The sequence below is a fragment of the Choloepus didactylus genome, chromosome 8 (genome assembly GCF_015220235.1).
Source record: "Choloepus didactylus isolate mChoDid1 chromosome 8, mChoDid1.pri, whole genome shotgun sequence".
Lineage (NCBI taxonomy): Eukaryota > Metazoa > Chordata > Mammalia > Pilosa > Megalonychidae > Choloepus > Choloepus didactylus.
Genome location: NC_051314.1, coordinates 101,923,738 through 102,212,095, shown reverse-complemented (window position 1 = coordinate 102,212,095; position 288,358 = coordinate 101,923,738). Strand labels below are relative to the sequence as shown.

General features: G+C 37.4%; 2 protein-coding genes, 1 long non-coding RNA gene and 5 pseudogenes across 16 annotated transcripts; 3 read left to right on the top strand and 5 right to left on the bottom strand.

Moving 5' to 3' along the window:
* The first annotated feature begins 4,947 nt into the window (after window positions 1–4,947).
* On the top strand, window positions 4,948–5,816 carry LOC119541443 (annotated as a pseudogene).
* Window positions 5,817–44,184: 38,368 nt separating this feature from the next.
* On the bottom strand, window positions 44,185–45,523 carry LOC119541444 (annotated as a pseudogene).
* A 23,768-nt stretch (window positions 45,524–69,291) lies between these two features.
* On the bottom strand, window positions 69,292–74,347 carry LOC119541446. Of its 2 annotated transcripts, none has more exons than XR_005218271.1 (3): window positions 74,089–74,347; window positions 70,089–70,279; window positions 69,292–69,414 (listed from the first exon to the last, which is right to left on the bottom strand). It is a non-coding gene; the product is annotated as an uncharacterized LOC119541446 (long non-coding RNA). The 2 variants fall into 2 exon arrangements; XR_005218272.1 differs by having other exon boundaries at window positions 69,294–69,414; window positions 70,081–70,279.
* LOC119541442 lies at window positions 71,105–73,686 on the top strand (annotated as a pseudogene).
* A 6,546-nt stretch (window positions 74,348–80,893) lies between the features above and the next one.
* IPO8 (importin 8) lies at window positions 80,894–224,205 on the bottom strand. 2 transcript variants are annotated; one of them, XM_037846193.1, is made up of 25 exons: window positions 224,018–224,205; window positions 198,251–198,332; window positions 192,845–193,001; window positions 185,289–185,447; window positions 184,085–184,241; window positions 181,321–181,410; window positions 177,827–177,921; window positions 177,119–177,203; window positions 174,669–174,803; window positions 158,713–158,812; window positions 155,670–155,746; window positions 155,222–155,338; window positions 154,693–154,782; window positions 153,212–153,377; window positions 151,992–152,152; window positions 149,601–149,726; window positions 146,172–146,238; window positions 142,856–142,981; window positions 141,960–142,057; window positions 138,865–138,960; window positions 118,364–118,584; window positions 94,959–95,164; window positions 92,845–93,048; window positions 83,816–83,932; window positions 80,894–82,896 (listed from the first exon to the last, which is right to left on the bottom strand). In XM_037846193.1, exons 1-25 carry the CDS (start codon window positions 224,099–224,101, stop codon window positions 82,799–82,801), a joined length of 3,114 nt encoding a protein of 1,037 aa, XP_037702121.1. In that variant the 5' UTR covers window positions 224,102–224,205; the 3' UTR covers window positions 80,894–82,798. The 2 variants fall into 2 exon arrangements, with proteins under 2 accessions (XP_037702121.1, XP_037702122.1); XM_037846194.1 differs by lacking the exons at window positions 80,894–82,896; window positions 83,816–83,932; window positions 92,845–93,048; window positions 94,959–95,164 and adding an exon at window positions 106,858–108,198.
* On the bottom strand, window positions 119,604–120,730 carry LOC119541868 (annotated as a pseudogene).
* Window positions 224,206–228,920: 4,715 nt separating the features above from the next.
* Window positions 228,921–229,800, top strand: LOC119543457 (annotated as a pseudogene).
* A 12,512-nt stretch (window positions 229,801–242,312) lies between these two features.
* Window positions 242,313–287,972, bottom strand: CAPRIN2 (caprin family member 2). 12 transcript variants are annotated; one of them, XM_037847004.1, is made up of 19 exons: window positions 287,821–287,972; window positions 286,360–286,625; window positions 284,351–284,413; window positions 275,020–275,106; window positions 268,664–268,902; window positions 267,353–267,435; window positions 265,210–265,374; window positions 263,600–263,643; window positions 260,064–260,738; window positions 257,762–257,884; window positions 256,474–256,555; window positions 255,371–255,435; window positions 251,738–251,842; window positions 250,307–250,453; window positions 248,561–248,729; window positions 247,462–247,647; window positions 246,639–246,739; window positions 244,383–244,446; window positions 242,313–243,230 (listed from the first exon to the last, which is right to left on the bottom strand). In XM_037847004.1, the coding sequence occupies exons 2-19, from the start codon at window positions 286,609–286,611 to the stop codon at window positions 242,662–242,664; spliced, it is 3,219 nt and encodes a 1,072-aa protein (XP_037702932.1). In that variant the 5' UTR covers window positions 286,612–286,625; window positions 287,821–287,972; the 3' UTR covers window positions 242,313–242,661. The 12 variants fall into 12 exon arrangements, with proteins under 12 accessions (XP_037702932.1, XP_037702924.1, XP_037702926.1 ...); XM_037846996.1 differs by having other exon boundaries at window positions 247,462–247,644; window positions 287,821–287,947; XM_037846998.1 differs by having other exon boundaries at window positions 247,462–247,584; window positions 287,821–287,947.
* Window positions 287,973–288,358: the final 386 nt, after the last annotated feature.

Below are 288,358 nucleotides of genomic sequence, written 5' to 3'. Positions count from 1 at the left end.
CACCCTGTGATGGGAAGCAGAGATACAAGCCAAAGAACCCCAAGGATTGTGGACAGATAGCACCAGAACACTACAGGCTTTGGGGAGAAAGCATGGCCTTGCTGAGATATTGATTTTGGATTTGTAACCTCTTTAAAGTCCTTTAAAGCAAGTACATTAAAATAAACATGTAGCTTTGATACAAAATGTTCAAGCTGATACATCTTCTTATTTAAAGCAACATCTTCAAATGTTATGTTCTAGTGTGGTAATTAAGAAAGCCCTTAGAAAGTGCTACAGGATAAGTCTCTGTGCAACACTCAATCCTATTTCTCTTATCAGGCTACAGAGATATTTGAATAAATAAGAGTCATTGATCATCTCATAGCCCACAAAAATCTGTATTAGAACACCTCAAAAAGCAAATGTTCGGTTTTAATTTTTATTACTAAGTATTATTATGTATGTAATTTTATTAAACATGGAAAATATTGTCAATATATAATTGTTACATATTTATTTTCTTTGATTATAGGAGTGAACAGTAAAATGATCCAATGTTAGGCAGTTCCAAGAAGAAAAACTGAAAAGCAAGCTAATTTACAAACTCAATAATTGTTGGTTATGACTCTGTAATAATAAAGAATGACATGTCAGACAAGAGATTGAAGAGCTCAAGCATTTTATAATTAAGGCATGTTCTGCTCTTACCAACCCTTTACTGTTATAGGCTCTCCAGGAAGGCAGTGGCCCATTACCAGCAGGCCATGGAACTCAGGCCAAGTCATCATGTGGCCATGGTGAACCTGGGGAGACTCTACAGGTCACTGGGAGAGAACAGTGTGGCTGAAGAATGGTACAAATAGTAAAGTTCCTTTTCTTCTTTTGCAAGTTGCTCAGAGTTCCTCAGCATTGCCCATCAAATTTTAATTGGAACAGACATGCTGCTGGTCCATCAGTTGATTGGTTCTGATTTTTCACAAAAAGAATAATACAACTTCATGAAGGCTATTCTAATTAATGACTGCTTAGAACAGAGTTAATGGAGCCAAAGTTGGAATTAATTCCCATATGGGAACTAGCAACTTTAACAGTGGGAGTAGATGAAAGGTTGCAGGCTGCAAAGAAGGCAGAACAAGTCTCTCCCCATGGATGGGAATGACCCTTGGGCTCTGGTCCTGTATTGGTGGCTCAGTTGACGAAGGCCTATAGATACAGACAGAGGCATCATAATCTTTTTTTTAAAAACCTTTTTCTTGATACAATGTCAAAGATCATGTTGATGCAGAGAATCAACCCCTGAACAGTCCTCCCTAAATCTAAGTTTAGATCGTTAGGAAATGTACCCTTGAAAAACCAAGTGTGATGCTTTGTTCTTAAAACAGCTCACTGCAGGTGGCACAAAAGGGCCAATATTATCACCCTTGGGAGCACTGTTTACAACACTAGCAGCATGAAGAGGCTTTGCAGAATTACCAGGAAGCTGCAGTTCCTCAGCCTTCTCACAGGGAACTATGCTGGCACTGGAAAGTAGAAACCTATAAAAAATGATGATAATAATAAAACGGAACTGGAAAAAATAAGTATGACATGTAACATACGGAGGCTCTTGATAACCCTCCAAATGGACTCAGGCTATCTGTGATACGTCCATTTTATAAATATTAATGTGGTATCAGATCTATTTTCCAGGACAGGCATAAATTTTTTTTTTTTAATCTCACAAAAAAGGCTCTTAAAATAAGTTCTTCCTTCTCCTTAGAAATGCAATCAATGAAATTTTTCTTATGAGTGCACTGTTGCGTTAAAAACAAATTATTCAGCACTGTGGCTCTGGCTCATGACTTGACATATTTAACCAACTTTTTACTAAAAGCACAAATCATTTCTTTGGGTAAAAAAAAAAAAACCAAAAGGCGGCCATCCTTGCTACACACACACACGCACAATTGTAAACTGTGGTACAGGCAGCCCTCTGTGAGTCGCTAAATGTATTCTGAATGTTTCTGTCAGGAGAGTTTTCCCATTGCCTCTATTTAGAGATGTCTTATTTGATAAGGTACTAAAGTATCTCCTGAGCAAAGCTTCATGTGGTTTATGGATTAATCTTAATACTCCCTCAATCTTTAAGTATATACAAGAAAATCTAAGACCAGTTACATGTTTGTCTAATGAATCTTTGATTTACTGACATTGTTTTGACTTCATCTTTTTTACAGGCAAGTCTTAAGTTTTTGATCATTGAGGCTTCTACAATATCTCATGATTATCATTTTTAGCTTTTCTTTTTCTGTTTGTCTATAAAACCCTCTATTCCAGCTTGACTGGTGCTTGAGAACACTCTGGGCATTTCTCCCTGTGTGGCAGCACATGTCCTTGGACTTGCTGACCTCGCCCTAACCTGATCACCACTCATCAGTAGGACACATCTCGTGTCCTCCTCTCCTCAGCAGCCTTCCCTGACTACCACGAGAAATACTCTGATCTTGCTTTTTCCAAACTCCAAGACATTTACTGCATTTACATGTAGTATTGTTAGGTTACTCTAAACGTATGTTAATCCTTCCTACTGGATTGGAAGTTCTTTGATGTTGACAACACTGTGTCTTGTATTCAGCAGGTATCAAATGTCTACAGCATTTAAATCACATGTAGAGGCTTCTGGAAGATGGATTAGGAGAGACAGAGAAAAACTCTCCTCCATGAAAAAAATAAAGGATAGAAAGTGCTCCAAAACAGCAGTTCCAGGGTTTCAGTGGCTGGGCAGCAGCTCCTGCAACCATAGTAAGTGTGTGCCTGGAGAAAACAAGAGACTGCATTTGAGACCGGTGAGTACTCAGGCTGGAACACTGACAGGCAGCAGGTGGTTGGAGCTGGCAGACGAGCATGGAAGGGAGCAGCCTTCCATGCCCCAGCCAGCTGCCTCAGCATTTGGCTCATGTGATAACCCTTCGGGGACCCACAGCCAAGATCCCCTGTGCTGGGGCCTGGAGGTTGGAGCAGGCAGAAGAGTGTGGAAGCGGGCAGCTTTCCACGTCCCGTGCAGCCATCTTTGCAGTTGGCTGGGGAGAAGTCCCTTCACAGCCCCACGACTGAGAACTTCCTTGGGGGAATTTGGGATTTGGTGGGCTTGTGACAACCTCCATTCTTCCTCCACAGAATCCATGGTGTGCACGGCCTAGAGGCAAGGATTCTGCACTGAAGTGCCAGGAGCCCTCCCCCAATCCCAGGGACTCGAAGGCACCTGGCAGAGAGGGACTGTGGGGCATCTGAGCTGCAAGGTAAGAAATGCAGCTCTGTAGCCCCAGGAGTGCTGGGACTACTGTGTCCTGGAGTGGACTCCTTGCCAAACTGCACAGGTATAACCCCACCCACAGGACTGGCAGTCCCCAGCGCACATGGAAATTGTGCACTGATGGGGCTTCCACAGGGTTTGGACCCCCCTCAGTACACAAAGTTGGGGGAGAACTGGCATGAAGGGAAGAGGGGGCTCAAGAGCGCCATCTACTGGTAGTTCAGGGAAAGTACATTCCACCAAGCTGTAATGCTGTCAAATGTTCAAATAGTCCTGCATATCCTAAAAGAAACCTATCAACATAAGCAAATGCCAAGAGGCCAAAAACAACAGAAAATTATAAAGCATATGAAGAAAGCAGAAGATATGGATAGCCCAAATGTCCAAATAAAAAAGCCAGAGGAGACACAGAATTTGGAGCAATTAATCAAAGAGTTACACAAAAACATCAAAATCATGGCTCAGGATATAAAGTGCATGAAGAAGACCCTAGAAGAGCATAAAGAAGAATTTGCAAGAATAAATTTAAAACATTCTTCAGATACATAACTGCAGATTTGAAGAGGTAGAGGAACAAATTAGCAACCTTGAGGACAGGACAACAGAATGCAAAAGCACAAAAGAACTAACAGTGAAAAACTTGAAATGGGTCTCAGGTAAATGAAGGACAACATGAAGCACACAAATATAAGAATCATTGGTGTTCCAGAAGGTGAAGAGAAGAGTAAAGGTCTAAGAAGAGTATTCAAAGACATTGTTGGGAAAAACTTCCCAACCCTTCTAAATGACAAATGCAAAACAAAGATGCCCAATGGACTCCAAATACAATACATCCAAATAAACCCACTCTGAGACATTCTGATCAGATTATCAAATGTTAAAGAGACGGAGAAAGTTCTGGAAGCAGCAAGAAAGAAGCAATTCATCCCATACAAGGGAAACAACATAAGACAAAGCAGTGACTATTCAGCGGGCACCACGGAGGCAAGAAGGCAGTGGTCTGACATATTTAAAATTCTGAAAGAGAAAACTTGCCAGCCAAGAATTCTTTATCCAGCAAAGCTCTCCTTCAAAATTGAAGGACAGCTTAAAAATTTGTTAACAGGAGACCTGCCCTACAAGAAAATCTGAAGGAAGCTCTACCAGCTGAGGAAAAAAAGACAGGAGAGAGAGGCCTGGAGAACGGCACAGAACTGAAGGGTATTAGTAAGGGTAACTTGAAATAGAGAAAAGGAAAAAATGGATCTGACAAGTAAAAACCAATGGATAAGATGGCTGATTCAAGAACAACCTTCACAGTAATAATATTCAATGTGAATGGGTTAAACTCCCCAATTAAAAGACAGAGTGACAGAATGGATTAAAAAATACGAACCATCAATATGCTATTTACAAGAGACTCATCTTAGGGCTCCTGAGCTGAGGAAGAGGAGGTGCGCGGTCAACCGCAATGTTACAGGTTAATGGCTCTGTGGGTGAGGAAGAGAAGTAAGCAGAGGAGGATTGTCCTGAGTTGGTCCCCATTGAAACGAAGCATAACAAAGAGGAAGAAAAGTCTAGCTCTGGTGCCAAGATCCTGGTTACAATTATCACCAGGTATTTTAGGTGCTGGGAAGACAACACTTTGTAATTACATTATAACAGAGCAACATAATAAAAGAGTAGCCATTATTTTGAATGAATTTGGGGAAGGGACAGTGGTCTTAGAGCTAATGAGAATTTGATGCAAAAGAAAGGGAAATGTGATTAAATACTGTTAGAAACCACTAGATTACCAGATCTTGAGGCTGTGGCTTCTATGTTTTGGGCTGATGCTGAATTAGGGAGGGATGTTTATCTTGATGGAATCATATACTGTTGTGGACTCAAAATATGGATTGAAACATTTTTCAGAAGAAAAAGCTGATGGCATTATCAATGAAGCTACTAGACAGGTTGATTTGGCAGATATCATCATCAATAAAACAGATTTGGTTTCAGAAGAGGATTTACACAAATTAAAAACAACTGTTAGATCAATAAACGGATTAGGAAAAGTTTCAGAAACACAAAGATCAAATCTCTCCGGACCAAGTTTGCAGAAAAAACTTCAGCATGTGTCTGCAAAAGAACATCATCTTCATCAAACTATTGTTGCAATCACATTCAAAGTACCAGGAAATGCAAAGGAAGAAAGTTTAAATGTACTTATTCAGAATCTCCTGTGGGAAAAGAATGTGGGAAACAAGGACGATCACTGCATGGAGGTCATAAGACTAAAGGGGTTTGTGTCAATCAAAGACAAACCATAAAAAGTATTGTCCAAGGTGTCCATGAGCTTTATGATCTGGATGAGACTCCAGTGAGCTGAAAAGATAATAATGAGAGGACAAATAGGTTAGTCATTATTGGTAGGAAATTACATACAGATATCCTTACACAAGTATTTATTGCTACTGTGGCAGAAACAGAAAAGCAGTGGACAGCACATTTCAGAGAAGATCAAGTTTGTCCACAGCAGTAGAAGCATTTCTTATCAAAAGGACTGAATGATTAAAAAACAAAACAACAACAAAAAACAACAGGGATAAGTTTCCTACTGGGTGTAGTTCAAGCATCTACTCTTTTGTATTCCTTGTGTCATGAATACCAATGACTTATTTTAGGTATTTAGTTTTATACAATAGACCAGTACTGTAAAACGGTTGACATTCATACAGTGAAATATAACATCCTCTGAATATATTTCTTTTTGGAGACAGGTGTTTCACAGAAATTATTTTCCAGAATTGGCTTTGGAGTACATATGCTATATTTCTTACCTATGAAAGCTACTTATAATATGATAAAACTTATTTCAACATTGTCCTTTTTCTTTAGAACTTCAGCTGACTGCAAAAATATAATGGTTACATTGTTAATAAAAAATTCTTTAAAAAGAGAGAGAGAGAGACGCATCTTAGACTGAAAGAATGGAAAAAAAATTGCACAAAAGCTAGAGCCAAAAGAAAACAGGGGTGGTAATAGTAATCTCAGATAAAATAGACTTTAAATGTACTGATGTCATAATTTCCATCAGTATTGAGATGGAAATTTATAGTTCTAAATGCATACATACATACACTATATACTAATAAAAGGGACAATTCACCAGGAAGAATTAAAATCATAAATGTCTGTACACCCAACCAAGGTGCTCCAAATTACATGAGACAAACATTGGCAAAACTGAAGAAGGAATAGATGTTTCCACAATAATTGTGGGAGAATTTGAATACAGCACTGTCGCCTATAGATAGATCAACCAGACAGAGGACCAATAAGGAAACTGAGAACCTCAACAATGTGATGAATGAATTAGACTTAACAGACATACATAGAGCATTACAACCCAAATTACCAGGATATACATTCTTCTCTAGTGCTCATGAAATTTTCTCCAGAATAGGTCATATGCTGAGGCATAAAACAAACTTCAATAAATTTGAAGATTGAAATTATTCAAAGCACATTCTCTGACCACAATGGAGTGCAACCAGAAGTCAATAACCATCAAAAATTTAGAACATTCACAAATACCTGGAGGTTAAACAACACATTCCTAAACAATCAGTGGGTTCAAGAAGAAACAGCAAGAGAAATTATTAAATATATAGAAATGAATGAAAATAAGAACACAATATATCAAAACTTATGGGGTGTACCAAAGGCAGTACTGAGATGGAAATGTATAGTTCTAAATGCATATATTGAAAGGAACAAAGAGCTAAAGTCAAAGAACTAATGGAACAACTGAAGAAGCTAGAAAATGAACAGCAAACTAATCCTAAAGCACATAGAAGAAAAGAAATAACAAGAATTAAAGCAGAAATAAAATATGGAGAATAAAAAGAAAAAATAAAACCAAAAGTTGGTTCTTTAAGAAGATCAAGAACACTGACAAACCCTTAGAAAGACTGAAAAAGTAAAAAGAGAGAAGACCCAGATGAACAAAATAATATGAGAATGTGTATTAATGCGAATCCCAAGAAATTAAAAAAAAATCATAAGAGGATACTGCGAACAACTGTATGCCAACAAACACAAAAACAACCTAGGCTGACCAGAGAAGAAACAGAAGACCTCAACCAACCAATCACAGGTAAAGAGATACAATTAGTCATCAAAAAGCTTCGTACAAATAAAAGCCCAGGGCTAAATGGCTTCAAAGGGGCATTTTACCAAATTTTCCAAAAAGAACTGTCACCATTCCTATTCAAACTCAAAAAATTGCATAAAATGGAACACTACCTAATTCATTTTATGAAGTCAAATCACTCTAATACCAAAACCAGATAAAAATGCTACAAGAAAAGAAAACTACAGGCCAATCTCCCTCATGAATATAGATGCAAAAAAATTCTCAACAAAATACTTGCAAATTGAATCCAAAAACATGTTAAAAATCATACACCATGAGCAAGTGGGGTTCATTCCAGGCATGCAAGAGTGGTTCAACATGAGAAAATCAATGAATGTAATACAACACATTAACAAATTAAAAGGGAAAAATCAAGATCCTCTCAATATTTGCTGAAAAAGCATTAAACAAAATTCAGCATCCTTTTTTTTTGATAAAAACACTTCAAAAGGTAGGAATTGAAGGAAACTTCCTCAATATGATAAAGAACATATATGAAAAACCCACAGCCAGCATAGTACTCAATGGTGAGAGACTGAAAGCCTTCCCTCTAAGATCAGGAATGAGACAAGGATGCCCACTGTCACCACTATTATTCAACATTGTCCTAGAAGTGCTAGCCAGAGCAATCTGGCAAGACAAAGAAATAAAAGGCATCCAAATTGGAAAGGAAGAAGTAAAACTGTCATTATTTGCAGAAGATATGATCTTGTATCTGAAAACCCCTGAGAAATCGACAACACAGATACTTAAGCTAATAAACAAATTCAGCAAAGTGGTGGCATACAAGATTAATGCACATAAGTCAGTAATGTTCCTATACCCTAGAAATGACCTAACTGAAGAGACACTCAAGAAAAAGATTCCATTCTCAATAGCAACTAAAAAAAGCCAAGTACCTAGGAATAAACTTAACCAAAGATGAAAAGACCTCTACCCAGGAAATTACATAACCTTACTAAAAGAAATAAAAGGGGATCTAAAGGGATGGAAATATTCTGTGTTCATGGATAGGAAGGCTAAACATCACTGAGATGTCCGTCCAACCAAACTGACCTACAGATTCAATGCAATACCAATCAAACTTGCAACAACCTACTTTGCAGACTTGGAAAGGCTAGTTATCAAATTTATTTGGTAGGGAAAGGGGCCTTGAATTGTTAAAACATTCTAAAAAAGAAAAATGAAGTGGGATTTTGAAGCCTACTATAAAGCCACATAGTCAAAACAGCATGGTCTTGGCACAAGTAAAGACATATTGATCAATGGAATTGAGTGGAGAATTTGGAAATAGACCCCCATATATCTATGGTCAACTGATTTTTGATAAGGCCCCCAAATCCACAGAACTGAGACAGAACAGTGTCTTCAACAAATGGGGCTGGGAGAACTGGATATCCATATCCAAAACAATGAAAAAGGACCTCTACCTCATACCTTACACAAAAATTAACTCAAAGTGGATCAAAGACCTCAATATAAGAGACAGTACCATAAAACTCCTAGAAGATAATGTAGGGAAACATCTTCAAGACCTGGTGTTAGGAGATTGCTTCTTAGACCTTATAACCAAAGCACAAGCAATGAAAGAAAAAATACAGGGGAACTCCTCAAAATCAAAAGCTTCTGTACCTCAAAGGAATTTGTCAAAAAGGTGAAGAGGCAGCCAACGCAATGGGAAAAAATATTTGCAAACCATGTATCTGACTTAAAGAAATCCTACAACTCATATTTCCAAAGAGGAAATACAAATGGCTAAAAACACACATGAAAAAATGCTCATCTTCACTAGCTTTTAGGGAAATGCAAATCAAGACCACAATGAGATATCATCTCACACCAGTAAGAATGGCTGCCATTAAATAAACAGGAAACTACAAATGCTGGAGAGGATGTAGAGAATTGGAAATCTTATTCATTGCTTGTGGGACTGTATAATGGTACAGCCACTCTGGAAGACAGTTTGGCGGTTCCTCAGAAGAGCAGATATTGAGTTACCCTGTAATCCAGCAATTTCACTTCTTCTGAAACAGGTGACATGAACAGATTATTTGCATGCCAATGTTCATAGTGACATTATTCACAATTGCCAAGAGAGAAACAATTCAAATGTCCTTCAACAGATGAGTGGATAAACGAAATGTGGTGTATATTTATATATATATGATGGGATACTACGCAGGAGTAAGAAGGAACAAGGTCGTGAAACATATGACATCATGGATGAACCTTGAAGACATAATGCTGAGGAAATAAGCCAGACACAAAAGGAGTGATATTGTACGTTACCACAAATGTGAAACCCATGGAAAATGTAAAGTAAGTGTCATATAATGTAGAATATAGGGGACTCAGGGATAGACAGAAGCTAGTGAAGGGGGAATGATAATCTAATATGTACAGATATGACAATGAGGTGAACTTAATGGTATGGGAATGGTTAGGTGTGACTATGGTTCATTAATGGGATTACAAGCATCAGTGATGCATTGAAGGTAAACGTTCATAAATGGCTGTTTAAATGCATGTAACCCACAGAGTAGCACCACAAACCTAAATAACTGTTGGCATGATATACTTACAAGGTATGACACTGATGCAGAGGAGTAATATATGGAGAAACTACCCATTACATATTACAGACTATATTTAATAGGAATATCTTACCAACACTACACTAATACTACGGATGAGTAATCAGCAACTGATTAGAGCTCTGTGCTGTTTCATATTATGATAATTGTTTAAAGTTGAAAGTGATAATTGTACAACAAAGTAAAGATAATGTAAGAAACTGACCATTTATCTTGAGACAGAATATATTTTAAGTGAAATTAGGAACCCACTACTTAATAAATCAAGCCCTTGACTTGAGGCTTGCTCTTGTGAACCTTAGGGTTGTAAATGGGAGACTGAGCCCTCCTGTAATTATGCCTATGAGGCACCTCCAGGCAACCTCTGTCACTGCTCAGATATGGCCTTTCTCTCTCTAAACCCAACTCTGAAAATAAATTCTTTAACCAACCCCTATGAGGGACCTGACCCCCCAGGGGAATGAATCTCCCTGGCAACATAGGACATGACTCCCAGGAATGACCCTGGCCCTGCCAGCAAGGGACTGAAAATCCCTACTTGACTAAAAGAGGGAAAAAAGAAAGGTAACAAAGTCACAGTGGCTGAGAGATACCAAATAGAGTCAAGAGGCTATCCTGGAGGTTTCTCTTATGCAGGCTCCAGCTAGACATCCCAAATGGCTACACTAAGCCATGCTTTTACCAAAAGTAGTCCCCAAACACCTAAGTCCCTACCTGAAATTCTATAAAAGATTCACTAAGTTTTATCTCTTAGAAACTTAAATACACCAGAGTGTTCCTATGCCAGAAAAGCCCTAAATTCCAGAGGCGACTGCCTTTTAAGGACAAAAATCAGATGCAGCTCCCTTCCCCATACTGTCAGTATTCCCTTTGAACAAGTTAGGGTGCTCACTGCCTACACATCCCTGAAGATAAAGAGATTAAGCGAGAGGAGGGGGTGGTAACAAACAAGGTAAGATTTAACAAACGTCTATGAATAGTGAAACTATATATATATATATATATATATATATATATATAAAATATGGATGCTGGGGTGTTGGAATAGCGGGAAGGAGGTAGATGCATGGTATTTACCCTGTAACATCCTTTGAAATTTGCTCTATGAAGCTACTTGTTGACTTGTGCTTTGAAAGTCTTCATCTTTCTGTAGATACCCTATACTGGATAAGAAGGAAAAGAACTGAAACTGTGAAACTGTATTCCAGAACAATTTTTGAAATTACCTACATAACTTCTTATTGACTTGTACATTGAAAGTTAACACCTTTCTGTATGTATGTTATATTTTATAATTATAGAAATAACTGAAGTTGTGGAACTGTGTGTGACCCATGACATTCTTTGAAATTTGTTCTCTAACCACTTGTTGAATCATACTTTAAAATTATCACTATTATGTTAATATTTTAAAGTTCACAATTAAAAAATGCATTTAAAAAAATCAAATGTAGGGTATAGATCCAAGATGACTGAGAGAGGCTGGGCTCATTATTCTCCCAGAGAATATCCAGGAAAGTGCAAGACAAAGAGATGGAGAAACTGTGGTAAGAGATTGTAAGTAATCCCCCTCAGCCCTGGCTCCTGGTGCCCACACCCCCATCCCCCACTCTTGGGGCAGAGAGTATCTGGTTCTCCAGTCTCTTGAGGGCAAACAGCTCTGGACTGAAAGAGCAGTGGAGGTCCACTCTCCCAAGAACAGGGCAGGGCATGGTCTAGCACTGTGCCAGTTTGGGCAGGCAAATTTTGACTGCTGGGATCACCTGTGGTTTCAACCCACCCCACCCAGCTATGCCATTGTCTGGAGGTGGCAGGGAGGTTAAGAAGAGCCTGCTTTCTGAGGGATAAGGGAAATAGGTTGCTGAAAAGTACCATCTGCTGACAGGCAAGGAAAGTGCACCTCAGGGAAGACATCTAAAAAGCTTTTGGGCAAATAGGGCCATATGCTGGGCAGGCCAGGGAAGTGCTCACTTGGGGAGCAGAATTAAAGTCTTTTAGGCATCTTTACCTGACATGCCCTGTGATGGTTGGGTTCATGTGTCAACTTGGCTAGGTGGCCTAGCTGTCTGGTCAAGCGGGCACTGGCCTGACGATTGCTGTGAGGCTATTTGAGGCTGATTGGTTTGTCGGATCATCAGTCAATTGACTGCAGCTGACTGATGACTCATCAAGGGGCGTGCTTCCACAGTGAGAGAATGCAATTGGCTGGATTTGGTCCGGGTGATCAGTTGGAGGCTTATAAGCCGGACAGTTAGAGAACCTTCACTTCTTCTTCAGCTGCTCAGTGAAGCTTTTCCTGGGGAGCTCGTCGAAGTTGCCAGTTCGTTTCCTGAGGAGTTCATCAAAGTTGTCGGTTCGTTTCCTGAGGAGTTCTTCAAAGTTGCCGGTTCATTTCCTGAGGAGTTCGTCAAAGTTGTCGGTTCGTTTCCTGAGGAGTTCTTCAAAGTTGCCGGTTCATTTCCTGAGGAGTTCGTCAAAGTTGTCGGTTCGTTTCCCGAGGAGTTCGTCGGACATCTTCCTTGGAGTTGACAGCTTGTTGACGGCTCTGCAGAATTTGGACTCGTGCGCTCCCGCAGTTGCGTGAGTCACTTTTACAATTTGATAATAAGAGACATCTCTCATTGATTCTGTTTCCAAGGAGAACCCTAACTAATACATGCCCCCTGGGGCCCTATGGAGCTGGTGCGTGCCCCCGCTTGGGTAATACTGATGAACTAAGTGTCAATAAAGAGCATTAACACAAATCCAATCAACAACAAAAGCTTTGACAAGAGACAGAACATGACCTTCAGAGTAAATACACCAAGATAAGCTGATGCCCAGATATCAGCAAAAAACAGTAAGTCATATTAAGAAACAGGAAGATATGGTCTAGTCAAAATAAAAAATTAGAGGAGATACAGAATCTGGAACAACTAATCAATCAAATCTCCTAAACAAATTTAATGAGATGGCTAAGGAAATAAAAGACATTAAGAAGAGCACTCAAAGAAAAATAACATCTTGTAGGAATGAATGGCACAATAGATGAAATGAAAAATAGACTAGAAACACACAACAGCAGATGTGAACAGGGAGAAGAAAGAAGACAGAGCATCTGAATTTGAACAGACAAAAGAATGGGAAAAATTGAGCAGGGCCCCTGGGAACTGATTGAAAACATGAAACACATGAACATTAGCATCATAGGTGTCCCAGAAGGAGAAGACAACAGAAAAAGAGTAGAAAGGATATTTGAGGAAATAATGGCCAAGAACTTCCCAACTCTTATGAAAAGCACTGATATCCAGGTTAAAGAAGGGCAAAGTACCCCAAATCATATAAATCTGAATAGACCTATTCCAAGATACATACTAATCAGAAAGTCAAATGCCAAAGAAAAAGAATTCAGAAATCAAGGGAGAAGTGATTCATTACATACAAGCGTTGTCCAAAAAGATTAAGCACCAATTTCTCATCAGAAACCATGGAGGGGAGAAGGCAGTGGTATGATATATTTAAGGTACTGAAAGAGAAAAATTTCCAGCCAAGAACTCTCTATCCACAAAACTGTCCTTCAAAAATGAGGGGGAGTTTAAGATATTCACAGATAAGCAGAAGCTGAGAGAGTTCATTAACAAGAGAACTGTCCTACAAGAAATACTAAAGGGAATCTGACAGGCTGAATGGACAGGACAGGAGAGACAGGCTTGGAGGAGCATATAGAAATGAAGAGGATCAGTAAAGTAACTAAAAGGGTAAAAAGAGAGGAAAGAAACATTATAAACCAAAGAATAAAATGGTTGAAGTAAATACTGCCTTTACAGTAAAAACATTGACTGTTAATGGATTAAACGCCCCTAAACAAAAGACAGTCTGGGAGAATGGATAAAAAATGAACCATCTATATGCTGTCTACAAGAGACTCTCACCTCAGACCTGAGGATACAAATAGGTTGAAAGTGAAAAACTGGAAAAAGATATTCCACACAAACAGAATCGGGGGGGGGGGGGGATTATACTGATATTGGACAAAATATATTTTAAATTCAAAGCTGTTAAAAGACAATAAAAGGGGCAATCCACCAAGAAAAAATAAAAATCACAAATACATATACATGTAACCAGGGCATCCCAAAATACATGAGGCAAACACTGGCAAAACTGAAGGGAAAAATAGATGTTTCTACAATAAATGTTGGAGATGTCAGTACGCCACTCACATTAATAGATAGAACACCTTCACAGGGGATCAATAAGGAAATAGAGAACTTTAATAATTAGATAAATTAACTAGACCTAATAGACATATATAGGACACTGCACCCCAAGATGGTAGGATATACATTTTTCTCAAGAGCCCATGGATTATTATCCAGGATATACAACATATTGGGTCACAAAACAGGTCTCAATAAATTTAAAAAGATTGGAATTATACAAAGCACTTTCTCCGGTTATAATGGAATGAAGTTGGAAGTCAACAACAGGTGAATTACTGGAAAGTGCACAAACACAACATATCAAAACATGGGATGCAGTGAAGGCAATGCTGAGAGGGAAATTTATAGCCTTAAATGCCTATATTAAAAAGGAAGAAAGAGCTAAAATCAAAGGCCTTAACACACATGGAGGAGGCAGAAAAAGAACAGCAAACTAATCGAAAGCTAGCAGAAAGAAAGAAAGAACAAAGATGAGAGCAGAAATCAATAAAATTGAGAATAAAAAAAAATTGGAGGGAAAAAAGACCAAAAGTTGGTTCTTTAAGAAGATCAACAAAATTGACAAGCCCTTAGCTAGAATTACAAAGAAAAACAATAGAGCAGCTGCCAATTAATAAAATCAGAAATGAGAGGAGGGGATGTTACTAATGACTCCACTGAAATAAAAAAGATCATAAGACAGGATATACTATGAACAACTGTACACAAAGAAACTAGACAACTTAGATGAAATGGGGAATTTTCTAGAAATATATGAACAACCCACCCTGACTCCAGAAGAAATAGAGGACCTCAACAAACCAATCACAAGTAAAGAGATAAACAGTTATCAAATACCTCTCAAAAAGAAAAGCCCAGGATCAAATGGATTCACAGATGAATTCTATCAATCATTTCAAAAAGAATTAATACCAGTCCTGCTCGAATTCTTCCAGAAAATTGAAGAGGAGGGAACATCACCTAAATCATTCTTTGGGGCCAGCATCGCCCTAATACCAAAACCAGATAAAGATACTACAAGAAAGGAAAATTACAGACCAATTTCCTCTAATGAATATAGATGCAAAAATCCTCAACAAAAAGCTTGCAAATAGAATCCAATTGCACATTAAAAGAATTATAAACCATGATCAAGAGGGCTTAACCTAGGTATGCAAGAGTGGTTTAACGCAAGAAAATCAATTAATGTAAAACACGACGCTAATAAATCGAAGAAGAACCACACGATCATCTCTATTAACACAGAAAAGGCATTTGACAAAATCCAACACCCTTTCTTATAAAAACACTTTGAAAGATAGGAATAGAAGGAAACGTTCTCAGCCTGATAAAGGTCATGTATGAAAAACCCACAGCTAATATTGTACTCAACAGTGAGAGACTGAAAGCTTTCCCTCTAATATCAGGAACAAGACAATTATGTCCACAGCCACCACTATTTCTCAACATGGTGCTAGAAGTTCTAGCTAGAGCAATTAGGCGAGAAAAGAAAATAAAAAGCATCCAAATTGGAAAGGAAGAAGGAAGGAAGAAATAAAAGTATTTGCAATGTTAATGATAAATCTGAAAAATGTACAACAAAGCTATTAGACCTAATAAATGAGTTCAGCAAAGTGGCAGGATACAAGATTAACATGCAAAAATCAGTAGTGTTTCTATACACTAGTAATGAGCAATCTTTTAATCAAAAACGATTGAAGATACAAATCCTTAGTATCTTCAACAAATGGTGCTGGAAGAACTGGATATTCATATCCAAAAGAATGAAAGAGGATCCCTATCTTAATTTTACACCTTATACAAAAATTTTCTCAAAATGAATCAAAGACCTAAATATAAAAGCCAAAACCAAAAAATTCCTAGAAGGAAATGTAGGGAAGCATCTTCAAGATCTAGTGATAGATGGTAGCTTCCTAGACCTTACATCCAAAGCCCAAGAAATGAAAGAAAAAATATGTAAATGGGACCTCCTCAAAATTGAATATTTCAGTGCTTCAAAGGACTTTGTCAAGAGGTTGAAAAGGCAACTGAATCAATGGGAGAAACTATTTGGAAACCACATGTGCAATAAGAGTTCAACATCCAGGATATATAAAGATATCCTACAACTCAGTGATTAAAAAAAAAATCCAATTGAAAAATGGGTCAAAGACATGAATAGGCATTTGTCCAAAGAGGATATACAAAGGCCAAAAGGCACATGAAAATATTTTCAACATCACTAGCTATTAGGGCAATGCAAATTAAAATTACAATGAGATATTTCACACTTACTAGAATGGCCACTATTTAAAGCAGAAAACTTCAAGTGTTGGAGAGGATGTGGAGAAATAGGAACACTTATTCACTGTTGGTGGGAACATAGAATGGTACAGCTGCTGTAAAGACAATTTGGCGATTCCTCAGGAAGCTAAGTATAAAATTGCCATATGATCCAGCAATCCCACTGCTAGGTATATACTTAGAAGAACTGCAAGCAGGGATGTGAACAGACATTTGCACACCAATGTTTACAGCAGCATTATTTACATTTGCCAAAAGATGAAAACAACCCAGATGTCCAACATTCAATGAATAGATAAACAAAATGTGGTATATACATACAGTGGATTATTATGCAGCTCTAAGAAGAAATGAAGTCATGACACCTGTGGCTACATGAATGAACCTTGAGAATATTATGTTAAGTGAAATAAGTCAGACACAGAAAGACAAATATTGCATGACCTCACTAATATGAACTATATAATCATGGGATTAATATCTAGAAGATAGAATAAAGCAGAGGATGGGGAGCTGATACTTAGTTTGTGCAGAATATGTAATAAGATAGACCGGAAATGGATGGAGGGGATGGGAGCACATTATAGTGAGTATAACTAAGTGATAATTTGTGGGTGTGATTGTGGTTGAAAGGGAAAGTTTAGGGTCATGTTTGTCAATAGAAAGAAAATCAGAGGATGAAACGTGGGACTGTATAACATAGTGACCCCTCTTCAGGGTGAGAATGTTCTAGAATCGATTGTGGTGCTGAATGCACAACTCTGTGAATATACTAGAAGACACTGTACACTTTAGATAGATTGTATGGTATGTGAATTATCTCAATAAAACTGTAAAAATCAAATGTATACAGTTTTCTTATTAATAAAACATGTACAAATAGAAATGTTACAGAAATACCATGTTTTCCTTTTATCTGGCAAAACCAGTGATTTGAATCTATGATATTTAAGATCATGCCAATTATATTTTAGACCAAGTAAAATTCCAAGAGATAAAATTTGCCGGAAAATGAATGAGCAGCTTTTAAAATATTATTGGAAAGCAAGTGCAAAGGCATTTGGAGACGTGAATTTGAACTTGAACTGCTGTAGTCTGGGAGCTCCAAGACCACCCTCAGGATTAATGGTTTGCTAGAAGGACTCACAGAATTCAGAAAAGCTGTTATACTCATAGTTACAGTTTATTACAGTGACAGGATGCAGATTAAAATCAGGAAAGGCAAAACGTGCATAGGGCAATGTCCAGGAAAGACCAGACACAAGCTCTCACTTGTTCTCTCCCAGTAGAGAAATGTGGACAGAGTTGAATTCTCCCAGCAACTATGTGCAACAACAGACATGAAGTATTGCCAACACGGGAAGATCACCCAGTCCTTGGCGTCCAAGGTTTTTACAGGGGTCCATCATAGACATGGAACACACACATAGCTGACCTTAGTTACTCAGTCTCCAGCCATTCCAGGGGTCAGAGTGATACCATGTGGCCCAAGGCCCTCACCATAGACTATCTGGTGTGACACAAAGCCCCAGGTAAGCAAAGACACTCTTATTAAACAGGATATTCCAAGGGCTTATAGGTAATCTCCCACAAGCCCATCAAGGGCCAGACTTTTCTTTGCAATGTGCAGGATTTAGAAAATGCTGACCTGCTGAGTTAATCCTTCAAGGCATATCCACCCCCTGGCTCTGGGCCTGGGCTGTCTTGCAGCAAGAGAATCATATTTGTCTCAGCATCTACATTTAGTATAGCATTCTTATAATTAATACAGCAACAGTTTCAGCATGAAAATGCCTGCCGTTTGGAGAAGCAGCATGAGGTAGGGATAGATTTAAAGAAACAACTAATCCATCCCATAAAGCCATTACATGCATTTTTTTAATGTTTTACTAACGTTTCTTGTTTCCCTCATTGACCTACCACTATTTTTCCTATGGTAAACTTGTGCTGACAACCAGCATAAGAAACTAGTGGATGCTTAGCTAAATCCAGTTCTTCCTCATAACAGTCATTTACCATCAATCTAATATCCTGAGTAGGCTTTAACCCAATCTCCAAATACATTTGATCATAACTAGCAATATTATCACATGACTTATTTATATCTGAACCTTACCAACAATGCCAGTATTACACCACATCGCAGTATGGTAACAGATGTAACCTGAAAAGTAAGTCAAAAGGTTTTGGCATAATACTAGATTCCCACTCAATCATTAACAAATGGTCTAATTAATCATCTTATCCTATGAACAGAATGTCTCCCAGAGTGATGCCACTCATATTTGTAGGTTTCCATTTGACCATGTCAGATTCCAAAACCAAACATATGGCTGCACACTTTTGGCCATCTGGTATAACTAAGCCGAGAGACAGTATCATCACTTGCTCTGAGCCTCTTTCAAAGAATCTATGTAATATTGGATTTCCCTAATTGCATAGCCCATTTATTCATTTATAACTTTTTTTTAATCACCATCTTATCACCCTGATATTGTGGCCACACTAATTTAAAAAAAACAAATCTGGATGACGTCATCAAGATGGCAGCATAAAATATCCCTGGTAACACTTCCCCTTAGAGACAGCTAAATTAAAGGGCAGATTCCGCTCACTCAGAACTCTGGAGGATGATAGACTGGAGAAGGGTTCCACAAACACTGAATTGAGGAAGAAAAAAAACCCAAAAAGAAAAAACGGTAGGAGTGGTACAGACTTGCCAGTCCAAACACCAACCCCACACTTGGTCCCGTGTGGTTTAGGAGATACACAGTGGCAGTGTCCTGGCTTGAGCACCTTCTACCAAGGTCACTGACACAAAGCCACCCATGACAGCAACTTAAGAGTCCCACACACATTCAGGCACAGGAACCCAGTGCCACACAGACCCAAGGCCAGGTCCTGGTGGTTGGCAAGCATGCACATACAGAGTGGACCTTCAGAAACAAGAGCTATCCACCACAGAACTGTTGGCAACCTGCATACAGTCCCAGCCAGTCCTGATTGGATTTAAATCTGGGTGGTGGTGGTTTTTTTTTTTTTCACATTGTCCCCCATCTGGCTCTGTGGGTCAAGAGCCCCTAAAATGAAAGCTATTCAGAGGCAGAAAAGCTACAGGAAAGAAGAAATTGAACCAGAGTAAGGGAGGGTGGAACCAGGGCTGGAAGCTGGAGTGCAAAAGCAGCCCAGAACAAATAATTGAGGGCTGACAGGAGCTACGAGATGTTTTGGTCATGACAATTGTTTAAAATGGAGGGTGATAAGGATTGTAGCTAAGTGACGATGTGAGATAGGGATGGGTTATCATGGACATAACATATGCTATATGAACTTAGGAACTCCCTGCTTTATAAGTCGAGCCCTTGATCTTGAGGCTTGCTCAGGTGAAGCTTTTGGTTGTAAGGGGAGGCCAAGCCCACCTATAATTATGCCTAGGAGTCACCTCCATAGAACCTCTTTTGTCGTATGTGGACTTTCTCTCTGTAGGCCTACTCGGCAAATAAATTCATCACCCTTCCCTCAACGTGGGACAGGACCTCCAAGAGGAATGAGTCTTCCTGGCGATGTGGGACATGGATTCCGGGAATGAGCCTGACCCTGACATCAAGGAATTGAGAATGCCTTTTTGACTAAAAGGGGGAAAAGAAAGGCAACAAAATAAGGTTTTAGTTTCTAAGAGAGTTCAGCTAGAGTCAAGAGGCTGTCCTGGAGGTTACTCCTATGCAAGCTTCACCTAGATACGCCAAATGACCACAATATGATTCGCCCAAGTCAACAGTAGTCCTGAAAACCTTAAAGAAGACCTGGATCCGTATCTGGGACTCTGTAAGTTTCATTCACTAAGTTTATTCTTCAGAAATTTAAATCCTTTAGAGTGCTCCTATGCCAGCTAAGTCCCAAAACCCAGAGACGATAACCTCTTCAAAAAGATCAACTAGATGTGTTCCCTTCACTCATAAAGTTGACACCCCTTTTCAACATGAACTAGTTAAGGTGGTCACTGCCTAGACATCCCCGAAGATCAGGAAAGTGATTAGAACAAAGGAAGGGGTAGCAACAGACAAGATGGAATTTAACGAAGAACTATGAATACTGAATCTTTATATAATTTTCTTTTTCTTAGTGGCTAGGGTACTAGAATAGCTAGAAGGAAAGAACTGAAATGGTGGAACTGTAACACATAGCATCCTTTCAAATTTGTTCTACAGCTACTTGTTAAATTGTAATGTGAAAGCACCTTTTTGTATATATGCTATATTTCACAATAAGGAAATAACTGATACTATGGTACTATAACTCAGAACAACTTTGGAAATTTCCTATTTATCTACTTGTAAAATCATACTTTGAAAGATATTACCTTTTTGTATATAGGTTATATTTCATAATAAGGAAATAACAAACTGTGGAACTATAACCTATAATATTTTTTGAAATTTGCTAACTACCTGCTAAATTGCACTTGGAAAGTTAATCACTTCTATGTATACATTATATTCCACAACAAAAAAATATGATTAAAAAAAAAGCGTCCCAGAGCAAGGAAGAGGAGTTGAGCAAATCATATCCACTGGGGAGAGAAATTTGCTTAAAAAGAAAGAGAACAACCCAGGGCTTCCAAGGAGGAACAGAGGGAAAAAAATCCTCTCCTGGAGGAGAAACAGTTTCACATCACAGAGTAATCTTTAAAGTTACTACGTATGCCCAACACAAGTGACAGATGCAGAAAGACCTAAGAAAATCCAAACTGTTAAGCACAAACTGCTCAAAGGTTCAGTATAAACTGGACCAAGTGTTGAAGAAGAGCCTTAATGCATAGTTAATCTACACTAGGCAAAAACCCTCGCAATAGAGAGAAACTGACTTTGAAAGTTAGAACATCAAAATAATCAAATGCCCAGACATCAGTAAAAGATCACAGCCATATCAAGAAACAGGAAGAGACAGTTCAATCAAGGGAACAAATTAAACTTCAGAGGAAACACAAACATTGGAAAAACTAATCAAAGACATTCAGTCAAATCTCCTAAAATTTTTTCAAGGAGGTAAAGGAAAATATGGATAGAAACAAACTAAGTATAAGTATAAATACTTAAAAAGAATTAGATTTAACAAAGAACATAGAATGTATAGGGATGAAGCACCCAATAATGGAGATGAGGTGTTCAACAGCACATCTGAACAGGCAGAAAAAAGAATCAGTGAACTAGAAGACAGGAAATTGAAATCAGGCAGTAGGAAGAATAAACAGAGAAAAGAATGAAAAAAAGTGAAGCGGAGCCTAAGAGACCTGTGCAACAATTTGAACAATTTGAAGTGTACCAACATGTGCATCATGGGAGTTCCAGAATGAGAAGAGAAGAAAAAGGTAGCAGAAAGAATATTTCAGGAAATAAGGGTCAAAAATTTCCCAAATCTTATAAAAGACATAATTATACGTGTCCAAGAAGTGCAATAAACTCCAAAAAAGATCAACCCTAATAGACCTACACTAAGATACATATGAATCTAAAGGTTGAATGCCAAATATAAAGAGAGAATTCTGAAAGCAGCAAGAGAAAAGTGATTCATCACATACAAGTGATCCTCAGTAGTATTAAGTGCCAATTTCTCATCAGAAACCATGGAGGTAGGAAGGCAGTGGTATGACATATTTAAGGAACTGAAAGAGAAAAACTGCCAGCCAAAAATTCTTTATCTGGTAAAAACTCTACGTCAAAAATGAGGGAGAGTTTAAGGCATACACAAATACTGAGAGAGTCCATCACCAAGAGACATTCCCTACAACAAATGTTAAAGAGTGTTCTTTAGGTTGAAAGGAAAGGACAGGACGGAAGTAGTAGCTTGGAACAGTATGAAGTGAATATCTCCGGTAAAAGTAATTACATGGGTAAATGCCAAACCTAGTAGTATGGTATGCTTATTATCTAACTCCCCTCTTTATTTCTCATAAGATTTCACATACAATTGAATAGGAAATAATTGTATTTCCATGCTAAGGACATGCAAAATATGAGGAGGTAATATGTGACAAAAACAACTTAAAGAGGAGAAACAGGGATATAGGATCAGAAACCATGTATGCTATTGAAGTTAAGTTGGTACTTTTTCAGATTACTAGGTGTATTAGTTAGGGTTCTCCTTGGAAACAGAATCAATGAGAGATGTCTCTTATTATCAAATTGTAAAAGTGACTCACGCAACTGCGGGAGTGCACGAGTCCAAATTCTGCAGAGCCGTCAACAAGCTGTCAACTCCAAGGAAGACGTCCGACGAACTCCTCCGGAAACGAACCGACAACTTTGACGAACTCCTCAGGAAACGAACCGACAACTTTGACAAACTCCTCAGGAAACGAACTGGTAACTTCGACGAGCTCCCCAGGAAAAGCTTCACTGAGCAGCTGAAGAAGAAGTGAAGGTTTCTCTAACCGTCCGGCTTATAAGCCTCCAACTGATCACCCGGACCAAATCCAGCCAATTGCATTCTCTCACTGTGGAAGCACGCCCCTTGATGAGTCATCAGTCAGCTGCAGTCAATTGACTGATGATCCGACAAACCAGCCCGTTGGTTTATTAACCAGCCTCAAATAGCCTCACAGCAATCGTCAGGCCAGTGCCCGCTTGACCAGACAGCTAGGCCACCTAGCCAAGTTGACACATGAACCCAACCATCACAGTCCACCCCCTGTCAACTTGGCAGTTGTACACATCACCTGAAACCATATCTTCAAAATGAATGTTACAGCTTATGCCATATGATAAGGGGATAAGACAGAGAAGAAAGCAAAAATATTTTCTTCACAGACAAATACAAACATAATCATAACAAAACAAGGAGGAAATATTCATATCATCATAGTCCTCGTTTCTGTAACTGGTCACGTGGCCGTAGTTCATATTTATCACGACCTTCTTCCACTACCCATTCCATGTTCCCTTTACCCTCAGCAAGCACTTCAGCTGGCCGTGGTTCTTTGCCTGGTGGGGTGACCCAAACCTTCATTCCTGAAGTTTCTTGGCCATTGGTAGTCCTGCCTGGATTGGGTTGTTGCAGTTTTCCATTATGGTAGCCCTGTCCACCTTGTCTGTGGCGATTAACTGCAGCCACTTGGCTTCTGCTGACTCGGGACCCGATTATCCCCATTGTGTTTAAGGATTCCAGTTCAGTGACAGCAGTTCCTACAGTAATATCTGACCTACAGAGAAGGGCGACTACAGAGCTCTTCAGGGATGATGGAGCTAGTTTCACAAATTTATTCCTTACAGTCCTGGTAAAAGGTGTGTCCTCTGGACATTCCAGGGCTGTGTGAGCAGGTTTTCCATGATAAATCCACTCTAACATTCCAATCTCTCTAAGCCTTTGAATCCCCTCCTCCACATTATACCAGGGCAATTCTGGCATTTCAACTTCTGGTAATGCTGGCCACCTTTTGATCCATGTTTCAGCCAGCCACCCAAACAAACTGTTAACACCCTTTCTAACCCCTCGAGCTACAACACTGAATGCAGAATCTCTGCTTAGTGGGCCCATATCAGTAAATTCAGCCTGATTCAACCTTATATTCCTTCCACCATTATCCCACACTCTCAATATCCATTCCCACACATATTCCCCTGGTTTCTGTCTGTATAAGTTGGAAAACTCATACAGTTCTTTTGGAGTATAGCGTACTTCCTCATGGGTCACACTTTGTACTTCACCCTTTGGGGCTTGTTGGGACTTGAGCCTAGTTATAGGTCTTGAAGCAAAAACTGGTGGTGGGGGTGGGTCATGAAAAGAGTTAGAATTATCTTTCAAGCCATTCACCTCAGGACACTCTGTTGCATTTTCATCTCTTAAAACAGGATTAATCTCTCCAGACAGAGGAGTGAGGGCTGCTTCCTCAGGGGAGGTGATTACAAGATTAGCAGGCATTGAAGGGTTAATCTCCTTAGGTGGGAGTTGCGTGGCAGGCTCCTTAGGGCAGACTGGAGGCAGAGAAGCTGTTTCCCCAGGACAGCCCTCTACAGGTAAATCTAACAATGACCCAGCAGAATCCAGGGTTCCAGTGTCCTCACTGTCATTATTATCAATCCGTATGTCCCCATCCCAAGTTTCCGGGTCCCATTCTTTTCCAATCAATGCCTTTACTTTAACAGCAGACACCCTGAAAGGTTGAGATTTTAGTTTACGCTGTAAATGTGCTACTCACACAATAAGAGACTGCGTCTGATTTTCAGAAACCTCCAGTCTGCGGGCACAGGAAATAAGATTTTCTTTCAGGGCACAGATGGAACCCTTTACATCTGTCGTAAGGCATTCAAGTTTTGAATTTGAAGCCTTTAGCTCATCCCTTTCTCTTACAACTGTATCCAAAGTATCTAAGAGCAGCCAGCCAACATCATTATACCTCTTAATACTGCAAAACTCCGTGAAAGTGTCGAAAACGCTGTCACCCAGAGCCTTGCTTCGTACTAGAGCGCAATTAGGAGAATCAAATGGTGCTATTTTGCGTATTTCCTTTGCCAACTCCTGCCATGGACTCTTAGTACCCTCTTGATTATTGGAAATAGAGTCATTAGTGCCTCTGAATCTAATCAGAGTAGAAAACAAATTGTAAAAGCCCATTTTAAGATTCCGTTTCTCAAGAACCACTCTCGGTACCAAATTGTATTAGTTAGGGTTCTCCTTGGAAACAGAATCAATGAGAGATGTCTCTTATTATCAAATTGTAAAAGTGACTCACGCAACTGCGGGAGTGCACGAGTCCAAATTCTGCAGAGCCGTCAACAAGCTGTCAACTCCAAGGAAGACGTCTGACGAACTCCTCCGGAAACGAACCGACAACTTTGACAAACTCCTCAGGAAACGAACCGGCAACTTTGACGAACTCCTTAGGAAACGAACCAACAACTTTGACAAACTCCTCAGGAAATGAACTGGCAACTTCGACAAGCTCCCCAGGAAAAGCTTCACTGAGCAGCTGAAGAAGAAGTGAAGGTTTCTCTAACCGTCCGGCTTATAAGCCTCCAACTGATCACCCGGACCAAATCCAGCCAATTGCATTCTCTCACTGTGGAAGCACGCCCCTTGATGAGTCATCAGTCAGCTGCAGTCAATTGACTGATGATCCGACAAACCAGCCTCAAATAGCCTCACAGCAATCATCAGGCCAGTACCCGCTTGACCAGACAGCTAGGCCACCTAGCCAAGTTGACACATGAACCCAACCATCACACTAGGTTATAGACTTAGGTAGTTTAATACAAACCCTAGGGTTACCACAAACAAAGTATTTAAAATACATATACAGAAATGGAAAAGAGAAAGGGATTAGTCAGTTACATCACAAAATATCAACTATACACAAAAAGAAGTCTGCAATAAAGGAAAAGAAGGTCAAAAAAGATATGACATATAAGAAACAAAGGACAAAAGGCTGAAGTCCTGCCTTCTCAGTAACTATACTGAATATAAATGGATTAAACTCCCCAATCAAAAGACATAGCCTGGCAGAATGGATTAAAAAGCACAAAACTGTTGAGTGAAGTACGCCAGAAACCAAGGCAAACACTATAATGACTCTCCAATACAGACTAACCACAATGTGTAAATTCAGAATTAAATCTTAGAGCACAGCCTAACAGGGAAATGATTATTGTAATGGTCCCTAGATGATAAGCTCTTACAGCAGTCAAATCTATTCCTGAATTGTAATGGCTGTCTCCAAACTCTGAGATGTTGATCCCTTAATGTATAATCTGATTGGTCTCTAGAACACTGGGTATCTGTGTTACACCTGAAACCCAGAGCTAGAGCTCGGCAGATATGAATATCAGTATTTACGCATACAGCAACTGTTTAAAAAAAAAAAAAAAGCTGAAACAGAGCCTGGACTTTAATTAGAGATATGAATAAACCAGATCTGGTTAAGACTAGAGCAAATCAGGCCAAAGGGTAAAGGTTGAAACTGGCCGTGTTCAAACTTCAACTTCCATGTGAGACCAAGGGAGGAGATGTTTATTTGGTGTAGGATCTATATTTTCTAAACAATATAACTTCTACAGTCAGTTTGTTCAAACACCACAATTACATGGAACTTTGAATAGGAGGTGAGCTACGGTAGGTCTGTATAGATTAGAATGAAATAGCAACACATCCTGAAGTAATTTGGGAGGAGAATAAAAATATATACTTGGGGCCCCCATGAAGAGCTGGGGGAGAATGCAGAAGTGTTGGACTTCTCACCTGGATTGTTGCTGATGTTCTCATAAACATTGGGGACCGATGGCTTGATGTGCTGAGCCCTCTGTCTTGGGACTTGCCCCTCTGAAGCTTGTTGCTCCAAGGAGAGGCTAACCCTGCTTATAATTGTGCCTAAGAGTCTCCCCCTGAGTGTCTCTTTGTTGCTCAGATGTGGCCCTCTCTCTCTCTAACTAAGCCACCTTGGCGGGTGACCTCGCTGCCCTCCCTTCTATATGGGACCTGCCTCCCAGAGGCGTACATCTCCCTGGCAACGCAGGATATGACTCCCGGGGATGAATCTGGACCCGGCATCGTGGGAATGAGAACATCTTCTTGACCAAAAGGGGGAAGCAAAATGAAACGAAATAAAGCTTCAGTGGCTGAGAGATTTCAAACGGAGTCGAGAGGTCACTCTGGTGGACATTCTTATGCACTATATAGATAACACATTTTAGGTTTTAATGTATTGGAATAGCTAGAAGTAAATACCTGAAACTACCAAACTCCAACCCAGTGGCCTTGACTCTTAAAGATGATTGTATAACAATGTAGCTTACAATGGGTGACAGTGTGATTGTGAAAACCCTGTGGATTGCACTCCCTTTATCCAGTGTATGGATGGATGAATAGAAAAATGAGGACAAAACCTAAATGACCTGGGTGTTGTTTTTTTTTTTTTCTCCTTCTGATTCTGATTCTTTCTGGTGTAAGGAAAATGTTCAAAAATAGATTGGGGTGATGAATGCACAACTATAAGATGGTACTGTGAACAGTTGATTGTATACTATGGATGACTGTATGGTATGTGAATATTTCTCAATAAAACTGAATTAAAAAAAAAAAAACACAAACCAACTATATGTTGTTTACAAGGGACTCACCTTACTCACCTTAGACCCAAAGGCAAATAGGTTGTAAATGAAAGGATAGAAAAAGTATTCTATGCAAATAGTAACCAAAAGAGAGCTGGAGTAGCTATATTAATATCAGACAAAATAAACTCTAAGTCAGAAACTGTTACAAGAGACAAAGGACACTGTATATTAATAAAAGTGTCAGTCCACCAAGAAGAAATAAAACTCATGAACACTTACCCACCTAACCACAGTGCCCCAAAATTCATGAGACAAACATTAAGAAAACTGAAAGGAGAAACAGACACCTCTAAAGTAATAGTTGGGGGCTTCAACACACCACTAGATAAACTAGACCTAACAAACATATACAGAACACTGCACCCAAAAAGCGGCAGTATAGATTCTTCTCAAGTGCACATGGATCATTCTTAGGATAGACCACAAACTAGGTTACAAAGAGTCTCAATAAATTTAAAAACATTGAAATTATACAGAGCATCTTCTCTGACCACAATGGAATGAAGATAGATATCAATATCAGAGGTAGAACTGGGAAACCAGTTAAATAACACTTTCTTAGACAACCAATGGATTAAAGAAGAAATCACAGGGGAAACCAGGAAATATTTTGAAATGAATGAAAATGAAAACACAACAAATCAAAATTTATGGGACATGGCAAAGGCGGTGCTCAGAAGGAAATTTGTAGCTCTAAATGTTTACATGAAAAAAGAAGAAAGTTCAGATCAGAGACCTGTTCTCACACCTGGGGGAACTAGAAGAAGAAGAACAAATTAAACCCACAACAAGCAGAAGAAAGGAATAACAAAGAACAGAGCAGAGATAAATGAAATAGAGAAAAGAAACACAGTATAGAAAATGAGTGAAACAAAAAGTTGGTTCTTTGAAAAAATCAATAAAATTGACAAACTTTTAGCTAGACCAACAAAAAAAAAAAGGATACAAACATGAAATTCCAGAATATCTAAATAACTCCTTGAATAAATAAAGAATTCCCATAAAGCAACAACAAAAAGACAATTTTAAAATGGGAAAAAAACTTGAACAGATTTTCTCCAAAGAAAATATATAAATGGTCAATAAATATATAAAAAGATGCTCAATGTTCTTACTTATTATAGAAATACAAAATAAAACCACAATGCAATACCATTTCATACCCACTAGGATGGCTACTGTCAAAAAAGTGGAAAAGAAGTGTTGGAGAGGATGCAGAGAAATAGGAAACCTCATATATTGTTGGTGGAAATGTAAAATAGTGCAGTTGCTATAGAAAACATTTTTGCAGTTCCTCAGAAAGCTAACTATAGAATTACCACATGATCCAGCAATCCCACTGCAGGTTATATACCAAAAAAAAATTGAAAGCAGGGACTCAAAGAAATATTTGCACACTGACACCAAAAGGTAGAAGCAACCCAAATGTCCATTAACAGATAAATGGATAAATAAAATGTATATCCATACAATGGAATATTATTCAGCTCTTAAAAGATAGGAAATTCTAATGCATGCTGCAACATGGATAAACCTTGGAGAAATTATGTTGAGTGAAATAAGCCAGACATAAAAGGACAAATACTGTTTGATCCCACATATAAAATAAGCAGAATATACATATTCATCAAGTCAGAAACCAGAAGACAGGTTACCAGGAACTGGATGGGGGAGGAGAATGGACAGCTAACGTTTTATTGGTATCTGTTTCTGGTGGTAGAAAAGTTTTGGCAACGATGACGGTAATGGGGGGGGGGGACAACTTTGCATATGTAATTAACACCACTAAATTGTGTATTTGAAAAGAGGAAGCATTAGATTGTATCTAAGTTACAAATGCAAATACACCTGCATAAAACCCAGAGAGTCAGTCCTAATGTAAACAGTGGGCTAAAGTTAATGGCATACTTACAATAATAGTGTTATCAATTGTAACAAAACTACCACACTTATTTTAAAAAGTGTTAATAATAGGGAAAACTGGGGGGGAATATATATGGGAACTCTGTATTTTCAGCATGATCTTTTTGTAAACCTACACTGTTCTATTAAAAATAAGTAAATAAATAAAAACTGCTCTTGACCAAAGGCACCATCTACAGGCCACCATTGAGAGGCATCCTTGGGTGTTCTACCCAACAGAAACACTCTACTAGATGGCAACTCATTAAACCAGTTGGATCTTCTCCTGTGGTGCTTAAAGGCAGACAGAGAGGATGGCCTGAGAGTAACGTAAAGAAAATCAAGAAATGCACAAAGTAAAGACTGTAAATAGAAACCATGACTTTGAAGGAAGAATAGACAGCCAGGTTTTAGCCACCCAGAAGAAAGGAAAAGCTGAGTAAAGAGAATCAGAGCTCAAAGTATTGAGTCCAAGCAAAGGGACTTCTAGCTCAGGGGTTGGGTCCTGGGAGAGGCTGCTGCCCTATTTGATCTGCCACTACATTGTGAATGGTAGTAAATGGTGTTCTTATTTTCTCTTTGTGCAGCAGGTCGGATTATTTTCCTTGATTTTCTCTATCTATTCTTACAATAAAACTCCACTGACTGAAGTAACCATGTCTGCTTTCTATAATCTGGAAGAACTCGATACAAGGATGAGGTGTGAATTCTTCCAGGTTTAGGTACTAAATGATCATCCAGCAAACAATGCCCTAAAAGCTTTCCTAATTAACTCCCCCTCTGGGATGACCTAACCTAGGGGTCAGCAAACATTTTTTTGTAAAGGGCCGAAGAATAAAAACATTAGACTTTGCAAGCAATACTGTCTCTATTGTAACTAATCAACTCTGACATTACAGCAAGAAAACAGCCATACATAATGCACAAATGAATGAGAATGGCTGTATTCAAATAAAGCTTTATTTATGGATATTGAAATTTGAATTTCATGTAATTTTCACATGTCCCAAAATATTCATTTGTTTTCCTACCATTTAAAAATGTAAAAATGATTCTTAGCTTGCAAAAACAGGCACTGGGCTGAATTTGACCCCCAGGTCCTAGTTTATTACCCCTGGCCTAATCCTCTGACCTAAAAGAGAATTTTTTAATGACTGACAGCAGCACCAAGGCTAATGCTTATTAGAGTTGGTTTATTAGGGTGAAAACTGCTTCTTCATAAATAGGTAAGAATTGAGGGGAAGCCAATGAAATAAAAGTAGGTGTAAGTTTTTGTATAAAAAGAAAAACTGAAAGAAGCATTTAAGACCACGGTAACTTAGATGTTATCTCTGTGTGCTTATATGTTGTTGTAGATTCTAAAGCCTGTTGTCATCAATAGAGGCTGTGGAAGCAAGATTTTGGGTCTGGAATGGAGCCAGAAAAATTTCCAACCCACTCTCATAAAGCAAAGCAATACCGACAGATATGGAACTATTTATGAATTTACAAGCCCTAAAAGTATGTATTGTTTATACAAAGAAAGAATGCCACCACTAAGCTAATTCTTTTCCATGTATAATTTTAGGCCAGGAGGGTTTGAGAAAAGAAAGTGAACCTTTGGATTCTTGAGTCACATTTAACATTTAGTTGGAGTTCTTTTTTATACTATGGCTCTCAATATTTTACGACTTGTGGATATCTTTGAATATTTTATGAAAACTATGGAACTCACCCCTACAAAATACACAGAGACAATATTTTGCATGCAATTTTGGGGGCTTCATAGACTCTCCAAACTACCATGAACCCACATTGGAAAAAGTGGCTGGAAAGTGTGAGGTGCTTGTGCTTGTCTCGGTGTTAAGTCAATCAGCCACCTGATTCCCAGATACCACTTTCTCTGACCCTTTTATTTTTAAATGTAATCTTTGCCTATGTCAAATAATTGTTACATAAAAAGTGCTAAGGTGTGCAATCTTTCTTCTTCAGCAACAATGTGAAAAAAATCACTTTCAGTTTGGGAAGTTTCTGCGGGGATTTCAGAGGTGGGCTTAGCCTCCAGCTTCACACTGGAAAATTGTTGTGGCTGCAAGTGACTTAAAGAATGGCTCTTTAGAAGAGGCACAGATGCTGGGTGGGGATTAAAACTGCTGTGCTTTCCATATTTCCTCTTCATCATCCCGATGTGGAGGCAGCCTCAATCCATTTCTTCTTGTTTGCTGATGTTTTCATAGATATACTGAACGTTAGAGCTGAAGTCACGTTTCAAACCATCTAATCCGGTGCTTCTCAAACTTTAGCATGCACAAGAGTTGCCAAGAGAGCTTGTTAGAACAGATTCTTGCCCACAACTGCCAGATTCTGATTGAGTAGGTCTGGGGTGGTTCCAGATGATTCCAACAAGCTCCCAGGTGATTCTTTGTCTGCCCTTCCTGAGACCACACTTGAAAAGCACTGATCTCATCTTCTTTTATAAATGATGTCTAGATCTCTCCCATTTTTTGGGCTGGCTTTCTGTGTTTGTATCCTGAAGATGGGTGCCTAGCTGACAAAACTCTTGTGTGCATCAACTGAGATCATGTTGGGCTACACATCAAGCCCATTTCTCCTCAGGATCTTTGCACCTGATGTTCCTGCTATATAAAACAATGTTCTGGTGATTATTTTTGCTCAAATTTTTGACATGATTCGCCCCCTCATTTCACTCGGATCTGTGCTCCTCAGACTTTCCTGGCCACTCCATGTAAAATTGGCCCCCACCCTGCCCTCGTTGTCTCTATCCTTTTATCCCATTTTCTTCTTCACTGCATTTACCTCTACCTGAATTATGTATTTCTTTACAGCATCATTGTCTATGACTCTCACTCCATAAAGATTTCTCCAAGTACCAATCCTGGGCTCTTGGTGAATAGTTGAAAGAATGAAATAATGAAAATGCTTTTATTTGCCTTTATGCACTTATGTGCTTCCTTGAATTTATAACTCTTTTTGTTTGTTGTTGTACTGCTCTCCTATTTCAATAGCCATTATTTTCACTACAGGCATGGAAAGAGAGGAAATATTCTTTTTAACCCACCGTAAACAAAAGTCAATGTGATTGGGACAGTACAGAAGCCAAAATGGCCATAAGTGAAACAAGCATCCCTTTAGAGAATTAAAGGATCACTTTCATTCATTCAGTCAGTCTGTAAATATTTTTTAAGGGCATACTATTGGCCAGACTGGGTAAAAAACAGAGATCAGAACAAAAACCTCATGGAACTCACATTCCTGGGAAAGGAGGGTGCAAGACAAAAATACACAATATAAAATTATAGAGCAAATTGTAGTGTAATTGGTGCTTTAGAGAAAAAGAATGTAAGGGGGATACAGAGTGGTGGGAAGGTGGTACAATTTTAAATAGAATAGTCAAGGAAGGCTTCAATGAGAAAGTAACATTTGAGCAAAGACTTGAAGGTAGCAAGGAAGAAAGCCATGCAGGCTTCTGGAGGAAAAACATTCCAGACAGAAGAAATAACAAATGCAAAGGCCCTGAGCCTGGACATGTCCTGAGTGGCTAGAGCAGAGTGAGTATAACGGAAGAGAGGAGGCGGGGAGGTCAGAGCGGTAAGGAGTGTGAATCATGCAGGATCCCATAAGCCACTGCAAGAGTGCTGCCTCTTTCTCTGAGTGAGCTGGGCCATGGGAGGGATTTGAGCAGGGAATGACCTGATCTGACTTACACTTTAACAGGAGCACACCAGCTGCTGTGTTGAAAAAAGTGCTTGCTTCAGATCCAGGCTCTACTTTCCCTGATTAGGAAATCAGACTCCAGAAAGGATTTAAGAATAAAACCAGTTGTTCCAAGTTTTCCTCTAATAATTTCTGCCTCAATATAGTGTTTCACTTAACAACTGTTTATTTAAGCATCTGCTATGAACCAGGCAATGTGTTCTTTTTGTTTCTGTTTTTGATTTCACATAAAAGTCGAAAGAGATGTAACCACCATTTGCTGGACAGGGTACTGGACAAAGTAGCTTTTTTATTTTCAGAATCTTCACCTTCTTTGGGATTTCGAGATAGAGTCAAACAATGTGCACCAATAGCAGCAAAGACTCCATGAAAAGGACTCCCAGGGGTACAGAACAGATCACTTCAGACTAGAGACTCAGCCACGTCTTCTTGGAAACGCCAGCCCATGAGCAGAGGTGCTGGCAAATGAGTCCCAGGCAGCAGCAGGAAGTACACGGTGGTTAGGGACAGAGCAGAGGCAAATGTGGAGAGCGCACGGGTTTGCAAATAGTCTGGGGGAGTTGGCTGGATCCAGATCCTAAAGGTCTACAGCATTAGCGGTGGACACGAGGAAGCACCGAAGATGTCCAAGAAGGGGAAGCCATGGCAAAGCCACAGATTCCTGCAGCAGGGAGGAGTAAGGTGCTTCTGGTTGGGGGCAAAGCAGAAGGAGAAGGAAGGATAAGAGGCTGTCTATAGGGAACCCTAGTCTGAAACGACTTTGTGTTTCTTGCTAACTTCTAAGCATATGGAAAGTTTCATCTGTAGACAACAACTTCTGCCTGGGGAGGAATTTTTACATTAAAGCTGTGATCAGGGGAAAATTCCTCAGGGCAGACAACTATGTCAACATATTTTTCTAATTTATATTATCAATTGTACAGTGTTCCCAGAGGACTGATGACAGACACAACTTCTATAAATATAAGAAAGTCAAACAATCTGTAAATAAATGCCAGCCTGCTGAATTCTCCCACCCTCTTCCAGATTCAATTAATCTGATTTTTAAAGACAATTGTGTTCTGAAATTTTAAACATGCAGCTAATCAGTCTAAGGATAAACAGTTTAATCAGATCATGTTGCAAAAGGGTACTTCTCCCAACATGTGTTTCTGTAGCATTAGATTCTTTCTTATTAAAATCAAAGTGAGGAGAGCTGTTTACATTACTGAGTGTTTAGAGGAAAACACAAGCATGGGTAAGGTGTGTGCGAAGATATAGTGGCATACAGTAATGGAGAGAGCATGTGGGCTGCAGTGTTTTAGGGTTCTCTAGAGAAACAGAAGTGTCAGGAGATATATATCCCTGAGACACAGACAGTGAGGTGCGGGGGTGGCGGGAGGAATTATAGGAGTTGGCTCACATGACCATGGGTATAGGGAAGCTGAATTCCGTAGAGCAGGCTACATGTTGGAAACTCTGACAGAAAAGTTGAATTCCCCAAAGGAAGCAAGCTAGCTGAAGAAGAGGCAGAAATTATTTTTCCGGCTTCTGAAATCCTCAGTTCTGGCTTTAAGACCTCTGATAGCCGGAAAATATGCTTACTCTAGCTAAGCTTAGCAGTCTTCTCCTTGTACTTAGTTCCCAGAAGGACATTAACCAGACCTTCTTAGTTCTGCTTACAGGAATAAGATAACAGAACAGCATCAAGAACACCCTGTGGCCCAGTGAATAGTGTCTTTGTTCTCAAAAAACAAAAGTTTGACAGTCCTGAGCAGTCACTTCAGAAAAATATCATGAAGACTCTGCACGTGGAAGTTTGCACATCAATATCAAAATCTAATCACAGAAGCTAGAACAATAAGATGTGCTTGAAATTAAGAAAATTGCCTGTGCCCTCCTCACAAAGATCCAGCATCATTGCTGACTTGACAAGAATGCATCATGCAGCCATTACTTAGTTTTTGACCCCTACCCCCTTTCCTTTACCTATAAAAACCCTAATTCACATTCTCATTTCAAGCTGGTTTTGAGAAGATTCCTCCAGCTCATTGCCAGTGCTCTCGCAATAAATCACCTTCACACTGAGAGACATGTTTCTCCTTTGTAGCACCAGATCAGGTGGGCCCTTCTATTGGAAAGAGCTATACTTGAAGTATCACTTCCTACTCTTTGGATGAAGGGACTATTTTCGTTGCTGAAGGGAATCTCCTTTATTGACGGTAGATGCAGTTGAGCTGTAGATGCAATTGACTGGCTACAGATACAAATCAGTCTAAGCAATACCCTCACAATAATAATCAGGCCAGTACATGCTTGACCAAACAACTGGACATTATAACCTACACAAGTCAACACATGAATTAACCACCACATGCTGCCAGAGAAGCCTAGATATAACATCTAGTCCTTTATCTCACAAGCAATATGACTTTGAGCACGTTATTTACCCTCTGTCCCAGGAGGCAGCTTACTGTAGTGGCTGAGGGCCTGGAGTCTGCAGCCAGACTACCTGGACTCAAATCTTCCTCTGCCACTTCCATGCTGGGTGAAACCAGTAGATAGGAGACGCTGAAGGACTGTGAGGACAGGTTCCTGACTATTATGGAAGCATGGGAGGCAAAATCTGGTGGTAGGACTGGAGATAAAGGCATGAAAATGGCGATATGCTGGTTTGGATGTATTATGTCCCCCAAAATGCCATCTTTGATGCAGTCTTGTGTGGGCAGGAAACATACTGGTGTTGATTGGGTTGGAGACTTTTGATTGGATGTTTCCGTGGAGATGTGATCACTCAGCTGTGGGTGAGATCTTTCATTGGATAATTTCCATGGAGGTATGGCCCCGCCCATTAGGCTTGGGCCTTGATTAGTTTACTGGAGCACTATATAAGCTCAGACAGAAGGAGCAAGCTTGCTAAAGCCAGGAGGGACACTTTGAAGAACACACAAGAGCTGAGAGAGGAACTGCAATTTACAGAGACATTTTGGAGACAGCCTGTGAAAGTAGACTTTTGCTCCAGAGAAGCTAAGAGAGGACAAACACCCCAAGAGCAACTGAGAGTGACATTCTAGAGAGAAGCTGCAGCCTAGAAAGGAACGTCCTGGGAGAAAGCCATTTTGAAACCAGAACTCTGGAGCAGACACTAGCCATGTGCCTTCCCAGCTAACAGAGGTTTTTCTGGACACCACTGGCCATCCTCCAGGAAGGTACCTGATTGTTGATGCATTACCTTGGACACTTTATGGCCTTAAGACTGTAACTATGTAACCAACTAAACCCCCCTTTTATAACAGCCAATCCATTTTTGGTGTTTTGCATTCTGGAAGCATTAGCAAACTAGAACAGGTGATAAGGTCTTGATGACTGGGAGGGATTCACTTAGAGCTTATGGATAGGGACAAGAAATCAAAGGACCGATTCGAGGCCAGGTATAGGCTTAGTATTTTACATTCAATATGACTTTTAATCTTCTCAGAGAAGTAAATATTATTGTCCCTACTCAAGTGGATATCCAGTTATTCTAATACCATTTGTTGAAGAAACTATTCTTTCCCCACTGCATGTGCTTAGCACCTTTGTCCAAAATCAACTGGCCATATACTCATGTTGCCAATGTTTCCACACAGAAAAACTGCAATGAGTGACTCAACACCACGGCCCCTGGCACACATCCCCCAACCTCAAGGCCAACAGCTTCTAATCAGCCTGGTTTTGGCCCAGCTGGTGGTTGTGGACTGGGAGAATCATGGAAGCACTTCCCCCAATACCAGGGGGGATACAGCACAGTTCCAGTCCAACTCTTGGTCAGCAAAATTGGACCGTGGGGTCCCACCACCTTGGTCCATTTCCAGACAGGCAACCACAGCACTGCAGTTCCACTGTCTCCACCCACCTCAGAAGCAGAGGAGACAGATGGCTTAAAAAAAAACTTTCCTTTGTAGGGCTGTGGGGAATAGGTTGCCAAAGTATGCCATATGCTAGGCTGGCAAAGTACAGTCATAGGAAGCTGCCTTCCTAATCCTTTCCCCAGGGACCTTTGGAACTGATCTGCACTCCCTACATGGGACCCTGGCTCTGTTTTGGCTGCGAAATATGAACCAAGTGCCAAAGAAAACATGTAAAACAAACCCAATCAACAACAATCTCTTAGACAAGAGAGGGAAACCAACTCTTGAAATAATTTTATGAAGATAACAGATGCCCAGATATCAGCCAAAAATTACAAGATGTACTAAGAAACAAGAAGATATGGAAAAGCCAAACAATCAAATTAATAAGTTGGAGAAGATATATAATTTGGAACAACTAATCAAAAATGTTCAAATAAATCGCCTAAACAAATTCAATGAAACGACTAAAGAGAGAAAGGAAATTAAGAAGACACTAGGAGAGCAATAAGAAGAAATTGAAAGAATACATATAAAAACAACAGCTCTTATGGGAGTGAAAGGCAAAACAGATGAAATAAAAAATATACTAAAGACACAACAGCAGATTTGAAGAGGCAGAAGAAAGGATCAGCAAGCCAGAAGACAAAGCAACTAAATTTGAACAGACAAAAGAATAAATGGAGAAAAAATTGGAAAAATTTGAGCAGGGTCTCAGGGAAATGAGTGAAAACACAAAGCACAAACCTGCACATCATAAGTGTCCCAGAAGGAGAAGATAAGGGTCAGGAAGAATATTTGAGGAAATAATGGCTGAAGATTTCCCAACCCTTATAAAAGACATAAAAATAAAATCCAAGAAGCTCAACATACTCCAAACAGAATGAATCAGAAAAGACCCACTCCAAGACACATAGTAATCAGAGTGTGAAATGCTAAGAGGAGAGAATTCTGAGAGCAGTAAGAGAAAAGTGATTCACCACATACAAGGGAAGCCAAATAATACTAACTGCTGATTTCTCATCAGACACCATGGAGGTTAGAAGGCAGTGGTACAATATATTTAAGATACTGAAAAACTGTCAGCTGTACTGGTTTGGATGTATTATGTCCCACATAATGCCATGTTCTTTAATGTAATCTTGTGGGGGCAGACGTTTTAGTATTGATTAGGCTGGAATCTTTGGATTAGGTTGTTTCCATGGAAATGTGACCCCAACTGTGGGTAATACCTTTGAATAGTATTTCCATGGAGGTGGGGCCCCACCCATTCAGCATGGGTCTTGATTTAATCACTGGAGTCCTATATAAGAGCTCAGACAGAAGGAGCTCACTGCTGCAGCTTAGAGAGACATTTTGGAAATGGTCACTGAAAGCACACTTTTGCTGAAACTTTGGAGATGCTAGCCCAGAGTTTCCTCCAGAGAAGCTAAGAGAGGAAAGACACCCCAAGAGCAACATTTTGAAGAATGCCCAGGAGTGGAGAGAGGAGCTAGAACACAACCTGGGATCAGCAGCCATGTGCCTTCGCAGCTAACAGGTTTTCCGGATGCCATTGGCCTTTCTTGTCCAATGAAGGTATACTTTTATTGATACCTTAATTTGGACATTTTCATAGCCTTCAGACTGTAAATCTGTAACCAAATAAACCCCCTTTATAAAAGCCAATTGATTTCTTATATTTTGCATAATGGCAGCATTAGCAAACTGGAACACCAGCCAAAAATTCTCTATCCAGCAAAGCTGTCCTTCAAAAATGATGTGGGGGAGAAGGGGCATTCACAGGTAAATAGAATCTGAGAGATTTTGTTAACAAGAAACCTGCCCCACAAGAAATACTAAAGGGAGTTTTGATGGTTGAAAGAAAAAGACAGGCAAGAGAGGCTTCAAAGAGAGTATAGATGATGATTATCAGTAAGGATAACTAAAAAGGTAAAAAGAGGCAAAAATAAGATATAGCATATGAAAACCAAAAGATAAAATGGTTGAAGTAAACACTGCTATTACAGTCATAAAAATGAATGTTAATGGATTAAACTCCCCAGTCAAAAGGCACGGATTGGCAGAATGGATTTTAAAAAAAAAATATGATCCATCTTTATACTTTTTACAAGAGATGTATTTTAGACCCAAAGATATAAATAGGTTGAAAGCGAAAAAGTGGAAAAAGATATTCCATGCAAGCACTAACAAAAAAAGAAAAGGGAAAAAAAGAAATTAAAAAAAAAGCTGGGGGGGTAGCTCTACTAATAAGACAAAAACTTTAAATGCAAAAATATTATAAGGCACAACAAAAGACACTATATATTAAAAGGGGTGTTTCAGTTTGCTAATGTTGCTGTTAAGCAAAATACCAGAAATGGATTGGCTTTTACAAAACAGGTCTTAATCAATGTTAAAAGATTGAAATTATACAAAGCACTTTCTCTAATCATACTGGAATGAAACTGGAAATCAGAAACAGCCAGAGAACTGAAAAATTCACAAATATATAAAGGTTAAATAACACGTTCTTAAATGATCAGTGGGTCAAAGAAGAGATTGCAAGAGAAATCAGTAAATATCTTGAGAAAAATAAAAACAAGAACACAACATATCAAACTTAGTGGATGCAGCAAAGGCAGTGCTAAGTGGGAAACTTATAGCCTTAAAATGCCTACATTTAAAAAGAAGAAACACCTAAAACGAAAGCACTATTTGAACACCTGGAAAAACTACAGAAAGAATGGCAAAGTAACCCAAAGCAAGCAGAAGGAAAGAAATTAAAAGATTACAGTAAAAATAAATGAAATGGAGAACAAAAAACAATAGACAATTAATAAAACCAAAAACTGGCTCTCTGAGAGGATCAATAAAATTGACAAATGCTTAGCTAGACTGATAAAGACAAAAAGAGAGATGTAAATTATCAAAATCAGAAATGAGAAGGGGGTCATTACCATGGGCCCAAAGACTTAAAAAAGGTCATAAGAGGATACTGTGAACAACTAAACATCAAGAAACTAGACAACTTAGATGAAATAGAAAACTTACTAGAAGCACACAACCTACAGTGCCTACAGAAGAAATAGAAGACCTCAACAGATCAATCTTAGATGAAATAGACAACTTACTAGAAACACACAACCTACACTACCTATAGAAGAAATAGAAGACCTCAACAAACCAATCCTAAGAGATTAAATCATCATCAAAAACCTACCTACAAAGAAAAGCTTAGGACCAGTTGACTTCACAGGCTAATTTTGCCAGGCAGTCCAAGAAGAGTTAATACCAATCCTGCTCAAATGCTGTCAAAAAAAATTGAAGAAGAGGGAACACTATCTAACTCATTCTATGATGCTAACGTCACCCTAATACCAAAGCCTGATAAAGATACTGCAAGAAAAGAAAACTACAGACCAATCCCTCTAATCTATATAGACACAAAAATCTTTAACAAAATACTGCCAAATCAAATCCAACAGCACAGTAAAAGACTTACACACCATGACCAAGTGGGTTTTATTCCAGGCACGCAAGGGTGATTCAACATAAGAAAATCAGTTAATGTAAAGCACCACATTAAGAAATCGAAAGGGAAAACAACATGATCATTTCAGTTGACACCGAAAAGGCATTCGACAAAATCCAGTGTCCATTCTTGATAAAAACACTTCAAAAGACAGGAATCAAAGGAAACTTCCTCAACATGATAAAGCACATGGGTTAGGTTGTTTCCATGGAAATGTGACCCCAACTGTGGGTAATACCTTTAATAGATTATTTTCATGGAGGTGTTTTAACAGTGTCACCACTGTTATTCAACATAGTGCTAGAAGTTTTGCCAAAGCAATTAGACAAGAAAAAGAAATAAAAGGCATCAAAGTCAGAAAGGAAGAAGTAAAACCTTCACTATTTGCAGATAACATAATCCTTTATTTAGAGAGCCCCAAAGAAACTACAACAAAGCTACTAGAGGTAATAAATGAGTTATGAGTTCAGCAGAGTGAGTGTGTACAAGATCAACATGCAAAAATGAGCTAAGGTGGTAATAAAAAAAATTACATTTACTATGGCAACTAAAAAATCAAATATCTAGGAATAAACTTAATCAAGGACATAAAGTACCTGTACATGGAAAACTACAAAACAATGCTAAAAGAAATCAGAGAAGGCCTAAATAAATGGAAAGACATTCCATGTTCATGGATTGGAAGGCTAAATGCCCAGACTGATCTACAGATTCAATATAATTCCAATCAAAATTCCAAGAGCCTACTTTGCTAAAATGGAAAAGCTAATTATCAAATTTATTTGGAACGGAAAGCAACTTTGACTAACAAAAAAAATCTGGAAAAAGAAGAATGAATAGGGAGGACTCATGTCTCCTGAGTATAAAGCATAAAGCCACAGTGGTCACACGGCCTGGCATAAAGATAGACATACTGATCAATGACATCGAATCAAGAGTTCAGAAATAGACCCTCAGATCTATTGTCTATTGATTTTTGACAAGACTCCCAAGCCTACTCAACTGGGAAAGAACAGTCTCTTCAATAAAAAGTGCTGGGAGAACTGGATATCCATATCCAAAAGAAAGCAGACCCCATCTCTCTCCCTATTAACAAAAATTAACTCAAAATGGATTAAAGGCCTAAATTTAAGAGACAGTATCATAAAACTCCTAGAAGAAAATACAGGGAAATACCTTCAGGATCTAGTGATAGGCAGTAGTTTCCTAGACCTTAAACCCAAAGCACAAGATGGAAACAACCCAAGTGCCCATCAATGAATGAATGGATAAACAAAATGTGGTATATATATGATGGAATATTATTCAGCAGTAAGAAGGAATGAAGTCCTGAAGCATGTGACAAGATGGATGAACCTTGAGGACTTTATGTTGAGTGAAATAAGTCAGACATAAAAAGACAAATATTGTATGGTCTCACTAATATGAACTAATTATAATATGTAAACCCACAGACATAAAATCTAGAATATAGGTTACCAGGAAATAGAATGAGGCTAGGGAATGGGGAGCAGCTGCTTAAGATGTACAGAACTTTTAACTAGGTTGACTCTAAATGTGTGGAAATGAATAGAGGTGATGGTAGCATATTATTGTGAGTATAATTAACAGTACTGAATGGTGTGTGAATGTGGTTGATAGGGGAAGTTTAGAGTCATTTATGTTACCAGAAGGAAAGCTAGAGGTTAAAGCATGGGACTGTAAAACACAGTAAATCCTGTGGTGGATGATGACTGTGATTAACAATACAAGTATAAAAAATTTCTTCAAAGAACCAGAACAAATGTATGAAACTATTACAAGGAGTTAGTGGTATACAGGAGAAAACACACCTATTGCAAACTATGGACTACAGTTAACTGTAATATCTTAATAGTCTTTCATCAACATTAACAAATATACCACACCAATGCTATGGGTCAGTGATGGGGGGGATAAGTGGTATAGGATGTTTTGGAGGTTTTTTGGGGGGAGTAATGAAAGTGTCCTAAAATTGATTGTGATGATGAATGAACAATTATACGATGATACTATGAGCTGCTGGTTGCATACTTTAGATGGACTGTATGGTGTATGAATATATCGCCATAAAAATTGCATTAAAAATCAATTGACCTTATATGTGTCAGTCTATTTCTGTATTTTCAATTCTTTCCACTAATCTATTTGACTGTCTTTGTGCCAGTACTATACTTTTGTTGTTGTTGTTTTCATTGTTACTGTTGCTTTGTAATACAATTTGAAAGCAGGAATGTGAGTGCTCTGACTCTCTTCTTCCTTTTCAAGATTGTTTTGGCTATTCAGGGACCCTTGTAGTTCCATATAAATTTAAGGACTGGTTTTACTATTTCTGCAAAAAAAAAAAGGCTGCTGAAATTTTGATAGGGATTGCATTGAATTTATATATTGCTTTTGTTAATGCTGACAATATTAATAATGTTAACTCTTCCAATCCATGAACATGGGATGTCTTGCCATGTATTTAGGTCTTACTTAATTTCCTTCAGTAGTATAGTTTTCAGTATACAAGTCTTTTTTATCCCTAGTTAATTTTTTTTAAAAGACTCCAACAAAGTTTATAGTACCTACAACAGAATTTACAGATCCCTATAACAGTGTGTAAATTGGCTTAGTTTACAGTGACATATATTGCTTTAAGAAATACCATTAATACAAATGCATGATTTACAACATCCCCATAATAGAAAGAAAACAAGATTTCTAAAATAAAATCTTTCAGGCATTTATTATGCCAAGTATTTAAATTATTATTCCCACTACAACATAAGAATAATCCTCTTTTAATGGTAAAAGATAGAGCTCATTAGGCCAAGGTCCACTGAAGAGCACCCAAGGGGTTCCAAAGTACAATCTGGCTATCCTTTCCCTAAAATAAATAGAAAAGCAGCAATCTCTAGGTATCCCTTAAGCATAAACTATGAAAATTCTGCTTATATTAACTGGAACTTAAGTACATGACCTTTTGTAAATAAAAATAAACAAAATTTTAGAAAGTAATTAACACCACTGGCCCAAATTGGGTTTTTACTTTCTTGTGTACATCTAGGATAAGATGTTTTGCCATGAAGTACATAGCCAGTTGTAAAAATAACAATTATTTCAAAGTTAAACATAAACCAAAGAGCATACTCTTACCGTAGGAAGAAAACTTTCTTCTGAAAATAATCTACAGAAATAATACGTAAACTCATAGCTCTGAGGTAGACTAAGAACATCTTCTACAAATAACCAGAGATCAAAATGCAGAAGTCTCCATTACCCATGTGAACACATACAAATGCTTTCATTAATTTGTGACACAGAGATTACAAGACTATGTGCCTATTTAAATACATCATGAAATAAATTGTGACAATGTTTCTAGTGTTACCATACCTTCAAGCTAGAAAAGAGAAAACAAACAATATGAAAACTATTTTTTCCTTTTTTTTTTTTTAAATAAATGTTTTAAATGGAGAAACAACCCCAACCCTCCTCTTTGCAACATGTGCTAAGCTCTAAACAGTTCAGAGTCAAGAATCTCTTCAGTTGTTCCCAAATGTAATAGAACACATAAGCTTTGTCTCTTTTCAGGAAGTCTGATCATTTTCCAAGTTTTGTCTTAAAAACTGCTTTCCAAGGTAAGAGATAGCCATGCTAGTTAAGTTCTTTGTGCTGCGCTCTTTACACCTGATGTAGTCATACAGGTTGGCAACTTGGTGCACCATGCCCATGATAACCACCACCAACCATTTCACTCTGAAGGAGAAGAGAGCACGGAAGGCAAAGATCACCCACAGCACTGGACAGGTAATCAGTCCTAACCAAAAGATTTTTGATTCAGCCTCCAAAAGTTTTGTTCTCTTGAGGGGATGCCTTCCTGAACTCAAACACCCAATGGCTCTTCCCATCTTCATCAATATGATGCCACCAATGTAGGCCAACTATTAGTCTACCTGTGATGTTCTTCACTGCCCAAAAGTCACATGACAACAAGATAATTGTCACCATACAGGCAATAAAGCTGCTGCTGAACAATTTAGAGAAGACAGACTACAATTGCACTGACTTGAAAGAAGAAATGGAAAAATGATGCCCCTGGGTGTCTGATTTTACATTTTTTTGGCCTATTGGTGGGCTCCTCTTCAGCATCAAACAGCAAAACATCTTCAGTGTCATCACTGCTATCCTGCGGCAACATGGCAGCCCCATCCCTAGTTAAATTTATTCCTAGATATTTTTCTTCTTTTAGATGATATTGTAAATGGAATTTTATTAATTTTCTCTTCAGATTGTTCATTGCTAGTGTACAGGAAGACAGTTTTTTGTGTGTGTGAGTTGACCTTGTACCCTGCCAGTTGGTTACTTTCTTAATCTCTCTGTGCCTCAGTTTTACCATCTCTAAATGAGAATAATAATAGTCTTACCCTATAGAGTTTTTGTGAGGATTGAATGAGTTAATGAAACTGAACTATTAGAAAAATGTCTGGCACAGAATGAGCACTTAACATGGATAAATTCTTATCACTAAAGGTTGAAAAACCACTACAACCCAGGTCTTCTGATTTCTAGTCCTGTGTTATTTCTTCAAACTATTCAAACTCCTCCATTCTTATTCTGTTTTCAGTCTATGTAGTATGCTACACTGTGCTTCCCATAACTATTTTGCTCCTTTGCAAAAGTACATATTGATTTTCTATTACCAAAATAAGGCTACTTAACAAAAAACCTAGTCTTTTTGGTGGCTTATAGCAATGTGCATTGTTTCTCACTCACGTATCTGTGCACTGACTAGGATAAGACCTGAAGCATGTGACAAGATGGTTGAATCTTGAGGACACTGTGTTGAGTGAAATAAGTCAGACACAGCTGATATGGACTGGGGTAAGGTAGGCCTGACTTTTAGCTGCAGGCTGGATACAGGCTTGTTCCACATGTCTCTCATCTTTCTTAGATTAGCACTACCCAAGGCATATTCTTCTCATGGTGAACAGCTGCAGCTTGAGAGAGCAAAGCCCAGCTGCGCAAACACATTTCAAGCTTCTGCTCACATGTGTTAACATCTCAGGGACCAGAGCAATCCATGTGGCTAAGCCCAAATTCAAGCACAGCAGGGTGAGGAGGGTATATATCATACCTAGGGATGTTAGGGGAAGGGAAGGGTTGGGTATTTGCTGAGCCATAATCTTCTGCAGATCATAATAAACAAAGATTCTGTAGTAAAAAAAGAAACACTCATGACCAGCATAATACAAATAACAGCAACAACAAAAACTGCATTTGAAAGCCTTGGCTGAATACCACTGCCATATCTAGGCAGGTCCTTCTAGCCTCTCTCTGACTCAGTTTCCTCAGTTGTAAAAAATAATTATATATTCACAATGTTGTGCTTCCATCACCATCATCCATTACCAAAACTTTTCCATCACCCCAAATAAAAACTCTGTACAAGTTTGTTTTGGTAACAGATAGTGCTGATGGTAGCACAACATTGTGAACATAATTAACAACACTAAATCATATATTTGAATATGGTTAAAAGGGGAAATTTTAAGTTGTATACATGTTGCTAGAATTTTTTTAAAAAGCACCACAGGACTATACAACACAGTGAACCCTAATGTAAACTATGGACTTTAGTTAATTGCAAAATTAAAACAATATTCTTTCATCAATTGTAACAAATGTACCACACCAATACAAGGTGATAATAATAGGGTGGTATATGGTATTTTCTGCATGGTTTTTCTGTAAACATACAACTCCTCTAATTAAAAAAAAAACCATGACTACATTACCCTTTCCTATATAATTCACAGAAATGAGATATTATAGTTCTCCCTACATGTATCTTGCTTTTATGAGACATACAGCACTTTCTTAATCACAAACTGGCATTTTTCTCTTATCTAGCATGCTTATAATCCTCTATTGAGTGTTCCAACATGGGCACTGATCCCCCAAGGCTGCCATCAAAAGAGAAGAGAATTGCAGGATTGATGTCTTTAAGTAGACAAGAGTGAGTGGCTGGAATCTAATGTATTATAGATTTCTTAAGTACTGGATCTTCATTTTCTGGATTTCTGTCTACTTCAACAGTGCTGAATATATAGTGTTCCCTTCATAATTTCTAGTTGAATTTCCTGAATTCCTTATGTTTTCAAAAGGACTGTTTGTATACAGGATGCTACCCAGCATCCTCTACTGAGATGTAAGACACAATTCAGCCAGGAGCCTCTGCTAAAACTTGGATGGAAACCTCATGCCTAACTTAGCTTCTACATACCCAACTCAGCACTTCCCTCATTTCCAAACTCTTCTATTTGGGCTCCACTTATAAAGAAGCAGTGAATTTCCTCAAAAATATTAGAAAGGAATGATGATTCAGCAAGCCTCTGCTTCTGACCCCAAAATTATATTTCTAATCCATTAAATTATAGTGAGACAGATGCCAAACTTTCATAGCTTCTTAGTGCAATCAAATTTGTTTACAAAAGAACAAAATTCTCCTCCCTCTACTTGCCAGACACAAAGCAGAATTTTTTTCCAATAAAAATTTTATTGCTATGAGCATCATCCATTTCCTTAAAAGCACTCTAAAATCATTTTCATCTCAGAAACGTTTTTTGAGAGCTCTGCCAGATTGATCCTACAAAAGTGCTACATGAAAATCTTGGGGATATTGGGTTCGATTTTTCACAAACTATATAAAGCACAAACTATAAAAGAAGAAAATTGATATACTGGACATCATCAAAATTAAACACTTCTGCTCTTCAAAAAACTCTATTAAGAAAATGAAAAGACAAGCCAGCCTGAGTGAAAATATTTTCAAAACACATTTCTGATAAAGCACTTCTGTCAAAACTATATAAAGAAATCTCAGTCAATAGTAACAAGACTCAACAGGAAAAACACAACTCATAATGGCAAGACAACCCGATAAAAAATGGGCAAAATATTTGAACAGACGCGTCCCCAAAGAAGATATACAAATGGCCAATAATTATGTGAAAAGGTGCTCAACATCATTACTGATCAGGGAAACACAAAGTAAAACCACAGATAGCACTGTATGTACAACAGAATGACTAAAGGCAAAACGACTAACAACACTAAGTATGGACAAGGATGTGAAGCAACTGGAACTTTCCCCTGGTTGCTTTGGAAAATAATGTTGCAGTTTCTTGTAAAAGTAATCATATACCTACCATACAGCACAGCAATCCCAAACCTAGGTATTTATGCAAGAGAAACAAAAACCTATGTTCACACAGAGACCTCTACATGAATGTGCACAGAAACTTTATTCATTACAGCCCAAAACTGGAAACAACCCAAATGCCCATCACCTGAAGAACAGATAAACAAACTGTGACATAGCCATACAATGGAATACTACTCAGCAATAAAAAGAATGAACTACCAATACCTGCATGACATGGATGAATCCCAAAAGCATTTTGCTAAGATAAAGAATCCAAACACAAAAGACTACATTTTCTGTATTTCCATTTACATAGCATTCTAGAAAAGGCAATACTATATGGGCAGAAAAATAGACCACTGGTTGAAAGAGAATGAGTATAGTGGAAGCAAACTGACTAGAAAAGAACACAGTGGAACTTTTTGGGGTGATGGACATATTCTGTACCTTGATTGTGGTAATGGTTAGATGACTATACATTTGCCCAAACTCATCACACTAAGCATTTAAAAAGGTGAACTTATTTTATATAAATTATACCTCAATATTATTTAAGTGCTATAGTATCTTCCACTCCCTTGAGCATCTACAAAGATTCTGAAGTAATCTTCTACCCCACAGTATGTGCAAGGCACAGTACAAATAAAAAGTCAAGGATGGGGTGATGTAGCTTACTTCTTTCATGTCATCCCTAGAGCCAGCTTCCCAGGAGGAACGTAATACACATTTTCTGACTTGACTCTTCTCCAACCAGTTATTCCATGTTACAGGATAAAAATGACAAAAATATGGGTGAGTGTTCCCAGCTCTTCTCCTTGCCAAATAAATTAGGTTCCGGTTCAGCCCTCTGCTTATTTTCTTCTCCTCTTCTCCCTCTGAGCAGAATTAAGCAAGAATCAGGTTCTTGGGAGGCAGCATCAGAAGAAGATGCTGAGGGATGAAAGGCCTTATCCTCACAAAAATAGCAGTGAGAGTCAAGAGAAGCTTCACTTCCCAGGGGACACTGAGTAAAGGGGGATCTCATACCTGGAGAGTGTGGGGAACATGGTGGTGGTGTAGGGCCCAGAGGTAGGTTGAGTGGGTTAGAGAGAGAATCAGGGTAAGCCAGGGAAGGTGAGGGAAAGGGTCTTTCTGTGGGAGGAGAGTGAAAAGTCCAGGGAGTTGTGGAGTGTTCAAGAACATGAAGGGAAGAGGATTTTAGTAAGAAGTGCTTGGAGTTTTGCATTTGATTTGTGTGTGATTTGAATTCCTGTTTGGACTGTTCTGTGAACATGGCCAGAATCCCAAATGAATCACTAGGTTCATGATTTCAAGATGAGCATACAAACAGGCATTTATTAAATACCTTCTGTGGATCCCATGCTTTACCATGCAACACAGTGCAAGTAAAATATATATAAGGCAATATTAGAGACACGTGGTTAGTTAAGAGGTTAAACAGAATAAATAACATCTGTACAGCAGTTTACAGCTTTTAGCCACAGTATATTTGTTAGGTTAAGATTTTATGGAATGCTCATAAGAACTGTGTGGGATAGATTGGACAGGCCATATTCTTATCTCTACTTTAGACATGAGGAAATTGAGGCACAGACAAACTAGTGATCTAACAATGGCTGATGCTCAGCTCAGTGACAACAATTAGAACCCAGGTCTCACATACTCCAAAGCTTGTCTTGTTTGTGCTTTCTGCAACCACTTGCTCTTTCTGGTCTGGGAGGGAATATGGAACACAAGACAGAGATACTGAAAAGCAGACGCCAAGTTTCTTGTGTAGAGGGAGGCTTTTCAGGATTCCAAGAGGTATGCCCAGTTACCTTCAATGAAAAGGGTCCCTCACAAGGACTCGGGAGCATGGCAGACCTCCCTCTTGGCTGCATAACCACTCTTGGTCTCAATGACTTGACTATACTGCAGGCCCTCATGGAGTACCAGCTCATATCTCAGCAGACATTGGGCTATAACCTTCATTTCTACTTATCTACTGGAATCTATACCTTATTATAAAGGCGGATCAAATTCATCTGTTTGTCACAATCCTAATGGAGTTCCTCTGTGGGGCATGGTTTTGCCCAAATTCCCACAAAGGTTTTTGGCCTCCCTCATATTCTTCAGAAGAGGGCTGTGAGTATCATAAACAGTGATCAGTGGGACCTCGGACGCTTGTGACACAAGTAACTGTTCCATTGTGCTGTACAAAATACTAAATATTCAGCCTCATTATTTTCCTTGGCACAGTATAAACTTACTATCTTAGATACCCCTTCATGTTGGGTTAAATCCTTTCACACAGCATGGGATCTCTGAGCACTTATTTTTACTAGTCCCCACCCCCATTCTTCCAATTCATTTTCTCAGCTTAGCCACTCAGTGTGTTTGAATTCAGATCCTAACCAGTAAGGGAAGAGAAACATCCACGCCATTATCTTTCAAATGACTCTAGGCCCAATTCAAAAGCAACGCTCATAAATTTTAGGTTATCACTTATCATTAAGGATTATAAAGATCCCTGAAAGAAATATTTTTAGAAACTATCAGTGTGTTATAGTATTTACTGTATTTTAAAGTTTCATGAAAAGTCACGAAACAATCTGGTTTGTAACTCAAGGTTTGACTGTTTCCAAAACGAAAATACATACCTTTTAAATTAATATAGGGCAGTCAAATGAAGAATCATACCTATTATATCAGACTAATTTAACATAATTCACTTCCCTAACACTGTCACAAAGAAGGATTGACATCTCAACAGCTGCACTCTAAATATAGGAATTCAGGGATTTACAAACTACGCCACCACATTTAACTAAATCCATAGAGAGCAGCTGTTGAATCAATGTTGGATTAAGTTCCGGCCGAGAGCGCAGGGAACAGCGGGGCGTGGCGAGCAGCGGGGCGTGGCCTGCGTTCTCGGCGCCCCCTGTCCCGGGCCAGCTGGTGAGCTGGCGGCCCGGGGACGGCCTCGGTCCCTGCCCTGCGGAGACTCGGCGTCCTCGCCGCGACCGGGCACTGGCCGGCTCCAGGCCCTGAGGCAGCGGCGGAAGCCTGCCGGCTCCCCTCCCCCCAGGATGTCCTGATGGCGGTGGCGGCCGCGCGGCTTCCCTGCCCAAACCTGCCGGTGGCTGGCGTGGCAGGGAGAGAAGAATGGCGGCTTCCGGAACGCCGGGAGGGCGTAAGGGGACCGGAGGGCCCAGAAGGCGGGACTGCGAGGACTCGAGCTCGGCCCTCTCTCCAGGCCCCGGAGTGACCGCTCGGTCCCGATAGGACGAGATGCCACCTCATCCCAACGACGACGGACAAAGGTCTCCATGGGCCTGGGAGGTGAGCGGAGCCCGGGATGACCACGGGTGGAACGGTTAGCAGGCCTCTGACGGTTAGTCTTCAATCTGCCAGACCTTTTTTAGTATCGGAAGAGAAACAGAATAACCTGCCATGTTTGTACAATAAACGCCCACCACCTTTTGGGAAGATTTGCAGGCCGTTTACAGAAGGCCTGTGTATATAACATGAAAACGCTGCTCTCATCTTTCCCCCCAACCATCTAAAAGAAAACTTTTGCCACATCTGGATTTTCTAGATGTAAAGAGGATGCCGACATATTATAAAGTATAACTAGAAAATCACATCTTGTAATGTCCATTTCTTAGGGAAAAAAAAATTATAGAAATGTCTTCTTGAAATGACTGAAATGGAACTTAGACTGCCTCTGGAAGCAACACACTAGGAGCAAGCCACACACATCCTTGCTTGTTCTTTGGTAGAGGACATGGAGCAGAAGGCTATGTACAGGAAGAAAAAGTTCTATGCCAGACTGGTCATATTTAGAAGATATTTTAATATTATAACTATTAATCTGCGTGTGCATTTTATTTCTCACTCCTCTATATATAGTTGACAATGCTAAGTACTTTTTGAAATATCTCCTCTTCCTAGATGGTCTGAAGTGCCTGACATATGTTAAAAGTAGAGGTAGTAAAAGAACATATTTTGTAATTATCTTTTTGTTAAAATTAATATGAAATATTTTGTGGGGTTTTTTGGAATGGCCAAACCATCTCTCTGAGTAGTACACATTTGTGCACTGGTTTGGCAGGAGGAGGGAGAAGGAAGTGCAAAGGGTTGTAGGCCACTGTGTTTATGAGACAAGGTTAACCACTCTCCCTATGTTTGCATGTTTGGTTTTACTTTGCTGTGTATATAATGGACAAATACATCCAAATTTACATCTAGTCTTCTAGATGTTTAAACAGATTGCCGGTGTATGACAAAAATAGTAAACTAATACATCTTGTACATATTGTGTTTAAATTCCTAGGAAAGACTGTCTTCTGAAATTTTGAACATTTATAGCTCCCAGGGTTGGTGATGGAAGGATAAAAGGGAAGGGTTCTAGACCAGAATGTTCATATTTAGAAGACACTTTCAGATTAACTATTACATGTGTGCAGTTTGTTCAAGACTGCTCTGTATATAATGGACAAACTAAGTCCTTATTTGAAACATCTAGTCTGTCTAGATGTTTAGAAGTGCCCAATGTATGTTAAAAGTAGCAGTAATAAAATATTACTTTGCATATATCATTTTGCTCAAATTCATAGGAAATAGTATCTTTTGGAAATGGGCTTGTTAAACCATCTCTCTGAGCAGCATACTTGTTCAGTGGTTTGGAGGAGGTGGGAGGGAAGCAGTTGCAAAAAGTAGTATGTTAATGTAGCTTACAAGGGATGATAGTGTGATTGTGAAAACCTTGTGGATCGCACTCTATCCAGTGTATGGATGGATGAGTAGAAAAATGGGGACAAAAACTGAATTGAAAATTAGGGTGGGATGGAAGGAATGATTTGGGTGTTCTTTTTTACTTTATTTCTTATTCTGATTCTTTATGGTGTAAGGAAAATGTTCAAAAAGATTGGAGTGATGAATGCATAATTATATGACGGTACTGTGAACAGTTGATTGTTCACCATGGATGATTGTATGGTATGTGAATATATCTCAATAAAACTGAATTAAGGAAAAAAAAACAGAGGAAAACAACAAAAAAGTAATATGTTAGTGTGTTCAGACAGAACTTTTTCTGTATGGTCTGTGCATTTTGTTGGCTGTATATATAGTGTATACAGTGGACAAATGAGTCCTAATTTTGCAACATCTAGTCTTTAGCTGTTGAAGAGGTTACCAGTGTATGACAAAGCAGAATTGGTAAAATCATCATGTTTTGTATACTTTTGTGTTGAAATTCATTGGAAATCCTGTCTTCTGTAAATGCCTTTTGGGTATGAATTTGTTCAGCCACCTCTAAGCATTACACTTGCCTGTATTTGTCCCCTAAACTGGCGGTGGAGAAAAGGAAGTAAGGAGAGAATGGTTCCAGGCAAAGATGGTCATGTTTAGGAGATACCTCGGGTTATAACCATTGTTATGTGTGTGCAGTTTTATTTAACGATACTATGTCTGCAGTGGATGAGTAAGTTCTTATTTGAAATATCTCCTCTTTCTAAATATTTAGAAGCTTGATGTGTTTAAAAATAGTAGTAGGATAACACTATACTTTAAATAGCTTTTAAAAGTTGATGGGAAATATTGTCTTTGGGAATGGAATTGTTAAATCACCTAACATTGTACTTGTTCACTGGTTTGAGGGAGGTGGGAGGGAAGAAATTGCAAAAGGTGTTTTGCTAGTGTGTACCAGAAAATTTATGATCATCCATTGCCCAGTATGTTTATGCATTCATTTAACTTTGCTGTACTGTATATTATTGTGTATATACTGGACAAATGGGTCCTAATTTTATTATAACTAGTCTCTAGATATTAAAAAGGTTGTCAATGTATGGCAAAAGTAGAGTTAGTAAGCAAACACATTTTGTACACTTTGTGTTAAAATTCATAGAAAGACTGTCTTCTGAAAATGACTTTTGGAAATGAAATTGTAAAACCACATCTAAGTGACAATATGTCTATAAACCATCCAGTGGGTTTGTGATAGAGAGAAGGAATTGGAAGAAATGAAGGACTAGACCAGAATGCTTCTATTTAGAAGACACTTTCAGATATAACCATTGTTACATATGTATAGTTTATTCAACACTACTGTGTATATAGTAGACAAAGTTAAGTCCTTATTTGAAACATCTAGTCTTTCTAGATGTTGAGAAGTGCACAACGTATGTTAAAAGTAGAGGTAGTAAATAACAAATTTTGTAGACATCTTTTTTTTAAATCCATATGAAATATCTTTTGGAAATGGAATGGTCAAACCACCTTCAGAGCAGTACACATTCTGTTTGTGCTGTTTCAGGGAGGAGGGAGAAAGAAGTACCAGGGGCTCTATGCCAGTAAGTCGATAAATGTGCAAGATAAACCATCATCCTGTATGTTCTGTGCATTTTGTTTCACTTTACTGTATATATATACAGTGGATAAACAAGTCCTATTTTTTTTTTATCATCTAACTTTCTAGATGTTAAAGAAGTTGCCAGTGTATGACAGAAGTAGAGTTAGTAAGCTAATACATTTTGTTCATTTCATGTTAATCTTTATAGGGAAGACTTTGCTCTGAAAACAGAATTTTACTTGTGGAAGCAAAATTGTTAAGATACCCTCTAAGCATTGTAGATGCATTCACTGGGTTGATGTAGGTGAGAAGGGGAAGGGTTCTTTACTGGAAAGTTCCTATTTAGCAGACACTTACAAATTATATCCTTTGTTATATGTGTGTGGTTTATAAAATGCTATTGTCTGTATTGTGGACAAATTTAAATCCTTACGTGAAACATCTAGTTTTTCTAGATTGTTAAAAGTAGGGAGTGAAAATAACACTTTAAATATTTTTTCAGTTAATACAGAGGAATGACTGTTTTGGGGGAATGGCACTGTCAAACTAGATGTCTTGGAGCAGTATGCTGAGGGGGTGGGGGTAGGGGGGGCAGGGAAGGAAGTACAGAGGCAAGTACTCTTTGACTGTGAGTTGTTAGACAAGTTCCAACTGTCTGACCATTGTTCTATAAAGGCCTTAGTTATTGCTGTATGTTAAAGGACAAGTACTAATGTCAAAAGTATATTAAAAATAGAGGTAGAAAGACAATCCCTGTAGAAATGTCCTTGTCTTACTTCATAGGAAGGACTGTCTTCTGGGAGTGACTTTTGCTAATCCACCTCTTGGAGCTAGACATATTTCTGTACTTAGTCACTGAAATTGTGGAAGGGCAAAGGGAAGGGCCTTTCCTTGTATCTCTATATCTAGAAGACAGTTTTAGATTGTAACTATAGTTCTATGTGCTTTTTTTTGTAAAATCCCTGTGTTTATTATGAATAAGATTCACTATTTCACATCTAAGCTTTTTAGATATCTTCAGGTAACAATGTATGATAAAAAGTAGAGCTAGTGAGTTAACAAATTTATAAATATCATTTTGCTAACTGAAAAGAAGCACCTTTGACATCGAATTGTTAAACCAGCTCTGAGCAGTATACATTAGGACTGGTTGGCTACAGAGGGGCAAAAGAAAGTGCAGGGGGAGGGTGTATGCAGATGTGTTCATATTGCCATTTTGATGTGACCACTGTATGTGTACATCTCTTGGCTGTACCGTAGGAAAATGTTGTTAAATAGTTCAATGGAAACATACCTTGCTATAATTTCAGTATAGATCTGACAATGAATTCTCTTAGTTACATTATACGTACTGGATTCTTGCTTTTGTCTCATTTTAAATTGAGCATTAAAAGAATGCACTATTTGTAACGCTGCCAATATGTATATAGGCCTTTTGCATTTTTGTCTTCTATGAAATTTCTGTCCCCAATAAAGGCAGGAATACATTTTTTCCCCTCATTGAGTTGGTGTCATGTAATTATTGGTTATCCCAATACTCATGGCTTTGGGACTTTGAATTAGTAAATATTAATGAAAAAGCATGATACATTCTATGTGATCTCAACCACATAAAAATGTATGCTCAGTTGTTGTACATACATAGGACCTAGAAGGATATGTCATACTGTAAACAGCTTGTGATTTTGGATGACTTTGTGTTCTGTGCTTCTTGTACTTTTCAGTTTTCTACATTGCACAATTAACTTACAAATTTGAAAAAAAAAAAAGTTGTTTATTTAAAAACATCATTTAAAATGTTATTTTATAAAAATAATAAAATATGTAAATATAGTGATTTAAGAAAAAATGTTTACATCACTTAAATCATAGATTTTAATCTCTACAATAATATCAACTATTGCAGTGTTTACACAAGAAGAATGAGATCATAGGGCTGAGCTTTTTATTTAAGATGAAAGAACCCATCTGGAGAGATCATATTAGAGCAGTAAGCCCTTGCTATCATGCTTTTGTCCCATCTGAGCGTTTCATGTTAGGTGTTCCCATCTCATCTGTGTGAGGTTATCAGGGTTATCAGAACTGGACTTGGGGGCAGAGGATTAGTAGGCAACCATCTACACTGTGATTTGGAAGATTCTGGAAAGCATCTCCTTCCCCAAATATATCTCCACCAAATTCTCTCAGGATATCTGAAATCCAGGTCTTGAATGTGTTCCATGTTTTCTGACATATCTGTTGCTGAAGAATCTAGTTAGTTTTTTCTCCAAAGCACACTATTTGCAAAGTTGGTCCCTGTCATCTGGTAGATGATGGTGCACAAAGGCTAGTAATGCAGTGAGTTCAGAATGGAAAACTGACGTGATAAAATTCATAACCCAGGAATTTATGCCTTTTCTAGTAAAATACTGTTTTATTCTAAGTAAATACTAGCTAAAGACAAAATGTAACACATCTAACAAGATTTAAAAGAATTAGATGATACTCTGTTAACAAAGTTTACCAACAAAAACTTGATTTGCTCTTGGCTCCCAAACTTAAAATGAAAATTTTCTCAGGATATTTCAAGGCTCTGAAACTATATCTTAACATCATAAAACTATCTGTCCACTATTAGGTGAATGCTTGTCTAATCAGAAAAAGAAATTATTTTTTTTTCTGGTTTTACTCATTAACCCAAAACATATTCTCTGCTTGAATCTTCTATTTGCTTTACAAAGATTACTGCCTTCTCTCTTTTTATCTTTCTTCATGATTAACTGAAGAATAGCACCAAAAAGTTATGAAACTGTTGTACCTGATGTTGCCTCTGTTAAGGAGTTTTACCAATTCTGCTCAAAATTCAACTCAGACATGCCACCAACCTCCTGTGACATCAACCTGCTCATTAAACACCTTAAAAATTGTACACTGAAATGAACAAAACAGTAATCACAACAGCTGATGCAAACCTTTAGCCAACTTTTTTTTTCTATTATTTTTCTTCTGGACATGAAATATATTTTTAAAAAAATAGCTAGCACTTTGTAACAGAGTTGCTGGATATCTGTTATAAACATGGAGGTAGCTTAATTTCCAATCTTCCCACAACCCCTTTTGAAAACCACAGAGAGCAACCCAGAGAATTTTTTAAAGACAAACTCAATTTTTCATGACACCAGGAGACAGAGAAAACCCACTAACACCAAACTAAATGGAAGTGTTTTCAAAATCAGCTGAGATTAGCAGAGCTCTTTGGGAGGCTGGGCAAGAATGAGCAATAGGAATATTAGGAGGAAAAGGAGAGTATGGATGAGGCCTAGCAGCAACAGTTCTCATAAATCACCAGCAAAATTACTCTCCGAGAAGGGGAGAACCTCACCCTGATAGAGCTGCTGGTCAGGGCTGAGTTTGAATAGGTTTCAAGTGCTGGGGAAGACAAAGAGAAAAAGATGGGAGGTGCCCAGGGGTATCCAGAGGTGGTAAATCTCAGAAAACAGTAGCCTAAACACATGCTCTAAAAATGAAGAATTCACTTTCTCAGGCAGGTAAAGCATTGATAAAGGAATCAGGGGAATGCAGGACTGGATGTAGACACCATCCTGAACCAGGTGAAGTTCAGAGAGGAACAGGAAGTATGGCTACACAAAGGTGAAATATTTAAAGAAAAAAGATAAGGGGACAGAAAAAATATCTGAAGAAATAATGACTGAAAATTTACTAAATTTGATGAGAAACATTAATCTACATATCCCAGAAGCTCAACATCAAGTAGGCTAAACTTGAGATCTACACCTAGACATTCATCAAACTGCTGAAAGACGAAGAGAAAATTTGGAAAGCAGCCAGAGAAAAATAACTCATCACATTAAAGGATCCTCAATAAAATTAAAAGCTGACTCATAATCAGAAACAACAGAGGTCAGATGGCTGCAGGATTACATATTCAAAGTGTTGAAAGAAAAAAAAATCCACCAAGAATTCTATATCTAGCATCACTATCTTTCAAAAGTGAAAACAAAGTAAAGACATTCCCAGATAAACAAAGACTGAGAGAATTCACTGCTGGCAGACCTGACCCTACAATAAATTCTAAAGGAAGTCCTTCAGGATGAAAAGAAATGACACTAGTTAGTAACTTGAATTCACATGAAGAAATAAAGAGTACAGGTAAAAGTAATTACTAGTTTTCTATAGATGCTGTAGCAAATTATCAAAACAACCCAAATGTATTATTTCACAGCTCTGGAGACAGAAGTCCAACCCAGGTCTCTCTGGGCTAAAGTCAAGGTGTTAGCAGGGGTACATTCCCTTCTGGAGACTCTAGATGAAAATCCACTTAATTCCCCTTCCAGTTCTTAGAGGCTACCTGTATTCATTGATTCATGTCCTCCTTCCAACTGCAAAACTCACAGTGGCATACTGAGCCCTTTTCACATTTCATCAATCTGACCTTCTCTTCTGCCTCCCACTTCCACTTGTAAGGATGCTTACGATTACAATGGGCCCACACAGATAATCCAGGCTAATCTCCCTATCACCGGTCAGATGATTGACCACTTTAATTCCTTCTGTAACCTTAATTGTCCTTTGCCACATAACCTAACATAATCAGTTTCCAAGGATCAGGACAGGAACATACTTGGGGAGCCATTATTCTATCACACATACGTAAATATAAAAGACAGCATAAATATATTTTTTACTTATTTATCCTCTTAATTTAAAATAAAACTGCATAAAACAATTTTACAACTGTACTGATGTGCTTATAACATATAAAGATGTAATTTATATGACAATAATGGTACAAGTCAGGAGGGAACGAAGGGAATTATTGAAACAAAATGTATACATACTATTGGAATTAAGTATTATTCCAAACTGTATTGTTTTAAGATGCATTTTGTAATCCCCACAGCAATCACTAAGAAAATAACTCGAGTACAGTAAAAAGAACCAACGAAGTAATTAAAATGGTACACTAGAGTATATCTATTTAAGACAAAAGAAGGTAATAAAAGAGGAACAAAAAAGACATGCAACAGAAAACAATCCATCATTATAACAACAGAGACAGTAGCCATACCCCTACCTACTTACACATCCTTAAGCACCTGTCAGTAACTGGTTCAGGAAAGTATAATGCATTCAGATATAAACTACAAAAAGAAATTCTATAGTATCTACAAAAATATTCTATACCGTGAGAAAAATGTGGGAAAGCAGAGAAAAACTTCCCTAGAGGAAAAAGAAGAGCCACCAGAGAACAGACAAGAATTTTACTCAGTCAAAATCACAATTATGAAGGAAAACTGCTGGGCAGAAATAAAAGAACTGAGGGAAGAAAGGAATAGACAACAGATAGTGATGGTAGAATAGCTAGCAGAAAAAAGAAAAAGAGGACCTGCATGGGATCAGGAAATAAAGCAGAAAAAAAAATAAGAATAAGTGATTTAAAAGTACAAGGGAAATAAATAGACAGTTTGGAAAGCACAGCAACGGTTAGAGAAGAAAGAAATGAGAAAAGCAAACAAAATGAAACCAAAATAGACAAAGAGATAAAAGGGATGAGAGACAAACCCGCAGATTTAGAAGACGGGCAAAGGATATCACACATTTGCATGGAGTTCAAAAGAGGAACGCTAGAACAATGGAATAGAAAACATACCTGAAAATATAATATAGAAAATACTCCCAAAACATAAAATTCAAATCTACCTATTTAACAGGCACACTGTATCAGGGAAAGTTCGCAACACATCAACAATACTGAGACATATCTTAGTAAAGTCATCTTTAAAGATGAAGAAAATCTTTTGGACAGCCAAGCAAAAGGAGCACATTGCTTATTTAAAAAGTAAAGATAGAGGAGGCGGGGCAAGATGGCAGACTGGTGAGCTGTAAGTTTTAGCTACTCCTCCAGGAAAGTAGGTAAAAAACCAGAAACTGCGTGGACTGGACACCACAGAGCAATCTGACTTTGGGCATACTTCATACAACACTCATGAAAACGTGGAACTGCTGAGATCAGCGAAATCTGTAAGTTTTTGCGGCCAGGGGACCCGCGCCCCTCCCTGCCAGGCTCAGTCCCGGGACAGGAGGGGCTGTCAGCTCCGGGAAGGAGAAGGGAGAATTGCAGTGGCTGCTCTTATCGGAAACTCATTCTACTGATTCAAACTCCAACCATAGATAGACTGAGACCAGACACCAGAGACTCTGAGAGCAGCCAGCCCAGCAGAGAGGAGACAGGCATAGAAAAAAAACAACACGAAAAACTCCAAAATAAAAGCGGAGGATTTTTGGAGTTCTGGTGAACGCAGAGGGGGGAAGGGCGGAGCTCAGGCCTTGAGGCGCATATGCAAATCCCGAAGCAAAGCTGATCTCTCTGCCCTGTGCACCTTTCCTTAATGGCCCTGGTTGCTTTGTCTATTAGCATTTCAATAACCCATTAGATCTCTGAGGAGGGCCGTTTTTTTTTTTGTTTTTTTTTTTTTTAAATCCTTTTTGCTTTTTCTAAAACAATTACTCTAAGAAGCTCAATACAGAAAGCTTCAACGAATTGCAATTTGGGCACGGCAAGTCAAGAGCAGAACTAAGAGAGCTCTGAGACAAAAGGCAATAATCCAGTGGCTGAGAAAATTCACTAAACAACACAACTTCCCAAGAAAAGGGGGGTGTCCGCTCACAGCCACCATCCTGGTGGACAGGAAACACTCCTACCCATCGCCAGCCCCATAGCCCAGAGCTGCCCCAGACAACCCAGTGTGACGGAAGTGCTTCAAATAACAGGCACACACCACAAAACTGGGCGTGGACATTAGCCTTACCTGCAACCTCAGCTGAATGTCCCAGACCTGGGAAGGTGGAGCAGTGTGAATTAACAAAGCCCCATTCAGCCATCATTTGAGCAGACTGGGAGCCTCCCTACACAGCCCAGCAGCCCAGAACTGCCCTGGGGGGACGGCACTCACCTGTGACATAGCACAGTCATCCCTCAACAGAGGACCCGGGGTGCACGGCCTGGAAGAGGGGCCCACTTGCAAGTCTCAGGAGCCATACGCCAATACCAAAGACTTGTGGGTCAGTGGCAGAGACAAACTGTGGCAGGACTGAACTGAAGGATTAGACTATTGCAGCAGCTTTAAAACTCTAGGATCATCAGGGAGATTTGATTGTTAGGGCCACCCCCCCTCCCCTACTGCCCAGAAACACGCCCCACATACAGGGCAGGCAACACCAACTACACACGCAAGCTTGGTACACCAATTGGGCCCCACAAGACTCACTCCCCCACTCACCAAAAAGGCTAAGCAGGGGAGATCTGGCTTGTGGAGAACAGGTGGCTCGTGGACGCCACCTGCTGGTTAGTTAGAGAAAGTGTACTCCACGAAGCTCTAGATCTGATAAATTAGAGATAAGGACTTCAACTGGTCTACAAACCCTAAAAGAACCCTATCAAGTTCAGCAAATGCCACGAGGCCAAAAACAACAGAAAATTATAAAGCATATGAAAAAACCAGACGATATGGATAACCCAAGCCCAAGCACCCAAATCAAAAGACCAGAAGAGACACAGCACCTAGAGCAGCTACTCAAAGAACTAAAGATGAACAATGAGACCATAGTACGGGATATGAAGGAAATCAAGAAGACCCTAGAAGAGCATAAAGAAGACATTGCAAGACTAAATAAAAAAATGGATGATCTTATGGAAATTAAAGAAACTGTTGACCAAATTAAAAAGATTCTGGACACTCATAGTACAAGACTAGAGGAAGTTGAACAACGAATCAGTGACCTGGAAGATGACAGAATGGAAAATGAAAGCATAAAAGAAAGAATGGGGAAAAAAATTGAAAAAATCGAAATGGACCTCAGGGATATGATAGATAATATGAAACGTCCGAATATAAGACTCATTGGTGTCCCAGAAGGGGAAGAAAAGGGTAAAGGTCTAGGAAGAGTATTCAAAGAAATTGTTGGGGAAAACTTCCCAAATCTTCTAAACAACATAAATACACAAATCATAAATGCTCAGCGAACTCCAAATAGAATAAATCCAAAAAAACCCACTCCGAGACATATACTGATCACACTGTCAAACATAGAAGAGAAGGAGCAAGTTCTGAAAGCAGCAAGAGAAAAGCAATTCACCACATACAAAGGAAACAGCATAAGACTAAGTAGTGACTACTCAGCAGCCACCATGGAGGCAAGAAGGCAGTGGCACGATATATTTAAAATTCTGAGTGAGAAAAATTTCCAGCCAAGAATACTTTATCCAGCAAAGCTCTCCTTCAAATTTGAGGGAGAGCTTAAATTTTTCACAGACAAAGAAATGCTGAGAGAATTTGCTAACAAGAGACCTGCCCTACTGGAGATACTAAAGGGAGCCCTACAGACAGAGAAACAAAGACAGGACAGAGAGACTTGGAGAAAGGTTCAGTACTAAAGAGATTCGGTATGGGTACAATAAAGGATATTAATAGAGAGAGGGAAAAATATGGCAAACATAATCCAAAGGATAAGATGGCCGATTCAAGAAATGCCTTCACGGTTTTAACGTTGAATGTAAATGGATTAAACTCCCCAATTAAAAGATATAGATTCGCAGAATGGATCAAAAAGAATGAACCATCAATATGTTGCATACAAGAGACTCATCTTAGACACAGGGACACAAAGAAACTGAAAGTGAAAGGATGGAAAAAAATATTTCATGCAAGCTACAGCCAAAAGAAAGCAGGTGTAGCAATATTAATCTCAGATAAAATAGACTTCAAATGCAGGGATGTTTTGAGAGACAAAGAAGGCCACTACATACTAATAAAAGGGGCAATTCAGCAAGAAGAAATAACAATCGTAAATGTCTATGCACCCAATCAAGGTGCCACAAAATACATGACAGAAACACTGGCAAAACTAAAGGAAGCAATTGATGTTTCCACAATAATTGTGGGAGACTTCAACACATCACTCTCTCCTATAGATAGATCAACCAGACAGAAGACCAATAAGGAAATTGAAAACCTAAACAATCTGATAAATGAATTAGATTTAACAGACATCTACAGGACATTACATCCCAAATCACCAGGATACACATACTTTTCTAGTGCTCACGGAACTTTCTCCAGAATAGATCATATGCTGGGACATAAAACAAGCCTCAATAAATTTAAAAAGATTGAAATTATTCAAAGCACATTCTCTGACCACAATGGAATACAATTAGAAGTCAATAACCATCAGAGACTTAGAAAATTCACAAATACCTGGAGGTTAAACAACACACTCCTAAACAATCAGTGGGTTAAAGAAGAAATAGCAAGAGAAATTGCTAAATATATAGAGACGAATGAAAATGAGAACACAACATACCAAAACCTATGGGATGCAGCAAAAGCAGTGCTAAGGGGGAAATTTATAGCACTAAACGCATATATTAAAAAGGAAGAAAGAGCCAAAATCAAAGAACTAATGGATCAACTGAAGAAGCTAGAAAATGAACAGCAAACCAATCCTAAACCAAGTACAAGAAAAGAAATAACAAGGATTAAAGCAGAAATAAATGACATAGAGAACAAAAAAGCAATAGAAAGGATAAATATCACCAAAAGTTGGTTCTTTGAGAAGATCAACAAGATTGACAAGCCCCTAGCTAGACTGACAAAATCAAAAAGAGAGAAGACCCATATAAACAAAATAATGAATGAAAAAGGTGACATAACTGCAGATCCTGAAGAAATTAAAAAAATTATAAGAGGATATTATGAACAACTGTATGGCAATAAACTGGACAATGTAGAAGAAATGGACAATTTCCTGGAAACATATGAACAACCTAGACTGACCAGAGAAGAAATAGAAGACCTCAACCAACCCATCACAAGCAAAGAGATCCAATCAGTCATCAAAAATCTTCCCACAAATAAATGCCCAGGGCCAGATGGCTTCACAGGGGAATTCTACCAAACTTTCCAGAAAGAACTGACACCAATCTTACTCAAACTCTTTCAAAACATTGAAAAAAATGGAACACTACCTAACTCATTTTATGAAGCTAACATCAATCTAATACCAAAACCAGGCAAAGATGCTACAAAAAAGGAAAACTACCGGCCAATCTCCCTAAAGAATATAGATGCAAAAATCCTCAACAAAATACTTGCAAATCGAATCCAAAGACACATTAAAAAAATCATACACCATGACCAAGTGGAGTTCATTCCAGGCATGCAAGGATGGTTCAACATAAGAAAAACAATCAATGTATTACAACACATTAAAAACTCGAAAGGGAAAAATCAATTGATCATCTCAATAGATGCTGAAAAAGCATTTGACAAAATCCAACATCCCTTTTTGATAAAAACACTTCAAAAGGTAGGAATTGAAGGAAACTTCCTCAACATGATAAAGAGCATATATGAAAAACCCACAGCCAGCATAGTACTCAATGGTGAGAGACTGAAAGCCTTCCCTCTAAGATCAGGAACAAGACAAGGATGCCCGCTGTCACCACTGTTATTCAACATTGTGCTGGAAGTGCTAGCCAGGGCAATCCGGCAAGACAAAGAAATAAAAGGCATCCAAATTGGAAAAGAAGAAGTAAAACTGTCATTGTTTGCAGATGATATGATCTTATATCTAGAAAACCCTGAGAAATCAACGATACACCTACTAGAGCTAATAAACAAATTTAGCAAAGTAGCGGGATACAAGATTAATGCACATAAGTCAGTAATGTTTCTATATGCTAGAAATGAACAAACTGAAGAGACACTCAAGAAAAAGATACCATTTTCAATAGCAACTAAAAAAATCAAGTACCTAGGAATCAACTTAACCAAAGATGTAAAAGACCTATACAAAGAAAACTACATAACTCTACTAAAAGAAATAGAAGGGGACCTTAAAAGATGGAAAAATATTCCATGTTCATGGATAGGAAGGCTAAATGTCATTAAGATGTCAATTCTACCCAAACTCATCTACAGATTCAATGCAATCCCAATCAAAATTCCAACAACCTACTTTGCAGACTTGGAAAAGCTAGTTATCAAATTTATTTGGAAAGGGAAGATGCCTCGAATTGCTAAAGACACTCTAAAAAAGAAAAACGAAGTGGGAGGACTTACACTCCCTGACTTTGAAGCTTATTATAAAGCCACAGTTGCCAAAACAGCATGGTACTGGCACAAAGATAGACATATAGATCAATGGAATCAAATTGAGAATTCAGAGATAGACCCTCAGATCTATGGCCGACTGATCTTTGATAAGGCCCCCAAAGTCACCGAACTGAGTCATAATGGTCTTTTCAACAAATGGGGCTGGGAGAGTTGGATATCCATATCCAAAAGAATGAAAGAGGACCCCTACCTCACCCCCTACACAAAAATTAACTCAAAATGGACCAAAGATCTCAATATAAAAGAAAGTACCATAAAACTCCTAGAAGATAATGTAGGAAAACATCTTCAAGACCTTGTATTAGGAGGCCACTTCCTAGACTTTACACCCAAAGCACAAGCAACAAAAGAGAAAATAGATAAATGGGAACTCCTCAAGCTTAGAAGTTTCTGCACCTCAAAGGAATTTCTCAAAAAGGTAAAGAGGCAGCCAACTCAATGGGAAAAAATTTTTGGAAACCATGTATCTGACAAAAGACTGATATCTTGCATATACAAAGAAATCCTGCAACTCAATGACAATAGTACAGACAGCCCAATTATAAAATGGGCAAAAGATATGAAAAGACAGTTCTCTGAAGAAGAAATACAAATGGCCAAGAAACACATGAAAAAATGTTCAGCTTCACTAGCTATTAGAGAGATGCAAATTAAGACCACAATGAGATACCATCTAACACCGATTAGAATGGCTGCCATTAAACAAACAGGAAACTACAAATGCTGGAGGGGATGTGGAGAAATTGGAACTCTTATTCACTGTTGGTGGGACTGTATAATGGTTCAGCCACTCTGGAAGTCAGTCTGGCAGTTCCTTAGAAAACTAGATATAGAGCTACCATTCGATCCAGCGATTGCACTTCTCGGTATATACCCGGAAGATCGGAAAGCAGTGACACGAACAGATATCTGCACGCCAATGTTCATAGCAGCATTATTCACAATTGCCAAGAGATGGAAACAACCCAAATGTCCTTCAACAGATGAGTGGATAAATAAAATGTGGTATATACACACGATGGAATACTACGCGGCAGTAAGAAGGAACGATCTGGTGAAACATATGACAACATGGATGAACCTTGAAGACATAATGCTGAGCGAAATAAGCCAGGCACAAAAAGAGAAATATTATATGCTACCACTAATGTGAACTTTGAAAAATGTAAAACAAATGGTTTATAATGTAGAATGTAGGGGAACTAGCAGTAGAGAGCAATTAAGGAAGGGGGAACAATAATCCAAGAAGAACAGATAAGCTATTTAACGTTCTGGGGATGCCCAGAAATGACTATGGTCTGTTAATTTCTGATGGATGTAGTAGGAACAAGTTCACTGAAATGTTGCTATATTATGTAACTTTCTTGGGGTAAAGTAGGAACATGTTGGAAGTTAAGCAGTTATCTTAGGTTAGTTGTCTTTTTCTTACTCCCTTGTTATGGTCTCTTTGAAATGTTCTTTTATTGTATGTTTGTTTTCTTTTTAACTTTTTTTTTCATACAGTTGATTTAAAAAAGAAGGGAAAGTTAAAAAAAAAAAAAAAGAAAAAAGACAAACAAGGGAAAAAAAAAAAAAAAGATGTAGTGCCCCCTTGAGGAGCCTGTGGAGAATGCAGGGGTATTCGCCTACCCCACCTCCATGGTTGCTAACATGACCACAGACATAGGGGACTGGTGGTTTGATGGGTTGAGCCCTCTACCATAAGTTTTACCCTTGGGAAGACGGTTGCTGCAAAGGAGAGGCTAGGCCTCCCTGTATTTGTGCCTAAGAGTCTCCTCCTGAATGCCTCTTTGTTGCTCAGATGTGGCCCTGTCTCTCTGGCTAAGCCAACTTGAAAGGTGAAATCACTGCCCTCCCCCCTACGTGGGATCAGACACCCAGGGAAGTGAATCTCCCTGGCAACGTGGAATATGACTCCCGGGGAGGAATGTAGACCCGGCATCGTGGGATGGAGAACATCTTCTTGACCAAAAGGGGGATGTGAAAGGAAATGAAATAAGCTTCAGTGGCAGAGAGATTCCAAAACGAGCCGAGAGATCACTCGGGTGGGCACTCTTACGCACACTTTAGACAACCTTTTTGAGGTTCTAAAGAATTGGGGTAGCTGGTGGTGGATACCTGAAACTTTTAAACTACAACCCAGAACCCATGAATCTCAAAGACAGTTGTATAAAAATGTAGCTTATGAGGGGTGACAGTGGGATTGGGAATGCCATAAGGACCAAACTCCACTTTGTCTAGTTTATGGATGGATGTGTAGAAAAGTAGGGGAAGCAAACAAACAGATAAAGGTACCCAGTGTTCTTTTTTACTTCAATTGCTCTTTTTCACTCTAATTATTATTCTTGTTATTTTTGTGTGTGTGCTAATGAAGGTGTCAGGGATTGATTTAGGTGATGAATGTACAACTATGTAATGGTACTGTAAACAATCGAAAGTACAATTTGTTTTGTATGACTGCGTGGTATGTGAATATATCTCAATAAAATGATGATTAAAAAAAAAAAAAAAAAAAAAAAGTAATCACGATGGGGGCACGATAATTATCGGCACACCTCTCCTAAAACTCATCAACTCAGTTTCATCAGGAAGAGACTCTGAAAAAGAAACACAATTTGGGCAATGTATTTTCTAAAGGATGGTTCAGCAGCTTTCCAATTTACCCAGCTGAAGGAATTAATTGATACATATTCAGATGAAAGAGAAAAGTATACCTGATAAAGAAATGCAATGTTTGATACGAGACTGGACACTATCTTTGTTTTTTTCCCTTCTATATTTCTAACATGATTGCTCCTGTTAACCTTTTGTTTGGTCTATAGGTCATGACTGGGTAATTGTTGAGGTGTGGACCACGTCCCTAGGCGACGTATTTGTACTATGACCAGGTAAATTTAAAGATTGTGGCAATGTTCCAGCGAATACATAAGAGAACGCCTCTGTTGTGAAGGGAAATACAACAAGAATAATTAAAGAAACGGACTTTTTTTACTGATAAATTTCCAATTCTTAGAGACAACCTTTCTATACATGGAACATGAAGCACTGTTAATACTGTGAAGAAATGAATTAAATAAACACAGTTCCGACGTAAAAAAAAAAAAAAAAAAAAAAGTAAAGATAGAAAGGAAATCAGGATATCAAATTACTCAACAACATTCAATGCCAGAAAATAGATTAAAATACAACAAACTTACCATACACTCAAGGAAAGCATGAGCCAGTCAAGCTTTACTTCAGATATAAAGGCTACAGACAATAACTTTATTTAGTTTTGACCTCAGGTGTATAAAATTGAATTAATCAGAAATCTTGCTTCATGACATATTTACATCCTTAATCCACACATCCCTCATTTATGTATGTATACATATATGCGTTTACTTAATAATGCAATAATTTTGTTAAATTATTTTTAAAAGAAGCCATTATATTAAATAACATCATAAACATCCACGAAACTAACATGAAAACTAGAGCAATAGCTTTCATCTACCTCTGGTCTCCTTTCCTATCCCATCTACCTGTTTCCCTCCACCAGAGGTAATGATCTTCCTGAAATTTTGTTTATTATTCCTTTTCATGTATGTAGTATTATCATACATATGTATTCACAAATAAAAACTGCAAAGTTTCAGTTGTTTTCAACATTATACACTGTGTATAATCTCCTGAGACTTCATTTTGGCAAAAAATATTACCATATTTCATTGACTATAAGATGCCACCAAATGTAAGATACAGCATTCTTTTATGTAATACTTAGAAAAGTCTTCTAATTAAAAGATGACCTGCCATCAATTTTAAGATACAATCCAATTTTACAGGTGTTAAAATGAGAAAGATGAGTATTGATAAAATATAGTACATTGCTAAGATTCATCTAAACTATTGGGTATGAATGTAATTTTGACTGTTGTGTAAAATTCAATTTTTTGAATATTCCTTGATTTACTTACCTTTTCGCTTTTTGATGGACGTTCAGTTGCTGCTATTATAAAACAGTACCGTTATGAACATTCTTGTATGTGCTTCCTGGCATACTTGTGCAAATGCTTCTCTTGACTATGAATGAATTCTCTGGATCATAGGACAGTAAAAGTGTAACATTACAAGTTGTTGCAAAACCATTTTCCAGTGCCTGTAGCAATGTATGCTCTCACCAGCAATAGAGTTTTGATCCCATTCCCTTCAACAGTTAATACTATTAAATTGCTTTGAACATTCAAGAATTCAGTGAATGCTATTTCATGTGAACCCTTGTTAAGGAAATTACTAGAGGGTAAATGTAACTAAACAAGAAGCCACCAGGGATTTTTCAACAAAAAGTCTACTCATGAGCACCAAATAATCTATCTGTAGATATAAGATAAAAAGAAAAGGTAAGGGTAACAGAATATAATGTAAATGGTATATGGTCTTAAAACTTATAAAAGATAAAGCTAAAAAAATTGAAAGATAAGGGGGAAGAGAAGGTGGAGAAAAGAATAAGCTCACTGAGTGCCTCACCTGTAATCCTGAAAACCAAGAGATATTTCAAGTTAAAAAAATCTAGTTTAGAAGTATAGCATACCTACCAGTACGAAAGTAAACACTAAGGAAGACTATATTACTAAATTGTATGGTGGAAGGGAAGAAGGGAGGGGGAAAGGAGAGAATACAAGTTCATTTTAATGGTGTCTATCTTACTTTCCCAGATGCTATGACAAATATCATACAATGAATTGGATTAAAATGGGAATTTACTGGCTCACGGTTTCAGAGGCTTGTTTCCTCCCAGGGTTGGTAGTGTTCTGGCAGACTGGCAATCGTTGGGTTCCTTGGCTTTCTGGTTACATGGTGATGGCTCCTCCGTGTGGCTTTCTCGTACCATGTCTGAATTTCTTCTGCTTATAAATGGTTCCAGTAATCTGATTAAGATCCTCTGCATTCATTTGAGCCACACCTTAAATGAAAATAACATCTTCAAGAGATCCTATTTACAATGGGTTCATATCTACAGGAATGCAGATTAAGAACATGTGTTTTGGGTGATACATAATTCAACCTACCGCAGCCCTATACTAGGAAAATAATAGATGATTCTAAAGAGAGAAGAGAACAAAGGCATTAAATCAAAGTATAATTATGTAGCCATTAGAACTGAAGTACAAAGAAAAAGAGGCCACATAGACTAGACTTTAAAAATGTTACATATATATTATAGAACTAAGATTAATGATATCACTAAAAGTAAATATGTTTAATTTACCTATTGCAATAAAAAAAAAGTTATTTTCAGATCAAGTCATAAATCTAAGTCCCAAATCCAAATGCTATGTTCTATGGGGCACCCTGAAAACAAAATTGTTCAGGAAAATTAAAAATAAAAAATAAACAAAAACATAACAGGAAAATAGAAAACAAGAAAGTAGGTAGTGTCATATTAATATTAAAGAAATGAGATTTCAGGCAAAAAAATCATTTTAAAAGGCACTTTATAGTGCTAGTGCATAGGAGTAAAAATGAAGATAAAACAACTATGAATAATATCTCTGCACTAAATAATGTGGCAGCAACACTTGATAAAAGCAGAAGTTAACAGAGGCATGAGGAGAGACAGTTGGGAAAACTTAATAGTTAGAGACTTCATTTCATTTCTCTCAATCCAAATTGGATCAATTGGACAAAAAATAATGCATATAAAAAGTCAAACAGAATTTCTTAGAGAGGTGAAAGGAAATCGCTTCATATTGTGTAGACAAAAACATAATGAACTGAGTTATGCTTGTGAGTCCTAGAAGAAGGCAGTCTTCTTTTTCTCCAAAATATCTGAGGTTGGCATTGGGAGAGATAAGTGGATAGACAGTGGGGAGTTTCTATTCTGTGTCCACTGGGATCCTCTTTCATGGGGATATAGCCACCGAGAGATGCTCCCTGCCAGGCAACTCAGTGCTTTTCACAGATGGAACTGCAATTTACCTGACTATAACAAATAACAAAATAGCTAAATCAAGACAAAGTAATGATAGGAATATGTACTGTAAAGTTATTTTGGAATATGGGAGACCAGATTTAAAAACTAACCACTGGCTCACATGTCTTGGGATAGAGAGTCCATGGAAATTCAGTACCGGAGACTTCAACATTTGCTTGAAAAAAGCAACCTCTCTTCCAAATTTTTATTGACTAAAATGGAACAGCAACAATTAGAGGAACTGAAAAATAATGAGAAATTGGAGAGAAAAAGGGAATCTTTAAAACTTAAAAAAGGTAAAAATTCATTTGAGGCAAATGAAGAAAAGCCAGTCATGAGGAAAAAAAGAGGAACAGATGATGAATCATACAATATTTCAGAGGTCATGTCAAGAGACGAAATTTTGTGGCTAAAAAATAATAAAAGTGAATGAGGATGAAAACACGTCCTCTACTAATCTCTGTGTAGAAGATCTTCAGAAAAATAAAAATTCAAATAGTATAATTATAAGATAGATAGTCTCAAACTATTAGGCAAAATACTAAATTCTTTTCTGACCCAGTATGGAAATGTAATAGACAGGCAGTATTCTTTCAACAACCAAAGTAATGCAATGGCACCAAGTAGAAGGCATGGAATGGCTTAAGATGCTTTAGGAAAAATGGTATTAATGGCATTTCAGCAAACAAAATGGGATTGGGCACTGCTACAATTGCACTGATGATTCAGAGAGGTGTACCTGGGTCTTGTCATGTCTGTGGTGTACCTGGGTCTTGTCAAGTCTACGCTTTGTAACTGAATGGCTGAATTCAAAAGATTTACAGCGGAAATTCCCACAATGCTGTATCATGAAACCTAGCAGGAACATCGAGAATTGATAAAGAATGTTCACAAACAGAAAGGGGCACTGCAGATTCATCCTGTGATAGTCGCATCATCTGAAATAACTATGAGAGACTGAAATGTGTTACAGCATTGCTATTGGAAATACTTAATAATAGCTGAAGGATATGGGATTAAGAACGTGAAGTGCTATCTAATCAGGGAGTTAAAATGATTCAATGCTGATAAACTTCTTTTGACTGGTACACCCTTGCAAAACAATTTACCAGAACTTTGGTCATTGCTAAACCTTTTGTTGTCAGATGTATTTGATGACTTAAAAAGCTTCGTGTCTTGGTTTGACATCACTAGTCTTTCTGCAACTGCTGCAGATGTTATTGCTAAAGAAAGAGAACAGAAAATTCTCACACCTTTCTTACTGAAATCTGATGTTGCTCTTGAAGTTCCTCCTGAATGAGAAGTAGGGCTTTATGCACCGCTTTCGAAGAAACAAGAAATCTTTTATATACCCATTGTGAACTACACAATTGCAAATATTTGAATACAATGAGAAAGAAACAGCTGAACTAAGTCCTACTGGAAGACCAAAACAGCAAAATAGAAAATAATTAAATAACAGTCAAATAGATGATTTCCCTAATGAGTTGGAAAAATTAATCAATCAAATGCAGCCACAAGTGGACCAAGAAAGAGCTGTTGTGGAAGTAAATATCCCTGTAGAATGTGAAGTTACTCTGAAGCTGCAGAATATAATGATGCTATTTCATAAATGCTGTAATCATCCATATTAAACTGTCACATGAGAGTTTAAGGTTGGTGAAGAATTGGTAACAAATTCTGGGAAATTCTTAATTTTGGATTGGATGCTGCCAGAAGTAAAATAGAAGCCACAAGGTATTGCTTTTTTCCCCAAATGACAAAAATGTTGGACATTTTGATGGATTACTGCCATCTTAGAAATTTCAACTTTAGCAGACTTGATGGATCCTTGTCTTATTGAAAGAGAAGAAAAAACATGCACAACTTCAACACAGATCCGTAAGTATTTATCTTCTTAGTGAGTACATGAGTTTGTGGTCTGGGCATTAAGTTGACTGCAGCAGACACAGTTATCATTTATGTTAGTGCCTGGAATCCCCAGTCTGATCTTCAGTCCAAGGATAGATGTCAGAAAATTGGTCAAACAAAGCCAGTTGTATATCACCTTGTTACAGCAAACACTAGCAATCAGAAAATTGTGGAAAGAGCAGCTGCTAAAAGAAAACTGGAAAAGGTGATTATTCAAAAAAATCATTCCAAAGGTGGCAAATCTGGATTAAGTCCATCTAAGACATTCCTGGATCCTAAGAAATTAATGGAATTATTAAAATTTAAAGATTATCAAAAAGAAGTAAAAGGATCAAGAGAGGTCATTAGTGATAAAGATCTATAGTTGTTAAGTCAAAGTGATTTCAGTGATAAAAGGAAAGACTCAAGACAAGTTAGAGAGAAAACGAGGATTTTCAAGATTATTAGAAAATTCTGAAGACTCCAGTCCTGAATTCTTGTTTTAAATTAGAGCTAAAGAATGGGTTTTAAAAGTTCTTGTTTATTTAATGTAACTAGCACAGGAAGTAAGCTAAGAGTCTGCAGTGGTCTTTTCCCAAAGGTACTTGCCAATTCTGGGCATGGCCAATAGGCTGAGGATCCTGGCTTCGTCTAGACAGAGGGTGTCTGCTGGGGAGACAGAAACTACAAAGCTTTTAGTGGTCATTCAGAACTGGGATTTTGGCTAGGAAATTTACTCTTCAATCAAAGTTGGAAGAAAAATTATTTCTTACGCTCAGATTTGGATAGTTTCCTGATTTGATGAAGGCAAAATATGAGATTAAACACAGGCAGTTTATAAAACAATCTATAATAACTCTGAGTTGTAGATTCTTGAACAATTTGGCTTATGAAATACTTTTCCTCACCTCTGAACTTCAATCAGATGCCAACCATTGGAAACTGGTAAAAGTTAGAGAATCAAACATCTCAGATCAACTTATGTTTGCAATCTACGTCAAGGCTCTTTCCTCTTCATGCTTCCCTCAATAAGTCCAAAGAAAACTGTGCCAAAAGAGAAGCCTTATTAAAACAAATATTACTTACACTACCAAAAAAGTATTTGAGTGCCAACAATGTATAAAGTAATATTTACACTCAAAATTATTTCTAGAATTCACTTCAACACCAAACTTCACCCTAACCCCACCCATGGGCTTTTGTTTCAAATGGTGCTTAAGATAAAATTATGGTACCATACCTTAGGAATTGTAATGGGATTTAATTTGTGCTTTCACGGGAGATGCTGTATGAAACAGCTAAAGCTTCAAGATCATTCACACCTGGGGTTGAAGGTTGACAGCATCATTTTACCATGAATAATTGCTTCACCTCTGTAAAACAGGGATGGCATCACAGCCCTCACTGCATTATTATGAGAATTAAATAGAACCATGTGCAAAAACGCACTTGGCACATAAGTACTTAATAAAAATGGTACCTATTTGCATTTCTTTTAAACTATGTCTAAGAAAAATGACAGGCATGCCTGGGTATCCAGACTTGTTAAAAACTTAAGAGCATGTTTTAAAGTGATTGCTACCTTGGAGAGATAAAGTAAGCCTATAAAATGAATTCAATAAATTTCAATATTCTAATTCTATTTTACAAATCTATTAAACCTATCAAATTCATGGTAATTTGGACTTCAAATATAATCTCTTCATGTGCATACTGCAAAACCTCTCAATAGAACTGTTTTGTGAGGCTTATGAGAACAGTATAAGTGCACAGTGGTGGAATCTGATTAGGTGGAACTTGGGCCAGGGAAGCTGTGCTTTTCTACACAGTATCTCTACTAATTTCCATCCAAAACACAAATTTCTAAGCTTAAAAGCAAAATAATTTACAGTCCAAGTACCTTCACTGTATTTCAAGCTTATTGTTTACTCTGATTCTGTTTTCTTATCCTGTTTTAAGGAAAATTCACTCTTTCCATCACCTATGGAATATTTAAATGCTTAAGCAACCATTCCTTGTTTCTTCTGGACTTCCAAGTGTTTTGGAACCAAAAAGTCTTAATTCCCTGCTTACAAACAGTCAGTGGAAAGAAAGACAGGGGCTTTGTCTTAGTTATCTCTATTTCCCGCTCATTGTCTGGCACATACTTGAATTCAGCACAGATTTGTTAAGTGGATTTTCCTCCTTAGCATACTTCATCCTTGGAGCAGCCCTTTCCTGTGTCCTTTCCCAAAGAGAGTATTTCCCACAGTGTTATCTGCTGGCCACCAGCAGGAGAATCACAGGATAACTTTATTAAACTCACCTCCATTCTGAGCCAATAGGGTAGGCCCAGAAATCTGCATTTTTAACAAGAACACTAGGCATTTCTTAAGCAATAAAGCTGAAGGACCACTATCAGACGCTGAAAGTTTACCAGCTTGACTTGTGAATAAATTCCGTTTATCTTCAACTTCACTCTAGCACAGGGGTGAAGTGGTAGGATGCAGAGAGACTGTTAAGGAAGGAACCTATACTGAGAGTTTTCCCAGTCTTAGAAATAGGGGCAGGGGGAAGCAGCCACTTTTATAGTTTCCTCACCTCGACCCGTAACTCCAATCCCAAGCCATGTGAACCACTCCCAGTCCTGGCAACTTGCTTTTCACCTTTCAGAAACAAGGTCTACTTTGCCCTTCTAAATCCCTTTTCCTAATCATAGCTGAGAAGAAAAAATAACAATCACAGTAAGAAGTGAAAGATGTTTAGGGAAAAACCTAATTAAAAATTCTGTTAATAACCACCCACACACCTGCACCCAGTCAGCAGTTTCCCAGGCAACTAGTTTCAAATTTTTAAGTTGCTTTTGTTCCCTAAGGAAACAGTCTAAGTCCCTGTGTTATAGCTTCTTTATGATCATAACTCAGTCTCTGTACAATTGGTAGTTCTAAGGTTTCCTGAAATTTTTATGGAGTGGTCTGAGGCACAGCTGCACTATTTTTTAAGAACCATACTCTCTTTGAAGAATGCAGCATTTTCATAAATATTAAACACAGCATAACTTAGTTTTTAAGATGAAATATAAAATAATTTTTGCACAATCTTTTTGCTCTCTGCTTTATATTTTTAATCACATGGTTAAAAAAAAAAAAAAACCTACAAATAAAGACAATCTTGGTTTTATAAAAAGTCAGACTCATAATTATGAGGGCACAATTCACCAAAGGAGCCAGACCTCCCTCCCCAAATCCCTATTTCTGGAGATAAAAAAACTAATAGCAAGTCAGTGTCAAAATCAAGAACTAAAAGATTTCCTAAGTCTCAGCTGTCTGAAAAACCACCCATTCCCCCGCCCGAACAGCTTCTGCAAATAATTAATTAGTAATATAATAATATCATTAAACAAACTAAGGATTCTATAAAGCAGGGAATCATTTAGTTGTCAGTTAATGTTGTGATCGAAGAATGCAAAACTGTTCTTAATAAGATTAATTTCTAAAACAAAATATATGGTCATCTTACCTTTCTTCCTCTTATTTTGATTTACATAATTGGCAGTTTTCCAAAAATCTCAATTCACAGTCTATCTACAATTTTGGAATCAAAAACAAATATAAACAAATGATTTGTTATATTCAAGTTGTTAGCTTCCAAAGGAATAAAAATGGATTCATGATTATGGTTCTATGATCCTACCTTCTCAGTACTTTTTATATATATAAAATACTTATTAAAAAAAAAATCAAGTCACCCAATAGCAGTTCTTTTAGCATGCTCATCATGGACATTCTTCCAGATCTTTTCTCTGCACTTCATTTTTAAGTTCAAAACAATGAGGTGCATTAATGAATGGATGATGAAGTTGTCTTCATTTTCTGCCCTTCGGTGCTACTGGAATGGTCCCTTATTGGCTGTAGCTACTGAGAAAAGTGGCAGGGAAACAACTGATCAGAAAACAAATACTGATTACAAGTACTGACAGGTCACACTCACTGTGTGCCCAGCACAAGGAGGGGCATTGAGGTGGGGTGTGGAGAGGTACAAAGGAAGAATTTACACATCTTCAAGGAGCTTCACCTTGGCATTTTGGCCTCAGTTCCATCACCACCACCACCACCACCGCATATACACACACAACATGGGGCATGTTCTGATTTCAGAGTCTTAGGTATCTGAGTTCCTTGCTCTCCCAATGTCATCAACATGATTTAGACCATTATCCTTTTTGGTTCCACATCTACTCTTCTCCCTCCATGTTCTCCTTTTTTTATAGTGAAACATTCAGAGTGAACTATATTAAGAACTTTCTTTTATGGTCTAAATATTCAAAGTGAACCAGATTAAGAATCACTCTGTCTCCCAACACCTGGTAGATATTTTAATAAGCTTGGCACATATAGGTGGTATGTTTCTAAAGCAAACTAAATGTTCAAATAGGAGTAGAGTGAGATGAAAAGGATGTGGTGGTTTGGAGCTATGTACCCCATAAAAGCATGTTCTTAAACTTAATCCATTCTTGTGGGTGTGAACCCATTATAAGTAGGGCCTTTTGATGAGGATCCTCTAGTTAAGGTGTGACCCAATTCAATCAGGATGGCTCTTAATCCTATTACTGGAACACTTTAAAAGTAGAATGAAATTCAGACAGAGAGAGAGAAAGCAATGGGAAGCAAGAAGCTGAAAGTCAACCGAACAGGCCACTGCATACATTGTTATATGAAAGAGGAACCAAGGACCAAGTATCACCAGCAGCCAGCCTCAGAATGATAGTCTTTGGTAAGAAAGCATTGCCCCAATGATGCCTTGATTTGGACATCTAGGCTCAAAACCTGTTGCTTAAACCAACCATTGCATGATATTTGCTAGAGCAGCCAAGGAAACTGAAACAAGGTATCTAAAGAAAAATTAGAAACTGGGGGAGAAAGTAAATGAGGAATGTGAAATCTAACAACTCCCCAAAAAATGGTGTTAATGATATTAACAGGCATTTTAGCTCATAAATTCTCCTTTAAAAGGCAAGAAATTACGTACCAAGAGTTAAGAATTCTATAATGTTTTACAGAGTATCAAGAAATGTGTGTAGACAAAAGTGGTTTTCAAATTCTGGGGATGAGAAAAGCCACCCTTCCTCTGTCGGTTATTGGTAAGAGAAAGTAAGTGGCCTCAGGGTGAAGGCAAAGACTTTGATGGCCTCTCCTTGCTTGCCTATACTGTGTCCAGCTCACTTCCATATTCTTATTTGTTGACTTCTGAACATTTTTCCTTGGTAAATATAAAGTTTCCTTCTCAATTGCTAGTGACTTCTGTACACATCCACAGCTTTCAAAAGAGGAATTATGTAAAGGTAATAAATTTTTAATTAAATTTCTTTAAGGCTCTCTTTTTGTATACACAAGTATGTTTTTAAGCCCCATACTTAAACTTTGTTTTAAAAAATTAAAAATTATTCCGAGGATCACATTTACAATTTTATAAAGGCAGGCAGTGGGAAAATAGATTCACTATAAAGAAATGCATTTTAAAAGCAAATCTGTTCCATTATTAAGGTTTACTGCTAATCATGGTCAGTACAACTGAATGGTATTCATTTCATTCCATTACAAAATCTCATAGCAGTTATGTCAAACATGATTGACAGCATAATCCATTACTCTAATTTGGTGGTTCTCAGCATGGCAGAATTAAATTAACAGTGTCACCAAATAACCGTCTCCAAATGACAGCTCGATAAAAGACCTGGAGAGTCAAAAGCCTGTGTTGTTATATTAATTACATAGCAATCCTCTTCTTGTATTTCAATCCCACAGTCAATTTTAAACCCAAACATCTCAGAATATAAGATTTCTAAGTAGACTACAAACATAAGATATTGAAAATGGAACCTAAGAGCACAGCAATATGTCCAGGCTTGTGAATACCCTGGAATGAGCCTGAGTAATAGTTTTGTACTAATATAAGTTCAACCTGTACATTATACTGATCTACTGAAGAATTGTCCCAATTGTATGAATTAATAGAGCTGACCCACTGAGTAAGTAGCAGACACTTCCACTACTACTAATGAACACACACAAAAAAACAGTATTAATTCAAGATAGTGCATGAACATGTATGTGAAAAATTAATTCAGCCATGGTTAAAAATGGGGTTTTATGGCTCCATAAATATAACCTACAAATTAGATCATGCCTTTTTACTTGTAGGAAGTTTTGCATATTAAAAAACAAAGCTGACTAAAAATAAAAACAAATGATAGTCCCTAAGAACAAATGCCTAGCAAATATAAATCTGAATTCTAAGCTACAGATTTTGTCACATCTGATTTTAGCTATAGCTTAGTTTGAAAGTATACATCTGTTCCAGTTTGCTAATGCTGCCATTTTACAAAACACCAGAAATGGATTGGCTTTTATAAAGGGGTTTTATTTGGTTATAAAGTTACAGTCTTAAGGCCTTGAAGTGTCCAAGGTAAGGCATCAACAATAGGGTTACTTCACTGAAGGATAGCCATCGGTGTCCGGAAAATCTGTTAGCTCAGAAGGCACATGGCTGGGTCCACTTGCTCCCAGGTTGCATTTCAAAATGGTGTTCTCCAAAATAGTTTCTCTTGGGGGGTTTTGTCCTGTCTTAGCCGCAGCTCCTCTTCAAAATGTCACTCTCAGTTGCTCTGAGGTCCTTCTGTCTGTGAGCTCTTTTTATAGGATTCCAGTGAACTAATCAAGACTCATCCTGAATGGGCAGGGCCACATTTCCATGGAAACATTCAATCAAGAGGTCACACCCTAATCAAAGGTGTCACTCACAGTTGGGTGGGTCACATCTCCATGGAAACACTCAATCAGAAGGTTCCAACCTAATCAACACTAATATGTCTGCCCCAAGATTGAATTAAAGAACATGGCTTCTTCTGGGGGACATAATACATACAAACCAGCACAACATCCTAGACCATCTTAGGAAAATGCAGTTATCATACAGTGTTTATGTGCCTTCCATTCCTCACCTTCTTTAATGGGAGTATCTATCATGGATATCCTGTCCCTGTATCACCTTTGTATGTTAGATGGAGGTGGGGGGGGGCAGCAAACCTTTCTCTTTTAGTTCTCAGGTCTCTAGAGAAGAGGAGCTTCACCAAGGAGCCTAGACCACATCTGGATCTAAAGTAAATCATGAAATAATGAACTTTGACACTGGTGCACAGCTGGATGAGACTTTGGGGATCTCGGAAAGGAGCAAGTATATTTTGCTTGTGGAAGGGACTTGAATCACTGGAGAGAGAGAGAGTAAAGACCGTGGAAGATTTTTACAACAATGCTTCTAAATGAATTACACTACTCTCTATCCCCCCTTTGCAACGTGACTTTGCCAATCCAGCAATCAAGATATGGAGTCCATTTCCCCACCCCTTTAATCTGAGTTGGACCTATTTTGTCCAAGAGAATGCAGAGAGGCAATGGGTGATTTCAGAGGCTAGAACACACAGCCATGCAGCATCCACTTGTACTTTCTTAGAATTTGCCTATTATCATATGCAAAAGTTTGGTCTACCTCCATGAGGTTGAATGACCACAAGGAGAAAGAAGCCCAGCCATCCCATCTAAGCTTAGCTACCCTCTCAGACCAAAGGCCACGTTGCTCCAGTTCCCCCAAAACCAGGATAACACACCAATGGGCTTTTATTATCCTTTTAAAGAACCTCCACATTTCAGAAAACATTTCACACACAGGAGTTCAGAATTCTGGGAATCAGTCTGCATTTTATTTTACAGTACATTCATAAGTTCCTGCATTTCCAAGGTAGCCAGATCACATTCAGTTTAGAATTGCTGGTAACAAATTACACAACTACCCTGGCTTCAAAAACAAGAGAGGGTGATGCACATTAATACTTCCTTCCCTTTAATACTGCAGAAGACAATACATCAAACAATAGAATCTCTAAAATCACATGCCTTTTACAGACCTGTGTGAAGGCATATAATTTATGTTAAAATTAAACCATATGGGACATGGGGAGAATAAGAAAAGTTTCAAAGCTTAAGACTTTTAAAATTTCCATCAAAGTCATCTTTCTCTTCTAACTGCCAGTTGGCACGTTTCAGCTTCAACACCTTGGAAGGGAGGGACAGAGGAAAGGAGAGGATCATTTAACTCTGAAACTCATGACTTTTTCAGGCTACTTCTGTAAAAATTATTAAAATAACCTATAATTTTAAAAAGAGTTAGTATTAAAAGGGATGTCAATATAAGAAGCATCTAGAGAAAATTCCTCCAGTCACTGATGAAATTTAAGCTGCAGACATTTCACAAATATGGAAAAACTACCACATCCAGAAATGTAAAATTCAGAAAATATTTTTTCACTTTACTGAATTAAAACACTGTTATCCATGTTCTGGGTTTGAATCAATTCAGAAAAACAGCTGTAACCTCCACCTGCAATATTTTCTGTGGACTATCATCATCATGATCTAAGAGAGTAGATGATCAATATCTCCAACCACTAAAAAATATAAGAAGCCAAACTGAGTTACAAGAAAGACTAGAACAAATTAGGTAGGAGAAAATTAAGGTGAGTGAGAAGCAAGAAGTTAAGATTTATTAGGGTCTTTCTCCTAGATTAAAAAATATGGTTACAAAATGTTTGGACCCTGGTCCAACACAGCTGGAATGATAAATTATTGAAAATGCAAGCCCCCATCCAAAAGAAAACAGCATCCTTATATAGCACCTTTCTCCTAGAAGTTCAATGTGCTTTAGGTATAATTATCAATTAATTGCATAATTAAAATCACATGATTCAGAATATGCTCAGACTTGCTCTTAATGACAGTGACTTAACGAGTCCCTGCCAACTGCTGCCAAGAAACTGTTGAGTCCTGAACTTATCAGGCTATGAATAAAACTGATACTCCTAATGTGCTGACCCTGAAAGATACACCACCCCTTTCAGGGGTTGAAAAATATGATGGAAGAGGGGATAAGACACTTCTTGGGAAAATCACAATACATGTCATGAAAAACCAGAGCCAGTGCATATTTTACAACCCCTGAAGAAAGCCCCCGGCAGCAGGGTGAGCACAGGGAGCAGTGGTGTTTTTGAAACCAGAGTGACTTGTGGCTAACTGCCTAACAGTAAATTCACATAGTAAAATGCAGAATAAGTCAACATATAACCAAGGTTTACATTTTATCTAGAAATATGTTTATGTTTAAAAAAAAAAACTGCAATGCACTCCAAAAAATTTTTTCAGATAATTGATGTACAACAGAAGGCACTGTTATCCGCATAAATCCATTGATTCTGCATGGCAAAAACCTGAGACGTGCAATACAATACAATCCTCTAAAACCATCTTGGTCACTCATCCTTTGAAGCATATGGTTTGTCTTTTTCAGTTCAATGATTTTGTTTTTAATTTCATTCATTACAGTAGCTGTTTAAAATATATGTTCCAGAGTGAGCAAGGTCAAAGGGAAGGGAGAGTAGATCCAAGTGCTGCCTACTGCCAGATGATGACTGGCACAACAGGAGGGCACTAAAAAGTAGCCCCTCACCACCACCACTTCTTCCCCGTGACCTCACACCACCCTTGCAAAATAAAATGTAGCAATGGCATTTGGTCGGTGATGTTTCTTCCTTCAGTTGTTGCTGGGCACACTCCCAAAGTTAAATGCGGAGAGAACTCCTTTGTTTTCAAAGGTGAAACCTCCCTGTTGTTCAATCTTCTTCTTTGTCTCTAGTGTTTTCCAAAAGAAAGGAAAAAAAGAATAGTACTTAAGGTGACAAAGTTTAGAAATGACCTCAAAGGAGCCAGATTCTTTATTCTTAGAATCTTAGAACTGTGAAGGAATGTGACTCATGGTATTAATATTCTGGGAAATTGAGCCTAAGCCTTTAACAGACCCATGTTAGTAGGTAAGTTATATTTAGTTTCATGGAAATAGTATTTTCTAAAAATGAGCAAAATGAAAACAAGTTTCAGAGTTGGTTTCTACTATCTTCATCATTTCTACTGCTGAAATGCACCCAGACTTCTCATATCAGGTGGGCTATTACAGAATCTGTGCACTGAAACTTTAAGTCTGTGCAGAAGAACTGGGATTCTAAATTCTAGGTGCTTATTCCATGTTATTTCCTATTAAGATATTTTTTAATTACAAAGTCTTTTCCAATGATTTCCCAGAAGTGACCATAATAACTCTGCATAAAGAATTTATCCAGTTCAAAAAGCAAAAATCAACAAGAATCACTAACACATAAAGCCCAACAAATAGAAATGGAGAACATTTCACTTGCAGGAATACAAGCGTCTTGCAAGAGCACATAAAGTGCTTTTGGTCCACCTGTGGTTAAGCCAGCTGATTGACTCTCCCACCCCAAGACTCAACCCTACTTCCATTTAGCTCCAAAATATGCTAAGGACGTGAATAAGAACATCACTAATAGACACATGTTAATGCAGATCTTAGTACAGCTAAGATGTAATGAGTGATTACAGAGAAGATTATATAAGAATAATAGTTCCTTACTATCTTGAAGACCTAGTCTGTAGCAATTTTTAAATGAGTATTTAGAAGCCACCTGGTTTATAAAGTAAGGCTGGACTATGGGCACTCTGACATATGTACTTCAATCTGGAAACGACTCTTCCTGACCTGCCACTGTCCTTCGGTGCTCTGCCAATGTGTAAATCTCCTGCAGTGCTCTCCTCTGATCCTCACTGAGTGGTGCCATCAGCAACTGGTACCAGGATGCATCCCGGTTCTGCACAGCTGTCACGTTTTGGGGGTGTTGTCGGGGAAGGAAGAAAAGATAAGAAATTTCAATGACAATTATTTCAGAGAACTAGTGACATTATCAAATTACAATGAAATTATCTCAGGCAGTAAGAGACAACACAAGGTGATGAAACGCATTCAAAATAATATTTCTGAATACCCACTTAGTACCCAACTATGTGCAACTATAAAAGGAAATTTAGGACATTGCAAATCTCTAGCTTACCTAGTTTTCTGACTTCTGTCTCCATGTTCTCCTTATTAACTATGGATGCTCCCTAAAATCAAGATTTTGGGTAGCACCTGTACTCCTGTCAACATTTTCCTCTGGAATCTCACACTATCTGTAGCTTAAGCATCATTCCAACACCAAGGACTCAAATCTGTACCTTTAGGCAAAGTCTCCCCCAAACCTATTGGAATTTTCCATTTGGACAGTTCACCTTAAACACAGCACAACTAAAACCAAATTTACTATTCAATAAATGTCAGGATAGCTGAATATCCACGTGCAAATGAATGAAGTTGGAATCTTACCTCACACACCATATAAAAAAATTAATTCAAAATAAATCAAAAGACCTCCATTTAAAAGCTAAAACTATAAAACTCTCAGAAGAAAACAGGGACATATCTTCATAATTTTGGATTTGGCATTGGTTTCTTAAATAGGACACCAAAAGCAAAAGCAACAAAAGAAAAAATTGATAAATTGTACTTCATTAAATTTTAAAACTTCTGTGCAAAGGACAACATAAAGAGTATAAAAAGACAACTTACAGAATGGAGACAATTTTTGCAAATCATATATCCAATAAGGGTTTAATATCCAGAATATATAAACAAACTCCTACAACTCAACAACATAAAGACAAACAACTCAATTTAAAAATGGGCAAAGAACTTAGACATTTCTTCAAAGAAAATACACAACTTGTCAATAAGCATATGGAAATGTGCTCAACATCATTAGCCAAAGGAAATGCAAATCAAAACCACAATGAGATACCACTTTGCCACATTAGGATGGCTATTTTCCAAAAAACGGAAAATAACTTTTGGCAAGGATGTAGAGAAATTCAAACCTCGTGCATTGCCGTTGGGCACATAAAATGGTACAGCCACTGTGTAAGAAAACAACTGAGTGTTCCTCAAAAAGTTAAATACAGAATTACCATATGACCTGGCAATTCTACTCCTAGAAAACCCCAAAGAATTAAAAACATTTATTCAAACAAATATTTGTACACCAATGTTTACAGCAACATTATTCACTATACCTGAAAAGTGAAAACAACCCAAGTGTCCACCAAACAATGAATGGATAAAAATGTGGTATATCCATACAATGGAATATTATTCAGCTATAAAAGGAATGAAGTACTGATACAAGCTACAAGGGTGAACTTTGAAAACATTATGCTAAATAAAATAAGTCTGACAAAAAAGGACAAATATATTATTCTATTCATATTGAAATATCTAGAATAGGCCAATTCATAAAGACAAAGTAGAATAGAGATTACTAAGGGCAGCAGGAGAGAGGAATTGGGAGTTATTGCTTAAGAGATACAGAGTTTCTGATTGGAGTGATGAAAAATTCTAGTAATGGATGGTGGTACCGGTAGCATAACATTATGAATATAATTAATGCCAGTGAATTGTAAACTTAAAAATGGTTAAAATGGCAAAATTTATGGTATAGTTTACCACAATAAAGAAAAGCAGATTTAACATTTTAGCTCCAAACTCTATCTCTCTGTTCCCTTTGGCTAAAGCTGCCAGAATGCAAAATACCAGAAATGAATTGGCTTTTACAATGGGGGGTTATTAGCTCACAAATTTACAGTTCTAAGGCCATAAAAGTGTCCAAACTAAGGCATCAACAAGAGGACACCTTCCCTGGAGAAAGACAGATAGCTTCCAGAACACCTCTGTCAGCTGGGAAGGCATGTGATTGGCATCTGCTTGTCCTTTGGTCCCAGGTTGCATTGCTTTGGGCTTCTGATTCCAGTGGCTTCTCTTTAAGCATCTGTGGGTTCTCACCTAGCTTCTCCAGGGCAAACTCTGGGCTTCATCTCTTAGCTTAGCATCTTCAAACATCTGGGTCTGTTTCGGCTGTCTCCTGGTTCTGGTTTCAATAGCTGTCTCCAAAATGTGTCTGGTGTTTTCTCTCTAAGCATCACTGAGCTCTCTTCAAAATGTCTCTGCCTTTTATCCTGTCATAGAGGATGCCAGTAAACTAATTAGACCCACCTTAAATGGGCAGGGTCACATGTCCTTGAGAATATCTAATCAAAAGGTCCCACCCACAATTGGGTGGGTCACATCTCCATGGAAGCAACCTAATCAAAAGATCCCATCCACAATAAATCTGCACCCACAAGAGTGGATTTAAAGAACATAGTCTTTCCTGGAGTACATAACAGTTTCAAACCAGCACACTGTCCATTTCCTTCACTAATGCTATCAGTCTTCCAATCAACCACTCTAAACCTTTGGCATCTTTAATCTTGCCTCTCTACATCTAATCTTCTGATGCTTTCTTATACTGTCTTTCACCTATATGTTTCTCCATCAAATGTCACTTTCCATGACAGACCCTTCTTATTCTTAAATTAATAATGTCCTAATGCTTGGTTTCCAAGTCTAGCCTCCTCAGCATTTCTTGCACATCATTACCTAGTAAGTCTCCTGAAATAAACTACCACATCCATAAGGTCACCCCATGTGCCCCAGAAAAGGCCATGTTCTTTTTTTTTTTTTTTTCATTTTTATTGAGATTGTTCAGATACCATACAATTATCCAAAGATCCAAAGTGTACAATCACTTGCCCCTGGGTACCCTCATACAGCTGTGCATCCATCACACTTAATTTTTGTTCAATTTTTAGAAACTTTTCATTACTCCAGACAAGAAATAAAGTGAAAGATGAAAAAAAGAAAAGGAAACTCTAATCCTCCCCATCCCTAACCAACCCCCTCAATTGTTGACTTGTGTATTGATATAGTACATTTGTTGCTGTTTATGAAAAAATGTTGAAATACTAACTGCAGTATATAGTTTGTAAAAGGTATATAGTTCTTCCCTATATGCCCCTCTATTATTAACTTCTAATTGTATTGTTATACATTTGTTCTGGTTCATGGAAGCAATTTCTAGTATTTGTACAGTTGATCATGGACATTGCCCACCATAGGATTCAGTTTTATACATTCCCATCTTTTGACCTCCAACCTTCCTTCTGGTGACATATATGACTCTGAGCTTCCCCTTTCCACCTCATTCACACAACATTCGGCACTGTTAGCTATTCTCACGTCTTGCTACCAACATCCCTGTTCATTTCCAAACATTTAAGTTCATCCTAATTGAACATTCTGCTCATACTAAGCAAACACTCCCCATTCTTAAGCCTCGTCCTATATCTTGGTACCTTATATTTCATGTCTATGAGTTTACATATTATAATTAATTCCTATCAATGAGACCCTGCAATAATTGTCCTTATGTGTCTGGCTTATTTCACTCAGTATATTGCCCTCGAGGTTTTGTCATCAACCCATTTTTTTTTAATATGGTTTTGTTCACTCACCATACATTCCATCCCAAGTAAATAATCGATGGTTCTCTGCATGGTCATACATTTATGTGTTCACCACCTTCACCACTATCTATATAAGGGCATCTACATGTCTTCCACAAGGCAGGAGGGAGAGTCAAAGAAGGTAGAGAGGCAAAAGAAAGAGGGAAAAAAAAATGACAGCTAGGAAGCAGCAAAAGGAAAAATAACCTTAAAACAAAGTAGAATAAAGAATCAGACAACACCACCAATGTCAAGTGTCTAACATGCCTCCCCTATCCCCCCCTCTTATCTGCATTTACCTTGGTATATCACCTTTGTTACATTAAAGGAAGCATAATACAATGATTCTATTAGTTACAGTCTCTAGTTTATGCTGATTGCATCCCTCCCCCAGTGCCTCCCGATTTTTAACATCTTGCAAGGTTGACATTTGCTTGTTCTCCCTCATAAAAGAACATATTTGTACATTTTATCACAATTGTTGAATACTCTAGATTTCACCAAGTTACACATTCCCAGTCGTTATCTTTCCTCCTTTCCTGTGGTGTCTCACATGCTCCCCACCTTCCTCTCTCAACCGTATTCGTAGTTATCTTTGTTCAGTGTACTTACATTGTTGTGCTACCATCTCCCAAAATTGTGTTCCAACCTATGCACTCCTGTCTTCTATCACCCTGTAGTGCTCTCTTTAGTATTTCCTGTAGGGTGGGTGTCTTGTTCACAAAGTCTCTCATTGTCTGTTTGTCAGACAATATTTTGAGCTCTCCCTCATATTTGAAGGACAGCTTTGCTGGATATAGGATTCTTGGTTGGTGAGAGATCCCCACATAGTCTTATTAAGCTTCCTTTGTATGTAATGGATCGCTTTTCTCTTGCTGCTTTCAGGATTCTCTCTTTGTCTTTGACATTTGATAATCTGATTATTAAGTGTCTTGGCATAGGCCTATTCATATCTCTTCTGTTTGGAGTACGCTGCACTTCTTGGATCTGCAACTTTTTGTCTTTCATAAGAGATGGGAAATTTTCATTAATTATTTCCTCTATTATTGCTTCTGCCCCCTTTCCCTTCTCTTCTCCTTCTGGGACACCAATGATATGTACATTATTGTACTTTGTTTCATCCTTGAGTTCCCGTAGATGTTGCTCATATTTTTTCATTCTTTTCTCCATCTGCTTCTTTGCGTGTAGGCTTTCAGGTGTTTTCTTCTGCCTCTTGAGATCTGCTGTTGTATGTTTCCATTGTGTCTTTCATCTCTTGTGTTGTGCCTTTCATTTCCATAGATTCTACTAGTAGGTTTTTTGAACTTTTGATTTCTGCCTTATATATGCCCAGTGTTTCCTTTACAGCCTCTATCTCTTTTGCAATATCTTCTCTAAACTTTTTGATTTGATTTAGCATTAGTTTAAATTCCTGTATCTCAGTTGAAGTGTACGTTTGTTCCTTTGACTGGGCCATAACTTTGTTTTTCTTAGTGTAGGTTGTAATTTTCTGTTGTCTAGGCATGGTTTCCTTGGTTATCCAAATCAGGTTTTCCCAGACCAGAACAGGCTCAGGTCCCAGAGGGAAGAAATATTCAGTATCTGGTTTCCCTGAGGGTGTGTCTTAGAAAATTGCTCCACCCTTTGATGCCTCAGGTCACTGTGCTTTTCTGCCCAGCAGGTGATGCCTGTTAGCCTATAATTCTTGACTGGTGTGAGGAGGTATGGCCGTGTTCCCCCAGGCTCTGGGATCTGGTTCTGAATGGAAAGGGCCCCCAACCCTTTCCTCCTAGAGAAGACAGAGCCCCCAGGTGAAGGTCATTAGCATTTCAATGGTCTCACTCTCTGCTTGTGCTTTCTCCACCCTTCCCCAAGTCACAGCTCTGGAAACTGAATATGAGTGGCGCTCTCTCCACTGAGCCAAAAAAGAAACAGATAGTCCCCTTCAGAACCAGTCCAAGGTGACCCTCCGGCTCTCCAAGGTCAGTTGTCACCCAAAGCCTCTGTCTGTTTTTTGGGGATTCGTACCTGTAGTGAGCAGTTCACACTCACTACTTAAAACCCCAGTTGGAGCTCAGCTGAGCTATATTCGCTTGCTGGGAGAGAGCTTCTCTCTGGCACCACGAGGCTTTGCAGCTCGGGCTATGGGGGAGGGGGTCTCACGACTTGGATCTGCAGGTTTTACTTACAGATTTTATGCTGTGTTCTCAGGCATTCCTCCCAATTCAGGTTGGTATATGATGAGTGGATGGTCTCGTTTGTCCCCCCGCAGTTATTCTGGATTATTTACTAGATGTTTCTGGTTTTTTGTAGTTGTTCCAGGGGGCTACTTACCTTCCACTCCTGTCTATGCCGCCATCTTGCCCTGCCTCTAAGGCCATGTTCTTTTAATCCATTCTTGTAAGTGGGAACTTTTGATTAGGTTGTTGCAATTGAGATGTGACCCAGCCCATTCAAGGTGGGTCTTAATCCTTTACTGCAGTCCTTTATGAGAGGACAAAAGGCAGAGACATTTTGGAGAGACCTCAGAGAGAGAAATGCCCTTGAGATGCTAGGAGAGAACCCAGAGACACTCAGAGAGAAAGCCACTGGAATCAGAAGCTGAAAACAACAAAATCTGGGAGTGAAGGACCAGCAGATGCCGGCCATGTGCCTTGCTCTCTGACAGAGGAACCCCAGATGCCAGCAGCCTTTCTTCAGAGAAGGTATCCTCTTGTTGATGCCTTAATTTAGACATTTTCACTACCTAGAATTGTAACTTAATAAATCCCCATTGTTAAAAGCCAACCCATTTCTGGTTTATTACATTCTGCAGCTTTAGCAAGCCAAAACACCCCACTGCAGGAAAACATTCAAGAACACTCCAATGGACAATGAGATAAAGACCACCTTAGTCCAGAATTCAAGACTGCAATAATCTATTCCCATTTGATTCCTTTACAGAGACTTTAAGCAGCAGTGCCCACATGCCAGTCCAAAGAGGCTGCCTAAGTATCACTTGAGGAGCAGTTTTAAAATACACACCCTGAGATCCCACCTGAGACCTAAAAGCTCCCTTGGTTATTCTGATGCACAGCCATGTCTGGAAACCACTGCCATACAGCATGCACTCCTTGCTCTCCACATTTACACTCTTATTTTCTCCAAGTTTTGGAATATTCATCCTGTGCTAATTCCTGCCCATCCTTCAAATCCCGATTAAGTCCTGTTTTTCTCCCCCTTTCCCAGACATGGACGGTCACTAAAATCTCTCAGCAATGAACACCTTTAGTATATGTTATTACTCATTTGTACTTATTACAATAATGTATTATCAGTTTTTTAACATACTTTAAAATCTAAAGAATAATATAATAAACACCCATGTAGCCACCATCATGCTCCATCAAATCACAATATTCACATTTTCCACACATCTGTCTCTCTCTCCTTTACTCTTTAACAAATAAAACATTACAGATACAGATAAGTTGAAGCTTCCTATGATTCTACTCCCCTTGTCACACTCCTTAGATGTACCTTTCCTTGGCTCTCAAATACTGCTTGAAAGTAGGGATTAGCGTGTCTATTTTTAGATCCTTCATGAGTAGGTGCTCACTGAATATTTAATAATCATTTCATAAATGAAGGTTAGTATGAAAAAGTAGAAAGAGAGAGTACCTTAGGATCAGTTTCTCACTCTACCATATGGCAGCTAGGAAAGTTCCTTAACTTCCCCTAACAAGTGTTTCCATATCTGTAAAATACAGATACCACTACTTTTCCACCACATATTTTATAGCATTGTTATGAAAATTATAGGATATAATGTAGCTGAAAGTGCCTAATACACTGTGGCACTCAGATATTATTTTTCCTTCATTATATTCTTTTTTCATTTATTGGAGAGTTAATTGCATAGTCCAAATCTATAACAATAAAATTCCTAAAGTATATGATAAAAATAGGATATGCAGGAAGAATGGATTATTTAAAAAAGGTGCAGGGGCAATCCGCTTGAAAAAATAATAAAGACCCTATCTCATACCATTCCCCCAAATTCTACATACACTAAAGATCTGAATTTTTTTAACTATACAAATCCTAGAAGAAAATATAGAAGAAACTTTTAAAAAATCTTAAATGGAAAAGCTCGTTCCAAATATAACAGAAAAAAAATCAACACATGGCTGATGCCAGAAAAAATTCCCCCATTACAGAAATTTTTGCTTTCTTAATTTTTAAAATGAATCTTTCACAGGGAGAAGTACAGTTATTATCGCTGTGGTACCCACTGGTTTGATCAAACCTTAGTGAACTGAAACACTAGATTGCCATCTCACTTGCCTATCTGAGCTTAAGCTCTTCAAAAGAAATTTTATTTTAGTCAGAATATAACAAAATATTAAATGTCAGTAAAAACACGAGGTGTTTTTATCTTCATTAATACTATTTGTAACACTAAATACTGGCAATATATCATACTATGATTGCCTTGTTAATAACAATATTTTATACACAAGGATGCTCCATTAATACTGCTGGTATGGGAAAAAATTGGAAATAATATTATACGTCCAACACTGAAAATAAGTTAAAATTACAGTACAATCATAGATACACTATGTAACCATAAAACAATCTACATTAATGGGATTTCTTTCATTATAATTTCTTTGAATAGTAATACATTTCTAAATATTTTCAATGGTTTATTATTTGTTTTTTTTATTCTGTAAACTTGCCATTTACATCTCCCATTTTTCTATTGGGTTATTTGTCTTATTTGTAAAAGGACCTTGTATATAGCTCTTAATCCTATGATATGTATGTGGCAAATAATTTCCCCCAATTTTTTATAGTCTTTCAATTGTATTTATAGTATCTTTTGCTGTACAAAATTGCTGAATTGCTTATGTAGTAAATTAAAAAGTCACTCTCTTGTAGCAGCTTGATTTCCTGTTCTTTCCCAGGGAATTAAAAGTAACAGGTTTATGGTCACAATTTTTAAGCAACATAAGCCTGAAACACTATATTCTTTTCTGTAAAAATGCTTCCCCATTTATACCCAGATGATGAACAATATATGCATATAATTTTCTGGAATTATTTTTGTGAGGATACCCTATAAGCTTACCCTTCCACTATACAAGGTTGCTGGGAATGGGTGATGAGTGGATGAGTTGTGCTCTTCTCTCCCATTTTTGTGTATGTTTGAGGGTTTCTATAACAAATGTAAACAACAACAACAAAAAAAGCAGTCTAAATCAATTTTGGCAGATCCTAAAACAACTTCTAACAGGAAGAAAGGAAGAAATAGTTTAGAAAAAATGTCTGAGGATTCATGGAATAAAAACATACTTAGCAGAGCTTGTGTGAAAAACTGATATTCATCCACGTTACTGTCAAGATCAAGAGGAGTGCTGAATCCCTCAAGGGCAGTTTCTTCCAATACTTCTTCATCCCAGTCATCATCATCTTCCTCCTCATCTTCACCTCTTCCATTATTTGACTGCATTGCTTGAGCAGTTACACTTGTCTCCTCTTCATCACTTGAAATCTCCTCTGTGAAAACATTAGTTATTTAAAAGAAATCAAAACATATAAGGACAAAACAAAATTCTATGAATATAACAAAATTATAAAATAACATTCTGAAAATGGAAAACTACCACAGAATTTTACTTAAAATTACAAAATAAACATCTTTACTGTAGTTTGCTATGTAAAGAATGACTTTACCTTCGCTGAAAATCATTTTCAACTATCATTAAATCTGTGGTCCTACTGGACCTTACTCCTGTGATTCTTTGGCTGCCTGGTGTTCATTAAGATAAGAATTCTATTTAACTGCAGATTCTCAAATCAACTTATTTTGTTAAAAGAAAAAAAGATATTAAGTGATCATGCAGTCAATGCATGAGTTTTAAATAAAAATGACCTAACCTTGGGAATGCAGGTCTTTTAATAATTAACTAAGTTGAATCTGAAGTGCTCAGAAATGCCCAAACGAAGAGGTCATTTCTGCTACAGAAATAGTAAAAATATGAAAATATAAAGAAAAATAAAGTTATTAGCTACATTTGGGCTGAAAAGTTAAAAACTGAATTAAGTATCACCATGGGTTCTGTTTCTATTTTCAGTGCCAGTCTGTCCCTAGCAGTTAGACCACTATTGTAACTAACCAGAAGGCAATAAATGCAGAATAAAATCAGCATAAGAAAAAAAAAACCTGGAGTAAACCCAAACCAGGCAATATTCACCTAAAACTTTTAGAGATAAGAAACCACAGTTTGGACCAAATACATGAAAAAAAAATTTATGGCAAAGGAATGATTTCAAAAATGGCAAGAAATACCTTTCCAAGTTAATCATTCCACACTTTAGTAGGATATTAAGAAAGTTTGGATACATTACTAGAAAGCTTTTCCTTCAAGTCATATTGGTTATAAGCCAACATATATAATTAGCAAAGCAAGAATTCAGTTAAAGAGAACATAACAACACTGACAAAAGAATTCTGTCTTATAATTGTTGGAATGTACTCAACCAAAATATACATATATTGCCGTTACTGCAACAGACCTACACAGAATTTGGAAAAACAGACAAATGAGAGTTGTCCTCTGTCTTAGAGTGGGGGAAGATAGTTGACAATTCCTTGTGTATGAACAATATGGGATAATGCCAGTTAAAGCAAAATGGCTTAAGTACATGTTAACACTCCAGATAATTTAACATAAAAAAATAACATGTTTTCCAGGAAGAGTTCTGATTTTTCCCAGTTTTAAAGAAGACTGTTTTTAACAAGAAGAGAGAAAATTCCATTTGGAATTGTATAATGATGACTTCCTGGATCCTACACAAAGTAGATGTGTAACCTTATCAAATAAAATAAAGGTCTAACATTCTTGACTCCAACAATCTTATTTAAGCATGTCCAACAATCTGGATTTAAGCATGTCACCTTCATTTAAGGACTTTATTCTAAATTCATAATATTGAACCACAAATATATCTCCCAGTTAAAACTGTTTGATGGTAAGTCAGTCACCTAAGAACTATTAAAAACAGGCACTCTCTACTAATCTGCTGTAGTGACACTTTTACTGTTAATCAAATGTTTCCTTTAACTGATGGCTGCTGCCTTCACTGAGGCAATTAGCACAAACAAGAAAATGAAATGCTAGGTCACCAGCTTGTTGTCAAGGCCATTTGATTCTGTTACCAATGTATTTCCCAATGTATAATAACATTCATTAGCACAATAAGAAATCACTGAGAGTTTAAGTGTCAAGAGGTGCACAAATCTAAATTTACACTACATTATACAAGTCAACCAAGCACGTGTTAAATGTGCACCAGGCCAAAAAACATAAATCTGTTTTAATGACACCAAGTAGACTAAAATGCAAAGAAAAAGCACACTCAAATCAAAATCAATCGTAGCATTCACTGCAATTAAAAGACTTTACCATTTTCTTCTGTATCAGCTTTCTCTGCTTTTGAATGATCTCCTCGATCTATCAGTTGTCTAGTAGCACAGACCTGCTTTAGGCCAAGGAAGAGGAAAAGAATTGAAGGAACAATCTGTCCCACCACAGCATCTACTGAAGGAGGTCGATTCTGCAACTCCAGAAGGATACTCAGTCCTATTATACACATTTTCCGATCATGATGTCTGCAAATTGTGAAGGAAAAAAAATGCAGACATGAGAAATGCAATAAAAGAAAAATTCTGGAGAAACAACAAAAAGAAGCATCCAAGGTATACTCTCAGGGTCACACACTGGAATTTTATAAAGGCATTCCTTCTTTATATACAATATGAAATCATATGTAAATCAAATTTTATAAACCAATTATTATCAAAGAACTATGCGATGACACCAAAGCATGATCACAGAAAAAAAAAAATACATTGAACTTCTTCAAAATTAAAAACTTCATGCAACTAAAGACACTAACAAGAGAGTAAAAGGATAATCAACAGAATGGAGAAAATACTTGGAAATCATATATCTGATAAGGGTTTAATATCCAGAATATATAAAGAACTCCTACAACTAGACAGCAAAAAGACAAATAACCCAATTTAAAAACAGACAATAGATGCGAGTAAACATTTCTCCAAAGAAGATATAGAAACGGCCATTAAGCACATGAAAAGATGCTTAGTATCATTAGCCGTTACAAAAAGGCAAATCAAAACCAAAACTGAGATACCAATTTAAACCCACTATTATTAGTTAAAAAAAAATAATAATGGAAAATAAGTGCTGGCGAGTATGTGGAGACATTGAAACCTCATACGTTGTTGGTGAGAATGTAAAATGGGGCAACTGCTATAGAAAAACAGTTTGGCAGTTCCTCAAAAAGTTAAATATAGAATTACCATATGACCCCCAATCCCATTTCTAGGTATATGCCTCAAAGAATTGAAAGCAGGAACTTGCACAGATACTTGTACACCAATGTTCAGAGCACCGTTCTTCACAACAGCCAAAAGGTAGAAGCAACTGAAGTGTCCATCAACAGATGTACAGATATACAAAATGTCACATATGCATACAATTGAGTATTAGTCGTAAAAAGAATGAAGTTCTGATACATATAACAACATGGATAAGCCTTGAAGACATCATGTCAAGTGAAATAAGCCAGACACAAAAAGACAGATATTGTATGATTTCACTTATATGAAACGCCTCAAATAAGCAAATTCATAGAGACAGAAAGCAGACAGCAGATTGCAAATTACAGGTTGGAGTGGGAGAAAGGCTGGAGTTATTGCTTAATGGATACAGAGTTTCTGTTTGGGATGATGGAGTTATTGCTTAATGGATACAGAGTTTCTGTTTGGGATGATGAAAAAAATTGGGTAATGGGTGGTGGTAATAGCACAATATTGTAAATGTGATTAAAATTATGCATTTTACACATAAAAGGGGAAATTTTGTTTTGTATATATATATTACCACAAAATTAAAAAAGAAAGACAAGACCTGTTGAAGTCCGTAAATGACATGGTGAGTCTTGCTCTACTATCAATTTATTATTAATATAATTGATGTAGCTGGGTCTTGGCATAACAAGTTTTATTAAAGCAGGAATACCTGTATTTGACAGCATAAAATTTTGCACAATGGAAAAAAAATATTAGGAAACCCTTAGAGTTCTTCTTCATTAGATTGGCTACAAGGTTTCTTGGCACACAGAGTCTACACTAACTCCAGGCACCAAAAGCCTTTTCAAAAACTCAGCATCTGGAGAAGGATGATGACATCAACATGGTGACGTAAACAGCTATTAAAAACTCTTCTCCAGAGATTCAATGAAAAAAAGGACAATTCTGAATTGTTTGAAACTTTGGACAAAGATATACACTACAAAAGAACCCTGCAGATGCTGATCTGAAGAAAGAGAAGAAATATCAGGTAGGAATCTTCTGTCCAGACCAGCTGGTCCTCTCCCCTCCCCCTTATTTGGTCTCCGTGTGGGAGAGGCACAGAATCAGCAGACTGGACCCTTCCCACCAGGAACACAGATTTAAAATCTCTCACAGCAGTGAGACATACCCCCACTGTTTGAAGACCCAGGGGACAAGGGAGGACATTTCAAGGCCCAGGTCAGTGAGGGACAAAGAGACCGAGAAAACATGGACAGAGGCTGTGTTTCCAGCCCTGCATCTGAAAACCCTTCCCCATCTTTGAGGGAAGCAGCAGCTGATGGCTATTTCCTTGCCTTGGGGACAGCAGTGGTACTGAGTCAGCTGAGGGAGTACTCTGCCATAGGGGGAGCCCCACATTGAGCCAGATTGTGGTCAGCAAAGTGAGGGCATAGGAATTCAGCAGTTTCATCTCACCTGTGTAGACATGGCCTGTGCCCAGAGGCAAAGCAACCTATGAGGACACTTCGGTTACCAAACAGTGCCTTCTGCTGGACAGTCTGGAAACTGCAAGGGAATACTGACAACTGGCCAGGGAAAGAAACGGAAATACAGAGATCAAAGAAAACCAAAGGCAAAAGAGAGAAAACAACCTCCAGAATAAACTAATCCAAAAAATCAGATGCCTAGACAGCAAAAAATCATGAGCCACACCACGAAACACAAAGATATGGCCCAGTTAAAGGAACAAACACCTCAACTGAGATTCAAGACAAGAAACAACTAATTAAAGACTTTCAAACAATTTTCCAAATCAAATCAACAAGTTGAAAGAAAATGTGACAAAAGAGATGAAGGATATAAAGAATACACTGGGTGACCATACAGAAGACTTCATAATCTTGAAAAAACAAATGGCAGAACTTATGGGAATTGAAAGGCACAAAAGTAGCAATGAAAAACACAATGGAGACATACAATGGCAGACATGGAGAGGCCGAAGAAAGGATTCATGAAGAGGAAGACAGGACATCCAAAATCCTACACACTAAAGAACAGATAGGGAAAAGAATGGAAAAATATGAGCAGGGCACAGGGAACTGAATGACAACATGAAGTGCACGAATATTCATGTCATAGGTGTCCCAGAAGGAAAAGAGAAGGGAAAGGGGCAGAAAAAATAACAAAGGAAATAATCAACGAAAATTAGCCAACTCTGATGAAAGACATAAAATTACAGTTCCAAGATGTGCAGCATAGCCCAAACACAATTGATCCAAATAGACCTACTTCAAGACACTTACTAATCAGATTGTCAAACGTGAAAGACAAAGAGAATTCTGAAAACAGCAAGAGAAATGGAATGCAACACACAGAAGGGAAGCTCAATAAGATTAAATGCGAATTTCTCAGTAGAAATCATGGAGGCAAGAAGGCAGTGGTTTGATATATTCAAGATACTGAAACACACAAACTGCCAACCAAGAATTCAATATCCAGCAAAACTGGCATTAAAAAATGAGGGAGATGTTGGACATCCTCACCAAGAAAATTGTTGCTGATGTTCTTGCAAACATTAGGGACTAGCAGTTTGGTGGGCCGAGCCCTCAATCTTGGGGCTTGCCCTTTTGAGGCTTGTTATTGCAAAGGAGAGGCTAAGCTTACTTACAATTGTGCCTAAGAGTCTTCCCCAGAGAACCTCTTTTGTTGCTCAGATATGGCCTCTCTCTCTCTCTAAGCCCACTTGGCAGGTGAACTCAGTGCCCTTCCCACTACATGGGACATAACTCCCAGGGGTGTAAATCTCCCTGGCAATGTGGCACATGAATTCTGGGGATGAGCCTGAACCCAGCATCATGAGATAGAGAAAATCTTCTTGACCAAAAAAGGGAATTGAAATGAAACAAGGTAAAGTTTCAAAGGCCGAGAGATTTCAAATGAAGTTGAGAGGTCACTCTGAAGGGCATTCTTAACATGCTATATACATATCCCTTTTTAGGTTTTAGTGTATTGGAATAGCTAGAAGGAAATACCTGAAACTGTCAAACTGCAACCCAGTAGCCTTGATACTTGAAGGTGATTGTATAATTATATAGCTTACATGGAATGACAGTGGAATTGTGAAAAATTTGTGGCTCACACTCTCTTTATCCAAGGTATAGATGGATGAGTAGAAAAATGGGGACAAAAACTAAATGAAAAATGGGGGGGAGGGGCGGGGGAGAGGAATGATATGAGTGTTCTTTTTTACTTTTATTTTTTATCCTTATTTTCATTCTTTTTGGAATAATGAAAGTGTTCAAAAATTGTGGTGATATATGATGGAACTGTGAACAGTTGATTGTACACCATGGATGACTGTATGATATGTGAATACACATCTCAATAAAACTGAATTTTTAAAGAACTCCAAAAAAAAATGAGGGAGAGTTTAAAATATTTACAGATAAACAGACACTGAGAGAGTTCGTGAACAGGAGACGTCCTCTACAAAAAAATACTAAAGGGAGTGCTACAGACAGATAGGAAAAGACAGGAGAGAGAGATTTGGAGAGGAGTGAGAAATGAAGATACCAGGAGATAGAAAAAGGGTAAAGATTGGGCATATGATGCTAAAGGAGTACAGAATGTTCAACAGCATTGATTGTATAGCTCCAGAAATGGATAGCACAATACTGGGTGATGGTAGCAGAATACTGAGTACAATGAACAAAGATGACTGTGAGTAAGGCTGAAAGAAAAGGTTAGGGGCATGTAGGACACCAGAAGGAAAGACAGACAATAAAGACGGGAACAGTATAACTTAGTGAAACCTAGAGTGGTCAATGATTGTGATTAAACATACAAATAGAAGAATGTTTTTACATAAGGGAGAACAAATGAAGGTCAACTTTGCAAGGTGCTGAAAATGAGATGGTATTGGGGAAAAAATACAATCAATGCAAACCAGACTACAGTTAACAGTAACATTGTAACATGCTTCCAGTAATTGTAAGAAGGCAATATACCAAAGCTAAATGTCTATAAGAGGGGGATATAAGGGAGGGGTATGGGATTCTTGGTGTCGGTATTGTTGTTTTACCTTTTTATTGCAGTTCATTTTAATTTTGTTTTTTCTTTTGTTGCTTTTTAGTTGTCAGTTTTCTTTTTTTGCTTCTTCCTCTTTCTTAGTAGAAGAAATGGAAATGTCCTCAGGTAGATAGTGATGATGAATGCATAACTATATGATTTATACAGGGAACCACTGATTGTTTACTTAGGAAGGAATGTGTGGTATGTGAATAAAACAGTCTAAAAAATAAACAGAGGGAAAGAGGGGGGAGGCTCTAAGACAGCAGCACAAAGAGGAGTTCCTGGAAGCTAGTTAGTCCCCCTGGAACAACTAATAAACAAACAGGAACAACTAGTAAATAATCTGGAATAACTGCAGGGGAAAAACGTGACCGTCCACTCATCATACACCAACCTGAATTGGGAGGAACGCCCGAGATCGCAGCATAAAATCAGTAGTAAAAACTGCAGATCCAAGCTGGGAAACCCCTCCCCCCACAGCCCAAGCTGCAAAGCCTCACAGTGCTAACAAGCAGCTCTCTCAGAGAAAATGAATACAGCTCAGCTGTTGCCCCAACTGGGGTTTTAATTAACAAACGTGGACTGCTCAATACAAGCTACAAATCCCCAAGAAGCAGAGACTTTGGGTGACAACTGACCTTGCAGAGCCAGAGGGTGGCTGCGGACTGGCCCTGAAGGGGGCTTTCTGTCCCTGTTTTGGCTCAGTGGAGAAAGCCTCAGACATTTGCAGTTCCCAGCACTCTGACACAGACAAGGGTGGAGATAGCACAGGCAGAGAGAGACCATTCAAATGATAATGAACTCTCCCTAGAGGGGTCTATCTTCCCTAAGAGGAAAGAGGTGGGGCCCAGCTCTACTACCTGCCTTCCATTCACAACCAGACCCCAGAGCCTGGGGGAAAACAGCCACGGGTCACACCACCTTACACCAATCTGGAGCTACAGGCTGACAGGCGCCACCTGCTGGGCAGAAAAGCACAGTGACTTCAGGCCTCACAGGGTATACCAATTTTCTAAGACACATCCTCAAGGAAACCAGATACCAAATAGTTCTTCCTTCTGGGATGTGAACCTGTTTTGGTCTGGGAAAACCTGATTGGGGTAACCATGAAACCCATGCCTAGACAACAGAAAACTATAACCTACACTAAGAAAAATGAAGTTATGACCCAGTCAAAGGAACAAACTTACCCTTCAACTGAGATACAGGAATTTAAAAAATAATAATTCAAAAAGTTTAGCGAAGATATGACAAAAGAGATGAAGCATATAATGAAAACACTGAGCGTACATAAGGTAGAAATCCAAAGTTCGAAAAAACAACTGGCAGAATCTACGGAAATGAAAAGCACAACACAAGAGATGAGACACAATGGAAACATATAACAGCAGATCTCAAGAGGCAGAAGAAAACACTCAGGAACTGCAGAACAAGGCACCTGAAAGCCTACACACAAAAGAACAGATAGAGAAAAGAATGGAAAAATATGAGCACCGTCTCCGGGAACTTAAGGACAAAACAGAAAGCAGGAATGTACATGTCATTGGAAAAATGAAATCAGGAATATACATCTCATTGGCGTCCCACAAGGAGACGACAAGGGAAAAGTGGCAGAAGCAATAATAGAGGAAATAATCAATGAAAATTTCCCATCTCTTATGAAAGACACAAAATTACAGATCCAAGAAGCACAGCATACCCCAAACAGAATAGATCTGAATAGGCCTATGCCAAGACACTTACTATTCAGATTGTCAAATGTCAAAGACAAAGAGATTTCTGAAAGGAGCAAGAGGAAAGGAATCCATTATATACGAGGGAAGCTTGATAAGACTAAGTGTGGATTTCTCAGCAGAAACCATGGAGGTGAGAAGGCAGTGGTATGGTATATTCAAGATACTGAAAGAAGAAAACTGCCAATCAAGAATCCTATATCCAGCAAAACTGTCCTTCAAATATGAGGGAGAGCTTAAAATATTCTCTGACAAACAGACAATAACAGAGTTTGTGAACAAGATACCTGCTCTTACAGGAAACACTAAAGGAAGCACTATAGATAGAAAGGAAAAGACAGGAGTGAGCCATTTGGAAAACAAATTTGGGAGACAGTAGCACAGCAATGTAAGTACACTGAACAAAGATAACTGTGAGCATGGTTGAAAGAGGAAGGTTAGGACCATGTAGGATACCAGAATGAAAGAAGAAAGATAAAGACTGGGACTCTATAACTCAGTGAAACCTAGGGTGCTCAATGATTGTAACAAAAGGTACAAATATGTTTTTACAGGAAGTAGAACAAATGAATGTCAACATTGCAAGGTGTTAAATATAGGGTGGGGTTGGGGGGGAAATACAATCAATGCAAACTGGAGACTATAATTAACAGAAACATTGTATTATTCTTCCTTTAATATAACAAAGGCAATATACCAAAGCTAAATGCACAAGGGGTGGGGGGGATAGGGGAAGGGTATGGGACTACTGGCATTGGTGGTGTTGTCTGACTCTTTATTTTACTTTAGGTTAATGCTATCTTTCCTTTTATTGCTTTCTAGCTATAATGTTGTTGGTTTTTTGTTCTCTCTTTTTGTTCTTTTTCTTTTGTCTCTCTGCCTTCGACTCTTCCTCCTCCTTTAAGGAAGAAATGGAGATGTCCTTACATAGATAGTGGCAGTGGTGCTGAATACATAAATACGTGACTATACAGGGAACCAATGATTGTTTACTAGAGGCAATGTATGGTGTGTGAACAAAACCGTCTTAAAAAAATAGGTTGATGAAGAAACCTTGAGGGCACTATATTGAGTGAAATCAGACAGACACATAAGGACGAATATTGCATGGTCTCACTGATAATGAACTAATTATACTATGTAAACTCATAGACATGAAATATAAGTTACCAGGATATAGAATGAAGCTAAAGATTGGGCAGCGGTTGCTTATTATGAGCCAAATGTTCGACTAGGGTGAACTTAAACATTTGGAAATGGACAGGGGTGATGGTAGCATGTTGTGAGAATAACTAACGGTGCTAAAAGGTGTGTGAAGGTGGTGGAAAGGGTAAACTCAGAGTCACATATGTCACCAGAAGGAAAGCTGAAGGTTAAAAGATGGGAATGTATAAAACAGTGAATCTTGTGGTGGACAATGTCCATGATTAACTGTACAAATATTAGAAATCTCTCTCACAAACTAGAGCAAATGTATGACACTATAACTAGAAGTTAATAATAGAGAGGCATATAGGAAAAAAATGTATACCTATTGCAAACTATATACTACAGTTAGTAGTATTTTAACATTCTTTCATCAACAGTAACAAATGCACTGCACCAAAACTATGAATCAATAATGGAGGGGGGGAGAATCTAAGATGGCGGCTAGGTGAGATAGGGCAAAAAAACACCTCCGTGAAAAATACTAGATAAAAACCAGAAAGTGACCCAGAATACCGATTTCAGCGATGCGCCAGCTGGACGAGTTCTGCTAGTACCACAGGGGCAGTATACTTGGTGAAACCGGGAGTCTGCATTCTGAAACGAGTAAGTAAGCTGGCTGGAAGACCAGCGGCTGTGCTGTGGTGTGGGGAAGCCAGGGGTTGGCATTTGGAGACTGACTGATTCTTTGGGGAAAAAAAAAAAAAAAAAGGGAAAAACCCAGGAGTGGCTACAGTTGGGACAGCGGGAACCATGCAGTAAAACACAGCAGGAGAGGGCTGAACCGGCCTCTCGGTGTCTGGCCTGGAGGATAGCCTGCTGCAGATTCCCTCAGGGCCGGGGGAGCGGAGGGGAGAGCTGAAAGGAGAAAGAAACCTCACGGCTTGCAGCTGGCTCCCCGGTGGGCTGGAGACACTCCTGCCTGGGGCTGTACCCACAGCCCAGAACCGCACCAGTTGTCCCGGAGCTGGGAAGGAAGAACTGTGTGTGTGGGGGGGGGGGGTTGAGATCCCCCGTTCGGCCATCTTTGCATCAGGCTGAGAGCGCCCCTGCATGCCCGGCGGCCCGGGGCTTCCCTTGAGGGACGGTGCGCACTGGTGACGTAGCACAGCATTCCCTCAGCAGAGGTCCTGGAAGATCACAGCTGAGAAAGGGGGCCAGCTCGGAAAACCCAGGGACACTATGCCAAGTCCGGTGGTTTGTGGGCCAGCAAGAGAGAGGGTCTGGGGCTGAACTGAAATGAAGGCTTAGACTCTTGTTGCGGCCTTGAATCTCCAGGAACCTGGGGGGTTTGAATATTAAAGCTGCCCTTCCTCCCTGGCCACCCGGACACACACCCCACATTCAGGGCGGACGGCTCCAGCAACACACCCAAACTGAGTTCACCAACTGAACCCCACAAGAATCATTTCCCCACACACCGTGGGGACAAGGTGGAGGAGAACTGACTTGAGGGGTATAGGTGACTCGCAGACGGCATCTGCTGGTTAGTTAGAGAAAGTGTACGCCACCAACTTGTGTTTCTGAAAAATTAGATTGGTATCTTTTTTTACAACTTGAAAGAACCCTATTAAGCAAAGCAAATGCCAAGAGGCCAAAAACAACAGAAAATCTTAATGCATATGATAAAACCAGATGATATAGAGAACCCAATTCCAAACACCAAAATCAAAATATCCGAAGAGACACAGTACTTGGCACAATTAATTAAAGAACTACAATCAAGGAACGAAAACATGGCAAAGGATTTAAAGGACATGAAGAAGACCGTGGCCCAAGATATAAGCGACATAAAGAAGACCCTAGAAGAGCATAAAGAAGACATTGCAAGAGTAAATAAAAAAATAGATCTTATGGAAATAAAAGAAACTGTTGGCCAAATTAAAAAGATCTCGATACTCACAATACAAGATTAGAGGAAGCTGAACAATGTCTCAGTGTCCTAGAAGCCCACAGAACAGAAAATGAAAGAACAAAAGAAAGAATGGAGAAAAAAATCGAAAAAATCAAAATAGATCTCAGGGATATGATAGATAAAATAAAACATCCAAACTTAAGACTCATTGGTGTCCCAGAAGAGGAAGAGAAGGGTAAAGGTCTAGAAAGAGTATTCAAAGAAATTGTTGGGGAAAAATTCCCAAACCTTCTGCACAATATAAATACACCAAGCATAAATGCCCAGCGAACTCCAAATAGAATAAATCCAAATAAACCCACTCCGAGACATATTCTGATCAGACTCTCAAATACTGAAGAGAAGGAGCAAGTTCTGAAAGCAGCAAGAGAAAAGCAATTCACCACATACAAAGGAAACAACATAAGACTAAGTTGTGACTACTCAGTGGCCACCATGGAGGCGAGGAGGCAGTAGCATGACATATTTAAAATTCTGAGAGAGAAAAATTTCCAACCAAGAATACTTTTATCCAGCAAAACTCTCCTTCAAATTTGAGGGAGAGCTTAAATTTTTCACAGACAAACAAATGCTGAGAGAGTCTGCCAATAAAAGTCCTGCCTTACTTCAGATACTAAAAGGAGCCCTACCAACAGAGAAACAAAGAAAGGAGAAAGAGATACAGAGAATTTTAACAGACATATATAGAACTTTACATCCCAAAACACCAGGACACTCATTTTTCTCTAGTGATCACAGATCTTTCTCCAGAAGGGACCATAAGCTGGGACATAAAACAAGCCTCAAGAAATCAAAAAAAAAAAAAAAATTGAATATACTCAAAGCACATTCTCCAACCACAATGGAATACAAATAGAAGTCAATAAGTTTTGAAGGGTAACTCCACTATTTACCTCCTACATGATACAAAATATACAAACTCTAATGACAAATCAGTGGTTTTGAACTCAACATAAAATATGTAATTTTAGACAACTATATAAAGGTGGGGGAATGGAGGAGTACAGGAATACAGTTTATGTGTCCTATTGAAGTGAAGGTGATATCAAAGAAAAACAAGATTGATATGGATTTAAGAGGTTAATTTTAAGCCCCACAGTAAACACAAGGAAATTATCAGAGAATATGACCATAGAGATGAAAAGTAGAGTATAGGTTAAGAGAAATGGGGGAAGGGGAAATGGGGAGTTAAGAAATGAGGGTGGAGTTGCTGTTTGAGGTGAAAGGAAATTTCTAGTAATGGATGGTGGGAAAGAGCATTACAACATTCTAAATGTGATTAATCCCACTAACGGAAGGCTAGGGAGGGGGTGGAATGGGAAGATTTAGGCTGTATATATGTTTCCACAATTGAAAAAAAAATAAAAATAAAAAAGACAGTCTAAATAGATGACAACTGAATGCCAAGGATGAATCTGGATTGGATCGGAGGATGGAGGACAGAAGGCTCAAAGGGACACAGTTGAGACATAAGGAAAAGGAAATATAGAATGTAAGCTTTGTACCATTGTTGAATCTCTTGTACTTCTTAGCTGCACTTAATGGGATTGCATAAAAGAATGTTCTTGTTCACGGGAAGTGTATATGTGAATTATAGTGTTTGTTCAAGGATGTGTGCAGCTAGCTCTCATATGTTCAGAAGACAGAGCAATAGATGATGGATGATAAATAGGAAGGGAGGGAGGGAGGGAGGGAAAGAAACAGCGATGTGACAGCATGTTAAAGTTGGTGGATTGGGGTATCGGGGGAGGGGGGTCAGGGTATGCTGGAGTTCTATGTATGGGGTTTGTATTGTTTTTGCAACTGTTCCTATAACTTTGAATTTATTTCAAAATAAAAAAAAAATAATGGAGGGGGTGGATAGGGGTATGGGAGGATTTGAGTTTCCTTTTTTGTCTTTATTTCTTTTCTGGAGCAATGAAAATGTTCTAAAAATTGAAAAAAAAAATAATTGTGGTGATGGATGCACAGCTGTATGACAGTACCATGGGCAACTGATTGCACACTTTGGATCTCTGGATGGTTGTATGATATGTGAACAATCCCAACAAAAAATATATATATATAAAATTAAAGAGGGACTGATAGGGGGATCAAGAGATAAATATGTGATAGCAAGGATAATAAATGTTAATTGTAGAATCTAGGAATGAGTGGTGATCATTGTAAAATTCTTAAATTTTCTAAATGTCTGAGGTTTTGTGATAAAATATTGGGGAAAGTGTGTATCTATTGAGCACCTACTAAATGCAAGGGATCTAAAGATAAATAAACCTAATGAAAGAGTTCAGGCTTTCAATATCAGGTAACAACCAGAGAACAAATCCCAATAATAGCCGTGGAATCTTGGGCAAGTCACTTAACACTTCTGTGCCTTTGTTCTCCCATTTATAAAATGGAGAAGATAACAGTACCTACCTCATAAGGTGTGGGAATTAAATGTGTATATAAGCCTTCCTATCATGTCTACCACGTAGCAGGCACTCAAAAATGGTACCTAATAGTAGCAGGACAGACACATTCTATGCCATCTAAACAGGATGGTAGAAAGGACAATAAGGCATGCAAATGACTATCAGCACAAGTATGACTAAAATAAGTTAAGAAATAAAATCTTAATTCAGGAAATGACCTTTGAATGTAGAAACTAAAGCTCAAAGAAGTGAAGGCCACCCAGGGAGCACAGCCAAACCAGGATCTCAGTAATATTCACAGAAATGTGAAATACAACAGAGGTATACTGTTTTTCACTTAGTAGTTTAGTGAAAACTATCAAGATTGATAACTTCCAAGATTAGGGGATGGGAAACAAGAGTCTCCTACATGTTGGTAGAAGATAAATTGGTGTATTCCTTTAGAAGGGCAAGTTGGTGGTATCTATGAAAATATTTAAATGTACATATTTTTTGGCTGGGAAATTCTATTTATAGAACACCTGTAGCTATATTAATACAATGAACAAGGCTAATCTTTGCAACATTCTTTGTAATAGCAGAAGTGGGCAATGGTTAAATTACAGAACAACTGGACAGTTGTTAAAAAATTGGAGTAGATTTGTATGTACTGACCTGGAAAGATTCTATACTGTTTGTTAAGTGAAAAAAGCAACTTGCAGGATAGTATGTAATGTTTGCTAAAAATTTAAGAAACTATATATATATGGGTGTATATGCATACATGCACATTATGTACGATATTTGCATGTGTGTAGAAAATGCCTGCTCTGAGGAGGGGACTGGGATTTTAGAGAAGTCAAAGCAGATTTGTGTTTTATCTACATTGTTTTAATTTTTTACAATGAGAATATTCGTCTGGCAGATGTGTGCCTATGTGTGTGTGTTTATTGAAGCCTAGGAGTTTTGTGTAATTTTTCTTCTACTTTTCTGCATGCACTTTATTTCCTACAGGAAAATATTAAAATACATATTAAATTATATTTTATATATTACATATAGCACAAAATATTATTATATAGTATAATTTTACACACACATACAGGTTTTATGGATATAAAACAAACTTTTAAAAAGTCTGAAAAAATGCATTGCATATCAGCTGTTATCTCTGGGGAGTAGACGGGAAAAGGAATTACACTTTAATTTTCTACCTTATACTTCCTACAGATTAAACTTTTTTCTCACAAAAAAAAAATAATAAAATAAAATAAAAATAAACAGAGGGATACAAGTGCTGGAGAAAATGTGGAGAAAGGGATGTACCTAATCGCTGTTGGTAGGGAAATAGAATGATGCAGCCCATCTGGAGGGCAGTGTGGTGGTTCCACAGGAAACTAAGCATGTGGTTGCCATATGGTCCTGCAACCCTGTTATCAGGTATGTACTTGGAAGAACTGAAAAGAGGGACAAGAATGGACATTTGCATGGTGGGGGTTATGGTGGCAGTACCCATGATCTGCAGTGTATGGAGGTGGCCTAAGGGTACATCAACTGATGAACGGAATGGCAAACTGTGGTATATACATACAATGGAATACTGAGCTGCTACAAGAAGGAATGAAGCTGTGAAGTGAATGGACATTGAGGACAGTATGTTGAGTGAAATAAGCCAGAAATGAAAAGAAAAACATTATAATACCTCACTAATAGGGACTAACTATAATGTGCAAACACTGAGAATTGAATCTCAGAGCACAGGTTATAAGGGAAAGGCTTATTGTAAAGGTTCCTAAATTGTACGCTCTGACAGCAGTATATCTATTCCTGAGTTGTAATGGCTATATCTAAATTCTGAGATGCTGAGCTCTTTGTATATAATAACCTAGTTGGTCCATGGAACTTTGGGTATCTGTGTGACACCTAACACTCAGAGCCAGAGTCTGGCAGCTATGAATGTCACCATTACCCCATACAGCAAATGTTAAAGAAGCTGAAAAAGATAATCAGACTTCAATTAGAGATATGAACAAAACGGACTTGGTTAGGACTACAGTAAATTAGACCAAAGGGTAAAGGACAATATTGATAGTGTTTTAAAACTTCAACTTCTGTGTGAGACCAAAGGAAAAGATGTTTACTAGATGCAAAATCTATATTTTCTGTAGCACACTATATAATTCAACTTGTGTGGTTGGTTTATTCAAACACATAATTACATGGAACTTTGAACAGGGAGTGAAATCTAGGTGGTTTGCACAGGTTAGGGTGAAGCCCCAAATACATCCCAGAGAATCTGGGCAGAGAATAGAAATGTACTTGAAAAGCCCCTTTGAGGGACTGGCAGAAAATGCAGAAATATTAAACTTCCCACCCGAGGAATTAATGATATTCTCACAAGCATTGGGGACAACTGATTCAGAAGGCCGAGCCCTCAATCTTGGTGCTTGCCCTTATGAAGTTTATTACCGCAAAAAAGAGAGGCTAAGCCTGCTTAAACTGTGCTTGAGTCACCTCCAGAGAACCTCTTTTGGTGCTCAGATGTGGCCTCTTTCTCTAAGCCAACTCTGCAGGTAAACTCACTTTCCTCCCCGCTATATGGGACATGACTCCCAGGGGTGTAAATCTCCCTGGCAATGTGGTACATGACTCATGAGGATGAGCCTGACCCTGGCATCATGGGATTGAGAAAGCCTTCTTGGACCAAAAGGGAGAAGAGAAATGAAACAAAATAAAGTTTCAGTGGCTAAGAGATCTCAAATAGAGTCGAGAGGTCATTCTGGAGGTTATTCTTATACATTTCTATAGACATCCCTTTTTAGTTTTTAGTGTATTGGAATAGCTAGAAGGAAATAACCTGAAACTGTTCAACTGCAACTCAGAAGCCTTGATTGTTGAAGATGATTGTATAACTATATAGTTTATACTGTGTGATCATGTGATTGTCAAAACGTTGTGGCCCACACTCCCTTTATCCAGTATTTGGACAGAAGAGTAGAAAAATGTGGACAAAAAGTAAATGAATAGTAGGGAGGGATGAAGGGTATGGAATGTTCTGGGTGTTCTTTTTTCCTTTAATTTTTATTCTTATTCTTTTTGTGTGTTAGGTAATTGAGATGTTCAAAACTTGTTTGTGGTGATGAATGCACAACTATATAATGGTACTGCCAGCAACTGTATGCTGTGGATTGCATGGTTTGTGAATATATATCAATTAAATTGTATTTAAAAAAGCTCAGCATCTAATAAGCTGAACTTAATAGCTATAGCAAATCTACTAAAAGTCCTATGGTATAACACAGAATAAGGAAAATTTAATTTCTAACAAAAAAAATATTTGATTAATATCCATTACACACATTTTTATATAAAGGTTTCCTCTAAGTTATTTAAAACCAAAAATATCAAGAATTGAAAGACTACTACATTGGTATAACACTTGTAAAATTGAAGGCACAAACAAAAATTCATTGCAGTGATACAATTTGTTTAAAATAGGAGTAATAAAATAGAACAAACCCTATATTACAAGTTTCTGTTTCTGTTATTCTTCATTATTTGCACTGCTTGATTACTTCAAGTTACTAACGCCAAAGTAGTATGCTATGACAGGAACCATACATGACCTGAAGTTTTTATCACCTACTGGCTCACACTAGGAGTGAATGCCACGTATCAAATGGCTCACAGCAGGAAAGGTAATTATTAAGAGGGCTCTAAAGAATCCAAGGTAGCACAGGTGGAAATCCAAGGAAGCACAGGTGTGCAAGAGCTAAGACAGGGAGCCTTTCTATCTTTGGAAAACTGTGTATAAATGTTAATAAAGACATAAGCTTACCAACTGCCCAATTGTGAATGACCAAATCACTACTCTCTAAATCTTTTTCAGAGATAACTTTAAGCACTTTTTCTTTTTAGTCTCCTGGCAGCCCAACATCCAAGATGCAATCACCACCATTAACATTTTCTTTGGTATCTATCCAGAAATTGTCTGTGCTCGCATATCCACAAAGGTGTTCATTATTTTTTTTAAAAGGAATCATATTATGTAGATTGTATTTCAAGTTGCTCTTTTCCCCTTACCATGTACTTTGGAGTCCTTTCTATATCAGTATGTATGTATATACTTCATTCTTTTCAGAATACATCTTTTTTTTAGAATATTCTAATATATGAGTATTCCATTATGTATTTAATTATTTTTCTACTAATTATCAGTTGGACAGGTTGTTTCAGTAGTATAAACTCTGCTGTAATGGACATCCCTGCACATATATCTTTATACATGTATACAGTTATACCTGTGGGATAAATTCTTGGAAGTGAAACTGCTGAGTCAAAGGGTATAAACACTTAAAATGTAAATCTCCCCAAATGGCTTTGGTAGGATGAAGATTAGCCCCCCAAAAATGTCTACATCATAAAAATGTCTACATCATATGGAGCTTTACATGATAAAGACTGCAGATGTGATTAAATTAAGGATCTTGAGGTGCGAAGACTATCCTGGATTATCCAGGTGGACCCAAAGTAATCACAAATGTCCTTGCAAGAGGGAGACAGAAAGATCCAAGTCAAAAAGACGGCAAGGTGACCAGGGAAGCAGAGATTAAAGTGATGTGGCCATGAGCTAAGGCATGCCAACAGCCTCTAGAAGCTGAAAGATACAAGGAATGGATTCTCCCCTGAAGCCTCCAGAAGAAACCAGTCCTGCCAACACCTTGCTTTTAGCCCAGTGACACTATATTGGACTTCTGACCTACAAAACTGTAACATAATACATGTTTAGCTTCAAGTCACCATGTTTTTGGTAATGTTACAGCAATAGGAAACTAAAACAGGGCTCTTACATCCTCTTACTTTTCCACCAAGAGAATAGGAGAGTGCTTGATTTCCCCAAATCTTTCCAAAGAGCAGAAATATACTCTTTAGGTGGATTGTTTCCACGTTGTGCTCTGAACACGCCACCATTCAGAGCAGCTCCTGATTTCAGGGCAATGTGGCTCGACTTCCCCACCCTGTAGGTAAGCCCTATAATAAAAACTCATGTCTCAGAATGTGTCCAGTGCTTTCTTTAGCCCTTTGGCTACAAAAGCCCTCTTGGGCCGTGACAATTGGCATGCCAGCCTGGAGACTAAAGAAATCCCAGCCACTGATGAAGGAACTTGGGGAAGGGAAAGGGGAAGTCCCTGGGCGGGATACTGGGGTGGCCTGCGACACTTATGTGGGGAGGGGTGGCTACCCTCCTAGATGAATGGGGTCCACTGAGGGAGTGTGGAGATGAGTATGACTCCCTGGCTGGACTAATAGCTCTCCTGCTTCAGGCCACAGGACTAGTAGGATTTTATGAGAAAAAGGAAAGCTGCCAGGCTGCTGCAGCAGTAGCCTGGCCATTCTTGGAGGCTGTGTGTGCAGCTACAGAAAAGGCCTTAACAGGTGATGCAGCAGTTTGCCACTTAGAAGGGGAATTGAAGAGGAATTGAAGTTAGAAAGGTATATGCAGTTGACCCAACCTGAATTGAAAGACACTCTGGATAAAAGTTTAGAAATATGGTTGGGTAAAACTAAAGCTATTCCTTTAGCTGTTGTTAAAATACGAAGTTATCCTATACTGCTAACTTCTAAACAATTAATAGCTTTTATTGGTTTGTTAGGTTATTGGAAACTGTTTATACTCTATTTAAAAAATTTTAAAACTTTTGTACACCTTAATTAGAAAAGGAAAAGCATGGGAATGGGATTTTCCACAGCAGGCTGTGTTTATAGAAGTACAAGCACAGGATTTAAGGGGGGTGGACCCTGATATATCCTGTGAATTGGATGTGGCCAGTGCCAATATTGGCTTTGGGTGGGGTTTGTGGCAAAGGCAACAGGCTAAATGTGTAACCATTAGATTCTGGTCCCAACTTTGGAAGGGCACAGAACTCAGATATAGCCCATTGGAAAAACAATTGTGTGCAGCTTATAATGCTCTGTTAAAGTGGGTGGTTTAACTCAAAGTTGCCCAGTGGTCACACTCATACAGGAGTGGACACAGGCGACTATAAATAAGCCCCATTCAGGGAGTGCTCAGCTAAGCATGCGGACAAAATGGAAAGCCTACATCCTACAATGCCGAATTTTTAACAATAGCCCTGTGAGTGCAGAGAGGCATGAAATTTTAGGACGGGTCTCCCACGTGGAAGAGCAGCATGCCCTGCCTCCTGTTGATCCTCCCACGGTGGCTCCTCCCATGCCCACCGTTGACAGACAAGGGAGTATACCTGACTCTGCATGGTATACTGACGGATTGGCACTTGGGCAACATGCCATCTGGACAGCCATGACTGTCCAGCCAAGTACTGACATCATCTGGTGGGAGACTGGAACTTTGCAAAGCAGCCAGTGGGCTGAGCCGCGGGCTATACGGATGGTAATTGTCCATGAACCAGGAGACACCTTGACTGTCTGCCTAGATAACTGGGCCATATATCGAGGCCTAACAGTATGGATGGCCACGTGGAAGCAGGAGCAATGGACAGTGGTCGACTGCCCCCTATGGGGGAAGGAACTGTGGGAAGACATCTGGACGGCCTGCCAGAAATGCACGGTAACTGCTTTCCATATTTCTGTCCTAATGTTAACTCATTGCCAGGTAATGCAGCTGCAGATGCCCTAGCGAAATTCCACAACCTAATAGCAATGATGCATGAGGCAAATCGAATGGCTGCATTGGAAAACTGAGCACCAAGGGTACCAGACCCTGTGGAAGCTGGCACAGCAGTTTCAGCTGCCTATCACCTGACAAGAGGTAAAAGGAGTAGAGGACGCTAGCCCCTCCTGCTCACTGCGACGGCCCAGAATGCTTCTTCACTGACTTGGACCCATCAGCCGAAAACCAGATTCCTCTCACCTGGTGGCAAGTAGACTATATTGGCCCCTTCCTCTATCCAAAGGGGCAAAATACACCTTCACCACTGTAGATACAGCTACAGCACTGCTGCTGGCCTTCCCAAGGGTCAGGGTCAACTAGTGAGCTATCATATGTAGCTTAAAAAAAAAAAAAAATCAGTGCCTTTTCCAGAATCCCCACACAAATGGACAGTGATAGGGGGACCCCCTTCACCAGGCAATTAACCCAGGCCTGGTCTACAAAACATAAGGTCCTTTGGACTTTTTACTTGCCCTATAATCCCACAGCAACTGGGTTAGTTGAAAGAATGTATGGCCTTTTAAAGGAACGCTTAAAGGATGATAGAAACTCCTTACAACAATGGACTTGAGGACTGTACTAGCATTAACTCCAGACCCAAAGCAGTGGCTCCCGTGCCTGTGGAAATGGTAACCGCAGGGCCCACTCAGGCCTTACGAATTCAGATAAGGAGGCTCAGCTGCCTTCAAGCCGCAGCGAGGCAGCGATAATAATCTGCTCTTGCCTGTGCCACAAACACTAAAAATTGGGGAAAATAAGGTCATTTGGCTCTGGTTCTGGCCCATGCAGTCAAGCTGGTTGAGAATCCTAAGCCCATGGGGTATTAACTGTGCCAAAGGTTATTTGTATTCCCCATCTGGGACCCCTATCCCCCAGAAAACTGTATGCATACTTTGCAACCCCAGACTAACTGTAGATCTGACCTGGAAGGGCTCCCTGCAGCGGCAGAAAGTAGGGCATTCAAAAAAAAAAAAAAAAAACCCTCACCTGGAACTCCTCTATCCACTACTGAAAACTCAGCTTATATATTGTTCGTTCATGTGCTATTAATTCTTGTTAAAAAATTGTATACTACTGTTTAATTTCAGTGGTGATTGTATGCTGTAGAATGTCTGCTTGAAAACGGTTTTCAAAATTATTTTGGTTTGTTCTTTTTCACTTTAATTTTTATTCTTATTATTTTTGTGTGTGTGGTAATGAAAATGTCAAAAATTAATTTTGGTGATGGATGCACAACTATATAACGGTACTGTAAGCAACTGAACGTATGCTTTGTTTTGTATGACTGCATGGTATGTGAATATATCTCAATAAAAATGAATTAAAAATAAAAAAAATTATTTTGGTAACTTAAGTATAAGAGGTATAAAGAATGTTTTGTATGAAAAGGATAAGGAAAGTAGTTTTGTCCTAAATGACTGGTTGTTTCAGAATGGTAAAGAGAAAATGTAAGACAAAAACCTAGATGGTTATAGAAAGTTGCAGAAAGTTTGCGGAAAGGGAAATTTATTTCTGTGGACAAAGTTAGGAAATGGTAAAAAACAAACAAACAAACAAACAAACAAACAAAACTTGATACAGAATAAAGTAGACTGCCTGGTAGTTTTATCCTTTAGCTATTTTCGTCCCAGGTGTACCTGTACTTTAATTAATATTTAATGTTGTGTATATGAATCTGATAACTCATAAAATGTAACACAAGCTCTTGATCACTCGCCAGATCATACTGAATATTTATCTGATAATCCTTCGTCCAAATGGTATAATTCTTTAACTTGGCCATGATGCCACAGGGATTACTGTCCATGTGTACTTTTTACTTGTACTCTGCTGTTTGCTTTATTGTTGTGAATTATGGATGCAATGTCTGTCCTATGGTCAATGCAAATTGCTGCGTGGGGGTGGAATGTGGGAGCCCCTGGCCCCCAAGTGTCTTGAAAATTGCACACAGCCATTTGCTTGACCTAGGACCTATTCTCCTTATAAGATCGGATGCTAACCGTAATTTTTACCCAAAACTACCTCCTCCCTGAGACTCACTGAGATATCTCTATAATCCTCCCCTCCTCCCTGTTGATTACAATCATCCCCTCCCTACATTGCACGACCCTGCTCCCTGCCTTATGCTCTCATACCCATTGGAATGTCAAGCCCTTATAACCAGCTTATTCAGCCTCCCCAAGTGCAGACTATTTCCACGTTGTGCTCTGAACTGGCCGCCATTCAGAGCAGCTCCTGAATCCATTCAGAGAAGCTCCTGATTTCGGGGCAACGTGGCTCGACTTCCCCACCCTGTAGGTAAGCCTTATAATAAAAGCTCATGTCTCAAAAAAAAAAAAATGCTCTTTAAACTTTGTCAGTTTAGAGCAGAAGTTGTTAACCTGTTTGGATCCATTTGAGAATCTGAGGGTATCTATGGACTACTCTCTCTAAAGAGGAAAAAAATACATATATACAGACACACATACATACATATACACATACACACACACACACGTACTAGTTCAGAGTGATCATGGGCCCCTGAAAGCCATCCATGTTCCCCCTAAGGCTAGAGCTTTCCTTTTATGACCTCAGCTTCCTCTTCACTTGCCACCTCTTCCAAGGCAGGCTGAGATTCACATCTGCGGTGTCAATTTGGTAAATCTCAGATTGACAGAGGGTAAGAATGGTCCTTTGAGATTATCTGGGGTGCCGTCCTCATTTTAAAGATGGAAAAAACTAGGCCTGAGATAGAAAACCTATGATTACAACACAGGTCTTGTGACTCCCAGTCCTGTGTACTCTAACAGTGGATTCTTTCTCTGCAGGGGAGGAGGAAGTATGGGGAATGGTTTGAGCCTGGGCCTAGCTGAAGTTCTGGAAACACCTCAAATTACAGATGATGCCAGTTTTCAAGGACCCAGAAGGCTACCAAAAACTAGTCAATCCCAGGAAGAAAAGTCCTCCCAAAGGATCACCTTCCCCTCTGTTGGCATATGAATTTGGCACATGGACTCACAGACTCCTGGACTCGGGCTTTAGGCCCTAAGGATTAATTCTGGGTACCTCTTGGGAGTTACAGAGCCTCCCAAAGAGGAGCTGCCTTCCCCTCTCTGAGCTCCTGGCTTCCTGTGTTCAGTCTTAGTCCCCTCTGACTAGTTTCTTGTTCCTCATCTAGGCTTTGTGGTTCCTGAATCTGCTGGAAAATAGCTTTGGTCTGCATGGGGAACACGGTAAGTGAGATCTCCCAAGATATACTGTGACCTTTTTTAGGGAGTCCCCGAATGAACCTAGGTTGGAGAGAAGGAAACAGGGCATGGAGGCCTGGCTGCAGAGCTAAAAATAAGTGAAATGGATGGCTGAACCATCTTTTCTGTTTCAGTGCCAGTTACTGATCAATGTCAATGTGAAGGCATTATGCTTAGGCAAATCATGCATGTCATTTAACCCTTTCAACAAGCCAAGAGGTAGTATCATCACTGTTATTACTTGAATTTTATAAAGAAAATGATACTCAGAGAGATTAAGAACTTGCTATTTGGGCGCAGAGCTGGGTCCCAGCTCTTAACCAGTTACTCTCTTCTACCTGCATTCAGCACAATTTATTTTTAAAGTACGTTCTTCCCTTCAAGGCTTTAATAACACATCTCAATCAGCGACAAATTCCAGTCTCCCACAGAGAGAAGAATCAGGACACACACAGCAGCAGCACTTCCCACTCCTACTCTACTATCCTAATCCAGGTCCCCATTATCTCCCGCATGCAGAGCCATGTTCTAACCACTTCTACTGCCAGAAGTCTCCCCCTCAGCAAATTTTCTTAAATCATACCTTATAAACTTACAAAGAACCCTAATTATTTCCAGTGTTTTAAAATTAATAAGATGGCAATCTAGCTCAAATTCTAGAATAACTTGGTCACTAACATGTGTTGGTGACTTGAGGTAGGCATAAAAACACTACTAGGGACCTCACTTTTCCTGTTTGAAAAGAAAGTGCTTACAGGAATCCAAACTCTGCAACCAGGCCAGCACCTGTCCTACAAAATTAACAATCCTTCTGAGCCCACATTTGAGAACAGATTCCCTTGAGAATTGCAAAGAGTTAACCATCCTGGGACAGTACCTTGTAGCTCAGCCCAGACTGGTGACTTCCTTAGAAACCTGATTCCATTTAGAATGTTTTTACCCACAAACACTTAATAATCATGGAATCTGGAAAGACACTTAATTCTTGTTGCCTGGCAATCTAATTATACTCACAAGTAAAAGCAAGTGGGGGAGGAGTTATATCTAATTTTTGGAGCCTGTCTTCTTTCAGTTAGATTACACTGCTGAAACACATTCTTAATTCTCTAAAAATTAAGTATTTTGTTAGCAGTACACTAAATGTAATGCTTAAGATAATAAAACTAATTTTCTGCCATACCATACCATTTGTACATATTAAAAAGTTAACTTTCCAGAAACAGAAATAGTATACATTCTAAAAGACACTTACCCAAGAAAGCAATCTGTATCATTCATCCACTGGTTTATAAACTGTACAGTTATAGGTCCAGGGTTGTGAGGCAACTGAATTCGTTCTAAAGTATGTAGTAGCAAATCAGGATTGTAGTATAAGGCAGCAATTGCAACCTGAAGACACATAGTACGGAGCTCACTAGTTTTGACTCCTCGAGTTAATCTCTCCAAAACAAGTTGAACAAAGAGCGGGATGCACTACAGGGAAAAAAGAGAGAGTTAGTTATATACAAAGCAACCACATAAATTTTATAGAAAGCTAAATGCAGGTAAAAAGTGTTATCAATAAATAAGATATTCTTAATGACTATAAAACTTTTGCTTCGGTAGTTTTAGTTGAAGATTGTACCACAAGAGTCCATACTCAAATGATGACAGAAACCCAAATGTGGACTCAGCCACTTCCATGTTTAAGGTAAAATGACTAAGGTGGAATTTTTCTTTGATAAATCAAATTGGAAATAAATGAACAGAAACTGAGAATAAGCATGATGTGATCAAAATTTCTCTTAAGAAAATTCCTGTTGGTATAAGTGGAAGAGGGAAAATACTTCAGAAAAAATGGTGGACTCAGCATAGTAAATAAAATCAGCTGACTCCAATTCTGAAGTGCGATACTGATAAACTAGCTTTATTAGAAATATTTCCTGATAGTTACTATCAATTAAAAGAGATGTGGTGAAATGGTTTGTATAAAATAAAATTGAGGTGTTACTATCAGCTCATTTTAAGTGTAAACTTTTAAACTCAAGGTTTCATGTAGAAATTAAAAGTTTAAACTTAAAATTTTTCTTTAATAGGCCAAACTATAAACTCATTAGGACAAGAAGAATACTAGTCTTATTTAGGAGGACATGTTAAACCAAAGACACCTGACTACATGTGGCACTTTTTTTTTTTTATGATAAACTGCTATAATGTGTAAATTTCATATTACAGGAATAAAATAAGTAGACTTTCAGTACAAGCAAAAATTCATCAAGGTCAAATTAACCAAATTCCTCAAATTAATAAACTGGTCCTTTTCATCTCGGCCAGTGCCTTTGTTTTCCACTCCTTTCTTTTACTTTTTTGCAGTTTACTAAAAGCTTCTTTTTGTATCTCAATAGAAAATCTTCACCTGCAAATATAAGGTAATTTTTTTTCACAGATATGGGCTGTAGCACTGATTTCTCCAGATAACAGTGGAGAACAGAATATGCATGAAACTATTAATTTCAGATTCTAAGAAAACTATTCCAAGAGCTACAGCCATGCCATCATCACTTACACTTAAACACCTGACATGCCTGTCATGTCCAACAAGGCCACCTGCTCAATCTTTTAGCATGTCCCATACATTACAATTAAAGTCATCATAACCAGCTAACAGAAGCCACCCACTTTTTGAGAAGGCTACAGAAGTGATTCCACATATGATACTGGCATGAGAATAAACTAATAACTCTTACTCTACACAAAGGTCAAAGAGCCAGCAAGTGGCATCATCAGATTGACAGCATTAATATCTGACAGTGAAAGACTGTTTACACATTCCATCTTGAATACCTCATAGTTTGGAAGAGGCATCACAAACACCAGAAAGGAGAGTCCTCATGTCAGGACTTAGAGAAAGACTCATCACATCTCCAGAATGCCCAGTGAATGTGAGGGTCTGCTCGACAGTTTCAAGGCCCCATAAACCATAAGTTGTATCTCCTGAACCTGTAACAAGTTGGCTGTCATCTAATAAACAACAGCAGAACATGCAGCCTGTGTGACCTGGTAATTCCTGGCTCACTCTCACAGTTACCTCTCTGGATTTTAAATTGTGTATAGAGCAGATATTGTCCAATCCTCCACAAGCAATATAATTACCAGAGGGAGCAAAACCGCAGGCAATCACCCAGTAGATCTCAAAGGAATGGTATGCATCTTATTTGTTGTATAGCTATCCCAAATAATTAATCTTCCATTTTGGGAAGCACTGTCTAGTAGCCTTGAATCATATCCCCAATGCATAGGACAAATTTTAGCTAAGTGGTCCCTTGGTGTATGTTTTGTTCACATTTGTGTTTGGCCTACAGAGTCCATATTTGATGTGATCCTGAACCTATTTTGCAGTCATTGTGCTTCCTGCCACAACCGTTTCAGTTCACTCATCTTTTCAACTTGTTTACCTCAGGAATTAACAAGCGAAAACACTGGAGAGACCTCCAACCCTCTTTGAACAAACTCTGTCTGGGTCCACTAGTGCTCACCAGACCCTAGGGAGGTGAACCAGCATGCAAAGTACAGCACACCAACGAGATGAGTGCCGCCAAGTCTCCTCCATGTGGCACTTTTAAGATAGGACTTTACAAAGAGATGACAAATTTTATTAACTCTACATTGATTTCTTCTCATATTCTGATACAGGGAATTCTGTATTCTGATTTAATAGTACAACACATACAGGATAGAGTCGACATTAAAAATTATTATCATGGTCTAATAATTAGCTCTGGACCAATAAAGCCACAAGAAAACGTGAGCTAAGCTTGAAAAGCTCCTTCTGAAATGCTTTAAAAAATACAAGCATTCCGGCAGTGTTTGATTTCCTCACGTGGGTTGTTGCTGATGTTCTCACAAACAGTGAGGACTGACAGTTTGGTATGCCGAGCCCTCTATCTTGGGGCTTGCCCTTATGAAGCTAGTTACTGCAAAGGAGAAGCTAAACCTACTTACAATTGTGCCTAAAGGTCTCCCCCTGAGTACCTCTTTGTTGCTCAGATGTGGCCCCCTCTCTCTCTCTCTAGCTAAGCCAACTCCGCAGATGAACTCACTGCCCTCCCCCACAATGTGGGATCTGACTCCCAGGGGTGTAAATCTTCCTGGCAATGCAGGATAGGACTCCAGGGGATGAACCTGGACCTGGCATCATGCGACTGAGCACATCTTCTTGACCAAAAAGGGGATGCATATGAAACAAAATAAAGCTTCAGTGGCAGAAAGATTTCAAATGGAGTCAAGAGGTGTACTATATAGGTATCCCTTTTTAGGTTTTAGTGTATTGGAACAGCTGTAAGTAATTCCTGGAACTATCAAACTCCAACCCAGTAGCCTTGACTCTTGAAGATGATTGTATAACTATGTAGCTTACAAGGGGTGATAGTGTGATTGTGAAAACCTTGTGGATCATACTCCCTTTATCCAGTGTTACGGATGGATGAGTAGAAAAATGGGGACAAAAACTAAATGAAAAATATGGTGGGATGGGGGGATGATTTGGGTGTTCTTTTTTATTTTTATTTTTTATTCTTATTTTTGTTCTTTCTAGTGTTAAGGAAAATGTTCAAAAATAGATGGGGATTGAGAAAATCTTCTTGACCAAAAGGGGGAAGCGAAATGAAACAAAAAAAACTTTCAGTGGAAGACTTCAAACTGAGTTGAGAGTTCCTTCTGGAGGGCATTCTTATGCACTATCTTGATATCCCTTTTTAGGTTTTAGTGTATTAGAGTAGCTAGAAGGAAATACCTGAAACTGTTGAACTGCTATCCAGTATTCCTGATTCTTGAAGACAACTGTATAACTATATAGCTTATACGGTGTGATCACGTGATTGTGAAAACCTTGTGGCTCACATTCCCTTTATCCAGTGTATGGACAGAAGAGTAGAAAAATGGGGACAAAAAGTAAATGAATAATGTGTGGGGGGGGGAGATGTTTTGGGTGTTCGTTTTTACTTTTATTTTTATTCTTAATCTAATTTTTATTTTTTGGAGCAATGAAAATGTTCAAAAAATTGATTGTGGCAAATGCACAACTATATGATGATACTGTGAACAACTGTACATTTTGAATGATTATATGGTATGTGAATATATCTCAATAAAATTGCATTTAAAAAAAATCAGGGATGGGGATGTTGGAAGGGAATATAGATAAAACAAGTCTGAATGTGAGTTAATAGGGACTGAAGGTGACATTGGATATATCAATGTCCATTACACTCTTCTTTTCACTTTCATATGTTTGAACTTTTTTATTAAATGGGAGACCATATAAATTATTTTTATTCAAACTTTTTCAACTATGTTTAGGTAATGAGAGCAGATGAAGGAGAGCTTAGGCTAACACAAGAGTCTTTTTCATACCAAATGTGAGATGCATTATAGTATAATTGAATGAACAATAGACTAAAACCCTGGTTGCCTGAATAACTCCTAGTTCTTTCATGGAATTACAATGGGAATATCGATTAACTTCTCTGAGTCAGTTAATTCTTCTCCAAAGAGTATATTACAACAGATTATCTCTAAATTCCTTCCAACCTGAAACAATTCCATTTACATCTCCTGATAGTTTCCTGACTATACATGGAAAATACATGTAGAAAATCATTTATCACATTGAGTGGTTTCTTTGGGGAATGGCATTGGATAAGATAAGGAACAATATATAGCTCAAGACTGAGGAAAGTGACCATAACAAAACATCTAATTATTTGACAGCTCTGCTCCTATTACTTAATCATTTAGTCTAACAGTTCTCAAGGTGTAGTATGGAGAACCCTGGGGGTCCCTGAGACCATTTCAGCAGGATGCAAGGTCTTGTTCACTCTCATTTTTTCACAAGCATACAGTGGAGTTTTCCAGAGGCTATATGATGTTTGATATATAATAGATTGAATGCAGAAGCAGATATAATAATCCAACTATCAGCCAAACATTAAAGAGATTTACAAAAATGTAAAATGATGGTAATCATCTTTTTAAATATTTGGAAAAGTTATTTTTCATAAAGATATTTATGTTAACATAAAATGGGTTTGTCGTTATGTTTAAATGAATCAACAGATTTTTTTTAAAGTTCTCATTTTTTATTTCTAATACAATAAATATCAATAGATGTGGCAGGTACAGAAACAAAATCTCCTAGGAGTTCTGAATAATCCTGAAGTGTGACAAGTATTCTTGACAAAAAGTTTGAGAACCACTGACTCAATCCATTCATCTCCCTTCATCTGTACTTGACTCCACTATGATAACATCACTAATATTTGAGACCCCCTAATGACTTTAACATTCTGACACACAAATCCTTAATTATCAACTTTCCAATCTCTATGCAACCTTGTTTTAGGAGTAGAAATCCCAGTGTGTTATATTGGAAATTCTCACTAATTTCAAATTGGCCCATTAAGCTAACAGTAATTCGTTCAAGTCTTCTTTATTGCCTACCACTCTCCCAAACCAAAATTTCAACTTTTTTTTCACATTCTTCAATTCCTCCTATTTTGCTGAGAAGATAAAGCCAGTGGACTTAAGCTTCTACATCACTCCTTTCTATCTCATATCAAGTCTCTATATCGCATTTTCCAACAGCATCTTTATGACAATCAACAGGTGTTCCTTGAGTTTGGAGAACAAAAAAATTCCATGGTTAAATCAATTTGAAAACAGAATACTAACACCCCCTCTCAGACACAAACTTTCTAATGCAAACCTGTGCTCTTGGCCTTTTCCCGTTCCTCCATCTAAGACCCTGCTTTCTCTCATGCTTTCAATGCAATGTCTCTCATTGTAAATCTTGTTCTGTCCTTTCATGCCCCATGCTACTATCCTAGAGCAGAACCACTCCCCTCCCACCTCAACAAGCAATACCCTCCTTGCTTGTCTTCATATCTCAAATCTCTGCAGAAGACCTGTTTGGACCAAGGACAATGTTAGCAAATTCCTCATCCTAAGCGCCTACTCTCTAATCATGTCACTTCTCTACTCAATTGCCTAGGGCAAGTGTTGGCAACCTTTTTCTGTTGAGGATCAGAGAGTAAATAAACTTTGCAGGCCACATACAGTCTCTGTCATATATAACTTCTTGAGTTTTTTTGGCTTTTTTTTTTTTTTTTGAGACAAACCTTAAAACCTTTGTTGACATCACAATTTCTTTTCACCTCCACTCTATCACCTAAAACAGTGCTCATTAATGAAGAGGAAAAGGAGCCATCAAACACACCTGAAAAGCTTTATAAACTTTTAAAAATAAAGGAGGGACTCTCAAAAGCAAAGGCAATTTTGGTGACAAGTAATAAACCATTGGCCAACTAGTGCACCAGAGAAAACCAGGGAAAGAAACAGCCAAGAAAAGCTCTCTAGAGGTTAGAACAAACTGCAAAGATGTGGTTCAATAATTTATAAATGTTTAAAGAACTAATGGAAACCAGGCTTAAAGGAGTAAAATAAATTATTTTGACAGTGTCTCACCAAATAGAGAACATCAATAAAAATACAGAAATTTCTAAAAGAACCACATGGAAATTCTAGGGTTGAAAATAATAAAGAAAAATTCACTAGAGGGACTCAAGAGAAGATCTGAACTAGCAAAAATAAGAATCAGTGCACTTGAAGATGAATCATAAAAGATTACACAATCCAAAGAAAAGAGAATAAAGAAAAATGATGAGAACCTTGAAGAAATGTGGAACAAGATTACGCACACTAACATGTGTAACAGGACTACCAGAAGAAGACAAAAGAAAGCAGAAAACTTTCCCAAGTTTTACAAGAAGCATTAATCTACACATCCAAGAAGCTCAACAAACTTCAAGTAGGATATTTGCAAAGAGATTCACACACTAACACATTACAGTAAAAGTACTGAAAGGCAAAGACAAAGAGAAAATCTCAACAGCAGTAAAAGAAAAATGACTCTTCAAGTACAAAGGGATCCCTAATCGAAATTAACAGCTGACTTCTCATCAGAAATAATGGGGGCCAGAATGTTGTGGGATGATACATTCAGAATGCTGAAAGAAAAAAATTTTCAAACCAAGAATCTTATCACCAGCAAAACTATCTTTTAAAAAATGAAGTTGAAATAGACATTCTCAGATTTAAAAAAAAAAAAACAGAATTTGATTGCTAATGCACCCTGTAAGAAATACTAAAGTTCTTCAGGCTGAAAACAATTGTGAGCCAGATGACAATTTGAATCCATACAACACAAAAGAGCAAAGAGCCTCAATAAAGGTAACTTGGTAATTATAAAAAGCAGTTTAAACAATACTTCTTTCTCTTTTCTTCTCTTAGCTGACTTAAAAAGCAATTACACAAAAATATGTTATAACTGTACTATAACATAATTGTATGGCTGGCCCAAGAAAATATAAAAATGTAATATATTTGGCACTAATAGCACAAAGGAACGGGTGTGAGCAAAGTTTTACTGAAGTAAGAAAACGACATCGTATTGTAATCTAAATTCACAGAAAACACGAAAAAACAAGAAATGGCAAAAATGAAGGCTAACATAACAAACTCTGTAAATGTATACTTCCTCGCCTTTCTGTTTTCAGCCCCTTTAACAAACATGGAATTACAAAAAGGAATCATTATAACAATGTATTGTTGGGTTTGTAACATATATAGATGCAATAATTATAAGACAAATAGCCCAACAAAAGGAGAAGAGGGAATACAGCTATAGAGGAGTGACATTTCTATATCTCACTGAAATTAAGTAAGTATAAATTTGACATAGATTCTGAAGAGGTAAGATGTACATGGTAAACCTTGAAGCAACCACTAAGAATATCTTTAAGTGAAAAAAAAATTAAAGGAATTAAAATTTAAAAATTAAAGGAATTAAAAATTAAAAAATTAAAAGGAATATAAAAGGTTTACTTAATTCAAAAGAAAGCAATAAAAGATGACTAAGGGAACAAAAAAGACATGAGACATAGAAAGCAAAGAACAGAATGGTGGATGCAAATCCATCTGTAACAATAACATTAAATGTGAATAGACTGAACAATCCAATCAGAAGGCAGATAATATATTAAAGGATTAAAAAAGAAAAAGACACTTTACAATAGCAACTAAAAAATGAAAGGCAAAGACAAAACTAAAAAATCAAATACCTAGGAATACATCTAACCAAGACTGTAAAGGACGTGTACACAGAAAACTACAAAACACTGCTAAAAGAAATTAAAGAAGCCCTAATAAATGGAAAGATATTCCACATTCATGGATAGGAAAACAAAATATCATTAAGATGTCAATACTACCCAAAGCAATTAAAGATTCAGTGCATTCCCAATCAAAATTCCAACAACCTCCTTTGCAGAAATGGAAAAGTCAATCATCAAATTTATATGGAAGGGTAAGGGGCCCCAAATAGCTAAAGCCATCTAAAAAAATTAGTTGGAGGACTCAAACTTCCCAATCTTAAAACTTACTACAAAGCCACAATAATCTAAATAGCATGGAAGACCTTCTGGGAAGAAGGAAGAATAGGGAGCTGCAGGGCTCACTTCTCTTCCAAAAATGGCCAATGGACAGGAAGAAACTGTCCAAAAAAATGTTCCAGGGATCTGGAGACCAGCAGAGTAACTGCACAACATCATGCAAAGAGCGGGATGAAGAGATCGAGGAACTGTGGTGAAAAACTGTGAGTAACTCATTCAGCCGTGGTTTCTGGCACCCATCCCCACCTTCAAGGTAAGGAGCTCCAGGTTAGCCCAGTCCCTGCCTGCTGGGCTGCTGCAGACTGGGAGAGCTGCGGAAGCCCTCACCACCAAAGAACAGATGAGAATATAGCCCAATATTGATCCAGCTATTGGCCAGTGAAGTCAAACTACTATGTCCTGCTGCTTTAGTATATCTTGGACAAAAGCCAGTCATACCATTGTTTCAACCCACATCACAAGCAGAGCCACCAGAGGGCAAAAAATACCCTGTCTTCTTAGGGCTGGGGAAACTAGGTTGCCAAAAAGTGTCATCTGTTGGGCAGGCCAGGAAAGTGAACCTCTGTCAAAAAAAGCCTCTTGGCAAAGTGCACAATCTGCTGGGCAAGTCAGGAGAGTGCACCCATGTGGAGCCAAAATAAAAGCTTTTTTGGCATCTATTCTGAACCTCTGTCCAGGGCCACACACTCCCAGCATAGATCCCTGCTTTGTTTTGACTAACTGCACACCTGGAGGAACAAGAAAAAGAACAGCAAACTAATCCCAGAGAAAGGAGAAGGAAAGAAATAACAAAGATTAGAACCAAAACAAATGAAATGGAGAATTACAAAAAATACAATTAATGAAACCAAAAGTTGGTTATTTGAGAGAATGAATAAAAATGACAAACTCTTAGCTAGACCGATGAAGAAAAAAAGAGAAAAGAAGCAAATAAATAAAATCAAAAATGGGTGGAAAAAGAAATGTGAGGGGACATTACTACTGACTCCACAAAAATAAAAAATGATCATAAGAGTATACCATGAAGAACTGTGTGCCAACAAACTAGACAACTTAGACGAATTAGACAACTGTCTAGAAACACCTGGACAACCTACGTTGACTCTAGGAGAAAAGAAGACCTCAACAAACCAATCACACAAAAAGAGACTGAATCAGTCATCAAAAACCTAACCAGTGACAGTGTGTGATGGTGAAAACCTTGTGGATTGCAACTCCCTTTATCTAGTGTATGGATAGATGAGCAGAAAAATGGGTACAAAAACTGAATGAAAAATAGGGTGGGATGGGGGGGAATGATTTGGGTGTTCTTTTTTACTTTTATTTTTTGTTCTTATTCTGATTCTTTCTGATGTAAGGAAAATGTTCAAAAATAGATTGGCGTGATGAATGCATGACTATATGATGGTACTGTGAACAGTTGATTGTACACCATGGATGATTGTACGGCATGTGAATATATTTCCATAAAACTGAATTTAATTAAAAAAAAAAAAAAAAAAAAAAACCTACCCACAAAGAAACCCCAAGACCAGATAGCTTCAGAGGAGAATTCTATCAATCATTCCAAAAAGAATTAATACCAATCCTGCTCAAACTCCTGCAAAAAAATTGAAAAGGAGGAAACACCACATAACTCATTATATGAAGCCAAAATCACCCTAATACAAAAGGCAGATAAAGATAATAAAACAAAAGAAAATTACAGATCAATCTAATGAATACAGATGCAAAAATCCATAACAATACTTGCAAATGGAATCCAACAGCCCATAAAAAGAATTATACACCATGATCAAGTGGGTTTTATTCCTAATATACCAGGATGGTTAACACAATAAAATTCAATTAATATAATGCACCACATTAACAAATCAAACGGGGAAAAACCACATGATCATATCAACTGAGGCAGAAAAGGCTTTTGACAAAATCCAGCATCCTTTCTTGATGAAAACACTTTAAAAGATAGGGCACAATAAAGGGAATAAATGAAAAACCGACAACTAACATCATACTCAACGGTTAAAGACCAAAAGCTTTCCCTCTACAATCTAGAACAAGACAAGGATCCTCACTGTCACCAGTGTTACTTAATACTGAACTGGAAGTTATAGCTAGAAGAATTAAGAAAAAGAAATAAAAAGCATTCAAATTGGAAAGGAAGATATTAAAATTTCAGTATTTACAGATGATATAATCCTATATACACAAAGTCCTGAAAAATCTACAACATACCAGAGCTAATAAATAAGTTCAGCAATGTGGCGGGATACAAGATCAACATACAAAAATCAGTAGAAATAGGAAGCTGAGCCCTCCTATAATTAATTATGCCTAAGAGCCAACTTCAGGGAACCTCTTTTGTTGCTCAGATGTGCCTTTCTCTCTGTAAGCTCAACTCCACAAATGAATTCATTAACACCCCTACCCCGCCCCCAGGTGGGACATGACTCCCAGGGGAATGAATCTCCCTAGTGACGTGGGACATGACTCCCAGGAATGAGCCCGGCCCTGGCAGCAAGGGATTGAAAATGCCTACCTGACAAAAGGGGGAAAAAAGAAAGGTAACAAGCTGAGGTCACAGTGGCTGAGATCCCAAATAGAGTCGAGAGGCTATCCTGGAGGTTTCTATTATGCAAGCTTCAGCTAGACATCCCAAATGGCCACAGTATGCCATGCCCTTACCAAAGGTAGTCCCCAAACACCCAGGTCCCTACCTGAGCTTCTATAAAAGATGCACTAAGTTTTATCTTTCAGAAACTTAAATCCAACAGTGTTCTGTACCAGATAAGTTAAAATCCAGAGGCAAAAGCCTCTTTAAGATCAACTGTCAGATGCAGCCCCCTTCCCCATACTGTCGACTCCACTTTTCAATATTAACAAGTTAGGGTGCTCACTGTCTAGACACCCCTGACGAGGGAGAAAGAGATTAAGACAGATGAAGGGGTGGAAACAAACAAGATAAGATTGAATAAAGGTCTATGAATAATGACACTTGATATAATTACATATATTTTTTTGGACGCTGGAGTGTTGGAATGGCTGGAAGAAGGTAAAAGACATGGTGGAACTGTAGCCTATAGCATCTTTAGGGATCTGCTCTATAGCTGCTGGTTGAATTGTATCTTGAAGGTCTTTGCCTTTCTGTACATACCTTGTATTGCATAATAAGGAAAGAACTGAAACTGTGGAACTGTAACCCATAACAATTTTTGAAATTACCTATATGACTGCTTATTGAACTGTATATCGAGAGATGACACTTTTTTGTATGTACATTATATTTTACAATAATGGAAATGGCTGAAGTTGTGGAACAGTGACCCATGACATTCTTTGAAATTTGCTCTCTAAATACTTGTGAAATCATGGAAAGTTATCTCTGTTATGTATACAAAGTTCACAATTTTAAAAATGCTAATAAAAAAATCAGTAGGGTTTCTATAACTAGTACTGAGCAATGTCAGAAGGAAATCAAGGAAAAAATTCCACTTACAATAGCACCTAAAAGAATTGACTATCTAGGAATGAGTTTAAATAAGGATATAAAAGGAACTGTATTCCGAGAACTAAAAAATATTGCTAAAAGAAATCAAACACCTAAATAAATGGAAGGACATTCTGTGTTCATGGATTGGAACACTAATACCATTAAGATGTCGACTCTATCCAAACTGATTTAAAGAATCAATGAAATCCCAATCAAAATTCCAATAGCCTACCTGCAGACAAGGAAAAGAGAATTATTAAATTTGTTTGGAAGGGTAAGGAGCCTCAAATAGCCAAAAAAAATCTTGAAAAAGAATGAGGTTGGAGAACTCTCACTTTCTGACTTTAAAGCATATTTCATAGCTACAGCGGTCAAAAGGCATGGTACTGAGTGACATCATCAACATAGTGATGTAAACAGGTACTGAAAATGTCTGCCCAGAGATGCAGTGAAAAAAGGACAGTTCTCCATTGTTCAGAACTCTGGAAGAAGGTATTGACTGGAGAAGGGACCTACAAACGTCTAATCAAAGAAAGAGAAAAATATCAGATAAGAAACTTCTGTGCCGTACCGGCGGGTCCTCTCCCCTTCCCCTCACCTGGTCCCACGCAGTTCGGTCCCAGAGGTAGCAGCCAGGATCCCTCCCACCTCCCACCACAGACACAGGTCACAAAATCTCACAACAGTAAGACAGACCCCACCTATATCCAGACACAGAGACCTAAGCTCACAGGGCCCCAAGGCAGGATGTAAGCCATGGGGAGGGCGGAATACAAAAGAGCAGCAACTAAGAGTTTTCAAAATGGAGGATCAGGTAGGGAACCATAAAATCTTCCCTAAAAGCAACAAGTAGCCAGGTAGAAACTACCCAAATCAACTGTTTGGGACCTGGGGGACAAGGGGGTACATTTCAAGGTCAGGTCAGTGAGAGATGAAGAGTCTGAGAAAACACAGAGACTGTGTTTCCAGCCCTGGCTCCTGGTTCCCATCCCCCCACCCTTGAGGAAAACAGCAGCTGGAGGCTCATTCCTTGACTAGGAGATGGCTGCAGACTAGGGCAACTGGGGGAATCTTCCACCACAAATAAAGTGGGGGACACAGCCCCACATTGGCTCAGATTCACGCTGGTGAAGTGAGGGAACAGGAACCCTGTAGTTTCAGCCCTGCCTAGTCAAGATGCTGCCAAAGCTTCAGGAGGTAAACAGTTTCTGAGGACAATTAAATTACCAAACAGTGCCATCTCCTGGGGACACAAAAGAGCAGGGGAACTGCAGGGCTTTTCATAGCCTCTCCAGACCCTATCCCAGGCCCATTGGAGCTGGTCTATACCTCCTACAAGGGTACCCAGCCCTGTTTTGGCTGAGAAATACAGAGATGACCCAACTGTCAAAGCAGTGCCCTAATACAAACCCAGGCAACAACTAAATGCTAGACAAGAGAGAGAAATTGACCTTCAGAATAGACCCATCGAGACAATCAGATGATTATATATCAGCAAAAAATCACAAGGCCCACTAAAACTCAAGAAGAAATGCTCCTGTCATAGGAACAGATAAAAAAGTTGGAGGAAATACAGAATCTAGAACTATTCAAAGACATGCAAACAAATGTCCTAAATCAATTCAGAGTAATGAAGGGAAATGTGTACAAAGAGATTAAGGCTATTAAGACAACACTAGAAGAGCATAAAAAAGAATGTTACAGAATAGAAACAAAAATAACAGATATTATAGAAATAAAAGACACTGTATATGAAATTTAAAATATACTAGAGACACACAACAGCAGATTTAACATGGAGAAGATAGAATCAGTGATCTAGAAGACAGATCAGCCAAATATGAACAGACAAAAGAACAAATGGAGGAAAAAAATGGAAAGTTTTAGGGTCTCAGGGAAATGATTGACAACTCAAAGTGCACAAATATACACATCATGCCTGTCTCAGAAGAAGAAGATAAAGGAAAAGGGCCAGGAAGAACATTCAAATAAATAATGGCAGAAAATTTCCCAAACCTTATAAAACACATAAATATGCAAATCCAAGAAGCCCAACATACTCCAAACAGAATAAATCCAAAGAGACACACTCCAAGACACACTGTAATCAGACTGTCAAATACAGAAGAGAAGGAGATTATTCTGAAAGCAGGAAGAGAAAAGCGATTCACCACATACAAGGAAAGCCAAATAAGATTAAGGACTGATTTTTCATCAGACACCACGGAGGCAAGAAGGCAGTGGTAAGATATACTTAAGATACCGAAAGAGAAAAATTGCCAGCCAAGAATTCTTTATCCAGCAAAGCTGTCCTTCAAAAATGAGGGAAAGTTTAAAATATTCACAGATAAACAGAAGCTGAGGGAGTTCATTAGTAAGAGACCAGCCCTATGAGAACTACTAAAGGGAGTCCTGCTGGATGAAAAGACAGGAGACAGAGGTCTTGAGGAGGATACAGAATTGAAGATTATTAGTAATGGTAACTTAAAGGATAAAGAGAGAGAAAAAAAATAGATCTGACAATAAAAACTAAAGGATAAGATGGCTGAATCAAGAACAGCTTTTACAATAATAACTGAATGTTGATGGATTAAACTCCCCAATCAAGAGACACAGATTGACAAAATGGATTTAAAAATATGATCCATCTGTATGCTGTTTACAAGAGATTATCTTAGACCCAAAGATGCAAATATACTGAAAGTGAATGGATGGAAAAAGATATCCGATGCAAGTAGTAACCAAAAGTAAGCTGGGGTACCTACACTCATATCAGACAAAATAGACTTTAAATGCAAAAGTACTAGAAGAGATAAAGAACAACACTAAATAGTAATAAAAGTGACAATTCAATAAGAAGGAATAACAATCATAAATATTTATGCTCCTAATAGAGGTCTCCAAAGTACATGAGGCAAATACTCACAAAACTGAAAGGAGTAATAGACAACTATACCATAGTAATTAATGGGAGACTTCAACACACCACTCTCTCCAATAGATAGAACAGAAGATCGATAAAGAAAAAGAGAACCTAAATAATATGATAAATGAACTAGACCAAGTAGATATAAACAGAACACTGCATCTGGACAGCAGGATACACATTCTTCTCAAGTGCTTATGGGACACTTTTGAGATTAAACAATATGCTTGTGAACAAAACAGGTCTTAATAAACTGAAAATGAATGAAATTATACAAAGTACTTTCTCTGATCATAATGGAATAAAGCTGGAAATCAATAACAAACGGAGAACCAGAAATTACACAAATGTATGGAGGTTAAACAACATGTGGGTCAAAGAACAAACAGCAGAAGAAATCAGTAAACATCTCGAGACAAATGAAAACAAGAACACAATGTATCAAAACTTATGGGATGCAGCAAAGGCAGTGCTAAGAGGGAAATCTGTAGCCCTAAACACCTAACTAAAAAGGAAGAAAGAGCTAAAATCAACAAACTAACTGAACAACCAGAAAAACTGGAGAAAGTAGAGCAAACTAATCCCAAAGCAAGCAGAAGGAAAGAAATAACAAAGATTGGAGCAGAAATTAACGAACTGAAAGATTAAAAAAATAGAACCAATAAACCCAAAAGTTGGTTGTTGAGAAGATCAGTAAAACTGACAAACCCTTAACTAGACTGAAAAGACAAAAAGAGAGAAGCTGTAAATAAATAAAATCAGAAACAAGAGGCAGGGCATTACCACAGAACCCAAAGAAATAAAAAAGATCATTAGCGGTTACTTTGAACAACTGAATGCCAACAAGCTAGACAACTTAGATGAAATGGACAACTTCCTACAAACACAGGAACAAGCTACATTAACTCAAGAAAACATAGAAGACCTCAACAAACCACTCACAAGCAATGAGATTAAATCAGTCATCAAAAACCTACCAACAAAGAAAAGCCCAGGACCACATGGCTTCATAGGCAAGTTTTACCAAGCATTCCAAGAAGAATTAATACTATTACTGCTCAAACTCTTCCAAAACAAAAGGGAGCACTATCTAACTCCTTCTATGAAGCCAACAATACCCTAACAACAAAGCTAAATAAAGATACTACAAGAAAAGAAAACTTTTAGAAGACCAATCTCTCTAATGAATATAGAGTCAAAAATTCTCAACAAAATACTTGCAAATAGAATCCAACAGAATATTAAAAGAATTATACACCATGAGCAAGAGAGGTTTATTACAGGTATGTACCTGTAGTTCAACACAAGAATATCAATTAATGTAATACACCACATTAACAAATTGAAAGGGAAAAACCACATGATCATCTCGATTGATGCAGAAAAGGCATTTGAGAAAATTCCGTGTCCTTTCGTGATAAAAACACTTCAAAAGGTAGGAACTGAAGGAAACTTCCTCAACTTGATAAAGGGCATATATGAAAAACCCACAGCTAACATCATTCTCAAAGGTGAGAAACTAAAAGCTTTCCCTCTAAAATCGGGAACAAGACAAGGACGCCCAGTGTCACCATTGTTATTCATTATTGTGCTAGAAGTTCTAGCTAGTGCAATTAGGTAAGAAAAAAAATAAAAAGGAATCCAAATTGGAAAGGAAGAAGTAAAACTGTCACTATTTGTGGATGACATGATCCTTTACATAAAAAAATCCAGAAAAAAACAACAGCAAAGCTACTGGAGCTATTATATAAGCAAGTTCAGCAAAGTGGCGGGATATAAGATCAACACACAAATGTTAATGGCATTTCTATACACTAGTAATGAGCTATCCATGGAGATAATCAAGAAAAAAATTTCATTTACAATAACAACTAAAAGAATCAAATATCTAGGAATAAATCTGACCAAGGATATAAAGGACTTATACACAGAATACTACAAAATACTGCTAAATAAATCAAAGATCTGAATAAATGGCAAGACATTCCATGTTCAGGGATTGAAAGCTAAATGTTGTTAAGATGTCAATTCTACCAAATTGATCTACAGATTCAATGCAATAGCAATCAAAATTCCAAAAGCCTACTTTGCAAAAATGGAGACTCTAATTACCAATTTTTTTAACTTTCAAATTACAAATTTCAAAGGATGTTATGGGTTACAGTTCTACCATTTCAATTCTTTCCTTCTAGCTATTCTATACTCTAGCAACCAAGAAGTAGAAAATTACATAGAGATTCAGTATTTATAAACCTTTGTTAAATTCTACCTTGTCTGTTGCTGCTCCTTCCTCTAATTTAATCACTTCCCCATTCTTCAAGGATGCCTAGGCAGTGACCACCCTAACTTTTTCATGTTGAAAAGGGTGTTGACATTATGGGAGAAGGGGATACATTGGGTTGATGTTCTTGAAGAGGCTACTGTGTCTGGGTTTGGGGACTTAGCTGACATAGTTCTCCGGAGGATTTAAGTTTCTGAAGAATAAACTTAATGAGTGAAACTTTTATAGAGTCTCAGATAGGGATCTGGGTATTGTTCAGAGTTTTCAGTACTACTTTTGACTTGGGCTTATCATTCTGTGGTCATTTGGCATATCCAGCTGAAGTTTGCATAGGAGTAACCTCCAGGACAGCCTGTTAATTCTATTTGATTTCTCCTAGCCACTGAAACCTTATTTTATTACCTTTATTTTCCCCCTTTTGGTCAAAAAGGCAATTGCAACCCGTCGATGCCACGGCCAGGCTCATTCCAGGAATCCACGTCCCAAGTCACCAGGGAGACCCATCCATCTGGGGGGGGGGGGATCCTGTCCCATGTGAGGGGGAGGGGGATGAATTTATTCTAATTAACAATTTTATTTGGAAGGGTAAAGGGCCTCAAACAGTCAAAAACATCTTGAAAAAGAAGAATGAAGTGGGAGGTATCATTCTTCCTGACTCTAAAGCCTGCTATAAAGCCACAGGATTCAAAACAGCACGGTACTGGCATAAAGACAGACAAATTGATCAAGGGAATCGACTTGAGAGCTCAGAAAAAGACCCTCAGATCTATGGTAAATTGATTTTTGATAAGGCTCCCAAGCCCACTCAACTGAGACAGAACAGTGTCTTCAAAAAATGGTGTCAGAGAAATGGATATCCATAAGCAACAGAATGCAAGAGGACCACTATATAACATGCTATTCAAAAATTAACTCAAAATGGATCAAAGACCTATATATAAGAACCAATACCATAAAACTCCTATAGGAAAATGTAGGGAAACATCTTCAAGATCTAGAGACAGGCAGTAGTTTCTTAGTGTTTACACCCAAAGCACAAGCAACAAAAGAAAAAATAAGACAAAAGGGATCTCCTCAAAATCAAATACTTCAGTGCTTCAAAGGACTTTGTCAAAAAGGTGAAAAGACAACCAACCCAATGGGAAAAAATATTTGGAAACCATGTATTTGATAAGAGTTTGATATCCAGTATATATAAAGAAATCCTACAACTCAAAAATAAAAAGACAAACATTCCAATTAAAATATGGGCAAAGGACATGAATAGACATTTCTCCAAAGAGGAAAAACATGAAAAGATGCTCAGCTTCATTCGCTATTAGGGAAATGCAAATCAAAACTACAATGATATATTATCTCACGCCTACTAGAATAGTCGCTATTAAACAAACAGGCACTACAAGTGTAGGAGAGGACGAGGAGAAATTGCAACACTTATTCACTGCTGGTGAGAATGTAAAATTGTACAGCCACTAAGGATTGATGGTTTGGCAGTTCCTCAGGAAGCTAAGTACAGAGTTGCCTTACAACCCAGCAAACCCACTACCCGGGATATACCTTGAAGATCTAAAAGCAGGGATGTGAACGGACATTTGCACACTGATGTTCATAGCAGCATTAGTCACGATTGCCAAAAGACAGAAGCAACCCAAGTGTCCATTAACTGATGAATGGATAAATAAAATGTGGTATATACAAGCAATGGAATATTATTCAGCCATAAAAAAGGAGTGAAGTCCTGATATATGAGATAATATGGATGAACCTAGAAGACATCATGCTGAGTGAAATAAGCCAGACACAAAAGAATAAACATTGTATGATCTCAGTGTTTTGAAACAATTAGAATAAGTAAACTCAGAGTCAGAATTTAGAATACTAGAATATAGGTTACCAGGGAAGAGGGTAGGGATAAGGAAGTTAAGGCTTAAAATGTACAGTGTTCCTATTGGAATGATGGAAATGTTTTGGAAATGGATGATGGTGATGGTAGCACAACACTGTGAATGCAATTAACAGCAATGAAATATATATCTGAATATGATTAAAGGGGAAAGTGTTAGGTTGTATATATGGCAACAGAATAAAAATTTTTTAAATCCATGGAACTACACTATACACACAGGGAATCCTAAGTTAAACCATGTACTTTAATTAATAGTACAATTATAAAAATGTGCTATCATCAACTGTAACAAATGTTCCACACCAATGCAAGGTGTTGGTGGTGGGGTGGTATGTGGAAATCCTATATCTTATGCATGATTGTTCTGTAAACCCACTACTCCTTTAACCAAAAAAAAAAAAAAAAAAAGGAGAAAGGACCTGAATACACATTTCTCAAAAAAAAACAGATATACCCACAGCCAATGAGCACATGAAAATCTGTTCAACATCACTAGCTATCAGAGAAATGCAAATCAAAATCATGAGATACCACTTCACACCTACTAGTACAGCTATGTGGGAATCCTCATACACTGCTGATGAGAATATAAAATGGTGCAGCCACTTTGGAAAACAGTCTGGCAATTCCTCAAATGGTTACACACAGTTACCTTATGATCCAGTAATTCCACTCCAAGATATATACCCAAGAGAAACGAAAATGTAGCCACAAAAAAATTGTAAATAAATGTTTATAACACCATTCATGACAGCCAAAAAGTGGAAAACCACGTCCTTCAACTGATGAATGGATAAAATAAATGTTCAACATGCTACAACTTGGATCAACCTCAAAAACTTCATGCTGCAGGGAAGGAAGCAATCACAAAGGACCATATATGTCTGATTTCATTTTTAGGAAATGTCTAGAACAGGAAAACCTATAGAAACAGACAGTTGATTAATGGTTGCCAAGGGAGTAATAAAACATTCCGAAATTGATTATGGTAAGGCTTGCACAGTTCTTAGATTTAGTGAATATCTAAAACAACTGAATTGTTGACTTTAAATGGGTGAACTGTAGAGTACGAGAATTATATACCAAGAAAGCTTTTTTAAAAAATACATGGAGCAAAACTCACAGAACTGAAAGAAAAAAAGACAAATCCACAACTACACTTGAACATTTCACCCCTTTCTTAACAACTGAATATCAAACTACAATAGTATCAAAAAATTGAATTAATCTTGTTGGAAATATAGAACTCTTTTTTAAATTGGTAAAAAGAAACACCGTCTTTTTTCTTGCACAGTATCTTAATTTCTGGTTTAAAAAGATATTTGGGAGTATTTTAATAGCATACACAAAAAGAAAGGGAGCAAGTAACTCTCTGGAAATCTACTTTGGTACAATTTACACAGTCATCTCCTTTGTGATTTTTACTGATAGCTCCTTAATTTTTACATATTTTTCTGTATATCCCTTTCTCAGACAGAATGCAAGGTACAATTCCCAAATTGCATAGGTATTTTTCTTTGTCATTCAAACAGGATTTGCACCAGTAGGCATAAACTATGGACTATCTTTTTAATTACCCATGATAATACAAACAAAATGTCAATCAGGTATGTAAATTTTAAGGGTAAACATCAAATAAAATGTTTTTAAGACACACATTACCTGATCAATTCCCTTTCCTTTGCACTGAAGAATGATAACTTCAAGAAGTTTGGCTGCATGACATTCTGCATCTTCTCCTGCATCTCCTGTTAGTACCTGCAGTGATTAAAATAATGTAGCTCAGTAGTGAATGGCTTTGCATGGAGTTTAACTGAGTCCTCATAAAACACTTACCCATATAAACTCACCCACAGAAATCATAGCTTTGCCTGCTCTGCAAATTTACTTTGCCAGGAAGGTCAAAATAAACAAAGCCCATCTATTCTCTCAGTCTATTCCAATTCCTTATAAATAAAGAGTAATTATTTATTTATATAATTGTGGATTACTAAAGTAGGCTATACAAGTTAATTGCTCAGATAAATGACGCTTCCCATTAGAGACATCAGAACAACAAAACAATAGAAAAAAGAAAACAAAATAACCTAACAATGAAATAAACATTTTATTTTTCCTTCCTTTTGTAGTCCTTCCAATATGCACCCATTTTTTCATAATAACCATAATTTAATATTAAACATCTTTCAGTATCTCATTATGGGCTTTATAAATACAAATATTTTTCATGCACTAGAGAACCATTTAGGACTATACAGATGGATAGTAGACTACAATAGATTGATATTACAAAGGTTACTAGACTGTTCTCCTATTGTTAAAGTCATTTCTATATTTTAGCTATTATAAACAATTCTACAATGTAATGTTGATAAAATTTTGAATACGGTTGCCTTATAATAAGGTTCTCAGAAGAGACTCCTAGATTAAAGCAAGCTTATATTATAAATCAAGAAACATGGAAAAATAAGTAAGGGTCCAAACACAAGACATAAGAAAAAGAACAGACTTAACCCAAAGAAATATAATAAAGATGAGAATAGAAATTAACAAAATATAAAAAGAGAGACAAGAGGAAGAAACTCAAAGCAGATTCTTTGAAAAAAGATTTAATGAAGCAGACAAACTTTTGCTAAGATTATTTTCAAAAGAAGCAAAGAAAGCAAGTAAAAAATATTAGGAATGAAAGAGATTACAGATAAAAGAGAGATTTAAAATAAGAATGTTATGGACATTATATTCTTTATATGCTTGAAAACTTACATGAATTAAATAATTTCCTAGATACATATGATTAAAGAAAACTGAATCAAAAAGAAATTCCAGGTAAAGATGACAGATTGAACATTCTCATTTAATTTCATTCCTTCTCAAAACTCTGTTAAAATGACAGTAAAGGGATTTGAAAGGCATAAACCCAGAAAGACAGAGAAAAGGAAAAGATAACAGCAATAAAATTTTGGAAGCTGAAAAACAGATGGATCAGCAATAACTGACTTAGCAGAATCAAGAAACCTGAATCATAAGCAGGTGGTAGACAAAGCTAAGAATCAATCCAACTTATATAAATTTAAAATTCTACCATTAGGGAAGTGTATCTACTTTATCTAGATTAGATTCTAAATGAAAATGGACTCTGGAACCATAATGCCTTGGTTCAAATCCCAGCTGTGCCACTAAATAGTTGTGTTTTTAAGAAAGCTACTAAACCTCTATAAAATGAGGATAATATTATCTACTTCAGGGGTTGTATAATGCATAAAGAAAAAGAAAGCATTTCCTTTTCCCAAAACTGTCTTTATTTTTTTTGTTTTTTTTTTAAATCCAATCTAAAAGGAGAGGAAACAATACATATCTCTGGAGTCAGACTGCCTTGGTTCAAATCTGGGGGGCAACACGTAGTAGTAGCTAAGTGGCTTACAACAATGCACTAAACATCACGCACAATGCAAAAGCTGTACCTCAGTTTCTGCACCAATAAAAAGGGGGTACCTTCCTCATAGTGTTGTGATGTTTAATAAAATAATATGTATAAAGTGCTTAGGAAATACCTGGTTTTTTTTAAAGAGTACAATAAATATTTTGAAGAGTTCAATACATAATGGCTATTATTAAAACCAAGAATATAAAATATGGATTAACTACTTCTTAAGTATAAGGGCCTCACTGTGAATATCACTTCTACTAAATCCGCTACAATATAGAGCAGCTATGAAACACTATTGGAATAGGTAAGACTTGTACTTTCAACTGTTATGTTTTCTACTTTTGTCTCTACAACCCAGATAAAAATTAAAGACTGCAGATGATTATGATTTAACAAGCTGGATTATCACAGAGCTAAATGAGTCTTTAACCAACCCCTTTGGCCTACCTGTGAAGAAATTTACTCACTTCCTGAAATCTCCCAGGTTCTTGATACTGAATTGGAACCTAAACCAGATATACTTGATTACTGGTTCAGAGCTCTTCCCCAGCACATATCACTTCTAGTGGAAAAAATGGATTTATTCACTGGCTATTTTACTCCTAATTCCAAGGCCAAACTTCTTGGTTTCAGGCTATTTGAGCATTCTAAAATCTGCCTGCCAACTTAATGCAAAACAATTCAATATTTATGTATATACATATATTCACTTAAAGGAGAAGGAAAACATTATTAAGTCATCAGACAATGATTCTAAGATATAACCAATAGAGGACCAAATCTAACCTGTAGCAAAGATACCAGAGTAGACATTCATGTTAGTATATAAACAAAAGAGTAGCCATCATATGGGATGATAATTCTTCTTGAAGTAAGTTAAATGATGTTGTTTTTTTCAACTATTAAAATTTTTTGTCTTAATGTCATTTATGTTCATTTATATTAAATTTACCTACATCCAATGGTTTCCAATATGTACATTCAATTAAAAAGAAAAAAGATCAGAGCCATTTCTTCACTAATTAACAACCATGTGGTTAATTTTCCTAACACTTTACTTTTGAAAGAAAAAAAAAACAAATTAATATGAAAATTATAAAGTACACAGCTATTAGGTAGTAAACATTCTTAAGCATAACACACATTATGAAATTTCCAATTTGCAATTTCAAATTTACAAGCTGCATTTGAAAATACAAAATGACAAATATATGTTGATGATGCTAGTAAAGAACTAAAGGTGTAAGAAACAAATTGAAAGAGTTTTCTGAAGTAAAAACACCCAAACATTAGTAAGAACTACAACAACAACTGATAAGAACATGCTTACCTTTCTGCACATCGCAAATAGTATTTCTAAATGTTTTGGATTTGATAGTAACGTATTTGTATCTATTGTCACATAATTATGTAGGAGAGGCATCATGTCTGGAAAAAAATTTCAAAATCCCAATAAAAACTGAGTAACAGGAGTAGGAATAAATTATTCCCACTGAAATCACATTTCTGTAGCACCCACCCATTGCTGTTTACCCTTGCAACCACAAAATACTAGAAATGAAAGTGATAAATCTACCCCATTTATAGATGAGGAAGATGTGGATCAGAAAAATGAAAATGCTTACCATTTATTATGGTGATTATTTTGAGTTTTTTATTTTTCCCTATAGTACTCATCACCACCTGACATACTGTATATTTCCTTCTTACCTGTCACGTCTCCACCACCCTACCTCCCCCACTAGAATGAAAGCTTCGAAAGGACAAGGGCTGTCTATTTTGTTCACTGCTATATCAGAGCTTAGAATAGCACCTGGAATACAGTGTGTGTGTATCTGTGTGTGTGTGTGTGTGTGTGTGTGTGTGTGTGTGTGTGTGTGTGTGTGTGTGTGTGTGTGTGTGTGTGTGTGTGTGTGTGTGTGTATATATATATATATATATTCAAAAAACATTTATAAATATTTATTGAATTCATATATATATATATGCTCTGGTTGCAAACTAATTTAAGATATAATAAAAATAAGAAATGTAGTCTGCCTCCTACTGCCTACATTCTGAGGGCTTGAAAAACCCTGCTATAATAAATCTATCCTTTAACTTGACAGGGAAACAAGGACAATTATTTCTGACTACTACTGGAATCATATGTTTTTATTTCAGGTGTCAAAGGAAATATATCTAGACACAGAAAAGCAAAAATACATTATATGTTCAAAATCATACCTGTGAAATATTCAAAACAATCCTGTTGAAAAACTTCATATAATATACCTAGAAGCTGCCACATTTGAGGGGAAATACTATGGCAGGTTAAACTATAAGCCAGTGAAAGAATTTCTTCATAAAATTCTAGAAAGAAGAAGATCTCTAGTTAGAATGCCAGGAAATAGTGAAAAAAACACAAAGACCACACAAAGGAGGATTTAGGCAATACGTTACTAACACATATACCTCTTCTACCTAATTCACTTATGAGTATCCCTTTCTCATACATTTTCAACTATAGGTATGTCATCTTCTATTTCTTATCAAGATCTACCCCCTACTCAGGGAACAAAGGCAAGAGTTGTTTTTACTAAACTTGCTTATAATACTAAAAATATTTGTAAAATTACATTAAAATGGATACAAGAAGGAATACATAATCATACCTTTCTTGTGTACAGGACTTTAAGTTGAGAGGTAATAACAATGTTCTTTGGAGAGCTTACTAATGAAGCTTAATGAAGCTTAATATTTACCTGTCTCACATTTATGTTTTCACACACACACAAAAAAACAATATACTGTACAGTATTTTGTCCACATTTTAATTTGCCTCCAGACATTTATAGCCAGTATAAAATAGAAGAGTCCAAAGGAAACATTTCTGTATTTGCACATGTAAGTATCCTCAGTCAAAAGAAAATTATGCCTAAACATACAGTAAGAAAAACACAAACCTGAGTACAAAAGATAATTCCTACCATGTCACTGAGCAAAGAAGTCTAGCTTGAAAGGTTTTTTCTTTCTCTTACAAAAAAAGGAACTAATATTCAATCTGAAAACTTGAATAAAGTCTTGTTTTCTTTCTCACATTATTTAAAACAGTGTATTCAAAAGCTAGTAATAAAGGTATTTGTCTAACTGAAAGCAAAATAAGACAAATTACAGAACTTAGTGGGAAATAATTTGTTATGTAAGACAATCACTTGAAAAACAACAAATTATCTGGGTATAGAATATCTGAAAGTTCTGTTTATCATTACCCCACTTAGAAGATGAAAAAAGGAGAGCAAAAGCATCTTCCTAACATGAAGCCTGACAGAAAAGGGGCAATATTTCTTTCACACCCTGGCAGTTGGAACCATGACTTCTTCCTCTGACCACTGCAGCCAAAAAATAGGCTCCTTTCCTTTTCTTAACAACGTGTTACAACTGCTAAAATCAAATAACAGGTAGAGGTAGAATAGAGAAAGTTGGTATAAACTATTCCCTTTGCCTTACTTCAGTTTTCTTCCTAAAGATTACCTGAAATTTAAATGGAAAACTCTCAGTAACAATTGCTTCCATGAATAAGGACAAAGATGAATATTCTTTTTGAGCTGATCATGTGACAATTTTAACATCTACTCCAATGACAATTATATCTCAAGATCCCAGAAAGTGTAGATGAGTAATAAAATTATTCTTTAGCTACTTAGCAGAAGAAAAGTAAATAATTCTAATTCTAAAACATAGAAGCAACTGAAAGGTAAAAAACTTCTCTGACTTCCTCTTTAAATGCATTTCAAGTATATAATCATATTTCATATTCCCCTTCCTGTGTCTTGGGAATAATACTCAAATAATTCCAACAATATTCTTACCTGCCTGATTTTTATACCAACTGATGTTTTATTTAAAAAAAAAAAAAAAAAAAAGTTGTCTTTAGGGGCTCTTTGGGGGAGTATGTTGCTAAACCAAGACTCCAATGATCCCACTTTCATCACTTTCATGAAGACTTCCTTTTGTTACTATGATAGCCACAACTTAAAAATTAGTCACCTAATTTCCTCCAACTAGTGACTACTGTTTTCTGAACACTAGATTGTGTTACCTATTTTGCAACTGCTCTGGAAAAAGCGGGAAAAGGGAAAAAAGGCACTTGTATCGGGATCCTATTAACAGAGATCATCTCCAAGTCATTGTTTCACTTGCAAGAGAATCACCTGGCATACTTGGTAAAAATGCAGATTTCTGGGCACCACCTTGAACTAAGAATCTGAATCTCTGGAGTTAGGGTCTAGGAATCTTTTTTACCTGGCTCCTCAGTGATTTGTATACACTTCAAAGTTTGAAAACTACTGCTTTATAGCAGTGATTTCCAAAGTAGGAAGTATACACCCTAGGCAGTCTACAAGAGAATTTACTGAGGGAGAATGACGTATTAGAATGCAATATGTATAGATACAAACGTGGATACTTTTAATCTCATCCTTTTGCATTTCTATTTTTATGTATGTAAATGTAGAATAGCAATATGTGCATATTGTGTTTAAATAAATATTCAAATAATTAGAACTTTATAATCAAGTTTTTTACTAATGGAGTGAACAATAAAAAGTTTGGAGGCAACTGCTCTCATGCAGTAAGAGGGTTTTCTTGCATCTTTCTCTCTGCTTACTATATATCTTGCATCTCTTTCATGTCCTTATGACTTGGGCCTTACATCTTCAAAATATTTGCATGCTATGGAAAAGTACCCTCCTTTACAAAATTCCCATCAGTATGTAACATCCAGTATTGATTACTGATTCTATGCAGAAGTTAGGCACTATAATAGATAACAGGACAATAATTAATTCACACTTGTGACAAGAAATAGTCCTATCCTTTCACATTTTTTAATCCTCAATTAAAGTAACTTCACCTGAACTTCATACCAGTTCCTTATTTCTCAAAACATAATATTTAAAACTTTCTACCCTACTGAGAGGTTACCGCTTTCTCGATATTACAGCAACTCTCCTTGTAAAAACTAATTCAATGTATTCTCAAAGTGTCATTGAAGAGAAGAGTGACTTGCCCAGGTCACACACCACAGAGTTAGTAAGTGGCAAAGCTGTTTCAAACCTGAGCTGTCTGTTACAAGCTCATGCCCCCAACTACTCTCCCATCCTGCCCTGTTTTTGCTCATTTTCAAGTTTATATTTCGGAACTTGAGAGGATAAACTAATTCAGGGCAGGAACAAAATCTTATAATTTTTTTGCATCCCTCAGGCTACCACTCTCTTGCCATATAATCAATAAATACTTGATTAATTGGGGCAGGGGGGCACTTTCTACCCTTTAAAACTTCCAAGACTAAAAATTCTTAATTGGATACAATATACGATTATCTCCAAATGAAAATACAGTCACCTAATATTGAAACGTATACCCCAAAATTGAAAAGTGCAGGTTTCTGTTTCTCAAAGTTGTTCATTTTGTTGTCTTTGAAAGGCTAAAACTGTACTTTAAGTTCATTAGATGGAAAGAAAAATCTCAATCTACCTGTTTACTCAACTTTTGAACTTACCAATTACATGTTTCTGTAAAACAAGATCAATGATCTGTAGACAAATATTCTCTAACTGCTGTGTAACCTAAAAACAAATTTAAAATATTTAGATTAAAATTCATCACAATATCTAAGATAACCTATAAATTTAACACTAACCCAATAAAAATACCATCACAGCATTTTTAGGGGGGAATTTGACAAGCTAATTCTAAATTTCATATGAAAATAAAAACATGTAAGACTAACCAAGAAATTCTGAAAAACAAGCTAATGATAGGGATGGAGTTAAATATATAATAAATTTACAAATTAAATGGTTTCTTTAAAGTCACATTTTATGCAAAATAAATTCCTAATGTACCAAAGATTTCAATGTGAAGAATTAAATCACAAAAATGACAAAAGAAATAAAGAGAATTTTTTAATAATCCTGAAGAGAGGAAATGACCAAAGCCCAGAAACCAGAAATGAAAAAGAATAATCAATTTGATAACAAAAATTTTAAATTTCTGCATGAGCAGGTGAGAGGCGAATCAAAGATAAATGAAAAATTGAGGTGGAATATCTTCAACTGGTTATCTCAAAGATTAAATTCCCCTTACGTGAACTCCACAAATCAACAGAAAAATAGGCAAAGGTTATGCATCCATAGAAAAAGAAATACAATGAACCCTAAGTTCTTCACTCATGTACAATAAGAGAAACACAAATTCAGAATACAAGATTAAAACTTTTCAGCTATCAGATTGGCAATGATCACGAAGTATGGAGATGGGGAGAGAGGCACTGTTTTACACTGATTTAGGGAGTGTATAAAACACAAGTTAGCAATATCCTTCCAACTCATTTATAAACACACCCTTTGGTCCAGCAATTTCACTTCAGGAATTTAGCCTCCAGACATAGTGTTACATGTGCAAAATGATGCATACAAGTCCACTGATTGCAACAATGTATGTGATAAGTAACAAACTAACATCCATTTAACAGGAGACAGTTAAATAAATTATATCTATTTACAGGGACTGGCTAAATAAATTTGATATCATACAAGGAGATACCATGCAACCATTAAGAATACATAAGTTTACTAATATGGAAGGATCACTAAGGTATTTTAAGTAAAAAAAAAATATGAGTACTCTTGTAGAGTACTACTGTTTTTGTGAAAGAAAGATGCTCCTTTTTGCTTATATGTTAACAGAAAAATCTCTGGAAGGATACACAAAACCCAGTAAGAGTGGCTGCCTCCAAAGAGGGTAATTAGCAGACTAGGGAGCTGAGTAGGAAGGTGAAATTTCACTGAATACCTCTTCACACCTTTTGAATTTTTCAACATATGCTTCTATTACATCATTTTTAAATAAGTAAAAATTAAAATCCATCATAGGTTACATTTTTCTTCTAAATATCCTATTTCAATGTAAGGACTATATTACTATTAAGATTATTGCCTTAAAAGTTCAAATGTTCCAAAATTCCCCAGTTTAAAGACTTTATCAACATACCTAAAATATTTAATGTATTTATAAAAATTAAGTCAAAACACACATTTCAAGTCATCCATTTTAGATTTCCAATTCTGTTCTTCATACATTATATATTCATACACAAGTAGTTTTTCCTTTTAAAGAAAAGTTGTTTTCAAAGTTTGCTTTTCAAAAGACAGTGTTCAAAATCATAGGACAGGCAGTCAGGAGATCAAGATTCCAATCCTGGTTTTGCCTCTAATTGTCTATAACCTTGGTAAGGCCACTGAGCTGAAGGCTTTAAGTTTTTTCATTCGTAGTTAAGGAAAATGGATTTGAGTAACACATCAAATTTTAATGCATGCCTCCCTTGATAATCGTAACTTCACATGCTCCTTTACCACTATCTGAAATTCAAAGTAAATTTAATATCAAAAGAAAAAGTCGAAACAAACAGTAAATTACTAATCCTGCTGCTCATTCTATCACTACTACTCGCCTTTCTCACACACACACATATACTTGGGCAAATTGTCCTAGGTGATTTCTAAGGTCACTTCAAATCTAAAATTAAAAGTTCCACATAAAAGGTGAAAGAATTATCCTTAAATATACTTGCAATTTAATTTGCAATATCTCACTGTTACTGAGACGCCTATACAGTTTCAACAAGGAAGGACACAAAAATAAAATAATGAATATGAATATAAAAATCCACATCAAGTCTTTCAAGTGAAGAATTGTCCAGGAGAATACTGAACTATTTTTAAGAATCTGGTAATCTTCCATTGGTATGTCATAAAACAGGACAAATCAACAGCCACAGGGTTTACCAACGCTATTTTTTTTTTTGCAATTTATATTTTTTAATTAATATTTATTCACATACCATACAATCATCCAAAGTATATAATCCATTGATCACATTACCATCATATAGTTGCTCACTCATCACCCCGATCAATTTTTTTTAACATTTTCCTTGTACCAGAAAAAGTGAAAGCAAGAATAAAAAAAAAAGAGTAAAAACAGAACACCCAAATTGTACCCCCCTCCATTCTTCCTTTAGTTTTTTTGCTTGTTTGTTTTGTTTTTACCAATGCTATTAAAAGAACTGGGATCTGCTTTTCCTAAATCCTTCCTCAATAAAACAAGAGTTGCCATCATTGCCTATCAAGTCAATTTGCGTTCACATAAGTAATGAACACACGTCTAATTGGAATTAAGTAGAAATCATATGATATTTAGCATTGTGAAATTTGGGGAGGGGAAAGGCTGTTTTTAAATGGGGATAAATTGTTTTATCATCAGAATGATCTGGCTATAAACTCAAATCTCTAACTTATCACCTCTGTAGCCATGGACAAATCTCTTCAACCTACCTGAACCTTGTTTTCCATTTCTGCAAAACAGGACTACAATTACTTGCTTTATCCAACTCAAGATGGCCTTAGTAAGATTATATCAGATAATGGATGTGAAAGCACTTAATAAATGTCTGCACAAATTTTTATCTCAATATTGTTCTAGAATTCAGCTTAGGAATGATGATAATTTTAAGCTCTTTCCCCCTCCATTCTCAGGAACTCTATTATATTACTTAATATTTGCTACTACAATTTAATGGCTCCTTGTCACTCTCTACTAAGAAGACTAGACCAGCTTCCCAGAAGGCAGGGCTCATGTCATATTCAATTTGCTATTCCCAAAAAACCCAGCCTGGTATGTAGCAGATGTGGTGAATTAACTTAGTTTAATACAAAGGGATATACTATATACTTTAAGTACACATGTAATATCCTCCCCCCCCCCAATTATTTTAATGTCTTTAAAATTTGAAGACAATTTTTAAAACCTAGCAACTTAACTAAATAACAATTTTTTTAAATCACAATTTAAAAATCCATGCACACTGATCATATAAATTTCAGTTAATGTTACTAAAATGACATCATAAAATGCAAAGAAATCCCACCTCTTTATGATCTTCTACAACTGTCAATATAGTATCAATGGTATGTAAAATTCCCATAGCCATTACTGTCTTGTCTTCGACTTCCTCATATTCATCACTTTGAAGAACTTTGGCAAATATCTCAGCCTATGAAAGTAACAGAATATTCAACAATCACTATTGCTATATTCTCCCACTATTAAAAGTTAACAAGAGCTTCTAGTTCTTTATAAAAGGGCAGTATCACACACATCTAAATGTCAGCATTGCTCAAACTCTAAATTCTGTACTTTGCCTACTGAATCATATCTTTTGGCATAATGACAGAATCTGTCATGTTTTAAATAGAGCCATGTGTTCATTGTTCAGTGAGCAGAGTGGAATATAGGTTAGCTATTACAATCAGAACACCAATATTTAACTTTGGGTTGACATTAAGTCAATAAACTCAAAATCTAAGTAAAATGAAATCGAGTCACACTAAACTAAAAAATTCAATAAAAGGTTTATAAGATAAAGGCAAAGAATCACCCAGAAGACAAAGCAAATAGAAAAGACTTGGAAAATAAGAAAGAAAAGATAAGGATATTAGACACCCAATCTAGGCCCAATATTCAGTATCAGAAATATGGAATAGAAAAAAATGGCAAGGAGAAATTTATCCAAGAAGTAATACAAAAAAAATTACCCAAAATTGAAGGAAATGAATTTCCACTTTGAAAGCCCAGAAAGTAAAATTTAGAAGGCTCCCACATCAAGGCATATCATTACAAAATTTCAGAATATTATAGATTAAAAGAGATGATCCTAAAAGTCTTTAGATTATGGGAACCAAAAAAAAAAGGTAACAAAGGAAGAAGAATCAGAATAGCAACAGACTTCCTAAACGGCACCAGATGCTAGAAGACAATGGAGCAATGCTTTCAAAATGCATTCCAATCCACAATACTATACCCAATAAAACTATCACTGTGAAGATAGAGAATAAAGTCATTTTCACATATGGAAGCCTTCACAAACATCTCCTTCTGTACTCTTTTTGTAGAAGCTACTGGAAGATGTGTCTCCAAAAAATAAGAGTAAACCACGAAGAAAAAAGTTCCAAGGGAGGATGGATCAAACATAAGACAGAAATAAAAAGAGAAGTCCCAGGATGAGAAATATGTGTTAAGTCATAGGAAACAGTCCCGATTAAAACAAAAAGACAGAAGGCTCCAGAGAGAGACCACAATGAGGGAAAATAGAACTAATATCTGAATGTATGGAAAATATATTAATAGGTTTAGCAAGAGTGTGAAGCATTTGGAGAAAATTAATGAGTACACAGAAAAACAGGTAAATGAAAATAAACATCCATTCATTATGAGGATCACACTCCCCTTTGTCCAGTGTATGGATGGATGAGAGAAAAACAGGAGCAAAAAAAAAAAAATCCATTCATTAACTAAAAGAAAAATAAAATTGTACAAAAAAAAGTGCTGTAATGAATGTATGATTTCACTTAGCAGTATACAATATTTACATTGCCACAGCACTGTAAACACTGGTTACTGATTTAACCAATAAGAACAACTAATGGGGGATAAAGAGAAAAGAAGGATGAAGAAAAGGTGCATGGTATGGAAGAAATAAGTTCTCTTCTACCATAGAGGGCAGTCAATAAAAGCAATTCAGAAAGAATTATATAATATTAAAAATTTATTTTCAAAGACATAGGTAAACGGTAAAAAACTAAAAAAACTGAGATTAGATACCTTTAGGAACTTTGGAATGAAGAGGGGTGGAAAAGAGTGCTTGTTTTCATTAAAAGCTTTTTATAACTACCTACATATACTACTTTGATAAAATAATTACTTTTAAAAATAAAAATAAATGTTGAAAGTAAAGCTGAGGGAAACAAATAAAATTTTGTTTACCCACATTTTTGATAATCAATCCTTAATAATTACTAGTTATCGTAAGATAATGCTTTTAAATATATTTGAAGTCTAATCAATGGTTTTAACAATCTGAAGATTCTTTTAAAAGTAATTTTAAAACCCCTAAAAAATACCTAGTATCTATATGAGGGCTCAAGAGTTCATAAACTTAACCTCATTTCTTAAAATTCTACTTACAGTTAAGAAGGAAAAATATCAGAAAATCAATTTCTCTTACTATTAGGAAAAAAAATATTCACTGTAGTAAATGCTCAAGATCTCATTCCAATTCAACTTAAATACTGAAAGACTATTTTATAATCTTAAGATATAAGTCCAATTCATTACAGAAAAAGAATTACTATAGCAAACATTCATTTTTATACCAGCATCTCAGTTACTTATAAAACTGAACTCCAAATTTGGAGTTTAATTTATTTATATTATTCAATGTTGTTATACCAAACTAAGATAAAATTTTACCCATTCTTACCAAGTGGTGGGTCATATCAACAGCGATTGAAGCCACCTCTTGACTGTACTCACATATCATCTTCTGGATAACATTAGTAACATCGTCATTTTCCGTCTCTCTAACAATATGCAATAGCTCCTGCATAATATGCCTCACATATGGCTTCATATATTCTTTAGCTAATGCAATAAAACAAAGTTAGTAATAATTAGCCATTCGTAGATGGTAAAAAGAACTAATTTGGTCACAGGGTAATAAATAAGGTTTTAGATACACACTTGCTCTGTGATAAATATGTTACATAGCTGTACCAAAATAACATCCATCGATGCATCAATTTTTTTCAAGAGTAACCAATATATCAAGTTTTTCAAGAGCAAGGATAAGCAGTCCTATACAAGAGAACTGTTCTGCCCAAAATGCCAATAGCTTCCACGGAGAAATTCTAATTACGCAAATACTCTGTCATCAGCATGACTTGTAGAACATGAACATGGTATTATGACATAAGCATACAATATCATATACATAAAGACTATGCCCACTACTGATGGGGCCCATTCCCTGCCCTATCCTTCCCCACATATCCTTTTTCAACATTCAACCCTCTCATTGAAACACTGTTGAATAGTGGTGAACTGGGTTCATACTCTTCATAAAGCTGAATTCAATTTCAAAGGTTTAGTTGAACTTTGAGCAGAATATTTTTCTAAAGAAACAAATGAGATATCTTTGTCATTGCTCATTAGAAATACTACTTGCTACTTTTAGAACTAGCAAATTCTTAGACTCCTAAGGTTAAGAAGGAATCTTGAAGCCACCTAGTCCAACTCCCCGAAACTGAAACATGTGGAAACCTAAGCCTTGGCAGATCACGAGCCTTGCCAAGTTTATATGGCAAGTTAGTAGCAAAATTAAAACTTAGACACCCAAGTCTCTTAATTCCCAGTCTCCCCTAGGCCCAATAATATCAATTTGTTCCTTAATCTAAAATTATTCTGGAAACCATAGCCAGTAGGAACTCCTGAAAAGTACAAGGATAAATCCTATAAAATTCTGAAATGGCAAAAACTCAGAAATGCAAACCCCGAATGCTAAGACTAATGAGGAAATATCCTTATAAGGCAGGAAGGCAAAGAAAAGTATTTGAGAAGACCACATGAAGAAAGAAAGAAAGAAAGAAAGGGAAGAAAAGGAAGAAAGGAAGAAAATCTTCCAAAAGGTGTAACTGGCTTTACCTTGTAACTGGTTAGAAATTAATGACTGAAGAGCAAGGGCAGCTTCTACTTTGACAGGCATCTCTTTATCTTCAATCAGGCTCTTCTTTGCTAGCTCAACCGCATTTCTTAGATTAAGCTCATTATGAAACTTCAAAGAACTGAACGCATGAAGTACCCAACAAGACTGTATTATAAGAAGAAAGTAAATCAGGAGATACTATGATTATGGCATTCTGTAATAATGCCATACATACAAGAACTTCTTACTCTGTAAAATGTAACTAATTCTACCAAGTATTGTTTGTTTGTTTCTTTTTGGGGTATGGAATTTTAGCCTTCGTTCCTAACTTCTGGTTGCCCCACTCTTTTTATAAGAAAGGCAGTGTCATCATTTCTAAGCAATACCACTTTTCACAGGAAAGAGAAAAAGGAGAAAAAGGAAATTTAAGTATTTCCAGGAAAAACAAAATCTTGCTTATGCTTTTAATAAACAGTATGATTCAGAACTCATTAATATTTATATGCAAATGCTACTACAAAACTAGTGTTGGAAATTAATTTGCTGGCCTTTACACTTTGGTGAAACATTATTTTTGCTTATATTAACTGGCTTAGCAAAGTTCTTATTATCACTGACATAAGGTATATAAGATTTTTCAGCTTTGCACAGCTTACCAAGTTGTAAACTATTACACCATAAAATCATTTATACTACCACTTTATTTATTCTCCAGGTGCACAAAACACAACAGTAAATCAATTTGAATCAATAAAGACTTTTAGCAAGAGAATTATAATTTATACAATCTCTCCAAGATAGCAACACAACTATAAAAACATTCATGTGCCCTCAACATCCGGGATCTACATTTGCCCAAATATTTTTCTAATGACTACTATTATCTTATGTTTATAAAATGTTTTTTACATTTTATGTACAAGGCATTAACATATGCTTTCTTTAGTATGACATTTTTTGTGTTGAAGGAGTTACCAAGAGTTTGAATTAAAATCCTCTTTTATTTCTCCATAAAAGATATTGATTCTAAAAATAACAAACATTTAGGACTCAAGTAAACTTACATGGGTTACTATTTTCTCCCTTTTACTAAGGCAGCATCTACCTGTTATGCTGGAAGTCATAATCAACTTCTTAGCCAAACTAGAATTTCATGCTATTTTAGATAGTAAAAATGAATCTGTTTATGAATTTACATTATATATTGGTGTAACATTATCCTTCTCACCCTGCACATTTTCCATATGCAGCAAGTTAGACCAAGGTAGAAAATGAAAACAGCTGGAATTAAAATTCAGAAACCTCTTTATTTAGTAGCTTGTTCTTTATTCAATAGTTGATATTACCATAACGGACATTCTAATGGACTTCATTCCATCTCAGTAATTCGTGAAAGGTCAATTATCCAAGAACATTTATTTCAATAATGATCTTACAGATGAAAATTTTAAGATACATAAAGGAAATATGTAAAACTTACTCTAGCTCGAATATATCCCAGGTTAGACAATAATAATGGAAATACATGATTCTGCAGCAACAACTCCATTTGGTCCTTGAATAAACTCTTCTGTTAAATGGAAATTAAGTTTCAACTTATCAGTGTTTTTCATATGCAATAATCAATTCCTAATACATTATTTTTATTATGACTTGCATTTAATATACTTCTATTCACAATTTTGTAAAAATTATTTAACCTATATATTGCATTGTTTTAAAACAAGACAGAAACAGTAACTCAGATACAATCTGATATTGATTTTTGAAGGAAAAAAATAACACTCATTTAGTGTCCTTCTTTACAAGCAAGTTCCATACTGAAAAAATGACTTAAGTCAAATTTCTTTTACATTAAAAAAATAGCTGACAGACAGAATACTACTTATAGCCACTTCAATCATCTAGAAACAGTCACCAGTTTTAAATTATCCATAACTTTCATATTTTCTCATTTGCCTACTGCTTCATGGATTTATTAAGGAATTCAAAATTTTGATTATATTAACCTTCAATAAAATATCCGCTAGAGAACCAATCACATGCAGGGCTCCATCTTTCTTCCTAGGGTCAAAGTTGGGGTCCATTAGGATCTGATAACAGAATGCCATCATTTTTGGCAACACCTAAAGAAATAGAAAAATCCATTTTAATCTATACAAGCTTTCATTACCTTATTATACTTATCAAACATGATGAAAAATTTTCAGAAATAAGGTCTCATACTGACTTTTATCAAGCAATTATAATCTCAATAAGAAAGGTACAATTTATTAAGAAAATAAAATAACCACCAATGATACTTTATCCTTTTCCCTAACTAGAACAGAGAAATATTTTTAAAATGATAGATTATAACTAATAATAATGACATTTTTCAAATACTAGGGGTATATTAGAATGTCAAATCAGTACATGTGAACTTCTGGTTTGGATTTAAAGAGAATTAGTACATACCTCTTTTCTTTTCTTTGCAGCAGTATACAAGAGAGTCTGGGCTGCAGTGGTGGGAGAAGCATAATCTTCAAAAATATCTAAGATTTCAAAAGGTTAAACAATGTCGCAAAATATAATTACTACTTATATATTTTAAACCTGAATGACCACTATTCCAAAACCAAGAAATAAAATATTCCACATTTGACATTGGTTTAGAGCATAAAAAGGCTAAGGACATATCAGCCCGTGTTCTCATATACAACAATATCTATCAAACTCTACAGCCTGTCCTTTTAAACAATCACATTAAAGAAAACAACACATATTTGGCCTGTTTCACTGAGCATAGGTAATGTGCTTTCTTTATTCCTATATCAAAAACAACAAAACTTTATTTAGTGCTTATGTATTTAATGTGGTCAAAAGGAGAAATTTTAGGTTGTATATATGTTACTACAATAAAAATTTTAAAAAACAATAAAAAATATAGGACTATACAACCCAAACAGTGAATCCTATCATAAACAATGGACTATAGTTAATAGTACAATTTGCACTGAGGGATAGGAAGTAAACCAAAAAAGTTCTCGTGGCACTTACATAATGAGAGAAATAAACAGATTATTCACACACACACACACACACACACACACACGGCACTTACATAATGAGAGAAATAAACAGATTATTCACACACACACACACACACACACACACACACACACACACACACACACGGCACTTACATAATGAGAGAAATAAACAGATTATTCACACACACACACACACACACACACACACACATATAGATAATGTTCAGAAGAAATGTAAAACCGGGTAAGGAAACAGAGAATGACAGAGCTTAAGAATGCTAGTTTACATAGCTACTTTAAATGTCAAGGAAAATCTCTCCAACTCTCTCGTAAGGTAACATTTAAGCAGAGATTTAATGAAGTGAGGAGAAAGCAATCCAAGGAAATCTAAAGATAGAGCACTCCAACAAAGGACCAGTAAGTACAAAAGCCTTGAGAGATTGCTAGGACAGTGCTTAGCTCAGTCAGTAGGTAGGTTCAATAGGTATTCAATATGTATTTGTTGAATATATATACTCATTTAACTTAATATATCACTTAATGTCATGAAGATGGTCACAAATCTCAGAATAAGCAGTTTTATATAAGAATTTGAAAATTTGAAAAGTATCTAAATATGCCCAGGTTTTAAGATGAAAAAGGCTAAATCTAAGTCTTTGTCAACATATAAGATATAAAATGAAAATATAATAATAGTAAACATGCACTGAGTACTTACTCTATGGCAGGTACTATATTAAGATTTTACAAACATCTAATGTTCCATGCTTAGGCAGTTAACGTGTATTATCACACTTAATCCCACCAGCACTATTATCACTGCCAGTTTTATGGCTGAAAACATTGCATCTTAGAGAAGTTAAATAAGCAGCCCCTAGACACACAAGTCAGCATTCATGCCCGGCCTGTCTTAACATAAAAGCCTGAGCACTCGTTAGTTTTTACCAAATCTAAAAACCTTCTTACTAACTTTAGTCAACAAAGTAAGATAGTAATGTTTTGTACAAATAAATAATTGCAAGTGACAAAAATGTAAAAAGAAATCTAATACAGCAATTATTCTTTCCTTTAGTTAAAATAACATATGTCAAATAATAGCCAGGGCATTCTAAGTCACAAAAGAAAAATGATTAAGGAAAACAGCACTTTAGCTAGTCCTGGCTCATTCATATTCTCTTTATACAATCAATAAAATTACTGTATTTTCTAAAAACCTATATACTACTATCTTATTTGAGGTGAAGAATAAGGGAAATAATGGTAGTTATACAAAAGCTTAAAAAAAGTCAATCCACAACAAAAACACATAGCTATTATAGAAAAAGGTAAACAAGAAAAGAATGCCTTAAAGATGACAAAACAAAGATTGGCTGAGCAAACCAGGAAAACAAAGGCATTAAGGAAGGAGAAATTATAAATTAGGCAAATATCTAAAATTTTCAGAAGAAAAAGGTAGAATGGGGAGAAAAAACAGAAAGTAAATGCCACTTCTTATTCACTTGCTTTTTCTGTATTTTGTGTCCAAGAGAAAAGGCAACTACTGACTTACTGAATCAAGTAATACAAAACACAAAGTAATGTAAAAACAACAAAGCCCAATAATCTATGCCAGTAGGTTTAACTCACATAGCTAGAGACACCCGACTTAACAAAGGGAAAGCACTGCTTTGTCACAGAGCACCTTCAGCATGCCCTGGAAAGTGCTAGTTTTATCAATCATTTATTTCAAAACTTATTGAAGGCTTACTAGGGCCAAACACTAGTGAAGGATTGCAGATGTGTAGAAGGGATGGAGAAGGCAAAATAAAGCCATAAAATAAGATAAATTACTGCCTTCAAAGAGCTTCTAAGTTGTGGGACAGACAGAAGTACACAAATAACATTTTGTCATTTTTAAATGTTTGAGTTTTCTATGCAGTGATTAATTCGAACTGGGGATAAAAGGAAATGAGCTCAGGCAACCTATACAGTTCAGCAGCTTCCATTATTATCCAAATTAGAAGGACTCCAGAAAGCTGGGCCATGTACAGTGAAGCCACTGTAGGTAACCTCATTCCCTTGTAGAATGCTTAGTCCCTAGGATAAGGAAGCAAAACAAACGGGGGTGTTCCTAAAAGCTGTCAAAATCTAAGCAATCCCCCAGACTGAGAACAACCCAATCTATAAATGAGTATCCTAATGGGCACAGAAAGGGATGGTACCCATAGATCAGCATCACAACAGCATGAGTAATAAACAGCTTCATGACTGCTTCAGCACCCATGAGACAGATGAATAATGTGACTTCACTTCATACACTCAAAGGCCCCAAGCTCAAGAACAACAAACTGTAATGGGTTCCAGAGTTTTTCATGCAAAGCAGAACTCTGGGAATTTAACAAAGTAACAAAATCTGCTTAAAAATATAAATTTAGTTATATTACTTTACAAATCCAGGAACTGATGAGGAATAAAACCATCTCGATTACCAAATTTCATCCTTATATACTCATACGGATCTTCTTGCCACAGCTCTTCATCCTCATCTTTATAACACATCACAGAGAAAATAACATCCTCAGAGATATTCTAAGAGAAAAAATAAACAACAAATGAATATAAGCTATTCAAATTTAGGAAATACCTATAACGTTTACTAACAGCCTTTATGATTTTAGTTTTGCTGTACTCATTACAAACTGTAATAGTAATCTTTCTGTTAAGTCTGCCATTCTCTAAGGTGGAAGCAGGAAAGCAAGAGTTTCTAAGGGGATGGTTGAGGGTTAAAGAGTTAAATGTAAAATTGTTTTTAAACAGCAATTGACTAAAAGCAAAAAGAATGAGTTAGAACCCTGAGAAATTGACGATACAGCTACTGGAGCTAATAAACAAATTTAGCAAAGTAGCGGGATACAAGATTAATGCACACAAGTCAGTAATGTTTCTATATGCTAGAAATGAACAAACTGAAGAGACACTCAAGAAAAAGATACCATTTTCAATAGCAACTAAAAAAATCAAGTACCTAGGAATAAACTTAACCAAAGATTTAAAAGACCTATACAAACAAAACTACATAACTCTACTAAAAGAAATAGAAGGGGACCTTAAAAGATGGAAAAATATTCCATGTTAATGGATAGGAAGGCTAAATGTCATTAAGATGTTAATTCTATCCAAACTCAGCTACAGATTCAATGCAATCCCACTCAAAATTCCAACAACCTACTTTGCAGACTTGGAAAAGCTAGTAATCAAATTTACTTGGAAAGGGAAGATGCCTCAAATTGCTAAAGACACTCTAAAAAAGAAAAACGAAGTGGGAGGACTTACACTCCCTGACTTTGAAGCTTATTATAAAGCCACAGTTGCCAAAACAGCATGGTACTGGCACAAAGATAGACATATAGATCAATGGAATCGAATTGAGAATTCAGAGATAGACCCTCAGATCTATGGCCGACTGATCTTTGATAAGGCCCCCAAAGTCACTGAACTGAGTCATAATGGTCTTTTCAACAAATGGGGCTGGGAGAGTTGGATATCCATATACAAAAGAATGAAAGAGGACCCCTACCTCACCCCCTACACAAAAATTAACTCAAAATGGACCAAAGATCTCAATATAAAAGAAAGTACCATAAAACTCCTAGAAGATAATGTAGGAAAACATCTTCAAGACCTTGTATTAGGCGGCCACTTCCTAGACTTTACACCCAAAGCACAAGCAACAGAGAAAATAGATAAATGGGAACTCCTCAAGCTTAGAAGTTTCTGCACCTCAAAGGAATTTCTCAAAAAGGTAAAGAGGCAGCCAACTCAATGGGAAAAAATTTTTGGAAACCATGTATCTGACAAAAGACTGATATCTTGCATATACAAAGAAATCCTACAACTCAATGACAATAGTACAGACAGCCCAATTATAAAATGGGCAAAAGATATGAAAAGACAGTTCTCTGAAGAGGAAATACAAATGGCCAAGAAACACATGAAAAAATGTTCAGCTTCACTAGCTATTAGAGAGATGCAAATTAAAACCACAATGAGATACCATCTAACACCGGTTAGAATGGCTGCCATTAAACAAACAGGAAACTACAAATGCTGGAGGGGATGTGGAGAAATTGGAACTCTTATTCATTGTTGGTGGGACTGTACAATGGTTCAGCCACTCTGGAAGTCAGTCTGGCAGTTCCTTAGAAAACTAGATATAGAGCTACCATTCGATCCAGCGATTGCACTTCTCGGTATATACCCGGAAGGTCGGAAAGCAATGACACGAACAGATATCTGCACGCCAATGTTCATAGCAGCATTATTCACAATTGCCAAGAGATGGAAACAACCCAAATGTCCTTCAACAGATGAGTGGATAAAGAAAATGTGATATATACACACGATGGAATACTACACGGCAATAAGAAGGAACGATCTTGTGAAACATATGACAACATGGATGAACCTTGAAGACATAATGCTGAGCGAAATAAGCCAGGCACAAAAAGAGAAATATTATATGCTACCACTAATGTGAACTTTGAAAAATGTAAAACAAATGGTTTATAATGTAGAATGTAGGGGAACTAGCAGTAGAGAGCAATTAAGGAAGGGGGAACAATAATCCAAGAAGAACAGATAAGCTATTTAACGTTCTGGGGATGCCCAGGAATGACTATGGTCTGTTAATTTCTGATGGATATAGTAGGAACAAGTTCACAGAAATGTTGCTATATTATGTAACTTTCTTGGGGTAAAGTAGGAACATGTTGGAAGTTAAGCAGTTATCTTAGGTTAGTTGTTTTTTTCTTACTCCCTTGTTATGCTCTCTTTGAAATGTTCTTTTATTGTATGTTTGTTTTCTTTTTAACTTTTTTTTTTTTCATACAGTTGATTTAAAAAAGAAGGGAAAGTTAAAAAAAAAAAAAGAAAAATAAACAAAAACAAGGAAAAAAAAAAAAAAAAAAAAAAAAAAAGATGGAGGGGGGGCAAGATGGCAGACTGGTGAGCTGTATGTTTTAGTTACTCCTCCAGGAAAGTAGGTAAAAAGCCAGGAACTGCGTGGACTGGACACCACAGAGCAATCTGTCTTTGGGCATACTTCATACAACACTCATGAAAACGTGGAACTGCTGAGATCAGCGAAATCTGTAAGTTTTTGCGGCCAGGGGACCCGCGCCCCTCCCTGCCAGGCTCAGTCCCGGGGGAGGAGGGGCTGTCAGCTCCAGGAAGGAGAAGGGAGAATTGCAGTGGCTGCTCTCATCGGAAACTCATTCTACTGATTCAAACTCCAACCATAGATAGACTGAGGCCAGACACCAGAGACTCTGAGAGCAGCCAGCCCAGCAGAGAGGAGACGGGCATAGAAGGAAAACAACACGAGAAGCTCCAAAGTAAAAGCAGAGGATTTTTGGAGTTCTGGTGAACACAGAAAGGGGAAGGGCGGAGATCAGGCCTTGAGGCGCATATGCAAATCCCGAAGCAAGGCTGATCTCTCTGCCCAGGGCACCTTTCCTTAATGGCCCTGGTTGCTTTGTCTATTAGCATTTCAATAACCCATTAGATCTCTGAGGAGGGCCGTTTTTTTTTTTTTTTTTTTTTTTTTTTAAATCCTTTTTGCTTTTTCTAAAACAATTACTCTAAGAAGCTCAATACAGAAAGCTTCAAAGAATTGAAATTTGGGCACGTCAAGTCAAGAGCAGAAATAAGAGAGCTCTGAGACAAAAGGCAATAATCCAGTGGCTGAGAAAATTCACTAAACAACACAACTTCCCAAGAAAAAGGGGGTGTCCGCTCACAGCCACCATCCTGGTGGACAGGAAACACTCCTGCCCATCGCCAGCCCCATAGCCCAGAGCTGCCCCAGACAACCCAGTGTGACGGAAGTGCTTCAAATAACAGGCACACACCACAAAACTGGGCGTGGACATTAGCCTTCCCTGCAACCTCAGCTGAATGTCCCAGAGCTGGGAAGGGGGAGCAGTGTGAATTAACAGAGCCCCATTCAGCCATCATTTGAGCAGACTGGGAGCCTCCCAACACAGCCCAGCAGCCCAGAACTGCCCTGGGGGGACGGCACTCACCTGTGACATAGCACAGTCATCCCTCAACAGAGGACCCGGGGTGCACAGCCTGGAAGAGGGGCCCACTTGCAAGTCTCAGGAGCCATACGCCAATACCAAAGACTTGTGGGTCAGTGGCAGAGACAAACTGTGGCAGGACTGAACTGAAGGATTAGACTATTGCAGTAGCTTTAAAACTCTAGGATCATCAGGGAGATTTGATTGTTAGGGCCACCCCCCCTCCCCGACTGCCCAGAAACACGCCCCACATACAGGGCAGGCAACACCAACTACACACGCAAGCTTGGGACACCAATTGGGCCCCACAAGACTCACTCCCCCACTCACCAAAAAGGCTAAGCAGGGGAGATCTGGCTTGTGGAGAACAGGTGGCTCGTGGACGCCACCTGCTGGTTAGTTAGAGAAAGTGTACTCCACGAAGCTGTAGATCTGATAAATTAGAGATAAGGACTTCAACTGGTCTACAAACCCTAAAAGAACCCTATCAAGGACAGCAAATGCCACGAGGCCAAAAACAACAGAAAATTATAAAGCATATGAAAAAACCAGACGATATGGATAACCCAAGCCCAAGCACCCAAATCAAAAGACCAGAAGAGACACATCTAGAGCAGCTACTCAAAGAACTAAAGATGAACAATGAGACCCTAGTACGGGATATGAAGGAAATCAAGAAGACCCTAGAAGAGCATAAAGAAGACATTGCAAGACTAAATAAAAAAATGGATGATCTTATGGAAATTAAAGAAACTGTTGACCAAATTAAAAAGATTCTGGACACTCATAGTACAAGACTAGAGGAAGTTGAACAACGAATCAGTGACCTGGAAGATGACAGAATGGAAAATGAAAGCATAAAAGAAAGAATGGGGAAAAAAATTGAAAAACTCGAAATGGACCTCAGGGATATGATAGATAATATGAAGCGTCCGAATATAAGACTCATTGGTGTCCCAGAAGGGGAAGAAAAGGGTAAAGGTCTAGGAAGAGTATTCAAAGAAATTGTTGGGGAAAACTTCCCAAATCTTCTAAACAACATAAATACACAAATCATAAATGCTCAGCGAACTCCAAATAGAATAAATCCAAAAAAACCCACTCCGAGACATATACTGATCACACTGTCAAACATAGAAGAGAAGGAGCAAGTTCTGAAAGCAGCAAGAGAAAAGCAATTCACCACATACAAAGGAAACAGCATAAGACTAAGTAGTGACTACTCAGCAGCCACCATGGAGGCGAGAAGGCAGTGGCACGATATATTTAAAATTCTGAGAGAGAGGAATTTCCAGCCAAGAATACTTTATCCAGCAAAGCTCTCCTTCAAATTTGAGGGAGAGCTTAAATTTTTCACAGACAAAGAAATGCTGAGAGAATTTGCTAACAAGAGACCTGCCCTACTGGAGATACTAAAGGGAGCCCTACAGACAGAGAAACAAAGACAGGACAGAGAGACTTGGAGAGAGGTTCAGTACTAAAGAGATTCGGTATGGGTACAATAAAGGATATTAATAGAGAGAGGGAAAAATATGGCAAACATAATCCAAAGGATAAGATGGCCGATTCAAGAAATGCCTTCACGGTTTTAACGTTGAATGTAAATGGATTAAACTCCCCAATTAAAAGATATAGATTCGCAGAATGGATCAAAAAAAATGAACCATCAATATGTTGCATACAAGAGACTCATCTTAGACACAGGGACACAAAGAAATTGAAAGTGAAAGGATGGAAAAAAATATTTCATGCAAGCTACAGCCAAAAGAAAGCAGGTGTAGCAATATTAATCTCAGATAAAATAGACTTCAAATGCAGGGATGTTTTGAGAGACAAAGAAGGCCACTACATACTAATAAAAGGGGCAATTCAGCAAGAAGAAATAACAATCGTAAATGTCTATGCACCCAATCAAGGTGCCACAAAATACATGAGAGAAACATTGGCAAAACTAAAGGAAGCAATTGATGTTTCCACAATAATTGTGGGAGACTTCAACACATCACTCTCTCCTATAGATAGATCAACCAGACAGAAGACCAATAAGGAAATTGAAAACCTAAACAATCTGATAAATGAATTAGATTTAACAGACATCTACAGGACATTACATCCCAAATCACCAGGATACACATACTTTTCTAGTGCCCACGGAACTTTCTCCAGAATAGATCATATGCTGGGACATAAAACAAGCCTCAATAAATTTAAAAAGATTGAAATTATTCAAAGCACATTCTCTGACCACAATGGAATACAATTAGAAGTCAATAACCATCAGAGACTTAGAAAATTCACAAATACCTGGAGGTTAAACAACACACTCCTAAACAATCAGTGGGTTAAAGAAGAAATAGCAAGAGAAATTGCTAAATATATAGAGACGAATGAAAATGAGAACACAACATACCAAAACCTATGGGATGCAGCAAAAGCAGTGCTAAGGGGGAAATTTATAGCACTAAACGCATATATTAAAAAGGAAGAAAGAGCCAAAATCAAAGAACTAATGGATCAACTGAAGAAGCGAGAAAATGAACAGCAAACCAATCCTAAACCAAGTAGAAGAAAAGAAATAACAAGGATTAAAGCAGAAATAAATGACATAGAGAACAAAAAAACAATAGAAAGGATAAATATCACCAAAAGTTGGTTCTTTGAGAAGATCAACAAGATTGACAAGCCCCTAGCTAGACTGACAAAATCAAAAAGAGAGAAGACCCATATAAACAAAATAATGAATGAAAAAGGTGACATAACTGCAGATCCTGAAGAAATTAAAAAAATTATAAGAGGATATTATGAACAACTGTATGGCAACAAACTGGATAATGTAGAAGAAATGGACAATTTCCTGGAAACATATGAACAACCTAGACTGACCAGAGAAGAAATAGAAGACCTCAACCAACCCATCACAAGCAAAGAGATCCAATCAGTCATCAAAAATCTTCCCACAAATAAATGCCCAGGGCCAGATGGCTTCACAGGGGAATTCTACCAAACTTTCCAGAAAGAACTGACACCAATCTTACTCAAACTCTTTCAAAACATTGAAAAAAATGGAACACTACCTAACTCATTTTATGAAGCTAACATCAATCTAATACCAAAACCAGGCAAAGATGCTACAAAAAAGGAAAACTACCGGCCAATCTCCCTAATGAATATAGATGCAAAAATCCTCAACAAAATACTTGCAAATCGAATCCAAAGACACATTAAAAAATCATACACCATGACCAAGTGGGGTTCATTCCAGGCATGCAAGGATGGTTCAACATCAGAAAAACAATCAATGTATTACAACACATTAAAAACTCGAAAGGGAAAAATCAATTGATCATCTCAATAGATGCTGAAAAAGCATTTGACAAAATCCAACATCCCTTTTTGATAAAAACACTTCAAAAGGTAGGAATTGAAGGAAACTTCCTCAACATGATAAAGAGCATATATGAAAAACCCACAGCCAGCATAGTACTCAATGGTGAGAGACTGAAAGCCTTCCCTCTAAGATCAGGAACAAGACAAGGATGCCCGCTGTCACCACTGTTATTCAACATTGTGCTGGAAGTGCTAGCCAGGGCAATCCGGCAAGACAAAGAAATAAAAGGCATCCAAATTGGAAAAGAAGAAGTAAAACTGTCATTGTTTGCAGATGATATGATCTTATATCTAGAAAACCCTGAGAAATCAACGATACACCTACTAGAGCTAATAAACAAATTTAGCAAAGTAGCGGGATACAAGATTAATGCACATAAGTCAGTAATGTTTCTATATGCTAGAAATGAACAAACTGAAGAGACACTCAAGAAAAAGATACCATTTTCAATAGCAACTAAAAAAATCAAGTACCTAGGAATCAACTTAACCAAAGATGTAAAAGACCTATACAAAGAAAACTACATAACTCTACTAAAAGAAATAGAAGGGGACCTTAAAAGATGGAAAAATATTCCATGTTCATGGATAGGAAGGCTAAATGTCATTAAGATGTCAATTCTACCCAAACTCATCTACAGATTCAATGCAATCCCAATCAAAATTCCAACAACCTACTTTGCAGACTTGGAAAAGCTAGTTATCAAATTTATTTGGAAAGGGAAGATGCCTCGAATTGCTAAAGACACTCTAAAAAAGAAAAACGAAGTGGGAGGACTTACACTCCCTGACTTTGAAGCTTATTATAAAGCCACAGTTGCCAAGACAGCATGGTACTGGCACAAAGATAGACATATAGATCAATGGAATCGAATTGAGAATTCAGAGATAGACCCTCAGATCTATGGCCGACTGATCTTTGATAAGGCCCCCAAAGTCACCGAACTGAGCCATAATGGTCTTTTCAACAAATGGGGCTGGGAGAGTTGGATATCCATATCCAAAAGAATGAAAGAGGACCCCTACCTCACCCCCTACACAAAAATTAACTCAAAATGGACCAAAGATCTCAATTTAAAAGAAAGTACCATAAAACTCCTAGAAGATAATGTAGGAAAACATCTTCAAGACCTTGTATTAGGAGGCCACTTCCTAGACTTTACACCCAAAGCACAAGCAACAAAAGAGAAAATAGATAAATGGGAACTCCTCAAGCTTAGAAGTTTCTGCACCTCAAAGGAATTTCTCAAAAAGGTAAAGAGGCAGCCAACTCAATGGGAAAAAATTTTTGGAAACCATGTATCTGACAAAAGACTGATATCTTGCATATACAAAGAAATCCTACAACTCAATGACAATAGTACAGACAGCCCAATTATAAAATGGGCAAAAGATATGAAAAGACAGTTCTCTGAAGAGGAAATACAAATGACCAAGAAACACATGAAAAAATGTTCAGCTTCACTAGCTATTAGAGAGATGCAAATTAAGACCACAATGAGATACCATCTAACACCGGTTAGAATGGCTGCCATTAAACAAACAGGAAACTACAAATGCTGGAGGGGATGTGGAGAAATTGGAACTCTTATTCATTGTTGGTGGGACTGTATAATGGTTCAGCCACTCTGGAAGTCAGTCTGGCAGTTCCTTAGAAAACTAGATATAGAGCTACCATTCGATCCAGCGATTGCACTCCTCGGTATATACCCGGAAGATCGGAAAGCAGTGACACGAACAGATATCTGCACGCCAATGTTCATAGCAGCATTATTCACAATTGCCAAGAGATGGAAACAACCCAAATGTCCTTCAACAGATGAGTGGATAAATAAAATGTGGTATATACACACGATGGAATACTACGCGGCAGTAAGAAGGAACGATCTGGTGAAACATATGACAACATGGATGAACCTTGAAGACATAATGCTGAGCGAAATAAGCCAGGCACAAAAAGAGAAATATTATATGCTACCACTAATGTGAACTTTGAAAAATGTAAAACAAATGGTTTATAATGTAGAATGTAGGGGAACTAGCAGTAGAGAGCAATTAAGGAAGGGGGAACAATAATCCAGGAAGAACAGATAAGCTATTTAACGTTCTGGGGATGCCCAGAAATGACTATGGTCTGTTAATTTCTGATGGTTGTAGTAGGAACAAGTTCACTGAAATGTTGCTATATTATGTAACTTTCTTGGGGTAAAGTAGGAACATGTTGGAAGTTAAGCAGTTATCTTAGGTTAGTTGTCTTTTTCTTACTCCCTTGCTATGGTCTCTTTGAAATGCTCTTTTATGGTATGTTTGTTTTCTTTTTAACTTTTTTTTTCATACAGGTGATTTGAAAAAAGAAGGGAAAGTTAAAAAAAAAAAAAAAAAAAAAAAAAAAAATAAAAAAGACAAACAAGGGGAAAAAAAAAAAAAAAAAAAGAGGTAGTGCCCCCTTGGGGGGCCTGTGGAGAGTGCAGGGGTGTTCGCCTACCCCACCTCCATGGTTGCTAACATGACCACAGACATAGGGGACTGGTGGTTTGATGGGTTGAGCCCTCTACCATAAGTTTTACCCTTGGGAAGACGGTTGCTGCAAAGGAGAGGCTAGGCCTCCCTGTATTTGTGCCTAAGAGTCTCCTCCTGAATGCCTCTTTGTTGCTCAGATGTGGCCCTCTCTCTCTGGCTAAGCCAACTTGAAAGGAGAAATCACTGCCCTCCCCCCTACGTGGGATCAGACACCCAGGGAAGTGAATCTCCCTGGCAACGTGGAATATGACTCCCAGGGAGGAATGTAGACCCGGCACCGTGGGACGGAGAACATCTTCTTGACCAAAAGGGGGATGTGAAAGGAAATGAAATAAGCTTCAGTGGCAGAGAGATTCCAAAAGGAGCCGAGAGGTCACTCTGGTGGGCACTCTTATGCACACTTTAGACAACCCTTTTTAGGTTCTAAAGAATTGGGGTAGCTGGTGGTGGATACCTGAAACTATCAAACTACAACCCAGAACCCATGAATCTCGAAGACAGTTGTATAAAAATGTAGCTTATGAGGGGTGACAATGGGATTGGGAAAGCCATAAGGACCAAACACCACTTTGTCTAGTTTATGGATGGATGTGTAGAAAAGTAGGGGAAGGAAACAAACAGACAAAGGTACCCAGTGTTCTTTTTTACTTCAATTGCTCTTTTTCACTCTAATTATTATTCTTGTTATTTTTGTGTGTGTGCTAATGAAGGTGTCAGGGATTGATTTAGGTGATGAATGTACAACTATGTAATGGTACTGTAAACAATCGAAAGTACAATTTGTTTTGTATGACTGCGTGGTATGTGAATATATCTCAATAAAATGATGATTTAAAAAAAAAATAAATAAAAAATAAAAAATAAAAAAAAAAAAAAAAAAAAAAAAAGATGTAGTGCCCCCTTGAGGAGCCTGTGGAGAATGCAGGGGTATTCGCCTACCCCACCTCCATGGTTGCTAACATGACCACAGACATAGGGGACTGGTGGTTTGATGGGTTGAGCCCTGTACCATAAGTTTTACCCTTGGGAAGACGGTTGCTGCAAAGGAGAGGCTAGGCCTCCCTATATTTGTGCCTAAGAGTCTCCTCCTGAATGCCTCTTTGTTGCTCAGATGTGGCCCTCTCTCTCTGGCTAAGCCAACTTGAAAGGTGAAATCACTGCCCTCCCCACTACGTGGGATCAGACACCCAGGGGAGTGAATCTCCCTGGCAACGTGGAATATGACTCCCGGGGAGGAATGTAGACCCGGCATCGTGGGACGGAGAACATCTTCTTGACCAAAAGGGGGATGTGAAAGGAAATGAAATAAGCTTCAGTGGCAGAGAGATTCCAAAAGGAGCTGAGAGGTCACTCTGGTGGGCACTCTTACGCACACTTTAGACAATCCTTTTTAGGTTCTAAAGAATTGGGGTAGCTGGTGGTGGATACCTGAAACTATCAAACTACAACCCAGAACCCATGAATCTCGAAGACAGTTGTATAAAAATGTAGCTTATGAGGGGTGACAATAGGATTGGGAAAGCCATAAGGACCACACTCCACTTTGTCTAGTTTATGGATGGATGAGTAGAAAAATAGGGGAAGGAAACAAACAGACAAAGGTACCCAGTGTTCTTTTTTACTTCAATTGCTCTTTTTCACTCTAATTATTATTCTTGTTATTTTTGTGTGTGTGCTAATGAAGGTGTCAGGGATTGATTTAGGTGATGAATGTACAACTATGTAATGGTACTGTAAACAATCTAAAGTACGATTTGTTTTGTATGACTGCATGGTATGTGAATATATCTCAATAAAATGAAGATATAAAAAAAAAAAAAAAAAAAAGAATGAGTTAGAACCCTGAGAAATTGACGATACAGCTACTGGAGCTAATAAACAAATTTAGCAAAGTAGCGGGATACAAGATTAATGCACACAAGTCAGTAATGTTTCTATATGCTAGAAATGAACAAACTGAAGAGACACTCAAGAAAAAGATACCATTTTCAATAGCAACTAAAAAAATCAAGTACCTAGGAATAAACTTAACCAAAGATGTAAAAGACCTATACAAACAAAACTACATAACTCTACTAAAAGAAATAGAAGGGGACCTTAAAAGATGGAAAAATATTCCATGTTAATGGATAGGAAGGCTAAATGTCATTAAGATGTTAATTGTATCCAAACTCAGCTACAGATTCAATGCAATCCCAATCAAAATTCCAACAACCTACTTTGCAGACTTGGAAAAGCTAGTAATCAAATTTACTTGGAAAGGGAAGATGCCTTGAATTGCTAACGACACTCTAAAAAAGAAAAACGAAGTGGGAGGACTTACACTCCCTGACTTTGAAGCTTATTATAAAGCCACAGTAGTCAAAACACCATGGTACTGGCACAAAGATAGACATATTGATCAATGGAATCGAATTGATAATTCGGAGACTGGCCCCCAGATCTATGGCCGACTGACCTTTGATAAGGCCCCCAAAGTCACTGAACTGGGTCATAACAGTCTTTTCAACAAATGGGGCTGGGAAAGTTGGATATCCATATCCAAAAGAATGAAAGAGGACCCCCTACCTCACATCCTACACAAAAATTAACTCAAAATGGATCAAAGATCTCAATATAAAAGAAAGTACCATAAAACTCCTAGAAGATAATGTAGGGAAACATCTTCAAGACCTTGTATTAGGCAGCCACTACCCAGACCTTACACCCAAAGCACAAGCAACAGAAGAAAAAATAGATAGATGGGAACTCCTCAAGCTTAGAAGTTTCTGTACTTCAAAAGAATTTGTCAAACAATGGGATTGGGAAAGCCATAAGGACCACACTCCACTTTGTCTAGTTTATGGATGGATGAGTAGAAAAATAGGGGAAGGAAGCAAACAAACAAACAGACAAAGGTACCCAGTGTTCTTTTTTACTTCAATTGCTCTTTTTCACTTTAATTATTATTCTTATTATTTTTGTGTGTGTGGTAATGAAGGTGTCAGGGATTGATTTAGGTGATGAATGTACAACTATGTAATGGTACTGTGAACAATCGAATGTACAATTTGTTTTATGTGACTGCGTGGTATGTGAATATATCTCAATAAAATGAAGATAAAAAAAAAAAGGTAAAGAGGCAGCCAACTCAATGGGAAAAAATTTTTGGAAACCATGTATCTGACAGAAGACTGATAATCTTGCATATATAAAGAAATCCTACAACTCAATGACAATGGTACAGACAGACTAACTATAAAATGGGCAAAAGATATGAAAAGACAGTTCCCTGAAGAGGAAATACAAATGGCCAAGAAACACAAGAAAAAATGTTCAGCTTCACTAGCTATTAGAGAGACGCAAATTAAGACCACAAGATACCATCTCACACCAATTAGAATGGCTGCCATTAAACAAACAGGAAACTAAAAATGCTGGAGAGGATGTGGAGAAATTGGAACTCTTATTCATTGTTGGTGGGGCTATATAATGGTTCAGCCACTCTGGAAGTCAGTCTGGCAGTTCTTAGAAAACTAGATATACAGTTACCCCTCGATCCAGCAATTGCACTTTTCGGTATATACCAGGAAGATCAGAAAGCAGTGACACAAACAGATATCTGCACACCAATGTTCATAGCAGCATTATTCACAATTGCCAAGAGACGGAAACAACCCAAATGTCCTTCAATGGATGAGTGCATAAATAAAATGTATATACACACGATGGAATACTACGCAGCAGTAAGAAGGAACGATGTCATAAAACATATGACAACACGGATGAACCTTGAAGACATAATGCTGAGCGAAATAAGCCAGGCACAAAAAGACACATATTATATGCTACCACTAATGTGAACTTTGAAAAATGTGAAACAAATGGTTTATAATGTAGAATGTAGGGGAACTAGCAATAGAGAGCAATTAAGGAAGGGGAAACGATAATCCAGAAAGAACAGATAAGCTATCATGGGTAAATTTAACATTTTGGGAATGCCCAGGAATGACTATGGTCTGTTAATTTCTGATGGGTATAGTAGAAACAAGTTCACAGAAATGTTGTTATATTAGGTTACTTTCTTGGGGTAGAGTAGTGTTCTTTTATTGAATGTTTTTTTAAATTTTTTTTAATTATTTTTAAATTTTTTATTTTTTATACAGTTGATTTTTTAAAAAAAGAATTAAAAAAAAAAAAACAAGGAAAAAATATGCAGAGCCCCCTTGAGGAGCTGGTGGAGAATGCAGGGGTATTGGGCTGCCCCACCTTGATGGTTGCTAATGTGCTCACAGAGGTAGGGGACTGGTGGTTTAATGGGTTGAGCCCTCTACCACAGGACTTGCCCTTGGGAAGACTGTTGCTGCAAAGGAAAGGCTAGGCCTCCCTATAATTGCGCCTAAAAGCCTCCTCCCGAATGCCTCTTTGTTGCTCAGATGTGGCCCTTTCTCTCTAGCTAAGCCAACTTGGCAGGTGAAATCACTGCCCTCCCCTCTATGTGGGATCAGACACCCAGGGGAGTGAATCTCCCTGGAAACGTGGAACATGACTCCCGGGGAGGAATCTAGACCCGGCATCGTGGGATGGAGAACATCTTCTTGACCAAAAGGGGGAAGTGAAAGAAAATGTCGTGAAACATATGACAACATGGATGTCATATGGAAACATATGACAACATGGATGCTTCAGTGGCAGAGAGATTCCAAAAGGAGCCAAAAGGTCACTCCGGTGGGCACTCTTACGCACAATATAGACAACCCTTTTTAGGTTCTAATGAATTGGGGTAGCTGGGGGTAGATACCTGAAACTATCAAACTACAACCCAGAACTCATGAATCTTGAAGACGATTGTATAAAAATGTAGCTTATGAGGGGTGACAATGGGATTGGGAAAGCCATATGGACCACACTCCCCTTTGTCTAGTTTATGGATGGATGAGTAGAAAAATGGGGGAAGGGAAAAAACAAATAAACAAACAAACAGGGGCACTCAGTGTTCTTTTTTACTTTAATTGCTCTTTTTCACTTTAATTATTACTCTTGTTATTTTTGTGTGTGTGGTAATGAAGGTGTCAGGGACTGATTTTGGTGATGAATGCACAACTATTTAACGGTACTGTGAACAATTGAATATACAATTTGTTTTGTATGACTGCATGGTATGTGAATATATCTCAATAAAATGAATTTAAAAAAAAAAAAAGGAGAGAGAGGTAAAAGGCAAAAGATTTATACTACCTGAAGAGAAAGACAGTTTCATGCACATAGTAGATTTTTCAGAAACTTAAATCCACCAGCGTGTTCCTATGCCAGACAAGTCCTAAAACCCAGAGGCAACAGCCTCTTTAAGAACATAAACCAGATGCAGTCCCCTTCGGCCTAATGTCAGCACACCTTTTCAATATGAACAAGTTAAGGTGGTCACTGCCTAGACACCCCTGAAGATCGAGAAAGTTATTAAACAAGAGGAAGGGGTAGCAATAGGCAAGACAGGATTTAACAAAGGATTATGAATATTGAATCTTTATGTAAATTTTTTTAGATGCTAGCATATTAGAAGAGCTAGAAGGAAATAACTGAAATGAAGGAACTGTAATCCATAAAATTCTTTAAAATTTGCTCTATAGCTACTTGTTAAATTGTGCTTTGAAAGTTATCATCTTTCCGTATATATCTTACATTTCACAATAAGGAAATAACTGAAACTGTGGAACTGTAACCCACAACATTCTTTGAAATTACCTATATAACTACTTGTTAAATCAAACTGAAAGTTATCACCTGTCTGTATATATGTTATATATCACAATAAAGAAATAACTGAAATCATGGAATAGTAACCCATAATATTCTCTGAAATTTGCTCTCTAACTACCTGTTAAATTATACTATGAAAGTTATCACTGTTTTGTATTTATGTTAAATTTCACAATTTAAAAATGTATTAAAAAAAGAGAAGTCTGAAAAAAAAAAAAGAACAAGTTTGGTGTAAAATATAAAATGCTATCCTTTGAACCAATAGCAGAGATAATAAAGTTCTACTAACAAATCAATACCTAACGTAGTTTAATTCTTTAAGGAAGAGCAACACGTCAAACCAAGGTCATATTTACTATTATACTTCTTACTTTGAAAGTCCTAAATGTCAATGTTTCAACAACAGTAAAAGTTACTTTTCTTCTTCCATTTTCAAAAAACTCTGATTTTTCTATTCTACCAATGTGGATTTCAGGGGGAAAAAAATCACATCTAGTAGCCTCCCAGTACACTGCTGCTTATGCTCAAAGTCCTAACTCTTCTCAAATGCTTCAATTTCAGAACCCTTCCTATCAGATAAAACATAAGACTGCAATCATCTGATATTATTAATGGAAATAAAAGATATAACATACAAAATACATGATTAGCAACACTTACTTTGTCTTGAAAACCTAATTTAAATAAAGAATAACTTTGGAGAGCTACTCCCTGACACTAACCTGTATGTGTGGCTTCATCTGCTTCCAGGTTACAGAATGAACAACCCCTTGGTTGAGATAGTTGAATGTTTGCTGAAGAACACGCGGGGCTACATATTCTTTCTGCCTATATTGGTCTAAAATTTTTAGAAGTACCTACAGGAAAAGAAAATATAGCAGAACATAATTTTAAGGTTAAAAAAAGGGGGTGAGGCTTTTTAGGCATAAGTAAAAATGCAGAATCTGCAAAGATAAAAATGAACAGATGTAACTAGATGAAAACCGAAAACTTCCATACAACAAGAGACACCAGAAAGAGATTTTAATACATGATAAAGGAGACATTTCAAATTGGAAGAGAAAAGATAAGTTATTCAAAAAATAGTACTGAGCCCAGCGCAAAATGAAAATGTGAGGACTCATTCAAAATGCAGGGGAAAAAGGGTAAAGGTAAAATAAATTATAAAGTGTCTTCCTTTCATCCAGAATATCTCAACTTGTCACAATGCTTTCAATTTGCTATTTCATGTCACAAGAAAAGAAAAAATTTAAATTATTAGCATGAAAAAAAATAGTATTGTGACAAATGATTAGCCCTCTGAAAAAAAAAATAAAGCTGGCTCCTTAACTAAAACTTCATAGCAAAATAAACTCCAGATAGGGAAATATTTCAACAACAACAATAACAACAAAAATACAAAAGCATAGAATTCACAGAAAAAAAAGGTGGGAGAATTTTTAATTTATAATCTCAGACTATAGAAAGTCTGTGTAAGCAAAACACAAAATTGAGAAGCTATTTTTTAAAAGACTGGTAAAAATAAGACTGCTTATAAAAAAGGAACCATGCATAAAGTGGCTCCCTCTAGCTTAAAGACCCCAAGTCAGGCGTAGCACTACACAATCCAAGTCTTATGCTCCTGATCGCCAAAGCTCTCCAGTATATCAGGCTAAACTAAGTTGTTAATAAATAAAAATGACTTTTTCAAAACAGGTATACAATTTATAAATTCAGAACATGAATTCAATTCAAGTTACCAAAAAATTTGCAAAATTTGTCAGAAGTCTTACCATCACTAAATGTCTGTTTGGTAATGCAGGCTAAAATGAATTCTACTGAACGCAGTTCTTCCTAATATAGTGTGCACATCCAAGAGGGAGTGGTGGGACATTAGAAACATCAGTGGAAGAGAGAATAGTTTTTGATAAGAAACCATTTTTTTCATTTTAGGAATATATACTATAAATAACAGAACAAACAGCTCATGACGTGGATGCAATGGCAGAAAATTTAAATATATTTGTGTGTATATATATGTGTGCGTGCATCAATATATATATGTATGTATATAAATGTGTATGTGTGTGTATATATATTTATGTAACACAAGAAAAATTCTACTGAACACACTTCAAGTGGAACATCAACTTTAGGATGCTCAAGAGTTTGCAGCAGTGGAAATGACAGAAGACAGAGTTGACTAGCTTCCTGATTATCCTGGTATCCATGGTGAATCGACAAACAGATAATTTTACTCATTATTCACTAATTTTCCCTTCAGATGGCCTCATCGGCCAACAAAATAATTTGTGAGAAAAGTATAGCTAAAGCTTTCCTGAATTTTAACAAGACACTTTTTAGAAGACAATCTACTAGACAAAATACTGCATGAAAGGAAGTATTCTGTATTAAGAGGACATGTTCAAATTATTTACTTTTATATTGCTGACAATAAAGAAAACTAACATGCATAGATTTCAAAACTCTAGAAACACTGTCCAAACCATTTAAAATTTGACTGATTAATCTCTGCTTCCTCAATAGGGTACTGCCACAGCCAGTGCTAAACTTACCAAATTTTATTTGTTGAAACATAAACAAAATATCACAATCCAAATGGCAAATGACCAACCACTTGTCCTTTGTAGTTTTTAAAGTTTCTAAATATTAATATCAACTTGCATTGTTTCTCAAGAATTCCTAACTTTCACTGTACAGACGGTTCCCAAATTTTCATCATAAAGTATAAGTTCCTAGTTGAAAGTCTTAACTTCTAAGCTCAACTCTGCCTGAAATAGTTCAATTTGTATTATATAAATCTTCTAATACAAAACCTGACAACTAATAGGTGAGGCCCAAAGAAATACAGAGGTTAAGAAACTCTTAAGAGGTCATAGAGATTAACAGATGATTCTAATCTAATACTAGTGACTGCTACATCAATATCTGCAAACTTAAAAAATACAAATCCATAGTCTAGGAGTGTGGAGGGCAGTTCTTGTGGCTGGCTTAGGACTTTGGGGCCTCAATATAGTGTTGCACTGTATTAAGATTCTCAGAGCTGCATTTCTTCCTCTATGAATATATAATGTATTAATATGTTTGTAATCTACTTTTAAATGGATAGAAATGATTTTTCTACTTTCACTAGTAAGCATCGTTCTATTTTAAAAAGCTTTAGGTTTATTACCTGCTGAATTCCCACTGCATAGGTTTTCAAAAAGAATTCAGAAAATTCAAAGTATTCTTTTGTGACATTTCCTGGGCTCCCATATCTTAAAATACAAAGAGAAAATGTTTAAATACTATGAATTTTATAAACAAAGCAAGCTTACTATACAGTCCCTTGGTGAAAGATGTATTCCACTGGGGCAGAAAACTGACACTTTCCTCCTTTTTCACAAGCCAAAATGAAATGATGATGAGCTATACTTCGACTCTGGGCCATACTTAAAATTTCAGGCAAAAGCTTTTATCTATTAAACCAAGAGCTCCCAAAGGGAACAGCAGAAATAAAAATATTATATCTGGCATATAATAGGTTTTTGACAAATGTTTTTAAAAGTTAAATCTGATGATTTTTTGCATGAAGCTGAATGGTTGTGCACATTCTTGCATTATTCTTGGGTACTTCCAATGAGGATAACAATATCACTTTGCCAGAGTGTTCACAGAAGAATGGAAAAGACCAGAGAATATCCACATTCCTATAATCTCAAAGCCAATGATTATAGTCAAGCCTGCTTTAAAAAAACAGAGGATGACTCTCTGCCCTATATGGCTCTAAGGACAACCAAACATATGCTGGAAAGTACCAAGGGAAATATCAGGCAGATATTTATGCTATCCAATACTGAGATATTGACTATAAGATTTTAATTCTAATAAACAGAATTACCGTTCAAAGAGACGAGCTACAATATGCAGTGCCCACTTCTTACACTTCCACCATACTAGTTCTGGTCTATCATCCTCATCAATTTGCAGAGTCTCCTAAGAGAACAAAAACACCTGGATTAAATTTCTGCATAATAAAAGGATCTATATGAATTACAAAGGCAGAATAAATCTTGGTATAAATTAATTCATATTAAATGTAAATTAAGATTGCCATACAATGCAAATTCTTATTTCATAAATTACTATTTAGGAATTAAATAAGCAAAGTGAATTTCAACTAACAAATGCTGTTGCTCTACATTTATATCCTAACTTCAAACAGCCCAAATAAGTTGAAAACAAAATACAAAACACCATATCCTATTAAGAAACTATTGGGATGAAAAAAAGCTTCTATATATTAACCTGGGTAATGGTACCACAGGTATACACTGGACAAAACTCATTAAAGTGTTCACTACGTTCTGTGCATTTTATGGTATGTAAATTAAACCTCAATATAATTCATCCTGAGATAGGACAAAGGAAAGAAAACTACATAAGAGACGCTTAAATTTAAAAATATACAAGAGTAAATTTAATAGATGAAAAACAGTATCATTGTTCTTGCGTATCAAAATTAAACACCATCTTTCACCTACAAAATGGCAAACTTAAAATAAAATTTGCACTTGTAGCAGGCATTCTCAGTCACTGCTTATTAAAGAATAAACCAGAGAAATCTTTCTGGAAAGCACTTTGCGAGATCTATCAAAAGCCTTAACATGAAAATTAAACATCTAAGAGTTTACCCAAAGAAAATAACCAAGTATGTGCACAGAAATTTAACTACATCCTTATAGTTAAAATACCAAAACTCAGAAATAACCAGAAAAAGGAAGCATTCAATAAAATGACAATATGAAGTCATAATTATCAAAAATATTTAGTGGATTGTAAATGAAAAATGAATTCCAAAAGAGTACCTACATATACAATTTTCATAAATAAAATATGGCTTTATAAAAATCTACAGGCCCTCTCTCTCTAGCTAAGCCAACTCGAAAGGTGAAATCACTGCCCTCCCCGCTACGTGGGATCAGACACCCAGGGGAGTGAATCTCCCTGGCAACGTGGAATATGACTCCCAGGGAGGAATGTAGACCTGGCATTGTGGGATGGAGAACATCTTCTTGATCAAAAGGGGGATGTGAAAGGAAATGAAATAAGCTTCAGTAGCAGAGAGATTCAAAAAGGAGCCGAGAGGTCACTCTGGTGGGCACTCTTACGCACAATTTAGACAACCCTTTTTAGGTTCTAAAGAATTGGGGTAGCTGGTGGTGGATACCTGAAACTATCAAACTACAACACAGAACCCATGAATCTCAAAGACAATTGTATAAAAATGTAGCTTATGAGGGGTGACAATGGGATTGGGAAAACCATAAGGACCACACTCCCCTTTGTCTAGTTTATGGATGGATGAGTAGAAAAATAGGGGAAGGAAACAAACAGACAAAGGTACCCAGTGTTCTTTTTTACTTCAATTGCTCTTTTTCACTTTAATTATTATTCTTATTATTTGTGTGTGTGTGGTAATGAAGGTGTCAGGGATTGATTTAGGTGATGAATGTACAACTATGTAATGGTACTGTGAACAATCGAATGCACGATTTGTTTTGTATGACTGCGTGGTAAGTGAATATATCTCAATAAAATGAAGATAAAAAAAAATCTAAAGAGAGAAAAAAGACTAGAGGAATAAATATTAGGTTTTAAAAATGGTTATTTTATTATTTTTGCCCAGATAGTCTCTTTGTTGTTGCTCAGATGTGGCCCTCTCTCTCTCCCACTCAGCAGGTGAACTCACTGCCCTCCCCGCTACGTGGGACATGACTCCCAGCGGTGTGAATCCCCCTGGCAATGCAGGAAATGACTCCTGGGGATGACCCTGGACCCAGCATCGTGGGACTGAGAAAATCTTCTTGGACCAAAAGGGAGAAGAGAAATGGAACAAAATAATGTTTCAGTGGCTGAGAGATTTCAAATGGAGTCGAGAGGTCACTCTGGGAGGTATTCTTATGTGCTATGTAGATATTTCTTTTTAGTTTTTAGTGTATTGGAATGGCTAGAAGGAAATACCTGAAGCTGTCAAGCTGCAACCCAGTGACTGTGGTTCTTGAAGACGACTGTGTAACTATGTAGCTTGCACAGCATGACTATGTAATTGTGAAAACCTTGTGGCTTGCATGCCCTTTATCCAGTGTATGGACAGATGAGTGGAAAAATGGGGATAAAAATTAGATGAAGAATAGGGTGGGATGGAGGGAATGGAAAGTTTTGGGTATTCATTTTTGCTTTTTTTTTTTTTATTTTTTTGGAGTAAGGAAAAGGTTCAAAAATTGATTCTCGTGATGAATGCACAACTGTGTGATGGCGCTGTGAATAACTGATTGTATACTTTGGATGACTGTAGGGTGTGTGAATATAGGGCAATAAAATTGTATTTAAAAAAGTAAATGAACAATAGGGGGTGAGGAGGGGTATAGGATGTTTAGGATTTCTTTTTTACTTTAATTTTTCTTATTTTTTGGAGGATTGAAAATGTTCAAAGATTTTGGTGGTGAATGCACAACTATATGATGATACTGTGAACAACTGATTGTACACTTTGGATGATTATATGGTATGTGAATATATCTCAATAAAATTGCATTAAAATGGTTATTTTTGCTTAACTGAACTTTCTAAAATTGAGTATTTATTACTTGTTATTTTTATTACAGTAATAATTTATTTTCCAAGTAGCAGGCTGATATAATAAATCAGGCTACCATAAAAATTCCAAAGCCAGATAAATAAAATGTGGTATAAACATACAACAGAATATTATTCAGCCGTAAAGAAGAATGACGTCCTGATACATGCGACAAAATGGATGAATCTTGAAGACATCATATTGAATGAAATAAGCCAGATACAGAAGGACAAATATTTTATGATCTCACTGATTTTAAACAATTAGAGTAAGCAAACTCATAGTCAGAATCTAGAATATAGGTTATCGGGGGACAAGGTGGGGATAAGAAATGGGAAGTTAAGGCTTAAAATGTACAGGGTTCCTATTTGGAATAATGGAAATGTTTTGGTGATGGTAGCACAACATGGTGAGCACAAGTAACAGCACTGAAATATACATCTGAATATGATTAAAAGGAGAAATGTTAGATTGTATATATGGTAACAGAATAAAAATGTTTTTAAAAATTCATGTAACTACACTACAAAAACAGTGAGCCCTAAGTTTAACCATGGACTTTAATAGTACAGTTGAAAAAACGTGCTATCAATTGTAACAAATAATCCACAACATTGTTGGTGGTGGGGAGGTATGTGTGCATCCTGTATTTTATGTATGATTGTTCCATAAACCCACAACTTCTCTAATCTAAAAAAAAAAAATTCCAAACCCAATTTCCCCAATTTTCCTTAGGAACAGAAGTCTCTTCTTACAGGAGGAACTGTCCTGTCAATAATAGTTCGGAAGATCTCCATCCATTCTGTCATGGTTTGGTTATTCACTAACTGAAGAGGCAATGCATACTGGAAAACAGAAGAATAACAACATAAACAATAATTCTTCCCCTCTGAAAAGTCAGCAATTTTATCCTTCTTTAAAGGTTGAAATATTTGAAATGGCTAATATTCATCGTGAAAATAGCAATTTCATATGGGTCAAATGAAATTTAACTTAACATCAATCCATAAGCATATATATGTAAATTAAATTTTCCAAATATAAAACTATGTGTCCCAAATTTAACAACGGATGAAGAAATGGGATTTTGCAGGAACTTTGAGTATGAGGTGGCAATAGAGGGGATATTACTCTATTTACTTCTGAATTGCTCAAATTGATTCTCTCAGCTACTTCAAGTGAAAAAAGAATTTTTAATGCAAAAAGGTCTCATTTATCCAGCATGATTCCAGATAAGTAATTTTTACTATTTATCGCTTTATGTGTTTAATTTTTTATTTTAACCACTTTGACGAAAATCATTGCTTCATTAAAGAGAGTACTGTTATTCCTGAAACATTTTTTCAATCACTTTCCTCTATACTGTGGCATAATACCACAGTCCACCTTGCATTACACTGGTGTGTTTCTTTCCTGCTATACTGTGAGCTGCAAGAGACAAGGGACAGTATCTCTGCATCCATTCATTCCACAAACGTGCTACGTGGTAAGGAGAGAATAAGTAAGACAGACATGGTTTCTACCCTCATGAAACTTACACTCTAGTTGGGGGACAAAAACACACATAAACAATCATAATATGTTATAATAAATAACAAAGATAAAAGTGAATACTGCAAATAAAACCACACAAAAGGGTCACCTAATCCAGCATGCAAGTATCAGGGACAACTTCCTAGAGAAGCAATATACAAAGAATGAGTACAAATAGGCCAGCCCATAAAGGGGGAAATGGGGACTCCAGGAAGAAGTACAGTATTTGCATAGTCTCAGAAGTTAGGGAGGGCATGACGTGTTCATAAAGCTAGAAGAATTTCAGTGTGGCTAGACTTGAAATACAAAGATAAGAACAGTTAAAGATGAAGCTGGAAACACACAGGATTTAATAGGACCTGTTAAGAAGTTCACACTTTATCATAAGTGCAATTGGGAGTCATTTGGGATCGACATAGATAACAGAAGAGAAACAAGCTGAGGGTTGGGAAAGAATGAGGATGAGTTCATTTTTAGACAAGTTGAGTTTTGAGGTATGTATGGAACATTCAAGTACCTTGTACACAAAAATACTTAACAAATGCTACTTAGACAAAACCAATTTAATTATATTATACTTAAAAAAAATTGTCTGTCTCCTCTCATATTATCATATTTTTGCTCTCAGGATTCCCAGCCAGAAAATATTACTATATTAGCATATAATAATACTATGTAACAATTTAAAACGTTGAGTTTTTCTCTCTTTTTTTCCCCCCAGGTTTTAGTATACAAATTTTAGATTTTGACCCATTAGGAAACCAAGGAACTTTGGTAGAGGGCTTCAGGAAAATTATTTCTTCAGCCTTTTGCTTAATTCCTGATTCCTGTCTCTATTCCTCCCAATGAGAAAGAGAAGTCTTGTTCTCCAAATAAACAGGCTAGGACTATATCTAATAGCAAAACATTTCACTGAATAAAAAACATTTGCCTCCAAGTAAAGTAATTTTCCTGAGAAAGATTTCCAAACAATGCTTGAATTAAAACAACAAAAACAAAAACTAAAGTACCATATATCTTCCTTAACTATTATTGAAAAAGGTGGGAGGAGGGGGGACAGGAGAGGAGGAACATATTTTCCCGAATCCTAGTTTTTTCTTTCTTCTCAGTGTTGCCTCCTTTCTCTTTCTCTCTCCCCACAAAAACATTGACTTGAAACAAAAGCTGCCTGGGACTATCTCTATTAAAAGTTTAAACGATGGTGCTAAAAATATAAATCTTTACTGCAGTAAAATATTCTGAAAGAATACTGAAGTGTGTAAGTCAGATATGAAGCCAAGAACAAACTATCCTGACTCTCTAGCTTAACAAAACTGCCCCTCTTGCCATGACTAATTTAACTAGGAAGCATGTAACAGAGCTTAATTTATCAAACAACTGAGAATGGCAACAATTATTCCTCCTCCACTGAGACCTAAATAATTTATCCAATCTTTCAATTATGTAATTTTAAATATTTTTACATTTAAAACTCATTCCATCTCTATCTTATTCCATTTACTCTTTATTTAGATTCCTACAGTAATTTTCTTTATAGCATTAAAGATAAGGAAAAGGCAATATTTTAAGCAAAGCAAAATAGGGCATTAAATCTTCTTTGTTACCTCTCTATTGGGTAAATGCAAAAAAACTACTATCAATATGAGTTTTCAATAAAAGGGGAAATCTCTTCCTTCCTCCTTTCCTATTATCATAACCAACCTACAGGCAGGGATGCTGTGGACAAAATTAGTCAGATAATTTGGTTTTAGAGCAGTTAACTACCCTGGCTCCTTTCTCCCCAGGACTTCAGGCACTGAAGAAAGAAGTGCTGCCACTCAGATGATCTTGGGCAATTAAATCAATCTCTCTGAGCCTGTTTTCTCATAAGGATTTTTTAATGAGAATATATAATAAAATAATTAATAATAATTGACACACTGCACATTTTCCATGTGTCAAGCAGAAATACAAGGCCCTGTATTTATCTTCTGCAATAAAACCTACCTGAACAAGTGCATAGAAGATTTTCAAAATCTGTTTTTGTAATAATACAGAAAGGTGGGAAGAATCAGGAAGAAGCTGCATGATTTGCTGCTGAATACGAGGCAGGAACACTTGCATTGCTGCTATAAGAGGTTCTCTTTCCTCTGCTTTCTTGTATCTACATGACAAAAAAAGACCAAAAAAATGGGAAAAAATTTTCCCCCCAAAGGAGCTATAAACAATGAATGAAAACATATATATACATCTATAGAGATAAACAGATTATATGTATATAAACTATATAAAGCTAACAAAACAAAAATATTCAAAACATTGACTTACATTTTCTTTTTGGAATGTTAGAATAAAGTTGGAAGAGCTTTGAAAGGGCACATCTCTGTTTTAGGCAGAACAACTAAAATCTTTTTACAAATACTTAGACTCATTTTTTAAAAAAATCCAAGGCAATTCTGCAGCTTTCCTACATGAATTTTTCTATTACTTAAGTCAGAAGTCATTATAACACAATTTTTTCTATAAAATACAAGTTAATATGCTAGTTTAAGTAGACAGACATTCACATTAGATAACAGATAAGGTGAAAAAAAAATTCTTCTTATACTATCCTAAATTCAGAAGTCAAAATAGTTTACAAAGTTAAGTGTACTTAGATCACTTTAATTGCTATATATCTAAAATATCTCTCAAAATTCTAGTGTGAACCAATTAGCTAAAAGAAAGAAACCTGCAAGATTTTGAACATACAAGAAGTAATCCTCTTAGAAACCAGAAAGCAATACTATTAAACGTGATACCAAATCCACCCCCTCTTCCCATGCAACTTTTATCAGAAAACAATGTCATTAGCAAGGAAACTAAATTTTCTATTTTGCATCCAAAATGTTTGGTTTACTTAAAAACATGGTCACTAGAGGACAAATGTTAAGGTACCTCTACATCAGTTTCCAAGGAAAACTTTTATAGATGCTCTTCTGAAACTATTTAATATGTTCGAGAAGGATTGCACATTATATCCCTGTCTTAGAGATTAACAATGCTTATTAAAGGTTCTTTGAATAACTTCAGTAAATAAATATGTTTGTGTTTAACCCAACATTTCCCAAACTTGATTATGCAGAACATCCTTAGCAGATCCCTCTACGGAACTTAATTCTTTCTAAGAAATACAAGGCAGATAGATTTCAGTTAATAGAAATCAACTTACTCATATGTCTTCACCAGTTGATACAGACACAATAAACTGCCAAGCCAGCTTCCACTGTTCTGTGATTGCAAGTAATAGTCTATCTTGTCAACTACCGCTGGCCAATGACCAGGAAAATCATATTTAATGATAGCACGGAGACACATTGTTAACTGGACTCTATGAGGTAGGGAAAAAAGTCCAAAATATAAACAGTTACAGATATCAGATATCAACGACCCCTAATATTCTATACAAAGTATATTAAGAACTATTTACCCACAGTATATAGCTATGTATCTGGGGTAGAGGGAAAAGACGCGGTCCAGCAAACAAAAATCTCTACAATGGCTCAATTTATTGAAAATAAACAGAAGGGGTGATTTCCTAAATTAAAACATTTTCAATCTGTCTTTTCCAAAACATATCTTTCAAAAAAAGAATGAATTTTTTAAATTCATTAAAGATTTCCAAAAAAAAGAAATTCAGACAATGAACCCAACTCAGCTGTGTGAAACTACCCAGCTTGCTATATTTGAATTTTGATCATCATATTGTAAGCGGTGTGAAAAAAACAAAATATTATATCATTTCAACAGGCAAATCCAAGCCTAAAAATGGTGAAAGGAAGTAAAAATGGAGGCCTATGTAACTATGGGAGGCTTATCTGTGGGCCAAAACCTTGAACCCATCCATTATCAGTTAACCCATCCATTATCAGCACAGTATGTTGCACCTATCAAAGCCTGAGATACCAATTTTTGTATTTTGACTATAAGAAATAAGCATTAATTAGACAATTCCTGAATATGAAAGGTAAGACATATTTCCAAAGAAATAAGAAAAAGCAACAGGAAAGACACAAAAGAGACAAAGAAACTACCCCTTTAATAAAACCACAAAGTTAAGCCATAAAAGATGTGATTGCATAACAACATAATTCAGATTGAAAAGAAAATGAGGGAAACACTTTCTCCTCTACAAACTATAACTGTTATCTCCAAATATGTCCTGACATGGTTATCTGCTAATGGTAAAAAGTAATCTGGCTGCCCCCACCCTGATCAAGACGGCAGATTAGGACACTTCAGGGCTCCATCTCACCACAGAATCTTTGAATAAGCAGCAAGAGCTGGCAGAAACATCTTTCTGAAGACACCAGAAAACAGTTAAAAGACTGCAGTAACTGGGCAAGGCCAAATCAAGAAAAAGGCTACCTAAAAGTTGTGGGAACTCATGTGCCCTGGCTGCCTCACCTCCCCCCATCCCTCACCAGCTCTGCGCAGAGCCAGCCCATGCTCCCAGTGCAGATAATTGGTTCCAGTTCTAGAGTGAGCACAGTAACCCATGTGCACATACTAGGAGCATGTCTGTCTGGCCCAATCTGTCCGGTGGTGACCTGAGGAACTTGCTGTCCCAGAACTTGCCCTGCATATAGGAAAGCAATTCAGTTTGCCTACAGAATGCTATGGAGAGCAGTCAAGTGGATGCCTGGGGCAAGGGACTGTTGACTATTAATATAGTGCAGTGGCAGGAACCATAGGGAAACTGTCTCCTCAGGAAGAGGAGACATTCATACTCATGTAAACAGGGGAATTCCCAGGGGCACATATGCAGAAAGAATCAGGATAGCTCCTAATATTCTGGCCTGGAGCTCTTCTCTAAACTTCACTGTATGGCTAAACCCTGAAGGAGAGCATTTTTCCTTTTTTTTTTTTTTTTTGGTTTTCTGTTAGCTCTTGGCATTCAAGGAAAGCTCTGTCATAACACTAAATGGATACAAGCATAAGGAACAGATGCCCCAGAGCCTAAATTTCAGAAATAACATGTTAAAATATCAAAATACCCAAGTTTCAAAAAAAGATAAAATCCACAAAGAAACAAGGAGTGATGACCCAGGCAAATGAGTAAATTAAACCATTAGAAACCATCAGTGAGGAGGACCAGACCTGAGGCATACCAGACAAAGACTGCAAAAAAAAAAAATTCCTAAATATGCTCAAAGAGCTAAAGGAAAACATGGATAAAGAACTAAAGGAAATCAGGAAAACAACAGATGAACACAAAGAGAATATCAATACAGAGATGGAAATTAAGAAAAGGAGCCAAACAGAACTGAATCATAGTAACAGAAATTAAAATTTCTCTAGAGGGGTTCAACAACAGATTGGAGTGGGCAAAAGAAAGAATCAGTGAACACAGAGAAAAGACACATGAAATCATTCAGTCTGAGGCACAGAAGGAGCAAGAAATGAAGAAAAATAAACAGACCCTGAGGAACCTCTGGGACACAATCAAGCTTCCCAATATATGCATTGTGGAAATCCCAAAAGAGAAAAAAATAGAGAAATGGGGAGAGAGAATATTTGAAGAAATAATAGCTAAAAACTTTCCAGATTTAACAAAAGACATGAATACACATATGCAAGACACTCCAATGAACTCCAAACAGGATAAACCCAAATATACCCATCACACAACATATTATAATCAAACTGTCAAATGCCAAAGATAAAGACAGAATTCTGAAAGAAGCAATAGGGAAGCAATGTGTCACATATAAGGGGGCCTCAATAAAATTAAGCGCCAACTTCTCATAGGAAACCATGGAGGCAAGAAGGCAGTGGGATGCATATTTTAAGAAATGAAAGGAAAAAACTGCCAACCAAGAATTCTATATCAGGCAAAACTGTCTTTCAAAAATGAAGGAAAAATTAAGACATTCCCAGATTAACAAAAACTGAGGGAGTCTGAAACCACTAGAACAGCCCTACAAGAAATGCTAAAGACAGTTCCGCAGATTGAAAGGAAAGGATAACAGACAACAGATAGAAGCCACAGGAAAAAATAAAAAATTTAAAAAAAGTTTTTTAAAAACCCTGAATCTGGTTAAATTAGGATTCCATACTGCCAAAAAGAAAAAAAAAGGTCTGTCAGATTGAACAACCAATAATGTGGATTCACTGAAACTGGTAAAATTAAAAATAGACAAAAGAATGCCTTCTCTATCCTTCGCAATACTCTCTGAACTTGGGGAATAGGAAAAAAAAATATTTCTCCAAGAGTGATTACAGTTACACCTTAAGGACATAAAAGAAACAAAGCCACAAAGAATTGCTTCATAATAAAGGTAAAGATCTCCTCTTGTGTCACCAGCAGCGGTTCCTTTAAACAACAAGTAGGTCAATACAACTGAAATTCTTCATTTTAAAAAATTTCATCTACAGGAACACCCTGCCAACCTTTCTCATTCCAAGCCAAGCAAAGGATGGCTTTGAAAGGAGACTCCTGCTGACAAAAGTAATAATTTTTTAATGGATTAGTGTGTAGAATCATTGGAAGATTCAAGGAGATCTGAAAATGGAAATATTTTGACAAGAAATAGATACATGATGGCACTATAAAGATACCACTGCCACAATTAGCATTTGGGCAACTGCTTGAGAGTGGTGATTTTCTTTAATCAGCACACCTGCTTTTCTCCTCTTACCTAACAAAACAGCTGTACAAAGAGGAGTTCAATGTTTCTTCTCCTTCCTATTACCATTTCCCTCACATGTCCCTCCTTTACTACTCCTATGTCATAATGTCTATTAGACACTCAAATCTCTTGACATTAAACAATTTCATTCTCCTACCTCCAGTTCATTTATTTCCCAATACCTTTTCAACAGAAACCTAATTACTATAGCTCAGATGGAAAATTTTTTTTCTATTTTAAAATTGTGAAATTTTTATAACTCTACAGATGCACTGTCCAAAAGACAGCCACAAGCCACACATGTGCACTTAAAACTAAGCAACATTAAATAAAATTTTAAATTGCAGAAAGTTCTAATCGACAGTGCTGCTGGACAGTATCTATGAATTTGAGAAACTGTAGATAATTCATTTACTCTACCCTGTCTTCTCCAAAGGAAAACATACTCAGTTCATGAAAATGAATAAAAATATAGGGAAGGGGTTAAGAAAAGTGGTAGATTAAAATTCCCAGAAGTCAATCTCCCTGAGAAAAGAAAAACAGTAAAAGTCAAGAGAGCATTACTAAACACACAGGTGATTTACATAACTGGGTAACAATGATTTCTGCCTTAACTCTTCGGTGGCAACTTAGGATACAAAATTTTGTCCAAAATATTGTGAGGCAAAGAATTACAAACTCAAAAGACAAAATAAGTAAAACAGTATTAAAAATCCATCTTTAGGAGAACCTATGATGGCGGCTAGGTGAGAAAGGGTAAAAGAACACCTCTGTGAAAAATACTAGATAAAAACCAGAAAGTGACCCAGAACACCAGTTTCAGCGATGCACCAGCTGGACAAAGTCTGCTAAAACCACAGGGACCGTGCACTTGGTGAAATCAGGAGTCTGCATTCTGAAATGAGTAAGTAAGCCAGCTGTAAGCTCCATGGCCGCGCTGCAGTGTGGGGAAACTGGGGGTTGGCGTTTGGAGACGGACTAGTTCTTTTTAAAAAACAAACAAACAAAAAAACCCAGGAGCGGCTGCAGTTACGATGGTGAGAACTGCGCAGTGAAGAACAGCAGGAGTGGGCTGTGCCAACCTCTTGGTGTCTGGCATGAAGGATAGACCGCTCCTGATTCCCTCAGGGCCAGGGGGGCAGAGGCGAGAGCCAAAAGGAGAGAGAAACCGCGCCGCTTGCAGCTGGCTCCCTGGAGGGCTTGAGGCACTCCTGCCTGGGGCCATACCCACAGCCCAGAGCTGCACCAGGAAACCCAATGTGACAGGGAGTGTATCCCACGGCACCACGCACACACCACAATATTAGCCATGGACAGCGGCCTTAGGTGCTTAAACAGCTAGTTGCCCCAGAGCTGGGAAGGCAGAGCTGTGCAAAAAGAGGGGGGGGGTGTGTTGAGACGCCCCATTCAGCCATCTTTGCATCAGGCTGGGAGCGACCCTGCACAGTCCGGCGGCCCAGGGCTTCCCTTGAGGGACAGCGTGCACTTGTGACGTAGCACAGCCTTCTCTCAGCAGAGGTCCTGGAAGGTCACAGCTGAGGGAGAGGCCCACTCAGAAAACCCAGGGACGCTACGTCAATGCCGGTCAGCGGCAGAGAAAATCTGGAGCAAAACTGAAAGGAAGGCTTAGACTCTTGCAACAGCCTTGAATCTCCAAGAACACCTGGGAGGTTTGATTATTAAAGCTGCCCTGCCTCCTAATCACCCAGACACACGCTCCACAAGTTGTATTTTTTACAACTTGAAAGAACCCTATCAAGCAAAGCAAATGCCAAGAGGCCAAAAACAACAGAAAATCTTAAAGCATATGATAAAACCAGACAATATGGAGAACCCAATCACAAACAGCCAAATCAAAATATCAGAAGAGACACAGTACTTGGCGCAATTAATCAAAGGACTACAATCAAAGAACGAGAGCATAGCACAGGATATAAAGGATGCGAAGAAGAACATGGCACAGGATATAAAGGACATAAAGAAGACTCTAGAAGAGCATAAAGAAGAAATTGCAAGAGTAAATAAAAAAAAACAGAAGATCTTATGGGAAAAAAAGAAGCTGTTGGCCAAATTAAAAAGACTCTGGATACTCATAATACAAGATTAGAGGAAGTTGAACAACAACTCAGTGTCCTAGAGGACCACAGAACAGAAAATGAAAGAACAAAAGAAAGAATGGAGAAAACAATAGAAAAAATTGAAATGGATCTCAGGGATACGATAGATAAAATAAAACATCCAAATGTAAGATTCATTGGTGTCCCAGAAGGGGAAGAGAAGGATAAAGGTCTAGAAAGAGTATTCAAAGAAATTGTTGGCGAAAACTTCCCAAACCTTCTACACAATGTAAATACACAAAGCATAAATGCCCAGCAAACTCCAAATAGAATAAATCCAAATAAACCCACTCCAAGACATATTCTGATCAGACTGTCAACTACTGAAAAGAAAGAGCAAGTTCTGAAAGCAGCAAGAGAAAAGCAATTCACCACACAGAAAGGAAATAACATAAGACTAAGTAGTGACTACTCAGCGGCCACCATGGAAGCGAGAAGGCAGTGGCATGACATATTTAAAATTCTGAGAGAGAAAAATTTCCAACCAAGAATACTTTATCCAGCAAAACTCTCCTTCAAATTTGAGGGAGAGCTTAAATTTTTCACAGACAAACAAATGCTGAGAGATTTTGCCAATAAAAGACCTGCCCCACTTCAGATACTAAAGGGAGCCCTACTGACAGAGAAACAAAGAAAGGAGAGAGAGAGACAGGGAAATTTAACAGACATATATAGAACCTTACATCCCAAATCACCAGGACACACATTTTTCTCTAGTGATCATGGATCTTTCTCCAGAATGGACTAACATGGTGGGACATAAAACAAACCTCAATAAATTTAAAAAAAAAAAACAAAAAACAACTGAATATATTCAAAGCACATTCTCTGACCACAATGGAATACAAATAAAAGTCAATAATTTTTGATTTGTAACTCTACTATTTACTTCCTAAATGACATAAAATATACAAACTCTAATGAAAAATCAGTGGTTTTGGACTCAATGTAAAATATGTAATTTTTGACAAGAACTATACAAAGGTGAGGGAATAGAGGAGTATAGGAACATAGTTTATGTGTCCTATTGAAGTTAAGTTGGTATCAAAGAAAACCAAGATTGTTATGGATTTAAGAGGTTAAATTTAAGCCCCACAGTAAACACAAAGAAATTATCAGAGAATATGACCACAGAGATGAAAGTAGAGTATGGGTTATGAGAAGTGGGGGAAGGGGCAATGAGAGTTAAGAAATGAGTGTAGGGTTGCTGTTTGAGGTGAAAGGAAATTTCTAGTAATGGATGGTGGGAAAGAGATAGCATTACAACATTCTAAATGTGATTAATCCCACTAATGGAATGCTAGGGAGGGGATAGAATGGGAATATTCAGGCTGTATATATGTTTCCACAATTGAAAAAAAAAAAAAAAAAAAAGACAGTCTAAATAGATGACAACTGAATGTCAAGGATGATCCTGGATGGGATCTGAGGATGGAGGAGAAGAGGCTCAAAAGGACACAGCTGAGACATAAGAGAAAAAAAAAAAAAAAAAAAGGACATAAAGAATGTAAGCTTTGGATCAATGTTGAATTTCTTGAACTTCTTAGCTGTGCTTAATGGGACTGCATAAAAGAATGTTCATGTTCTTGGGAATTGTATATGTGAATTATAGTGTTTGTTCAAGGATGTGTGCAGCTAGCTCTCATATGTTCAGAAGACAGAGCAATAGATGATGGATGATAGATAGGGAGGGAGGAAGGGAGGAAGGGAAAGAAAGAAATGCTGGTGTGACAGGATGTTAAAGTTGGTGGATCGGGATATCAGGGGAGGGGGGTCAGGGTATGCTGGAGTTCTGCATATGGGGTTTGTATTGTTTTTGCAACTGTTCCTATAACTCTGAATTTATTTCAAAATAAAATTAAAAAAAAAAAAAACCATCTTCATTATTTTCTTTAAAAAAACTAACTTAAGGCCAATGAGATCCACCACCTCCAAATATTCTGTGCTCACTACTAATCATCTAGATAGTATAAATGTACCTTACTAAATCTGGAGATCGAATTATTCCTTCCACAATGTTATCACGTATCTGCTGGCGATCATTTTCATGAATGTTGAATGGAAATACTGCTTCTCCTGGTGGAGGTTCTCGGTCTGGCCAGTACTGCGTCACCATGTTCTTCAGATAAATGGCAGCTAAGTTAGAGAAAAAAACACTAATATAGCAGTGTTGAAAGAATGACTTTTATTCAGCTTTACAGAACAGGAGAGGCAAACTCTTCTAATGTTAAACATGAAACACAGCAAAAGATGGGAAATCTTATGATTATAAATAGCCAAGCAGGGAAAATGGAGAAGAACATAAAGGTTTTTCTTTACCTAATAAAGGAAGTCTAAGTAGAAAGCATTTCATCAAATCAAACTCCAGACTTCAAAGGACAGAAAAATGAGTTAGAAATCAATTATACAGCCGTAGATTAAATACTAGGTGATCTAAATGAGACCTTACCAAATGTACTTTGAGTTCAGAAGGGTCAGAGTTTTCATAATGCCTAATACAGCGATAACAATAGGTAAAATTCTACTTTCTTTCATGTAGATTGCTTTTTTTGCTTACTTTCTCTTGCCTGCTATTACTCAGCATTACCACATTGAGGTATCTATTATACATGGTTTTTAAGGAATTGGTAATTTCCATTTGACCTTTTTGAAATATTTACTACTGGTAAATATAATAATAGGGAGAAGGACATCAGTCTTCAAATATATTTGGAAAACTTCAGGAAAAATTTTTATCTGTTTATTGCTATCAAAATACAAAATCGATGATTTTGTTCCTATTCTTTTTAATGATTCTCAACTTCAACTTTTAACAAAAGGTTTCTGAAAGAAACAAGATGATATACTACTACAGGATTTCTGAGAGTGAAATGTGAAGCTTCCTGCCATGCAGCTGAACACAGAATACAAGTCTTACAATACAATACTAAGAATGTTATATTATGGTATATAAGAATAAAGAGATGAGATCTGTGAAGCATCATTACTTTCTTCCCTTAAACCTCCCCTCTCCCTTTCTGTCTAACCTCAAAAGCCACTTCAACCCTCCTTTAACATAAAACTAAACCAGCTGGTAAAAAAAAAACATTACACCACAGACAAATCAACATGTTTTAAATTGGCTATAGTACTAGAATAGAAATTTAATGAAATTATGAACTTGACATCATGTAAGTTCCGCTTTCATGATTTTTGATTCACCAAAGATTTGAAAAAGATTACTCCACCTAAGACTTCAATTTGGATAAAAACAAAATTATTTGGGAGTTTTTGTGTTTACATTAGTTTGAGTTTTTTATATATATATTTTTCATTTAGACCACCAAGCTCTGGACTAAGTACCATCCTGTACCCAAGAACTGATATATAAATGACTGGCACAGAGTAGATATACAAAAAATTTTTACACTGTAAAAAAAATGAATGATCTAAGGATATGGGCCAACATGTCAGGAGTTCCACATGATTTTATAGGACTAATCATTGCAAAAAGAAAAATCACATATATCCTACATAAAATCATTGAAATCTCTATAGAACTAATTTTGAAAATATAGAAAAGCAATCTTCAGACAGCAAAAAAAAAAAAAAGCTGACATGGTAAAACCATAGACTTATGTTTAATGACTAAATAACTATTAATTTTATAACTAAGAAATATTTTATTATGAGGTACCATGCAAAACAGCCTACATAAAATGCACATTGATTAATTTGTACATCTTAGTAAATCAGCAATTAGTTAAAATAAAATTGAGCCTAGTGTAATAATTCAAAACATGGGTATCAATTACTCTTATAGGTAATTATTTATTACTAAGGATACTGAAGGAAAAAACAAAGATAATTGAAATTATATCAATAATCTAAAAACTTCCCTTGAATCATTTAATTCAAGTATCTAAGTAGCCACTTGCCAGAGCTAAGGAACAAAATTTTAATATTGTCTTAATCCAACTGGTAAAGAAATGAACTGTTTTAAACTTTGTTTCCTTAGAAAATCCACTTACCATTCTTAAGTTTGAAATTAACTTTCTAAAATACACCCACACTTCTTTCTCAAGGAAAATGAATCACTTAAGCTCTACATTCTGGACCCAGGGCCACAAGTGGGTCAACTGAGTTCCATAACCTTAAGGCAGACAGGTGCTACTAATCTCAGCGGCCCAGAATGCCATGCTTTCTACGTTGTTGTTTCTAAGTTTCTCCATTTCTCCTTTTAGTCTGGTAACTCCTCCCTCCCTTATTTATTTCTCACTTCAATCTGCTAAAGGCTAGGAAACAAATAACAAAGTATGTAAATTACATTTAAAATCAGGTTAAATCTATTCTGCATATGAGCCTGAGGAACTTCTACAAATAAAACACATGAATTTTCAAAACAAGCTTCTTGAAGTGCTTCTGGACTAATCAGAGGCATCTTTCTAATTAAGTTCTGCATTCTAGAATACTTAGATTAATCTTAATGAAATAAAAAACCTTTGAATAAATAACTCTTGACCATAGACTGAATTTTTACATCCTTTCTATGCATCTTTTGGAAATATATTAAAAAAAAAGAAAAGAAAAGAACAAAAAGCAGGCAACTAATGGAAAATAGAGAACATGCTATTTTTAAAGTGATAGTCTCACTTCTGTCACCACCTACGACTTTTCCAGATCTAATATAATATCGCTAATACTACCACTTTTAAATCCAAGCTACTCTTCTTACAGCAACTCCAAAATGTATGAAAGAAAAACATTTCTGAATCTAAATTTATATATATATATATATTTCAAGGATTTTAATAAAAGATCTCCTCTGCAGAGATAAGGAATAAAAAACTGAAAACAAAAGTGGTTTGTGAGCTTACTAATTATAACTATCTTAAATTCAAGTTGGGGTCCTTTCTCTGCACATTAGATGATAATATTAATAATGCTATTATGATTAAGTAAGCAGTAGAGCAAACATTCAAATTTATTTTGCTTGGCTTGGAAACATTAAAAAAAATTTTTCCTATTTCTCAAAAATTTACAGTAAGGAAAGAAAGGACATTCACTAACGAGCCTGCTTAACTATAGCAAAACAGTTTTATAATTGCCCATTAATCAAGGCCAGAATATTGTACAGAGATATGTCTTTCCATTTAATATTGACATCTTTTTCATTTATTAAGGATCACATCCTTTTTCTAAATGTCATGCTAAAATGATAAACTGTCTTGAGTTTTACCATAGATGTCTTAGATGTCCTTATATTTTAATAGCAGATTAAGTAGTACAGAAAATTGATAAATGGCACCTAAATTAAGAATAGTTAAAATGTAGAATTTTATATATAATGTATTTCAGACTCTAGGATGAATAAAAAATGGCTGCTCTAAGATAGAAAATTGTCCTAAAAAATTATGCCATGATCAATGATCAAGATAAGCACTGTCTTGTGGCAAACAGATTTGAAATCCACAACTATTATGAAGAAAAAACATGCCTTTAAGTGCTGTTTACAGTTTATATCAAAACTTAATTTCCTAAGTTATTAGGATCTAAAGTTATAGAGTGAGTGAAGTTATGGAAAACAGCATTCTAATGCCCACTGACAGAAAAAGTAAGCAAAGGCAATTGGGTGATAACATGATAACATTTAAAATTCTAAATGTTAATATTGTTAATATCTATTGACCTAACATTTCCATTTCTAATAATTTATCCTACGAAAACATTCTCACAAGTACCCAGAGATACATGACTAACAATGCTCCTTTTAGCATTGCCTCTGTCAACAATAACCATGAAAGAGAACACAGGGAAACATCCATTAATAAGAAGTTGTTTAAATAAACTATGGCAGTTCCATACAAAGAAATACTGAGCTGGTGTTTCCAAAGGATGAAGTATCTATATCTGCACTACAGTGGAACAACCCCTACAGGTAAATCGTTAAATAAAAAAAGGAATAGTAAAATAATATGCATAACTAACAGATTTTTGTTGTTTTTGCTTTTTTTTAAAACTGGTGTAACTACAGGAAAAACAGAATTGGATAACTATGCACCAAAGTTGATGGCAGCCATCTTTGGGGGTGGGATTAAAAGCAAACTAACGTATAAATTCTGTGTTACTGTAATGTTTAAATTTCATATAAAGAAGGCAATATTAATTCAACAGATTTTTAAAGATATTTTTAAATGCTATTTTTTTAAAAAAGCTTCATAGGAACTTCATGATGAACCTATAAATTGTAGGTTATCAAAATAGGTTCCATTTAGCAAAATGAGGTTTCAGAATAGTCCTATTTTATAAAATGAAGATTAAACAACTGAGAGTAATGGTTTCACAAAATTTATATAAAAGTCTTATAAATCATATTAAAGTAAAAAATCCAACGTGAATGTTTTTACATAAGTTTTTCTCTTCATGTTAATCACGAAGGGATCTTTTAGGAAATCATATATAGTTATAAACATCTTCTGAAAGCTTAATGATTCCTTATTTTTTTTTATTCTAAGAATAAAATTAAACACTTTTATCAGCATGTAGAGTATGATGCCATTTCTAGACAACTGTCCATCTATGCTTTTACCTAAACAAATGCAAAGACCTAATGCTAATGATGGTCACTTCTGAGTGATGAATGTTGGGTAATTTTTTTTCCTTACCTCTTTGTATTCATCTGTATTGCCCAAATTATTTATAATGAGAATATATCACTTATAAAATAAGGTATTTTCAATATATATTGTTGTTTTTTTTAATTACCTACCCTCTCATTTTAACCCCTTTATCTTGTAATTACTATTTTCTCAGGACTCATAAAACTGCAAGGCTTTTCTCCATTCTTAACCTTCTGGGCCCTAATGACGAGCACATTAAAAAAAAAAAAAAATGCACAAGATCATGTAGCTACACACATGGTCCCACAGATGTAAATTTAAGTCTCATGTTTAAATCAAAAGGTCCTGGTTCCCAGTCACCTAGTTAGGGACATCAGTTCAATCAATACATTACATTCATGATCTGAGGCATGAATGGAGCTCAAATTCACAAATATAAAATTCATGGTTCTAATGCATGGGCCCAAAGCCTAGGCTATCAGGAAGCATAGAAAATTAGGGAGATTAAGCTATTAAAATTGAGAAAGCTAAAAAAGAATGGAAAAGTTACAGAGACAAGGAACCGGTGGGTGGAAGGGAAAGGAAGAAAGAAAAAGCTAGGGCTGATTTGAGAGCTAAGAATCTATACCTAAATTCAAGGAAAAAAGAAAGTGAGCTTTTAAGCCATGAGAAATATTTCACGCATGCTTTCTATTTTTCAAGAAATCAGGTATTTAGAATTAAAATAAAACTCTCATTCTACTTTCACCTACAAATATATTTATAAAGGAGAAAAAGCCAACTCACCTGCCTGCCGTACTGGGAATTCCACATGGTCAGAGACTATAATCCGAAGTAAACTGGGTGCAAAATTGATAATCTTGTAGGACTGAAATTACAAAGAATATTTTACATAAGATAAGCCCAAAAAATGAATAGTTATCAGCAGCTGTTACTGAATATATTACTGTCCAAATAAAAAACGTCTGAGTAAGAGAACCTCTCCACAGCAAAATAAAGTTTACTAAAATACTTCAAGTTGAAGAAAAATGTCCTTAGAGTAAATGCCTAGAAGTTGGATGCTTGAATAAAAGAGTACGAACATTCCCACAATTTTTTTACATATATTATCAAAATGCTCTCCAGAAAGGGTGTACCAATTTACACTCCCAGCAGCAGGGTATAGAAGTCTCTATATATCCAAGACAGGTATTATAACTTCTTTGAAACTTAATATTTTAAACTACATCTATTCTATTACTAGGGAAGCTGAATTTTTTCATGTTTGTTAGTTGTTTTCTTCTACAAATTCCTTGCTCCCTTTAGCCTCTGTAACTGGAATATTTGTTTTATTCTTAATTAATTCAAGGGCTATTTATGAATTTTAAATCTCAACCCTTGATTTGACATATAGATCGCAATTATTTCTTCCCAGCTTATTTGTGCTTTAATTTTGCTTATAGTATTTTTGACAAAAAGTAAACAGGAAAACATGGGCTAGGGAAAAGAGCAGATCCAATATAGAAAAACAAGATGATATCAAATAGCTGAGCATGAGCTGTGGAGGGAAACCAGTCCAAATTGGAACAGTGTGTCTCAAGACACAGACAGGTATTGAGAGCTGTCATCACCAAGCTGCCCTCTGCTGTTCTACCATATTATAAACCTGACAATCCCCAAGTGAGCCTTTGTTGATGAAGTTCCTGCTCTGACCTGCTGCCTGGGACATTTCACCACACGAGACATATTCTATTTTGACCTATTCCTGAGTTTGGCCACAGTGACCTCTGATGGGAAAAAAAAAAAACAAAAACACAAAGCCACCCATTCCTGTGACCATAATGCTCTCCAAATGTCAAGTACCTGGGACATATTATAGCCTTGCTCAGTGTCTTAGCTGTAAATTCTCAATGAAGCTAAAGTCAGACAATGACACAGAGATTTTGTTGAATTTACCTTCTTCTGAGAGCCTGGATTTACGGGGGCATCCTTGTCAATAAATAGCTAGGTTTGTGCATAAATTTCAATATTTTAATTAATCACTATTCATATTCATTTATCTATAAATACTTTCCATTGAAATAAATGTTTGATTCAAAATTAATTTGGTGAAAATTGGCATCTTTAAAATATTGTTCCTCCTCCTGATCAGGTGATGAGATAGAGACTCCCAGGGTACAGGATTCAGCTTGAATTGGACCACTGTGGCCGGAGGACCTTTACTTCAGAAAAAATACATTCAGTTGCAACAAAGTAAAACTATGTCCCAGTTTCTTAAAGCTGAAGAATACACTAGTCAAACAAGACTACAGCATAAGACACTCCAGAGTGCCATTCCCCCACAGAATCGCTGAAAGAGCAAAACCACCAGAGCCATCTTCCTCAAAACTCCATAAAACAGTTAAAGGGTTACAGTAACTGGGTGCATACCAAATCAAGAAAATGCACCTTTAAAAATGATAGGACTGTGAATAGTTGATTGTACACCACAAATGATTGTATGATATGTGAATATATCTCAATAAAACTGAATTTAAAAAAAAAAAATGATAGGAGAAGCTTACTGCACCCTTGTTGGCCCCTCCTTCAGCACCTCCCCAGCAGTATGGAGCCAACCTGCTCCTACTGTGGGTCCCTGGCCCTGTTTCAGAGGGTGAAGTGTAACCCCTATGTGCATACTGGGGTGCCTGCATGTCAGTGCCACCCTATTGGGTGGCAGCATGAAAGACTGAACCAGGGAACTCATCTATTCCTTCCATTCGCATAACCTGCCCTGGGGGCAGAAGCAGCTTGCAGATAGTGTAAAGAAACAATTAAGTCAAAAAGGCCTTAGATAAAGGATCACCTGATTTTAAAACATACAATAAAGCAGCCAAGAGAGAGGGAAAGGCTGCTTCACTGGGAACAGAGGGAACACTGGGATTCCTATAAATGGGAAAATTCCTAAGGCCTAGCAAGCACAAGCCCAGGACAGGACTCTCTACTTCACCTTCATCTCAGGCTGATCTTCTTGATAGGAGGGTAAAACTCTAAGGGAGATGGGGATGAATCTGGACCTGGCATTGTGGGACTGAGAACATCTTCTTGACCAAAAAGAGGATGCAAAATGAAACGAAATAAAGCTTCAGTGGCTGAGAGATTTCAAATGGAGTCGAGAGGTCACTCTGGTGGACATTCTTACGCACTGTACAGATAACATTTCTTAGGTTTTAATATACTGGAATAGCTAGAGGTTGAATAATTTCAATCTTTTTAAATTTATTGAGCCTTGTTTTATGTCCCAGCATATGACCTATTCTGGAGAAAGTTCCGTGAGCACTAGAGTAAAAAATAAAAATAAAAAAAGAATACCCAAACCACCCCCCCAACCCACCCTATTTTTTCCCAAACTCCAACTCAGTAGCCGTGACTCCTGAAGACGATTGTATAACAATGTAGATTACAAGGGGTGACAGCACGATTGTGAAAACCCTGTGGCTCTCACTCCCTTTATCCAGTGTATGGATGGATGAGTAGAAGGATAGGGACAAAACCTAAATAAAAAATAGGGTGGGTTGGGGGGGGGTGGTGGTTTGGATATTCTTTTTTTATTTTTATTTTTTACTCTGATTCTGATTCTTTCTGGTGTAAGGAAAATGTTCAAAAATAGATTGGGATGATGAACGCACAACTATAAGATGGTACTGTGAAGAGCTGATTGTACACAAGGGAATGATTTTATGGTATGTGAATATATCTCAATAAAACTGAATTTAAAAAAAAAAAGAAAGAAAAGAAAAGGAAAAAAAAAAACTCTGAGGGAGAGAACCAACCAACACAGAGCCAATTTTGAAAGACTGTGAAAGATGTTTTTGCTTTGGTTTGTTTTTGTTAGCTCCTGGCACTCAAGGAAATCTCTGCAATGCCACTACCTGGACATAAACTTAATGAACAGACCATTCAAGGACTAAATTCCAAAGTTAATGGTAAGTTTAGGCCCTGGGCCCTCACCTACCCCCGCCCTAAGAACCCTGCATGTCCACAGTAAGCCACCACCGCCACCCTAAGGAATCCTGAACGTTTAAAATTTTAAACTTTCCTGCTCCCAAGCCCCCACTCTCAAACCCTAATCCCTAACTACCCCCTTTCCCAAAAGCAGCCATTGAAAGACTGTAAACCTAAATCTGCCAGCATCCCCATCCCTGGACAAAGAACTTTCCACCAACCATCCTTTATAAGCCCTACCATTCCCTTGGCTCGGGGCTGTCACCATTTTCTTAGGCTTCAGCCCACCTGCGCACAGCCGGACAATTAAACTCCTTTTGATAGAGTTTTCGTCTCCTCTCTTCTCAACTGAAAAACCTAACAGTTAATGAAACTGAGGAATTAAGAATTAACAAGCAATTATGATTACTGAATCATCATAAAGATGTTTTTGCTTTCTATATTGTAGAATAGCCAAAAGTTAATGCCTGAAATTACTGAAACTCAACTAGTCTCAGCCCTGTTTATATTTTGTAGTGGTCACTCTAGCCTGGTCTCAGCCCTGTTTATACTGGATATTGTAATGGTCATTGTAGCCTCGTCTCAGCCCTGTTTATGCAGGATATTGTAATGGCGCAACTCCATCTCCCCTTGCTTGAATCCATAAAAACCCTGAACTCCTTAGACTTGGGAAGACAGATTTTTGGGCCAATAGGCCATCTGATCTTCTGCTTCACACACAGCACTAAACTCTGAGACCCCTGTGTCACAGATTGGCTGTTACACGCATCAGGCAGAGAACCTCATATTTGTTCAGTATCATTAACTCTTTAAATATTAATATTTACAGTGTACAACAAAAGATTCTAAGATAAAGAAACAGGAAATGATGGCCTATCCAAAGAAACAAGATAAAAATTCAGAAGCCGTCAATGAAAATTATTAGACTTTGGAAATTTTGGACAAAGACTAACAAAATGACCCTCAATATGCTCAAGGAGATAAAAAAAAACACAGAGAAAGAGCTAAAGGATACCAGGAAAACGATAAATGAACAACATGAGAATCTCAATAAAGAGACGGAAATTTTAAAATGAACTAAAGAGAAACACTGAAGTTGAAGAACAACATAACTAAAATGAAAAATTCCCTAAGGGTTTCAACAGCATATTGCAAATGGCAGAAAAAAATCAGTGAATCCAAAGACAAGACAACTGAAATGATTCAGGCTGAAGAGCAGAAAGAAAAAAGACTGAAAAAAGTGAACAGAACCTAAGAGACCTATGGGATGCCAACAAATGTACAATATATGCACAGTGGAAGTTCTAGGAAAGAAGAAAGAAAGCAGCAGAAAATATTCAAAAAAATAATGAAACAGAACTTCCGAAATTTAATGAAAAACAAAAATATACACTTTCAAGACACTCAATTAACTCCAAACAAGATAACTCAAAGAAATCCATGCCCAGATATACAGAAGTCAAAGTGTCAAATGCCAAAGAGCAAGGAGAGAGTTCTGAACACTCCAAGAGAAAAGCAATATGTTACATACAAGTGAGCCCTGATAAGACTAAGTGTTTGTTTCTTATCAGAAACCATGGAGGCAAGAAGGCAGGAGGACAAAATATTTAAAGTGCTTAAAGAAAACAACTGCCAACCAAGAATTTTATAGCCAGCAAGACTGTCTTTTAAAAAGGACGGGCAGACTGATGTCATCAACATGGCGACATAAACAGCTACTGAAAATTCCTCTCCAGAGTGTCAATGAAACAAAGGACAATTCTGAATTGCTTGAGACACTGGAGGAGGATATACACTGGAGAATGACCCTGCAGATGCTGAACTGTAGAAGGAAAAGAAGTATCAGTTGTCAATTTTTTTTTTTTTTTTTTTTTTTGCCTCTTCCCCTCTCTTTGTGTAAGAAATGGAAATGCCGTCATATAGATACTGGTGGTGAATGTATAACTTTGTGATTATACAGGGGACCACAGATTGTTTACTTAGGAGAAAATGTATGCTGTGTGAATAAAATTATCTAAAAAATAAACATACAGCAGAAGAAAACTCTCAGGAACTGGAGAATAGACACCTGAAATCCTACACACAAAAGAACAGATAGGGAAAAGAATGGGAAAATCTGAGTAACATCTCAGGGAATTGAATGACAACATGAAATGCATGAATGTACATGTCATGGGTGTCCCAGAAGGAGAAGAGAAGGGAAAAAGGGCAGAAGCAATAACAGAGGAAATAATCAATGAAAATTTCCCATCTCTTATGAAAGGCATAAAATTACAGATCCAAGAAGCGCAGCATACCCCAAACAGAATAGATCTGAACAGGCCTACTCCAAGACACTTAATAATCAGATTATCAAACGTCAAAGATAAAGAGAGAATCCTGAAAGCAGCAAGAGAAAAGCAATCCATCACATACAAAGGAAGCTTGATAAGACCATGTGCAGATTTCTCAGCAGAAACCATGGAGGCAAGAAAGAGTGTGATATATTTAAGATACTGAAAGAGAAAAAACACTAACCAAGAATCCTATATTCTGGTAAAACTGTCCTTCAAATATGGAGAGTTTAAAATATTTTCTGACAGACAATGACAGAGGTTGTGAACAAGATACCAGCGTTACAGGAAATACTAAAGGGAGCACTACAGAAAGACAGGAAAAGACAGAAGAGAGGTTTGGAACACAATCTTGGGTGATGGTAGCACAGCAACGTAAGTACACTAAACAGAGATGACTGTGAGTATGGTTCAAAGAGGAAAGTTAGGAACATGTGGGACAGCAGAAGGAAAGAGGAAAGATAAAGACAGACTGTACAACTCGGTGAAACCTAGAGTGCACAACAATTGTGATAAAATGTACAAATATGTTTTTACACAAGGGAGAACAAATGAATGTCAACCTTGCAGGGTGTTAAAAACAGGGAGGTATTCGGGGAAAAATACAATCAACGTAAACTAGAGACTATAATTAACAGAAACATTTATTATGCTTCCTTTAATGTAACAAAGGCAATATACCAAAGCTAAATGCATATAAGAGTGGGACATAAGGGAGAGGTATGGGATTCTTGGCATTGGTGATGTTGTCTGACTCTTTATTCTACTTTAATTTAATGCTATCTTTCCATTTGTTGCTTCCTAACTGTCATGTTTTGTTTTGTTTTCTCTTTCTTTTTTCTTTTTCTTTTGTCTCTCTACCTTCTTTAACTCTTCCTCCTTCTTTGTGGAAGAAATGGAGATTGAGATGTCCTTCTATAGACAGTGCTGAGGGTGGTGGATACATAAATACACAACTATACAGGGAACCACTGATTGTTTACTTAGGACAGAATGTATGGGGTGTGAACAAAACCGTCTTAGAAAAAAAATGGGTTGATGAAGAAACCTTGAGGACACAATATAGTGTGAAATAAGTCAAAAACATGAGGACAAATATTGCAGGGTCTCACTGATATGAACTGATTATAATATGTAAACTCATAGACATGAAATATAAGTTACCAGGAAATAGAATGAGGCTAAAGAATAGGGAGCGGTTACTTATTATGAGCAAAATGTTCAACTAGGTTGAACTTAAGTGTTTGAAAATGGACAGGGGTGATAGGAGCACTTTGTGAGAATAACTAACAGTGCTGAATGGTGTGTGAATGTGGTGGAAAGGGAAGCTCAAAGTCACGTATGTCACCAGATGGAAAGTTAAGAGGTTAAAAGATGGGAATGCATAAAACAGTGAATCCTGTGGTTGGCAATGTCCACGATTAACCATGCAAATATTAGAAATCTCTTTCATGACCTAGAACAAATGTATGACAACTAGAAGTTAATAATAGAGGGCTACAGTGTTCTTTTTTACTTCAATTGCTCTTTTTCACTCTAATTATTATTCTTGTTATTTTTGTGTGTGTGCTAATGAAGGTGTCAGGGATTGATTTGGGTGATGAATGTACCACTATGTAATGGTACTGTAAACAATCGAAAGTACGATTTGTTTTGTATGACTGCGTGTATGTGAATATATCTCAATAAAATGAAGATTAAAAAAATAATAATAGAGGGCTATATAGGGAGAAAAGTATACCTACTGCAAACCATATACTACAGTTAGTAGCATTTTAACATTTTTTCATCAACAGTAACAAATGTACTATACCAATACTATATGAGTCAATAATGGGGGGATGGGGGGTTTGAGGTATGGGAGGATTTAAGTTTCCCTTTTTTTTTTTTTTTTTGGTCTTTATTTATTTTATGGAGTAACGAAAATGTTCTAAAATTGAAAAAAAAATTTAATTCCAGTGATGGATGCACAGCTGTATGAAGGTACCATGGGTAACTGATTGTACACTTTGGATCTTTGGATAATTTTATGGAATGTGAACAATCTCAATAAAAACTGAAAAAAAATAATCACAGGACTTGCCCTTGGGAAGACTGTTACTGCAAAGGAGAGGCCTATAATTGTACCTAAGAGTCTCCTCCTGAATGCCTCTTTGTTGCTCAGATATGTGGCCCTCTCTCTCTAGCTAAGCCAACTTGGCAGGTGAAATCACTGCCCTCCCCACTAGTGGGATCTGACACCCAAGGGGAGTAAATCTCCCTGGCAACATGGAATATGACTCCTGGGGAGGAATCCAGACCGGGCAATCGTGGGATGGGAGAACATTTTCTTGACCAAAAGGGGGATGCGAAAGGAAATGAAATAAGCTTCAGTGACAGAGAGATTCCAAAAGGAGCCGAGAGGTCACTCTGGTGGACACTCTAATGCACAATATAGACAACCCTTTTTAGGTTCTAATGAGTTAGAATACCTAGCAGTAAATACCTGAAACTATCAAACTACAACCCAGAACCCTTGAATCTTGAAGACGATTGTAGGAAATGTAGCTTATAAGGAGTGGCAATGTGATTAGGAAAGCCAAATGGACCACAGTCCCCTTTGCCCAGTGTATGGATGGATGAGTAGAAAAATGGGGGCAAAAAAAAAAAAGGCACCCAGTGTTCTTTTTTACTTTAATTGTTCTTTTCCACTTTAATTTTTATCCTTATTATTTTTGTGTGTGGTAATGAAAATGTTCAAAAATTAATTTTAGTGATGAATGCACAATTATAGAATGGTACTGTGAACAACTGAATGTACACTTTGTATGACTGCATGGTATGTGAATATATCTCAATAAAATTGAATTTAAAAAATAAAAAATAAAAATCAACATAGGGAAACAAGTGCTGGAGAAAATGTGGAGAGAAGGATGTACTTAATCACCGACAGTGGGGAAGTAGGATGATGCAGTCCATCTAGAGGGCAGTATGGTGGTTCCACAAGAAGCTAAGCATGGGTTTGCCATATGGTCCTGCAACCCTGTTACTGGGTATATACTTGGAAAAACTGAAAAGAGGGACAATGGGATTTATGGTGGCAGTATTCATGATTCCCAGTGGATGGAGGTGGGTTATGGGTATATAGACTGATGAACAGAATGGCAAACAGTGGTGTGTACATACAATGGAATACTGAGCTGCTACAAGAAGGAATGAAGTTGTGAAGTGAATGGACATTGAGGACAATATGTTGAGTGAAATAAACCAGAAATGAAAAGAAAAACAATATAATGCCTCACTAAAATGGACTAATTGAATCTGAGAGCATAGGTTATCAGGGGAAGGCTTATTGCAAAGGTTCCTAATTGTAAGCTCTTACACAGTTACATCTATTCCTGAGTTGTAATGGCTATTTCTAAATTCTGAAATACTAAGCTCTTTATGTATAACCTGTTCAGTCCCTGGAACTTTGGGTATCTGTGTGACACCTGAGATTCAGAGCCAGAGTCTGGCAGCTATGAATGTCAGCATTACCCCATACAGCAAATGTTAAAGAAGCTGAAAAGGAGATCAGATTTCAATTAGAGATAAGAATGAAACGGACTTGGTTAGGACCAAGGTAAATCAGACTAAAGGGTAAAGGATGATATTGATGGTGTTTTAAAACCTCAACTTCTGTGTGAGACCAAAGAAAGAGATACTCTATATTTTTTGTAGCACAAATACTTAACTTGTACGGTCAATTTATTCAAACACCAAAATTACATGGAAGTTTGAATAGGGAGTGAAATCTGGTTGGTTTGTACAGGTTAGTGTGACACTCCAATACATCTTAGAGTAATTTAGGCACAGAATAAAAATGTATTTGGAAATTCCCCCTTGAGGTACTGGGGGGAAATGTGGAAATATTAAACTTCCCCACCTGGGGAATTAGATACCCTCACAAGCATCAGGGACTACCAATTATGAAGGTTGAGCCCTCGATCTTGAGGCTTGCCCTTATGAAGTTTATTACTGCAAAGGAGAGGCTAAGCCTCTTTATAATTGTGCCTAAAACTCACCCTCAGAGAACCTCTTTTGGTGCTCAGAGGTGGCCTCTCTCTCTCTCTAAGCCACTTTTGGAGGTAAACTCACTGCCTTCCCAACTGTGTGAGACATGACTCCCAGGGATGTAAATTTCCCTGGCAACGTGGGATATGACTAGTGGGGATGAGCTTGGTCCTGGCGTCGGGGGATTGAGAAACCCTTTTTGGACCAAATGGGGAAAGAGAAATGAAACAAATTAAAGTCAAGAGGTCATTCCAGAGGTCATTTTTATGCATTATATAGATATCCCTTTTTAGTTTTAAGTGTATAGGAATAGCTAGAAGGAAATAACAAAACTGTTGAACTGCAACCTCATAGCCTTGATAATTGAAGACAGCTGTATAACTATATAGCTTACACTGTGTGATCATGTGATTGTGAAAACTTTTGGCTCACACTCCCTTTATCCAGCCTACGGGCAGATGAGTAAAAAAATGAGGACAAAAAGTAAATGAATGATAGGGAGGGATACAAGGTATGGGATGTTTTGGGTGTTCTTTTTTACTTTAATTTTTATTCTTATTCTTTTTGTGTGTGTGGTAATGAAAAGGTTCAAACATTGATTGTGGTGATACATGCACAACTATATAATGGTACTGCAAACTGACTGTACACTGTGGATGACTGTATGTTTTATGAATACCTCTCAATAAAACTGATTTTTTTTTTAAATGAGGGGCAGATTAAGATGTTCTCAGCTAGATGAAAGCTGAGGAAGTCTGTCACCACTAGACTTGCCCTACAAGAATACTAAAAGGAGTTCTGCAGACTCAAAGGAAAGAACATGGGACAGTAGATGGTCTTAGCTGCATAAAGAAATAAAGAGTGCCTGTAAAGGTAACTATACAAGTAGAGTAATTATAAATGCCAACACTAATGTATTGTATTTTTTAGTATGTAACTCCACTTTATACTTCTTACAGGTTCTAAAACGTAAATGCATAAAAGGTAATGATAGGGAGGTGGGGCAAGATAGCAGACTGGTGAGCTGTATGTTTTAGTTACTCCTCCAGGAAAGGAGGTAGAAAGCCAGGAACTGCGTGGACTGGACACCACAGAGCAATCTGACTTTGGGCATACTTCATACAACACTCATGAAAACGTGGAACTGCTGAGATCAGCGAAATCTGTAAGTTTTTGCGGCCAGGGGACCCGCGCCCCTCCCTGCCAGGCTCAGTCCCGTGGGAGGAGGGGCTATCAGCTCCGAGGAAGGAGAAGGGAGAACTGCAGTGGCAGCCCTTATCAGAAACTCATTCTGCTGATCCAAACGCCAACCATAGATAGATGGAGACCAGACACCAGAGAATCTGAGAGCAGCCAGCCCAGCAGAGAGGAGACAGGCATAGAAAAAAAAACACGAAAAACTCCAAAATAAAAGCGGAGGATTTTTGGAGTTCTGGTGAGCGTGGAAGAGGGAAGGGCAGAGCTCAGGCGGGCCCTGAGGCGCATATGTAAATCCCGAAGAAAAGCTGATCTCTCTGCCCTGTGGACCTTTCCTTAATGGCCCTGGTTGCTTTGTCTCTTAGCATTTCAATAACCCATTAGATCTCTGAGGAGGGCCCTTTTTTTTTTTTTTTTAATCCTTTTTTCTTTTTCTAAAACAATTACTCTAAGAAGCCCAATACAGAAAGCTTCAAAGACCTGCAACTTGGGCAGGTGAAGTCAAGAGCAGAACTAGGAGAACTCTGAGACAAAACGCAATAATCCAGTGGCTGAGAAAATTCATGAAACACCACAACTTCCCAAGAAAAGGGGGGTGTCCGCTCACAGCCATCATCCTGGTGGACAGGAAACACTCCTGCCCATCGCCAGCCCCATACCCCAGAACTGCCCCAGACAACCCAGTGTGACGGAAGTGCTTCAGATAACAGGCACACACCACAAAACTGGGCGTGGACATTAGCCTTCCCTGCAACCTCAGCTGATTGTCCCAGAGTTGGGAAGGTAGAGCAGTGTGAATTAACAAAGCCCCATTCAGCCATCATTTCAGCAGACTGGGAGCCTCCCTACACAGCCCAGCAGCCCAGAACTGCCCTGGGGGGACGGCACTCACCTGTGACATAGTACAGTCATCCCTCAACAGAGGACCAGGGGGTGCACAGCCTGGAAGAGGGGCCCACTTGCAAGTCTCAGGAGCCATACACCAATACCAAGGACTTGTGGGTCAGTGGCAGAGACAAACTGTGGCAGGACTGAACTGAAGGATTAGACTATTGCAGCAGCCTTAAAACTCTAGGATCACCAGGGAGATTTGATTGTTAGAGCCACCCCCCCCCTGACTGCCCAGAAACACGCCCCATATACAGGGCAGGCAACACCAACTACACACGCAAGCTTGGTACACCAATTGGACCCCACAAGACTCATTCCCCCACTCACCAAAAAGGCTAAGCAGGGGAGAACTGGCTTGTGGAGAACAGGTGGCTCGTGGACGCCACCTGCTGGTTAGTTAGAGAAAGTGTACTCCACGAAGCTGTAGATCTGATAAATTAGAGATAAGGACTTCAATAGGTCTACAAACCCTAAAAGAACCCTATCAAGTTCAGCAAATGCCACGAGGCCAAAAACAACAGAAAATTATAAAGCATATGAAAAAACCAGACGATATGGATAACCCAAGCCCAAGCACCCAAATCAAAAGATCAGAACAGACACAGCACCTAGAGCAGCTACTCAAAGAACTAAAGATGAACAATGAGACCATAGTACGGGAGACAAAGGAAATCAAGAAGACCCTAGAAGAGCATAAAGAAGACATTGCAAGACTAAATAAAAAAATGGATGATCTTATGGAAATTAAAGACACTGTTGACCAAATTAAAAAGATTCTGGACACTCATAGTACAAGACTAGAGGAAGTTGAACAACGAATCAGTGACCTCGAAGATGATAGAATGGAAAATGAAAGCATCAAAGAAAGAATGGGGAAAAAAATTGAAAACATCGAAATGGACCTCAGGGATATGATAGATAATATGAAACGTCCAAATATAAGACTCATTGGTGTCCCAGAAGGGGAAGAAAAGGGTAAAGGTCTAGGAAGAGTATTCAAAGAAATTGTTAGGGAAAACTTCCCAAATCTTCTAAACAACATAAATACACAAATCATAAATGCTCAGCAAACCCCAAATAGAATAAATCCAAATAAACCCACTCCGAGACATATACTGATCACACTGTCAAACACAGAAGAGAAGGAGCAAGTTCTGAAAGCAGCAAGAGAAAAGCAATTCACCACATACAAAGGAAACAACATAAGACTAAGTAGTGACTACTCAGCAGCCACCATGGAGGCAAGAAGGCAGTGGCACGATATATTTCAAATTCTGAGTGAGAAAAATTTCGAGCCAAGAATACTTTATCCAGCAAAGCTCCCCTTCAAATTTGAAGGAGAGCTTAAATTTTTCACAGACAAACAAATGCTGAGAGAATTTGCTAACAAGAGACCTGCCCTACTGAAGATACTAAAGGGAGCCCTACAGACAGAGAAACAAAGAAAGGACAGAGACTTGGAGAAAGGTTCAGTACTAAAGAGATTCGGTATGGGTACAATAATGGATATTAATAGACAGAGGGGAAAAATATGACAAACATAAACCAAAGGATAAGATGGTTGATTCAAGAAATGCCTTCACGGTTGTAACGTTGAATGTAAATGGATTAAACTCCCCAATTAAAAGATATAGATTCGCAGAATGGATCAAAAAAAATGAACCATCAATATGTTGCATACAAGAGACTCATCTTAGACACAGGGACACAAAGAAACTGAAAGTGAAAGGATGGAAAAAAATATTTCATGCAAGCTACAGCCAAAAGAAAGCAGGTGTAGCAATATTAATCTCAGATAAAATAGACTTCAAATGCAGGGATGTTTTGAGAGACAAAGAAGGCCACTACGTACTAATAAAAGGGGCAATTCAGCAAGAAGAAATAACAATCGTAAATGTCTATGCACCCAACCAAGGTGCCACAAAATACATGAGAGAAACACTGGCAAAACTAAAGGAAGCAATTGATGTTTCCACAATAATTGTGGGAGACTTCAACACATCACTCTCTCCTATAGATAGATCAACCAGACAGAAGACCAATAAGGAAATTGAAAACCTAAACAATCTGATAAATGAATTAGATTTAACAGACATATACAGGACATTACATCCCAAATCACCAGGATACACATACTTTTCTAGTGCTCATGGAACTTTCTCCAGAATAGATCATATGCTGGGACATAAAACAAGCCTCAATAAATTTAAAAAGATTGAAATTATTCAAAGCACGTTCTCTGACCACAATGGAATACAACTAGAAGTCAATAACCATCAGAGACTTAGAAAATTCACAAATACCTGGAGGTTAAACAACACACTCCTAAACAATCAGTGGGTTAAAGAAGAAATAGCAAGAGAAATTGCTAAATATCTAGAGATGAATGAAAATGAGAACACAACATACCAAAACCTATGGGATGCAGCAAAAGCAGTGCTAAGGGGGAAATTTATAGCACTAAACGCATATATTAAAAAGGAAGAAAGAGCCAAAATCAAAGAATTAATGGATCAACTGAAGAAGCTAGAAAATGAACAGCAAACCAATCCTAAACCAAGTACAAGAAAAGAAATAACAAGGATTAAAGCAGAAATAAATGACATAGAGAACAAAAAAACAATAGAGAGGATAAATATCACCAAAAGTTGGTTCTTTGAGAAGATCAACAAGATTGACAAGCCCCTAGCTAGACTGACAAAATCAAAAAGAGAGAAGACCCATATAAACAAAATAATGAATGAAAAAGGTGACATAACTGCAGATCCTGAAGAAATTAAAACAATTATAAGAGGATACTATGAACAACTGTATGGCAACAAACTGGATAATGTAGAAGAAATGGACAATTTCCTGGAAACATATGAACAACCTAGACTGACCAGAGAAGAAATAGAAGACCTCAACCAACCCATCACAAGCAAAGAGATCCAATCAGCCATCAAAAATCTTCCCACAAATAAATGCCCAGGGCCAGATGGCTTCACAGGGGAATTCTACCAAACTTTCCAGAAAGAACTGACACCAATCTTACTCAAACTCTTTCAAAACATTGAAGAAAATGGAACATTACCTAACTCATTTTATGAAGCTAACATCAATCTAATACCAAAACCAGGCAAAGATGCTACAAAAAAGGAAAACTACCGGCCAATCTCCCTAATGAATATAGATGCAAAAATCCTCAACAAAATACTTGCAAATCGAATCCAAAGACACATTAAAAAATTCATACACCATGACCAAGTGGGGTTTATTCCAGGCATGCAAGGATGGTTCAACATAAGAAAATCAATCAATGTATTACAACACATTAACAAGTCAAAAGGGAAAAATCAATTGATCATCTCAATAGATGCTGAAGAAGCATTTGACAAAATCCAACATCCGTTTTTGATAAAAACACTTCAAAAGGTAGGAATTGAAGGAAACTTCCTCAACATGATAAAGAGCATATATGAAAAACCCACAGCCAGCATAGTACTCAATGGTGAGAGACTGAAAGCCTTCCCTCTAAGATCAGGAACAAGACAAGGATGCCCGCTGTCACCACTGTTATTCAACATTGTGCTGGAAGTGCTAGCCAGGGCAATCCGGCAAGACAAAGAAATAAAAGGCATCCAAATTGGAAAAGAAGAAGTAAAACTGTCATTGTTTGCAGATGATATGATCTTATATCTAGAAAACCCTGAGAAATCGACGATACAGCTACTGGAGCTAATAAACAAATTTAGCAAAGTAGCGGGATACAAGGTTAATGCACATAAGTCAGTAATGTTTCTATATGCTAGAAATGAACAAACTGAAGAGACACTCAAGAAAAAGATACCATTTTCAATAGCAACTAAAAAAATCAAGTACCTAGGAATAAACTTAACCAAAGATGTAAAAGACCTATACAAACAAAACTACATAACTCTACTAAAAGAAATAGAAGGGGACCTTAAAAGATGGAAAAATATTCCATGTTCATGGATAGGAAGACTAAATGTCATTAAGATGTCAATTCTACCCAAACTCATCTACAGATTCAATGCAATCCCAATCAAAATTCCAACAACCTGCTTTGCAGACTTGGAAAAGCTAGTTATCAAATTTATTTGGAAAGGGAAAATGCCTCGAATTGCTAAAGACACTCTAAAAAAGAAAAACGAAGTGGGAGGACTTACACTCCCTGACTTTGAAGCTTATTATAAAGCCACAGTTGCCAAAACAGCATGGTACTGGCACAAAGATAGACATATAGATCAATGGAATCGAATTGAGAATTCGGAGACAGACCCTCAGATCTATGGCCGACTGATCTTTGATAAGGCCCCCAAAGTCACTGAACTGAGTCATAATGGTCTTTTCAACAAATGGGGCTGGGAGAGTTGGATACCCATATCCAAAAGAATGAAAGAAGACCCCTACCTCACCCCCTACACAAAAATTAACTCAAAATGGACCAAAGATCTCAATATAAAAGAAAGTACCATAAAACTCCTAGAAGATAATGTAGGAAAACATCTTCAAGACCTTGTATTAGGCGGCCACTTCCTAGACTTTACACCCAAAGCACAAGCAACAAAAGAGAAAAATAGATAAATGGGAACTCCTCAAGCTTAGAAGTTTCTGCACCTCAAAGGAATTTCTCAAAAAGGTAAAGAGGCAGCCAACTCAATGGGAAAAAATTTTTGGAAACCATGTATCTGACAAAAGACTGATATCTTGCATATATAAAGAAATCCTACAACTCAATGACAATAGTACAGTCGGCCCAATTATAAAATGGGCAAAAGATATGAAAAGACAGTTCTCTGAAGAGGAAATACAAATGGCCAAGAAACACATGAAAAAATGTTCAGCTTCACTAGCTATTAGAGAGATGCAAATTAAGACCACAATGAGATACCATCTAACACCGGTTAGAATGGCTGCCATTAAACAAACAGGAAACTACAAATGCTGGAGGGGATGAGGAGAAATTGGAACTCTTATTCATTGTTGGTGGGACTGTATAATGGTTCAGCCACTTTGGAAGTCAGTCTGGCAGTTCCTTAGAAAACTAGATATAGAGTTACCATTCGATCCAGCGATTGCACTTCTCGGTATATACCCGGAAGGTCAGAAAGCACTGACACGAACAGATATCTGCACGCCAATGTTCATAGCAGCATTATTCACAATTGCCAAGAGATGGAAACAACCCAAATGTCCTTCAACAGATGAGTGGATAAATAAAATGTGGTATATACACACGATGGAATACTACGCGGCAGTAAGAAGGAACGATCTCGTGAAACATATGACAACATGGATGAACCTTGAAGACATAATGCTGAGCGAAATAAGCCAGGCACAAAAAGAGAAATATTATATGCTACCACTAATGTGAACTTTGAAAAATGTAAAACAAATGGTTTATAATGTAGAATGTAGGGGAACTAGCAATAGAGAGCAATTAAGGAAGGGGGAACAATAATCCAAGAAGAACAGATAAGCTATTTAACATTCTGGGGATGCCCAGGAATGACTATGGTCTGTTAATTTCTGATGGATATAGTAGGAGCAAGTTCACAGAAATGTTGCTATATTAGGTAACTTTCTTGGGGTAAAGTAGGAACATGTTGGAAGTTAAGCAGTTATCTTAGGTTAGTTGTCTTTTTCTTACTCCCTTGCTATGGTCTCTTTGAAATGTTCTTTTATTGTATGTTTGTTTTCTTTTTAACTTTTTTTTTCATACAGTTGATTTAAAAAAGAAGGGAAAGTTAAAAAAAAAAAAAAAAACAAGGAAAAAAAAAAAAAGATGCAGTGCCCCCTTGAGGAGCCTGTGGAGAATGCAGGGGTATTCGCCTACCCCACCTCCATGGTTGCTAACATGACCACAGACATAGGGGACTGGTGGTTTGATGGGTTGAGCCCTCTACCACAGGTTTTACCCTTGGGAAGACGGTTGCTGCAAAGGAGAGGCTAGGCCTCCCTATGGTTGTGCCTAAGAGCCTCCTCCCGAATGCCTCTTTGTTGCTCAGATGTGGCCCTGTCTCTCTAGCTAAGCCAACTTGAAAGGTGAAATCACTGCCCTCCCCCCTACGTGGGATCAGACACCCAGGGGAGTGAATCTCCCTGGCAACGTGGAATATGACTCCCGGGGAGGAATGCAGACCTGGCATCGTCGGACGGAGAACATCTTCTTGACCAAAAGGGGGATGTGAAAGGAAATGAAATAAGCTTCAGTGGCAGAGAGAATCCAAAAGGAGCCGAGAGGTCACTCTGGTGAGCACTCTTACGCACACTTTAGACAACCCTTTTTAGGTTCTAAAGAATTGGGGTAGCTGGTGGTGGATACCTGAAACTATCAAACTACAACCCAGAACCCATGAATCTCAAAGACAGCTATATAAAAATGTAGCTTATGAGGGGTGACAAGGAGATTGGGAAAGCCATAAGGACCACACTCCACTTTGTCTAGTTTATGGATGGATGAGTAGAAAAATAGGGGAAGGAAACAAACAGACAAAGGTACCCAGTGTTCTTTTTTACTTCAATTGCTCTTTTTCACTCTAATTATTATTCTTGTTATTCTTGTGTGTGTGCTAATGAAGGTGTCAGGGATTGATTTGGGTGATGAATGTACAACTATGTAATGGTACTGTGAACAATCGAAAGTACGATTTGTTTTGTATGACTGCGTGGTATATGAATATATCTCAATAAAATGAAGATTAAAAAAAAAAAAAAAAACAAATACTATTTCCTGAGTTTTTTGGTGCCCCTTAAATTTGGGGCACAAGGTAAATGCCTCACTATCCTTCCCTGCTTTAAAACCTGAAGCACACTTTTTCACTTTAATTATTATTCTGGTTATTTTTGTGCATGTGGTAATGACGGTGTTGGGGATTGATTTTGGTGATGAATGTACAACTATGTAACAGTACTGTGAACAATCGAATGTATGATTTGTTTTATATGACTGTGTGGTATGTGAATATATCTCAATAAAATGAATATTAAAAAAACAAGAAAAAGAAAATGATGGAACTGATGTGGTTCATTGGATTAAATATTAATGATATAAGGTCATATCTTCTAACTGGATCTCGTGAATAAATCCATAATCCCATGAAAAAAAAAAAGGTAATGATAAATGTATGCCTATGGACATACAGTGTATAAAGATATTATCTGTAACAAGAACAAAAAGATGGGGGGGAAGAAGGGTACAGGAACAGTGTTTTTGTGTGCTATTGAAATTGGTAACAAATCATACACAATTGTTACAGATTTAGGATGTTAAATTTAAGCCCAATGTTAACTACAAAGAAATATCTAAAAAAAATTCAGAAGGAAATGAATGACAAGGGACTCAAAATGGTACACTACCAAAAAAAAAATCAAATAAATATGAAAGTAGGCATTAACAGAAGAATTAAGGGCCAGAAAAGGTGTAACACTTACAAAGACCAAATAGCAGAATGACAGAAAAAAGCCCTGCATTTTCAGTAATTATTTTAAATGTAAATGGATCAAACTCTCCATTCCAAAGGTAGAGATTGGAAGAATGGATAAAATAAAAGGACCCACCATATGCTATTGACCTTAAATTCAAAGATACAAGTAGGTTGAAAGTCACTGGATAGAAGAAAAAAAATTCCTTGCAAATGGTAACCAAAAGAGAGCTGGGTAGCAATACTAATATCAGATAAAAGAGACTTTAAGTCAAAACTATTATGAAGTCATTGTGCCTTCTCCAGCAAAAAAAAACAAAACTATTTTGAGGGGCATAAAAGGTTACTATATACTGATAAAGGGGTCAATTCAACAAGAAGACATAAAAATTATAAATATAATTATAATATTTATTATAAAATATATATCTACCTAGAGGTAGAGCCCCAAAATACATGAAGCAAATATTGACAGATTTGAAGGGAAAAATATAAAGTTCTATATTAATAGTAGGAGACTTCAATATATCACTTTCAATAATAGAAAAACTAGACAGCAAATCAATAAGGAAATACAAGACTTGGATGATGAATGTATAAATAAAATAAAATGCGATATATACATACAATGGAATATTATTCAGCCATAAAAAGGAATGAAGTTCTGACAAATGTAACAATACGGATGAACCCTGAAGACATCATGTTGAGTGAAACACAAAAGGACACAAAAGGACAAATATTGTATGATCTCATTGATATGAAATAATTAGAGTATGCATATTCATCAAGTCAGAAACTAGAATACAGTTTACTAGGGGTTGGAATAGTGGTAGGGAATGGGGAGTTAATGCTTAATTGGTACAGTTTCTTTCTGGATAATTAACATCAGTGAACTATATATTTGAATGTGATCAAAATGGGAAATTTTATATTGTATATATTGCTAGAATAAAATTTTTTTAAAAAATAGAATTGTGAGCCCTTATGTAAACCACAGACTATGGTTAATAGTATAATTATAATAATATTATTTCATCAACTGTAACAAAGCTACACTAATACAAAATGTTAATAATAGGGAAACCTATGGATATGAGGAGGCTATATGGGAGCCCTATATTTTCTTCATGCTTTTTCTGTAAACCTACAACTTCTCTAATAAAACAATAAGTCATATATATATATATATATATACACACACATATATATATATAGCTGCTTTCTGTCCAAAAATATTGTGCTTCCCCAAAATTTCTATACCCTTCAGTAAAGTGTTTAAATTATAGTTGTTCTTGCTTTCATCCTATATAATCCTCAGACTCTTAAATCTGTTATATATGTAAGATAAATTCCCTTTTATCCATAATTGAAACCACCAGAATTTTAAAATAGATTTTAAAAATTTTAACAGCAATTCATAGGAACCAAAATTAATACAAATTTAATCAATCTTATATATACTTTTATACTTACATTAGCATAAAATAACTACATTTATAGCTTTTTAGATACTGAAAGAAGTACTGAATCAAAGATTAAAATATCTATAGAGTTTAGCTGTAAATCCTAAAAATTGATTTTGGTTTTTTAAAAATTATATTACACACAAATACAAAATCAACTTTACACTTAGACTAATGCTACCTATTTGAAAGTAGTTACTGGGGAGACAAATCTCATTTAACACTGCTGCCCATTTGGAACCATTCTTTTTGTAACTGCTTGCCATTTCAAAAAAACTCTGAAACTTTTTGACTTCTTTCAGCTTTGATTAAATCTACGTTAATTTGGCCAGAGAAAACATTCTGAGGTAAATCTGGGTATATTCTCATACTGCTTTCCTCACAAATATTTACCCAATTTTCCTGTCCCACTTTTGGCTTCAAGTTGCTACAATAACAAGAAAATTTTGACTTATTTCTCAATGATTTCTTCAGAGTATCTACTTTTTATCTGTCAAGTTTTCTGAAGATAAACAGTTTCCTTGCTTAGCTAAATTCTACATTTTATGAGAACTTACAGAAAGCAAAGACTTAATGGGTTTTCCCATTCTCTCACTGTTTCAACTACATAGACCTTTCCAGTCTTCCATCAGGCCACGTTCAGGGCCTTTAATGAACTTGATGTTTCCCTCCTCTTTTCCTCTCCTGTCTCTTTATCTGGCTCACTCTCAAACAGTGCAGGTCCAAAGAATACACTCCAACATACTCTCTCTAGGACTTTACTTTCTATAGTACTTGTAACCGGAAATTATATTATTTACTTGTCTGTATTGCCCACTAGAATGCAAGCTCCTTGGGAGCAGAGCCTTATACCAGTTCTGCAATATAAATCAAATGTATCTCTTATTCACATAAATAAACTCTCTCAGAAGGTGATAATTGTGAAATGGTATCTACAAATGCTTGGAGAGAGGTGGGGCAAGATGGCGGATTGGTGAGCTGTATGTTTTAGTTACTCCTCCAGGAAAGTAGGTAGAAAGCCAGGAACTGCATCGACTGGACACCACAGAGCAATTTGACTTTGGGCATACTTCATACAACACTCATGAACATGTCGAACTGCTGAGATCAGCGAAATCTGTAAGTTTTTGTGGCCAGGGGACCCGTGCCCCTCCCTGCCAGGCTCAGTCCCGTGGGAGGAGGGGCCGTCAGTGCTGGGGAGGAGAAGGGAGAACTGCAGTGGCAGCTCTTATTAGAAATTCATTCTACTGATCCAAACTCCAACCATAGATAGACTGAGACCAGACACCAGAGAATCTGAGAGCAGCCAGCCCAGCAGAGAGGAGACAGGCATAGAAAACAGCAGCAAGAAAAACTTCAAAATAAAAATGGAGGATTTTTGGAGTTCTGGTGAACATAGAAAGGGGAAGGGCAGAGCTCAGGCCCTGAGGCTCATATGCAAATCCCAAAGAAAAACTGATCTCTCTGCCCCCTGGATCTTTCCTTAATGGCCCTAATTGTTTCTCTCTTAGCATTTCAATAACCCATTAGATCTGCCAGGAGTTTTGTTGTTTTTCTTTTTTATCTTTTTTTTTTTTTCTGTTTCTAAAACAATTACTCTAAGAAGCCCAATACAGAAAGCCTCAAAGACTTGCAATTTGGGCAGGTCAAGACAAGAGCAGAACTAAGAGAGCTCTGAGACAAAAGGTAATAATCCAGTGGCTGAGAAAATTCACTAAATACCACAACTTCCCAAGAAAAGGGGGGTGTCCGCTCACAGCCATCATCCTGGTGGACAGGAAACACTCCTGCCCGTCACCAGCCCCATAGCCCAGAGCTGCCCCAGACAACCCAATGTGATGGAAGTGCTTCAAATAACAGGCACACACCACAAAACTGGGCGTGGACATTAGCCTTCCCTGCACCCTCAGCTGGTTGTCCCAGAGTTGGGAAGGTGGAGCAGTGTGAATTAACAAAGCCCCATTCAGCCATCATTTCAGCAGACTGGGAGCCTCCCTACGCAGCCCAGCAACCCAGAACCGCCCTGGGGGGACAGCACTCACCTGTGACATAGCACAGTCATCCCTCAACAGAGGACCAGGGGGTGCACAGCCTGGAAGAGGGACCCACTTGCAAGTCCTAGGAGCCATACGCCAATACCAAGGACTTGTGGGTCAGTGGCAGAGACAAACTGTGGCAGGACTGAACTGAAGGATTAGACTATTGCAGCAGCTTCAAAACTCCAGGAACACCAGAGAGATTTGATTGTTAGAGTCACCCCCACTCCCTGACCGCCCAGACACACGCCCCATATACAAGGCGGGCAACACCAACTACACACACAAGCTTGGTACACCAATTGGACCCCACAAAACTCACTCCCCCACTCACCACAAAGGCAAAGCAGGGGAGAACTGGCTTGTGGAGAACAGGTGGCTCGTGGACACCACCTGCTGGTTAGCTAGAGAAAGTGTACTCCACGAAGCTGCAGATCTGATAAATTAGAGATAAGGACTTCAATTGGTCTACAAATCCGAAAAGAACCCTATCAAGTTCAGCAAATGCCAAGAGGCCAAAAACAACAGAAAATTACAAAGCATATGAAAAAACCAGACGATATGGATAACCCAAGCCCAAGCACCCAAATCAAAAGATCAGAAGACACACAGTACCTAGAGCAACTAATCAAAGAACTAAGGATGAACAATGAGACCATAGTACGGGATACAAAGGATATCAAGAAGACCCTAGAAGAGCATACAAATGCTTGGAAAACAGGGACTCCAAAGCTTGGCAATGAAGTAAATGTCTTTATTTCCCTGTGGAGAATGACTTATTAAAAGAAGACACTTCTCTGAATGAGTTACTGGAGCTGAAGATATATACCCATTCCTACTCCCATACGTTGCTGATAAAGGGACTTCTGGGTCTAGAGAGAGTGAAGAAGGGGATAAGATATATTTTTAATATCCTGAGATAAAACTGAAAATGCATTTTCTCAAAGAAACAATATTACAAATAGCAGTTAGGGAACCAGTCACTAGTAATAGAAAAATGTTGGCTAACAGGAATATAGAGTTCCAAATAAGAATTTATCTATTTTGGAACACAAGCTGATATGTTGGAGCTGCCTGATCTTCTAAATGGCAAATGACAGATCAATCAGTACAGTGTAGAATCCGTTCCTCTTTCCCATGCAGAGCATATTTCTTGGGAGGACCTTGACTAAAATAAATGGGCTGGATCATGACCATTTACAGATTACCCACCTGTTTATCCAACAAAGTTGGATGTTACAGTGGTGGAAAAGGACAAGTATAAAAAACCCAATGCTATAAAAATGTTTAAGATTATGGGACCCTATACTTGGGTCTTTTACTTACATACAATAAAAAAAAAAAAATTTGCGAGGGCATATTACAACCCAAAACATATAAAATATAAATGCTAAATGAGTAACAGAAGTAATAAGCTACTTTTAGATGTCTCAGAAGAAAATGTGGTCTGTGATGAGTAGGGTGGACATGGGGTAGGGCAGAGTGACAATGGAATGGATTCGGACCATGAAGAAAAAAATAGGACTGGGTTTTTTAAACGTCTCTTCTGTCTCTAAAGACTCTCCTGCCTACCTTCTCCACTTCAACCACACTTATATACTGATCAATTAGAAACAAAACAAGGTTAGGCTAAATAGGCAGGAAATTATAACATGATATCAAAGGTGTGTTTCCTATGGACACTATTAAAGTTACATCTCACCTCATAGTAATGAGAAGGAGATCACAGCTCTCCAGTTCATACTTGTAGATTCCAAGTTCAGCTCCTGCTTTGTTCTTCCTAACTAAACTCTGGGTTACTATCCTTCTGGCCAATCAACATACTTCTACTCTGCTAAGTCTGGGACAAGAACTGACTTCAACTTTCCCCTACTTTGAATGAGAACCTTTTTTGTTTGTTTGTTTTCTTTTGAAGCACCAATACATTGCCTTTGGGCTTTAATTCAACTCAATCTTCTCTCCATAGTCAAATTATTTTCACTCTCCCTTTTATCTCTTGAGTATCCTAGATTCACAAGTACTCCAAACTCCACCAGATTTCCCATTACAAAAATGTTTTTCAAAGATTCACATTTCTGCATTTTAAAGTCAACTCCTTGTGAGGAAGATCCTAGTGAACCACGAAATAATTACTCAGGATAGTCATTCTCAAACTTTAATGGACACAGAATCATTTGGTGAGCTAGTTAAAATACAATTGGGTCCCATCCCCAGTTGATTAAGTCTGGAATACGGCAAAATAATTTGCATTTTTAAGAAGTTCACAGGTGAAGTATATCCTTGGTCAACACTTTGAGAACTACTGATTTAGGAACATTCTTTACATTTACGGATTACCTCAACCTGAAACAGCTGTCACTCCATCCGGTAGGCGGACCTTAATTCCTACGTTTTAGAGAGAGGTCTAGGATTCACTGTTACAATTAAGGAGAGAGAAATAAACCTCGTGTTTGGGATTATCAAAATTTTGAAATATCAGGGGTAATGCTGGAATTTTAAATCCTTTAGACAAGGTCAAGGCTGGTTTGGGAGAGTGGGGGACAGAGAATAAAAGAAAGTCTTACACATTTTAGCATTTATAAGAAATCCCTCCAAACAAATAGTACTTGATTTGTCATTCATAAGGCAGTACCGCTATGGAAACTGCCTATTCTTCCAACAGCGCTCTCCCAACAGCATTTCTCAGCGCTCCAAGGAAACTCTGCCAGTGTCAAAACACTCCTGCCAACTCCACAGAAGCAAGAGATGGGCAGGGTTTCTGACAGCAACACCTAAAAAGGGCTGGGTCTGGAGAAAAGCTAAACTCAAATTTAAATTTGAAGTGAATTTTCCCACTTGCGTCCCCAAGTCCGAGCACTTAAGGAAAAAAGAAACCACGCAGTGACAACACTAGCAAAGGTTACAAAAGCTTCTTTTTGCGGACCAAGCGGACGGAACTAGATTGGAAAAGGAAGACGACACAAAAAGATGCAAAGGTGGCCAACAGGTGCGCGAGCCGTTCAGCAAGCTGTGCGCGAGCTGTTCCTGGCGGGGAAAGGGGACAGTGGTGATGCTACAGCCGGCCCCCGGGGCGGGACAGGCCGCGAGAAGCGCAGGGTCCCGAGCCCTGGTGGGGGGTGTAAATCGAGAGCGTCGAGAAGGGAGAGCCCGGCAAGATCTCGAGGGCGCCGGTTCCGCAGCACCAGGGTGCCGAAGGCCCGCTCCTCACCTGGTTGAGCTCGTTCTCAGCTGCAATCCGGAGTTTCGGGTCGATGGTGCCCTTCAACGCCTGAATGATCCGGTTAAGGTCCATCTCCCGGGTGGGGGCTCCGCGGAGCCCGGAGCAGTAGGCCAGACTGCAGCTTTAGTTTTCCTCTTGACCCCCTCAGCCAACTCCTCTGCGACACCTAACTACCTCACTCCCCACCCCCCGCCCCCGTCGCCACCTGCAGCCACTTGCTGCGCCACTCTGACTCCGCGCCCCCAGTCCTCCCTTGCTCCCCCCCACAACTCGCTCTCCATTCACTTTTTTACGACAGCCGGTGGGAGGCGGGAGAAGTAAGAAGAGGAAGCGGTGCTTCCTTTACGGCGGCCTCTTCCCCTAGGCGTAATGGCGTCTTGAGCTCCCGCAGGCGGGCGCCATGTTGCACGGAAAGTTGCACTGGCTAGCTCTTCAGGTGGCCACCATGCGGCCATACGGAACACAGCCTCGTCCAGGTGTGGAAACGTAAGCTGGCTGCGTGCCTCCTTCCAAATTAAACATACTTGGAGGAGGTGTCACTTTTTGTTAATCCGAGAACTCTTTGGGCATCACAACTGAGGTTTTTTCCTCAGAGCCTGTTCCAGGGCAGACTCAAGGACCTTGAGATCATTTAGCCCACAAGAGAACAGGGTTCCCTCCATATGTGGAAGGCATCATTCATTCATTTACTCATTCACTCATTCACTGAGCAGTTGTTAAATATGTATATTTGAACCAATATGCTAGGATATTTAAGTACTATATTATAAAAAGATGAATTCATATAGGTTAATATGAAGGAACTCACAATCTAGTAGAAGAGATAAATGGAACAGATAAAATGTATTTTGCTTAACTGTGGGAACACAGAGGTCTGAGAAATTAGTTACATGCTTGAGGATTTCTGAAAAATTTCCAGAACTTCTTAGAAAAGTAGTAAAGGACAAGGAGATGAGTTATACTATTTTCATCTACTATAGCCATATCTGACCCCACAATGTCAATAGCATAAAAATATGAAGGGGCTAGTCAAAAAATGGAAACAACTCAAATGTCCTTCCATGGGTGAGTGGTTAAACAAACTGCAGTACATCTATACCATGAAGTACCACCCCTGAGCAAGAAATGAACTATCAACACACACACTAACCTAGATAAATCCCCCAGAAAAGAGAGTTTTAATTACCGTTAATAAAGATGACTGTGGACAAAATACAGCTGAGCAAATGTGATTTTTCCAGGAGCAGATAATCAAGATAAATTTATTCAGTTAGCTCAGTTCAATCAATAGAGTAAACATAAGTGGCAGAAAACTTGGCTGTCTAAAAGCTAGTGCCCTGCAGAGGTAATATAGAGGGGACAACACCCCCTCAGCTGGGTGTGACAGTAGCAATGAATTTAACATGACTGATTGCTTCCAGTATTGCCTCTCTTTATTCCTTTCTCCACACTGCCATCAGAGTAATGTTTCTAAAAGGTTAATACTGTCATGTACCTTATTTGATGATTTCCCATCAATTTGAAGATAAAATGCAAATTCCTTAGCACTTCCTGGTATAATGAAATCTAGTGCCTTTCACCGCCACACAATTTCATCAACTCATTCTCTTGAATCTTATGATAATCTTTTAAAGCTCCTTAACCTCTGATATCTTAATGCTATTATCCTTTACTCTAGTTAGAACCTATTCTTCCATCTCTCCTGCTCCCTAAATTATTGACACCTGTTCTCCCACAGAATAACTTCTTTTACTCTCCTTTGTCTATCCCCTCCTGACTACACATCCTTCTCTGCTATTAACCCCCCAATTCAACTTCTCAAGTCTACCCTTGATGCACTGTGCAAACTGACGCCACTACAAATGTGTGTTCTTTTCTCAGTTTTCTCCTATTACTGTCCTTGAGCAACACCATCTTCCATCCCCTCAGTGAATATTCAAAACCTCAAGACTCTTCTCAAGCCCCCAACCTCTTCTCACAGAGACTTCTAAAGATTAGTAAACCCACCAGGTTCAATCATTCAACTACAAATTAATCTGACTACTCTGCTCCATCTTCTTTCCCCCAGTCTGAACCTAATTCTCTCCGCCATCCTTCAGGACCTTGTCCCATAAATATTTCTCCTGTCTTCTGTACATGTTTTCAAGGAAATAAATTGTGGGTATTATTACATGCTCATTGTTCACAATTTGTAATTTTTTTTTTTTTTTTACTTTTTTCAGCCTTTCCACTGAGTCAATTTCAGCCTCAAAATATTTACCCCAGCTAAAAAGAAAACTTTGTTCAATAATGATCTCTAATTATTGCTCATCCTTCAGTTTTCATTCCAAAGAATGGTCTTCATTTATTGTCTCTACTTCCTTACCTCTTATTCATGCTTCAACAAGTTATCCCCAGGCTTCTGCCCCCAATTCCCCATTGAAACTGCCAATCAAAGATCAACACTGATGCCTTAGCTAAATTATCCCTCTCTGGTATCTGAAGTTGACCCTTCTTTTTACTTTTTTTTTTTTTTTAATATCTCTGTTCTCACGTTTTCTCTTACAGAATATATCCCTACCTCTTTGATTACCCACTTGGTCACCCAGCCCATAAACATTGGTGCTTCTCTTTCTCCTTCATCCATCCTGCTTGAGTCATTCCATCTACTTATGTAACTCTAACCATCAGCTAACACAGACAACTCACAAAACTGGTTGTAACACAGACCTCTTTCCTTAGACTAGATTCATGTATCCAAGTGCCTATTACATTTCTACCTGGATATACCCCAAATCCTTTAAGGCCCATGTCTAAAACTGAAATCTGGTAACATTAAAGAAAATGATTTGGAGTAGGGAAGGACTTGATATACTTACTCCAATAATGTAAAAGGAGAGGAAAGAGGAAAAAAAAGTGACAACACCAAAAGCTGGTAAGGATACAGAGAAACTGGATCACACATACATTCCTGGTGGAAATATAAAATGATATAACTACTCTGGAGAACTGTTTGGCAGTTTCTTTAAAAACTCAACATACAACTACCATATGACCCAGCAGTTGTGCTCCTGGGCAGAGAAAGGAAAGACTTGTGTTCATACATAAAATTGGCCATGAGTTTTATGAGTTTGAGTTTATAGCAGCTTTATTTGTAATAGTCAAAAACTGGAAACAACCCAGATGTCCTTCCATGGGTGAGTGGCTAAACAAACTGTGCTACATCTATACCAAGGAATACCAGTGAGCAAGAAATGAATTATCGACACACACCAACCTGAATACATCCCCCAGAGAATTATGCTGAGTGAAAAAAGGCAATCCCAAAGGGTCTCATTCTATCTGATCCCATTTGTGTAGTATTCTTTAAATGACAAAATCATAGAAATGAAGAACAGATCAATGGTTACTAGGGATTAAAATGGTGAGGCCAGGTGGGGAGTAGGTATGGCTATAAAAGGGAAACAGGTATTCTTATGATGATGGAAATGTTCTATATCTTGCCAGTATCAATCTCAATATCCTGTTGTGATATTGTACAACAGTTTTACAAGATGTTACCCATTGAGGGAAATTGGATAAAATGTAAACATGATCTATGGATCTCTGTATTATTTCTTACAACTGCATATGAACCTACAACCTCTAAATAAATAATATTTTAAAATACAAGAGCTGATGATCGCATGAAAACTTTGTATACTTTGAAAAGATATAAGTGAATACAAGTTACTAAAAAAACAATGCTGTCAAATTAGGGGTGGCTGAGATAGAAAAAGATCAGGAAAAATCATAAGCGTCTATGATTCTGTTCTCAGAATTCTTTGCAAGTGTTTTAAAATGACTAGCCCTAAACTATGTTTAATGGCTCATTATTTATGAGTCCCCTCTTTTTTTATTACTTTGCATAATATAATAGGATTTCTTTTACATTTATTGATACAATCACCTAGGTTCAGGCATGGTTTGCATATGCCTTGCCTCTCTGTGCCTCAGTTTCCTCATCTCCTTCCAAGAACTGTTGTGAGGACTAAATGAGATAAGCACACTGACCTTTGTACATGTTCAATAATTGTTAACTTTATCATCACATTATTTTTTTTTATAAAGAGGGGAAAGAACTTATTCAACCTCTGATGGATGACTTATTGTCTCTAACCTCACACAAATGCTTGGCACATAATAAGCAATCAGTAAGTATTGGTTAAGTGATAACTGAATAAACATGAGAGACAGACAGACAGAAGGGGTATGAAACAGGATGTCCACAGTAGGAATAAAGAACATAAAACATTTCACAAATAGAATCAACAGGAATTTGTGATTGATTAGGTACAGAAAGTAACAAAGCAAAGCCAAGCTTTGATGACCTGTGGAAATCATTAACGAGGGAAAATGGAAGGAGTGGATTTGGGGAGAAAGATGAATTTGCCTTTGCACATGTTGAACTAGAAGTGTTTTGGGTTTATATACCACCAGAGATTTCCAGTGAACAACTGACACTCACAAAAGAGCTGGAGGAGGAGGTAGGAAGCTGGGCTGGAGAAGAGAAAAGAATAAAGGAATGAAGTTAGAGAACAGTGAGTCATCTGTGGACACAGGGTAGTCGACAACGTAGAAGTGGATGACATTACCCTAGGGATACAGCACAGAGTGTGAATAATGGCATGATTACAGCTCAAATTACAGAAAGTACTTTTTACTCCAAGCACTGTCATGGTGGCCTTTGAGATTTAGGATTTTAGTCATCTAATGGAATATCACACAGCTGTCCTCCCCACCTATTGGCAGAAGTTCATCTGCTAGTCTGTGTTAGTAGGCATGAAGCTTTTCCAATTGGTAAAGATAAAATGGTAATTAAAAATCAATGTACTGAATGCAGCTGGCTCTGTCCTGAGGTTCCCAGACTGCCATGCTCTCAGACAAGCATGAGTTGAATCTTCTAGTTATCATAGTTGATACCAACCAATTTGGTGGGGAAAGTAAGCATTGAAGGAATATCAGTTTATTCTATCAAAATGCATAGATGCTATGATGCTGTTAGGAAATTCCCATGAATCGTGCTGTGACAGCAAGTCACGTTCAAGAAAGTCAATTCATGTATCCAGGAAAGAATGGCCGACTGGAGACTTCGGAGACTCTGGCAACCCTTCTTCTGAATTTAATCCCTCAAGAAGTAAGACAGAAAATATGAGCTGTTAGCAGCAAATGAAGTTAAGGCTGAAGAGATTCAAGATCTAATGACCAAGAGTAACATAAAGGGTCAAAATACAGACTATGCTGGCAAGGTCCCTTGCGAAAACCCTTTGCTACTGGCATAGAATGAACAAGGAAGTTAAAGATAATGACTAAATGAAATCAAGGATATTGGTGATCAAAGCTGCAGAGGACAGGGCATTGCAGCATATGAACTTCATGAATGTATTCTTTGCAGCACAGAAACAGGATATATTGATTGATTCCTGTGTTTTAGACTCTAATTCAGGACTCCTCCAACAGGCTTGTGACATCACAGGGGGGCTGGACTTCAAGGTGCCTCAGATGCCATCATTTCTGCAGTATTTACTGTGAGTTTTCCTTCCTTCCACTCACACCACCACCCCCCACTCACATAGCCTCCAGGGCTGCATGCTTCTATCATTGCAATGTTATTAACATTGGCTATCATTTCTGTATGTTTGTCAATATTCTGCAATTTCAGCCCTATATGCACTACCTGAGAGACAGCCTTTAAGATCTCTCTGCCTCCTGTACTGAAGACCAAGTAAAAGGAATTAAAAGTGTCTGCATAATAGAAATATGTTTGTTTCCATCTTTTAGAGCTATTAATAGAAACTGTATGGAGGAATCTTTGTTGTAAAGATGCTGAAAAAAGCTACAGATAGATATAAGAGTATTTTTAATGTAGTTAGTTTCTTACAGGAAATATTTCCAAAACAGCATTCTCATTTTGCACTTCTGGGGCACTGATTTGTTTGAGGGAGACATTCTATGCAATATACTTGTTAAACTTTTCTGACTGGCTTATACCCAGAAAGGGGGAAGAAAACACAAATTTGTGATTTTTTTAATGTGATGATCACCTGTCAAAGTCAAGCTGTTATGATTGACTATAGGCACACAGTAGATTGACCAAATCTGGGGTCCTTACTGTGAAATGTGTGATGTATGACATTTGAGCACAGTTTTAGAAGAAATGTAAACATGATTATTTATGAATTAGTGGCATCAATCAAGCCAGAATATCTTACTTAAACCAACAGTAAGTCAACAATAGTCATGTAAATAAAATGCTAATTGTCTCAATTAAAATTTACCCAACTTTAGATATTAGCAAATATTTATATTTTTGCCTACCAGTATATCTTTGGACAAAGTTACCTAAATAATAATTGTCACTGAGTAACTACAAAATCTGATTTTAAAAGAGGAAGAAGACTGAGTACAGTAGTTTAGTAGAAAAGCTTTCATCAGAAACAGTTATGTCAAGAATATAAGTGTGAAAGCTGATGTCTGAGTTATTAGGGGACATTTTTGGGGAAGAGCAGGCTCTCTTTTAAAGTTGTGTTGTTCTCAGAGTTTTTTTCCTTTTATAATGAAACAAAAAGCATTAATATTAGACAACTGTTCTCTGGAAGTTTTGTACTGAATATTAAAAACATCTATAAGGTCAAAAGAAAATTTATTTGTAATTTCAACAATAAAAAAATATTTTTCTATGTAACTTTGAAGTTGTTAAAAGTCCTTTTAAGTTCAAGTATAGCATAGGACAAATGTAAAAGGAATGATGCTGGTTTGTTTCATTTTTAAAAGTAAATTGAGGAAGAGGATGTAGTCAACATGGTGACATAAACAGCTACCAAAATCTCCTCTCCAGAGATTGAACGAAAAAATGGAAAATTCTGAATTATTTGAAACTCTGGAGGAGGAAATAGACTAGAGAAGGAACTGTAGATGCTGAACTGAAGAAAGAGAAGAAATATCAGGTAGGACTCTTCCATCCCAGAACAGCCAGTCTTCTCCCCTCCCCCTCACTCAGTCTCCATGTGGGAAAGGCACGGAATCAGCAGATGGGACCCCTCCCACCAGGGACACAGATTTAAAATCTCTCACAGCAGTGAGACATACCCCACTGTTTGAAGACCCGGAGGACACAGGAGGACATTTCAAGGCCCAGGTCAGTGAGGGACAAAGAGACTGAGAAAACATGGACACAGACTGTGTTTCCAGCCCTGGGTCTGAAAACCCTTCCCCACCCTTGAGGGAAGCAGCGGCTGATGGCCATTGCCTTGCCTGGGGATGACTGGAGGACTGGATCAGCTGAGGGAGTACTCTGCCACAGAGGGAGCCCCACATTGAGCCAGACTTTGGCCAACAAAGTGAGGGCATAGGAATTCCACAGTTTCAGTTCCCCTGGGTAGACCCAGCCTATGCTTGGAGGCATAGCAGCCTCTGAGGATGATTAAGTTACCAAACAGCACCACCTGCTAGATAGTCTGGAAAGTGCAAGGGAAAACAAGCACCAATGGAATCCAGCATATTTATATTACCAAACACAGTGAACTTGCTGGGGTGCCCACTGCTTACCCCCCATCCCTGTGGCAGGCCATGGTTGGTGTCTGATTTGGGGGAAAATCCAGGGGGCAGAGCCAATCTGACAACTGGCCAGTGAGAGAAACAAAGAATTACAGAGACCAATGTAAACCAATAAGAAAACCAAAGGTAAAAAAGAAAACAACCTCCAGAATAAACCAATCAAGAAAATCAGATGCCTAGACAGCAAAAAAATCACAATCCACACCAGGGAACATAAAGATAAGGCCCAGTCAAAGGAACATACTAACACCTCAAGTGAGATTCAAGAGTTGAAACAACTAATTAAAGATGTTCAAACAAATCTTCTAAATCAAATAAATTGAAACAAAATGTGACACACAATGGAATAGATGAAAAACAAAATGGAGACATACAATAGCAGACTTGGAGAGGCAGAAGAAAGGAAGAGAGGCAGACGAAGAAAGGATTGCTGAACTAGAGGACAGAACATCTGAACTCCTACACAAAAGAACAGATAGGGAAAAGAATAGAAAAATACAAGCAGGGGCAGAAAGAATAGAGGAAATAATCAATGAAAATTTCTCAACTCTTATGAAAAATATAAAATTACAAGTCCAAGAAGCACAGCGTACCCCAAACAGAATTGATCCAAATAGACCTACTCCAAGACACTTACTATTCAGATTGTCAAATGTCAAAGACAAAGAGAGAATTCTGAAAGCAGCAAGAGGAAAGGAATCCATTATATACAAGGGAAGCTTGATAAGACTAAGTGTGGATTTCTCAGCAGAAACCATGGAGGTGAGAAGGCAGTGGTATGGTATATCCAAGATACTGAAAAAGATAAACTGCTAATCAAGAATCCTATATCCAGCAAAACTCTCCTTCAAAAATACGGGAGAATTTAAAATATTTATAGATAAACAGGCACTTAGAGAGTTCATGAACAGGAGACCTCCTCTACAAGAAATACTAAAGGGAGTGCTACAGACAGACAGGAAAATATAGGGGAGAGAGGTTTGGAGAAGACTGTAGAAATGAAGATACCAGGAGATAGACAGAGGTTAAAGATAGGGCATTTGATGCTGAAGGAGTATACAATGTTCAACAAGATTGATTGTATAGATCCAGAAATGGGTAGCACAATACTGGGTGATGGTGGCACAATATTCTAAGCACACTTAACAAAGATGACTGTGAGTATGGTTGAAAGAGGAAGATTATAGACATGTAGGACACCAGAAGGAAAGACAGAAGATAAAGACGGGGACGGTATAACTTAGTGAAACCTCGAGTGGTCAATGATTGTGATTAATTGTACAAAAAAAAATGTTTTTACATGAGGGAAAATAAATGAATGTCAACTTTGCAAGGTGTTAAAAATGGGATGGTATTGGGGAAAAAATTCAATACACGCAAACTAGAGTCTATAGTTAATAGTAACATTGTAAAATGCTTCCATTAATTGTACCAAAGGCAATATACCAAAGTTAAATGTCTATAAGAGGGGGATGTAAGGAAGGAGTATGGGATTCATGGCATTGGTGTTGCTGTCTGACTTTTTATTGTATTATATTTTAATTTTATTTTTTATTTTTGTTGCTTTTTAGTTGTGATTTTTTTTTTTTTGTTTTTTTTTATTTTTTTATTTTTATTTTTTTTTTTGCCACTTCCTCTTTCTTTGGATAAGAAATGGAAATGTCCTCATATAGATAGTGGTGGTGAATGCATAACTGTGATTATACAGGAAATCACTGATTGTTTACTTAGAAGGGAATGTATGGTGTGTGAATAAAACCATCTGAAAAATAAATAGAGGGATACAAGTGCTGGAGAAACTGTGGAGAAAGAGATGTGCCTAATCACCATTGGTGGGGAAGTAGGATGGTGCAGCCCATCTGGAGGGCAGTGTGGTGGTTCCACAGGAAGTAAGCTGGGGTTGCCATATGGTCCTGCAACACTGTTATTGGATATATACTTGGAAGAACTGAAAACAGGGACACAAATGGACATTTGCACAGTGGGGTTTATGGTGGCAGTACCCATGATTTGCAGTGGATGCAGGTGGACTAAGCGTACATTGCCTGATGAATGGAATGATGAACTGTGGTGTATACATACAATGGAATATTTAGCTGCTACAGGGAATGACGTTGTGAGGTGAATGGACATTGAGAACAGTATGTTGAGTGAAATAAACCAGAAATGAAAAGAAAAACATTATAACGACTCACTAATAGGGACTAACTATAATGTGCCAACTCGGAGAACTGAATCTCAGAGCATAAGTTATAATGGGGAGGCTTACTGTAAAGGTTCCTAAATTGTAAGCTCTGACAGCACTTACATCTATTCCTGAGTTGTAATGGCTATTTCTAAAATCTAAGATGCTGAGCTCTTTGTGTATAACCTGTTCAGTCCCTGGAACGTTGGGTATGTGTGACACTGGAGACTTAGCCAGAGCTGGCAGCCATGAATGTCAGCATTACACCAAACAGCAAATGTTAAAGAGTCTGAAAAAGAGAACAGACGTGAAATGGACTTGGTTAGGACTAAGGTAAATCAGACTACATGGTAATGGACAATACTGATGGTGTTTTGAAACTTCAACTTCTGTGTGGGACCAAAAGAAGAGATGTTTATTGGTACAAAATCGATGTTTTTTTGTAACACCCTATATAATTTAACTTGTATGATCAGTTTATTCAAACACCAAAATTACATGGAACTTTGAATAGGGAGGAGAATCTGGTTGGTTTGTACAGGTTAGATAGTGTGAAGCCCCAATGCATCTTAGAGTAATTTTGGCCAAAAATAAAAATGTATTTGCAAAGCCCCCTTGAAGGACTGGGGGAAAATGTGGAAATATTAATCTTCCCCATCTGGGAAATTAATGATATCCTCACAAGCATTGGGGGCTATCAATCTAGAAGGTCGAGCCCTCAATCTTGGGGCTTGCCCTTATGAAGCCTGTTACTGCAAAGGAGAAGCTAAGCCTACTTTACAATTGTGCCTAAGAGTCACCCCCAAAGAACCTCTTTTGCTGTGCAGACATGGCCTCTCTAAGTCAACACTGCAGGTAAACTCACTGCCCTCCCCATACATGGGACATGACTCCCAGGGGTGTAAATCTCCCTGACAAGGTGGGACATGACTAGCAGGGATGAGTTTGGCCCAGGCATTGTGGGATTGAGAAAGCTTTCTTGGACCAAAAAGGGGGAAGAGAAATGAAATAAAGACTCAGTGGCTGAGAGATTTCAAATAGTGTTGCGAAGTCATTCTGGAGGTTATTCTCATGCATTATATAGATATCCCTTTTTAGTTTTTAGTGTATTGGAATAGCTAGAAAGAAATACCTGAAACTGTTGAACTGCAACCCAGTTGCCTTGATTCTTGAAGATAACACAAAAAGCTTACATTGTGTGACTGTGTGATTGTGAAAACCTTATGGCTCACACCCCCTTTATCCAGTGTATGGGCAGATGAGTAGAAAAATGGGGACAAAAATTAATTGAAAAATAGGGTGGGATGGGGGTATGGAATGTTTCAAGTGTTCTTTTTTACTTTAAACTTTATTCTCACTCTTTTTATGTGTGGTAATGAAAATGTTCAAAAATTGATTGTGGTGATGAATGCACAACTATATTAAAAAATGTGAACTGATTGTACACTGTGGATGATTGTATGGTTTGTGAATATATCTCAATAAAACTGAATTTTAAAAAATGGTAAATTGACAAAAACCCATTGTGTACAAAACTATGTATGTAAATCAGATGTAAATTTTCTCTTTATATCACCTCAGAAGCTGAGGTGTTTAGTTGGGTGTTTGGATGATTTCAGGTAGATTTTATATTCTGGGTTTGTGATTATGTTAACAAATATGCAAAAATTTTGGTGATTGCTTTGCAAGTATTTACTAACGCTTGAGTTGGAGCATCTGTTTGCATATGTTGCCTTCTAAAAACAATATTTAATATTTCATAGCCTAATTAAGTATAATGGAAGTGACCAGTTATGTCTAGGAAATAAACCATTATGTATCTAAAAGACGAATAATTTTAAACAAGTTGAGAAGGTTTTATTAATTTTTCTTTGGAATTGTTTATGTATGTATTTAGTTCTAACATTTATTTTCAACATGTATTTGTGGTTTCTTTTGTATAAACTTTTATAACAACAACAACAAAAAAAAAACCCAATGTACAAAGAACACTAGCTGTGAGCTGAATAATACATCTTTTTAAGCCATTTTAAAAATCTTACGTAAGTGTGACTCCCAGGGATGAGCCTGGACCCAGCATCATGGGATTGAGGAAGCCTTCTGGACCAAAAGGGGGAAGGGAAATGAAACAAAATAAAGTTTCAAGTACATCATTGACTTCCATCTCCCAACCCACCACCATTTGGCCTCTTCTCCCGGCATTGAAACAAAGCTCTGGCATCACCCTAGCTGGATACAAGCCTAACAAACAAAGGCCTCGGAGTCTAAATTCCAGCAATAACATATTAAAATATCAAAATGTGCAAGTTTCAACAAAAGATTACAAAACATACATAGAAACAGGAAGTGATGGCCTAGGCAAAGGAGAAGACTAAATCTTTAGAAACCATTTATGAGGATCAGACCTGGGACAAGGACTTTTAAAATATGGTCCTAAATAGGCTCAAAGAGCTAAAGGAAAACTTCGACAAAGAACCAAAAGCAATTGGGAAATGACACATGAATTTAAGGAGAATAGAGAGATGGAAAGTATGAAACAGAATCAAACCAAAATGAAGATCACAGCAACAGAAATTTGAAATAAAGTTTCAGTGTCAGAGATTTCAAATGGAGTCAAGAGGTCATTCTGGAGGTTATTCTCACACATTGCATAGATATCCCTTTTTAGTTTTTAGTGTATTAGAATAGCTAGAAGGAAATACCTGTTGAGCTGAATTGCAACCCAGTAGCCTTGATTCTTGACGACAATCAGATAGCTTACATGGTGGGACCATGTGATTCTGAAAAACTTTTGGCTCATCCTCCCTTTATCCAGTGTATGGACAGATGAGTAGAAAAATGAGGACAAAAACTAAATGGACAATGGCGGGGGGAGGTGGAGCATGAGATGTTTTGGGTGTTTTTACTTTTAATTTTTTCTTCTTATTTTTGTTTTTTGGAGTAATGAAAATGTTCAAAAATTGATCGTGGTGATGAATGTACAACTATATGATGATACCGTGAAAAACTGATTTTACACTTTGGATGAGTGTATGATATGTGACTATATCTCAATAAAATTGCTTAAAAATGTTATGTAAGTGAAAATTCTAAAATTTGTGATTAAATACCTCTGTCCCAAAAGTGATGCATTGGCAGAGATCTACAGCCTAGTACCTGAAATATACTGCATGAGTTTATAAATAATCTTGTAAAATGTAATTGTAAGATCTTTAGCATTTTGTTAATATAAGTCAATGGTAATCTCCTTTTAAATGTCACATGTAATCAGAAGCCCCAAGTAGACTATTTCAAAAGAATATGACAGACCTCTTAAAGGGGAAATTAAAAAAAAAAAAAAATGTCAATAAGATAGAAGTCAAAGTAATAGATTAGAGCAGTGCTAAGAAGTTTCTGAACACAAGCCAAAAGAAAATTCCTTCCCCAGGGCTAAATCGGAAGACCTGGGGAGGGATGAAAGCTAAAGATAGCTGTATTAACTGGGATTAAAGGTATAAATATCTACTTTCAAATCAGTTTTCTTTTCCTCCAAAATGTCATGTTTCATTTCCTCAGGGTTTCCACATTTTCCCACTGAAGAACGAACCATCATCCCCTGCCTCAGCCTCAGGACCTATGAGAAACTATAACTCAGCCAAGTCCCATCTGTATAGTTCAGAATTGTATAGTTTGTCATAGCAAAGCTGAGTACTGTACCATAAGTTAGTTTGTACAAGACAGCAGTGGAAAGACAATATTGTGAAAGCAACAGCATTAGAAAACTAAAAAAGTTAAAAAGTACTACAGAAAATGCTACGCTGTTTTTAGACTTGGGAGAGTCAAGTCTGGCTTGGGCACTTCTACTAGTGGCCTTAGAAAGTCAATCTCCAAGAGTTCATTTTCTTATCTTTCAAATAGTGTCTAATTTGCTAACTACTTGTGGAATCATACTTTGAAAGTTCTCACTGTTATGTACATATGTTAAAGTTCACAATTTAAAAAAGTAAAAACAAAAAACAACCCCAAAACAACCAGCATCTACCTCACCAGGGGTGTTGTAAGGACCCAGTAAGATTACATACATGAGAGCACTCTGTAAACAGTGAGGTAAAATGCAAACATAAGTGAAAGGTAGGTGGGACTCAGGCTTTTATGGTGAAACTCTTCCAAATTTTTATCCTAAGCTTCATGGTAATTAAAACAAACCCTCCAACTCTATCCAAGGAAAGACAAGGCAAGTTAAGTACCACGGCAATCTTCCACTGTAAGTTTATATTTTACCTAAAAATTTTTAACAAAAAAAAAGTGATATTTACATTTCAAGATCTACAGGAAGATTCAGAATAAAAAGTAAAATTCTTCCGACCTCCTACTATAACCCCCAAACCCTTTCCTTAAAGCCAACACTATCAAATTTCTTCTACTCCTATGATTCACGTAATCACATATACGTTTTTAAAAATGTTTACACAAATGAGATCACATTGTACACTCTGTTCTGTACTTCCCTTTTGACTTAACTAGTTCCCTATTGATGGGATCTAGTTTGTTTCTCCAGCTTTTGCTATTATAATTAATGCCATACAAATTATCTTTGCACATATATCTTGGCATAAGTCCAAAACTACTTGCAGGGCAAGTTCACATTAGTGGAATTTCTAGGTCAAAATGCATGTACGTTCGAGAGTTATTGCCAATTTACTCTCCAAAAATGTACAGTTTTACTCTCATCTACAGTATATCAGTGCCCATTTGCAACATAAGCTTGCCAAAGCATGTATTTTTAAATTTTACATGTGCGTATTGATCATTTCTGTGTATGTACGAACCACTTCTTCACATCTTTTTCATATTGATTTCCTCCCACTCCAGGTGGTCATTTATCTTTTGACATTGGTCTTTGTCCCCCATCCCCCCAAACAGGAGTTTAAATTTTTATGTGTCAACTCTATCCATCCTTTATGGCTTCTGGGTTTTGGGTCCCACTTACAAATCTCTACCTTACCCCCACGTGGGTATACTGCCTACTCCAATCAGGCTATCATGAAGCCCAAATTCAACTAGTCCCAACTCTGCCTTAATGCTTCCAATTTCTTTAGTGCCCCATTCTTAAATACGAAGTTAACCAATTATCACAAGATTGTGAACAAATATAACAACAGTGTAAGACAAACAGGAAAAAATGCAGGAAAAACAGTCTAACAGAGAAAAATACTTAAAAGAAAACAAAATTTTATCCTTAAAGTAATGATGAAGCAAGAACAGGATATGTATATATAAGGAACATTTAGATAACAGAAGTATACCTAGAAATTCTCAATGTTAATGGAAATTTTAAAGTCTGTAAAAATATAGGATTATAAAATCAAGAAAATCTCCCAGAAAGTGAAACTTCAAAACAACAGAAAAGATGAGAATATTAAAGGGTTGGTCCAAGAAGAGTAAGATTTCAAGATAGTGAACAGAGAAAACAGAGACGTGATAGAAATTAAAGAAATAAGAAATTGCTGTTAAAAGATGAATTTGATTGAGACGAAATAGTCTCAGTGGCTGAGAGATTCCAAATGGAGTCGAGAGGTCACTCTGGTGGACATTCTTATGCACTATATAGATAACACCTCTTAGGCTTTAATGTATTGGAATAGCTAGAAGTAAATACCTGAAACTACCAAACTCCAACCCAGCAGTCTGGAATCCTGAAGACAATTATATAATAATGTAGATTACAAGGGGTGACAGTGTGATTGTGAAGACCTCGTGGATCATACCCCCTTTATCTAGTGTATGGATGAGTGGAGGAATGGGGATAAAAACTAAAGGACAAACGGGGTGGGATGGGGGGATGATTTGGGTGTTCTTTTTTCACTTTTATTTTTTATTCTTGTTCTGGTTCTTTCTGATGTAAGGAAAATGTTCAGAGATAGATTGTGGTGATGAACGCATAACTATGTTATACTGTGGACAATGGATTGTGTATCATGGATGATTGTATGGTGTGTGAATGTATTTCAATAAAACTGAATTTAATAAAAAAAATTAAAAAAAAAAAGATGAATTTGATATACCTGATGTGTCTGAACATCTGAATGGCATGCATCTTTGTAGCCCCAAAGCTAGGTACAAACCAAATACCGAAATATTTGAAGACTAATCATTAACAAGGTATAGGGGCTTTGAAATAAAATGAATAAAGGAATAAAGATTGAGAAATTTGGAATTAATGAGCCTAAGACCCATTATCAATAATGGATAACAATATTTTGTAATCTGGCATTAATGTCTTACACTGGTAGCAAGCGGGCTGTACCTATCAGTTGCCAACACTTATCCAAAAGCTGAAAAATGAGAACAAAGTTATTGACCTAATCACACAAGTGGTGATTAAATATACCTTTGAAATAGATTAGAACCAATTTTAAAGCCCATAAATGGGCTTGAGATGTCTATGAATCCCCACTCCATTTCTTGCAAAAGTAGGTAAATCTGGACATACATACATATTTCTCTAAAGGTATCTGAGCTTTTGCTAAAAGCTTCCAAAAAAACTGTCTTCAAAAAGTTACTTGTAAAAAAAAAAAAAAAAAGTTGTTTCAGAATGAAAATCTTGACCATCCTCATAAGTTTAATAATAATAATTTCTAGTTCAATGTCTTTATACTTAGCAAAAATAGTGTGTATTTCATTTTAAATGAGCTCCTAAAACATGACTATTTCCATGAGGGGATAACCTCATTAATTAATCTCTTGTTGTTGCACTCACATTTTAAAAACATAAAGAACTGTCATTCACAATATTTTAAATAAACATTGATTGCACATGGGAGGGAAAAAAACTAACCTAAACCCTAAATGCAGTAGAAAACATAGGGGCTAAAAAATGAGGAGAAGAGCCTCAGTGAACTTCATCACCAACTGTTCTTAAACACAATTTTCTCATTTTGTGGTATTACTGCTTTTCTGTATACATTTTAGTTTGTGTTCTGGGCATGAACATCTGAATGGCATGCATCTTTGTATGCATCTAACTTATTTAACTAGAATACTAATACTCCTAACCTACAAAGTACCTATCATGACTAAAAAACTTCTGCTAAGTAGTGTATCGATTACATCCTCTACTCTGAGCACACAATACTAACATTTAACCCTAGGGAGTTCAACATGGCTTCAGGCTGTAATTGCTGAACCCACCCTAGCTCAAAAATGATAAACATAATAAATGTAATAAATATAATAATGTAACACTCTAACACCATCTTCTTCCTGAGATTAGGTAACAACCTCCCCTCAGAGATGATCTAAACTTTCTGCCTCAAAATATGATTCGCCTCAGTTAAAGGGTAATGACACCCTTCTCCAATCTTTAATACATTTCTGAATACTGCAATCAAAATACTGACTTTTTAAAATTATTCTTTAAACTAACTGAGAAATAAAATACTAAATTCTTGTGCATCACTCTAGTATAGTGAATAACCATGAGAAAGACATACAAGTTTAAATTGTGAAGTGTAATAAAATGTTATATCTAGAATGCCTGCTATACTACATAGGACAGTACATAAACACACACAGAACCATAAAGTTTTCAGGATAAGAAAAAACAAAGCATGTAACATTTATTAAAGGTTTATGTGCCATGCACTGTGTTAAGTCTTCTAGATATATTCTTGGTTGAAAATCACATTTGCCCTATGGGGTGGTCTATCATCTTTCCCATCTTACATTTGGGAAAACAGGCTTAAAGAAATAGAGATCTTGGAGGTAAATTAACTTGCCAAAGTTCAGTTACTAAGAGGCAGAATCAGGAGTCAACACAACACTGCCTGATCACAGAGTCCATGCTTTTTGATGACTAAGCATTTTGCCTCATTTAGTTGAGAATCCACTGGAAAGCATAAACCTTACTGATGGTGAACCAGCAGTGTTACCTGTGTATCTCCTTTGGTATCTTACATTTTTTATTGTCCATGTAGCAGGTACTCAAAGACAGCTGACTGAAGGACAGTACATGTTCTATACAAAACAGAGTATCTTCAAGCATGTGGCCCATGGGAAACAGATCAAATCATTTATTAAGTCACATGTAGAGAATAGTAACCTTAGGAGGAGCTGTTATGTACAAACCTATGATTGCAAATGCATAAACACATGAATAAATACCCATTCAAGAGTTATCACTTTTGGGTTGATGGAAAAGTTTTGGTAATGGATGGTGGTGATGGTAGCACAACATTGTGAACACAATTAACAGCAGTGAATTATATATTTGAATGTGGTTAAAAGGGGAAATTTTAGGTTGTATATGTTACTAAAATTAAAATTTTTTAAAAAGAAAAAACAACCATAGGACTCTACAGCACAAAGAGTGAACCATAATATAAACCATGGAGTACATAAAAATGTTCTTTGATCAGTTGTAACAAATACACCACACAGATGCAAGGTGTAAATAATAGGGTGGTGTAGGGGAATTCTGTATTTTATGCACGATTAAATTAGATATTTTACCTCTAAACTAAATGTTTAATCAAAAAGGAACACTGAAGATGCATATATTTTTTTTATTGAGGCACAACAAGGCATTGTAATTTGCCTGAACTTGAGGCAATCAGTTTAGAAAGCTGAACAGTAATACAGTTAAGGATTAAGTGCAAACAATATACATTCACAGCTTGACTAGCAAGGCTACATCACAATTTATAAGGTGCCAGATTAGTGCTAACTGTCATTCAGCTTGAAATTTTTCTTCAGGGAGTGGGGAAAAAAGGACCTCCGCCTTCCTCTAAGAATGAAAACATTTTCCTAAACCAGTCATGAGGCAACGACAGCTTTTCCTTTAATCCCACTAATTAGAATGCCTTCCCTTTTATTGCCAATTCTGTACTGAATCTCAATCTTGATAAAGAAGATAGCCTGAAAATGTTGAATATTTCCAACTACTTCCATAAATTGCTCCCCTGTGCAAACGTAACCATATCTGGTCTCCCTGGAAGAGCTGAAGGATTGCATGATTGCTAGCAGTTTCGTGGTCTGGAGCACCATCGTTGGCATAGGCAGATACCAAGACCTCTTCATTCTTCATGAGGTTCACATACAGCGGCACATTCACTGCCAGCTTTAGCATGTGAAAAATGAAAACGTAAGTGCCATTCACCGGGCAATTAAATCTACCAAGTTGAAGATCAAAAGTTTCCCCCAAGTTGTTCAGAAGAAGATCAAACACGATAGGTTGGTCTAAAGTTCCAGGGGCCAGATTAGAGGTTCTGGCTGCTGAGAAGGCAACTCGCATCTGCTGAGGCAGGGGATAGACGTGGACTGGCAGGATGGTGGCCGCTGGGTTTGTCACTGGCACATCCACGGGGGTCATGCTACGCGAGTCTCCTTGTCCAGAGTCACCACTGTTAAAGGTTTCGTTGTCTCTTTCTGGGCTGCTCACCTGAGAAGAATCACTCCACCCTGCTGTTTTATTAGCAACAGTGAGTTTCTCATAATGAAGCAGTTAGCTTTGAACACAATATTTAACATTAGTCGGCTACTGAAACACAGGTAAAGATACATTTTATAGTAAATTCCAAAACAAAAGCAGTAAGGCATGGCTTGACTGTGCTTTCCTAGATCTTAGACTTTCTGGTAGTGGTCTTTAATATTACTATGCTAAAAAACCAGAACGGACATAGATGACCACCTCTGTTTTTTGTGTGTGTTTGGGTTTTCTTTTTTTTTTTTTTTTTTTTTTTGTGGTGATTAAGAAAACAAGATCCTCAAAAAATTGGATAACCTACCACAACTAGTTAAGGTTAGCAGAGTCCAAAACTCAGACTTAAATACTCTAATCCATTATCTCTCTCCCATAATTCTTACTCAGTTCTTGATTCATCAGTGATCAAGCTCCTATTCAAAGTATCTAATGTAGAAAGACTCAAGAAAACAGATGACATAAAAGAACCAGCTCTTAGATCCACTAGCCATCATGAGCCCCACGATGAATTTGTTCTTTTTTTTCCCTGTTAATGTAACATCAAGAAACGTTAAGGTTTTAAGTGCATACAAAAACACTGCTCCCAAGTAAGGAAAGGCAAGTGAATAGGCTACTTTCTCAAAAGGAAAGGATTCCGTTATCCTCTGACAAAGCAAATTAATCCTCAGTAATACTTGATTTACTCAGTTTCACTGGATCTTCTAATAGTCCGTTCACATTTTAAAAAGTATTACACGTATGCTTCTTTTATTTGAAGTCATTGTATCTTACTGTTGTTTATTCTTGCCTATCAATACAGTAACACCGAGTACGCAGAAGTACCCAATATTACAAAACCATCATCCTGAAGCATGACATAAAACTATTTGAAATAAGCACAGTAAATATATGTTCACTCAATTTAAATTATGTTCTGGTGTCAAGCAAATGTTAAAAAACACACACTTTTCACTAAAATGTTAACTGGTTTCCACAGCCTTTCTAATAGTCCCTCAGTACTTCTATACTACACTTAAGTACACTGAAAACCTTAAGATAAATGCTGAAAACTGTTCTTTGGGAAGAACTTGACAAAGGATGCAGGAAGGTCTAAAGGTTTATCCAGGGTAAATCACTCAGTTAATTGCCCTTACCTCTTGAATTTGCCCGAGGACCACCAGACGTCCCTCCTCGCTTATAACACTGCTGGAAATTATCCTAAAATAAACACATAAATTTCATTTTAGGTAAAAAAAAAAAAAAAAAAAATTTACCTTGGCAACAAAATAGTGGCTGCCTATAGCAGTAAAACACTAACATTGGACTGCAATTAGTTATCACCCAGGATTATTGGCTGATAAACTTGCAATATTAAAGACTCTTAGCCCTTTTATCTGGCCTTCTCTAGCAACCAAAGAGGCTCAGGTGTTTCTGAAGGCCAAGAAAAATAAATAAAGCATGGACAAGAGTGGTCATACTTACATCATCTGTTAATTTACCTGACCAATTAGATGTTAATAGTTCCAAAACCAATAAAGCTTTTAGAGAACACTATGTACAAGGTACAGTGCTAGGGAACAAGGGAAATTGAGAAATATTGAATATATTGAAATGAGGAATAAACCAAAAACACAGGCTTTCAATCTTACTCTATTTATAGACCAAAGTATAAAGACTAATACAATAACAAACTATGGTGTTTTTTGAGGGGAGGAGGGGGGAGGGTTGGTTGATAAGAATTATATTGTATAAATCTATTTATTGCCTGGAAATGTGGTCCAATATATGAAGAAAAATTTTTAAGAGGCAACACTTCAAACCAACTCCCAAGTATGGAGGATAGCTGGCCTCCACGTAACCCATGAAAGAATAAATAATATTGTAACAACAAAAAAAAAAAAACCTTCAATAAAAAATTTAAACATGACAGGAAGGTATGCAATGAAAATAAAAATAAGTTTCCTACCCAAGACTCCCAGTCCACTTCTCAACAGCAATTATTATTATTATCCATTTCTTATGTTTAAAGCAACACACAATATTACTGGAATACCGGTGTTAAGAATGGATATCTCCATTATTCTAAATTGATCAACACCCTCCTCTTATATACAAAAACCACATTAATAACTAAAATTTTCATGCTTGATGTATGCTTGGCACTGTGGAACTAAGCCCTTACATGTATTAGTTCATTTAATGCTCAGAATATCTCAGAGCAATCCTCACAACACCTCAGAGTTACATGAATTACTCTAATGACCCCTCATCCAACAGATGAAGAGCTAGAGCTCAGAAATTTTAAGTAATATGCCCATGGTCATAAAATTACAGAAATGGTGAAATCGGGTCAAACCCCAGTCATTTTGATTCTGAGGTGTATTTTTCATGCCTTTTTAAAACTACCCCTGGGTAGTGTGACTCTGAAAGCCTTGTGGATCACACACCCTTTATCCAGTGTTTGGATGGATGAGTAGAAAAATGGGGACAAAAACTAAATGAAAAATAGGGTGGGGGGGGGTGATTTAGGTGTTCTTTTTTACTTTTATTTTTTATTCTTATTTTTACTTTTTCTGGTATAAGGAACTGTTCAAAAAATAGATTGGGGTGATGAATGTACAACTATATGATGGTACTGTGATCAGCTGACTGTCCACCATGGATGACTGTATGATATGTGAATATCTCTCAATAAAACTGAATTAAAAAAAAAAAAAAAACTGCCCGTGTAGACATCTACCTTGCCTAACATAACTGTAAGCTCTTCAAGTACAGTAGTACTTTATATATTACCAACAAACTCAGTATGGTACCATGTATAAACTTAAAAAGACTTGTTAAACTTCAAAAATGAAAATGCTAATGTAGTACAACTTCATATACGCATACGAACAATGACAGGAAATTCCAAAAATTTGTTATTCTAACAGATTTTAACATGTGGTAAAGAAAATCTCCTGAATTATTCAAATCAGAATAAACAAAAAAATTAGATTTATAACAAAGGGCTTTGCTGTACTTGATGTTTAGGCAACCGAATAACGAGTTAAGGATGGAACTAAGAAACTAAAGTTCTAATCTCAGTTCTACCACTTACTTGCTGAGGAACTCAAACACATTATTTACCCTTTGAACCCCAGTTCCTCTTACAGAGTGAAAAAAGCAAATAAATTAATGCCAAAAACCTAATTAATAAAGTCCTTAACACTTTCTAAATCCCATATAACCAGCAGCTGTCACTTATCTCTTGAATTATTGTAAAAACTTCCAATTTAACTCTCCATAGGATACTTACGAGTAGTCTTAAAACTAAGAACACTTCTGCCAAAGAAATATGACCCACTCATAGTTTAATCACCAGCTTTACATCAACAATTATACCACTACTCAACTATGACAGCTATTCTTACCCTTTGGGAATAGGGTGTTCCAGGATATTCTCTAGCTTGAAATTGCAGCTGACTATAATTTCCATTGGCAACTGAAGGAGGTCCTCTATAAGTATCAAAACCTAATAAACAAATTTACATAAAATTATAGGCAAAATTAATAACTAAAACTCTAAATAGTCTATTTCTATGCCAACTTTAAAAGTTCAAGTGATCCCATAAGGCCGTCATTAAATAAAACTCCTTTAAGCTAACTCTACCACAGTATTATTGCTTCCACAATAAAACATACATTTCGAATATATCACTGGCTATTCAAACATGCCAGCTTTAGACATTTAGTACTGCTAGAATGAAGATAGGGTTTGGAAAAGGGTGGTAGTAGGGCAATTAGGTATTTAAGGCCTCTGCCTGAAGCATTTTTGCTAATACCAAGTAGTGACTACAATACTTGAAACCAATCTAAAACTGAAGAGACTATATTATAGTCTCAAATTTCATGTTCTCAGCTGTGGTATATAGTCTGATAGACAAATAACTAGAAAATGGGCACTGTCTAACTATGGCATATTTTGAGCAGAGTTAAGTCTGTTAACAAAAGGAAAAAAGTAAAGAAATTATTCATATAAGAAAACCAAAAGTCATCCCATGAAAAACAAGATGGTTAACACTTCTTCAATAAATCACAGGATCAGTCTGCTTTTCACAAAGAAGTTCCATACAAAAAGGGAATTATTAATACATTATAAATGGCAAAAGGGAGAAAGGTAAAGTAAAACTGGTTTGATTCAGGCAACTATACAAACAAAATAATCAGCATAATTAAATTTTATTGAGGTCATACCTTTATAACCACCAGGGGACCGATAAGAGGTGGTTAGTAATCTCCCACCACGAGTACATCCTCTAACAGATCCCCGGTTATTGACAAAAGGCTGGGTGGGTCTGGGAAATACATTCGTCTGTGCTGGGTAAAAGGCAAGGCTACCATTGCTTACTTGAATAGTTCCATCATGATGATAACTTGCTGCTTAAGAAAACATTTTAGAGTCCAAGAGTTAAATGGTAACAAAGATTCAATACTGCTTATTCTTAAAAGTGACTGTTATTGAAATCTTTAATACAATTTTCTCCCTTTTTAAAAAAAGGCCAAGTATTCCAGAGCAGGGAGTAAAAGAAAATGAATTCTAATTAAAACTGTAATTAGGAAGGCATATGGCAAAAATATCCTGTATGTAAATCTCCTGCCCTATGTTTTCACAGTACAGGTAAGAACAGAATGAGGTCATCTGTGACTAGGACCAGGGATTCACATTTACTATCTCTTCAACACTGAACTAACCAAGTATCCAGAATGCATAATTCATTTGCTCAGGCTTGCGTTTTAGAAAATTCAGAAGGGCACTGAGATATCCACACTGAAAATACACACATGCTTCTTCAAGTAAGAAATAAATAAAAAGGTGATTATTTCATGCTTTAGAACAGCATGAAAGATAGTCTCCCATCTCTAAGCAAATATTACAATAATTAAATTTTACCTTCACACTAATCAATGTTTTATTATAAGAGGAAAGAAAACAGGGAACGGGCCAAAAGGCCATCTGTCTGTACTAAAAGGGTTAACAGAACGGTTTCAAACCTTCATAAAAGTAGCTTGATGGTGTCCTAACTCAGTCACTGCCTATGGTAATCAAAGCAATAAGATTAAAAATTAAAGCCTATTTCAAGATTATATCAACCATCTAAGTTCTATCTCTACAGAATTTAAAATTAATAGATAAAGTTAACTGAATAAGAGGAAAGGAATTAAGTGTTTCTCAACACTTAAGGAACATGTAAAGAGATAATGCTTGCTAGTCAGGAAAGAATTTCTACAGACTTGCTTTCTATTCTATTAGCTGTCATCTAAGTCTTCAAAATGTCGTAGTCAAAGCCCTTACCTGTCTCTTGAGAAAGAACGGTTTGGTCTACGTGTATAGCTGGCAGTTGGCACTGGGGTGGGGTTTGTGTACTTGCTGTAGTAAAACTTTGATTGTAGCCAGGTGAATAAGGGGAGTCTTTCATTTCTTGTTCTTTCCGTGGAGGCAGAGGTGCATTAACATTGAATACCTTATAAGACAAAGATACATTAAGTCATCCGTGAAGTTTCATAGAAAATCATTAAGGGTGACATCCAGCAAAATTTTACACCATTCAAAAGTTTCTATTTGATTCCTAACAGAGTGTAAACATCAGGACAAAAGTTAATCTTCCTGATATTACACTATCATAATGCTTACTGAGAATGAAAGCTATATAGAGAAAGAGCGCCCTTTTTCAAAAAAGAGGAATGAAATAATTTACCCTTTACTGAATTTTTATTATATGTCCGGCAGTATGTACAAACCCTGGCCACTGTAGGTAAAATAGCACTTCTATTACTCTCCTACCCCTTTACCCTGCTCCATTTTTTCCCTCACAGTACATACCACCTGAAAAATTACATATATGAATACCTGTCTCTCTAGCCCTACCACCTCCTTAATGAAATGTAAGCTTCTTGAAGGTAAAGACATCTTTTTTTCATTACCACATCCTAGGTAATTAAGAGGAAGTGTCTGGCTCCATAACTATCTGTTGAATGAATGAATGAATGAGAATAAATCTGAATTTTATAGTATTCCAACAGGCAGAGAAGACAGATAGGCATGAGCGAAAAAGGTATTGTGATAAGAATGTTCAATGCAAGGTGGGGGACTAGTCTAGTAAGTTATACCAGACTTCAAAAGATATTGAGGGTCAGGCAAAGGAGTGACAATTTCATTCTATAGTAGATACTGTTTCTAATTAGCGTAAGAAAAAGTAAACCCAAAGTGGCAATACTGGGCAGGATGGACTGACAGGAAAGAGGCAGAACAAGTAAACTAAGGGGATGTTCTAAATGGCCAAGCATGAAATGAGTGCAACTTAGCAATCTCCCTGCGTTGTGCCTATTCCATGGCTACTCCACTGGCCCCATCCCACTACCGTCACTCCAAAGTGATACGGAATGGGACATCCGAGCAGCATCAGTTAATGTACTTATTGGCTCACACAGATGTTTTTGGTTTTTCTTAAAAAGAATTGTTTTATTATATTATTCTGTGTTGAGAGAGTAAACATACAAATCTAGTTCTGATACTACCTAAAACAAAAAAGTCTTAAACCACAATTTGTAGAGAAATGAATAATTCAAATACCATACAAACCTGAGTAATTCTCCCAGGTGTAGTATGAGATCAGGATAAAATCAAGGTTTAACAATGATTTAAAAAGAACACCCAAGTATGTGTCCTATATGTCAGGTTATTGATGCTATGGAACATCACTGCTATGATATTAGTAATGATTAGCACATTAAGCTGTTCCTAGAAAATTATGTTTCTCACACACACATCTCATTTGTTTAATACAGGTCCTCAGCTTTACCTACCACTACTCAGAGAGTGAATGATGCTGATAAGATCCCCATTCAAAATTCAAATGGCTGTGGATTTAACACCTTCTGTCACAAACAGTATTTCCATTTGGCAAATGTAAATTCTACCAGCTCAAATAAGAGTAATACAGAAGGCAAATTTTTGACATACTACCCAATAATGGATGTAAAAGAAACAATGGTTTTTAACAGGAATAATGAAGTACAATCATTCACATTTCATACTCACTGTCTGCATAGCTTGAAAGGGTGCTGTATTAATAGTTACTGAACTACTGCTTGCTGGAGGTGACTGGAAGCCCTGTTCAGAGCCCTTTGACACAGGAGGATTTGGAGAAGCTAATGAAGATGGTTGCTTGCTTGGGGGAACTGATGCCTAGGGAAGAGAAATGCAGTATCAGCCTATCACCTGTCATGTAACAAGCAATTAACTTACACTAAACCCCTGAATGGCATAAATCAGCATGTTCTATAGGATGACATTTGGACACAGGAATGCAAAAGAATAGCTTTTGCTTACAATTTCAAATCTCTACTGCTGAGGATGCACACCAGTATTTGCTTTGCACAGCTTGCTGACTATGTGAAAGAGACTTGCTAATCATTCAGTAGATGAGGACCTGAACCTTTTATGAGCAACCTAATCCTTTTCAAACCCTGAAATGGTATTTTCCAGTTAAGAGTCCAATATTATTCCAAATTCATACAGCAGAATTGGGCTTAAGAAAAGCCTTGGGTTATTTGCTTAGTAAGTGTTAACTTTTCTCTGTTTTAAAGTCTCATTAGATTTCTAAGTAGGCTAACTAAAGAAGGAAACCAAACCTGGTCTAATTTAAATAACCCCTATTTAAGGGAACAGGCAAATCCTTGACATAACGTTATAAATCCAAAGGCTTTAAAAAGTACCAAAAACCAATCCCAATCAGATTACAAAGGAGACACAGCAGAAAGTCCCTTGGGAACGTGATAATCACTTCTTTCTCTTCTTAAAATGGGGAACCAAGTAATTTCAATTTAGACTAAATCAGCCCCAAAAAAACTAATGTTTATATTTTCTTATTTTCTATAATGAATACATGTTCATATGTAATAGTTAACAAAAAACCCTAACATTGCTAATCCCAAACTTCATTTTAGCAATCTTTCTATTTCTATCGCAAAGGTTTGCTCAAACTTAGCAAAAATTGTCACTCACAACTGAAAGGACAAACTTAATTTTGTCAAAATGCTTTTGACAAATTTATCCCACCCCCACCCAAAAAAAAAGACTGTAATTAGCACTGTGGTCAGTACTAATATTAATATAAAGTCTCCTGAGTGTTCAGTTATATGGTTAAAGATTTTTCTCTTCAGTATGCCTTCAGTGTAAACACAATGAGAAACCTGACCTTATCCTACCTAGAACTTTTCACGTTTTTTTGATATTAGCAATTTTGGCCTAACTGATGAAGCAATATAAATATTAAATTGATTTATATAGCAAACACAATCAAATTACTTGTATAAGTTCCAGTACCACAACATCTATAGAAAGCAATACATTAATAAAGTACAAATGTTATATTATTCAACTGACCATCCCTGTAATTCATAAGCTAATCTGGTCTCGCTATGCTTTATTAAGACAGAAAAGAAACGAAGACAGCTGGTCTCTCATTACCTCAGGAGTCTCTGAGGTTATAAACTCTGTTTCAGATCCTGAAGAAGCCTGATCAGCAGTAACCAGGCAAGCATTTGAGCCACAAGTAACTGGAGAAGAAGCAGTCTAGACACAGGAAGATACAAAACCATAAAAGGCATTTTGTTCACTTTATATTTCTTGAGCCCTGGACCTCCTAATAGCTTACTTACCGAGTACTCGCTAGTGCCAGCCACTCTGCGAAACACTTTACACATATTAAAATGTTTAATCCTCACAATAATCCTGTGAAGTAGATACAACTATCCCCATCTTACTGACAGGCAGGCAGGAGCGAAGAGAGTTTAAGTAATTTGCCCAAGATCACACCAAAATTATGTGGCAAAGCTGAGATGCAAACCCAAGCAGTCAGCTACACTGCCTTTCCCGGCCTGGTCACCAAAGCTACACATAAAAAAATTCCATCTTCATTACCAAAATCTTCGGCCTCAGAAACCTAGGGCAAGACTTTTCAACCTGGCATTCGATGGCAACTCATGACAGATAAGCTCAGGGCACATTTAACAGCTCTGCCAGGGATCATAGGCATGCTTTTACTCTAAGGGCTTTAGTATCTTAATGAGGTAGGTAGTAGTACAAATATGAAGGATAAACTCTATATAAGTCAAAATGGCACCAAAATTCTAACAAAAATAAAAGTTGACAGTATGATATAAAATCAAATTTAGAGAAAGCACGGTAGGAAATAAGGCTGTGATAACTGTGACCAATAAAAATCCAAGAGTGTCCTAGGAAGGTATTCTATGGCACAACAGGTATTAGAAGATATTAGAGAGACACTCATAAAAATCTAGCACCTGAAAGGTCTGAAGTGTCAGTGAAGTGACTCCTAATACTTAAATGCTTCTGTGTGGTTCTAGAAGCCCAAGTAATAAAATGGGTGATTTGGAAACTAAGGAATGGTAAGTAAACATCAGAGCAGTTATGTTCCAGTGACCTTCTAAAAGGAGTCATTGTGACACACTGCTTCTTAGGAAAGAGTGGGGATCAAGTCTTATGGGGAAAAAAAAAGTAAAATACTTTGCAACATTTTATATACCTAAATAAAATAGAATAGGTATAATTTGGATCTAATCAAAATATTAGATGCTGAAACTGGAATTTTTACAAACTAAACCTTTCTTCTGGCCCTTTCATTAAATAATGGGACAACTGCCCAAAATAAGTGAGCCTTGCTGTGGTGGGAACATAAGCAACTCTCTAACGCTGAAGGAAGATTCAAGCAACTCAGGCCACATGATAGTTAAGCTTTAACAGACTTCTGAGAAGGAAAAAAAGACAAATTTTAGCTAAAAGGCTCATTAAACATCAAAAAAGAAAGATCCTTTGCATCAGTATTTATTTAGAAGTTAAGGTGGTTCTTGCTTCCAAATTATTGGAAGTAGATCAAAGGTAGCTTAATTTTTGGTAAGTAAACATGTTTGAGACCGATGGTTCCAAAAATGTGTATAGATTCACGCAGGGAGGGAGCCTATTAAAAACAGATGCCTAAATAACACCTCAGGAAATTCTGAACCAACAGGTCTAAGGTGAGACCTACAAATATACAGTTTATTAAAGTACCCAGGAGATTCTAATGCAGCCATTCCACAGACCTGCAAACCCCTGAGAATTACTAAACTAGACCAGTGACTTCTCAAAAAAATTACCTTTCAAGTAAAAGCTTCATGTAGAACCCTAAGAGCTAGAACAGATAAAATGGGACTCTTTAACTAAAGGAGTGGAGTGGGAGAAGGCAGGGGAAAAAACCCATCTACCTTGCTCCACAAACAGTTTGAAAACTGAGACACACCTTATCAAACTATACCTAAACCACTGTAAACAAATAGTATTCAGTCAGTTGTTGGATGGGAAGGCTACAACTGTTGAACCACCTGCTCAAAATGTTTAACCTACTGTCACAAGCAGATACTGTCAAGAGAATTGCCATATGAGTTTCAGAGGGACCCCGGAAAAACTTTTTAGCAGATAACAACCAGATAGCTAGTGAAGCTTGGGCAAACTACTGATAGAATTTCAACAGGACATTTAAAGATCTCAATGATCTGGTCCCTTCATATCTCTAACCATGGATACTGGTTCCTTTCCCATATAGTTAACTATTATATGGGGGAGGGGGTGAGGGGACAGGCTAACTGTGGTAAGACTGGATTATGTTCCCCCAAAAAAGACATGTCTGAATCTTAATCCATGTTCCTATGGATGTGAACTCACCTATAAATGGGAACTTTAGAAGATGTTACTTTTAGTTAAGGTGTGTTCCAACTGAATTAGGGTGAGCCTTACTCTGTATTAGTGGAATCCTTTATAAGCTGAAGAAATTTGGATGAAGTGAGTCAGAGAAGGCCACACAGGAAGAAGCTGAAGTCAGCAGAAACAGGAAGAGCACATACAAGACAAGAGAAATTGCCATGTGACAGGAGGCAAAGATGCAAGCCAAGGAACCCCAAAGATTGTGGCAAGCCAGCACCAGAATGCTACAGACTTTTGGGGGAGAAAGCATGGCCTTGCTGACACCTTGACTTGGATTTTTAGCCTCCAAAACCACAAGGCAACAAATTCCTGTTGTTAAGCCAACCAGAGTGTGGCATTTGTCATAGCAGCCTGGCAAACCAAGACACTAATCACGGGTTAAACAAAATTTCTTTCCTCAGATCCTTTACTATGCTGGTGTACAAAGTAACGTAGGTAACTAAATAGCATATTAATATTATTCTTCAACAAGGTAGCTCTGAATATTTCAGCTTGCTCTTTTCTTAATGAAATCAGCTAATCTTCTCTATTATAACAACTAGGATAGTTGTACTTGTTTGTATATACTATGCCTCCCAGAAAAAGCCATGTTCTTTGATGCAATCTTGGGGGGGCAGACATATTAGTGTTGATTAAGTTGGAACCTTTGGATTAGGTTGTTTTCATGGAGATGTGTCCCACCCAACTGTAGGTGATAACTCTGATTAGATCATTTCCATAGCGGCGTGGCCCCGCCCATTCAGTGTGGGCCTTGATTAGTTTACCAGAGCACTATATAAGAGCTCAGACAGAAGGAGTGTGCTGCTGCAACTTACAGAAACATTTTGAAGACAGCCGCTGAAAGCAGAGTTTTGCTAATGCTTGGAGGTACTAGCCCAGAGTTTGCCCCGTGAAGCTGATACAGAGACATTTTGGAGAACGCCATTTTGAAACACAACCTGGGAGCTAGCAGACACTAGCCACGTGCCTTTCCAGCTAAAAGAGGTTTTCCAGATGCCAATGGCCTTTCTCCAGTGAAGGTACCCTATTGTTGATGTTTTACCTTGGACAATTTATGGCCTTAAGACAGTAATGCTATAACCAAATAAACCCCCTTTATAAAAGCCAATCCATTTCTGCTGTTTTGCAAAATTGCAGCATTAGCAAACTGGAATAACAGTCTTTAAGTAATCTTTTTAGGACCAATTGTACTGGAATTTTAAGAACTAGATAAACTTAGAACATTTTCAGTAATTTAGTTAGGTGTATTAAATCAGTAAGTCTGATCATTCTTGTCAAGGAAAGAGGTTCTTCCTTGAATAGTAAAGAAAAGTAAACAAAAAATTAATTTGGAGAAGTTACCTGTAATGGCTCTTGAAGAAAATTGTTTTTACTGGGTAGATTTTGTTCTGTAGATGCTGCAGAGACTGAAATGAACAGTAAATTAAAGAGGGGCAGAAAAGTTTATACATAGCAACTGAGTGGAAAGTAAAGTTTACACTTTTTAAAAAACATTAGCTGGAAGGACTAGGTGTCAAGTCCACCATGAGAGAGTCAGAAAGGCTTAGAGAAGAATGGAGAATACCAGCTCCACCTATGATACATAGTGATATTTTAAGGTTAAATGGGCAAAAGCAGCATTTCAAGTTTTCTAAAAAAAAAAAAAACCTATTACTTTTAAAAATAACTGATAACCGAATCTGGAAAATAAAGCCTGAGCTATCATGAAAAGTGATTAACCAATACAATTAAATTCCAAAGTAAAGCTTAGCGGGGCCTTCTGTCTCTTCAGTTTTGTTTCTTTTCTCTTTGATTATTTATAATAATATGCTTGTTAATTGCATAGTTTCCAATTTGGCTTCCTCTTTTTAATATCTATCACTTTGGTTAATTACCCTCTGTTAACCCTCCTTACTTCATCCACAAGTAACTGCACTAGACTTCTATCTGGTGTCTATTGCTCACCTACAGTGGACTACGGCTTTGATTATGTCACTCTCTTCCCATGAGGTAAACCAATAAAGAACAAAAAGTGTAAGCTTTAAAGCATCAGACCACATGCATTCTAGACTTCATCATAAATTACTGTGTTAACCACTGTATTATCTATCATGGAAGTAATTTCACTCCCAATTAGGATCCAAAGCCTCAACCTTAGATTTAAAGTCCAAAAAGTCAAGCAAGTTCTAGCCAGAATTCACTCCAAAAAGATGATCAAAAATTGTAAAAACAGCTTTTTGGCATTTCCATTCATCCATCTGGATACTTTCCTCCATACTCAAAGAGGTCAGTTAATTACACTAATGTCCTAATGGTATTTACCCACATATAATACTAATGACAGAAGAATTAAATGAACACAGAAACAGTCACTTCAATTAACATATCTAGAATAGAATCCTTGGTCAAGAAACAACTGTTAGACCTCAAGCTATTTTTTCCAAGTCTTCAGAATGATTACATACCTACTGGGCTACCTGAAGCAGCTGAAGGCGGTTGTGATGATGGAATTGCACTTGAAGGTTTGTCAAAATCCAGAACAGATTCCTAAAGGCAAGATTTAAATAATGAATAGGAACAAAGATTATTCATTTAAAGGCTATTACCATTATGGTATTCGTACTGCTTCCCATAGCACATTAGCTAAAGTCTAATAACTATCTAATCACTATCTCAAGATGTTAAAAATTTAGTGTTTCCAGGAAAAGAAATTAAAAGTTAAAAACCAAATCTCAAGTAACTGCCAAACCTTAAGTTTGTGTCAAATGTTAGAAATATAATGGTACTTCTAAGGCCTAACTTGGAAAAGAAACTCCTGACCTGAGGCCTTAAAATAAGCATGCATTCTTGTCTAGCATGAACCCTCCTTTTCATTACACTCAACCAGTGTCTATTTTATCTCACCTACTTACTAGCTCATGCTGTTGAACACTTTCACAACGAGAAACCATTATCTTCTCCTACCTTGGCTCTCCCAAAAAATATCTGACATTTTGAGTATTTAAGCCACACTAGGCCTATAGTGAGCATTTTAATCCTTTTATTTATCTTCAAATACCCTTAAGGGGTAGACAATTCCCTCATTTTATAGATACACAGAGAACTGGAGGCTAAATAACTTGCCATCGCTTACATAGCTGGTAAGCAGCAGAACTGGGATTTAAACCCAGACCTAACTCCAAAGCTCAAGATGTTTTTTACTATACCAAAATATCTTATTTGACTACTTTGGCATTCGGTTATATCACAGTATTCTGAAATATGGTAAGAATCTGTATCACACTATTTAGTACAGATTATTGTATCACAATTTAGCATTTAACTATCGATAGAGCACAAGTTTACAATCTCCTACAACTGGAATATGAGCTCCTTGAAAGCAATAAATGTCTTCTCGTTTCCTACAGACAACGGCACCTAACAGAGCACAAAGCAGAGAGTAAGTTCTCGCAGCCTGAGTGGACGCCACTGATGATCTGTAACAGCAGTGATACTTGAGCACTTTAGCTATTTACATGTTTGATTCCTATTATTACTCACAACAAACTTAGGAAATAGGAAGTATGATCCTCATTTTTCAGATAAAGACACTGAGGCAAAAAGTTAAGAATTTGCCTAAAGTCTAAGTTACTGGCGGAGCCAGGATTCATATGACACCAGAATCTATGCTCTTAACTTCACTATAATGCATCAGATCAGAAATTAGTAGTCCCATGTACACCATACAAGATTCTTTTTAAAATTGACTCATACTTGCATAAAGTTACAAGTTCCTTGAATCTGAGTCATCAGATCCTGCAGTTTTTCTTTCCTCAATACTGGATCCTTTGGAAGGGTAGAGGAAGAACCTACAGGCTGATGTATGGGCTTAGGCACCTACAAGATAAACCCATAATGTATAAGCATGAAATTCAAATTCAATGGCCTAATTCAGGAAACTTGGCTTATTTCATCTGAGTGAAACCAAACACCTAGCAATATTCATTTACAAGAGTTAGCTCAGATGAAGAATTTCTACATAAATGCATTTTCTAAATAATTTAAGCAAACTTTCAACGGTTTACCCCCTTCGGAACCACTTTAATGGAAATCTTTCTAAAACACCCTTTTTAAAGGGAAGATCCACAATAACAAAACTTCCTTGATAAGAAAATAATTGCTACCATATTAAAATGCATCTCATTTTTAAGATGCATGATTTCAGAACCATTAAGATGTAAAATGAATATATACACATTCCAGAATTAAGGAAATACAAAACACTATCATATTTTGTTAAAACTAACTATACTTTTGTGGGCTACTGATATTCATAAGGTAGTTACCCGTATGCTAAATTGCCCAATGAGTTAGACCTAAAGTTGACAGTTAACTACTTAGAGCTGTCAGCATGTCTGTCTCTACCGGGTCCACCTCTCCACCTTCTAACACACTGGGAAGCCACACAGCTAAACTTGGCAAAAGTACCATATAAAGTAAGAGTTAATAGACTAGAAGTGAATACATGTGAGGCTCTTTAAGAAGAAAAGTATGAGCTTAGTGATTAATTTCATGTCATCTAGTCTTCTGGCTTAGAATTGTATTTTGTCCCCTTGTCTGTTGTCTGTACTTGCAATGTTCTACAGAGCTGAGCTTTCAAGACCTACAGGGAGACAAATACTATATTATACAGAGAAATGTCTCCTCAGTCACTGAAAAACCTACAACTTCAAAATAATGCTATGCCCTAAAAGCAATTAAATATGACTTTTGAGCTTTCCATAACCAAGTATCCCTGATTTTACATCCTATTCAGCAAATACCATGATATCCGTATTCTGATATATTAAAGGTTTGACATTGCTACACCTGGCAGGATTTTAAATTGGGTTTTTTTAAAACAGCTTTACTGAGGTATTAAATTAGGTTTTTAAATAAAAGTTTCTCAACATAGTTGTCATTACAATTACTATTGCATGATATCTGCTTAATGAAATATGGCTATAAATCTTCTGCAGTCAGGAAATAAGCTAAAATTAATATTAGCATTTGAAGAAAAGAGAAAAAGGAGAGCAAAAGGAGACAAATTTAACTCTAAAATTCTCTTCCCATAAGACAGAAATTAGAAAGGAGTAAATTATTCATTTATAAAATGTAATGTTTCGATTTCCCTCAGCAAAATGTTTTTCACACTGTGAGAGGACCAAAAATTTATCAGAAAGATTTTGGCTAAAATGGCATGGAAGTGTAAGGAACACTACTAGAGAAGAAGAACGCGGGGAGGATAAGTTTACATTTTTTACCAAATAAGTGGGTAACAAATTGCATGATAACATGATAAATAAGTAACTAATAATCAATAAAAGGCAACACTAACACAGGACTGCATCCAAGGATTGTTCAATTGCAAGCCTTATCTTCCTAAAATGGGTTTTTGATTATTAACAGAATAAGGCCTTATATTTGAACTAAATCTTATTCTCCAAAACCTAGCTATAAAATGGTTAATGCCTGCCCATAGTGTCCTATTTCCAGAAAATTGTTATTTTGAAGTGGAAACAGAGAACTAATTCATATTATTCCCCAGCTACTCGAATACCTGCAACTACCATATACTTTCTTCATAGAATGCAGGTTAATCTGAATGGCTACAAATGAGTGAAAGAAAAACAAGGGAATACTGTCAGAAAGTCACCCATATGCCAGGCAGAAGGGGTGAAATGTAAAACCAGTCTCCCGCCCTGTGACATGCATTTACAGTACTCACTTGTACAAATTACATTCTTGTCTGAACTATCCACCATTTCGAAGTTGTATTGTGTTATTTAAGTTGTGGCATAAAAACTTAACATTTTATAATTATGGAAATTTCACCTCAGATTAGATACAGAGTAGGTTAACTTCCAATTTTCTAGGGAAAACAAATCTATCCATTAAAGAGTTAAGTGAAATACTTCATATATTAATTTAACATGGGTTTTGTTGATTTTTTTCTAAAGAACTAAAAAATTACCATTAGTACAACTTCTCATTTATGCCTACATTGACAGAAGCAGAATAATACAGATCAACTCACATCTTTGGGTTCTGTATTAAACTTCCTGGGAAGAAGCTGGTCATCTGGAATGAGGCTTGCTGGAGCTACTCCCCAGGACTTGGGAGAAATCTGTGATTGTGGAGTTAAAGGATGTTTTTGACCCTCAACACTGCTTTCCCAGGATTTTGGAGTCTCTTGCTGTCTTGAATCCTGTTCTTCACAAATGGGAGGGGTCCATGACTTGGTGATGTCCTGTTCACTCTGCACAGAAGGTATCCAAGACTTTGGAGTTTGCTTCTTTGGATCCTGTTCTTTCTGCAGCTCAACTGGCCAAGGCTTTGGTGTCTCCTCCTCCTTCTGCTCCTCTTGAGTGTATCCTGCTTTGGATTTAGTAGTTTCTTGCTTCCATTGGCTAGGAGTTGGCTTGGGTTTGGAAGTCTCCTGCTTCTTCTGCTCTCCCTGCAGAGTAGACCTGAGTTTTGGAATCTCCTGTTTCCTCTGTTCTAAAGAAACTGCAGGTTTTGACACCTCCTGGTGCTTAATAGACTCCCAGGACTTGAAGGATTCCGGTTTCTTCTCCTGACTATCTGGTTCTGTAAGCATATCCCAACATTTGGGGAGATTTGGTTTTCTAGCATAATCTGCTTCCCAAGATTGGTCTTTGTCTTGTTTGTTTGAATAATCTACTTCTGTCACGTAGCGTCTGTTAAGAAACTAGATCAGAAAGAGCAAGTGTTTCAGTCACAAAATTAATAGAAGACTTTGAGAACATTTCTATTTTGCTTGGTCTGAGCCATCATACTAACGTGAAACTTTCCTCTGTACCCTACTTGAAAAAACTGCCCTACTTCTTTGTCCATTCCTTTTTCTTTGATTAACAGAAATACAAACGTTGCTACTTCTAAAGTAGAAAGCTATGTTTGACTCACCTAAGAATATCAAGAACTGCACATCATGGTGCTAAATTTGCCTGTTTCAGGCTCTTTTGTCAAGCCTATTCCACCTTTGCCTGCCTTAGGACCATTCTACCATCTCACCCCATCCTACCCAACTCCCTCTAAAAGTTAAGGCAGTAGAATGTAGGGGAACTAGCAGTAGAGAGCAATTAAGGAAGGGGGAACAATAATCCAAGAAGAACAGATAAGCTATTTAACGTTCTGGGGATGCCCAGAAATGACTATGGTCTGTTAATTTCTGATGGATGTAGTAGGAACAAGTTCACTGAAATGTTGCTATATTATGTAACTTTCTTGGGGTAAAGTAGGAACATGTTGGAAGTTAAGCAGTTATCTTAGGTTAGTTGTCTTTTTCTTACTCCCTTGCTATGGTCTCTTTGAAATGTTCTTTTATTGTATGTTTGTTTTCTTTTTAACTTTTTTTTTCATACAGTTGATTTGAAAAAAGAAGGGAAAGTTAAAAAAAAAAAGAAAGAAAAGAAAAAAGACAAACAACGAAAAAAAAAAAAAAAAAGATGTAGTGCCCCCTTGAGGAGCCTGTGGAGAATGCAGGGGTATTCGCCTACCCCACCTCCATGGTTGCTAACATGACCACAGACATAGGGGACTGGTGGTTTGATGGGTTGAGCCCTCTACCATAAGTTTTACCCTTGGGAAGACGGTTGCTGCAAAGGAGAGGCTAGGCCTCCCTGTATTTGTGCCTAAGAGTCTCCTCCTGAATGCCTCTTTGTTGCTCAGATGTGGCCCTCTCTCTCTGGCTAAGCCAACTTGAAAGGTGAAATCACTGCCCTCCCCCCTACGTGGGATCAGACACCCAGGGAAGTGAATCTCCCTGGCAACGTGGAATATGACTCCCGGGGAGGAATGTAGACCCGGCATCGTGGGATGGAGAACATCTTCTTGACCAAAAGGGGGATGTGAAAGGAAATGAAATAAGCTTCAGTGGCAGAGAGATTCCAAAACGAGCCGAGAGATCACTCTGGTGGGCACTCTTACGCACACTTTAGACAACCTTTTTTAGGTTCTAAAGAATTGGGGTAGCTGGTGGTGGATACCTGAAACTATTAAACTACAACCCAGAACCCATGAATCTCGAAGACAGTTGTATAAAAATGTAGCTTATGAGGGGTGACAGTGGGATTGGGAATGCCATAAGGACCAAACTCCACTTTGTCTAGTTTATGGATGGATGTGTAGAAAAGTAGGGGAAGCAAACAAACAGACAAAGGTACCTAGTGTTCTTTTTTACTTCAATTGCTCTTTTTCACTCTAATTATTATTCTTCTTATTTTTGTGTGTGTGCTAATGAAGGTGTCAGGGATTGATTTAGGTGATGAATGTACAACTATGTAATGGTACTGTAAACAATCGAAAGTACAATTTGTTTTGTATGACTGCGTGGTATGTGAATATATCTCAATAAAATGATGATTAAAAAATAAATAAATAAATAAAAGCAATTCACAAAAAAAAAAAAAAAAAAAAAAGTTAAGGCAGAGGATAGTTCAACTACACAGTTATACTGTGTAACCTTAAGTCTTATGTTTCCAGAATCACCAGTCTTTTCTTTGTTTTCCCTATATTTTAATCATACTGTGTTTTGGCCCCTCCCATTCTTTTCAGTCTCCATGAATCTCAATGTCTCTTCAAAAAGAACACAAATACCACCTTCTGCTACCAATGTGAGTAAATTCTGGAGAGAGGAATATCTTGCCTATCTTTAAATTCTAACATAGGGGCCAATGACAAAAAAAAAGCTAACACCTGAGCAGTTAGTATCTGCAAGTCTGAACTCTAGGTAATTTAGAATTAGATTAACTAACTCCTTTATTCCTCACATTAACCCCATGATGTAGGCATTATTATTATTTTTAATTCATTTTTATTGAGATATATTCACATACCATGCAGTCATACAAAGTGTACATTCAATTGTTCACAGTACCATTATATAGTTGTGCGTTCATCACCAAAATTAATTTTAAAATAAAAAAATAAGAATAAAAATTATAATAAGAATAAAAATTAAAGTGAAAGAGAACAATTGAAGTAAAAAGAACACTGGGTGCCTCCCCCCGCCCATTTTTCTACTCATTCATCCTTACACTGGACAAAGGGGAGTGTGGTCCATATGGCTTTCCCAATCACATTGTCACCCCTCATAAGCTACATCTTTATACAATCATCTTCAAGATTCATGGGTTCTGGGTTATAGTTTGATAGTTTCAGGTATTTACTACTAGCTATTCCAATTCATTAGAACCTTAAAAGGGTTGTCTATATTGTGCATTAGAGTGTTCACCAGAGTGACCTCTCGGCTCCTTTTGGAATCTCTCAGCCACTGAAACTTAGTTCATTTCCTTTCACATCCCCCTTCTGGTCAAGAAGATGTTCTCCATCCCACGATGCCGTATCTAGATTCCTCTGTGGGCATTATTATCCCCATTTTATGGATGAGGATAACAAGATAAAGCCGTCCCTAGCTAGTCACTAAGCTAGTGAGCTACAGAGCCCGGGGTGAAGCTCAGGAAGTCTAGCTCCAGAGCCTCAGCTCTTAACCATGACACTAAAGCAAGTCTCCAAAACCAACCTGGGCAAATTTCCTTTTCAGGATCTTACCTCTTGTGGCTGTATCTCTGGCTGTGCAAGTTCCATAAGGGACTCTGGGAAAATAAAAGGAATACTGAAATAAATACTAGGCAAATTATAAGTTTTTAGACTGGTAACAACTATAATTCATTACAGCAACATATTTCAGAAGACTCAAAAGAGTCATAGAAAAAGATAATACAATTAAGTTTATTCATGGCAGGAGTAACTCTAACAACTGATTGTTGGTCAAAAGCATTTGGTCTGAGGCTACCTGAAACTAGTAACTCTTCTTACGACACTTTGCTCGTCAAGTTTCAGTTAAAAATTGATTTCTGATTGAAAATAAGACTATTTCCTCTTACCCACAAACATCTTCCCACAAATTGGAATTATAGCTCAGGTCTCACAGGGTAAAAATTAGTCATTTTAGTTTGAAGGCCTCTTACAAGCCATTTTAAGGTTGGAGGGCAATGGGGCATTGAAGCATTGGACTTGTAAGAACTAAGAGGAAGTGAACACAGGAAATGACTGGAGTCTTGCTGGGCTAACAGAACCCTGCCAGGATTATCTCCTTAGAAAAGATATTTCTTAAATAAATCCCACCTAAGCAAACAAAAGGAAAAGTACCATTTGCTCAAAATATTTCTCCCCCCAAGAAACAGTAATTTGAGAAGTATATTTCTTTTAATAATTTTAACAAAATTTTCCTAAATCAGTATTTTTAACCTTATGTTATTTACATTCTCGTTCTACTACAATATTGGATGATATTACAACTTACATTTTAAACCACACTTTTAAACAGAATTATCCTACCAGTAATTTAACAGAGAAGTTCATTCAAACACCTTAAAGGCCTCATTTTAATCTGTGTACTCTACTAGAACAAAGTATAACCTAGTGTTGCTGTAACATTCACTCTGTAAATCATGGGAATAAAGCTTTGACATGTTTTCTAAACTTAGACTTATCTAACAACAAGTAAAGATTTCCATGTATGTAGACCCTAGCAAATTAAAATAAGGATATCATCATTTCACAATGATTTAACTCATTTTTGGTTAAGTGTTTGTGCCGGTTTGAATGTATTGTGTCCCCCAAATGCCATTATCTTTGTGGTCTTGCTGGACAGACGTTTTTGGTGCTGGTTAGATTTGCCTGGAATGTGCCCCACTCAGCTGTGGGTAATAATTTTGATGAGATGTTCCCATGGAGGTGTGGCCCCGCCCATTCGGGGTGGGCCTTGATCAGTGGAGCCATATAAATGAGTTGACTAAGAGAGAGAAAACTCAGTGAGTGCAGCTGTGAATGATGTTTTGCAGAGGAGCAAGCTTGCTAGAGAGGAACATCCTGGGAGAAAGCCATTTTGAGGCTAGAGCTTTGGAGCGGATGCCGGTTGCCTTCCTAGCTAGCAGAGGTTTTCCGGACACCACTGGCCATCCTCTGGTGAAGGTACCCAATTGCTGGTGTGTTACCTTGGACGCTTTGTGGCCTTAAGACTGTAACTGTGTAGCAAAATAAACCCCCGTTTTATAAAAGCCTATCCATCTTTGGTGTTTTGCATTCTGCAGCATTAGCAAACTAAAACAGTGTTAAAAATGCAACCACTATTAAGAATTTCAGAAATCATAACAAACCTGACTCTTTCACAGATTCAGTCTTCAATAATTGTTTTTTCTTCTCTGATTTCATTAGCATTTCTTCCTCCAGTATTTCTTTTTCCTTAACATTTTGGGGAACTGGGATACTTTCAAAATAGCCTGAGCTCAGCAATCTAGACAGTAGATCTTTCATGTGTTTGTCTAAAGAAGAGTGATTATGACTTAGTTATCATATAACATAACAGTTCATTGAAAATATTAGGAACAGAAATCCTAATACAATTAAATCCTAGTCATCGCATGCCATTTCAATAGTCTACATCAGGAAGGATTCACAGAACTTGTCATTACCATAAAAAATAAATATTCAGTCCATCTCTCTGTTATGCTAAGTGAATATAAATTTTCAAGACCAGAATCCCAAAGTTTAGCAAGTCACTTAAAGTTTGAGCCTCCATGTCCACCATTTAAAAAATGACTATAAATCAGAGATTCTAATCAAAGACTCTAATACTTCACAAAAGCACACATCCTTTCCCTGAGCTAAGAGACAAATCATTTCTTCCACTGCCCCAAGACATCACATCTAGCAACAACCCTATCATCCCCAAATAATTAAGTGAAGTAAAAGGCAGTTTCTCCAACGTAAGTATTACAAAATTCTATCTTGTACAAGCTCTAAATTTGTTCTAAACTACAAAATCCCACAATTTAGATTTTACTCTTGATTATGCTGTATATCATGCTTACTACAACACTATTTGATAATCAAGAAAAAAGGTTAAAGTTGCTGCACCACAAATAGGTCTAAAGTATATTTCATTTTAAATATCCACTACAAACATAATTCCCAGAATAAGGAGCATTCCTACACTTCTTAAAGTCTATTACTCCTTTCATAGGAGTAACATGACACAGATTTTGTTTTGTTTAGCCAGTTTTCAGGTGTAATTTACACACAGAGTTCACCCACTGGTGTACAGTTCTAACAGATGTATAGTCATGTTATCTCCACCAGAATCATGACATAGAACATTTTCATCACCACAAAAAGTTCCCTCATGCCCCAATTTTGCAATCAATCTCTTCCCCCTACCTCCTGGCAACCAATGACTTCCTATAGCTCTAGTTTTACCTTTACTGGAATTTTACATAAATAAAATCACATAATATATACTCTCTTTTTTTGTCTGACTTCTCACACTCAGTATAATTATCTTGAGATGCATTCATGTTGCTGCATTTATCAATAGCACACTCCTTTAATTGCTGAGTAGTATTCCAATATATGGATATACCAATTGATGTACATCTGGGTTGTGTCCAGTTTGGGGCTACTATGAATAGAGCTGGTATGAACATTCACGTACATTCCTGAACATGTGTATTCATTTCTCTTGAGTACTAACAGTATAAGTGCTGGGTCATATAATAAGCAATGTATAATTTTATAAGAAACTGCCAAATTATTTTCCAAATGTTAGCACCATTTTGCATTCTAAACAAGAAATAAATTTTTTTTAATTGTGCATTAAACAGACTTAGAAAACTTGCAACAGTTGCATATACTTAGGTATCTAAAAAAAGGAAGCAATCACTAACAATAAAACTGTTTACCAGCTTCTAGTGAGTTTTCATTATCCTAACCTAGTACATAAAGCTCTTCACTTCATGTCCAGTCATTTGTACTTGGTCATTTGGCCAAAGGCTATTTAGAAAGCCAAAAGGACTCTCTCTCTCTCTATCCAGATCATTTTCAGATCAACAGACAACAATTCCTCGATAGACTATCTAGTCAAATCATTCATATTTTCTTCAGCTGATACAGTAGGTAAGTCTTGATATTAACGTAAGTGTGGATCTACTTCTACTATAAAGAATATGGAACTAAACCTCAAAATGGTCAAGCTAGTGTTCAATCTAGCACTAGTATTTAGGTCTTGCCCCCATATCACATTGATTTCCCACTTTAAAACTCTCCCTAAGTTCCACTTTAGTGAGTACGATTATACAGTAGATGCTTTTCACAGAACAAAGGGATCATTCTCCATATGAATACAGTATTGTCAGATACATAAGTTCTGATGGAGTGACACAGTTTAGGTCCTAAATATCATACTAAACTTCTAGGCATAAAGTTTAGTATTTACTGCATAAGTCCAGAGTAGAGAAAACTCACATGTTGTTCCTACCACTGTTTTCTCACTTCCTTCCAAAAGGTCCCAAAAGTACAAGGATGACTGTTCCATCTGGTCTTCAACACTGATATGGAGAAACAGCAGCAGAACAAAGTGGCTTTAGAAGTATATATAAATATAAATACAGCAGGACAACTAATACATTATAACCCACTAACAGTCAATACAGTCAAATGTTAATTTTGTTTTCACTCTGGAAGAAGAAAACTGAAATTTTATAAATGGTGACTGCCCATTTATGTATTTCAAATTTTAGCATTTTTTCTTACAGTTAAAAGAAAGATTTTTCCAAATATAGCAATAGGGCTATAGACACAGAATAAAAAGACTTTAAAGATGCCAATGCAGTATAACCACTTATCAAGAACACATCCTAGCTGGAAGAATAGTGGAATGGAAGTCTTCTATTCCACTTCCATAGAGCTGTATTTGCCTTAATTTAAAGATAGCAGCTTATTTTTCAAATTATATTTGGCTTACCTTTCACATATTAAAGTAAGCTACATTCTCTGAACTTTCCAAAGTGAAATAGGAGAAGGAAACAACAAAATAGGTGATGATGGGGGTAGCCAATCAGCATGGGAACAAAAAATACATGGCTACATATAACTCCCTATGAGTTTTATTAGGTTTCTTCCTGTTCAGGGCTGATTTCCTATAATGGTTGAGAACTGCAGCAGCTTTAGCATGGCTAACTTAGGAATAAAGTTGGAATAACCTGTATCTAACAAAGTGAAAGCACAGAGATCTCTTCATCAGCTGATTTACTTGATCAAAGCAAAAACAGCAAATGGATAACTACAGGGGAGAAAAATTCATTGGGTAGCCCTAATGTGGTTTCACATTTTGAATGTGGTTTCTCAGTCTTTATTCATGGCATAATAGGAAATTCAAAAAATTCTCACTTTGAAAGTTTAATGATATTGGCCAAGTTAAATTTTATTAAGTACAGCAGGAATAAAAAGGCAAAGGCTCAGGTAGTACATAAAAGCCTGAGATTACAAAAAACAAAGCAATTAGGAACATACATAGTTAATATTATGGTTAATATTTGCAGAGGCTTAAAACTTGATAATCAGACATTTTTAAAATCAGTTATGGTACCACAAAGAAGTACATTAATGACACCATTCAAACACAATTTCCTTCTAGACAGTCTATCAGCCCTGTTAGAGTCTGGGCCAGTCAAGGTATCCTATGTTGAATCAAATTAGTATTTTCTTAATTAGTAAATAACCAAAGAGCTAAATTATTATGTTTTCTATTGCAGGATAATCTTTTCATTAGCTTACCTCAGACTTTCATTTCTTTCAGGGCAGGTCAGTTTTGAGAATTTAATGAGGTAGTCAAGTTCTTTTGAAGGCAAATACATTGCACCATTCAAGCCCCCTCTGAAATCTTTCTGTACATGTTCCTGCATCAAGTTCTGCAATACATACTGAACTTGAAGTATAGTTCGTAGCTTTTTCTTCTCAGCCTCAAGTTTTAGCATATGCTCCCTTCTCTGGGCCTTCTTCTGCGCTTTAAGTAACTGTTAAAACAAATGCTAATTAAGGTTCACAACTCTTTCCACCACCTCATATTAGCAATTCCATCTTTTACAAGGTCTAACCCTAAATAGCTAAGCTTCGGTGATAAATTTCACGTATATAACACTGACTATCAAACTGGCAAGTGTGTTTAATTCCTGCCTCTTTCTTTAGCTACAGATGGCAATAAGTTATAAACTAGCTTATCTAAGGTAACCAGAGCTGAGGGAGCCCGAAGATCTGACTCCCAACTCCAGGCTATTTCTAGTACTTCTAATAGCACCATGATGAAAAATAAAGTAACAATCATTGATGTGCATATCAATCACAAGATTTTATTTTCCATTTTTATGTATATCAAGCCTTTTTAGGCCAAATATTACAACAGAATGTTTCAGTTTTGTTCAGTTTTTGTTTTGTTTTCATCTCATGTTCCAGGGGAAGGATATTTAAATTAAAATGGTCAGTTTTCAACCAACCAAAAATAGACTAAGGCATCAAGTACTTTGATACATCACCAATATTTTAAACTCTATAATAGAGATGGTCATAAATCCTAACAGATCAGAATTGGGGGGGTAGAGGGGATGACAGTAAAAAGATTGTGTCATTATGCATTCTTTTTTAAGGGGTATGAACACAACTTAATAAAATTAACTTGATCTACTACCAGAGACAGCAGATAATGGGGGGAAGACAAAAAATTTTTGAGAATGAGAAACTAACTGTTTGGGGGTTATGTGGGCAAGCTGATTTTCTCAGGATGGCCAAGGGTCATTAAGGTTCTTTCCAAGACCTAAACATGGCACTGCCCCAACAACACTTAAAAAGCTACAGCCAGAGTCTCAGCTTCCGCTTGGGGAAAACTAAGAGGATGGAGGTGGCACTTCTAGCTCTCCAAGGCAGTCGGATTCTCTTGGACATAGTTTCATGATGGTATAAGGAAAAGCAATTGATGCTCAGGGCATCTTTGGGGCTGTATCACATGATTACCTCAGCTCTCAATTCAACCAATCTCCTCATACCACTCTGAACTTCCCCTATCAAAATGTTTCTCACATTTTATGGTTATGTTTCTATTTATCTGCATCTCCCTTAACATCAGCTCCACAAAGATAGAGACTGTATCTTTGTTGTTCACCAATAATATATCACTAGTGTCCATAACTGACATGGTCACATGACAGGACCTCAAACATGCATTAAATGAATTAAGTAGCAAGTAACAGTGTCGCCTCTACCATGACCGAATGACATGAAGAACCACTGACAACAGCCTATTTCCCTTATTTATGTGGAAACTAAGAAGATCAATAGCTGAAAACCTCTACGGATAACGGAAAGAGGGAAGTAACTGAAAGAACCAATATACTGGTTATATTTTCTTCTCTTCTTCCAGTTGATGACTGGTTTTGAAAAGAAAAATGACAAATTAATTAAACCACTGTCAATCAATGGCACTGAATAATAGAAGTTATTTTCTGACCTATGATTTAGAATGAATTCCCACTAAGGGATAAAGCTCATCTTATGAAAACAAAGAAGAATGTGGCTTGGCCGAACAGGACAGCTTCAAACTTTAGTTCAAAGGGAAAGAAGAAAACATTCTACAAACTGCAAAACTGGTTATCACAGAGGATTTGTGACTAAAGAAAAACTTTAGTGAAAGAAGAATCAAAAAATTTCCAGGAAAAAAATTCAAAAGTGAATGGCAAGCACCTTTGGGGTCTTGTTTCATTAAAGCTAACTCCAAAGTACTTTAGCACCTTAAAAGTGCAACTAAATCTATAGTACAAACAAGCAAAAATAATTTCAGAGATAGCAACAAAAGTGGTGGGTTGTAAGCTACCTCTAGACTTTAGCAGTGGAAGAACATATAATAGATATACTGTATCTCCAGTATAGAGAAAAAGAGCACAGATTTTAGAATTAAAAAAAAAAAAATACCTGTGACCATATCTTGGCTCCACCACTTACCGGCCATGAATTCGAAAAAGTCCCTTTTACTCTGAGTCTCAGACTCCTTATCTGTAAAAGGGGACTAGTTATATCTCCTTCCTGGACTGCTGTAAAATTTAAGTGGGATTACAAAGGTGCTTGACAAATGGTAGGTTTTTAAAAAAATATTTAAATCAAAAAAAGAAGAAAAAAAGATCATATATTAGAAAAACAAATACCTGGATGGAAAACTGAAATTTGAGGACAGAGTAACTTTGATTAGAGAGAGAAAGTGGATAATTTTAAGTATTATAAAAGTATACTTCCAACCATCCAAACAGAAAAATATGTATATATATGAAAGATCCTTTCATAGTAAAATGGACCAAAACTAAATAAATTAACAGATGTTGGGTGGGAAAATCATATAGGTATGAGGAGAAAACTGACTTTAAAGTATTGGATATAAAATAGTCTAGAAATATTTGATAGCTGTGAAATTGACAGAAAAGTACTAAAATTCAATGTTAAATGAAGTAACATGAGTTAAAATAATCTATGTTGACAAAAGAGCTAATATTACTTAGACTGGCATTAACAGAAGTATCCAGAAAACAGAAGGTAGTGGCTTTATACTAGACTATTTCAGATCTGCATACCACTTTTTATTTAAGAGATTGTTGATTATTAAATCAGACATCTAGAAGAGAACTCAGAATTTTATTGTTATAGGCTTATAAGTTTAGCATTGTTATAGCTTAAGGATTAAGATAGTGCATGTTTTCAGCCTAGAGATGACTATTTTTTTCTTATTCCAGAGGAATGGAGAACAGAATTTTCACTCACCATAAAGAAAGAAAAATAACTAAACACTACAAAAGACAGTCTTTAATCATGTTCCCCATCCCACGCATGAATTCACAGAAAAATTTCCTCAATTGCTGGAAGATGACCTTTAAAGGGCCTTCTAATACTAAGATCCTGATACAGTGGAGAATACTTCACTAACAAATGCTTAAGAATTCAGATGAGTTTCTGATTATTTGTCAGAGAGAATCTAACAAGTAGTGAGGCCAGACAGCTGTATTAACATAAGTCTTAATTTTTCCTTGTAATAATTGTCATGTCCTCAAGAAGACAAATTGAGCAATTGTGTTTCCGCATATGTTAAACAATGATAAACTTTCAAGCCTATATTCTAGTACTGAACCTTTCTCCATCTCTCTCTCTCCTTTCTTTCTCTGTCGGTAGGGATTCCTTTAGTATCTGAAGTAGGGCAGGTCTCTTGTTAGCAAAGTCTCTCAGCATATTTGTCTGTGAAAAAGTTAAGCTCTCCCTCAAATTTGAAGGAGAGCTTTGCTGGATAAAGAATTTCTGGTTGGCAATTTTTCTCTCAGCATTTTAAATATGTCATGCCACTGCCTTCTCGCCTCCACGGTGGCTGCTGAGTAGTCACTACTTAGTCTTACGCTGTTTCCTTTGTAAGTGGTGAATTGCTTTTCTCTTGCTGCTTTCAGAACTTGCTCCTTCTCTTCAGTATTTGACAATCTGATCAGAATATGTCTCGGATTGGGTTTATTTTGATTTATTCTGCTTGGAGTTCACTGGGCATTTATGATTTGTGTATTTGTTGTTCAGAAGGTTTGGGAAGTCTTCCCTAACAATTTCTTTGAATACTCTTCCTAAACCTTTACCCTTCTCTTCCCCTTCTGGAACACCAATGAGTCTTATATTTGGACGTTTTACATTATCTATCATATCCCTGAAATCCATTTCGATTTGATTTTTGTTTCCATTCTTTCTTTTGTTCTCTCATTTTCCATTCTGTCATCCTCAAGGTCACTGATTCGCTGTTCGGCTTCTTCTAGTCTTGTACTATGAGTATCCAGAATCTTTTTAATTTCGTCGACAGTTTCTTTTATTTCCATAAGATCATCTATTTTTTTATTTACTCTTGCAATTTCTTCTTTATGCCCTTCTAGGGTCTTCTTCATGTCCTTTATATCCTGAGCCATGCTTTCAATGTTTGTCTTTAGTTCTTTGATTAATTGCTCCAAGTACTGTGTCTCCTCTGATCTTTTGATTTGGGTGTTTGGGTTTGGGTTATCCATATTATCTGATTTTTTCATATGCTTTAAAATTTTCAGTTGTTTTGGGCCTCTTGACATTTGCTTTACTTGATAGAGTTCTTTTAGGATATGCAGGCTGATTCAAACACTTATGTCTAATTTATCAGATTTACAGCTTGGTGGAGTACACTTTCTCTAACTAACCAGCAGGTGGCGACTGTGAGCCACCTATTCCCCTCAAGCCAGTTCTCCCCAACTTTGTCTTTGTGGTGAGTGGGGGTCTTAGTCTTGTGGGGGTCCAGTCAGTGCACCAAGTTTGGGTGTGTTGTTGGTGCTGTCTGCCCTGAATATGGGGCGTGTGTCTGAGCGGTTAGGGAGGAGGGTGGCCTTAATAATCAAATCTCCAAGGTGTTCCTGGAGACTTACAGCTGTTGCAACAGTCTAATCCCTCAGTTCAGTCACGCCACAGCTTATCTCTGCCGCTGACCCACAAGTCCTTGGTATTGGCTTATGGTCCCTGGGACTTGTGAGTGGGTCCCTCTTCCAAGCCGTGCCCTCCCAGGGCCTCTGCTAAGGGAAGACTATGCTACATCACAGGTGAACACCGTCCCCTAAGGGAAGTTCTGGGCCACAGGGCTGTGTAGGAGCATTCCCAGCCTGCTGAAAGGATGGCTGAATGAGGCATGTTAATTTCCCCCTTTTCATACAGCTCCGCCTTCCCAGCTCCGGGACAATTAGCTGCAGGTGCATGATAGATTATCGTCCATGCCAGATATTGGGGCATGTGCACATGTTGCTGGAAACACTTCCCATCACCCTGGGTTGTCTGGGGCAGCTCTGGGCTGTGGTGCTAGTGCCGGGCAGGGGTGTTCCCAGCCCCGCCAGGACAATAGCTGTAAGGGGACGCCCCCCTTTTCTTGGTAAGTTAGGGTGTTGAGTGAATTTTCTCAACCACTAGACTTACTGCTTTGTCCCTCAGAGCTATCTTATCTCTGTTCTTGTCAGAGCCCAAGCTGCAAGTCATTGAGGCTTTCTGTAATGGGCTACTTAGAATAATTGTTTTAGAAAAAGAGAAAGAGAAAAAAAAGAAAGATAAAAAGAGAAAACGAAAGAGAAAAAGAGAAAGAGAAAAAGAAAAAAAAAGAAAAAAAGAAAAAGAAGGGCCCTCCTTACAGATCTAATGGGCTATCGAAATGCTAAGAGACAAGGAGTTTAGGGTCATTAAGGAACAATCAAGAAAGCAGAGAAACCACCTCTTCAGACAAGGGTCCTCACCCTCTGTATTTGCATATGCGCCTGATTCTGTTTGAGCCCTGCCCTTCTCTGTTTTATGTTCAAGGAATTCCAAAAAGTCCCTGTTTTTCTTTTGGTTATTTTTTTTTTTTTTTTTTTTTTTTTTTTTTTTTTTTTTTTTGCTGTTTTTTGCTAGCCCTATCTCCTCTCCGCTGGGCTGACTACTCCTGGATTCTCCGATGTCTGGTCTCAGTCTATCTATCTTTGGAATTTTTGATCAGCAGTCTGAGTTTTCAATCAGAGCTGCAGCTGTAGTTCTCCCTCCTGGTTCCCAGCACCCACAGCCCCTCCTCCCACAGGACTGAGCCTGGCAAGGAGGGGTGCGGGTCCCCTGGCCAAAGAACTTACAGATTTCACTGATCTTAGCTTTCCATGCATTCGTGAGTGTTGTATGAAGTATGCCCAAAGTCAAATTGCTCTGTGGCGTCCGGTCCACACAGTTCCTGGCTTTCTACCTACTGCCCTGGAGAAGTAACTAAAACCTACACCTCACCACTCTGCCATCTTGCCCCGACATCCAAGCCTATATTCTAAAATACCTTTAATAATAATACTTGTCAGAATAGTTTTTATTCCTTCTCATTGATTTTTTATTAGATAAATTCACAATATCGCATACTCAGATACCATTTGTGTTCTCTGGAGACTCTGGAAATCTGCACAAATTAGCTCTTCGGTAGTTATTGCCAATTCCCCATCCCCAATAAAAGAGCACGAGGAAATGGAAGGATGGTAACCAAACACCATTATTAGACACTGACATTGTTTTCAAAGTCAATAGTTAACTGGTTTCAGGAAAAGCAAGGAAAACATACTCACATCTTGACTCAGTCCAGAAAAGGTTTTCTGAAGCTCCTTGGCAAATTCCAAGTTATGCAGCACTTCTTCATATTTTTCTACTGCTTCCTACCAAATAGAGTAAGAGAATACCAATTCTGTGACCACCTAAGTACAAATATGTCAAAATAAGTGTTCCTTAAATATAGTAGAGAAGAGTTAAGACTTTAGAAACTAGTCATTCACTATATACACGCAAAAAGAAGTAGTTGCCTAAAGAAAAAGTAGAGGGAAAGAGAATTTAGTACAAGTTACACAAAGTTAAACTAAAAATTCAATTTTTATGTAGGTATACAATCTTTATGCTAGAAATCTATCCCTAATTCTATTCTATCTGTAAAGTCTAAGGTGAAAAAGGCCTGTGAGTTTTAAGGGCACCAAGCCAGTATGATTCCTCTATCACTAGTCCTTCATTACTCAAGTGCATTACACAATTAGCATGGTGAAGATCACACAGATGAGCAAGCAACTTCAAGAAATTAACAATCCAGTGGAAAAGACATACTTGCAAGCAATTATCTGTAACAGATAAAATTAAATAAGCATTGTAACAGAAATAACAAACTATGTACTATAGGATATTGAAGGGAGTAAATATTTTTTAAGATTTCACAGATGAAAAAAATTGATAATTAGAGAAGGAGATTTTCCATGTGACTTTAACTCAAATCTATATGGAAAAAGAACAAGGTAGGGAACTTGCCCAACCTGTTCATCATCTGACACTCCAAAGAGAATAAAAAGATAAGTCACATAATGGGAGAAAACACTTGCAAACACTTAACCAAAAGATTGCTGTCCTGAACACAAAAGTGAACTCCATAGAAATCAGTAAGAAACAAAGTAAACTCAAATGGAAATAAGAGAAGTACAAAAATACACGTTTTCACAGAAGACTACAAGTGGCCAATGGACCTCATGTAGTAACCAAGAAAATGCCCATTTAATTTGTGTGACGCTATTTTACATTTGCCAGATTAACAAAACTAAAAAGTCTGGGTGTTGGTGAGGATATGAAGAAACTGGAACCCATAGACGTTGCTAGTAGGAATGTAAAATTGGCACAGCCACTGAAAAACAATGTGGCAGTTTGTAAAAACAGTAAAATACGAGCATGGTATGTGTCCCATGATTCCACTCCTATGTATCTATCCAAAGAATAAACAGATGTCTACACAGGGACTTGCACATGAATTTGTATAGCAACGTTATTCATAATAGCCCAAAATGAAAACAATCAAAACACCAAGCAGCTAGTAAACAGATTATCCATACCACAGTTACTAGTCGGCAATAAAAAGAAATGAAACATTGATACATGCTGTAACATGGATGAGCTCAAAAACAATGTACACTAAAACTGATAGTACTCAGAAGTTCCTTTTACTCCATACCTTTGTAAAGACATAGTATTATCAGATTATTTTTTTAAAAACAGCTTTATAGAGGTATACTATACATAGCACATAATTAACCCACTGTAAGTACACAATTCAATGATTTCTAGAAAATTTGTAGAGGTATACAACTATCATTACAATTGAGTTGTAGAACATTTCTATCACCCCAAAAAGTTCCCTTGTGCCCTGATCTGCTTTCTCTTTACATAAATTTTTCTTTTCTGGACATTTCATATAATATTTCGCCTCTGAATTCTTTCATTTAACATAATGTTCATGACACCAAAAAAATGTAAGCAACTTAAACATCTATTACAGACTACTATTAACTAGAGAAAAGACCAATGAAATATAGCTCCTTGCATTGATATAAAAATCCTCAAAAGAATGAATAAAAACGGCAAACTACAAAATATATAGCATGATACCATTCTATAATGTACAAAAAAGCAACTCTAACAGATTTAAGGGCAATAAACAAGTGCTGTTAAAATAAAAGCTAGGGAACAAGGAGGAAAAGTTCAGAGTCATGGTTACAGGAAAGAGAAAGTACTGGGAAGGAGCTTCAATGGTACTGGCAATGTTCCAACTGAGTTGAGTGGCAGCTCTGGTGCTTGCTTTATAAGATGCACTATAACTTAAATGCAAAAAAAAAATGGGGCTATATATTTCATACTAAAAATAAAGGCCTTCCAACCACAGAAACAAGAGTTCACAGGTAACATAACAGCATTCATTCCTCAGAGGGAATGGAACACCCCTCCCTCTACAGCCACTCCTAAATAACTTTCCTCAAGAAAAGCAGCATCAGATGGGAACTACCTCAACTTATAACCAAATCTGTACCCATCCTTTCCTTCTCCCTTTCTTCACAGTGGAGGCAGTATCCTTCTCCCTGTGACCTTAAGTCAACTCAATACTGTCTTCGTAGGAAATCTTACTCTATGATTACCTCTTTGATGTCTCAAGCTTCTCCCTCTCTGCTGATGTTTAAATCAGCATTTTACAAGTTTGAGTCTTTGATCTAAGTAAGGAAAACAAAAAGCTCTTCTCTGGAAATCACCTCCTCCTAATCTTAGGCAAATCTCAAAAATGTGTACACAGTATTGATTTCTTCTCTATTCCTCATCAAGGTGGATACCATTTCTACCATTCTACCAGAACTGTTCTAGCTGAGGTCAGCAATGTCAAGGCTGTCCTTCAAAGCTATGGATGTTTTTTGGGTCTTGCTCTGCCTGATTTCTCAGCAGCCTTCAACATAAATAAAGGCACCTTCCTGCACCAGAAATTATCTCATTTTTGCTTTTCATGAGCGTGATCTTTCACTATTCTCTCATTTCCAGCTGCTTCTTTGTCAGCAATTCTTTCATGAACCTCTCTACCTCAGTTTTTAACACCTGTAAAATACGAACAGTAACAGGACCTACCTCACAGAGTTGTTGGGCAATTTAAATGACCTAATACTTATAAAGCATTCAGAATGATGCCTGGCCCTAGAAAGTGCACTACAAATATTTTTAACCATTATTATCCAAACATTAACGGTGAAGAGTTCTTCAGGACTCTACTGTAGAGGCTTTTTCTTTGCTTTCTTTATTGTCCCCCAAGATAGTCTCATCTTCCCTCATGGTATCAATTAGTAGCCATACAGGTGATACATTTCAAGATTAACTTTCTCTATGCCCCAGAGCCTTAAATTTAAAAACCTACTAGACATCACCCTTGATGTCTCACAGGCACATTAAGATCAATGGTTCAAAACCGAGCTCTTTTTTCTATCCCAGCCCCTCAAAACCTCCTTCTCCAATGTTTCTGAACTCAATAAATTATTTTTCCATTCATCCTGGTATTTGACCCAAAAACCTAGAAACCACTCTTGGCTCTTCCTTCTACTCCAACAACTAGTTATGAAGCCATGTTGATTTTACCTCTTAAATCTCTTTCAAATCCAGCTACTTCACTCAAAACCCTGTCACCACCTTAATACGAGCTCCCACAATCCCTCACCTAGACCATAGCCAACTCTTTTCTAGTATCCTTGCATCCATTCTTAACCATCTCCAAACCATTCCTCACACCGCAGAGTGATTTTCTAAAACTATAAATCTGTAATTACTCCCCATACATAAAACATACATATACCATGTCTAATGCCCTTAGGAAAATCAGCCCTTAAATGGCATACAAAGATCTGCATAATTTAGCCTTCCCCTCCAGCCTCAACACTCCATTCATACTGGCATTTTATTCCAGTTTTATAGAAAGGCTCTTTGTAAACATTTTTTTTTTTTTTTACCTTCTCAGGGTCTTTATACATGCCAGCATCTGCCTAGCCTGCTCTTCTCCCTCCATTCCCCCCTTCAACAGGCTAAGTCCTATTCATCTTTTAGGTTTTAACTAAAGCACTTCTTTCTCAGCGAAGCTGTCCTCAACTCCCCAGGCTAAGTTAGAGCCTTCATTACTACTACTGATTAGCTTGGACTTCACCTTCTTAACATCCTTTCACATATGTACCTGCTTATTCCCTGCCTCCCTTCCCCTTTACTTACATATTCCTTGAGGGCAAGAATCACATTTGTTCCTTAGGTATCATGACCCTAGCCTTAAGCACAGCACCTTTCAGAGTAGGTACTTCAATAAATTTCTGTTTTTGACAAATGAATAATGAATAAAAGGTAGCTCAGAATATGATCTTAGACAGCAAATGTACTAAAATTCTAAACAGAAATTAAAACTTTTGAGTAGAATCATATATCGAGACTTCTGTTTCCAGAAGAGGACACTAGAGGCAGTAGGACTGGTGAAGTAGAACAGAAGTGCTCAAGACAAGGAGATCAATTAAGAAGCTTCTATAAAATTTAGGCTTGCCTCGACTAGACCATTAGCAGTGCTATTATGGAGAAAAGATTTCATTTTATTTAATGAGCTTAGCATATATGCATTAAACACAACACCAGGATCAGAGTTTAACAGGAAGGGATGGGTACCAAACACTAATTCTTTATCAATAAAAATATCACTGGCAACAGAGGCATCAAGTGCCTCTTGCCAACTGCTTGAACACTCACTTGAATCTCCATTCTCCATTTCAAATCCAGATTTGAACAGAAACAGATGTTAAAGTTACAAATGGGACTCTAAAAACAACTTCAGTAACACATTCTTCTTACTATTTCTAAGAAGAAATCTAGCAATCCTAGTGCAGAAAGAAGTCTGTAGCCTAGCCTTGGCCAGGCTGCTGAAGAGCTGCTACTCACAAAGGTTGCAAAAGCCATGCAGACCATAGGAAGCTTTATTTACAGTATCATAAACATCTACTGGGTTAAATAAGAAATAAAAACTGAAATTACAAAAGTTCTAGCAAACAATATTGGAAACATACTATCAAACCTATGGTATACAGCTAAAGTAGTGCTTGAAAGAAAATCCATAGCCTTAAATACGTATCAGTGGAAAAAAAGGAACTAAATGAATTAAGCACACAACTCAAAGTCAGAAAATAAACCAAAGGAAAGCAGAAAGAATTGAAGATAAAGTAAGCAGAAAAGAGAATGGAATAAAATAAATCCAAAACCTGGTTATTTGAAAAAACAAATACACCACTAGCTAGCTTAAGAGTAAACTGAGGAAATTCAACCACACAAAATTAGAAATAAAGGGAAAATACCCAGAGAAACAGACTGTATTAAACTTTATGAAAGACTAACTTGCCCCAACCTATGCAAATTTTTAAACATGGAAGGAATGTGACTTTTAAGAAAAATTTTTGAAAAGTTGACTCCAAAGGAAGAAAAAAAATCTAAGCAAAGCAATTTCCAAAGAAAAAACAGAATATTTTCAAAGAACTACCACCCAAAAAAGAACCAGCTCAATTAATTGCACAGAGGAACTCAATCTAACTTTAAAGACCAAGTATTACGGAAATCTGCCATGATATTAAAATAGGAACAGGCAAAATTAAAGGCCAAAAAAGTGTCTGTGATAGGCTAAGCTGTACAGAAAATGGACAAAAAGAGAAGAGAAAAGGATATGTGCTTGTTTACATATGCTTAAAGAAACTTTGAGAAATCACTGCCCTCCCCCCTACGTGGGATCAGACACCCAGGGGAGTGAATCTCCCTGGCAACGTGGAATATGACTCCCGGGGAGGAATGTAGACCTGGCATCATGGGATGGAGAAGATCTTCTTGACCAAAAGGGGAATGTGAAAGGAAATGAAATAAGCTTCAGTGGCAGAGAGATTCCAAAAGGAGCCCACTCTGGTGGGCACTCTTACACACAATTTAGACAACCCTTTTTAAGTTCTAAAGAATTGGGGTAGCTGGTGGTGGACACCTGAAACTATCAAACTACAACCCAGAACCCATGAATCTCGAAGACAATTGTATAAAAATGTAGCTTATGAGGGGTGACAATGGGATTTGGAAAGCCAAACGACCACACTCCACTTTGTCTAGTTTATGGATGGATGAGTAGAAAAATAGGGGAAGGAAACAAACAAACAGGCAAAGGTACCCAGTGTTCTTTTCTACTTCAATTGCTCTTTTTCATTCTAATTATTATTCTTGTTATTTTTGTGTGTGTGCTAATGAAGGTGTCAGGGATTGATTTAGGTGATGAATGTACAACTATGTAATGGTACTGTGAACAATCGAATGTACGATTTGTTTTGAATGACTGTGTGGTATGTGAATATATCTCAATAAAATGAAGATAAAAAAAAGAAACTTTGAAAAGGTATATAAGAATCTATTAATCACTTATTTAGTAAGATGAGAATTGAACAATGGAAGTACAGGGGTGAGAGAAAAACAGCTTTTTTAATATTCCCTAATTTCTGATCATGTAAAGTATTACAATTTTAAAAATTAAACTTAAGAGTTTTGAATTAAGTACTACAATATTAACAACAGTTTTCTGAGAGGTAGGATTAGAGATTTTTGTTCTTCTGACATCTGCATTTTCTAAATTTTCTACCTTACACATATTTGCTCTTGTAAGGGAATGTGATTTCTCGAAAGAACTGCAAACTATATGCTTAGTCATGTTTAAAGACCCAACAATCATTCTACAGTCAGTAAATCTAAATTTAGTAAGTATTTTACATGTCTACTGTATGCTGTACACCATTTGAAGCATTAGGAATTTAACAGTGAACAGACAAAATCCCTACCTTGACAGAACTTACATTGTAAGGGAAGGAGAGAAACAAAATAAATAAAACTTTACAGCATGTCAGAGAGGTGCTAAGTGCTATGAAGAAAAATAAAGCAAGGAAGAGGCATGGGACTGCAACTTAGTCAGTACAGACCTTAATAAGGTGACCTTCAAATAAAAAGGTGAAGGTGGTTGGGAACTGAGCATCTCATAAGAGGATCAGCATGTGCAAAACACCTGAGGTTCAAGTGCTCCTGGGATGCCTGAGGAGCAGAAAGAAGGCCAGTACAATCAGAATGGAGCTAGCAAGGGAGAGAAGTATAGGAAATGCAATAAAGATGTATGTGGAAGGGGGAGCATATTTTGTGGGGGTCTTGTAGGCCATTTTAAGGACATTTTACTACACCAGTAGGAACAAATAGGGGGTTTTTGAGCAGAGGAATGACAATTTGACTTGCATTTGAACTGGCCACAGAAAACAGAATAGGGGAGAGGTGGTAGAAATAGAAGACCTGTGAGAAGCTATTACAATAATGCAGATGAAAGATAGGGCTTGGAGCAGGATGGCAGAAGTGAATTTATGAGCAATGGTCATCCTGGATTTACTCTGAAGGTAGAAGTGACTACACGTGCTGACAGGTTCTTGGCAACTATGTCCTTCTAGTTGATCAGGACATCAAATGACAAAGCTAAGACCAAAGGAAGAACAGGTTTGGGGGGATGGAGAGAAAGAGACAACTGGACAAAGGAATTCAGAGTTCAAAGGACTGCTGGCAATATAAATTTTGCAATTGTTGGGATATTACTAGAGAAATAAAAGTTCAGATATTTATATTTACAGTCATTATTCACAAATTCCATATTTATGAATTCACCTAATAACTAAAATTTATCTGTAACCCCCAAAATCAATACGTGGGGTGATATTGCAGTCATTTGCAGATTCAAACAGAGCAACAAAAAATTTGAGTTACCTGACACATGTTCCCAGCTGAGGTCAAAGACACTCTGCCTTCTTATTTCACCTCTTTACAAATGGAAATAAATGCCTTTTTTGCAGTATATTTAGTGCCACATTTTTTGCACTTTTTGTTGGTGATCTCACTATTTATAAAATGGCCTCCAAGCATAGTGCTGAGGCACTGTCTAGTGTTCCTAAGCACAAAAACTGTGAGATGTGCCTTACAGGGAAAACGTGTGTTACATAAGCTTCATTCAGGCATGAAACATAGTGCTCTTGGCAGAGAATTCAATGTTAATGAATCAACAATACATATTAAATAAGGCATCTTTTAAACATAAATACACATAAAACAAGGTTATATAAAAATGTTGTGGCCAGAGGTTCACTGGAACCTAACCCTGTATTTCCCCTAGGGGCAATGGTTCAGTATTCGCTAATTCAGTGTTCACAGTGACTTTATTAGAGCATAACTATCATAAATAATGAGAATCGACTACTCATTAACTGATGTGGTTATGAAGACAGTAATGAAATACTGAAGTTAAAATTTGCCTAGATGAAGCTTCGAAATACAGCATATTCTTTAGATTTCTTAGAAAGCTACCATGTGAACCACCACCACCACCACCACCACCCTATCCCACTCTCCGTATCACCCCAAAATCAAGGACACTTCTATACCAGAACATTTTCTTCAAGGATATTAACACAACCATTTCACTACTTCAAAAGTTATTGAATACACCATGACTACTTGAAAACAAAGCCCTATTGAAATGCTGGTTGTCCAAGTAAGTTCTCTCACCACCTAAGTGAGCACACTATTATCACAGCTCACACAATTCAAATCTGTGCCTCAGCAAAAATATAATTTACTACATCACAAAAATTCTAGGTCAGTTAAAAAGAGTCATTATGGCAAGAGAAAAGTCCTTGAATGGCAGTGACTATGATACACAACCAAAACTTTTACTTGACTCTTTATGGAAAAAGATAAAAGATAATAGATTTACAAACTAAACCATATAACTTTTAGATTAATTTTGTCTGTGCTTAGCCAACAGACATCATCAGGTTAAAGTGGCAAATATTGATGAAACATTTTTTTTTCTTTCCATACCGCAAAACCTGTCCTTCAAACAAATCAGAAAAAAATCACCATTAGCAGGTCTACAATGAGCAAGTTAAACCATGTTAAAAAAAAAAAAAAAAAAAAAAAAAGTTGTAAATACTTCAATGTTTACAGTAAGATTTTTAAAAAAGGTCAGATATCTATCAGATAAACCTGCCTCTTGAGAGGGAGAGGGGCTGTGATAATTCACTACGGAAAAACAGGGAAAAACTAGGAAAACAATTAAGGGAAGGCAACTGAAGAAAACTCGAAGTAGTTTTCTTTTACATTTTAGATCTGAAGGATGTCAGGGTTAGAATATACTGGTGAAAAGTTGAAGGCTAGAGTATTCCCTGCTCTTTTCCTGCAGTCCACCTTAGTGTAAATATAAATCCATACATCATACATTAATTCTTAGTGATAGTCTGAATTTTCACTATTTAACAACCCCCACTCCCACTGCCATCCATACCATCTACTAGCACAACAGAAATAGTCAAATCTATGAGATCTAATACACAAAGAAGACAAGGCCATTTGAAAAAATCCAGCTGACTCTCACTCCTTCCCCTTCCCCCATCTTTTGTCCAGGGTGGGGGATATCAAGTCTCTGGTCTCCCCTAGACTTTTATTAAGGAAAGGAAACCTGCAAGTCTGACCAAAGGGTTATAATCCACTTACCAACTGGTCTGGATTAAGTTGCTCTCCATTCTTCAGGCGATCCTTATAATCTTCCAATTTGAGCTACAAAAGAGAAACTCTTATCTACTCTAGTCTGATAAAAAATTCTTAAGAAAATAAACTAAATACCAGACTTTCTTCTTAAGAAACCTAAATTCTAAAGTGAGCTATCAATCTGCAAGAATACCGTTTTACTACAAGACAGGCAGCAATTGTGGGTAAGTGGAAAAAATAGATATAACTAACACTGGTCTGGAATTACGAAAGTTAAGCTGTAATAAAACTTTTATCTCTTACTGGCTTTTATTTATAGACTACATGACACTTGGGGACTTAACTAGTCATTCATATGCCCCTAACTCAGTGGTGCTCAATTAGGGGCAATTTTGCCCCCTTGAGAGACTGGCAATGTCTGCAAACATTTTTGGTTGTCAAAATTTGTGGAGAAGAGGGCAGTGAAGGCTTCTACTAGCATCTTGTGGTTAGAGGCCAGGGATGCTGCTAAACATCCTACAATGCACAAGAGAGTCCCCCAACAGAGAATTATCTGGCACAAAACGGCAATGGTGTCAAGATGGGAAATCCTGCTTTAACCTCATGTTTAGCTGTTCAGTTACCTGATGAATTATGTAGCATGAGCCCAACAGGAAACTTCTTAATGGAAGTACAGAAATATAAAAGATTTCAATAGCCTCTACTTGACAGTATTTTTCATATTAAATTTGATGTTTAATTTAAGGAAATACATGAAAAATAAATTGCATTTATTGGCCTCATAATAATGACATGAACCTGCTACGGTATTCTAAAAGCATTTGTTAGGCTCCTCCCATACTGGCTTTGTGGTTTGAAAATGCTTCCCTAGAAGCCTGACAAAAAAAGCACTGGTATTGTCAAATAGGTATGCAAAATTAAAGGGGCACTAGACTTAAGCTAGAGAGTATATGTACACATGTATGTAGTTCCTCCACCTCGGCACAGACATTAATAAGTCTCCATCAACAGGACCTGAGATTTGACTAGTTTCTCATAGTGGTAGGGAATTTGTGCTGATCCAGCACACTCACCTCATCCCGACTATGATCGACTGCATGCATTCAAAGGCAACTTGTAAGAGCAAAGGCTACAAAGAAGCTATTAGTAACCTGCCTGTCTTGGGGACCCAAACCCACAACTATCACCTTCTCTACCCTCCTAGCTTAAAAAAAAAGATATAGGAAACTGTACTCTTAAAAATCTTTTCACAACCCTTCATTAAAAGCAACTTTTCTAAAGTTTCACTAGGTCTTGGCATTAAAATATTCAGGAGCTTCTAGACCAGATAGTTAGTCATTCAACTTACCTGTCACAAGCATAAGGGAATCATGACACAACAAAGCAACATGCAGTAGTTCACAGACTACATGACTCAGGAATTGAGGAATGATTTGGACCTTTACATCAGCATTTACTGTAATGTTAGGTTAATAATAACCCAACTCTCCTTAATAACAAGGTTTTCTATGATGCTTTCACCTACCAATCTTAAACCATCACCTAGCAACACAAAAATCAGTACTAAAACACTTTCTGGCTCTACCATGGTTAAAGCTTCCAAGGACTGCAGCAACTATACTGCATTACCAACTGCTGCAGAAAGTCACAAGGAAAACAAGCTTAAAAAAAAAAAAAAAAAAAAAAAAAAAAAAAGACTATCACTAATATTTAAAAGGAAACATTAATACTACACTCAACAGATTAATCTGCCCTAAAGTAGCTAGTTCTTCAATTAGCATGCATAATTATTTTACAATGAAGACTATTTTTATGCTGCTGCCATGACAAATCAAACAGAAAATGTTTAATACATCCAATATTCAGTGTGCTTGTCAGCCAGCTAAATCCTAAGGTTACATTAATCTTGAGGAAAGAACACCTATGAGCCCTGATAAGAAAGCAAAATGCCCAGTCCCTCAAACCTTTTTTACAATCATGATATACAACAAGGCTGGGGAAGAAAAAAAAGTTACCTTCTTTTTCTCGATGTTTCTTATTTTATGTTTAAGGCATATGAGCCCATTATCAATATAGGTCTCATATGCCTGGGAAGGAGAGGCAGCTGAATTGAGAGCAGATTGCAGGGGGCTCATGGCCCGCTGGCTTTCCACATGCTGATTGTGGTTCACCTGGGGCTTGGCTGACTTCATATTCCCTTCGCTCCCCTCCTCTGAATGGCCTGAAGGTGACTGGTAACCAAAAGGGGATGAAGAGAGTTGCACCATTGAAACAGATGAGGCTGAAGGAGGAAGAAAAAAAAAAAAAAAAGGTTAAGCATAAAAGCCAATTAGGACTAGGACACACAGAGGGTTTAATTTCCCTGAAATGTCTAGGCCCACTCCCGCAAAATTCTCTTCCACAAAAGTGTTTAAAATGCAGTGGCACTTTAGATACCATACTTCCTTCCCACTGCTTCGAATGCAAGCACTAGCCAATAAGGAAAGCCTTTACGTAGGCAAATCTACAATACAGCGGATGTTTCCAGAAATTCAATTTTCCACATAGGGAGGGAGAACTCCTAGTCAAGCAATGGCTTCGAACTCCTCTTTTTCCATGAAGGCAAACCACATTCTGAATAATTTCTACCATCAAGTGATAAACATGGAAAAAGTAGCTTTTCACACTCGGACACTGTCATCTGAACCTCGTACATGAATCCTCACCAGGGGCAGCTACTTCAATCATTAACAACCACATTTAAAAGAAAATCCCGAACACACACCGCTCTTTTACAGCTCTCGTTCATTAACTGAAGCAGCAGCTTCTTGAACAAGAATGCTAACTTCCCTTTGATTGCCCTGGGGCCTACAAAGGCAAGTCCATCACACTGGCCATTTGTAGAGAGGCATTTACTTCTCAAGATGCTAGAGCCTAGAGTTGGTTTTCTGTTTTGTTTAGACTAACCAGTAGCCAGTCGCACGCAACTGGTTTAAGGGTGCATCCTAAAGAGCCTTACCCTGCCCCAGTCAGTGGCCCTCCACCCCCTTCATCCCCTCGCACCCGCGGCCTCCTACCCACTTCCCTTAGCAGCATCCCCAAAACAAGCGCATAACGGGCCCCTTGCGGGCCAGGGCTGGTTTCCTCAAATCGCCGCAGGGGCCGGCGCGAGGGAAGCCTCGGCCGAACGGTCAAGTAGGACCCGGACCGCACCGACCCCCGCCCTTCCCTCAGTTCTCCAGACGCCGTCACCCCGAGGGTACCCAGCCGGAGCCACTTCTGCAGGTGCCGCGGCGGAGGCCGACCTGGAGAGAAACACACCGGCCGCCGGCCCGCGCGGGCCCCGCCCCACCCAGGCCGCGGGGATCCGAGCCTCCCCTGCAGCTCGCAGGCGCGGCGGGGGCCGCCTGGCCCTGCCCGGCCCTGCCCTGCCCACCCCCGCGCGGCCCCCCGCCACCCCTCGCCGCGCGCGCCGAACCGCTGCAGCCAGGCTTCACCTCCCCAGGCCGCCGAGGCCGCCGCCGCCGCAGCCCGGGCCCGCCTTCGAAAGCCGGCGGGAGCCAGGGAAGCTGCGGAGGTGGACCGGCGCCACCCCGCACACGCGCCTCCTCCTCCAGTCTCCTCCTTCTCCCCTCCCCGTCCTCGCCCGCGGCGGCTGCGGCGCCAGGGGCTCCGCGGACTCAGCCGCTCTCGCCCAGGCCCGCCCTTTCCGCCGCGCGTGGCTTATGTGAGCTGCGCGCCGCCTCCATCCGCGCGCGCCCGCGCCCGCGCCCTCCCCACGCAGCCCCCTTCCGGTGCCCCCGCCCGGGCCGCCGCCAGCGCAGGTTGCAGGCGCAGCTGGGGCTGGAAATGGGGCGGGGGTGGGGGGCGTGTCGCGGGAGGGAGCGTTTTCCCCGCGAGTGCGCGGATTGCGGGACACCCAGGGGGGTCCCCGTGATGGGGAGAGCGGGCCGGCAGTCAGCCTCGCAAAACCGTCCCTCTTGTGGACTTCGCTGATTGCGCCCGACACCAATTTGTTACGCGACCTTGAACAGG

Bases quoted from the DNA above. Each gene is read 5' to 3' on its own strand.
- IPO8 (XM_037846193.1), bottom strand. From the start codon at position 224,101: ATGGACCTTAACCGGATCATTCAGGCGTTGAAGGGCACCATCGACCCG. The intron at 184,242-185,288 runs GTAAGTTGATTT...TTTGTCATGTAG, and splicing joins CAACTGGTGAAGACATATGA to ATACAAGAAAGCAGAGGAAA. The intron at 152,153-153,211 runs GTAAAGCCAGTT...TTATTGCATTAG, and splicing joins AATTTCTAACCAGTTACAAG to CTAAAGAATATATGAAGCCA.
- CAPRIN2 (XM_037847004.1), bottom strand. From the start codon at position 286,611: ATGGTGCAACTCTCTTCATCCCCTTTTGGTTACCAGTCACCTTCAGGC. The intron at 265,375-267,352 runs GTGAGTTTTCTC...ACTCTTCTTTAG, and splicing joins AACAGTGGTAGGAACAACAT to ACAAACACATGAAAGATCTA. The intron at 250,454-251,737 runs GTAATGAGAGAC...TCTCTTCCCTAG, and splicing joins TAACCTCAGAGACTCCTGAG to GCATCAGTTCCCCCAAGCAA.